At 33.9% G+C, this 288358-nt stretch overlaps 1 protein-coding gene and 1 long non-coding RNA gene across 2 annotated transcripts; one reads left to right on the forward strand and one right to left on the reverse strand.

Annotated features, from left to right (window-relative positions):
* Positions 1 to 20004: 20004 nt before the first annotated feature.
* LOC139855709 (uncharacterized) lies at positions 20005 to 21940 on the reverse strand. The gene is made up of 3 exons (XR_011761528.1): positions 21596 to 21940; positions 20901 to 20976; positions 20005 to 20245 (listed from the first exon to the last, which is right to left on the reverse strand). It is a non-coding gene; the product is annotated as an uncharacterized lncRNA (long non-coding RNA).
* Positions 21941 to 45950: 24010 nt separating this feature from the next.
* Positions 45951 to 206546, forward strand: LOC139854344 (glyoxylate/hydroxypyruvate/pyruvate reductase 2KGR-like). Its single transcript, XM_071843651.1, has 4 exons — positions 45951 to 46120; positions 204563 to 204983; positions 206163 to 206283; positions 206344 to 206546. Exons 1-4 carry the CDS (start codon positions 45951 to 45953, stop codon positions 206544 to 206546), a joined length of 915 nt encoding a protein of 304 aa, XP_071699752.1.
* The last annotated feature ends 81812 nt before the right edge of the window (positions 206547 to 288358 follow it).

Raw genomic sequence — 288358 nt, forward strand, 5'->3', positions numbered from 1 at the left:
TTCAATCAACTTATCAAAGAAGCAGTGAAGGTAGCACCGATTACACTTTGGAGTTTGAAGAGAAAAAGTGTTCATGTGTAATATGGAAACACCAAAGATTACATTGCTCTCATGTCATTTCCGTGTGTAGCCATCTACATGAGAATCTAAATAGATTGTGTAGTAAAAAGTACACAACTACTGTATGGAGAGAGCAATATAGACATCATTTTAATCCACTTAGAGACACGAGTTACTGGGCACCTTTTGATTGGAAGATTATGGCAGATCCAACAAGATTGATTAAGCATAGGGGTAGGAAGAAATCAAAACATTTTAAGAACTAGATGGATGAACGTGAAAAACATAAACCAAAGTGTGGTATATGTAGAGCTAAAGGTCACAACAGGAATAGCTTTCCATCTAGATTACCATAGGTTTTTAGTAGTAATTTGTTGTACTCCGTTTGTTGTAATTGTTTTTTATGCTTATGAATAAAAGTGTTGTTGAAATATTGAAATTGCACGTTACTAATCTGTTATAAGTAATGTTGAACAATTGAAATTGCACGTTACTAATCTATTACAAGTAAATTTAATTTATAAAAGGTCTAGGTGCATAATAGTATTCACCATGACTATCATACATCGTATCAAATTCAAGTGCGTCTTCAAAAACTCCAGATAAAACATACAACTCAAATTTTCTGAAAGTATACACGGTTTCCCTGCTAATGTATACCATTCTTCATCAAAGCACATTAGTTCGCGTTTAACAACTCCTTGTTTGTAATAATACACGTCCATTGAAGTTGAATTCTCTGGTAACTTTTCTAGAAGGAACTTTATCAACTTCTGCATATTAAAGCTGCAAACATCTACGTTATCAAACGTCATTCTATACCCTTCAGTGAATTTCATATCATCATTCCATACAAAATCACAACCATGATATACGTCAATTGAAACGTATTTCGGATCCATTTTAGTTTCGTGTTTATGCAACTATCAAAATTCACTTTTATAAGCATACATCTACAACAACCCGGCATTTTAAAGTCCAGTTTCAAACATTTCAGAAATAGAAATTAAACCGGTCTTACAATATCCGGTTTGTCAGGTTTTAGACATGTCATAAAAAGCAATTAAAGATATGTTACTGTTACCTTTTACTATTCGTCAGCTTTCACTATTTGTAAGCTTTTACTGAAATCGGATTTCAAAATGCCGAATTATTAAAAATACACTAGTCTATATAAGCAGACCTCCATTAGAAGAAATGGATATATCACTCTACTCTCCAAATAAAAATTCAAATTGAAAACATGTCACCAATTCTTGTTCAGATTGATGTCTATTGGAATGGTATGTTTTCATCAAAATTCATGCGTTACACTGAGTGGACTAGAAAGCAGTTCCCAAATGTTGATGTTAGTCAGATGACAATTTCAAAGGTGTTTGAGTGGCTCAAAGAAAACATGTCAGTAGAACACTCGGGCGTGATGTTTTGGAATGAAGCTAAAGAAAAATTCGAGTATCATTGCAAAGAAGAGGAATGGAATGGAATAAAAAATGAAGCAATTGTGAAACAAAAAGCTCTTCCCTTGCATCTGGTTTAATTATGAGACATCTACTTTATGTTTTGTTTCTAATTTACCTTGATTACGTATTTTTTATTTGAAAAAATGTAACCATGTTATTGTTATCAATAAAAGTGTTGTTCAAAAAAATTATATTCGCATATTACTAATAATAATAATATTGTGTTGTTTGTGATATTCTTTTTAGATATAAAATAAAAGTGGTTTAAGTAACTGTAAAAACGTATCAAATCTGAGCGTGAAAAGACTAAGAATCAGTCAATAATCTATTTCTATTATCGCAGATGTAAAACCGGAGTTTGCTAATCTGCTTTTATTGTTTTTCTGCAAATTTGGAGTTTCAAACTCTGGTTTAGGGTTTCGGTGTCAGAATACTGATACTAAAGTGCCATGTGTACAAAAAGGGACAAATCCGAAGTTTGAAACTTTGGTTTTACCAATTACGGAGTTTCAAACTCCAGTTTTCCATTTTTTTGCAAAACTTTTTCCCATATTTCTATTTTTGCAAACGATGTTAAAAAAACACTATTTAAAAAAAATCGAAGTAGAGTGATCCTACTCGCAGTTATTAATTTGATAGGTCATTTGGTACAGTCTCTGGCTTATCATGTGATCCAGGTTCCTTTGTCTCTTTGACAACTTCATTGACTTGTCAATCAATTTAATCTTACTTTGGCAGTTAATTTTTAATACTTAAACGTGTTAAAACTATCATAACAATGTCACGCTGTCACCTTCTCAAACTTCATCCCATGACAACTTCATCATAATTGAACCACTACCATCCATAAGGGAACACTTGGTGCCATCGGTGGTCTCCCATGAGGCCAAGACCAATGGCACTTGCCTTATATACCTTAAAAATATAAATTCGAATTTAAATGATGTACTATTTTTAATAAAAACTTAGTTTAGTCCTCAGCAAAAGATGATTGGAGCACCTGGTATCGATTAAATTCGCTTGCGTCGGAGGAGAAAGACGGCGGGGACATCTCGTCACTCGGAAACTCGCCGGCGTTGGTCACTGGCGTCGGTGAGGTAGCGTCAGCAATCGGACTTTGAATTCAATGATTAAATCCGAAAAAAATTAAAATTCATACCATTACACATTTTTACTTTTTATTTAATTTAATTTTTTACACTTGTATAAACACTTTACCATTATATATTTCTACACACAACCACTCTCATATTTTTATACACTTTAACTAGTGAAAATACTTCAAAACCATGCTTTTTACCAACATTGTTACTTTTGACGTTCATACCGGTGGTTTCTATCGAAGATATGAAGCAACACTGCAGGGAAACTGTCTATACGTTGGATGTTAGTGTGTCAGGCATTGACTTATTTACTTTGAAAGATTATTTAAGATGAAACGTTGAATGCGAGACATCCGAGTTTGGGTATTGGGATGAAGATTTGGAGATACTCGAGTGGCTCACGATAATAAATGGGCAGAAATACTTGGAAAAGCTATAATACGCTCGACACATGTCGCGTTGTATACCAAGGATATATGAGACGACATTTCACACGAGACTGATCTTAGTGGGGATGGATATTATATTGATAAAGTTGTAGTCTATATGTAATTGTAGTCTTAATTTAATGTAATCCTAGTTTAGGTTGTTAAATCAAAGTTTTAATTTAATGTAATCGTAATTTTAATTTAAGAAATAAATAATTTTCTATTAGTGTAATGATTTATTTATATTTACTTAAGTACTAAATTTGCTTATAGTAGAATTTATAAAAAAAATAATAACATAATTAAAATGAACACCGAAAATGAACAATGAATGACACCTTTGGTTTCTTTTTTCTCAGTCACTTTCAGAGTCTACAAAAGACACTGAAAATGGACAACGAACAACACACTGTGCTCTAACATCCATTAATTTTTTCTCCCTTTTCTTGTCTTACCTGTGTCAGAGGATATTCGGATTTGCCATTGAGATTATTTATTTATGGGTTTAGCAAAACATAAATAACTAATATATATATATATATATATATATATATATATATATATATATATATATATATATATATATATATATATATATATATATATATATATATAGTGGTATGATCAAGAGGGAAGTAACCAATCGGGGGGAAGCGAAATTTTTTTTTTTTGTTTTTTGAAAAAACTTTGTTCACGAACATTATAGATGAGATGAAAATATGAGCATTTAGTAGAGACACTTTGTGATAAATGTTTTTATTTTGGCGGGAAAACGCTCGAATAAATAATATATAACAATTATCATGTTTTTCGAGCGTATGTTGAGTTTTAGCTATTGAGGTTTAGATATTATGGTCTAGATATTAGGGTTTAGGGTTTAGATTTAGGGTTTAGATTTATGATTTAGATTGAGTTTTTAACATGAACGGTTTAGAGTATAGGGTTTAGGGTTTAAGGTTTAGGGTTTGGTGTTTTGGGTTTATGGAATAAACCCAAAACACCAAACCCTAAACCCTAAACCCTAAACCCTAAACCCTATACTCTAAATCGGGCTAAATTTTACTTCACAAAACATGAAGGAAAAAAACGTTCATATTCTTCACGAACAATATTATCTTGAATGTTATTTTTGTCGATTGTTTTCCCGCCTAAATAATAACATTCAACACGAAGTGTCTCTTCTAAATGTTCATATTTTCGTGTGATCTTGATGCCGGAAAATAATTCCAAAAAAACGAAAAAAATATTAAAAAATTTGCTTCCCCCCGCTTCCATCCGATTGGTTACTTCCCCATTGATCCTGCCCATATATATATATATATATATATATATATATATATATATATATATATATATATATATATATATATATATATATATATATATATATATTATTCAAATGAAAGTGAATTTTAGAATGGAAGAAGAAAGTAAATTTTTTTTTTAAAGTTAGTTATTAATGTCAAGATTAGTAAAAATATGAACATTTATAAAAGACACTTGACTTAGTGATGAATGTTATTATATTAACCAGAAAATGTTAGAAAAATAACATTTATCACGATGAATGTTATACCTGATATCATAAATAACATTCATCGTGATGAATGTTATTCTTCGAGCATTTTCTAGGTCAAATATAAAATTTAAAAAGACACTTTTTAAAGAATGCTATTATTTTGACGAGAAAATGCTCGAAGAAATAACATATTATATTCATTTCGATGAATGTTACTCTTCGAGCGTTCTTTAGGGTTTAGAAATTAGCATTTAAATATTATGCTTCAAAAATTAGCGTTTAGAAATTAGGGTATAGAATTAGGGTTTAGATTGATATTTAACACGAACGGTTTAAAATTTAAGGTTTACGGTTTTGAGTTATGGGTTTTGGGTTTAGGGACTAAACCAAAACACTAAACCCTAAACTCTAAATCGGGCTAAATTTTGAAAAAAAAAAAACCCCCACATAAGATGAAAAAAAGCGCTCAAATAATAACATTCATCACGATGAATTTTATCAAGAATAACATTTATCGATAAATGTTATTTCTTCGAGCGTTTTTTGGTCAAAATAATAACATTTATCACAAAGTGTTTTTTTTAAATGTTCAAATTTTTAACTAATATTAATATTTGTGAAAAAGTTTTTTTTTTTTAAAAAAATTACTTTCCCACTTCCGCCATGTAACGACCCGACAAAATTGTCATTGACGGTGCCGTTAACTTAGGTCCCGTTACGTGGTCATAGTCCCTAAATGAGACGCGTTTGACCAAAATTATTTCGCATTCAATTGAAACGTATAAGACTTGCAAAGTTTTAAGTTACCAAACGGTTCGACCATAAGTTTAAGTTTACAAAAGTTATAAAGTATAATTGAAATGACTTGCGACATAATATAAGTTGAAAATCACGGTTGCTATAAATAGCGTAAGTAGGTATGCTTAAAGTTTAAATCCAAATGTGCTATCCCTAGAGTATGCATGCATGGTTGACTTCAAGAAAGTAATCAAAGTGTGCAGAAGCATGTATCAAGTAGCCAAGTATGAACCTGAGAAACATATAGAAAACTGTCAACGAAAAACGTTGGTGAAATCATAGGTGTATTTGTAAACGTTGTCTTTGAACCGCAAGATTTATAACGTTGAAGTAATAGTAAAATCATTCTAAAAATTGTTATCACGAGAACCCAATTATCAAGGCTTAACTAACGTTACCCGATCCCATAGTGTTAGAACATACACTTATTCTCGAAAATATATTTCATCCGCATAACGGTAGCGAACCGTTCGAATGAGGGTTTGTCAAACCCATATGGCCATACAACATAAGTTCTCGCTTACACCCTGCAAGTGTAACTAATGATAATCGAATTGAGAATTTTTGTTGTAACTCGTACGTAGAATGTTTATTTTCGTACTTGTGTTCAAAGTATAAAAGTATAAACCGTATATGTTTCTCATCCCATGATTTAAAGTATAAAAGTTGTTGAAAAGATGGGACTATGATCTCACCGTAGTTGCATGTCAAAGTACTTGAAATTAAACGTTGTCTTAGTCTTGACCTAAACAAATAAGTTGTATCAATTAACGGTTACGACGCAAGGTCGGGCGAAATGTGTTCAATTAGTCCTATGGCTCGTTACGACTCGATTAAAATAGTATGTGAATCACGTTGTCAAGTTTCATGCAAGAATCAAGTATAAAAGAAGATTAGAACGATTGCATAAGTATTTGTTTAAGTTCGACTAAAAGTCAAACTTGGTCAAAGTCAAAGTCAACGGGTTCGGGTCGGGTATCCGACAATTTTTCTATGAAAGATAAGCATATATAAGTATGTTGGCCAAGTTTCATGTTAATCGGACATGTATAGCATAGCGGGAATTAAACGAAAATGTGAATTTTTGGACAGTCGGGGCTTGGAGCGCCGCTCAAGGCCCCCGGAGCGCCGCTCAGTGTATCTGTTCAGCAAATCTGGGCAGTTTTGATTTATGCACGAATCCAACTTCAAACAACCATAACTAATGAACCGTAAATATTCAAAACACGTATCTTATATCGTTGGAAAGGTATTTTGACGAGGAATTCAACTAAACACATTTAATTTACCAAAAACATTATTTACAAAATCAAAATGCTCGTCGAATGATCGTTAAAAGTCCATTATCAAAGTTTCAAGTTCGTAAAACGCATTCCATGATTCGGGAGCTTACTACACACATATAGTATGCCGTTTCGTAGGTAATTACGCATACAATACAACTAAACACTTACCAACAACATTGCAAAGCATTTGATGCATCGAAAGTTCATTTTAAAATTTATCAAACCCTAACCAAGAATCATGAAATCAATAATCATGTTAATGAGGTCTTACAAAGCCAACCAACATATCAAATTGAAGCTAATGATGCTAGTAACACATTTAACACAATAGGTTTAACATCTAACAATATTTAATCAATCAAAATCAAAGATTAAACTAACCCATTTCAAGTGTTCATGCTAGTTACACCAAATAATAAGATCGAGCACACAAATTACATATACGACATCACAATGAGCCATATACACTAATTAACACCATTTCAAGTCTAAAGGTCTAATTTATGAAAATTAGAGATTTTGAAAAGCTTACCCCAAGGTATGAAATTGGTACCAAATTAAAGAGGATGATGCAAGGATCACAAATATGTAGTCGGATTTGTTGTGAGCTTCCCAGATGTGAAATAGATGATGAATCTTTGTTTGGATAAATGAGAGAAAAAGTGGAAGTAAGAAAGAAGAGATAAGAGTGAAATGAGAGGTGGGAGGTGAGTGGTGGTTGACTAGTCAACCACTAGTTACATTTTGGTCAATTGGCAAAGTTAGTCCATCGAGTTTAAAAGCGGGTGAGAGAATTAACCTAACGAATTATTTTAAAAATGCTAGAGTAAACGAGAGGTGTTATAATTAAATAACGAAGTTATTGAAACGCTAGTTAATGGAAGGTACGAATCTAGATAACGAAAGATATTATCTAAAAAAAAGACGGTGTTAAAATAAATTTAACGGAAAAAGGCGGGATGTTACATTCTACACCTTAAAAGAAATTTCGTCTCGAAATTTAGTTGGAAGCAGTAGTTGTTGTTTCTTCCTCGAGATCTTGCGTTGCCAATTCTACGAATGAGTGAAGGTACTTCCTTGGGTATTCCAACGAACTTTGACGGTCGGAATTTTACGTTGTTTTAAAGTTTGGTTTCACGATTCATAGTTCCCCTAGGAAGTGATGATTGTCGTCGATAGTAAGCTCATCGAAAAGGATAACAAGTTCTTGTTTCGCAAGACACGTCTTTAGTTTGATACACAGAATGTAAGATGAACGGAATTTGTTTGAGTTGGGAGTTCGAAACGTTAAGCAACGAGTCCAATACGCCCCAAGATTTCATAAAGATTAGAACATCGCGGATTTAGCGTTCTACGTTTTCCGAAACGGATTACACCTTTCCAAGGTGCGATATTTAATATTACGTGGTCACCCACTAGGAATTCGAGAGGCTTACATTTAACATCGGCGTAGTGGCGATTACGGGCCGTCTTGGGTCTCTTGGATTTGGACGATCTTAACGGTTATTTCATGAATGAGTTCAGGTCCGGTAGTTTGCTTATCACCTACTTCGGTCCAACGAATGTGAGAACGACATTTGCGGCTATATAAAGTTTTGAAAAGGTGCGGCGTTAATACTCGAATGATAACTATCGTTGTAAGAGGAAATCAATTAAAGGCAACAATACAAGTTCGTGATATGTTTTCCAAGGTTTGAATCGTATGTTTGCTTGGTCCGTCGTTTTATGGATGATGCGCGATACTCATGTTTAAACGTGCTCGCAAGGCTTCTTGTAAGGCACTCCGAAATCTAGAAGTAAAATGAGCATCTCGATCCAAAACAAATAACAAAGGCACACCGTGTCGAGATAGCATTCCTATAATGAATAGTTGTGCAAGTTTTTCCCATCTTGCTAGTTTCTAAAAACGTTTGTTAGGACTATTCACCCTCGAGGCGAATACTAGTATAACGTGAAGAGTCTCTCTCTCTCCATTGAGAATTTAGATAAAGGTTTTCCTTACACGGAAGTACGAGTGTAATGTGAAAGAAGTTTCCGCCTCGATGTGAGCATATCAAGTGTTTCGTAGTTCGTCGATAAAAGTGTGCGAAGACGAGATAGTATACACGTGTAACCTATGTTTTGAAGTTGAAAGAATTAGCCATTCGTTCAAAAGCATAAATAGGATTTGGAAATATCAAGATGTGTCCCTGGTATGGTTGTTATCAATATTCTCGAAGTTTTCGGATGGCAACAAGGAAAAATAAAGTTATGTACATGGCACATGATGGTGATTAGGTTGATCGAGTCCAATCACCATCACGAGTCATTAGAACTTTGGTATGACTTACCATAATATAACTACGTTGATTGAGTGTCGTTATATTATGCTAATTCATACCTCCATTACCACATCACTCCGTAGAATCAAGTTCGTGTAATCGTGAAGATTTAAAATGAACAAAATGTAACGGCATCTCTAACATGACTCGTATTGAATCGAAAGAATTTGTGCAACTCTGAAGAAGCATTTCCCGAGGGAAGTGTATAAATGATTGTTCACGTCAATGCGGTTCAAGTCAACCAATAATGTCTTTAGGTACGAAAAGAATAACGAATTATGATAACGAGTAGTATGCAATAGTAGTGATAAGCGGTGATGACGATACTCATCTAGAGTAGTGATGATAGCAATAAGAAGTGGGAGATAGTGAAGGATACCGGTGTAACATCGGTAGTGGTTAATGATTGCCATAGTGGTGGGAACTTTATAGTACTTGTGGATAGTAAGCTAGGACGGTGGTGAATAAAAACATGGGAGACAGAGTTCCCGAACTAGTGTAACGAATGAAGTCGTCGTCATCCTTACGCGTACGAATCTTGAATTTATGTGTGTTATCGGAAAGTGGCAGAGTACGAGTTCGCATGATGAAAATTTGGTACCATTAAGAAGTTCACCTAATAAAGATTCAAGTATAAATACATAAGTAGTCAAGTAAGTGCTATCTATAGCAAATGCAAGTCATGATGCAATGATTAACTATCCGGTTGTAGTCTAGATTCACTACTGCGTCCTAACGACTCTGTCAGACACACTAATGCACATCCTAGATCCCTACAACCAACGCTCTGATACCATCTGTAACGACCCGAAAAATCGTCATTAACGGCGCCGTTAACTTATGTCCCGTTATGTGGTCATAGTCCCTAAATGAGATGCGTTTGACTAAAATTATATCGCATTCATTTGAAACGTATAAGTCTTACAAAGTTTTAAGTTACCAAATGGTTCGACCATAAGTTTAAGTTTACAAAAGTTATAAAGTATAATTGAAATGACCTTCGACATAATATAAGTTGAAAATCACAGTTGCTATAAATAGCGTAAGTAGGTATGCTTCAAGTATAAATCCAAATGTGCTATCCCTAGCTTATGCATGCATGGTTGACTCCAAGCAAGTAATTAAAGTGTGCGGAAGCATGTATCAAGTAGCCAAGTATGAACCTGAGAAACATATAGAAAACTATCAACGAAAAACGTTGGTGAAATCATAGGTGTATTTGTAAACGTTGTCTTTGAACACGTTGTCTTTGAACCACAAGATTTATAACGTTGAAGTAATAGTAAAATCATTCTAAAAATTGTTATCACGAGCACCCAATTATCAAGGCTTAACTAACGTTACCCCATCACATAGTGTTAGAACATACACTTATTCTCGAAAATATATTTCATCCGCATAACGGTAGCGAACCGTCCGAATGAGGGTTTGTAAAACCTATATGGCCATACAACATAAGTTCTCGCTTACACCCGGCAAGTGTAATGATAATTGAATTGAGGATTTTTGTTCTAACTCGTACGTAGAATGTTTGTTTTCGTACGTGTGTTCAAAGTATAAAAGTATAAACCGTATATGTTTCTTATCCCATGATTTAAAGTATAAAAGTTATTGAAAAGATGGGACTATTATCTCACCGTAGTTGCATGCCAAAGTACTTGAAATTAAACGTTGTGCAAATGAAAGTTGATTAGTCTTGACCTAAACAAATAAGTTGTATCAATTAACGGTTATGACGCAAGGTCGGGCGAAATGTGTTCAATTAGTCCTATGGCTTGTTACGACTCGATTAGTATAGTATGTGAATCACGTTTTCAAGTTTCATGCAAGAATCAAGTATAAAAGAAGATTATAACGATTGCATAAGTATTTGGTTAAGTTTGACTAAAAGTCAAACTTGGTCAAAGTCAAAGTCAAAGTCAACAGGGTCGGGTCTGGTATCCGACAATGTTTCTATGAAAGATAAGCATATATAAGTATGTTGGCCAAGTTTCATGTTAATCGGACATGTATAGCATAGAGGAAATTAAACGAAAATGTGAATTTTTGGACAGCCGGGGCCCGGAGCGCCGTTCAAGGCCCCCGGAGCGCCGCTCAGTGTATCTGTTCAGCAAATCTGGGCAGTTTTGATTTATGCAATAATCCAACTTCAAACAACCATAACTAATGAACCGTAAACATTCAAACACGTATCTTATATCGTTGGAAAGGTATTTTGACGAGGAATTCAACTAAACACATTTCATTTACCAAAAACATTATTTACAAAAATCAAAATGCTCGTCGAATGATCGTTAAAAGTCCATTATCAAAGTTTCAAGTTCGTAAAACGCATTCCATGATTCGGGAGCTTACTACACACATATAATATGCCGTTTCGTAGGTAATTACGCATACAATACAACTAAACACTTACCAACAACATTGCAAAGCATTTGATGCATCGAAAGTTCGTTTTAAAATCTATCAAACCCTAACCAAGAATCATGAAATCAACAATCATGTTAATGAGGTCTTACCAAGCCAACCAACATATCAAATTGAAGCTAATGATGCTAGTAACACATTTAACACAATAGGTTTAACATCTAACAATATTTAATCAATCAAAATCAAAGATTAAACTAACCCATTTCAAGTGTTCATGCTAGTTACACCAAATAACAAGATCGAGCACACAAATTACATATACGACATCACAATGAGCCATAGACACTAATTAACACCATTTCAAGTCTAAAGGTCTAATTTATGAAAATTAGAGATTTTGAAAAGCTTACCCCAAGCTATGAAATTGGTACCAAATTGAAGAGGATGATGCAATGATCACAAATATGTAGTCGGATTTGTTGTGAGCTTCCTAGATGTGAAATGGATGATGAATCTTTTTTTGGAGAAATGAGAGAAAAAGTGGAAGTAAGAAATAAGAGATAAGAGTGAAATGAGAGGTGGGAGGTGATTGGTGGTTGACAAGTCAACAACTAGTTACATTTTTGGTCAATTGACAAAGTTAGTCCCTCGAGTTTAAAAGCGGGTGCGTGAATTAACCGAACGAATTATTTTAAAAACGCTAGAGTAAATGAGAGGTGTTATAATTAAATAATGAAGTTATTGAAACGCTAGTTAATGGAAGGTACGAATCTAGATAACGAAAGATATTATCTAAAAAAAAAAAAAGATGGTGTTAAAATAAATTTAACGAAAAAAGGCGAGATGTTACATGCCACATGGTCACTTCCTCCTTGATCCCTCCCCTTATATATATATATATATATATATATATATATATATATATATATATATATATATATATATAGACTGTTAATCGCTTATAAAAATGCATATTGTTTCGGCTTTCTCCTTTTCCGAAATGACGACGTGGCATGCATTGCCTAATGATTCTTTTTCTTTCCCGTAACGTTTTGTGGCTTGCTTTGCCTTAGGATTGAACAATACTTTGATAGACAATTTTTGTCATCGATAAAGAGTTTTGACATATATTCTGTCTTATATTCGTTTGGAACCTAGTCAAGCTAGGCGGCTCATCCTCACACCGAGTATTATTATTCAATGTAAGAATAAAGATTAAATAAACGTATCCATGCAAGGAAGATATGGCTATGTAGTTGTCATAGAGACAGATGTTTCAACCAGGATCGTAAATCACAGATGCCATGTTAATAGTTATATATTTGACATTGATACGATAATCCCTATTATTTGTATTGCCATCAAATGAATACATTTGACCTTAACTGAAAGTGTGGTAAGTATACTCATCACAATTATCATCTAAAGTGGTTAATCATAAATTAAAATCATTATTATATAAGAAAGATGAGAAGAATTGAAATAAGACTTCATGATCATTATTAGCAAATAGTTAAGTGTAAATCCATTTTCCTGTTAGTACTTAATAATAATTGCTATGTTGGAATAGATCAGTAAGATCTTTACTTAAAGCTTGTATATATTTATTTTCAAATTATTTGCATTTTATAAATTAAACAAAAAAAACACTTTCTATCGACATCCAAAATATAAATGCAATCATTTAAACTTAAATGTCAAATTTGGACCAATTTTGCATATGGGGTTATGTGCCATGATTTTTCCACCCACAGATATACTCTTCTTAAGACTTAAGTATGTGGGTATGCATGTGCATATACTTGCACTGACACACAAACATTTTTTGTTTCTCTTTTTGAGTTCTATATTGATATTTTATACTACGTATAAGCTAAGTTGATAATACTAAAATTATATTCTCTCTACCAATAGTTTAAGCCAGGAGGTTATACACTAATGATATTTGAATGACTTTAGACTTAACAGATATCAACTCATTTATTTACCGATATAAGTTGGTTACGCTTGCTACTAGCTTGGTATATATCATCATCGTTAATTTAAAATGATCGAGACTTATTCTTTATTTTGTACGATGCAGGTAACGTTCCAAACTGGGATACTGGAAAAGGGGAAAAAAAAACATTTGATAGTGAAATATAGGGGAAAAAAACGGTGCCTGAAATAGTGTGGCTAAAGTGAACAGAACGCGTAAGAGAGAATTTTGTAACGGCGTAACTGAGAATCAAGTGGCATCCTTTTTTCTTCAAGCTATTGAGACCGCTCTGAATGTAATCAGATAATCTTTTTGTCTGTTGACTCCTGCGTCCAACTTTTATCATGTTTTTTTTACCAAGTATAAAGTTAGGGCAACCTTTCAAAAGTTCAACCTCTAGTAGTATATAGTATATACTTGTAAATTTCACTGTCATATTTGTCACTACTTTAGCATTTTAGAATCGGGTTTATATAATGATCCGTTACAAGATTAAGAACACAACGATCTTGCAAGGATGTGATTATTTTTTTTGGGTGTTTGAAGTATTCACCCCTTTGTAACAGGAAGTAAAATAACAAACACAATATGGCCGGGAATAGAAGCATTACTATTTCTTCTCTCTTTTAATTACATTGTTGCAAAAAACATGTGTATCGGCAGGGATATGTTAGTCATGTGTTGACTTTGTCAACCCATTCAGCGGTCCCCGGTAGCCCACTGGAGCCTGGCGAAACACCATCACCCATTTCCCCACAGCATGCCAGGCCCGAGATTCGGACCTGCATTGTTATTGTTGCAATCTTCGCATGCGTGGGATCAAGGGATCATTTGAGCCCGATAAGAATGATTTTTGATCCAATTATTTGGAAAATCCTCACCTAGTGGGAATCGAACCCTCACCTCCCCTAAGGGAGAGTGAGTCATTCACCACTAGGCTATTAGCCCATTCTTTTTAATTACATACATATGAATAGAGTAATTAAAAGGCTATCCCTCTACTCTCTCTTCTACTAACTATACATATACTCCCTCCGTCCCAATTAGATAGTCCTGTTTTTCCATTTTCGGATGTCCCAAATTAATAGTCCACTTACATAAATAGAAAGGAAAGAGGATATTTGATTGGTGGATCTGGAGAGAGAAGATATTTCATTGGTGGAGAAATAAAGTTAGTGGATTTTCTAAAACTGTGTGCCCTTTTGTCTGTGAACTATTAAATTGGGACGGAGGGAGTATTTAATATATAGAAAGTAAAAGAGGTTGTTTATACTCTCTTGTATCTATATGGACAAAGGTTATCTATCTCTCATTTATCTATAATATAAATAAAAGGCTATGTTTTGTTCTCTGTCTGTGTTACACGTATGTAACTTGTAACAAAGAGGCCTCCTAGCTCCAATCTTCCACTTACAAAACTATTTATAATGGTAATGTAAAGAAGCAATATCTCCATGTTTACCATAAATGGGAACATGGGAATGTGGGTATGATTAACTCCACGTTTTCTTTGCTTAGAAATCGTGGACCAACAATGAAAAAGTTCATGTTAACTCCTTAATTTCCTTGTTTCTCTCGGATTCAAGTGGTGGGTCAAGATCCCACCGGATCATATAATATAATACTCCTATAATAAAAACGATAAAACAACATTATTAACGTTATTATTGTTATATAATACATTCTTGTAAAACAACGTTATCAACATAATTGTGTTATACAGTATATTGTTGGATCAAACTTTAAATAATACTAAAACTCTATTAACAAACAATAATATAAAGAAGACAGTGACTATATAATTGATGTAAGGTTTACGGAGATAGACTAAGAGGGTGTTTGGGAATGCGATTTGGAGGTGATTTTTTTATTATTGTGTTTTGAAGTTGCAAATAATTAGTTTATAGTGTTTGGTAAAACAATTTTGATAATCAATTATTCACGATATTAGAACATGAAATCGCAGTTTTGGAAAAGTAGGCCTATACTTACTGCAGGGAAAACGTGGAATGGGATTAACTGTATATTCGTATCAAATTACGTTAGTGCCCCTGAAGATAACATGTTCACGTAATGTTCGTCAAATTCACCTGACATTGCCTCAACTTGCTTATATTTTTTCAGCTTCCTTAGTCAATTTAACATGTTATTCTATTATTATTTATTATTGATTGATTGTATAATATAATTATAATATTATAATGTTATAAATTATAATATACTCCCTATTATATCAAATTTAATCATGTAATAGTATATTATATTATATTTTAATAATATATTACATATCAAGAGAATTCATATCATTTTATATTATATGTTTCAGTAGTAAAATTTATGTATTTTCGTTTTCTGTTGTATCTATTTGTATTGGTGTGAAAATTATAAGTTTAAAAGTATCTAGATTTATATATTTTCTTATTTCAAGAGAATGTCTGTTTTGGTAATTTTACATGTTAGATTATTAAATAATCTAATATTTCCAAACACTAAAAAATTGATTATCAGATTTTTACGATATTAAACAGCACAATCAAATCCAAACACCATTCATCTAAATCACGTTCTGATATAGCTGATTATCTGATTCTGATTATGTAAAACGCATAATCAATTTTTAAAACGCTAATCCAAACACCCCCTAATATAAACTTGATTTTTTATTGCATATCATTCTCATCGATTACAATGCATATATAGCCAAAGAGATTACTTAGTCCTAAATAATTGTATATTTTCCACTATTATTTGATCCACCAAATCAAAGTAAATATGGAATATCAATTCTCACCAAAAATCACTTATTAATTAATTAAAACATTATATATGTTATGATACTAAAGTCAAAGAAGGTGGATGCCAATTTCCACATGAATCCAAATTTCATTACTATTTCACCTAACATATATCATTGAAGACACTGATGTATAGTAAAATTTTAGTATTATAAATATCAATCAGTTGTAAGGATATTGAGTACACAATCATTCAATAATATTTCATACTTCCTTCTTTCTTCTCTATTATTACTCCGTAGTAGATTATAATTGAAATAAACCACTAACGGTAGTTATAAACTACTAAATTATAACACGTTATCAGCACGAAGTGCTCCGTATAATCAAGGTTTATCTAAGGAAACACAAGTCACTAATCAAGGTAAGAAATTCTTTAACGATATCTTCTATTATTTATTAGTAAGGTAAATATTATTATCATCATAAGTAAAATTATAACACTCTAACTTTTATTAACTTGACTAACATTTATATTTATGTTATTTAAGTTATATATGGTCGGTTATACCGCCTGAATTATATTTATGTAATCTAACTTTTATTAACTTCATTAAGATTTATATTTATGTTATTTAAGTTATATATGGTCGGTTATACCGCCTGAATTATATTTATGTAATCTAACTTTTATTAACTTAACTAACATTTATATTTATGTTATTTAAGTTATATATGGTCGGTTATACCGCCTGAATTATATTTCTGTAATCTAACTCTTAACTTCACTAACATTTATATTTATGTTATCTAACATTTATGATTATTTATGCAATTAATCATTATTTATTTCATGCATATTAATGTTTATTCTTAAAATTTATTATTTATGCATAATATGTTTATTCTCTTAATCTTCGTATTTATACTAAACGTATTTATACTAAATGTATTTATAGTAATCGTATTTGTACTAATAAAATTCTTTTATTAAAATTATTATTAATACAACGAGTACATAACAGTCGTTAACGTCAACTAACGACGTTACAACGGTCATATATACATAACGGTTATTAACGTCAACTGACGACGTTTTAACGACTATATTTTTCAAATATAAAATAAACATATCCGTTTTCACATTTTCACAAATCAATCTTCATTTTCGTAGATTACCACTCTCAAAAAGTTTTTTGTAAAGATGATTCACACAAGGATGATTTTTCCTATTGTATTGGTCATACTAACTATCATCATTGTTGCTAATATACCATCGGGTGAACCTTTATTCTATCCTGCTCTTGTAGTTTTATCATTTGTAATCATGCCATGATTCTGTTGTTTGCTACTTATGAATTTAAAATGATTCTAATTTCATTTTATTATTTGTCTATGAAGAGAAGTTGATTATGATTATGATTTATGTTGTTCATCTTTTGATAATAGAAAATGTCGAATTTGAAAAGGCTTAAATTTGCTCCTTTAGAATCAAGTGGGAACATCTACTTAACGGGTTATGAATGTAGAAAAACATCTCGAATCAATCGGTATTTTAGAAACCCTGAAAGAAAATAACAATTGTTCCGAACAAGAGAAAGCAATAGCATGTATTTTTCTTAGCAAACATATTGACGAGTCCTTAGAATCTACATATTATATGATCGAAGATCCGAGTGTATTATGAAAAATACTCAAAGATAGATACGATATTAATTATCAAGAAATAATGGTGATCCATGAAAGAATAAAATTGAAGATGTTAGTAGATGCTCTTATAAGAATCCCAGAGATTCTTATTAATGGTCTGGTAACGTGGATCATCAGTCTAGTATTTCTTAAATACATGAACATCTTGTTTAGCTCTACAAATAAGTCCCAAAAGAAAAAAAACGAGAGTGAATCTGTTGAAAAATCTTGATTAAATAAACCTGAGCTACCTTGAGACTTGAATGGTTTGAATTTTCTATGATGCCTAGCTTGTTATGTATTACTCATAAATAAATGGTTTCAGACCATAACGCATATGTTTATTAAGTGTTATCTTTTATATACTTCAGATTGTAACTTGTTTGCAGGTAATATAATTTGATTATCTTGCTGAAATATAACTCATTATTTGCTTATCTTATTTGAAGTTTTAGTATGAATCCTGCTGAAATACAACATCAATTAAATGGTAAAGACCTATGTATTGCAGATAGTGATAACATACACACTATGATCAAATCTAAAAAATATTTCAATGATTTAATCAAATGAAGGAATTATAAATACTATATCAGGTATTGTAAACTTGATAAAATGAACGAGAAAGGCAAAATTCATGTTATCAAAAGTTCAACCTCTAGTAGTATATACTTGTAAATTTCACTGTCATATTTGTCACTACTTTAGCATTTTAGAATCGGGTTTATATAATGATCCGTTACAAGATTAAGAACACAACGATCTTGCAAGGATGTGATTATTTTTTTGGGTGTTTGAAGTATTCACCCCTTTGTAACAGGAAGTAAAATAACAAACACAATATGGGAATAGAAGTATTACTATTTCTTCTCTCTTTTAATTACATACATATGAATAGAGTAATTAAAAGGCTATCCCTCTACTCTCTCTTCTACTAACTATACATATATTTAGTATATAGAAAGTAAAAGAGGTTGTTTATACTCTCTTGTATCTATATGGATAAAGGTTATCTATCTCTCCTTTATCTATAATATAAATAAAAGGCTATGTTTTGTTTTCTCTCTGTGTTACAGGTATGTAACTTGTAACAAAGAGGCCTCCTAGCTCCAATCTTCCACTTACAAAACTATTTATAATTTATAATAATAATGTAAAGAAGCAATATCTCCATGTTTACCATAAATGGGAACATGGGAATGTGGGTATGATTAACTCCACGTTTTCTTTGCTTAGAAATCGTGGACCAACAATGAAAAAGTTCATGTTAACTCCTTAATTTCCTTGTTTCTCTCGGATTCAAGTGGTGGGTCAAGATCCCACCGGATCATATAATATAATACTCCTATAATAAAAACGATAAAACAACATTATTGACGTTATTACTGTTATATAATACATTCTTGTAAAACAACATTATCAACATAATTGTGTTATACAGTATATGTTGTTGGATCAAACTTTAAATAATACTAAAACTCTATTAACAAACAATAATATAAAGAAGACAGTGACTATATAATTGATGTAAGGTTTACAGAGATAGACTAATATAAACTTGATTTTTTATTGCATATCATTCTCATCGATTACAATGCATATATAGCCAAGAGATTACTTAGTCCTAAAGAATTGTATATTTTCCAATATTATTTGATTCACCAAATCAAAGTAAATATGGAATATCAATTCTCACCAAAAATCACTTATTAATTAATTAAAACATTATATATAAATAATTACTAGTTAAAGACACGCGAATTCGCGAGATTTTTTTGAAAAAAAATTATTATAGAAAATTAGAAATTAACCTTTTCACATGAGGATTGATTATTTAATTATTACACATTATATGAATATGAATAATGCATTATATTAATAATGATGCTTTATTTGAAATAACATGAAATAAATCAAATATACAAATACAAATGTAACATTGTTGAAGACAAAAATTCAATTCAAAATAAAATATATGCTAAAAAAAATAAAAAATAAAAACGTTATATATCCATAACTTTTCATTGATGACTAAATAACTTCATTCTTTTTAGGTACTTACCTAGTCTTGGAGGGTCAAGAAATGGTTATCACAATTCTAACAAAAAAAAAAAAAAAAAAAAATCCACCTAAAATATTTAGCTATGAGACAAATAACACTTGTTATAAAGGAACATCAAGTTCTGTTAGCCGATTGACCATATCATAAAGGAACTCCAAGCTGAGTTTGAATTGTTAGTAGAATTAACCCTAGAATTAACTACAACCTAAATATATGGATGTTTGGACATTATTATCTAGTAGGATCATCCTCTTTTCACGCTTGCCATTAAATAAATGTTTGGTCTTCGAATAGAAATGATTGTCACAATATCCCTTTCAGTCCTTGTTCCTATACTTACCAGAATTCCAATTCATTTCGAGAGCCTTTTGACTTCACACCCATATTGTTGAAACATCCTCCATCAACCAACTCAGCTATTGGTCATGGACTATATCTAGCAATCTAAGACCCATACATCAAAAATTGAGTCAATCGGGTCAACTATTTGGGTCTATTGGGTCTCGAGAAAACAAAGAGAATGGGTCCAATATGGACCCCATTAATATATTAGAAGTCAATCTAGACCCATTGAAATCCATTTGCAACCCATTTCAAATTGAAAAAAAAAAATTAAACACATAAAAAACTTAAAAAATTAAAAAAATATAAAAATAATAAAAAAACAAATTTGTTTTCCTTAAAGTATATATATATATATATATATATATATATATATATATATATATATATATATATATATATATATATATATATATATATATATATAATAACAAAAATATTTAATATTTTTTCAAAGAATTACATTTACCTAGAAAATTATCGGCTAATCTTAAAAATTATTTTTATTTTAAAAAAAAATGGGTGTTTGGACCCGACCCGTTCGCCCCATGACCCGTTTAGCCCCAAACTCATTTGGATCTCGTCCTAACCCGACCTGTTTACTAGGCTTAGTCATGGTGTCCTTATCCTGGACCCGAGTCAAAATCATCTTCAAATAATGAATTACCCAAAATCAAAAGGTTATAAACAAAAACTACAGTTAATGAATCACCTAAAACATAACATAAAGAAATTGCATAACACCGTACCTGATTAAAGATGCATAACCATGAGGAAATGAGCTTTTGTTGTTGGTTACCGGTCAGATGAAAACAATATTGCTATCTGGGGTTAATTACATAATTAAATATCTAATAATACCACAACATCCCACACAAATAACGTCGCATTTATTTATTCATTTTCAAAATATCTATAGGTTAAACGTGTGCAAACGTTATTACAAAAATATACTTTTTTAAACTTGCCCAACTTTCATTACCCATGTAACCTAGTATAATTAATGTCTTGTATACACTTTAAATGACATTTCAAACCAAACCATTTCACATGATTCCTATTAGTTTAAATCTTCTAATTTAACCCCTCTGATAATTAACCAAAATCAACCAATCTATGGGTAAATGGGTCACCATTACCACTTTTAGTAATTACGTTATGTACTTGAAACCTTTTGAAAACTGGGAGAAATAGCCATGTACAACAAATTTAGAAAAGATGCATTACCCATGTGACCCTATATACCATTATCCAACTCGTTTAGACCCATCAATAGGCGCTATTTGGACCTCTTTTGCAAGCCATTCAAGCTATTTAGGTTTGAAGTTACTTTCTGTTATGGCTTACTAATATTATCTTCACAACCTCTTTATGTAACTACCTTGATTTTAATGTAGTATTAGATTTTTTATAGTATTATGAGCATATAGATTAGAAATCTAACCTCAATGGGTATATGATTTGCAATTTGACCTTCCAATGTTATCATCTGTTCCGAAGATACTAAAGAAGTGCCCATATGAATACCTTAGACCATCACCCAACTTAGAATAGTGATACATGAAAGATGGGTTCTCCTCGAAAGACGGTTGACCTGCAATGAATCTGGTATCCAGAGTTTCCATATACGATTGTTGACAAAAGCATTAACTGGACTTTCAGATGCAACAAAGACAATTATAAAAAAATGTTAGTTTCAAAGTCTGGCATTGAAACCAAAGGGCATTTGGCCCAGCGGTATCGTGGTTGCCCTCTAACCAAGAGGTTAAGGGTTCCAGTCACACATGGGACATATTCATGGTTGTTAATATTCGTGTTATTGGTTTGTGTGAGTTTGCCTTTCAAAAAAAAAAAAAAAAAAAAAAAGGTCTGGCATTGACCCATAACTAGACTTATATGCGTCAATAGTCAAACCAATGAATTGGTTATGTTGTTGAGATAATTAGCTAACCCAAGTTATTTTGATTAAGTCAATATATAGCTAACTATAGTAAAAAGTAATGAATCTGTAAACTTATAGAAGACAACTTATGATCTATCGAAATAAAATAATATCATCATATAACTCCAATGTTGAAGCTTGGATGATTTCCTAACTGCAGATTAAGCATTAGTTTCAAATCTACAGCATAAAAAAAGTTTATTAGTAATAAAAAGGATATTAACTGTATAGTACTCCGTATTACTTAATCTAAATCAATCAAAATGACATTTATATATTTTTATGTCAGCTATTCTCCTTAACATATAGCTTGAGTGGACTAAAACCATTGACTATGCCGATAGCATCTGTAAGAAATTAAATATTAATGATTAAGCCAATTTACTAAGCATAAACTGTTAACAAACAAAAAATTTAATAAAAATCTTTGATTATTATTATCCGACAATAACTCCGACTTCTAACGATATGGACTTCATATCGGTAAAAGGAACCATACTAATCCCACTCGGGCCATTTCATTCAAATGCTTTAACACGAGCGACTGTTGATCTGTAAGTGAACATTAGTTTGCAGTTGTGGTTCCAATGGATACATCTATACCTCTTAGAGTTATCAACAAATATGTTAAAAAATATTTTAACATATTTATTGTTAATTATTATTATTATTGTATTTTTCAATCACAAACTTATGAATTACTCCGTAATTAAAACGGAGTAGAATGTAAAAATATACCTAACATAAATCTGATTTCTTAAATCGGCGTCGAGATACAATGATATCGATATTGCATTTGTTGTCACCACATCCCAGATGATTCATATTCATCTAGATGATTCATATTCATCTAGATAGAACATTGTCACAAATTGAAGCGTGATTGATGATCGTAAAAAACCCCAACTCCGTTGATTATTAAACGATTATCAAACATCGATAAAAAGTATCAGATGAATGATACTACAATGGTCAGAATAAAAGAAGTGTGGAATTTGGTAAACAAGAAAACCTAATCAGTTTACGTCGGGACTATTGAACGCGTAGCAGTATCAATGGATTGAATTAGCAGATTTGACTAAATCAAATGTATGTTATTCTAGGATGAGATTAATTGCGATTGTGAAAGTGTTTGGTTGAAGAAGAGAAATTAGGCAACAATTGTATGAAACTTAAACAAATTGGGCGATTTTTACTCTGGAAAAACTATTTCCAAAATAAACCCAATTAATGGAATAAATGGTTTCTTCAATTGTCAGTTAAATATTGATAAGTGTCTACCAAATTCAAAATCCTAATATGGGTAAGTGTAAATTGGATGTACGCATTTAATGGAGAGTTAAGTGAAAATTGTTGTAAATTTGTAATTGTAAGTTAAATTATGGGTAGTGATGTAATTGTAATTTAAATTGAAAATTGTATTAGGTAATAATTTTTTTGAGATTAAATCCAAGCACTGTAATGATGTAATTTGATTGAATGGAGGGTTAAGATCACTTTTTTGAAAAAATTATTACTTATTTAAGCCATTCTTTTAATAAGAAGAGGGAAGGGATTAAAATAAACCGATTACTCCAATAATCACCCCCTTAATCGGTTACAGCAAGGCAGGTTCCTCCTCAATCAAGTTTGCCTCTTTTTCTCACGTAGGACACTCATTGTTGAAATGGTCAAATTCACCACACTTGAAACATCTAACACGGCTTTTGTCCCGGACACGTTCATTTACATCTCGACTTTTCACGGACCCACGGCCTTTGCCCCGACCACGTCCAAAGTCATCCCGTTTTGAACTGCCATTGTCACAATGTTTACACCCGTGTGTTTTTTCCTCACTAGCCAACAACAAACCACCTTGAACGCCCTCCATTTTCTCGGTTCCTCTTATACGCTCTTCATATGCCTTCAATCTTCCAACGGCTTCATCAAACAACATTGTATCCAACTCAAAACATTGCTCTATAGATGCCACAATTTGGAGAAACGACATTGGCATAAAATCAAGCAATCTTTCCACCAAGTCCACATCTTTAAGCTCATATCCAAGAGTCCTTGCTTTTGATGCTAAACCGGTCAATTTTGTAGCAAAATCATCCACCGTTTCTCCCTCCTTCATGCGCAAACTTTCAAGCTCCCTTTTCAAAGTTGCAAACCGAGCCGACCTCACCCGATCCACCCCCAAGTAATGTGACGACCCGGAAATTTCGACTAATTTTAAACCAAACTCACAATACGATTTCATAATTCTGACACGATAAGCAAATTCTGTAATGTTGAGTTTCAAAAATTTTGAACTGTTTTCATATATTCAATTATCCTTAAACTGCTCCCGACGATTCACGAACCACTATTTGTAAATAGATAGATATATATATATATATATATATATATATATATATATATATATATATATATATATATATATATATATATATATATATATATATATATATATATAATTTAAAATATTATATGATGTAGTTAATTATGTAAAATAAAATAATATATGATATAATATATTTTTTTAAAAATGAATCTATACATATATAAAAGTATATTGAATATATAAATAAACAATGCACACTTGAGACTACATTTTTAATATCTTTATGTTATCTTTGCTCATTGATAACTATAAGTAGCTGCTTACCAGACACGGTTAAGAATAATCACGTACTAACTCTACACACACGTATCTCACTTACTTCAATTAATTGCCTAACTAAATGATATAGCACTACTTATCCCACTACTGGACACATGATCTAAAACTACCACCAAACAATGAAACAAACATTAAGTCACGTACTATATGCATGTAAGCATGTACCCATGTGTCCTATTATTTTGGTAACTACAACTACCCACTATCTTTTATTATCTATTATGTCTACTAATTGATATGATATTCGGTTATATTTCAATTCACCATCCACTATCTGATTATTATATATGTACATACAATGAACTATACATAAATATCAACACCCACTTGTTACCTTTCGATTCATCCGTGAAATGAGAATATATTGTGATTGTACTGATTTGTCTATCAATCAAACCAATCAACTTTCTACTAAACAATCTCATATGACTTTCTTCCCCCAATCTCCACTAGTTCTTGTCTCTTTTATTTGAATAAACTTATCATCACAATATGCATATATATAACATATACTTATATAAGGAGATACATTTAACTAACTCAAATCTAAATCAATTTATATCCCTTCTTTAACCATCGACTGCCATCAACTATGAACCCACCATCGACACCCTACAACCACCATAACCATCTCTCTTATTTTGTTTCCTGTCGAACCTAACACCAACCATTGCCACCACCACCAGACTGCTATCACTTTTATTTTCTTGCCAAAACATCCCCAACACCACAGACTACTAATGCTATGCTGCTGCTGTACTTATGTCTTTCCTGTTCAGCCACAAAACCGCCACCACTTCACCCTTTTCAACCAACGAAACCCACTGCTACAGTGGAACCTACAACTTAATTGTTTCGCTGATCTTTTACTACTGCTATTTAGTTTCCTTCTAGATCATCATCACGAAACCACATACACACCTGCAACTACGACTAGTCTCTTCTGTTTCTGGCCGAACACAACACCATACATACCCTCGAATTGCTTGCTGTTTGTTTCCGTTATTAATCGGATGAACCCATCACCCATATATATGAAACCCTCATGTTTTAATCTTGTTTTCTGTTTCGATTCCTCCTGTTTTCGTTTGACTTACAACCCAAAAACCAAACATCACCATGGTTGTTTGTTGCTACTACTCAATCGATCATCAAACTCCAACACCCTTCGCCTTTTCTGTTGTAGCTAACCACTATCACCATCATCACTCTCTAAAACAAAACCCTACACATCTCTATTCGATCATCAAACAATCCTAGCTGTTAAAAGATCGACTACCATGTTGCTATGTTGTAGTGATTCATTCGACCCAAACACTATTCGATCACCATATCAATCACCAACGAACACCTCTATCACCTGCTACTGTTACCACCTCAAACCGCCACCCATCGAAACCCAACAAAAACATCAATAACTGATTCATTTTTTTGTTGTTAGATGAACGATGATGATGATGATTTAATGATGATTTGATGATGACGATGATCTAATAATAATAATAACGATTAACAATGATGAGAATTGATGATGATTAACGTTCGATGATGGTGGATGATGAAACAATCGATGATGATAATTGATAGAGAATTTAGATCGAGATGCTTCTTTTCTTCTTTCTGTCAAACTGTACAAACCCCTCACGGTTTCTTTTTAGGTATAAATATTAATATATTTGATATTAATATTATTATGATATTTATAAAAATAATTATCGTAGGGTATTAAATATATGTGTTGTAATTGTAGTGACCCTAACTATTACATGTTATTATATACTAAATGAAATTGATATTTTACATAATTAAATGTTTCCAACATGTTAAGCAATCAGACTTGTTAAGACTTGATTAATTGAAATAGGTTTCATATAGACTATTGACCACCCAAATTGACCGGCGATTCACGAACGTTAAAACTTGCAAAAACGATATGATATATATATATATATATATATATATATATATATATATATATATATATATATATATATATATATATATATATATATATATATATATATATATATATATATATATATATAGATAACATGATATTATGATAAGTAAGTATCTCATTAAGTATATTAACAATGAGTGATATACATAAAAAATGAGTTTATTGAATTAAGAAACTCGAAACGATATATATAACGATTATCGTTATAACAAAGTCTTACTAAATACATATGTATCATAATAAGATATTGTTACACTATATTTAACATGATAAAATGATAATTATATATGTCATTAAGTGTATTAACAATGAACTACATATGTAAAAACAAGACTGCTAACTTAAGGATTTCGAAACGAGACATATATGTAACGATTATCGCTGTAACGACATTTTAATGTATATATATCATATTAAGATATATTCATACATCATTATATCATGATAATGTAAAAATTTAACATCTCATTAGATATAATAAATATTGGGTTAACAACATTAATTGAGATCGTTAACTTAAAGGTTTCAAAACAACACTTACATGTAACGACTAATGATGATTTAACGACTCCGTTAAAATATATATATGTAGTGTTTTAATATGTATTCATACACTTTTGAAAGACTTCAAGACATATATCAAAGTACTTCTACTTAACAAAAATGCTTACAATTACATCCTCATTCATTTTCATCAACAATTCTACTCGTATTCACCCGTATTCGTACTCGTACAATACACAGCTTTTAGATGTACTTACTATTAGAATATACACTCCAATGATCAGCTCTTAGCATCCCTTGTGAGTCACCTAACACATATGGGAACCATCATTTAGCAACTAGCATGAATGATTACACAAAATAACAAACTAATGGAGACTATATGACACCATGAAGATCACGTTTTCTAGCACTCATACAAACACTTTCATTTTTTAATTTTTATGCATCAAACTAAACTCTATCAAGTGTTCTTCCATTGTTCTAAGTGTTCTTCATCATCTTCAACAAAATCTAGCTCAATCTAGTTCATAAATCCATACATAAATCAAGTTACAAAACAACTACTCAAGAACACACCAACAACACTTCTAAGTTTGCTAGCTTACTTTCAATCTTGCAAATCCATTTCAAGTGATCATCCAACCTCAAGAAATCTTTCTTATTTACACTAAGATATCTTTCTAATACAAAGTAATACTCATATTCAAACTTTGATTCAATTTCTATATATATAACAATCTTATTTCGAGTAGAAATCTTACTTGAACTTGTTTTCATGTCATGATTCTACTTCAAGAACTTTCAAGCCATCCAAGGATTCTTTGAAGATAGATCTATTTTTCTCATTTCCAGTAGGTTTATCCACAAAACTTAAGGTAGTAATGATATTCATAACATCATTTGATTCATATATATAAAACTATCTTATTCGAAGGTTTAAACTTGTAATCACTAGAACATAGTTTAGTTAATTCTAAACTTGTTCGCAAACAAAAGTTAATCCTTATAACTTGACTTTTAAAATCAACTAAACACATGTTCTATATCTGTATGATATGCTAACTTAATGATTTAAAACCTAGAAACACGAAGAACACCGTAAAACCGGACATATGCCGTTGTAGTAACACCGTGGGCTGTTTTGGGTTTGATAATTAAAAACTATGATAAACTTTGACTTAAAAGTTGTTATTCTGGGAAAATGATTTTTCTTATGAACATGAAACTATATCCAAAAATCATGGTTAAACTCCAAGTGGAAGTATGTTTTTCAAAATGGTCATCAAGATGTCGTTCTTTCGACGGAAATGACTACCTCTTTAGTAATTGAGTTGTTACCTGTATTTCCGACCATAAACTTATACTTTTTCTATTTAGTTTCATAAATTACAGTTCATTATAAAACCATAGCAACTTGAATCACTCAAAACGGATTTAAAACGAAGAAGTTATGGGTAAAACAAGATTGGATAATTATGCTTGTTGTAGCTACGTGAAATTTGTAACAAATCCATATTAATCATATCCTAGCTAACTTATATTGTATTATACATGTATTATGTAGTCTTGGGATACCATAGACACGTATACAATGTTTTGACATATCATATCGACCCATGTATATATATTATTTGGAACAACCATAGACACTCTATATGCAGTAATGCTTGAGTAGCTATACAGGGTTGAGGTTGATTCCAAAAATATGTATACTTTGAGTTGTGATCTAGCCTGAGACGTGTATACACTGGGTCATGGATTGATTCAAGATAATATATATTGATTTATTTCTGTACATCTAACTGTGGACAACTAGTTGTAGGTTACCAACGAGGACAGCTGACTTAATAAACTTAAATCATTAAAACGTAATAAAAATGTTGTGAATATATTTCGATCATACTTTGATGTATATGTACATATTGTTATAGGTTCGTGAATCGACCAGTGGCCAAGTCTTATTTCCGACGAAGGAAAAATCTGTGAAAGTGAGTTATAGTCCCATTTTTAAAATCTAATATTTTTGGGATGAGAATACATGCAGTTTTATAAATGTTTTACGAAATAGACACAAGTAATTGAAACTACATTATATGGGTGAATGATCGAAGCCGAATATGTCCCTTTTTGCTTGGTAGCCTAAGAATTAGTAAACCGATCTACAAATTGACGCGAATCCTAAAGATAGATCTATTGGGCCTAACAAACCTCATCCAAAGTACCGGATGCTTTAGTACTTCGAATTCGTTTTTATCATGTCCGATAGAAGTCCCGGAATGATAGGGGATATTCTTATATGCATCTTGTTAATATCGGTTACCAGGTGTTCACCATATGAATGATTTTTATCTCTATGTATGGGATGTATATTGAAATATGAAATCTTGTGGTCTATTATTACGATTATATATATATATATATATATATATATATATATATATATATATATATATATATATATATATATATATATATATATATATATATATATATATATATATATATATATATATATATATGTTAAACCTATAACTCACCAATATTTTTATTGATGTTTAAAGCATGTTTATTCTCAGGTAATTATTAAGAGCTTCCGCTGTTGCATGCTAAAATATGGACAAGATTCGGTGTCAGCATGCTTGTATAATATTGTTTAAAACTGCATTCGAGATTTACTTTGTTGTAACATATTATTATTGTAAACCAATATGTATTGGTCGTGTGTAAGTGTTATATTTTTAGATTATCATTTCTTGATAATCTAGGTGGTGTTCTTTTAATCTTGTCGATAAAATAAAGGTTATGGTTTGTTTTAAAAACGAATGCAGTCTTTGAAAAATGTCTCATATAGAGGTCAAAACCACACAAAGAGATCAATTAATATGAAACATTTATAACCGATATGAACGGGACATTTCAGTTGGTATCCGAGCGTTGGTCTTAGAGAACCAGAAATTTGCATTAGTGTGTCTTATTGAGTTTGTTAGAATACATTAGTGAGTCTGGACTTCGACCGTGTTTCCTTTAAAAATGATTGCTTAACACTTTTGTTGAAAACTATATATTATTAACATGAAAATATTATGTGATATATTAATCTCTTAACATGTTTGATATTGTGTGATAGATGTCTACCTCTAGTACAAATCCCATCGACTCGCCTAATAATAATGAAGAGTCGAATATATTTTGGGAAGATTCACAAATTCCCGAGGAAGAATCGGAAGAGGAGGAACAGGAAGAGGAGGAACCGGAAGAAGAGGAACCGGAAGAAGAGGAGGTTTCGGAGGAAGAAATATTAATAACTACAGAAAAACGGTTAAATAAAAGAAAATCTTCAACCAATGGTCCAAAATTAATAATGGTCAATGGTGTTTCCGCCGAGGAAGCAAAATATTGGGAAGATTACCAATTTTCTGATGAATCAGATCCCGATGAGGATTCCGATGATGTTATAGAAATTACCCCAACCCAATTTGAAAAAGCAAAAGAAAACCATAAGGGAAAAGGTATCAAAATAGAAAAACCTGATTTCAACCCCGATGAACTTTATATGTATCGTCAACATCCGTACTTCTTAAATTGTAACAATAACCCGGGAACCTCTAAGCCACCAGGTTTTTCTAAACCATTTGTGAAAATGACTGCTCGTATTAGAGGAACATCATATATCCCTAGAAAATTAGGAAAACGAACCAAGTCCGAAAAAGAAGAAACCAGTGATTCAGATTAGAGGTTGTAATCATGTTATGTAATATATGTATTGTAGTGTGCTTATACTTTATGTTCTATGTAAAAATTGCTTGTATTGTCTGTTAATTATCTTTTACGAATCTAATCCTTGTTTATTTTACAGTATAAAAACATAAAATGGACGTTAAGGATAGACGAACAAATATTTTAGAAGACCTACCAGGGGATATGATTGATGAAATCTTATCTAGAATCGGTCAGAATTCATCGGCACAACTATTTAAGGCGAAATTAGTTTGTCAAACATTTGAAAGACATTCCATGAATGCCTTAGTTAATAAAAGGCTTTCTTTTGATAGATGGGGTATATCACATTGGGGAGACCATAAGTTGCGCCGTGTTTTCTTTAAGGCATTAAATGCGGGAAACCCAGATGCAATTTTACGCTACGGGTTGAGAACCTATTTTGACTCCACCTATCCCAACATAGGACTTCGTGCTTTAGAAAGAGCTTCTAACAGGCAACATAAAGAAGCATGTTATGCCTACGGGTTAGTGATGCTCGCTTCTCACCAAAGTGAGAAAAAGAACATCGGATTACAACTATTAAATGAAACATTCCCACAAGTGACGGACTCAGTAGTTGGGGTGAGAAACATGGTTTTTAGATTGTTATGAGGCTGTTGGGCATTATGTAACCCTCGTCCTTTTGACGATATTACAACATGTTGTGTAGCTAACGGTCATAACGGTTACTTTTCACAAGACCAAGGATGGGAAGTCGTCTTAGTAAAACCAGAATGCATGACTTGTTTCTGGACTTATGAATTACGTGTCTTTATTGCCTTTGCTGAACGACTTGCGTATTAACTAGATTTATCTTCAAAACTGTCTTGTATCAAAATTATTGTGTGCTATGTTCCATGCTATATGTAAAATAACGGTATTGTAAGTTTGTAAAATATTGTATAAAAATTAAACACGAAATATTATGATCAGTTTTCATATAGAATTGTAGTAGTTGAATTGTATATTAGCTACTAAATATGAACTTAACGGGTAGGTAGTACGCGAATTAAAACTTATAAAACGCTAATATGAAGAAAAAGCTTTTATAAATGAGTTCATATTATGCTACGAAATACTATTGACTACTCTTAATATTCTGTATGATTAACTTGATTCATTTGACTATTTGGAAGGAAATGGCACCTACTACTCGACACACCATGAATATGAGCGAAGAGGAATTTGGTACCTTTCTTGCTGCAAACATAGCCGCAGTACAGGCTGCACTACATACCAACAATGACTCTGAATCTAGCAATGCAGCTAACAGCGCAAGAAATCGTGTAGGATGCTCCTACAAAGAATTCACTGCCTGCAAACCTTTGGAATTTGATGGAACCGAAGGACCGATTGGATTGAAACGGTGGACCGAGAAGGTCGAATCGGTTTTTGCCATAAGTAAGTGTACTGAAGAAGACAAAGTTAAGTACGATACGCATACCTTCACAGGTACTACGTTAACGTGGTGGAACACCTATCTTGAACAGGTAGGACAAAATGCTGCTTACGCACTACCGTGGTCAGCATTCAAGCACTTGATGAACGAGCAATACCGTCCTAGAAATGAGGTCAATAAGCTCAAGGTAGAGCTTAGAGAGTTACGAACACAAGGTTTCGACATTACCACGTATGAACAACGATTCACAGAGTTGTGCCTATTGTGTCCGGGAGCGTTCGAAAATGAAGAAGAGAAGATCAGCGCGTTTGTAAAAGGGTTACCAGAAAGGATTCAAGAAGATGTGAGTTCACACTAGCCCGTTTCCATACAAAAGGCAAGTCGAATGGCTCATAAACTCATAAATTAGATTGAGGGAAGAATTAAAGAGTAGGCGACCGAAGAATCTAACACGAAACAACTCAAGAGGAAGTGAGAGGAAAACAGTGACAAGAGTTACTAGTATAACAACAACAACAATTACAACCACAATCACAACAACTATCCCAACAACCGCAACAACAATCGCAACAATAACCGCAATCTTAACAATAACTACAACAAACGTCCCAACAACAACAACAACTACAACAACCGTTTCAACAACAATAATAATCCCAACAACAACCTCAATAACAACAACGGCAACAAAAACCAAAAACAGACATGCCAAAGGTGTGAAGAAAATCACCCGGGGTTTTTCACGACATTTTGCAACAAGTGTAAAAGAAATGGTCATAGAGCGACAAAGTGTGAGGTCTATGGACCAAGATTTAACAGAACTAAAGGAACAAATAGTGTCGGAACAAGTAATGCCGGAACGAGTAGTGTCGGAGCAAGTAATGTCAACGCTGTTTGTTATAAATGTGGAAAACCGGGCCACATTATTAGAAATTGCCCGAATCAGGGGAATACTAATGGGCAGGGCCGCGGAAGAGTTTTCAATATTAATGCGACAGAAGCACAGGAAGACCCGGAGCTTGTTACGAGTACGTTTCTTATTGACAATAAATCTGCTTATGTTTTATTTGAATCAGGTGCGGATAGAAGTTATATGAGTAGAGATTTTTGTGCTAAATTAAGTTGTCCATTGACGCCTTTGGATAATAAATTTTTACTCGAATTAGTAAACGGAAAATTAATTTCAGCAGATAATATATGTCGAAATCGAGAAATTAAACTGGTTAGCAAAACCTTTAAGATTGATTTGATACCAGTAGAATTAGGGAGTTTTGATGTGATAATCGGCATGGATTGATTGAAAGAGGTGAAAGTAGAAATAGTTTGTTACAAAAATGCGATACGCATTATGCGCGAAAAGAGAAAACCATTAATGGTGTACGGAGAAAAGAGCAACGCGAAGCTAAATCTTATTAGTAATTTGAAGGCACAAAAACTAATAAGAAAAGGTTGCTATGCCGTTCTAGCACACATCGAGAAAGTTAATACCAAAGAAAAGAACATCAGTGATGTTCCCATCGCAAAAGAATTTTCCGATGTATTTCCGAAAGAATTACCGGGACTACCTCCACACCGATCCGTAGAATTTCAGATAGATCTTGTACCAGGAGCTTCACCAATAGCTCGTGCTCTATAAAGACTTGCACCCAGTGAAATGAAGGAACTCCAGAGCGAATTACAAGAACTTTTAGAGCATGGTTTCATTCGACCAAGCACATCACCATGGGGAGCTCCTGTTTTGTTTGACAAAAAGAAAGATGGTACATTTAGGTTGTGTATCGACTATAGAGAGTTGAACAAACTTACCATCAAGAACCGTTATCCACTACCAAGAATCGACGACTTATTTGATCAACTGCAAGGCTCGTCGGTTTATTCGAAGATCAATTTACGTTCTGGATATCATCAAATGCGGGTGAAGGAGGATGATATTCCAAAGACTGCTTTCAGAACGCGTTACATCATTACGAATTTATGGTTATGCCGTTTGGGTTGACTAACGCATCAGCTGTGTTCATGGACCTCATGAACCGGGTGTGTGGACCATACCTTGACAACTTTGTCATTTTTTTCGTCGATGACATACTTATTTACTCGAAGAATGATCAAAAGCACGAATAACATTTGAGAAAAGTGCTAGAGTTGTTGAGAAAAGAAAAACTGTACGCTAAGTTTTCTAAGTGTGCATTTTAGTTGGAAGAAGTTCAATTCCTCGGTCACATAGTGAACAAAGAAGGTATTCAGGTGGATCCAGCAAAGATTGAAACTGTTGAAAAGTGGGAAATCCCTAAAACTCCGAAGCATATACGCCAATTTTTAGGACTGACTGGTTACTACAGGAGGTTCATCCAAGATTTTTCTAAAATAGCAAAACCCTTGACTGCATTAACGCATAAAGGGAAGAAATTTGAATGGAAGGATGAACAAGAGAAAGCGTTTCAGTTATTGAAGAAAAAGCTAACTACGACACCTATATTGTCATTGCCTGAAGGGAATGATGATTTTGTGATATATTGTGACGCCTCAAAGCAAGGCCTCAGTTGTGTATTAATGCAATGAACGAAGGTAATTGCCTATGCGTCCGGACAATTGAAGATTCAAGAGCAAAATTATACGACACATGATTTGGAATTAGGCGCGGTTGTTTTTGCATTAAAGACTTGGAGACACTACTTATATGGGGTCAAAAGTATCATATATACCGACCACAAAAGTCTCCAACATATATTTGATTAGAAACAACTGAACATGAGGCAGCGTAGGTGGATTGAATTATTGAATGATTACGATTTTGAGATTCGCTACAACCCGGGGAAGGCGAATGTGGTAGCCGACGCTTTGAGTAGAAAGGACAGAGAACCTATACGAGTAAAAGCTATGAATATAATTATTCGTACTAACCTTACTACTCAAATAAAGGAGGCGCAACAGGGAGTTGTAAAAGAAGGGAATTTGAAGAATGAAATACCCAAAGGATCGGAGAAACACCTTGATATTCGAGAAGACAGAACCTGGTATAGAGCTGAAAGAATTTGGGTACCAAAATTTGGAGATGTGAGAGAAATGGTACTTAGGGAAGCACATAAAACCAGATACTCAATACATCCCGGAGCGGGAAAGATGTACAAGGACCTCAAGAAATATTTTTGGTGGCCGGGTATGAAAGCCGATATTGCTAAATATGTAGGAGAATGTTTGACGTGTTCTAAGGTCAAAGCTAAACATCTGAAACCATCAGGTCTACTTCAACAACCCGAAATCTCGGAATGGAAATGGGAAAACATTACCATGGATTTCATCACTAAATTGCCAAGGACTGCAAGTGGTTTTGATACTATTTGGGTAATAGTAGATCGTCTCACCAAGTCATCACACTTCCTGCCAATGAGAGAAGATGATAAAATGGAGAAGTTGGCACGATTATATTTTAAGGAAGTCGTTTTCAGACATGGAATACCCGTCTCTATCATCTCTGATAGGGATGGCGGATTTGTTTCAAGATTTTGGCAGACATCACAGCAAGCAGTGGGAACTCGTCTAGACATGAGTACTGCCTATCATCCACAAACTGATGGGCAGAGTGAAAGGATGATACAAACGCTTGAAGACATGCTACGAGCATGTGTTATTGATTTTGGAAACAGTTGGGATCGACACCTACCGTTAGCAGAATTTTCCTACAACAACAGCTACCATTTGAGCATTGAGTTGGCGCCGTTTGAAGCACTTTATGGTAGAAAGTGCAGGTCTCCGATTTGTTGGAGTGAAGTGGGGGATAGCCATATTACGGGTCCGTAGATAATACAAGAAACTACCGAGAAGATCATCCAAATTCAACAACGGTTGAAAACCGCCCAAAGTCGACAAAAGAGCTACGCTGACATTAAAAGAAAAGATATAGAATTTGAAATTGGAGAGATGGTCATGCTTAAGGTTTCACCTTGGAAAGGCGTTGTTCGATTTAGTAAAAGGGGGAAACTAAATCCAAGGTACATTGGACCATTCAAGATTATAGATCGTGTCGGACCAGTAGCTTACCGACTTGACTTACCTCCACAACTCGCCGGCGTACATAATACTTTTCATGTATCGAATCTGAAGAAATGTTTTGCTAAAGAAGATCTCACTATTCCGTTAGACGAAATCCAAATCAATGAAAAACTTCAATTCATCGAAGAACCCGTTGAAATAATGGATCGTGAGGTTAAAAGACTTAAGCAAAATAAAATACCAATTGTTAAGGTTCAATGGAATGCCTGTAGAGGACCTGAGTTCACCTGGGAGCGTGAAGATCAGATGAAGCTGAAATACCCTCACCTATTTCCTGAAGATGTGTCAACACCTTCAACCGCTTAAAATTTCGGGATGAAATTTATTTAACGGGTAGGTACTGTAGTGACCCTAACTTTTCCATGTTCTTATATACAAAATGAAATTGATATTTTACATGATTAAATATTTCCAACATGTTAATCAATCAAACTTGATAAGACTTGATTAATTGAAATAGGTTTCATATAGACTATTGACCACCCAAATTGACCGGCGATTCACGAACGTTAAAACTTGTAGAAACGATATGATATATATATATATATATATATATATATATATATATATATATATATATATATATATATATATATATATATATATATATATAGATATATATATATATAGATAACATGATATTATGATAAGTAAGTATTTCATTAAGTATATTAACAATGAGTGATATACCTAAAAAATGAGTTTATTCAATTAAGAAACTAAAACGATATATATAACGATTATCGTTATAACAACGTCTTACTAAATACATATGTATCATAATAAGATATTGTTACACTATATTTAACATGATAAAATGATAATTATATATGCCATTAAATGTATTAACAATCAACTACATATGTAAAAACAAGGCTGCTAACTTAAGGATTTCGAAACGAGACATATATGTAACGATTATCGTTGTAACGACATTTTAATGTATATATATCATATTAAGATATATTCATACATCATTATATCATTATAATGTAATAATTTAACATCTCATTAGATATAATAAATATTGGGTTACCAACATTAATTGAGATCGTTAACTTAAAGGTTTCAAAACAACACTTACATGTAACGACTAATGATGATTTAACGACTCCGTTAAAATGTATATACATGTAGTGTTTTAATATGTATTCATACACTTTTGATAGACTTCAAGACATATATCAAAGTATTGCTACTTAACAAAAATGCTTACAATTACATCCTCATTTGTTTTCATTAACAATTCTACTCGTATGCACCCGTATTCGTACTCGTACAATACACAGCTTTTAGATGTACTTACTATTGGAATATACACTCCAGTGATCAGCTCTTATCATCCACACCTAACACATGTGGGAACCATCATTTGGCAACTAGCATGAATGATTACACAAAATAACAAACTAATGGAGACTATATGACACCATGAAGATCACATTTTCTAGCACTCATACAAACACTTTCATTTTTCAATTTTTATGCATCAAACTAAACTCTATCAAGTGTTCTTCCATTGTTCTAAGTGTTATTCATCATCTTCAACAAAATCTAGCTCAATCTAGTTCATAAATCCATGCATAAACCAAGTTACAAAACAACTACTCAAGAACACACCAACAACACTTCCAAGTTTGCTAGCTTACTTTCAATCTTGCAAATCCATTTCAAGTGATCATCCAACCTCAAGAAATATTTCTTATTTATAGTATGATATCTTTCTAATACAAGGTAATACTCATATTCAAACTTCGATTCAATTTCTATATCTATAACAATCTTATTTCGAGTAGAAATCTTACTTGAACTTTTTTTCGTGTCATGATTCTACTTCAAGAACTTTTAAGCCATCCAAGGATCCTTTGAAGCTAGATCTATTTTTCTCATTTCTAGTAGGTTTATCCACAAAACTTGTGGTAGTAATAATGTTCATAACATCATTCGATTCATATATATAAAACTATCTTATTCGAAGGTTTAAACTTGTAATCACTAAAACATAGTTTAGTTAACTCTAAACTTGTTCTCAAAAAAAGGTTAATCCTTCTAACTTGACTTTTAAAATCAACTAAACACATGTTCTATATCTATATGATATGCTAACTTAATGATTTAAAACCTGGAAACACGAAGAACACCGTAAAACCGGACATACGCTGTCGTAGTAACACCGCGGGCTGTTTTGGGTTTGATAATTAAAAACTATGAAAAACTTTGACTTAAAAGTTTTTATTCTGGGAAAATGATTTTTCTTATGAACTGAAACTATATCCAAAAATCATGGTTAAACTCAAAGTGGAAGTATGTTTTTCAAAATGGTCATCAAGATGTCGTTCTTTCGACGGAAATGACTACCTCTTTAGTAATTGACTTGTAACCTGTATTTTCGACTATAAACTTATACTTTTTCTGTTTAGTTTCGTAAATTACAGTTCATTATGAAACCATAGCAACTTGAATCACTCAAAACGGATTTAAAATGAAGAAGTTATGGGTAAAACAAGATTGGATAATTTTGCTTGTTGTAGCTACGTGAAATTTGTAACAAATCCATATTAATCATATCCTAGCTAACTTATATTATATTATACATGTATTATGTAGTTTTGGGATACCATAGACACGTATACAATGTTTTTACATATCATATCGACCCATGTATATATATTATTTGAAACAACCATAGACACTCTATATGCAGTAATGCTTGAGTTAGCTATACAGGGTTGAGGTTGATTCCAAAAGTATATATACTTTGAGTTGTGATCTAGCCTGAGACGTGTATACACTGGGTCGTGGATTGATTCAAGATAATATATATTGATTTATTTCTGTACATCTAACTGTGGACAACTAGTTGTAGGTTACTAACGAGGACAGCTGACTTAATAAACTTAAATCATTAAAACGTAATAAAAATGTTGTGAATATATTTCGATCATACTTTGATGTATATGTACATATTGTTATAGGTTCGTGAATCGACCAGTGGCCAAGTCTTATTTTCGACGAAGGAAAAATCTGTGAAAGTGAGTTATAGTTCCACTTTTAAAATCTAATATTTTTGGGATGAGAATACATGCATTTTTATAAATGTTTTACGAAATAGACACAAGTAATTGAAACTAAATTATATGGGTGAATGAACGAAGCTGAATATGCCCCTTTTTGCTTGGTAGCCTAAGAATTAGTAAACCGATCTACTAATTGACGCGAATACTAAAGATAGATCTATTGGGCCTAACAAACCCCATCCAAAGTACCAGATGTTTTAGTACTTCAAATTCATTTTTATCATGTCCGATGGATGTCCCAGAATGATAGGGGATATTCTTATATGCATCTTGTTAATGTCGGTTACCATGTGTTCACCATATGAATGATTTTTATCTCTATGTATGGAATGTATATTGAAATATGAAATCTTGTGGTCTATTATTACGATTTGATATATATATATATATATATATATATATATATATATATATATATATATATATATATATATATATATATATATATATATATATATATATATATATATATATATATATAGGTTAAACCTATAACTCACCAACATTTTTGTTGATGTTTAAAGCATGTTTATTCTCAGGTAATTATTAAGAGCTTCCGCTGTTACATGCTAAAATATGGACAAGATTCGGTGTCAGCATGCTTGTATAATATTGTTTAAAACTACATTCGAGATTTACTTTATTGTAACATATTAATATTGTAAACCAATATGTATTGGTCGTGTGTAAGTGTGATATTTTTAGATTATCATTTCTTGATAATCTAGGTGGTGTCCTTTTAATCTTGTCGATAAAATAAAGGTTATGGTTTGTTTTAAAAACGAATGCAGTCTTTGAAAAACGTCTCATATAGAGGTCAAAACCTCGCAAAGAGATCAATTAATATGAAACGTTTATAACCGATATGAACGGGAAATTTCAGTAATATATCAGAAAATCAAAATAGCTCAGAGGGTAAAGACTCTCATTTGCGTACGAGGTGACTCAGGTTTGAATCTAGGCCATAGCGTTTTGTTTTTCCAATTTTTGTTATTAAGGCACAACCTAAATTATTGTTATTAATAAATATTATTAGTAATACGTATTATTAGTAATATGTTAACATTATTATTAAAATTATCATTATTTTTATTATCATTATTATTAACCTTATTATTATAATTATAATTATAATTATAATTATAATTATAATTATAATTATAATTATTATTATTATTATTATTATTATTATTATTATTATTATTATTATTAACATTTTTATTATTATTATGATTACAAATATAAAGATTATAGATACGAATATTAATATGGAAATGATTAAAATTTCAATCATGTTACAATTTAATGAATTACCAATATTATTATTATCAATACTATATTACAATTATTTTTATTTTTTTATCAAATAAATAATAGTTATATAAAAATATAATTTATACATAAAACAAAACTATATTAATATTTTTATGATGAGTATTAAGTTTTTATTTAAATATAAAAATAAATATAGCTAATTAAGTAATGGAACATTTAATTTATTAATATAAAAAGTATATCACTAATAATATACAAATTTGTTCGATTACCATTATATGTGTTAATATAGATATAACTTATTTAGGTTCGTGAATCCGAGGTCAACCCTGCATTGTTCAGTATTGTCGTATGCATATTTTTACTATAAAATATCGTATTGTGAGTTTCATTTGCTCCCTTTTAAATGCTTTTGCAATATATATTTTGGGACTCAGAATACATGCGCTACTTTTATAAATGTTTTACGAAATAGACACAATTAATCGAAACTACATTCTATGGTTGGATTATCGAATCGAATATGCCCTTTTTTAGTCTGGTAATCTAAGAATTAGGGAACAGACACCTTAATTGATGCAAATCCTAAAGATAGATTTATCGGGCCCAACGAACCCCATCCAAAGTACCGGATGCTTTAGTACTTCGAATTTATCATGTTCGAAGGTTGTCCCGGAATGATGGGGATATTCTATATGCATCTAGTTAAGGTCGATTATCAGGTGTTCACCATATGAATGATTTTTATCTCTATGCAGTTTGCGAAATGCCTGATATGAGAATGATGTTTATGAAAAATGAAATCTTGTGGTCTATTATATTATTGGAAATGATTGATTATGATAAACTAATGAACTCACCAACCTTTTGGTTGACACTTGAAAGCATGTTTATTCTCAGGTATGAAAGAAATCTTTCGCTGTGCATTTGCTCATTTTAAAGATATTATTTGGAGTCATTCATGACATATTTCAAAAGACGTTGCATTTGAGTCATTGAGTTCATCAAGATTATTATTAAGTCAATTATAGTTGGATATATTATGAAATGGTATGCATACCTTCAACTTTCGATGTAATGAAAGTTTGTCTTTTAAAAACGAATGCAATATTTGTAAAATGTATCATATAGAGGTCAAGTACCTCGCGATGTAACCAAATGTAATGTATTCATCCAGATGGATTAGGACGGGTCTCTACAAGTAACACGTTTTCAGACCGTCCCACACTTGTTTTGGATCGGTATAACTCGCCATTTGCATAACCGTCTCTCCAGGTATTACTAGCAACAAGAAAGCAAATGCTTTCTTTGATTTCTTTGGATCCAGCTCCATGCCTATTTTTGGTTCCACCGCTTCCCATATTCCATAAGCATCCATAATCGCCTTCAATTTGACCGCCCATACCTGATACTAATAGTTTGTTGGGTCAAAACTGGAACTTGATATGACATGGAACTTCCTTCCTTAGCTTGTACCTACGCCATTTGTTTAGACACCTTCCACTTTTACGATCAATTTTGTTCCAAGAAACTCTTCACACCATCCAATAAAACAAACCCTGGTCACGGGCTTTACCGATTTCTTGTCCCCGGTATAGTTTCTTTTCACAAACAACAAGATCTAGTTGAAACTGCACCTAGCTCCGATATCAAGTGTTGGATAAGACTTTAAATAATACTAAAACTCTATTAACAAACAACAATATAAAGAAGACAGTGACTATATAATTGATGTAAGGTTTACGAAGATAGACCAATATAAACTTGAATTTTTATTGCATATCATTCTCATCGATTACAATGCATATATAGCCAAAGAGATTACTTAATCCTAAAGAATTGTATATTTTTCAATATTATTTGATCCACCAAATCAAAGTAAATATGGAATATCAATTCTTACCAAAAATCACTTATTAATTAATTAAAACATTATATATAAATAATTATTAAAATTAACCGATTACTCCAACGTATGTTAACGGTAGTTTGGGTTCTTGTACCCCGGGTAGAGGTAAAGGAAAATTTCTCGGTGGAGTTCCTCAAAGATGTGACATGGCCGTCTCATTCTTTTTGAGGTCCCAGTTCGAAACATAAAATTGGGCCTTTATTATTGGGGCTAAAGGCGGAACTTTTCAAAAGCATGGTGGGGTTGTGGTCGTGTTATAAATAAAAGTAGACCTTTTATATAAGAATTTTTTTCATATATAATTAATATATTCAATAACAATAAAAAACATCATAAGTACATGTATTTTAAATTAATATAAAATTTGATATATGAGCTTCACATAGTCCACTCTTGCTTCTATAATTCTTGCCCGTAGGCTTAGTAAAGGGAGTGCAGCTATGAGTTCCGCTTTGTCCGTTCACTCTGGTTCACAAGTGCTTGTGCCAATAGGATAGCAGCTTTCTTCACTCCGCTCGGTTCTGTTGGTTTATTTACAATAGGAAGGACGCTGACAACGCTGGGTAACACTTCCTTCATCTTTGGAATTGAATCAATAGTAGCAGAAGGAGGCAAGTAACTGATTAAGGAAAGGCATGAGTTTCCATTTTTCAAGTAAGTTATGGAAAAAAGTGATTATTAGCTTTCACCCTTTCTCCGCTTCAAAAGGAGCCGATTTAAAGAACTTAATACTTTTTAGACGGCCGTAAAGAAAGAAGTACATGAGCTGAAGTTGATTCGCCAATAGAGAAGGGGTCAGACATGAATATGATTTGCGGACATGAAACTTAATAAAGGCAGATGCCAAGAAGTGGGCAAGGAACTTCGATAGGGACTTATAGTCTTTACTTCCTTTGGAGGCTCTGCGGGGATAATAAGGGCTTCAGTTGTTGAAGAAAATGTCCCGATGAACCTTTATTCGCACTTTATGTCGCTAACCCATGGCGGATAGAGCTAGCAGGTGACGGTAATGGTACCTCCACCTTTCGAACCTCGGGAGAGAAGGATGTTGATTGAGCTTTTCCATGCCTAGTCCCAGTTTCGGTTAAAGACCCAGAACGAGCTACAGATCTATACTAATGAAGTTTTTATGTGAGAAAGTCAAGCCAGGAAGTCCTTCTCTCATTCTGGTGCTTATAAGATAAGACCAGTAGATGAATTAAGAAAGAGGGCCTATACCCGCTTAAGGTGAAAAGCTGTAGTGATAGCGACGGGACTTACTTTCTCTTTGGTTCAGCTACTATATATATATATATATATATATATATATATATATATATATATATATATATATATATATATATATTAGGTTTTTGAGCCCGTGCGTTGCACGTGTGTGTTAAAAACCGTGCAAAAAATGTAATTTGAGTTCATATCAATAGCGATACTAAAAAAAAGGAAAAATATAAGAATTATTTAAGAGCACGTGGTGTTGACAAATTTTAAAAATTCTTTTGAGTTTAAGAGCCCATGGTGTTGACAAATTTTAAAATTTCCATTTGAGTGTAAGAGCTCGTGGTGTTGACGAATTTTAAAGTTCTTTTTAGTTTAAGAGCCTGTAGTGTTGACAAATTTTAAAAGTGGTTTTGGGTGGTGTTAGTAACTTAATGTCTACATATTGTTTTCTCACCATTAATATCTTTTTAATATATTAATTATATACTACGTAATATTTAGAGTACATTGAAAATTTGTCATGGAACGTTACATTAGTAAAGTATAAGCTATATTATTTTAAAATTATTATATACAATTATTTTTTGAATGTAAGTGTAAACTGCGAGTTTATTTTTAGAAAAATTGTTAGTCATTTTAGTAAATAATGGTACCTGAGGAAGTCGCCATGTATAATTAATATTATAATAATTATATTTGCGTGTTCATAAATATTTTAAGGACTTAAAATGTAAATTTAAATTACTTCCATATTTATTGCTATAAAGAAATGTTCTGTTTATTCGTACCATGAATATATTTTTCTAATATCGTAGATATTAATTATTAATTTAAATAAATAATAATATTGATAAGATTTAATAATTAACTGATTAATAACAATATTAATATGGAAAATGATTTATTAACTGTTGAGTCCCCAAAGTAATTAAGGATTTAATTATGACAAAACAGAATTTATTTGCACTAAAATGTAATGTGCATCCAGCACAAGTTTGTTTATGTATAGACAGTAGATTTCGATGTGTCAAGTGTTTAGTATGCTGCCTAGTCTACCAGCACAAGGTAGACATTATTCTTCAATTAGCACAGGATGTGTACCCAGCAATTCAAGAATATCAAGTGACTCAGCAATGAAGAACCAGCGTAGCTGGAATGCAGCCTACTACACAAGACATCTATACTCCATTATAAGCATAGTGGTTTCCTGACTGGTCTACATCAATTGTACTATCAACAGAAGTCAAAGACAAAGTTGAACAGAAAAGGACACGTGTCAGCGGATGACAAGTGACCTTACAAGACCACGTGGGAATGCATAAGTTTAACGCATGTGCAGACATGTGTTATCCTTTGTCAATGCCTAGGGAACACAACATTCTATTTGTTTAAACAAATAGTGGTGCCAAACCGAATTGTGGTGTTCCTGCAAATAGCTACCAAAGAGGAAAGAAGAGAGCACACTCTCTGATGCAGTTGTCTCCACAAGTACAGACATCCTATGTACCGGTGGACAATAGAACAATTACACGGTCATTAAGACTACTATAAATTGATGTATCCACTATTGTAACAACCAGTGGTGTGAGTTTGTTTATTTAGAGTCCAAACCGTGTAATAACTTAGAACACCCTCTGTAGCTATACTTAGGTAAATCTGTATCAACCAACTATCATTCCACCGAGGATAGTTGTAATTCTTTGTGATTTAATCAATAAAGAATAAACCGTTGAAAAATTACCTTTGACTCTATTTAATTTACTTGCTTGAATACTAAATTGTGTCTTAACTGTTAAGTTAATTAAAAGAATTGTATTCACCCCCTACAATACTCTTGTTGTTTATCAAGGGACCAACAACTGGTATAAGAGCTTCAGTCTTGATAATTTAATATCTTGGATCTGAATTCTCTCATGGCTGCATATTTAAATACAGCTTACTTTGAAAGGACTCATCCAATAGACCACCCAAATTTGATGAAGATGAGTATGAAACTTGGAAGGCAAGGTTCATGCTTCATCTGGAGTCTATTGACCTACTCATGCCTGGTATTGCCACAGATGGTCCATTTATCCCAACAGAGACTATTGGTAGTATTTCAGCTACTGCTGACACTCCTGCAATTTCTGGCCGAGAGGTTATTCTCACTCCAGCAAAATGGAATACTGAGGACAAACGTCGTGTTGGACTTGTCCCTAAGATCAGAACACTGTTAGCTATAACATTACCTAACCACTTGTTCAAACTAATTAAGAGAAAGCTAAATGCTAAGCTTATGTTAGACTATCTAGATATTACTTATGAAGGCATGGTTGAAGTTAGGCAGAACAAGATTATTGCTTTGAAAAGAGAGTATGAAATGTTCTTTGCCTATAAGAATGAGACCCTTAAGCAAACCTTCATTAGGTTTAACTCCTTAGTTGCTGACCTGCTTACTTTGAAAATCACATAACTAATTTTGAACAAGTAAACAAATTCATCGACTCATTGGCTGCTAAATTGAAACCTGTTACTGATCCTCTAAGAACCACCCAGACTTTAAAGAACTTTAACATGTCTTCTCTCGATGGTACACTTTGGAACCATGAGAAGGTAGAAGCTAAACTTGAACTGAACTTGAAAGAAAACTTTAAGTCTGCCCCCACCACTTCAAAATCTTCTAAAACATATGATACTGCTTTTATTGTTGCTGCTAAAAAGAAAGCTCAAAAGGCTTTACTAGTTCAAAAGGTGATAGCAGAAGAAGAGTCAGCTGAAGATGATGTGGAGAGTGGTACTGGGTCTGAAGAGAGCAGTGATGATGAAAATGATGTGGACGGGTTTGCTGAAGGTATGGCTTTGCTGGCTAGGCAGTTTAAAAGGTTCAATCGTAATAGAACCAGCAAGTCACACAAAGGGAGTAAGAAGCTGAGTGCTAGGTATAATAGCAAATCAGTCAAGGGTCCTAAATCTGAGTGTTACATTTGTGAGAAGGTTGGACATTTTGCTGCTGAATACATGTCCAGGAAACCTTCAATCTCACATGCTAACTCTTTCTCAAAAGCTGATAAGTACAAAAACAAGTACAAAGCTATGAAAGCTCAGATGAAGGAGAGTGCAAAGACTGATAATAAGGGAAAGAACCCAGAAAAGGTTCTAGTTGCTGAGCATCATGGCTGGGATGAAACCAATTCTTCTTCATCTTCTGACAGTGATACTGATGATGATGATGCTGGTTATGCTTCTGGTAAAAAGCTGTGTTTGATGGCCAAGAAGGTCGAGGAGTCTGATAAGGATGATAATGGCAGTACATTTGTGGCTGATATGAGAGAAGCTGACCTGAAAAAGGATTCACCTCAATGGAAATCTGAAATGAAGTATAAGGTTGATAATTTTTGAACTTATACTGATGATGAAAAAGCTGAAATGTTTGACTACCTAAGAGTTGATCTATGCAGAGGCAGTAAACGTGAAGAATTTTTTAAAAATGATAATAAATCTTTAAATGAAAAACTTAAAAGCAAAAATGATGAAATTAAGATCTTGAAGGATGAAATTTCAAAACTTGAAAAATAAAATTTTGCTCCAAAGTCTCTTCACGTTGAGGCAGCAGACGTTAAGTGTAGTGACCCGAACTTTTCCATGTTTATACATATTAAATGAAATTGTTATTTACATGATTAAGTGTTTCCAACATGTTAAACAATCAAATTTGTTAAGACTTGATTAATTGAAATAGGTTTCATATAGACAATTGACTACCCAATTTGACCGGTGATTCACGAACGTTAAAACTTGTAAAAACTATAGGATGACATATATATGATTATATATATAGTTAACATGATATTTTGATAAGTAAGTATCTCATTAGGTATTTTAACAATGAGTTATATACATAAAATTGAGTTTATTGAATTAAGAAACTCGAAACGATATATATAACGATTATCATTAAAACAACGTCTTACTAAATACATATGAATCATATTAAGATATTGATACACTATGTTTAATCATGATAAATGATAAGTAAACATATCATTAAGTGTGTTAACAATGAACTACATATGTAAAAACAAGACTACTAACTTAATGATTTCGAAACGAGACATATATGTAACGATTATCGTTGTAACAACATTTAACTATATATATATCATACTAAGATATATTAATATATCATAATATCATGATAATGTAATAATTTAACATCTCTTTAGATATAATAAACAATGGGTTAACAACATTTAACAAGATCGTTAACCTAGAGGTTTCAAAACAACATTTACATGTAACGACTAACGATGACTTAATGACTCAGTTAAAATGTATATACATGTAGTGTTTTAATATGTATTCATACACTTTTGAAAGACGTCAAGAAACTTATCAAAATACTTTTACTTAACAAAAATTCTTACAATTACATCCTCATTCAGTTTCATCAACAATTCTACTCGTATGCACCCGTGTTCGTACTCGTACAATACACAACTTTTAGATGTATGTACTATTGGTATATACACACAAATGATCAGCTCTTAGCAGCATATGTGAGTCACCTAACATATGTGGGAATCATCATTTAGCAACTAGCATGAAATATCTCATAAAATTATAAAAATATTAGTAATCATTCATGACTTATTTACATGTAAACAAAATTACACATCCTTTATATCTAATCCATATACCAACGACCAAAAACACCTACAAACACTTTTATTCTTCAATTTTCTTTATCTAATTGATCTCTCTCAAGTTCTATCTTTAAGTTCTAAGTGTTCTTCATAAATTCTATAAGTTCTAGTTTCATAAAATCAAGAATACTTCCAAGTTTGCTAGCTTATTTTCAATCTTGTAAAGTGATCATCCAACCTCAAGAAATCTTTCTTATTTACAGTAAGATATCTTTCAAATACAAGGTAATACTCATATTCAAACTTTGATTTAATTTCTATAACTATAACAATCTTATTTCGAGTGGAAATCTTACTTGAACTTGTTTTCGTGTCATGATTCTGCTTCAAGAACTTTCAAGCCATCCAAGGATCCTTTGAAGCTAGATCTATTTTTCTCATTTCCAGTAGGTTTATCCACAAAACTTGAGGTATTAATAATGTTCATAACATCATTCGATTCATATATATAAAACTTGTTCGCAAACAAAAGTTAATCCTTCTAACTTGACTTTTAAAATCAACTAAACACATGTTCTATATCTTTATGATATGCTAACTAAATGATTTAAAACCTGGAAACACGAAAAATACCGTAAAACCGAATATAGGCCGTCGTAGTAACACCGCGGGCTGTTTTAGGTTTGATAATTAAAAACTATGATAAACTTTGATTTAAAAGTTGTTCTTTTGGAAAAATAATTTTTCTTATGAACATGAAACTATATCCAAAAATCATGGTTAAACTCAAAGTGGAAGTATGTTTTTCAAAATGGTCATCAAGACGTCGTTCTTTCGACTGAAATGACTACCTCTTACAAAAACGACTTGTAAATTATATTTCTGACTATAAACCTATACTGTTTCTATTTAGATTCATAAAATAAAGTTCAATATGAAACCATAGCAACTTGATTCACTCAAAACGAATTTAAAACGAAGAAGTTATGGGTAAAACAAGATTGGATAATTTTTCTTGTTGTAGCTACGTGAAAATTGGTAACAAATCTATATTAATCATATCCTAGCTAACTTATATTGTATTATACATGTATTCTAATATATTATGTAATCTTAGGATACCATAGACACGTATGTAAATGTTTTGACATATCATATCGACCCATGTATATATATTATTTGGAACAACCATAGACACTCTATATGCAGTAATGTTGGAGTTAGCTATACAGGGTTGAGGTTGATTCCAAAAATATATATACTTTGAGTTGTGATCTAACCTGAGATGTGTATACACTGGGTCGTGGATGGATTCAAGATAATATATATCAATTTATTTCTGTACATCTAACTATGGACAACTAGTTGTAGGTTACTAACGAGGACAGCTGACTTAATAAACTTAAAATATCAAAATGTATTAAAAATGTTGTAAATATATTTTGAACATACTTTGATATATATATGTATATATTTGTTATAGGTTCGTGAATCGACCAGTGGCCAAGTATTACTCCCGACGAAGTAAAAATCTGTGAAAGTGAGTTATAGTCCCACTTTTAAAATCTAATATTTTGGGATGAGAAAACATGCAGTTTTATAAATGTTTTACGAAATAGACACAAGTAAATGAAACTACATTATATGGGTGAATGATCGAAGCCGAATATGCCCCTTTTGCTTGATAGCTTAAGAATTAGTAAACCGATCTACTAATTGACGCGAATCCTAAAGATAGATCTATTGGGCCTAAAGAACCCCATCCAAAGTACCGGATGCTTTAGTACTTCGAATTCGTTTTTATCATGTCCGAAGGATTTCCCGGAATGATAGGAGATATTCTTATATGCATCTTGTTAATGTCGGTTACCAGGTGTTCACCATATGAATGATTTTTATCTCTATGTATGGGATGTATATTGAAATATGAAATCTTGTGGTCTATTATTATGATTTGATAATATATAGGTTAAACCTATAACTCACCAACATTTTTGTTGACGTTTTAAGCATGCTTATTCTCAGGTGATTATTAAGAGCTTCCGCTGTTGCATACTAAAATAAGGACAAGATTTGGAGTCCATGCTTGTATGATATTATGTAAAAACTGCATTCAAGAAACTTATTTTTGATGTAATATATTCTTATTGTAAACCATTATGTAATGGTCGTGTGTAAACGGTATATTTTAGATTATCATTATTTGATAATCTACGTAATGCTTTTTAAACCTTTATAGATAAAATAAAGGTTATGGTTGTTTCAAAAATGAATGCAGTCTTTGAAAAACGTCTCATATAGAGGTCAAAACCTCGCGACGAAATCAATTAATATGGAACGTTTATAATCAATATGAACGGGACATTTCAGTTGGTATCCGAGCATTGGTCTTAGAGAACCAGAAATTTGCATTAGTGTGTCTTATCGAGTTTGTTAGGATACATTATTGAGTCTGGACTTTGACCGTGTTTTCTTTAAAAACGATTGCTTAACACTTTTGTTAGAAACTATATGTTATTAACATGTAAATATTATGTGATATATTAACCTCTTAATGTGTTTAATATTGTGTGATAGATGTCTACCAGTAGTACAAATTCCATCGACTCACCTAATAATAATAAAGAGTCGAATATACTTTGGGAAGATTCATAAATTCCCGAAGAGGAATCGGAAGAAGAGGTACCGGAAGAAGAGGAACCAGAAGAGGAGGAACCGAAAGAGGAGGAACCGAAAGAAGAAGAGGTTCCGGAGGGAGAAATATTGATACCTATAGTAAATCGATTAAATAAAAGAAAATCCTCAACCAACGAACCAAAGTTAATAATGGTCAATGGTGTTTCCGCCGAGGAAACAAAATATTGGGAAGATTACCAATTTTCCGATGAATCGGATCCCGATGAGGATTCCAATGATGTTATAGAAATTACCTCGACCCAATTTAATAAAGCGAAAGAAAATAATAAGGGAAAAGGTATAAAAATAGAGAAACCCGATTCCAACCCCGATGAACTTTATATGTATCGGCAACATCCGTATTTCCTAAAATGTAACAATGACCCGGGAACCTCTAAACCACCAGGTTTTTCTGAACCATTGTGGAAAACAACAGCTCGTATTAGAGGAACACCATATATTCCTAGAAAATTAGGAAAATGAACCAAGTCCGAAGAAGAAGAAACCAGTGATTCAGATTAGAGAGTTGTAATCATGTTGTGTATTATATGTATTGTAGTGTGCTTGTACTTTTATGTTCTATGTAAAAATTGCTTATATTGTTTGTTAATTATCTTTTACGAATCTAATTCTTGTCTATTTTACAGTATAAAAACAAAATGGATGTTAAGGGTAGACAACCGAATATTTTAGAAGACCTACCAGAGGATATGATTGAGGAAATCTTGTCTAGAGTCGGTCAAAATTCATCAGCACATTTAGTTATGGCGAAATTAACTTGTCAAACATTTGAAAGACTTTCCAGAAATGCCTTAGTTTATAAAAGGCTTTCCTTTGATAGGTGGGGTATATCACATTGGAGAGACCGTAGGTTATGTTGTGTTTTATTTTGAAGCGTTAAATGCAGGGAACTCAAATGCAATTATACGCTACGGGTTAAGAACCTATTTTGACTCAACATATCCCAACATAGAATTTCGTGAATTAGAAAGAGCTTTTAACATGAAACATAAAGAAGCATGTTATGCTTACGGGTTAGTGATGTTCGCTTCTTACCAAAGTGAGAAAAAGAACATCGGATTGCAACTTTTAAATAAAACCTTCCCACAATTGATGGATTCAGTAGTTGGGGTGAGAAACAAGGTTTTTAGATTATTACGGGGCTGTTGGACATTACGAAACCCTCGTCCTTTTGACGACATTACAACATGCTTCCTAGCCAATGGTCATAACGGTTATTTTCCACAAGACCAAGGATGGGAAGTTGTCTTAGTAAAACCAGAATGCATGACTTGTTTCTGGACTTATGAATTACGTGTCTTTATTTCCTTTGCTGAACAACGTACGTATTAACTAGATTTATCTTCAAAACTGTCATGTATCAAAGTGTACTATATTTCATGTTATATGTAATATAACGAAGTTGTAAGTTTGAAGAATATTTGTATGTGATATATTATTATAATCAGTTTTTCATATGGAATTGTAGTAGTTGAATTGTATATTAGCTACTAAGTATGAACTTAACGGGTAGGTAGTACCCGAATTTAAACTTATAAAACGCTAATATGAAGAAAAAGCTTTTATAAATGAGTTTATATTATGCTACGAAATACTATTGACTACTCTTAATATTCTGTATGATTAACTCGATTCAGTTGGCTATTTTGAAGGAAATGGCACCGACTACTCGACACACCATGAATATGAGCGAAGAGGAATTTCGTACCTTTCTTGCTGCAAACATAGCCGCAGTACAGGCTGCGCTAAATACCAACAATAACTCTGAATCTAGCAATGCAACTAACGGCGCAAGAAATCATGTAGGATGCTCCTACAAAGAATTCATTTCCTGCAAACCTTTGGAATTTGATGGAACCGAAGGACCAATTGGATTGAAACGGTGGACCGAGAAAGTTGAATCGGTGTTTGCCATAAGTAAGTGTACTGAAGAGGACAAAGTTAAGTATGCTACGCATACCTTCACAGGTACTGCGTTAACGTGGTGGAACACCTATCTTGAACAGGTAGGACAAAATGCTGCTTACGTACTACCGTGGTCGGCATTCAAGCAATTGATGAACGAGCAGTACCGTCCTAGAAACGAAGTCAATAAGCTCAAAGCAGAACTTAGAGATTTACGAACATAAGGGTTCGACATTACCACATATGAACGATGATTTACAGAGTTGTGCCTATTGTGTCCGGGAGCGTTTGAAGATGAAGAAGAGAAGATCGACGCGTTTATAAAAGGGTTACCAGTAAGGATTCAAGAAGATGTGAGTTCACACGAGCCCGCTTCTATACAGAAGGCAAGTCGAATGGCTCATACACTCATAAATCAGATTGAGGGAAGAATTAAAGAGCAGGCGGTCGAAGAAGCCAACACGAAACAACTCAAGAGAAAGTGGGAGGAAAACGATGAAAAGAGTCACCAGTACAACAACAACAACAATTACAACCACAATCGTAACAACTATTCTAACAATCGCAACAATAACTGCAATCCTAACAATAACTACAACAAACATCCCAACAACAACAACAACAACAACCGTTTCAATAACAATAACAATTCCAACAACAACCTCAATAACAACAACGGCAACAAAAACCAAAAGCAGCCATGTCATAGGTGTGAAGAAAATCACCAGGGGTTTTGCATGACATTTTGCAACAGGTGTAAAAGAAATGATTATAGCGCGACAAAGTGTGAGGTCTACGGACCAAAGTTTTACAGAACTAAGGGAGAAAATAATGTCGGAACAAGTAATGCCGAAATGAATAGTGTCAGAGCAAGTAATACCAACGCTGTTTATTATAAATGTGGAAAATCTGGCCACATTATTAGAAATTTCCCGAATCAGGGGAATACTAATGGGCAGGGCCGTGGAAGATTTTTCAATATTAATGCGACAGAAGCACAGGAAGACCCGGAGCTTGTTACGGGTACGTTTCTTATTGACTATAAATCTGCTTATGTTTTATTTGATTCGGGTGAGGATAGAAGCTATATGAGTAGAGAATTTTATGCTAAATTAAGTTGCCCATTGACGCCTTTGGATAATAAATTTTTACTCGAATTAGCAAATGGTAAATTAATTTCAGCAGATAATATATGTCGGGATAGAGAAATTAAACTAGGTGATGAAACATTTAAGATTGATTTAATACCAGTCGAGTTAGGGAGTTTTGATGTAATAATTGGCATGGACTGGTTGAAGAAGGTAAGAGCAGAGGTCGGTTTTTACAAAAATGCGATTCGCATTATGCGTGAAAAAGGAAAACCTTTAATGGTGTACGGAGAAAAGAACAACGCGAAATTAAATCTTATTAGTAGTTTGAAGGCGCAAAAACTAATAAGAATAGGTTATTACGTCATTCTAGCACACATCGAGGAAGTTAAACCTGAAGAAAAGAACATCAGTGATGTTCCCATCGCAAAAGAATATCCCGATATATTTCCGAAAGAATTACCGGGATTACCCCCACATCGATCCGTTGAATTTCAAATAGACCTTGTACCAGGAGCTGCACCAATAGCTCGTGCTCCAGACAGACTCGCACCCAGCGAAATGAAAGAATTACAAAGTCAGTTACAAGAACTTTTAGAGCATGGTTTCATTCGACCAAGTACATCACCATGGGGAGCTCCTGTTCTGTTTGTCAAGAAGAAAGATGGTACATTCAGGTTGTGTATCGACTAACGAGAGTTGAACAAACTTACCATCAAGAACTGTTACCCATTACCGAGAATCGACGACTTATTTGATCAAATACAAGGCTCGTCGGTTTATTCGAAGATCGATTTACGTTCTGGATATCACCAAATGCGGGTGAAAGAGGATGACATTCCGAAGACTGGTTTTAAGACGCGTTACGATCATTACGAGTTTATGGTTATGCCATTTGGATTGACTAACACACCAGCTGTGTTCATGGACCTCATGAACCGAGTGTGTGGGCCATATCTTGACAAGTTTGTCATTGTTTTCTGTAACGACCCGGAAATTTCTGACTAAATTTAAACTTTATCTTTATATTATTCTGACACGATAAGCAATGTTTGTTAAGTTAAAACTCAAGGATTTTAAACTATGTTTATACATTCATTTAAACCTCGACCAAATTCCAATGATTCACGAACCATTAAATGAACATATATGAATATGTATGTATATGTGTATATGTTATAAATTGAAAATGTCAACAAAGTATTTAAACGTATAATGCTTTATATGAACGTATTTGTTTCAATATGATTATCGACGAAATTAAAAAAATATATATTAAATGATTGAATTATCAAAAACATTGAATTATGATTACAATTCTCTGTTGAGAGGTCCACTATGATTTGAGAAAATCTATTCCTCTTAACGATATTCGGAATAATTTGTAAAGCTATTTATAAATAAAAATAAAAAGTGTCATTTACGAAAGTTAGACAAAAGCTAGTGGAGAATTGGTTTCCATAATATTCTATTAATCTATTTTTAAACATACAAAAACGTTTTCAGTTTAAAAAGAACTTTATTATTAAAACGTATATAACTTTTATAAATATCTAGAATCACTTTAGACAATTCATTACTTAACCAGTATAATAAATATGATATTTATATTTTATTTCATTAAATATATATAACGATTTAAATTAATATTATATATATTTATACGTGTATTATACATACATAGTTTTTATACTTTAACTTTACCTTTACTTTACTTTAACTTTAATAATTCACTTTAATAATTCATACTTTAATAATTCACTTTAATAATTCATACTTTAATAATTCACTTTAATAATTCATACTTTAATAATTCACTTTAATAATTCATACTTTAATAATTCACTTTAATAATTCATACTTTAATAATTCACTTTAATAATTCAAAAATCTATTATAAATAGAATTCAATAGGTTTCATTATTTCATAGAAACTTGAAAATATATTTCTCTAAACTCTCTCAATCGATTTATATATATATATATATATATATATATATATATATATATATATATATATATATATTTGCTCTGTATTATTTCAAGATATTATTAGTATACATAAAATATTATGACGGAGTGATGTCCGAGTGATTTCAAAATAGTTTTTTGAATGAGTCGAAGCTAAAGAAATTATGGGTTATAGCTATGGAGGTGATGGGTATGGTTCATGGGTATGCTCATGAGTTCAATATAGTGTTTATCATCTCCGTTGCGTCTACGTACTTTCCTGCAATATTGAATCTCAATATTGATACGTGAGCACTCATAACTTAACTTTTATATATCAATAGTGTATCCCTGACTAGTGCTCGAGTATATAGGATTATGCATGCTTGTACATTCGATATTGTCCTTAGATAGGTTTGTTGAATCCTGAATTAGATACATATGCTACTGAGATAGGGTATATGATATGCATGTCATTGGATAGCTAGCGAAAAATTAAGAACTTTTCATTTAGATATCGAATGGTTTCGATGAACGGATTTGAAGTTATAGTCAATTGAATTTTAGTATTATTGTTAAAATGATTATTATTACTATTGTCGTTATTATTTTAATAGAAATATCATTGTTATTATAAAATATCATTATTACTATTATGTTAGTATTATCATTTTATCATAATAACATTTTTAGTAAATATAAATATTGTTATTTTTTTATAGAATAATAATAATTATTATTACAAAATAATACAACTTTTACTTATTATTATTATGATCAATATTATTTTATCAAATAAATAGGGGATACAAAGATATTTTTCACCACGCGTAATATAATTACATTAATAATACTTACCACTATAGTTTTACGATATTAAGTGAACTTTATAAATTTTACTACTTAAGATATATAAAAGTATATATTATCATATATAAACGTTAATATAAATTTTTATTAATAAATGACTTTTATTATTATAAAATCTAATAAATATATTTAAATATATAAAACGACTATAGTTAAGTTATATAATAAACACGTATAAATTTTAGAAGTTATTTTGGGTCAAGTTGACTTTTGTTGACTTTTGTATATTAGTCTCGAGCATTAGGATTGTGGTACACTATGACTTGACCAAAAATTGTTAGACAAATATTGACCAACATATAAATATATATAATTAATATAGGTTCGTGAATCCGAGGCCAACATTGCACTTGTTAAATGACGTTATATGTATTTTTACTACGAAATATAGTATGGTGAGTTTCATTTGCTCCCTTTTTAATTGCTTTTGCAATATATATTTTTGGGCTGAGAATACATGCGCTGTTTTATAAAAGTTTTACGAAATAGGCACAAGTACTAAAACAAATTCTACGTGGGTTTAAACCAGAAATATACCCTTAGCTTGGTAACATTAAACTACTTGTCTATGTACGGTAGGCGCGAATCCTAAAGATAGATCTATTGGGCCTGACAAACCCCATCCTGACTATGGGATGCTTTAGTACTTCGAAGTTATATTAAACACACCTGATCTTGTGTACTTCAGAGGGTAAAACATGAACGTTAAGGCTTGTTACCGGGTGCCTACAACTTATAGAATACTTTTATACACTTGCGAGTGTACATATATTTATAAACGGAAATCTTGTGGTCTATTAATATATTGAAATGATTGTTATGATAAACCTATAAACTCACCAACCTTTTGATTGACACTTTAAAGCATGTTTATTCTCAGGTATTAAAGAAATCTTCCGCTGTGCATTAGCTCATTTTAAGGATATTACTTGGAGTTATTCATGGCATATTTTGAAAGACGTTGCATTCGAGTCATTGAGTTCATCAAGAGTATTATTATGTCAATTATAGTTGGATGTATTATGAAATGGTGTGCATGCCGTTAACTTTCGTTGTAAAGAAAGTTGGTCTTTTAAAAAACGAATGCAATGTTTGTAAAATGTATCATATAGAGGTCAAAATACCTCGCGATGTAATCAACTATTGTGAATCGTTTATAATGTATATGAACGGGTCCTTTTAGTTGGTATCAGAGCGGTGGTCTTAGCGAACCAGGTCTGCATTAGTGTGTCTAACTGATAGTCGTTAGGATGCATTAGTGAGCCTGGACTTCGACCGTCTTTGCATGTCAAAAATTTTGCTTATCATTTTTGTCGGAAATTGCCTGCTTATCATTCTTAGTCTAGACACGTCTTACTGCATTGATTGCATGAATAGTGTATAGAAAAAAATTCATATCTTAGCGTATCTGCTAATCCATATCTTAGCGTATCTGTTACTGTAAACTTTGCCTGACATATCCCGTAATTTCCTCCGTAATCTACGAAATCTTTTGCGCTATATATATAGATATTCTATGTAATTAGAATACCACCCGATAGCCGAAAAATCATTTCATATCGAAGAATCCTTTATTCAATCCAACGAAATGGAATTAGTCATTAGTTCAAGTCCCTCGAATTCCGATATGGAATCCCACTCAAGCTCCGAAAGCAGTGTGACCGGAATGGATCAACCAATTAGCCATCATCTATTCTGGATGAATTGGGGATAGGTTCGTAGCCTCCTCAATAATTGGAGACAAGAAGAAGGTGATCCCTTCCATCCACCACATTGCCCTCTTGGCGATGAACCTGAAGCACTTACCGGCGAACCGGTCCGAAACACCATTTTCTCTCTAATTTCCAGAGTATCTCGTCACGATTATATACTACATCAAATTCTAGATTTTATTTATCCGCTCGTCCGAACCGACAATCACCCCGGTGTAATAGAAGAAGTCAATGAGCTTCGCGCTCGAGTAGTGGCTTTAGAGAATATGGTGCAAGGGTTACAAACACCAACAAATAACGAAGTATTAATTCATAATTTCAATTTTATTGAATAAATACTCCGTAAAAGTTATGTAATTTCTAAAGTCTTTAGGGATTATTCAGTTCTAGTTTCAACCGTAAATCAAATGAGTTTAATTTAATATTAACTCATTAAATCTATGTTACATCTGAAGAAAATATGCACATATATATTTTCATAAAGACTGTAATAAAATTCTGTTGTACAAAATATTAATTGTGAAAATTTTTTTAACGGGTAGGTAATACCCGAGAGATATATAAATTCACAATTAATATGTTACATTTTTCGAATCTGATTAAGCAAATCATCAACTATACTCCCAAAATCTCACAACAATATACATTCTTGTATAGAAATCAAAACAACCATTCTCACCCAAATTTGATTATGCATTCTGATTTTGACGAATCAAAATCCAAGTCATGATTTAACAGAAGACATCACTCTTAGATTCCTACATCTTTCAAAGCTATACTTTGACTTCAAAACTGTGTTAGAACATCATATGTATATTAACGATTACAAACTGTGTTCAAATTCTCTGAAGTTTTCGAAGACACTTCAAACAATGAACAATCGAGATGATGATCCAACCACATATTACCCACATTTATGTACCTAAAAACCTCTCGAAGCCAAAGTCATAGTTAGACGCGTATCCGTGTCAGACCCTTTGGCATTTATTAGCTAAAATGACTTTTCAATTCCTTTTCAAAGTAGACAGTTTTGTCACAGCTCCAGCAAGTCAACTTCGACTTTTCAGTCGGACTAGTCTTATTATAACCTCAATAGATATGTTGCCCTTTCGTCATCGTTACTGGGGACCTTTCATATCTCGCCACCTTAGCAATAAACTTACCAACAACTTCAATTATCTTTGACTTTTTGAAAAATCATTATATTTATTGAAATCACATCATTTACTCATTCGCATCTTGTAACGAGAATTGTCATACGAATCATCGGAAAACAGTAACCAGTATTTTGAAATCTCGCAGTATGTCTACGCCAACAGTTATATGTGTACGTAAAACGTCTATCTCCTGGATTTACATACTTTGAATGTGAAGTTCTGAAAAATATTTTGAACTGCAAACTAGTTCTTGAAATGCTGACGAAGCATCAAAAATTGTAAACGATCTTAACAGTAAAAAGTTTGATGACAAAGAATAGTAAGGTGGTAAAGCTGAGAAAAAGAGAAGGTTTGGAACTGGAAAACGGATTGAACAACTATGAAGGAGACTGTGAACAAATCACAAAGACTAAATCTGCCTTCAAAGAATCCAAATGATTCAGTGCCTGCTAAAGTCATTAATGAATACCTTACTCTTTATTCTAAACCTTTACAGACAAATCTTCATCATCATCCATCAATATTAGAAATTCTAAGATATTATCATATCTTTCATTATAAATATCCGCGATATTTCTGAAGATATTTTCACAACTAATCTTATCTGAAGTCATTTATCTCTTTGCGCTATCAGTGTTACATCATATAAGAAACTATTAGTTTCTATATTCTATAAACTTTCGAGTTTAAATTATGAATGTTTTGAAGTAGTGTTGGGAACTGAAGCATGAGTTAGTATAATATAATGACACTTGATCAACGTGATTATATTACAGTAAGTCATGCTGAGTTTCTAATAGGACATGATGATTCACAGACCATGCCGTCATCATATTCCATGTTATACGACTCTTGTATTCTATTTAATCTCTAAAAATATCAAGAATATTTTTTCTTGATGATTCGGTCTTTTCAGGGTATTCTGGTAAATTAACAAATCAAGATCGTGCCATTACCATTTCCTTCTTAGAACATTAACTATGTTCATTCTGAATTTCATATCTGCGAATACTGGACCATTACAAACGTTGCTTAATCGCAAGAAGAAGAAACGAAAGGACAAAACTCCAAAATAGAAATTGGAGTATAAATTGTAGCAAATAGAAGGGAGCATTAACTGTGGATGTCAATGATTATAGAAGACAAAAGCAGGGGCTTTGAAATATAAGGGAAGATATAAAACCCAACAACCACCCAAAAATTATAAACCGTATATATCGATGCATATAGCAATATAAAGACACGGAAGAACTAAAAACACTATAAAACCGAGAGTATAGTAGAAGTAAATAGATTCTTCTGGAGGCTAATGAAAAAGAAGAACGACATATATGAAAGTGAGGAGTATATCGAGAATCAGTACTGGATGAAGCATATTGATAAATACTTTAAAATATGAGTTGAGGGAGAAAGAATAGAAGGTGTGAGTTGTAAGGAAACGAATGAGGTGGATTTATAGTGAAATACCCGACAGACAAATCAAGATGGATTATCGTATTAATTCGAAGAGAATCATAATCTCCTTAATCACCGAAGCATCAAATCCAACATAGATTACAAAGATTTTCTTTAAATTCGGAGATCAATTGTGATGACGTCAAAAGATATGACGAATCACTATAATCTTATTTCCTTCATTTACGATAACTTCCCTCATACGCTTTGAGTAATCGAATTATTTTATCCATACTTCTTAGACATGATAAAACTTCATAATCGTCATAATAACATTCTCATTGTTAGCCATAACGACCTCTATCAAATTTTGGGGACGAAATTTCTTTAACGGGTAGGTACTGTGACGACCCGAAAATTTCTGACTAAATTTAAACTTTATCTTTATATTATTCTGACACGATAAGCAATGTTTGTTAAGTTAAATCTCAAGGATTTTAAACTATGTTTATACATTCATTTAAACCTCGACCAAATTCCAATGATTCACGAACCATTAAATGAACATATATGAATATGTATGTATATGTGTATATGTTATAAATTGAAAATGTCAACAAAGTATTTAAACGTATAATGCTTTATATGAACGTATTTGTTTTAATATGATTATCGATGAAATTAAAAAAATATATATTAAATGATTGAATTATCAGAAACATTAAATTATGATTACAAGTCTCTGTTGAGAGGTCCACTATGATTTGAGAAAATCTATTCCTCTTAACGATATTCGGAATAATTTGTAAAGCTATTTATAAATAAAAATAAAAAGTGTCATTTACGAAAGTTAGACAAAAGCTAGTGGAGAATTGGTTTCCATAATATTCTATTAATCTATTTTTAAACATACAAAAACGTTTTCAGTTTAAAAAGAACTTTATTATTAAAACGTATATAACTTTTATAAATATTTAGAATCACTTTAGACAACTCATTACTTAACCAGTATAATAAATATAACGATATTTATATTTTATTTCATTAAATATATATAACGATTTAAATTAATATTACATATATTTATACGTGTATTATACATACATAGTTTTTATATTTTTACTATACTTTAACTTTATCTTTACTTTACTTTTACTTTACTTTAACTTTAATAATTTACTTTAATAATTCATACTTTAATAATTCACTTTAATAATTCATACTTTAATAATTCACTTTAATAATTCATACTTTAATAATTCACTTTAATAATTCATACTTTAATAATTCACTTTAATAATTCATACTTTAATAATTCACTTTAATAATTCATACTTTAATAATTCACTTTAATAATTCAAAAATCTATTATAAATAGAATTCAATAGGTTTCATTATTTCAAAGAAACTTGAAAATATATTTCTCTAAACTCTCTCAATCGATTTACATATATATATATATATATATATATATATATATATATATATATATATATATATATATATATATATATATATATATATATTTGCTCTGTATTATTTGAAGATATTATTAGTATACATAAAATATTACGACGGAGTGATGTCCGAGTGATTTCAAAATAGTTTTTTGAATGAGTCGAAGCTAAGGAAATTATGGGTTATAGCTATGGAGGTGATGGGTATGGTTCATGGGTATGCTCGTGAGGTCAATATAGTGTTTATCATCTCCGTTGCGTCTACGTACTTTCCTGCAATATTGAATCTCAATATTGATACGTGAGCACTCATAACTTAACTTTTATATATCAATAGTGTATCCCTGACTAGTGCTCGAGTATATAGGATTATGCATGCTTGTACATTCGATATTGTCCTTAGATAGGTTTGTTGAATCCTGAATTAGATACATATGCTACTGAGATAGGGTATATGATATGCATGTCATTGGAAAGCTAGCGAAAAATTAAGAACTTTTCATTTAGATATCGAATGGTTTCGATGAACGGATTTGAAGTTATAGTCAACTGAATTTTAGTATTATTGTTAAAATGATTATTATTACTATCGTCGTTATTATTTTAATAGAAACATCATTGTTATTATAAAATATCATTATTACTATTATGTTAGTATTATCATTTTATCATAATAACATTTTTAGTAAATATAAATATTGTTATTTTTTTATAGAATAATAATAATTATTATTACAAAATAATACAACTTTTACTTATTATTATTATGATCAATATTATTTTATCAAATAAATAGGGGATACAAAGATATTTTTCACCACGCGTAATATAATTACATTAATAATACTTACCACTATAGTTTTACGATATTAAGTGAACTTTATAAATTTTACTACTTAAGATATATAAAAGTATATATTATCATATATAAACGTTAATATAAATTTTTATTAATAAATGACTTTTATTATTATAAAATCTAATAAATATATTTAAATATATAAAACGACTATAGTTAAGTTATATAATAAACACGTATAAATTTTAGAAGTCATTTTGGGTCAAGTTGACTTTTGTTGACTTTTGCATATTAGTCTCGAGCATTAGGATTGTGGTACACTATGACTTGACCAAAAATTGTTAGACAAATATTGACCAACATATAAATATATATAATTAATATAGGTTCGTGAGTCCGAGGCCAACATTGCACTTGTTAAATAACGTTATATGTATTTTTACTACGAAATATAGTATGGTGAGTTTCATTTGCTCCCTTTTTAATTGCTTTTGCAATATATATTTTTGGGCTGAGAATACATGCGCTGTTTTATAAATGTTTTACGAAATAGGCACAAGTACTAAAACAAATTCTACGTGGGTTTAAACCAGAAATATACCCTTAGCTTGGTAACATTAAACTACTTGTCTATGTACGGTAGGCGCGAATCCTAAAGATAGATCTATTGGGCCTGACAAACCCCATCCTGACTATGGGATGCTTTAGTACTTCGAAGTTATATTAAACACACCTGATCTGGTGTACTTCAGAGGGTAAAACATGAATGTTAAGGCTTGTTACCGGGTGCCTACAACTTATAGAATACTTTTCTACACTTGCGAGTGTACATATATTTATAAACGGAAATCTTGTGGTCTATTAATATATTGAAATGATTGTTATGATAAACCTATGTACTCACCAAACTTTTAGTTGACACTTTAAAGCACGTTTATTCTCAGGTATTAAAGAAATCTTCCGCTGTGCATTAGCTCATTTTAAGGATATTACTTGGAGTCATTCATGGCATATTTTGAAAGACGTTGCATTCGAGTCATTGAGTTCATCAAGAGTATTATTATGTCAATTATAGTTGGATGTATTATGAAATGGTGTGCATGCCGTCAACTTTCATTGTAAAGAAAGTTTGTCTTTTAAAAAAACGAATGCAATGTTTGTAAAATGTATCATATAGAGGTGAAAATACCTCGTGATGTAATCAACTATTGTGAATCGTTTATAATGTATATGAACGGGTCCTTTCATTTTCATCGATGACATACTTATTTACTCGAAGAATGATCAAGAGCACGAAGAACATTTGAGAAAAGTGCTAGAGTTGCTGAGAAAAGAAAGACTGTACGCTAAGTTTTCAAAGTGTGCATTTTGGTTGGAAGAATTTCAATTCCTCGGTCGTATAGTGAACAAAGAAGGTATTCAGGTGGATCCAGCAAAGATTAAAACCGTTGAAAAGTGGGAAACCCCGAAAACTCCGAAACACACCCTGGTTATTACAGAAGATTCATCCAAGATTTTTCTAAAATAGCAAAACCCTTGACTGCATTAACGCATAAAGGGAGGAAATTTGAATGGAAGGATGAACAGGAAAAAGCGTTTCAATTGTTGAAGAAAAAGTTAACTACGGCGCCTATATTGTCATTACCTGAAGGGAATGATGATTTTGTGATATATTGTGACGCCTCAAAGCAAGGTCTCGGTTGTGTATTAATGCAACGAACGAAAGTAATTGCTTATGCGTCTAGACAATTGAAGATTCACGAACAAAATTATACGACGCATGATTTGGAATTAGGCGCGGTTGTTTTTGCATTAAAGACTTGGAGGCACTACTTATATGGGGTCAAAAGTATTATATATACCGACCACAAAAGTCTTCAACACATATTTAATCAGAAACAACTGAACATGAGGCAGCGCAGATGGATTGAATTGTTAAATGATTACGACTTTGAGATTCGTTATCACCAGGGGAAGGCAAATGTGGTAGCTGACACCTTGAGCAGAAAGGACAGAGAACCCATTCGAGTAAAAGCTATGAATATAATGATTCACACTAACCTTACTACTCAAATAAAGGAGGCGCAACAAGGAGTTTTAAAAGAGGAAAATTTAAAGGATGAAATACCCAAAGGATCGGAGAAGCATCTTAATATTCGGGAAGACGGAACCCAGTATAGGGCTGAAAGGATTTGGGTACCAAAATTTAGAGATATGAGAGAAATGGTACTTAGAGAAGCTCATAAAACCAGATACTCAATACATCCTAGAACGGGGAAGATGTACAAGGATCTCAAGAAACATTTTTGGTGGCCGGGTATGAAAACCGATGTTGCTAAATATGTAGGAGAATGTTTGACGTGTTCTAAGGTCAAAGCTAAGCATCAGAAACCATCAGGTCTACTTCAACAACCCGAAATCCCAAAATAGAAATGGGAAAACATTACCATGGATTTCATCACTAAATTGCCAAGGACTGCAAGTGGTTTTGATACTATTTGGGTAATAGTTTATCGTCTCACCAAATCAGCACACTTCCTGCCAATAAGAGAAGATGACAAGATGGAGAAGTTGGCACGACTATATTTTAAAGGAAGTCGTCTCCAGACATGGAATACCAATCTCTATTATCTCTGATAGGGATGGCAGATTTATTTCAAGATTCTGGCAGACATTACAGCAAGCATTAGGAACTCGTCTAGACATGAGTACTGCTTATCATCCACAAACTGATGGGCATAGCGAAAGGACGATACAAACGCTTGAAGACATGCTACGAGCATGTGTTATTGATTTCGGAAACAGTTGGGATCGACATCTACCGTTAGCAGAATTTTCCTACAACAACAGCTACCATTCAAGCAGTGAGATGGCGCGGTTTGAAGCACTTTATGGTAGAAAGTGCAGGTCTCTGATTTATTGGAGTGAAGTGGGGGATAGATAGATTACGGGTCCGGAGATAATACAAGAAACTACTGAGAAGATCATCCAAATTCAACAACGGTTGAAAACCGCCTAAAGTCGACAAAAGAGCTACGCCGACATTAAAAGAAAAGATATAGAATTTGAAATTGGAGAGATGGTCATACTTAAGGTTGCACCTTGGGAAGGCGTTTTTCGATTTGGTAAACGAGGGAAATTAAATCCAAGGTATATAGGACCATTCAAGATTATTGATCGTGTCGGACCAGTAGCTTACCGACTTGAACTACCACAACAACTCGCGGGCGTACATAACACTTTTCACGTCTCAAATTTGAAGAAATGTTTTGCTAAAGAAGATCTCACTATTCCGTTAGACGAAATCCAAATCAACGAAAAACTTCAATTCGTCGAAGAACCCGTAGAAATAATGGATCGTGAGGTTAAAAGACTTAAGCAAAACAAGATACCAATTGTTAAAGTTCGACGGAATGCTCGTAGAGGACCCGAGTTCACCTGGGAACAAGAAGATCAGATGAAGAAGAAATACCCGCACTTATTTCCAGAAGATACGTCAACACCTCCAACTGCTTAAAATTTCGGGACGAAATTTATTTAACGGGTAGGTACTGTAGTGACCCGAACTTTTCCATGTTTATATATATTAAATGAAATTTTTATTTACATGATTAAGTGTTTCCAACATGTTAAGCAATCAAACTTGTTAAGACTTGATTAATTGAAATAGGTTTCATATAGACAATTGACCACCCAATTTGACCGGTGATTCACGAACGTTAAAACTTGTAAAAACTATATGATGACATATATATGATTATATATATAGTTAACATGATATTTTGATAAGTAAGTATCTCATTAGGTATTTTAACAATGAGTTATATACATAAAATTAAGTTTATTGAATTAAGAAACTCGAAACGATATATATAACGATTATCGTTAAAACAACGTCTTACTAAATACATATGAATCATATTAAGATATTGATACACTATGTTTAATCATGATAAATGATAAGTAAACATGTCATTAAGTATGTTAATAATGAGCTACATATGTAAAAACAAGACTACTAACTTAATGATTTCGAAACGAGACATATATGTAACGATTATCGTTGTAACAACATTTAACTGTATATATATCATACTAAGATATATTAATATATAATAATATCATGATAATGTAATAATTTAACATCTCTTTAGATATAATAAACAATAGGTTAACAACATTTAACAAGATCGTTAACCTAAAGGTTTCAAAACAACATTTACATGTAACGACTAACGATGACTTAACGACTCAGTTAAAATGTATATACATGTAGTGTTTTAATATGTATTCATACACTTTTGAAAGACTTCAATACAATTTTCAAAATACTTCTACTTAACAAAAATGCTTACAATTACATCCTCGTTCAATTTCATCAACAATTCTACTCGTATGCACCCGTATTCGTACTCGTACAATACACAACTTTTAGATGTATGTACTATTGGTATATACACTCCAATGATCAGCTCTTAGTAGCCCATGTGAGTCACCTAACACATGTGGGAACCATCATTTGGAAACTAGCATGAAATATCTCATAAAATTACAAAAATATTAGTAATCATTCATGACTTATTTACATGTAAACAAAATTACACATCCTTTATATCTAATCCATATACCAATGATAAAAAACACCTACAAACACTTTTATTCTTCAATTTTCTTCATCTAATTGATCTCTCTCAAGTTCTATCTTCAAGTTCTAAGTGTTCTTCATAAATTCTATAAGTTCTAGTTTCATAAAATCAAGAATACTTCCAAGTTTGCTAGCTTACTTCCAATCTTGTAAAGTGATCATCCAACCTCAAGAAATCTTTTTTATTTACAGTAAGATATATTTCTAATATAAGGTAATACTCATATTCAAACTTTGATTCAATTTCTATAACTATAACAATCTTATTTCGAGTGAAAATCTTACTTGAACTTGTTTTCGTGTCATGATTCTGCTTCAAGAACTTTCAAGCCATCCAAGGATCCTTTGAAGCTAGAACTATTTTTCTCATTTCTAGTAGGTTTATCCACAAAACTTGAGGTAGTAATGATGTTCATAACATCATTCAATTCATATATATAAAACTACCTTATTCGAAGGTTTAAACTTGTAATCACTAGAACATAGTTTAGTTAATTCTAAACTTGTTCGCAAACAAAAGTTAATCCTTCTAACTTGACTTTTAAGATCAACTAAACACATGTTATATATCTTTATGATATGCTAACTTAATGATTTAAATCTGGAAACACGAAAAACACCGTAAAACCGGATATACGCCGTCGTAGTAACACCGCAGGCTGTTTTGGGTTTGATAATTAAAAACTATGATAAACTTTGATTTAAAAGTTGTTCTTCTGGGAAAATGATTTTTCTTATGAACATGAAACTATATCCAAAAATCATGGTTAAACTCAAAGTGGAAGTATGTTTTTCAAAATGGTCATCAAGACGTCGTTCTTTCGACTGAAATGACTACCTCTTACAAAAATGACTTGTAAATTATATTTCTGACTATAAACCTATACTTTTTCTGTTTAGATTCATAAAATAGAGTTCAATATGAAACCATAGCAACTTGATTCACTCAAAACGGATTTAAAACGAAGAAGTTATGGGTAAAACAAGATTGGATAATTTTTCTTATTGTAGCTACGTGAAAATTGGTAACAAATCTATATTAATCATATCCTACCTAACTTCTATTGTATTATACATGTATTCTAATATATTATGTAATCTTGGGATACCATAGACACGTATGCAAATATTTTGACATATCATATCAACCCATGTATATATATTATTTGGAACAACCATAGACACTCTATATGCAGTAATGTTGGAGTTAGCTATACAGGGTTGAGGTTGATTCTAAAAATATATATACTTTGAGTTGTGATCTAGCCTGAGACGTGTATACACTGGGTCGTGGATTGATTCAAGATAATATATATCAATTTATTTTCGTACATCTAACTATGGACAACTAGTTGTAGGTTACTAACGAGGACAGCTGACTTAATAAACTTAAAACAGTAAAACGTATTAAAAATATTGTAAATATATTTTGAACATACTTTGATATATATGTACATATTTGTTATAGGTTTGTGAATTGACCAGTGGCCAAGTCTTACTCCCGACGAAGTAAAAATCTGTGAAAGTGAGTTATAGTCCCACTTTTAAAATCTAATATTTTGGGATGAGAATACATGCAGTTTTATAAATGTTTTACGAAATAGACACAAGTAAATGAAACTACATTATATGGGTGAATGATCGAAGCCGAATATTCCCCTTTTTCTTGGTAGCCTAAGAATTAGTAAACCGATCTACTAATTGACGCGAATCCTAAAGATAGATCTATTGGGCTCAACGAACCCCATCCAAAGTACCAGATGCTTTAGTACTTCATATTCGTTTATATCATGTCCGATGGATGTCCCGGAATGATAGGGGATATTTTTATATGCGTCTTGTTAATGTCGGTTACCAGGTGTTCACCATATGAATGATTTTTATCTCTATGTATGGGATGTATATTGAAATATGAAATCTTGTGATCTAATATTATGATTTGATAATATATAGGTTAAACCTATAACTCACCAACATTTTTGTTGACGTTTTAAGCATGTTTATTCTCAGGTGACTATTAAGAGCTTCCGCTGTTGCATACTAAAATAAGGACAAGATTTGGAGTCCATGCTTGTATGATATTATGTAAAAACTGCATTCAAGAAACTTATTTTTGATGTAATATATTCTTATTATAAACCATTATGTAATGGTCGTGTGTAAACGGTATATTTTAGATTATCATTATTTGATAATCTACGTAATGCTTTTTAAACCTTTATAGATAAAATAAAGGTTATGGTTGTTTTAAAAATGAATGCAGTCTTTGAAAAACGTCTCATATAGAGGTCAAAACCTCGCGACGAAATTAATTAATATGGAACGTTTATAATCAATATGAACGGGACATTTCAAGTTAGACACACTAATGCAAGACCTGGTTCGCTAAGACCGCCGCTCTGATACCACGTGAAGGGACGCATCCTAATCCAAAAGGATGAATACAATAACATATTATTACATCGCGAGGTACTTGACCTCTATATGATACATTTTACAAACATTGCATTCGTTTTTAAAAGACAACCTTTCATTACATCGAAAGTTGACAGGCATGCATACCATTTCATAATATTCAAACTATAAATGACTTAATAATAATCATGATGAACTCGACGACTCGAATGCAACGTCTTTTGAAATATGTCATGAATGACTCCAAGTAATATCTCTAATATGAGGAAATGCACAACGGAAGATTTCTTTCATACCTGAGAATAAACATGCTTTCAAGTGTCAACCAAAAGGTTGGTGAGTTCATTAGTTTATCATAATCATTCATTTTCATCATTTTAATAGACCACAAGATTTCATATATTGTCACGCGTAACTCGCGAATTAAAATTCATTCATATGGTGAACACCTGGTAACCGACCTTAACAGGATACATATAGAATATCTCCATAATTCCGGGACTCACATCGGACATGATAAATCGAAGTACTAAAGCAGTTCAAATTCTCTGACTGGGGCTTGTTAGTGCCCATAGATCTATCTTTAGGATTCGCGTCAATTGGTGGCAATTATCATAAACACCAATTCTTAGGCTACCAAGCTAAAAAGGGGCATATTCGGTTTGATAATTCAACCATAGAATGTTGTTTCGATCACTTGTGTCTATTTCATAAAGCATTTATAAAAGCTGCGCATGCATTCTCAGTCCCAAAAATATATATTGCAAAAACATTTAAAAAGGGAGCAAATGAAACTCACAATACTGTATTTTGTAGTAAAAATACATATGACGATATTGAACAATGCAGGGTTGGCCTTGGATTCACGAACCTATATCATTCGTATATATATTAAAACATATAATCGTAATTGAACAATTTCATATCTTATAACTTAAATTATATATTATATATATATATATTTAATTTGTGTATATATTCGAAATGATTAATACTTTTATAGTTGTATTAATATGTATAACTGATTGGTATCTTATATAAAAATACCTAATTTGTTATATATGAATATTTATATGAAAATTGTTAATATGATTAATATATACGTATATGTAATATTACTTATAAATATATTTTTTTATATACCTAATAATAATATTAGTAAAAATTTGTATTTGATTAAAATGATAATGTTAGTAATAGCAATACTTGATAATAATAATAATTATAGTAATTTTACTGTTATTAATAGTTAGGATAATAATTTTAATAGTATAATAATAATGATATCATAATATTAATAATTATACTTATAATAATCTAATAACACTAATAATAATGATAATAATGATATTGTTAACAATGATACTTTTATTTAATAATAATAATAATAATAATACTAACATTTACAAAAGTGATACTAATACTAATATTAATGATAATAAAACTAGTTTGTGGTATTTTTATAGGAGTGATAATAATGATAATCCTAATCATAATAATACCTATATCAATATTAATATTACTAATAATAACACTAATAATACTTAATGATGTTGCTTAATAACAAAAGTGATAATAATGTAAATCATATTATTAATGTTAACCTAATAATACCAATAACTAATAATTATAACAATAATAATAACAATAACAATAACAATAACAATAATAATACTAAAAAAAATAAGAGTGTATACCCTTGAAAAGTTTTCTAAAAAGAATTGTCCCATTCGAGACTCGAACCCGTGACCTCTTGTTAACAGACCCAACACCCAAACCATCCAAGCTACGCTGTCTTTCTGTTATTATATGACCCAGAAATAATTATAACCCATATATCATTTGTTCCCTATTCTTCTTCTTCCTCCAAAATAAACGAATCCAACTCAATCCAAACTATAACCGCGAATTACAAAGTTGATTTAGGACTTAAAATTAATTAACCAGTGTGGGATACTTCTATGAAATCAAACAAACAAAAAAAAAAAATATAAAAACAGAAACAAAAAAAACAGCTGCTGTCGCAGCTTTTTAAAAAAAAATATTGATTTTCGATTTTAAGAACGTTTTAACAGAAACTTTCTACACGAAATAGTTTGGAAATCATGTATACAAACTTTAGGAATCATCACTTGTTCCATAAACTCAAAAACGAACTCGAATTTCCTTATGAACAAATCGTTTGACTTTTTAATTTATATGTTTGACTCCAAAATTTGTCTTCGTTTCAAAGAATTGGAAGGTGGGATTTTGAAGAAAGTTTGACTAGCTAAATCCTAACCTAACTGCAATTTCACATTTTTAAATTTGTTTCAAAATCGTGGTTTTGCAGTTTGGGTTTCAAAACAGAGGGTGTCGACTTATTTTCAGTTTTTTGGTTTTTAATTCACTTACAGAATGTAGTAGGTATTATATAGGATGTAATTTAGATATTAATACAGTACCAGATTTGTTCTCAATTGTTTTGTAGCAAAATTAAATCGACATGAATCTTAATCGTACAGAAAAAATTAAAAATAAAATAAAGCGTGATATGGATTGTTAACAAATTGTACAATTGTAGAGACATAAAGCAACAATCAACTACAGTTTCGATGGAGATATGCCACTGAATTGGATTCTAGTTCATACGTACCATTTTTCTTTTAATTATTAATAATTAATAATTATAATTATATTAATAATAATCTAAATACAAATAATACTAATAATAATAATAATAATAATAATAATAATAATAATATTAATAATATTAATAATAATAATGAGAGTAAAAATAATAAATCACAATACTATTAATATTAGTGACAATGATAGTAATAATATTATTAGTGATAATAATAATAATAATAATAATAATAATAATAATAATAATAATAATAATAATAATAATAATAATAATAATAATAATAATACTAATTATTTTAGTATTAATAATGATAATAACAATATTAATAATAAAATTTATATATATCAAATTTCATATCTATATATTATATTTTTAAAATAATTATATTAATAACACTAGTATCGATATTATTATTAAAAGTAATAACAATATTGTTATAACAATTATAACTAATATATTAGTATTATAATTTATTGATTATGTACTATAACTATATAATATATTATATAGTAATGAGTATTATATATTTTAATAGTAATAATATTTAATCATAATGAAGATATAACAAGTTACATGTTTTCATAATATTAATAATACAGATATTGATATTAGTGATAATAAAAGCAATTATAACAAATATCTTTTTATATCTATTTAATCATGGAATTATAATAACATATACATATTTATATATATTAACAATGCTTAATTATTCTAATTGTTATTTTACATTTTAAATTCCAATTATTTAAAGTATACATTATTAAATCAAAATATTATATATTCTAATGTTTATATTTATATAATATATACATATTTATTTACAAATAATAGTTCGTGAATCGTCGAGAGTAGTCAAAGGATAAATGAATTTCTGTAAACAGTTTAAATTTTTAAGACTCAACATTACAGACTTTGCTTATCGTGTTGGAAACATAAAAAGATTAGGTTTAAATTTGGTCAGAAATTTTCGGGTCATCACAAATAATAATAATAATAAGATTGACAATTTTTAATAATAATACTAACTTTAATAATAACTGATAATACTTTTTATAGAAAAAAATAATAACAAAAATAATGATTTTAATAATCAGACTAATAATAACAATAATATTAATATTAGTATTAATAACAATACTTTTAATAATAATGTTGTTAATGATAAAATAATGTTAATCATAATCATAATAATAATAATAATAATAATAATAATAATAATAATAATAATAATAATAATAATAATAATAATAATAATAATATAAAAAAATAATAATAATGATAATAATAAGAATTATACCCTCTTGTATTATTATCGTATATCGTCATCTTTTTCATTATCATCTTCCTTTCGATTATCATACCATCATCATCATCCTATAATCATCATTATTATCATCATTATCATCATATCAAAACTAATTCATAATCTTAATCATAATCATATCAAAATCATAATCATAACATGATCATAATCATATTCGGTTATCACGATCATCATTATCCATGTCATGTATCATGGTTTCCATAACATTCATCATATCATACATCAAGTATGATCATCATCATTATAACTTCATTGTCATCCCGTCATCACCATTTCCATCACATAATCCTAACATCTCTGCATTATCATCTTAATCGTTCATCACCATATCAACATTATACCATCCCATATTCATCATCACATACTCGTTGACAAAAAAAATATAGAGGCACGATATAGTAACGGCAGGAAGTCGAAAAGTAAACATATCTAACCCAAGTGGATTTTGGGCTGATTATAATTTAATTTAAGTGTATAGTTACTTCGGCCCAGGCTACATCAAAAGCCCAAGAGGAAGTGCAAGGTTAAAAAAAAATGTGTACGTAATACTTGGAATCCAATACCGGCGACCCCATCTGGGATTTGAGTAGGTTAGGATAATCGTGAAAAGGAATAACAGGTGGGGTTCCGGTTCATCATAATTGCAATTATCTCAACATCACTTTACACGTACGTACCCTTATTAATATTATTTTTGTATACCTTGCATCAAACTGTCACCATCATTAATCATTTCTTCATCATCTTTAACACGGGAAAACAGAAAAAGGCGAGTAGCAGGAATCGAAAAGAATAGAGTAGCAGTAGTTTACATCGCATTTTGTTATGGGTTTTCGATGGTGGGTTGGTTTCCTTTCGGCTGAAACAGAAATATTGCAGCTGCAGTTGCAGCGTATCAGCTTGATTAGAAACAGAAACAATTAGTTGTAGGTTTTATGAGGTTCATGGTTAGAACAGAAATAGATAGAGATAGAAGTAGCATGTAGCAAGTGGCGGTTGTGTTGGTGGTTTCGAACAAAATAGAATCAGTTCAAATCAAGTAGCAGTAGTAGATAGCTTCGATGGTAGTGAGTTTGACACCGTAAACAGTAACAGTAGGGAAGCAACTAACAGCTAATAAAATTGTAATGGTTTATGGGTGTTTCTTGTGGTGATTATTATGTTCAACAGAAAGAGAATACAGTAGTAGTAAGTGTGGAATAAGTGGGTGGTTTAATAGTGTTAATTGCTTGTTGATGGGTGGTTAATAAGTGTCGGATTTGAATAGGAAACAGGAAAGTTGTAGTATGCTGTATCAGCGGTTTGTGATGGGGTTTTAATGACTGTGGCAGCAACAACAGAAACAAATTGCAGTAGTAAAAGGATTCGGTCGTGGTGATCTAGGTGATTCGAAGGTTGAAACAGAATGAATGACAAAAGTAGGTGATGAAATAGATTGGTGGTATCATTCGAACAAGGCAACAATAACAATAACAGACTCGTTTTAACAGCCCTTTAGGCTTGTGTGTGAACTGGAAAGAAAACAGGAACAAGAGCAACGATGAGGATGAATATTGAGTAAAATAGAATAGTGCAGCTGTAGGTTTCGTTGGATGGTTTTTGAGTGGTGATTTTCGTGGGTTTAAAATGAAGTTGAAGATGATCGTGGTTGTTTGGTGAGTGTTTTCCGGCTAAAACATAAACGGATTAAACTGCAGCAGCAATAGTAGGATTGGTTATCATTTGAGTTTGTTTCACGACTGTAAAAGTAGAAGCATAAAAGCGTAAATAGAAATTAAAACTAGTTACAGCAGTAAGTAGTTGAAGTGGTTTCATTCGTGGGTTTGAAATGAAGGTGGTGATGGTTGTGATGGAAGGAGGATGATCTAATGACTGACTTGAGCCGAAAACAGAAAGAATGAAGTGGGTTTCGGTTCTAGAGGTGTGTTAATAGAGGTGGTGATCAAATGGTGGTTTGATTATCTATATATATCTCTATGCGTCATGAAACATATGTATATATATATTTAGATGGTGTGATAATTATGTATTGTAGATCAAATAGAGGGAACAGAGAGTGTTTTGTCCCACATCCTTGTTTTAACAGAAAAATTATATTCTATAGAATCAAAAGAGGTGGCTGTGAATTAAAGTCATATAAAGTTTGTTCAATATTCAAAGAGTCGGGCGAAGTAATAGTAATTTTGATGTAATAAGTGTCATATATATATAGTGTAATTGAATGGTCCGAGTGAAACTAGAATAGTGTTTATCAATCAAATACAGTGATATATCAAATTCATTTATCTAATCAATTCACGGATGAATGATATAAGCAAGTGGGTTTGTCTTTTGATTATGATGTTGTACATGAATATAGAATGAGATTGTGACACAAAACAGAATTTAACATTTACTAATTCTTTAACTTTTTAAAATAATAATTAAAATATATTTTAAGACATAGACGTATGATATATTAGCCGTCGTCTTTCACGGGCTGAATTCCGTACTCTGTTGTTAATCAATGACGGATAAAGGTACACAGGAAAATATTCTATATTTCTATATTAAATATATTTAACTATTTTATTCATTAAATGAGAGAAACGTGATCACAAAGGTTCGTCTAAAATTTATTTTAGTACACTCACAAACTCGTATTTTACTTGTTTAATATCAAACGAATGACAACTAGTGCTACCATCGTTTACTAAATGAATTCGAAATCACATTTATATATTTAATATACATCAATTATATATATAAATATATTTTAAATAATAATTATTATAATATCATATTTTATTTTATTTACTTAATTAATTAACTCATATAAGTTTCTATTTCAAATTATATATATATATATATATATATATATATATATATATATATATATATATATATATATATATATATATATATATATATATATATATATATATATATATATATACAAATAGTCGTCCGTGAATCGTCGGGAATATTTGAAGGTCAATTGCATACATGAAAACAGTTCAATTTTTTTTTTTGAGACTCAACCTAACAGACTTTGCTTATTATGTCAAAAATATTAAATCGTATCGAGAGTTTGATTTAAAATTAGTCGAAATTTTCCGGGTCGTCATAGTACCTATCCGTTAAAGAAATTTCGTCCTGAAATTTGATCGAGGTCATCATGGCTAATAATAAGAATGTTTTCATGATGAATATGAGTTGATAAATAGAGTTTTATCACCATTGAGTAATTAGGATAAAAAAAATTCGATTATGTCAAGCATACGAGTGAAGCTGTCACAAAATATTGAGATAGAGATTTAACGTTTGATGTAGTCATGGTGGATTTTCGGAATTCAAGGAATTTAGATATAATCTTCGAAATCTATAAAAGATTTAATTCTTCGGTAATTAAGGAAATTAGTATCCTATATATTTAAATGCGGTAATCTGCCTCGATTTCTTTGTCTGATATTTCCACTATAAATTATTCTCTTCCGTTCCATTATTTTCACCATTCCTAGACTTTCTTCCCCAATTCATAATTTCAAAGATCAGCGAAATGCTTAATCCAGTTCTGATCCTTGATATTTTCCTGACTATCGTATCTGTCATTCTTCTTTTCCATTTACAACCGGAGGAATCTATTCACTTCTACTATTATCTTGGGGTTATAGTATTTCTAATTCTCCCGTGTCTTTATGTTGCTATTCGCATAGATATACACGGTTTGTAATTTCTAGTTTGATGTCGCTCATATTCTTATTTATATTCCGAAGCTCCATGTTTTTGTTTTATCTTCCCGACCTTAAGTAAAGCGATCAAGACGTCTCAGATTCGTAGATTAAGTCTTTGAATTTCGAATGATCATGGCTAACATTCTAAGAAAGAAATGGTAATAACATGATCTGACTTGTTAAATTACCGAAAAATCCGAAACAGATAGAACTATCAAGAAAATATTTTCTTGATATGTTTAGAGGTTAAGTAGAATGAAAGAGTTATGTCACATGGCACATGATGATGGTATGATCTGTGAATCATCACGTTCCATTAGAAATTTAGCATGACTTACTGTAATATAACCACGTTGGCCTGACGTCATTATATTATACTAACTCATGCTTCAATTCCCAACACTTCTCCAGAAATCATTCCTAATTTAAACTCAAATTTTATAGAAGGATAGAAACTAAAACAGTTTCTTTTATGATGTAACACAGATAGCATGAAGAGATAGATAACTTCGGACGAGAATATTTATGAAGATATCTTCAGAAATATCGAGGATATTTATAACGAAAGATATGATGATATCTTAGAATTGTTAAAATACTTGAATCAAAGGAAGTTTGAAGAAGATTTTTCTGCAGTGATTTAAAACAAGTAAGGAGTAAGGTATTCGCTAAAGAGTTAATCAGATACAGAATCATCTAGATTCATTAAGTACAGATTTAGTTCTGGTGATTTGTCCACCGCCTCCTTCATAGTTTTGCATAATCCGCTTTCCAGTATCAATTTTCTATTGTGTGTTTCCAACACTCCATTCTTTATCATCATACTTTTGGCCATTAAGACCATCTACAGTTTTTGCTGCTTCATCAGCATTCAAAGTTATCATAACTGAATCATTGGTTATCAATCCGAGGTGTTTCAAGAATTTTAAAGGATTTGAAAGCAGATTGTAATCGTCAAGATACAAAAGATCGTTTAAGATGAAATCAAGTTTTAAACTTGAAGAAATGCTTAGTTTCATATGTTATAATCAATATTTTAATTCATTTTAATTGTCTAATGTTAGTAGTCCACAGTTAGTAGTTCAATAATTCATATATAGTTTAATATATAATATTCGAATTAATTAATACGTATTGTGACCCATTGTATTCATGTCTTAGACTCGATCACAACTCAAAGTATATATATTATTTTAGAATCAACCTCGACCTTTTATATGCTAACTCGAGCATTACCGCAATATAGAGTGACTTACAGTTATTCCAAATTATATATATAGATGAAGTCGATATGATATGTCAAAACATTGTATATGTGTCCCGATTTATCCGACGATATTTAAAGTATAATAAATAACAAAAATTAAATGACGATAAATAAAATTGCGAGATTTAAAATTACGATAAATAAATTGCGATAATTAAATGTAATAAGGAATTAACTGTTAGCTAGGAACAGTTAGCTAAGATTTTGTTAGCGTGAGTTCTTAACAAAATTTCTTATAGTTAATTTGTTTGTTTCTAACAAATTTTATTTTGTCCAATGTTTTCTTCATTATGCCACTTGTTGGATTCAGATAGGTCAACATCCAAATATGAAATTGAATGAAAATGGTTATTCTGCGGTGAACGGATACGTATATCTGTGGATGTAAGTAGGATAGTAAATAATTGTTGAATCAAATTAAAAGAATGTACAGTGTAACTTATTAATGTGAAATCTAAATATTCCTCGGGTATTACCTACCCGTTAAAATATTTAAACAATTAACAGTTTGTACAAAAGAATTTTTAATTACAATCTTTATGAAAATATACTTACATATATATATTTTCTTCAGATGTAATATAGGTTTAATGAGTTAATATGATATTAAACTCATTTGATTTACGGTTAGAACTAGAGTACATAATCTCTAAAACATTAGAGATTACATAATCATCATGTCGAACGAAGATAAAAGATGTAGAACGTCATGTAGAACGATGATTATGCTCGAGGTACCGATTGTGAGGTTGAGACGTGTAGTGTTGAGGCTTGTGATACGGATGTTGTTTTTGGTGGTACTGGTGATGTCGGTGATGATGCTGGTGGTACTGTTGGTGCTGGTGATGCACGTGATGCCTGCAAGTTGTGCATCGTACTCTCTAAAGCCACTATTCCTGCGCGAACTCGTTGACTTCTTCTATTACTCCGGGATGATTGGCGGTTGGAATGAACGGATGAATAAGGTTTAGAATTGAAGATATTATGTAATCGTTGCGAGCTGTTCTGGAAATGAGGGTGAAAATGGTGTTTCGGACAGGTTCGCCGGTAAGTGCTTAAGGTTCTTCGTCAAGAGGTGAATTTGGTTGATGGAAATGATCGCCTTCTTCTCGTCTCCATTGATTAAGTCGACTTCAAAACCATCCCCATTTCATCCAGAATTTAAGATGATTAATTGGTTGAACCATTCTGGTTACACTGCTTTCGGGGCTCAGGTGAATATCCATGTCGGAATAGCTATCGAAATCCGAGGAATTTGAACTAGTTGCGAGTTTCATTTTGCACGGTCAGATAAAGTATTTTTGAGAGGAAATAGATTATAGGATTTAGTTTGGTGTCCTTCAATACATAATGTAACAGACTGAAACCCGGGCTAGTTGTAAGTTGTCCATTTTGCCCTAAGGGTTTGTGCTTAGTCTTAAGTGCTTTTATTTTAATTATTTAATTAGTGTTTTATTATATTTGTGTTGTGTCCAGTTTGTGACAAGGGTCCCAGAACAGGTTTGTTTATTTTATTTAGACTTCGTTTGGGTTACCTAATCCTGTACAAAAGATATCAGATAACTGGTAAATACCCGTGTGTTGCACAGTTTGGGAATTAATCCCAAATATGTGACTAGTGTACTGTCTTCTTCTTTCCATTTCTAGAATTTTCCCACACACACCCGTACCTTCATCCCTCCCACCTAACCAAACCCTAATTACTAAATTGTGTTCTAGAGCTCAAATTGTTCATACCATCTTGTTTCATACAGATTACTGAGTCTATCAAGGTAAGTAACATGTGTTTTTGTGTTCAATTCGTTGTTAAATTCTTGGTTTTGTGTGAGTTTTGTAAAAAGCTTGAATTTGTGTCAAAACAAGTGATTTAAGTGTTGTTATGGTCAAATTGTTGTGAATTTTGAGTCTATAACAAGTAGTGAACAAGTTGTGGTCGATTTTGGTGTTTAAAACGAGCTCTAGATCGAGATTTGAGGATTTCATCGTGAAGTCCGTAGCCTTTGTTCAGTTTCTGAGGAAGATGAACACAGTCGGCCGACTGTCGGACGACAGTCGACCGACTGAGGGTGAACCGACCGACTGGCGAGTGAACCGACCGACTGAGATTTACCTTCGGCCGATTGATGTATTACCCAATGAATCGACCGACTGGACAGGTCAGTCGACCGATTGTGTCGACAGTCGACCGACTGTAAGTGTCAGTCGACCGACTGTGTGTCCAGGGCAGAATGTTTTACCAAAGTGCCTTTTCTATCCGTTATGCTGCCCGTTTATATTTTGGTGTTCAGGATGTAAATTTTGAAAGTGCAAGTGTTAAGCATGAAAATTTTAGCGGACGCATTTTTTTACTAATTTGCTATAATTCGCTGTCAGTGTGTCTAATCTTGATGGGAACACTATTCTAACTTGGTTTTTGCTGTTCTCAGGAGATAAGGATAAGGAGGAAGCTCAAAAATAATAACTGAGCGGTTGCTGGTAATTGGTGAGTGGGTCTATCTCCGGATAGAGTTTAAGTAGCATATCATGCTACTGTGGTTGACTCTTTTACCATGCATAGTGTAGGAATTGCCATGATAGAATACTATCGTTTGCCTGATGTTGTATGTGAATTATGTGTACACTGTGTGAATGGCACCAGTTGGGCCTAGGGAGACTGGGGACTCGAGACCGTGCCTAGGAGAGGTTAGAGTCCGTATGAGGTCAACCGTGCCTAGGGGAGGTTGGGTCCATAGGCTACTGATTGTAGAGTATAGTGTGAATGATGCATCCCCTGCATCTGGATAACTATAATATGAATTGAGTAGCAGGGACTATCGGTAGACTCAAGTCCGATCAGCTAGGAGTCGTGTGCTCGTACAAGCCGCCGATCCTCGTATTGTCTTATTGTATGCTAGTTGGTAGTTAGCAAGTGTTGTTGTTAGTATATAGCTTGTGTGTGACTTAAGCTATATCTGTTAGATAGATTCCATTCACTTAGCGGTGCGCTAATCCCCCACATATTCTCCCCTTGCAGGTTGATGTACTGCTAGTCGGGAAGGGCGTTGTTGCAGAAGACATGTTTGACAACCCAACTCTGATGTGGACTTTTGTATAAATAATATTTTGTTATAACGTAACACCGTTGTGTAAACTTAAACGTAATGACGTGACTTATATTGTGTTTGTTAATAAAGTCTTCCGCTGTGTATTTTAAAAAAAAAATGGCCGGTGTTACAAGTTGGTATCAGAGCATGGGTTGGCAGCAAATACGTACGCGTACTTTATTCCCAAACCCTGAGGCAAGTCAAACATGTCTGTGGGAGTGGGGGGCTAAGTGAAAATAGGATATACGTGTGTTAGTTGTGATTGAACTAACTGTTATCCACTAAGCTTTTGTGTGAGCTGTTTTGTAGCACAGGTATGTCTGATAGAAATGCAACTGGCCCATCCAACCTCGGAACATTTAGAGCACCAGAAGAGGGTGTTAAGTCTGATGATGATCAGAGTAGTTACATCCTTCAATTAGAAAGTAAGCTAAAAGAGGCTGAGGACAAAATTAATGAGCTTGAATTGGCAAGGCATTCTGGAAATGATGATACACCACCTGGATTCCCAACCGCGCAATCCCAAACGATACCTAATGTGCACCAGAACCAGTTTCAGAATCAAATACCTAACCAATATTATATGCCACCGCAAAACACTTTTACTTACCAAAATCCCATGATGATGAATCCATACCAAATGCAAATGTTCCAACAACCTTACATGCAACCACCCAAAAAGTGTACTTATAAGAACTTCCGTGATTGCAAACCCACTGAGTTCTCTAGAAGTACTGATCCGACTGTAACTCTCAATTGGTTGCGAGAAATTGAAAGGGTATTTGAAGCGAGCCAGTGTGAACCCGAGCTGAAAGTGACATATGCTAGTCGAATGTTGAAAGGTAGGGCTATGATTTGGTGGGATTCTTTGATTTCCAGTATACTGAAAGAACAAGTGAGTATGATCACTTGGGAGCAGTTTCATGGAAAGGTGTGTGAACAGTACTGTAATCCGTTTGATATGAACCGAATCAAGACTGAGTTTCTTGAAATGAAGATGACACCTCAAATGACGATCGACGAGGTAGTAGAGAAGTATATGGATAAACTAAGGTTTGTACAACAGTGGGTGCCAGACGAAGCGTCTCGTATACAACATTTTGTTAATATCATTTTTCCAGAGTACCGAACTTTTGTTAGAACGGCTACGTCGTTGTCTCAAGCGGTTGTGATGGCTAAGATGGTAGAAAGTGATGTTCAGGCCGCCAGAAACAGAATGTTTGGTAATGTGCTACAACAAGGTGGACAAGTATCTGGTCAATCAGGATCTAAATTTAAGAAGTCTAGTGGGTTTAAATCGAAGGGTAAAAGTGGTCAGAGTAGTACTGGATCTGGATCAGGTAAAGGAAATTGGTGTCACACTTGTCGATCTTCTCACAGTGGCCAGTGTTCTGAGGCTACAAGAAGATGCTTAAAGTGTGGTGTTGTTGGGCATGAGTCTTCAGCATGCCCGTATCCGAATAGTGTGTGTTAGAGTTGTCACAAACCAGGGCATCGTGCAATTAGTTGTCCGTCGAAGAGTGGTAGTTCCGGGGCAGGGTCAGGGGCGCGTTCAGCATCAGCTGGAGGGTCAACTACCTCGAGTGGGCAGAAGAGGAAGAACCCTCCAACAGCAGAGGCTAGAGCTTTTCAGATGTCGGTGGAAAATGCTGTGGCAACCGACGAAGTAATCACCGGTATGTTTCTAATCAACTCAATACCTGCTCGCGTATTGTTTGATTGTGGTGCCAATAGGTGTTTTATGTCCCTAGATTTCTGTGCTAAGTTGAATTTACTAGCTACTATGTTACCCAAGCCGGTTAGTGTAGAAGTAGCTGATGGTAAGACCACACCCGTCACAACCTATGTGACCGGGGTTTGTATAGAGATCGAAGGGAAGTCTTTCCCGGTGACTTGTTTAATGTTACCTATTCCTAGCTTTGATGTAGTACTAGGAATGGATTGGTTGAGCTCGCTTAGGGCTTATATTAAGTGTGATAGGAAAATGATTACCTTTCGTTCGACCGATGGAACCCGTGTTGTGGCCCGAGGGGAGCTGGGAGGGTATAATTTTCCGTTGATAACCATGATGAAAGTGAAAAAGTCGATGGAAAAGGGTTATGATTCGTTTCTTATGTATGTGATTGATGCGAAGAAAGAAAAGAGAACTGTGGCCGATATTCCAGTAGTATCAGAATTTCCCGAAGTGTTCCCAGATGAGTTACCAGGTCTGCCGCCGGTAAGGGAAGTCGAACATAAGATTGAGGTGGTTCCTGGAACAACTCCAGTTTCAAAAGCTCCATACCGATTAGCGCCGTCTGAAATCCGTGAAATGATGTCACAGATTCAAGAGTTATTAGATCGTGGGTTTATCCGACCGAGTTCTTCACCGTGGGGTGCTCCGGTATTGTTTGTTAAAAAGAAAGACGGGTCAATGCGTATGTGTATTGATTATCGTGAATTGAACAAAAGAACTGTGAAGAATAAGTATCCGTTACCTCGAATAGATGATTTGTTCGATCAATTACAGGGTGCTTCATTCTTTTCTAAGATAGACTTACGATCTGAATATCATCAGGTTCATGTTGCTGAATCAGATATACCGAAAACAGCGTTCAGAACAAGGTATGGTCATTATGAATTTCTTGTCATGCCTTTTGGGTTGACGAATGCGCCAGCAGTCTTCATGGATCTAATGAATAGAGTGTGTCGTCCATTCTTAGATAAGTTTGTGATTGTGTTTATTGATGACATATTGGTGTATTCGAAAACAGAGAGTGAACATGCTGAACATCTGAGGTTGGTTTTGAACTTGTTAAAACGTGAGCAACTATTTGCAAAATTTTCAAAGTGTGAATTTTGGTTACGTGAAGTGCAGTTTTTGGGTCATGTGATTTGTACCGAGGGAATAAAAGTTGATCCGACAAAGATAGAAGCGGTAATGAATTGGAATTCTCCGAGGACTCCGACTGAGATTAAGAGTTTTCTGGGATTGGCTGGTTATTATCGCAGATTTATCAAAGATTTCTCCAAAATAGCGGGTCCATTGACTAAGTTGACTCGTAAAGATGTAGCCTTTCCATGGACTGATGAACAGGAAAAGGCTTTTCAGATTTTGAAACAGCTACTGTGTCAGGCACCAGTGTTAGCTTTACCAGAAGGTTCAGATAACTTCGTGGTATACTGTGATGCATCATATGCTGGGTTGGGTTGTGTATTAATGCAAAGAGATAAAGTAATAGCCTACGCCTCGCGATAGTTGAAAGTTCATGAGAAGAATTATCCAGTGCATGATCTTGAAATGGCTGCAGTAGTGTTTGCTTTGAAACTGTGGAGACATTATTTGTATGGAACTCATTGTGTTATTTGTACAGATCATAAGAGTTTGCAATATATCTTCTCACAGAAAGAATTGAATATGCGTCAGAGACGGTGGCAGAGTTGATCAAAGATTATGATTGTGAAATTAAATATCATCCGGGTAAGGCAAATGTGGTTGCAGATGCGCTAAGTCGTAAAAAGTCAAGTGAAAATGTGAAATTTCTTCGTTTGAATATAACTCCAGATTTGATTAACAGCTTAAGAACCGTTCAGGCCTGTGCTTTAGAGGACGAACATATTAAATTGGAACAAATGATCAAACGAAAAGTGGACTTAATTGATGACTCATGTGGACTAAAGACCTTAAACAATCGTGTTTGGGTGCCTAAGCTTGGAGATTTGAGAGATTTAATCATGACAGAAGCTCAAAAATCAAGATTGACAGTACATTCGGGTAGTAATAAGATGTATCATGATTTGAAAACAGTGTATTGGTGGCCGACAATGAAAACAGATATCGCTCGATATGTCGAAAAGTGCCATATTTGTGCTCAAGTGAAGGCAGAACATCAGAAACCTTATGGTTTGCTACGTCAGTTACAGATTCCAGAGTGGAAATGGGAACATATAACGATGGATTTTGTGACCAAATTACCTCGAACTCAGAAACGACATGATATGATTTGGGTAATAGTGGATCGTCTAACTAAAAGTGCTCATTTTCTTGCTACTCGTGAGACAGCTTCGTTAAGTGAGTTAGCCGATTTGTATGTGAAAGAAATAGTTAGTCGACATGGTGTGCCGTTATCGATCGTTTCAGACAGAGATTCCAGATTTGTGTCGAATTTTTGGAACAGTCTTCAACAAAATTTGGGTACACGTGTGAATTTAAGTACAGCTTATCATCCTCAGACAGATGGTCAGAGTGAAAGAACGATACAGACTTTGGAGGATATGTTAAGGGCTTGTGTGTTAGAATACGGTGGTTCGTGGGATACACATTTACCGTTGGTCGAATTCGCGTATAATAATTCATATCATTCGAGTATAGGGATGCCGCCCTATGAAATGTTATACGGTCGTCGTTACAGAACTCCTACTTGTTGGTTAGAAGCCGGGGAGAAACAGTTTGCAGGTCCCGAAATTGTTCAAATGACAGCCGAAAAAGTTGCAATTGCGAGAGAAAAGTTGAAAGCCGCTAGAGATAGGCAGAAAATGTATGCTAATCCGCGTAGACATCCGGTAACCTTTAATGTGGGTGAACGAGTGTATCTGAAAGTTTCACCATGGAAAGGGGTTATCAGATTCGGTAAACGTGGTAAGTTAGCACCGAGATTTATTGGTCCGTTTCCGATCAGTGAAGTGTTGAATGATCAGACTGTGGTGTTAGATCTTCCGCCAGAGTTAGCTGGTATTCATAATACATTCAACGTATGTTATCTTCGTAAGTGTAAAGTCGATGATGAAACACAACTTCTTCCTTTAGAAGATTTAAGGGTCGATTTGAATAAGAAATTGGTGGAAGAGCCGGTCCGTGTGATTGACCAAAAGGTGACTAAGCTGAGAAAGAAAGAGATTCCAATGGTGTTGATTGAGTGGAAACACAGTTTGGGATCTAATCTTACGTGGGAAACGGAAGAGTTGATGAGAAAACGCTACCCTCATTTGTTTGACCAAGACCAAATTCCGAGAACGGAATCTCCTTAAGGGGGTGGATTTGTAACAGACTGAAACCCGGGCTAGTTGTAAGTTGTCCATTTTGCCCTAAGGGTTTGTGCTTAGTCTTAAGTGCTTTTATTTTAATTATTTAATTAGTGTTTTATTATATTTGTGTTGTGTCCAGTTTGTGACAAGGGTCCCAGAACAGGTTTGTTTATTTTATTTAGACTTCGTTTGGGTTACCTAATCCTGTACAAAAGATATCAGATAACTGGTAAATACCCGTGTGTTGCACAGTTTGGGAATTAATCCCAAATATGTGACTAGTGTACTGTCTTCTTCTTTCCATTTCTAGAATTTTCCCACACACACCCGTACCTTCATCCCTCCCACCTAACCAAACCCTAATTCCTAAATTGTGTTCTAGAGCTCAAATTGTTCATACCATCTTGTTTCTTACAGATTACTGAGTCTATCAAGGTAAGTAACATGTGTTTTTGTGTTCAATTCGTTGTTAAATTCTTGGTTTTGTGTGAGTTTTGTAAAAAGCTTGAATTTGTGTCAAAACAAGTGATTTAAGTGTTGTTATGGTCAAATTGTTGTGAATTTTGAGTCTATAACAAGTAGTGAACAAGTTGTGGTCGATTTTGGTGTTTAAAACGAGCTCTAGATCGAGATTTGAGGATTTCATCATGAAGTCCGTAGCCTTTGTTCAGTTTCTGAGGAAGATGAACACAGTCGGCCGACTGTCGGAAGACAGTCGACTGACTGAGGGTGAACTGACCGACTGGCGAGTGAACCGACCGACTGAGATTTACCTTCGGCCGATTGATGTATTACCCAATGAATCGACCGACTGGACAGGTCAGTCGACCGATTGTGTCGACAGTCGACCGACTGTAAGTGTCAGTCGACCGACTGTGTGTCCAGGGCAGAATGTTTTACCAAAGTGCCTTTTCTAGCCGTTATGCTGCCCGTTTATATTTTGGTGTTCAGGATGTAAATTTTGAAAGTGCAAGTGTTAAGCATGAAAATTTTAGCGGACGCATTTTTTTACTAATTTGCTATAATTCGCTGTCAGTGTGTCTAATCTTGATGGGAACACTATTCTAACTTGGTTTTTGCTGTTCTCAGGAGATAAGGATAAGGAGGAAGCTCAGAAATAATAACTGAGCGGTTGCTGGTAATTGGTGAGTGGGTCTATCTCCGGATAGAGTTTAAGTAGCATATCATGCTACTGTGGTTGACTCTTTTACCATGCATAGTGTAGGAATTGCCATGATAGAATACTATCGTTTGCCTGATGTTGTATGTGAATTATGTGTACACTGTGTGAATGGCACCAGTCGGGCCTAGGGAGACTGGGGACTCGAGACCGTGCCTAGGAGAGGTTAGAGTCCGTATGAGGTCAACCGTGCCTAGGGGAGGTTGGGTCCATAGGCTACTGATTGTAGAGTATAGTGTGAATGATGCATCCCCTGCATCTGGATAACTATACTATGAATTGAGTAGCAAGGACTATCGGTAGACTCAAGTCCGATCAGCTAGGAGTCGTGTGCTCGTACAAGCCGCCGATCCTCGTATTGTCTTATTGTATGCTAGTTGGTAGTTAGCAAGTGTTGTTGTTAGTATATAGCTTGTGTGTGACTTAAGCTATATCTGTTAGATAGATTCCATTCACTTAGCGGTGCGCTAATCCCCCACATATTCTCCCCTTGCAGGTTGATGTACTGCTAGTCGGGAAGGGCGTTGTTGCAGAAGACATGTTTGACAACCCAACTCTGATGTGGACTTTTGTATAAATAATGTTTTGTAATAACGTAACACCGTTGTGTAAACTTAAACGTAATGACGTGACTTATATTGTGTTTGTTAATAAAGTCTTTCGCTGTGTATTTAAAAAAAAAAATGGCCGGTGTTACACATAACTTACATATGTATATACAATACCGAAATCCCATAAGTTACGGAGGAATCTTTGGAAGCTGTCAGACAAAGTTTATAGTAATAGATATGCTAAGATATGAATTTATCTATACACTATCTACGCAATAAGTGCAGGAAGACGTGTCTAGACTTAGGAATGATAAGCAAGAAATTTTCCACTAGGAATGATAAGCAAAACTTATAATATACAGCTAAGGTCGAAGTCCAGACTTTCTAATGCATTCTAACGACTATTAATCAGACTCACTAATGCAAGACCTGGTTCGCTAAGACCACCGCTTTGATACCACCTGTGATAACCCGTCCTAATCCAGCTGAATGAAATCACCAACATTTGGTCCCATTGCGAGGTACCGTCCTAAATATGCCATGAACTACTCTATGTAATATCCTTAAAATGAGCAAATGTACAGCGGAAGATTTCTTTCATACCTTAGAATAAACATGCTTTAAAGTGTCAACCAAAAGGTTGGTGAATTCATAGGTTTATCGTAATCAATCATTTCAATATTTAATATGTCATTCCCTGTCCTAATCCGTCTGGACGAAGTTACCAACATCTGGTTCCATTGCGATGATCGACTCCAAATAATGTCTTTACAATGAGCAAATGCACAGCGGAAGATTTCTTTCATACCTAATGTATTTTGTAGTAAAAATACATGTGACTATATTGAACAATGCAGGGTTGGCCTTGGATTCACGAACCTCATAAAGTGTGTAAAAAAAATACTTATCACCAGCAGGAATCGAACCCGAGACCTATCAATAACCCGTAACACTCTGAACCATGGGGCTGTTGCCCAGTTTCTGATTTAAAGCCATTACACTTATTTTTAAACCCGTTTTACTTATTCCCTTTTCTTCTTCAATGAATCGACCACTTCTTCAAACCCAAATTAGTCGACCGGATTACCATATACGAATTTAGAGTTGCTTTAAACTTGAAAATTAAATATAAAAGACATATAATGAATCTCTGTTGTTTTTTTTAAAAAAAAAATAAGAAGGCCTGCTTGTCAGCGACGGTTTAACCCAAAAGAAAAACAAAATTTGATTTTGATTTCTGGGTTGTTTTAGACAAAAGTTGTAAAACAAATTATGTTGAAAATCCATCCTAAGAACTGTTGAAATATTCAATTGAGCTTGAATTATCAAAACATTTACAAATTACTCGATGAACACTTCGGTTGACTTTTGATATTTAAACTTTGACTTCACAATTCGTTCTTGATATTGTAAATTAATCATTGAAACTTTGAAGGTAGTTAGAATATGGGATTTCTAACAGAACCACACTTTTAGATTTTGAAATATGATACAGAATCACGAGTTGGCCCAAAAGTGGAAGAACAGGCATCGGTTTCTGTTTTTAAAAAAATTTCAATTAATTTAACTGATTTAATTAGTAAAGGTTTGTTGTAATTGCTTAGTGATACTCAAAGGAAATTCTAATCGATGCCGTATAATGTGAATTTGTCGATTAATACAGGGTTGCAGTCATCAGACAAATATATACAAACAAGGAATGAAATAAAAAATTAAAAGTGATTACGATCCTTAACTGCTTTTGGATGTTTTTGTTCATTATTGGTACTGAGTTAGAGACTTTTTCGATATCTATACAGTTTGAATCAATTAAAGGGTGAAGTGGTCGATATTCCTTAGGAATCAGACAAAGAAGGAGAAAAAAATATATAAAAAATAAAATATTATATAATAGATTTAAAGGAGATTTGGATTGCTAACATAATTTGTCATTGTACTGTGATGGGATTCGTTTTAGAAATCAGTTTAGGAACAGAAGTACAATTCTTATATAGATTGCTTAGGATATAATACTGAATGCGTGATTTATCTATATTTATTTAGGTATAAACCCTATTTATATATATATATACCATATCCGTATTTGTTCTTACATCTGATGTATATTTGCATACTGAATTTTGTAGTATTACATAAATATATAAATCTATTAATAAGTTTAAGAATGTTATAAATTTTTAATAATAATATTAATACTAATAATAATAACAGAAATAAAATAATAATATTAATATTAATAATACTTTTATAAAAATTATACTAATAATGATAAGAATAAGAGTAATTATGATATTGATAATATTATTAATGATACAACTAATAATACTAGTTTAATATTATCAATGATAACATTAAATACAATAATAACATAATAATTTACATCAAATTTCACATCTATATAATAATATTAATAATACTTATTAATACTGATATTAATATAAACCTATATTCTAATGAAAGTAATAATAATATTATATTTTATCTTGTAAGTAAATTTAATTTGTTGATTTTACATATTATTAAAGTATATAATATTTAATAACATCTAATATACATAATATCACGTATGGATTAGTTAATATTTGTATATTTTATTTATATTGTAATATACATATAATATTAATTAGGTATAGAAACCATATATATATATATATATATATATATATATATATATATATATATATATACATATATATATACATTTTTATTTACACACAACTGTTCATGAATCGTCGGGGATGGTCAAGGTCAAATGATTACATGAATATTGTTTCCAAAACTTTTGAGTCTCCACATTACAGACTTTGCTTATCGTGTCGAATTCATTTAAAGAATTAAGTTTAAATTTGGTCAGAAATTTCCGAGTTCGTCACAGTACCTACCCGTTAAAGAAATTTCGTCCCGAAATTTGAATGGGGTCGTCATGACTAACAATGAAAATGTTTTCATGACGAATATGAGTTGATAAATAGAGTTTTATCATCATTGAGTAATATGGATAAAACAATTCGATTACTCGAAGCGTACGAGTGAAGCTATCACAAAAGATTGAGATGAATAAATGCAGATTTGTCTTAACCGGTGACGTAGTCATGGTTGATTTCCGGAATTTAAGGGATTTAGAGATAATCTTCAAAATCTATATAAGATTTGATTCTTCGGTAATTCAGGAAATTAGGATCTCTCTAATTCAATGTAAAGATCTGCTTCGATTACTCTATCTGATAATTCCATTATAAATTAAACTTTTCCGTTCCATTATTCTCACCATTCCTATACTTTCTTTCTTAGTTCATACACCTAAAGATTGTGAAAATGCTTAATTCAGTTCTAATCCTTGATATTTTCCTAATTATTATTTCTGTCATCTTTCTTTTCAATCTTCCTCCAGAAGAATCTGTTTACTTCTACTATTACCTTGAGGTGATTCTATTCTTAATTCTACCGTGTCTTTATATTGCTATTCGTATTAATATCCACTGCTTGTAATTTATGTGTTGTTATCGGGCTTTATATTCTCTCTTATATTTCGGAGTCCTTGCCTTTGCCTTCTATAATCGTTGTCATTCACAGTTAATGCTCTCTCATTTTTGCTGCGATTTATACCCCCTTTCTATTTCGGAGCTTCATGCTTTTGTTTTCTTTTCATAAGTAATGGTCCAGAATTCGTAGGTATGAAGTTTTGAATTATCATAATATACAAGGTAGAAAGAAAAGGTAGTAGCACGATTTGATTTGTCAAATTACCAGAATATCCGGAAAGGACTGAATCATCAAGAAAATATTTTCTTGATATTTTTGAAGTTAAATAGAATACAAGAGTCGTGTAACATGGCACATGATGACGTTATGATCTGTGAATCATCACGTTCCATTAGAAACTCAGCATGACTTACTGTAATATAATCACGTTGATCAAGTGTCATTATATTATACTAACTCATGCATCAATTTCTTTACATTTCTCCAGAATTCATTCATAAAGTAAACTTAAATTTTACAGAAGTTTCCAATATAATGAAACACAAGGAAGCACGAAGAGGTATATAATTTCGGACGAGAATATTTAGGAAAATATCCTCAGAAATATCGAAGATATTTATGATGATATTTTGGAATTTCCAAGTTCAAAGGTTGATGAAGAAAAATTTTTCGCAAGATTTTAACATGACTTCGGAGCAAGATATTCTCTAAAGATTTCAACGGATCCAGAATTACCTAGATTCTTCGAATATAGGGTATGGCCCTTGTATTTGTCCTTGGTCTCCTTCGTGGTTAGCTCAATTCGTTTTCCAGTTCTAATTTTTCTGAGCTTTTCCAACATACTATTCTTTATCATAAAACTTCCGACGATTAAGGTCGTTTACGATTTTTGCTACTTCATCAGCATCTCGAGGACTAGTTCGCAGTTCGGGGTGTTTTTCAGAAACTTCACATTCAAGCATGTAAGTCCAGATGATAGACGTTATATGTACACATATAACTGTTAGCATAGGCATGCTGCGAGATTTTAGAATACTGATTGCTAATTCCCGATGATTCGTATGGCAATTCTTGTTACAAGATGCGGATGAGAATATGATGAGACTTCAATGGATAAATATAGTGATTTGTTGGAGGGATTTAAGGCAAGGAGCAACGAGGTTGCTGGTACGTCTGCTGGTAATATGGTGGTATATAAAAGGTTCCCCGGTAACAATAAAAAAGCAAACATATATATCAAGGTTATAATAAGGTTGTTTCGAACGAGAAGTCGAAGTTGTCTTGCTGGAGCTGTGACAAAATTTGCTACTTTGAAAGGAATTATCAAGTTATTTTGGGTAATAATAACACTAAGGAATTAGTACAACTACGTGTTAAACGTTTACTCAGTTTCTGAGAGTTTTTCAGGTGCATAACTATATGCATAAATCTTTTTCTTTCGTAGATGAAATGCGGTTGGTTTATTCTCTCGATTGAGGTGTTTTCAAGAATTATGAAAGGTTTGAACGCATATTGTAATCGTCAACATACAAATGAGGTTTAAGAAGAAATCAAGTGGCAAACTTGAAGAATTGTTTAGTTTCATATGTTATAATCGATATTTTAATTCATTTTAACTGTCTAATGATAGTAGTCTACAGTTGATAGTCCATGTGGTTAACAGTTTAATAATTCATATATAGTTTAATATATAATATTCGAATTAATTAATACGTATCGTGACCCGTGTACATATCTCAGACTCGATCACAACTCAAACTATTTATATTATTGTAGAATCAACCTCAACCCTGTATAGCTAACTCCAGCATTACTGCATATAGAGTGTCTATGGTTATTCCAAATAATATATATAGATGCGTCGATATGATATGTCAAAACCTTGTATACGTGTCCCGATATTTAAAGTGCGTAAAATAAATAACAGAAATTAAATGACGATAAATAAAATTGCGAGAATATAAATTGCGATAAATAAAATGTGATACGGAATTAACAGTTACCTAGGAACAGTTAGCTAGGAAAAGTTAGCGTGGATTCTTAACAAAATTTCTCATAGTTAATTTGTTTGTTTCTAACAAATTTTATTTTGTTCAATGTTTTCTTCATTATGCCACTTGTTGGATTCTGATAGGTCAAAATCCAAATATGAAATTGAATGAAATTGATTATTCTGCAGTGAACGGATACGTATATCAGTGGTTGTAAGTAGGATAGTAAATGACTGTTGAATCAGATTGGAAGAATGTACAGTGTAACTGATTAATGTAAAATCTAAATATTCCTCGGGTATTACCTACCCGTTAAAATATTTTCACCATTAACAGTTTGTAGGAAAGAATTTTTAATTACAATCTTTTATGAAAATATACTTACATATATATTCTTCAGATGTAATCATGGATTTAATGAGTTAATATGATATTAAACTCATTTGATTTACCGTTAGAATAATAATATATAATCTCTAAAACATTAGAGATTACATAATCGCCATGTCAAACGAAGATAAATAATGTAGAACGATGATTATACTCGAGGTACAGAATGACATGTCGAAGCTGGTGATGCGGATGTTGTTGTTGGTGGTACTAGTGATGTTGGTGTTGTTGCTGAGCTTGTACGTTTTGCACCATATTCTCCAAATTGATTACTCGAGCGCGAATTTCGTTGACTTCTTGTATTACTCCGGGCTGATTATCGGTCGGAACGAGCAGATGAATAAGGTTTAGAATCTGAGATAGTATGTAATCATGATGAGATATTCAGGAAATGAGGGTGAAAATGGTGTTAAGAACAGGTTCGCCGGTAAGTGCTTTAGGTTCTTCATCAAGAGGTGAATTCGGTTAGTGGAAGGGATCGCCTTCTGCGCGTCTCCATTGATTAAGTCGACTACGAACCCATCAGATGAATTGGGGATGGATGATTGGTTGGTTCATTCTGGTGACATTGCTTTAGGAGCTTAGGTGAAACTCCATATCGGAATAGCTGTCGGAATTCGAGGAATTCGAACAGGTTGAGGGATTCATCTCGTACAATCAGATGAAGGATTTTTCGATAAGAAATAGATTATAGGATGTAGATTAGTACCCTACAATAAATAATTTACATATGCATATATAATACTAAAATCCCATAAGTTACGGAGAAATCTACGGAAGCTGTCAGGCAAAGGTAACAATAATAGATATGCTAAGATATGAATTTATCTATACACAGTCTATGCAATAGAGGCAGTAAGACGTGTCTAGACTTTAAGGATGATAAGCAAATAATTTTCGATACTAAATGATAAGCAATACTTTTGACATGCATACACGGTCGAAGTCCAGACTTACTAATGCATCTAAACAACTACTAGTTAGACACACTAATGCAAGACCCGGTTCGCTAAGACCACCGCTCTGATACCACATGTTATTCCCTGTCCTAATCCGTCTAGACGAAGTTACTAACATCTGGTTCCATTGCAATGATCGACTCCAAATAATGTCTTTACAATGAGCAAATGCACAGCGGAAGATTTCTTTCATACCTAATGTATTTTGTAGTAAACATACATGTGACTATATTGAACAATGCAGGGTTGGCCTTGGATTCACGAACCTCATAAAGTGTGTAAAAAAAATACTTGTCACCAGCAGGAATCGAACCCGAGACCTATCGATAACCTGTAACACTCTGAACCATGGGGTTGTTTCCTAGTTTCTGATTTAAAGGCATTACACTTATTTTTAAACCCGTTTTACTTATTCCCTTTTCTTCTTCAATGAATCGACCACTTCTCCAAACCCAAATTAGTCGACCAGATTACCATATATGAATTTAGAGTTGTTTTAAACTTGAAAATTAAATATAAAATACATATAATGAATCTCTGTTGTTTTTAAAAAAAAAAATAAGAAGGCCTGCTTGTCAGCGACGGTTTAACCCAAAAGAAAAACAAAATTTGATTTTGATTTCTGGGTTGTTTTAGACAAAAGTTGTAAAACGAATTATGTTGAAAATCCATCCTAGGAACTGTTGAAATCTTCAATTGAGCTTGAATTATCAAAACATTTACGAGTTTCTCGATAAACACTTCGGTTGACTTTTGATATTTAAACTTTGACTTCACAATTCGTTCTTGATATTGTAAATTAATCATTGAAACTTTGAAGGTGGTTAGAATATGGGATTTCTAACAGAACCACACTTTTAGATTTTGAAATATGATACAGAATCACAAGTTGGCCCAAAAGTGGAAGAACGGGCATCGGTTTCTGTTTTTAAAAAAATTTCAATTTAATTTAACTGATTTAATCAGTAAAGGTTTGTTGTAATTGCTTAGTGATACTCAAAGGAAATTCCAATAGATGCCATATAATGTGAATTTGTCGATTAATACAGTCATCAGACAAATATATACAAACAAGGAATGAAATAAAAAATTAAAAGTGATTATGATCCTTAACTGCTTTTGGATGTTTTTGTTCATTATTGGTACTGAGTTAGAGACTTTTTCAATATCTATACAGTTCGAATCAATTAAAGGGTGAAGTGGTCAACATTCCTTAGGAATCAGACAAAGAAGGAGAAAAAAAAAATATAAAAAAATAAAATATTATATAATAGATTTAAAGGAGATTTGGATTGCTAACATAATTTGTCATTGTACTGTGATGAGATTCGTTTTTGAAATCAGTTTAGGAACAGAAGTACAATTCTTATATAGATTGCTTAGGATATAATACTGAATGCGTGATTTATCTATATTTATTTAGGTATAAACCGTATTTATATATATATACCATATCCGTATTTGTTCTTACATCTGATGTATATTTGCATACTGAATTTTGTAGTATTACATAAATATATAAATCTATTAATAAGTTTAAGAATGTTATAAATTTTTAATAAGAATATTAATACTAATAATAATAACAGAAATATAATAATAATATTAATATTAATAATACTTTTATAAAAATTATACTAATAATGATAAGAATAAGAGTAATTATGATATTGATAATATTATTAATGATACAACTAATAATACTAGTTTAATATTATCAATGATAACATTAAATACAATAATAACATAATAATTTACATCAAATTTCATATCTATATAATAATATTAATAATACTTATTAATACTGATATTAATATAAATCTATATTCTAATGAAAGTAATAATAATATTATATTTTATCTTGTAAGTAAATTTAATTTGTTGATATTACATATTATTAAAGTATATAATATTTAATAACATCTAATATACATAATATCACGTATGGATTAGTTAATATTTGTATATTTTATTTATATTGTAATATACATATAATATTAATTAGGTATAGAAACCATATATATATATATATATAATATATACATTTACATTTTTATTTACACACAACTGTTCGTGAATCGTCGGGGATGGTCAAGGTCAAATGATTACATGAATATTGTTTCCAAAACTTTTGAGTCTCCAGATTACAGACTTTGCTTATCGTGTCAAATTCATTTAAAGAATTAAGTTTAAATTTGGTCGGAAATTTTCGAGTCGTCACATAATAGACCACAAGATTTCATATTTCCATTTCTCATAAACATCATGCATGCATATAGCCATCTGTATAAAAATCATTCATATGGATTGAACACCTGGTAATTGACATTTAACTTAATGCATAGAATATCCCCACAGACATCTCGTCTGTATAATAATAATCTCGAAGTACTAAACCCATCCATAGACATGAATGGGGGTTGTTAGGCCCAATAGATCTATCTTTAGGATTCGCGTCAATTAGGGGCCATTTCCCTAATTCTTAGGTTACCAGACTTGAAGGGCGATATTCGATTTCGATAATCCAACCATAGAATGTAATTTCGATTACTTGTGTCTATTTCGTAAAACATTTATAAAAGCAGCGCATGTATTCTCAGTCCCAAAAATATATATTGCAAAAGCATTTAAAAGGGAGCAAATGAAACTTACGATACGATATTTTGTAGTAAAAATATGCATACGACGATAATGAACAATGCAGGGTTAGCCTCGGATTCACGAACCTATATCAATACAATATATATTAACACATATAATCATAATCGAACAAATTTAAATAATTGTTGTATTTAATAATTATAGGTTTTATTAATTAATTAAGTACATTTATTTTATATATACTTTAAATAAATATGTATTATTTATTATAAAAATATTAATATAGTTATGTTATAGGCATTAAAAATATTTTTATGTAACTAATATTTATTTGGTAAAATTCTATCAATAATAATAAATAAAAAAATTGTATCTTTTTATGATAATAATAATACTTAATAATAATTAGATTTAGTAATGATATCGATATTAAAATTTTTGATAATAATACTAACAATAAAAATAATAATAAAACAATAATAATACTGATAGTGATGATGATGATGATAATAATAATAATAATAATAATAATAATAATAATAATAATAATAATAATAATAATAATAATAATAATAATAATAATAATAATAAGATTGACAATTTTTAATAATAATACTAACTTTAATAATAACTGATAATACTTTTTATAGAAAAAAAAAATAAAAAAATAATGATTTTAATAATCAGACTAATAATAACAATAATATTAATATTAGTATTAATAACAATACTTTTAATTAATGATACCGCAATCCGCATGCGCACCTGCAAATCTATGCGGGCACCGTATGCGTGTGCTCAGGTGCGTTATGCGGTATGCGCATTCGTATCTAATGCCTTTGTTCCCGGAACAGCGATTACTTGGCTATCAAGTAAATATCTTTTCCATAATTACATTCGTGATTCGGGGGAGTTTGTTATGGAAAGGATTGCCATTATCTCGGATGGTTCTAGAATTAGGGTTTGCCTATATATACAAACCCTAACTATCATTCTAAACGTCGTCACATTACGTAACTACCATCTGCCACACGCCTTACGTAATTAAGCATCATTCTTCGTCTCTTCAAGGTTAACAGGTTAGTTCTTTATCAAGCTAGCACCTACAACCTTATTTGGGGCCTTCCGATCAGCGACCACTATCAAAGGTGGACTTAATCACTTGGCCACCCCGCCGACATCATCATGTCAGCCAGGGTTATTCACGGTAGCCGGACCGGAGAGCCTTGTTCTAAGATCCTTAAACCCCACTAACGCATTGAGCAGGCATGTTAAACCCAATGGTAAAAACATGCATGATCAAGTGGTGCTTTCATTGAGAGTCGAACTAGTTCAAGACTATTTAATTGCTTTCTCTTTTAAAAGGTTTTGAATTATAAGGCTTATTGTTCACGAAATGTTTTGAATTTTTTTATTTTCACAGTATCATGACTTCCGGGGACTCGTCGGAACGTACTCAAACAGATAATCAAAACACACCATCTGGCAGTCACCATACGCAGGCTACGACTACGGGGGCGGGATACGCGCCATATCTTCCACCTGTATCCGGCAAGCCTTTTTAGAGGTATAAGCCGATATATCCAGATGGGATCACACCGCCAAGGGCAAACGCAGGCTATGACTACGGGGGCGGGATACGCGCCATATCTTTCACCTGTATTCGGCGAGCCTTTTCAGAGGTATAAGCCGATATATCCAGATGGGATCACACCGCCAAGGGCAAACTCGCCAGTTACCACTACGCGGTTGGATTTTTCCGCAGTGGATCCAAGGGTCATCTTGGCAGGCACTAGCGGTGAAACAGTAGGCCCGCACGTAGTATGCTGCAGCCAGGTAACTTTTTATGGTACCACGGTTTCAATCCCTCTGTAGACGCAGAGTGTTCAGCAGAATTCATCATTTACACCGTTGCAACCTTGGCAACCACCGCGTCCAATTTTGCAGTTTTTGACTCCTGCAGATGCGCAGGCATTACTTAATAGTTGGGGGTTCGGTGTCATTCCGGATGCCAATTCTCATTGGACGCCGATAACCGCAGAACAGCAAAGCACCGCGCATACGGTTGGGCTTATAGCGGCATATCCTCAGGTCTCGCAGGCATCTGCGCCACAGGTTTCGATACCTTTTCAGATACCCGTATACTCTGTGCCGGCAAGCCTGCCTTCTTTTCCAAATCAGCCTTGGTTGTATCCGCAGACGCCAGGGCAGCCCTGGCAAAATATTCAGGGGCAAACGAATCTCGCAGGCAAATTTATGCAGGCGGCACCTCCTGACATGGTCCACCTGTTTTTACAACCTGATTTTGTTCAATGAGGCGTTTCTTCGCAGGGCTTAAAGGTGACCCGGTTAAACCACCTTTTGAGCTACCAACAACTTTTGATAAGTTTCCTCCACATATAGCTACATATCCATTTCCATCTGCGCCAAAGATACCTCATACGTTAGGTACTTACAATGGCTTAACTGATCCGGATGACTTCTTACAGCGTTTTGAAGGCGCAATGCGCACTCAAGGTTGGGTGGATCCGGTTGCGTGTCAGATATTTCTAATGACACTGCAGGGTATTGCTCGTGAATGGTTTAATAAACTGCAGGCGGGTAGTATAGCCAGGTTTATGGATCTGCGGACGAAATTCTTGTTGCAATATCAGAATCAGAGGCCACGCAAACGCACTCATATTGAATGTCATGATATTGTGCAGAAATCCAAGGAATCTTTGGGTGAATTTCTCACAAGATATACTAATGAGTGTCTGCGCATACCAGATCTCAAACCAGAGCAACAGATTTCCGGACTCATACATGGTATAAACTTAGAACATCATCCAACACTGGTAAGGCGTCTGCGCCATACAGTCCCAACAACTTATGCTGAGGTGCTTACTGAATGCCACGACAATATGCGGAGTGGCAAAGATAATGATATCCCAACGGCTAGCTCACGCAACCAGAGGAAGGACGACGATGATCGTTCGCGTGATCAAAATCGTGGTAACAACTCTCACGGAAGGTATCCTAGCGGTGGTCCTATCAGGAATGATAAAGGGAAATCAAGTGGCAATTATCGAAACAATAATCAGCGCGGCATCAATAATCAGAACTATGCGCTGCTTAAAAGTTTGTCTAAAATGCCAAAATAAATTTTGGCAACCGAACCGGTATGTGCAACCTTTGCGGTTCCAACTTCGCTTTCAGAATTTGGTAAGCGGGATAAAACAAAGTATTGCGAATTCCATGACGATTACGGACATGACACTAATCGATGCAAAAAATTGATGGAACGAGTGCTCGAGGCACTACGCGCGGGTAAATTGGATCACTTAAAACCACCTAAGAAGGACAAGGGAAAATCCGCAGAGGAAGGTTCGAAGGCTAAAACTTTCACATGGCAAAAAGTTGATAAAGCAAAAAACGCTGACTTAACCATCAATATGGTCGACGCAGAGAAAGGTTGCCAGCGGAGAAAGTACAATGATCATCATGACTGGGAACTTCTCCCAATCATGTTTCCTCCTGTAATGTCAATCGACACAGTTAACGAGCCCATTATCATCAAGTGTCGTATCCCTACTTGCGGAGTACAAATTAAACGCATGCATGTTGACACCGGGAGTGGTGTCGACATTATGTACGAACATTGCTATCGTTTCCTTCCTGCAGAAGTTAGGACGCAGCTATGCCAGTCTGATGTTACGTTACCTGGGTTCTCCGGAGAAAGCTCATGGCCGATAGGGAGGATAGAGCTGATGGTAGAGCTTGCGGATGACTGGAATCCACAGATGGTCAGACATAAGTTGGTTGATTTTTATGTGGTCTGATCGACTTTGCGTTATAATGCGCTGCTAGGAAGAAACTTCATACGGCGTTTTAATATTATACCATCAGTGGTGCATGGCTTGATTAAGTTTCCTACAGTGGGAGGCGTTGCCACGATTGCGTCACATCAAACAACTGAGTTGTGTGGCTCAGTTATGCCTATAAGCACTCCCAGCATGGGGGAACAACTCGCAAACTGTGCGGTCATAGCAAATCGTTTACATCCGGATAAGCGAATTAAAATCGGCGCAGGTTTGTCAGCTGAAACCAAGGCTAAGCTACATGGAATATTATCCGCAAACGCAGATGTTTTCGTGTGGTGCGAATCAGACATGACCGGGGTTCCGCGAGATATTGCGGAACATAAATTGAATGTTAATCCATCACTCACGACCGTTAGGCAAAAGAAGCAGCATATGGCTCTTAAACGCAGTGATTGGTTGTGCGCAGAAGTAGATAACCTAGTCAAAGCAAACATTCTGTGGGAAGTGCACTATCAGACATGGATTGCTAATCATGTGTTGGTGAAAAAGGCTGACGGTAACTGGCGGATGTGTGTTGATTTTAAGGATATTAATAAAGCATGTCCCAAGGACAACTATCCTCTCCAGGAGATAGATTGGAAGGTGGAATCACTGTCAGGTTTTCGGTACAAGTGTTTTCTAGATGCATACAAGGGTTATCACCAAATCTTAATGACTGCGGAAGATGAGGACAAAAATGCTTTTCATACAAGGTATCTACTGTTATAAGAAGATGCCCTTCGGATTAAAAAACGCAGGCGCAACCTATCAGCGTGTAATTGATGCGGCATTCAAACACCAAATTGGCAGGAATCTTGAAGCGTACGTTGACGACTTGGTAATTAAGAGCAACACTGAAGAAGAAATGCTCGCGGACATCCTAGAAATGTTTGCGTCTCTACGCAGAATAAACAAGAAGCTTAACCCACTCAAGTGTAGTTTTGGGGAAGAGGAAGGCAAGTTTCTAGGTCATGTGGTGACAGCGCGGGGAATCAAGGCAAATCCCAAAAAGATTGAAGCCATTGATAGTTTGCCATCTCCGAAAACAAAGAAAGACGTGCAGAGTCTAACCGGGAAGCTTGCGGCGATCACGCGGTTTTTGTCGAAGGCCGCAGAGTGACAATTGCCATTCTTCAATACTTTGAAGAATTGCTTAAAGAAAAAAGACTTTGTATGGACTCAGGAGGCGGAATCAGCCTTTCAGGAGATGAAGAAGGTGCTCGCTGAATTACCAACACTCACCGCGCCAATAACAGGAGAAACGCTTACGCTGTACCTTGCGGCATAAAAAGAAGCAATCAGCTCGGTTCTTATCGCAGATTGCGAAAAGGTAATCCATTCCCTTTTACTAGTGAATTATTTATTTCGTATACAATTAATGCTGAGGTTTTCTCAGACGCAAATGCCGGTCTACTTTGTAAGCAAAACGCTGACAGCAAGCGAATTAAACTATGCACCAATAGAAAAGCTAGTGTATGCGCTAGTCCACACGGTGCGGCGTTTGCGCCGATATTTTCAAGCACACCCAGTTGTGGTTCTAACTGATCAGCCAATCAAGCAGGTTGGTAAAAACCTAATTTGCGACAATGACCGGGAATACCGCATTGACTAACGCAATCATATTATGTTTCAGGTACTTTATAAACTTGAAATCTCTGGCCGAATGGCTAAATGGGCTGTTGAGTTAGGGGAGCATGAAATAAATTTTTCTTCGCGAAGCGCGGTTAAGGGTCAAATACTTGCGGATTACCTCGCAGAGTTACCTGCGGATGTTGAGGCATCAGCAGAACATCAAGATACGCATGCACCAACTCTGTCTCCATGGGATTTATATATCGATGGTGCCTGCAGCGCAGCTGGCGCGGGTGCGGGTGTAATTTTAACTGGTCCGGAAGGCGAAGAGCATACATATGCGCTAAGGTTTAATTTCGCCGTTACGAACAACGAAGCAGAATATGAGGCTCTGTTAGCGGGTATGCGCATTGCGCATAATTTGAATGTTAAAATCCTGCACGCTTATGTGGATTCAAAGCTGGTATGTAGTCAAGTCAGTAGGGACTTTGAAGCGCACGACATTGCCATGCAGCAATATTTATCGCTTGTTCATAACCTCGCTAACCAATTCGAAGCTTTTCAAATCTCCCACGTGATGCAGGGGCAAAATAAGAAAGCGGATACGCTTAGCAAATTGGCTGCTTTGGCTTTTGATCATCTGGGGAAGAAAGTTCTTATTGAAGAACTGCATGCGAAATCCATTGTTATGATGCCTTTGGTAGCACCTGTTGAGGAATCCAGCTCAACATGGATGACACCTATTATTGCTTTCCTGCGGGACGGCACATCACCTGCGGATTCCGTTGATGCGAAGAAGGTCCGCATCAAGGCACCACTGTATGCTCTTGAGGGTGATGTCCTATATCAAAAAATTATTTAGGGCCGCACTTAAGATGTATTGGTCCGAAAGAAGTAGAGGAGGTTATACACGAGGTGCATGAGGGTGCATGTGCTCTTCATTCGGGGTACAGGTCTATAATGTCAAAAATTATGCGGCTAGGTTATTATTGGCCCATAATGTACGCAGATACTGCGCGAATAGTTAAGCAATGCGAATCCTGCCAAATACATGCACCTATCAGCAGGGCACCTGCGCATCCAATGATACCAGTCTCCTCACCATGGCCATTCTGCAAATGGGCAATTGACATAGTCGAACCATTTCCAAAAGGCCGAGGTAATATTATCATTTATTTTATACCATATGCTATTTACGTCAGTATCTTACGCACACTCTGCACACGCAGGAAACATCAAATTCTTGATTGTTGCAATCGATTATTTCATGAAGTGGGTTGAAATGCGACCGCTGGCAATAATTTCGAGAAAAAGGGTGCGAAACTTTGTATGGGAAGACATTGTTTGTCGATTCGGCATACCAAACGAAATCGTTAGTGATAACGATACACAGTTTGCGGGGGATCCTTTTCGTAGTTGGTGCGCAGAGCTTAATATTAAGCAAACTTTTACTTCCGTTGCGCATCCGCAGGCGAATGGCCAGTGCGAAGTCACCAACCGGGATATAGTGGCCGGAATCAAAGCTAGATTGGGCCATGGTAGACTTGGTTGGGTGGATGAACTACCAAAAGTTTTGTGGGCACATAGAACAACGCCGAAAGTAAGCACTGGCGAAACTCCGTTCAGTTTGGTTTACGGGTCAGAAGATGTTGTGCCCGCAGAGATTGGGGTACCAACGTTCCGCATACAAAATTTTGACAAACAAAATAACTCAGAAGCTTTGCGTGAAAATCTTAATCTGCTTGAAGAACGCAGACTCTCTGCGGCGGTAAACGAAGCCAATAACAAGCAGAAAATTGCAAAGCACTACAATCAGCGTGTGCGTTCGCGCTCTTATAAGTGCGGAGACTTAGTTTGGCGTCAGAATGACGCAAGTCATGCGGAGGATACTGGGAAATTGGGCCCCCGCTGAGAAGGTCCGTATAGGGTAGCAAAAGCAAGCAATACCAGGGCATACCATCTCGAGACATTAGATGGAAAACCGGTGAAATGCACTTGGCACGCAACATTATTGAAAAAATGTTATATGTAGCTGGATGGACTTGATCACTCCAATTTATTTTCGCGCATTATTTTTTCTATGTATTTTCCTTCCGTTTGGATGTGTCGCGGTTGTAATCATGATTAATGCCAATTGAATATTTGCTCGCGCATACTTTTATTGTTTATTTCTTTTTGTATGCGGTTCCTGCCTACTTAAGGGGTGTCCTCTAGCCCCCATGCGGCAGAAGCCTGTTTGGTTACAAGGCTAGACATTAATGGCAGGCGAAGGGAATTGGTTTTCCCCTAGCCAAGCGCCACGCAGACTAGATGGGTGCCAAGTTGACTTAAAAATACAAGCATTGGTTTGCTTGTGCGTAATTACTCTCGCATTGGTTTGCGTGTGGAACTCTTAAGCATAAAAGCATTGGTTTGTTTTTAGTTGCATTGCTTACCATACAGCTAAAGTGCACCCCTAGTACATGACAAAGCAATAACACAGTAGCTTTTGAGTCTAAGTTGTTCAGGGTAAAATCGCTAAAGTATTGGTTTATTTTACGCAGTACCTGATCATACGCATAAGTTTTGGTTAACTTTGTGCATGGGCATGCGGTTAATTCTTTGTTTTGATTCGCGATATATAAACAAATTAATACACTACGCATGACACGATAATATATACATAGCGTTATTACAAATGGTAATTGTTTAAAGCGCCTGCCCATCACGGGACTTAAGGCCCAAAAATTGTATTTACAATTGCCTGCCTAAGTATAGGACTTACGGCGCAAACTATTACAACAACCTAATAATCCTCTTTGAGGAACCCGTCAATCGACATGTTCGAGTCCGCCGCAAATGCATTAATTAGGGGGATCGGGATGGCAGTGATGGCTTCTTCCGCTTCCATGAGCACCGCAGCCGTACCCTCCTTCAACTTTTTCTGCACGACGTCGGGGTACGGCGGTGTGAGCCCGCAGGCTTGGATCACCTCTAGCACTGCCTTGTTGATTTCGTGGTCTCTAACCGCGTCAACATAGGCATTGAACTTGTCAGATACGGGCCCGGAATCCATCACCTTCTGCGCAATGGTAGGAAGTGCGGTGCGAAGTTTTGTCAAGTCCACCTTCGCTAGCTCGCGGCCAGTCACCGCGTCATCCTTCTCCCTAGTAACCTTTTCCAGCTCCACCCGCAGACGCTCAGTCTCCCCTTTGGACTGGTCAACCGCCCCAACCAGCTCGCGGTTTTTTTTCTCTCTTCAATCAATGCGGTTTTGGTTTTCGCCGCAGTTAACTCTACCGCCTTGCGAGCTTCTTCTGCGGCGTCCCTGTCTTTCCTAACCTGCTCAACTCCCACTTGCAGCAGCCCTAATTCCGTCTCTTTCCGCACTGCCACTTGATACAAGTTAGTGGAACGGCGGGCTTGATCCGCAACCATGCCAAAAAACACGAGGCCATTTTGAACGAAGGCGTTGAGCGCCTGATTAAAAGGCAGTGCGGCTAGTTGGTTGCGGAACTCAGCCGGGAAGATTTGTTGGAGGAAGGCGGATTGCTCTGCGGCGTTTTTCGCCGATGACTGGGTGAGCTGCGCCAGATTCGCCAATCAGAAGCTACCGTGTGGCGGGGTTGGTGTAGACTCGGAATCCAGGTGTATCGTCTTGTCCTTTGACTCGGCGGTAGCTTCAAGGTCCGGATTGACCCGTGGTGGGGTGTGATGCGTCTCTTCAGCATGCTCTGCGTATTATACCGTATGGTTAGATAAATGCAAACTTAAGTATGCGGTATGCGCGAAAGCAGGACTCTTACCAGATGGGGGAGGTAGATCCGCAGAACGGGGTTCGATGGGAACGAAGTTGTCGTTCCGCTTGTCCTCCCTCTGTTTGGGAGTGAGTTTCTTCTTCTTTTGTTCGGATTGGGAGGCTTCGGCGGCCTTGTGCTTATTACTGGAGGTGGCAGGTGCATTCTCGCCAGTTTTCTCCTACTCTAGCTGCTGGTTCGCATTCTGCTTGCGGAAGGCGATGCTTGCAATCTCCTCCGCAGTCAGTACTTTCTTCATCTTCATCTCTACAAACATGCACACATGTGTTAGCACATATAAAATAGCACTCTGTTATGTTAGTACGTGATTATACTATTCCTACCCTTTCCATCCGGTCCGACTATGGCTGGACGCACATCTTCCCATGGCCAGTGTTCGGAGATCTTCCCTAACCGCAACATTACGTTCCCGTATGACAGGTGCACCAGCTGTGCGTTAGCACACTCCGCCAATAGCTTTGTTTCCTCGTCATCAAGGACCGAGGTTTTGTTCACATCCTTCTCCACCTTCTCGCACCATATAAGCATTTGCAGAAAATTGGTACAACTACAGTTTGGTCAATGTAAAAGAAAGTTTCTTTCCAGTTACCCGCATTCGACTTTGGGGTTTTTGTGAAATTTTGTCGGGCGAAGAAGGTGAACCAGGATTTGTGGTGATTGGCTAAGCGGTATAGATGACAGAAAACTTTAACCAGTGGTACCTTGTTGAGTGCGACGCACCACATCTCAAACAGTACTATTTTACCTATGGCATACGGGTGTAGCTGAAATGTCCCGTTCTTATTGATTAAAAACGTTCCATATTAATTGATTTCGTTGCGAGGTTTTGACCTCTATATGAGACGTTTTTCAAAGACTGCATTCATTTTAAAACAAACCATAACCTTTATTTCATCAATAAAGGTTTAAAAAGCTTTACGTAGACTATCAAATAATGATAATCTAAAATATCCTGTTTACACACGACCATTACATAATGATTTACAATACAAATATGTTACAACAAAATAAGTTTCTTGAATGCAGTTTTTACACAATATCATACAAGCATGGACTCCAAATCTCGTCCTTATTTAAGTATGCGACAGCGGAAGCTCTTAATAATCACCTGAGAATAAACATGCTTAAAACATCAACAAAAATGTTGGTGAGTTATAGGTTTAACCTATATATATCAAATCATAATAATAGACCACAAGATTTCATATTTCAATACACACCCCATACATAGAGATAAAAATCATTCATATGGTGAACACCTGGTAACCGACATTAATAAGATGCATATATAAGAATATCCCCATCATTCCGGGACACCCTTCGGATATGATATAACTTTCGAAGTACTAAAGCATCCGGTACTTTGGATGGGGCTTGTTGGGCCCGATAGATCTATCTTTAGGATTCGCGTCAATTAGGGTGTCTGTTCCCTAATTCTTAGATTACCAGACTTAATAAAAAGGGGCATATTCGATTTCGATAATTCAACCATAGAATGTAGTTTCACGTACTTGTGTCTATTTTGTAAATCATTTATAAAACCTGCATGTATTCTCATCCCAAAAATATTAGATTTTAAAAGTGGGACTATAACTCACTTTCACAGATTTTTACTTCGTCGGGAAGTAAGACTTGGCCACTGGTTGATTCACGAACCTATAACAATATATACATATATATCAAAGTATGTTCAAAATATATTTACAACACTTTTAATATATTTTGATGTTTTAAGTTTATTAAGTCAGCTGTCCTCGTTAGTAACCTACAACTAGTTGTCCACAGTTAGATGTACAGAAATAAATTGATAAATATTATCTTGAATCAATCCACGACCCAGTGTATACGTATCTCAGTATTGATCACAACTCAAACTATATATATTTTGGAATCAACCTCAACCCTGTATAGCTAACTCCAACATTCACATATAGAGTGTCTATGGTTGTTCCGAAATATATATAGATGTGTTGACATGATAGGTCGAAACATTGTATACGTGTCTATGGTATCTCAAGATTACATAATGTACAATACAAGTTGATTAAGTTATGGTTGGAATAGATTTGTTACAAATTTTCACGTAGCTAAAATGAGATAAATTATCCAATCTTGTTTTACCCATAACTTCTTCATTTTAAATCCGTTTTGAGTGAATCAAATTGCTATGGTTTCATATTGAACTCTATTTTATGAATCTAAATAGAAAAAGTATAGGTTTATAGTCGAAAAAATAAGTTACAAGTCGTTTTTGTAAAGGTAGTCATTTCAGTCGAAAGAACGACGTCTAGATGACCATTTTAGAAAACATACTTCAACTTTGAGTTTAACCATAATTTTTGGATATAGTTTCATGTTCATAATAAAAATCATTTTCTCAGAATAACAACTTTTAAATCAAAGTTTATCATAGTTTTTAATTAACTAACCCAAAACAGCCCGCGGTGTTACTACGACGGCGTAAATCCGGTTTTACGGTGTTTTTCGTGTCTCCAGGTTTTAAATCATTAAGTTAGCATATCATATAGATATAGAACATGTGTTTAGTTGATTTTAAAAGTCAAGTTAGAAGGATTAACTTTTGTTTGCGAACAAGTTTAGAATTAACTAAACTATGTTCTAGTGATTACAAGTTTAAACCTTCGAATAAGATAGCTTTATATGTATGAATTGAATGATGTTATGAACATCATGTAACATCCCGCGTTTTTCCGTTAAATTTAATTTTAACACCGTCTTTTTTATTTTAAAACATAATCTTTCGTATTTAAATTAATAGTTTCCGTGAGTAACGTTCATTATATTCCCGCTATTTAATTTTGACATCACCGTTTACTCGAGCGTTTTAAAATATTCGATCGGTTAAATCCCGCACCCGCTTCTAAACTCGAGGGACTAAAATTGACACGGGGCAAACTAGTTGACTAGGTCAACTAGTCCACCCCAATCACCACCATTCAATCACCTCCATCTCTCTCTCTTTCTCTCTAGCAAGAACACACACACAAACACCCAATTCAATCATTCATCATCTAAATTCGATCTATGAGGCTTACAACAAAACAAATTACATATTTGGAATCCTCTCTTCATCCTCTACAATTTGATACCAACTTCATCTCATTTGGGTAACTTTCTAAAAACTCTAGATTTCTATAAATTCGTGTTTTTGATTTGAAATGTTGTTAGTTAGTGTCTATGGCTCGTGTCTAGCATGAATATATGTTTTGTTTGCTCGATCTTGATGTTTTGGTGGAAGTATCATGAACTTGAAAAATTGCTTGTTTAATCTTTGATTTTGGATGATCAAATGTTGTTAGATTGTTAAAGTTCATGTGTTAATTGTGTTACTAGCATCACTAGCTTCGTTTTGATGTATAGGTTGATTAAGAAAACTTCAAAAACCCGATTAAGGATTTTGTGATGTTTGACTAGGGTTTGATAGTTCTTGACATGAACTTTTGATGCTTGAATGCCATGAAATGTTAATTGTTAGTGTTTAGTAGTAATGTATGCTTAATTACCTTCGAAACGGCATATCGTATGTGTAAATTGGATTCCCGAATCATAAAATACGTTTTACGAACTTGAAACTTTGAAAATAAACCTTTCTTGATCAATTGACGAGTTTTCGGTTATTGTAAATGATGTTTTTGATTGATGATATGTGGTTAGTTGTATTCCTCGTCAAAATACCTTTTCGACGATATATGATAGGCATTATAAGTGTTTGCGGGTCAAGAGTTGGGTTGGAAAATGTTTTGGTTCGTGCATACTTTGAAAAACTGACCAGAAATCTCTGCCCAGATGGTGGCGCGGCGCGCCCCATCCCCGCGCGGCGCGCGGATTGGCCTGGCCAGATTCTGCTTTGTTTGGCGCATTTCACGCGAAATGTTTGACTAGCTATCGACCTCCGATTCACATGAAACTTGTTTTAATATACTTGTATATGAATATTTAGCATAGAAAAATAGTTCGGGACCCGACCCGAACGCGTGACTTTTTCGTTGACTTTGACCAAGTTTGACTTTTAGTCAAACTTAACCAAACTTTTATACAATCATTCTAACATGCTTTTATACTTGTTTCTTGTATGAAACTTGACAACGTGATTCACATGCTATACTTAATCGAGTCGTAACGAGCCATAGGACTAATTGAACACATTTCACCCGACCTTGTGTCGTAACCGGTTAATTGACACAACTTACTTGTTTAGGTCAAGGCTAAGCAACTTTCATGCATACGTTACTTTGTGAAGTACTTTTATACTCGTGCACTCGAGGTGAGATCATAGTCCCACCTTTTCAACAACTTTTATACTTTTAAATCGTGGGCTGAGAAAACATATACTTTGTTACATTTGTACTACTTGCTTTTATACTTTGAACACAAGTACAAGGAAAACAAACATTCCACAGCGAGTTAGAACAAAAATCCTCAATTCGATTATCATTAGTTACACTTGCAGGGTGTAAGCGAGAACTTATATTGTGTGGCCATACGGGTTTGACAAACCCTCATTACGGACGGTTCGCTACCGTCTACGGATGAAATATATTTTCGAGAAACAGTGTATGTTCTAACACTATTGTGATGGGGTTCTATGGAAGGAAACGTTAAGTCTTGATAATTGGGTGCTCGCGAACAATACTTTTGGAATGCAAACGATTTTGATAATAAACTATGGGAATACTAAATCTTGTGGTTCAAAAACAACGTTTACAAATACATCTATGATTTCACCAACGTTTTTCGTTGACAGTTTTCTATATGTTTCTCAGGTTCATACTTGGCTATTTGATACATGTTTCCGCGTACACTCATACTTGCTTGGGGTCAAGCATACATGCATACACTCTGATTATTTGCTTGGAGTCAAGATACACACATACATACGCTAGTGATAGCACTTTTGGATTCAAACTTTTGTTTACATACTTACGCTATTTATAGCAACTGTGTTTTTAAACTAATTATGTCGCAAGTTATTTCATTTATACTTTATGACTCTTGTAAACTTAGACTTGTTGTCGAACGGTTTTGTAAACTAAACTTGCAAGTCTTGTACCTTTCAAATGAATGCGACATAATTTTGGTCAAACGAGTCTCATATAGGGACTACGACCACGCAACGGGACCTAAGTTAACGGCGCCGTCAATAACGGTTTTGGTCGGGTCATTACAAGTGGTATCAGAGCGTTGGTTGTAGGGAACTAGGACGTGCATTAGTGTGTCTAACAGAGTCGTTAGGACGCATTAGTGAGTCTAGACTACAACCGGATAGTTAGCCATTGCATTCTGACATACATTTGCTATAGATAGCACTTACTTGACTACTTGTGCATTATACTTGAATCATTCTTAGGCAAACTTTTTAATGGTACCCAACCTTCATCATACGAACTCGTATTCCGCCACTTTTTGGTAACACACGTAAATTCATGATTCATACACGTATGGATGACGACGACTTCATTAGTCACACTCGTTCGGGAACTCTGTCTCCCGGATTGTTATTTGCCACCGTTTCAACTTACTCTCGGTTTCCCACTGGTGTTTCTTACTATCTACTTTTTGGTGTTACTACCATCACTACTCTAGGTGAGTATCGTCATCAACATTTATCACTACGGTTGCGTGCTACTCGTTATCATGACTCGTTACTCTTTTCATACCTGAATACCTTATTGTCTGACTCGAACCACATTGCCGTGAACAATCATTTATACACTTCCCTCAGGGAACGCTTCTTTATAGTTGCACTAATTCTTTCGATTCAATACGAGTCACGTTAGAGACGTTGTTACACTTTGTTTATTTTAAACTTCACGATTACACGAACTTGAATCCATAGAGTGATGTGGGAATGGAGGTATGAGTTAGCGTAATATAACGACACTCGATCAACGTAGTTATATTACGGTAAGACATACCAAAGTTCTAGTGACGCGTGATGGTGGTTAGACTCGATCAACCTAAACACCACCATGTGCCATGTACATGACTTCATCTTTTCAGGTTTGGACATCCGAAAACTCCGAGAATATTTATAACAACCATACCGGGGACACACCTTCAATTATTGTCAAATTATATTTATGCTTCCGAATGAATTACCGATTCCATTCGACTTCAACCGTATGTCACACGGGTATACTAGCTCGTCCTCGCGCAGTCTTATTGACTAACTACAATTTACTCGTTATGCTCACATCGGGGCGGGAACTTCTTTTGCATCACCCTCGTAATTCTGGTTCAGGAAATCTTTTATTTTAAATTCTCAATGGAGAGAGACTCTTCACGTTATACTAGTATTCGCCTCGAGGGTGAATAGTCTCGACGAACGTATTTGGAAACCGATAAATCTTCCGCGACGATAATTTTCTTGAGAAACTTGTCCTAACAAACTTGTTCAAATATACCTTACGGAATGTACTTTGTTTCGGATCGAGATCCTCGTTTCACTTCTAGATTTCGGAGTGCCTTACAAAAAGCCTCGGGACCACGTTTAGACATGAGTACCGCGTACCATCCAAAACCCGACGGACCGGACAAACATACGATTCAAACCTTGGAAACCGTAATACGAATTTGTGTTACCAACTTCAAACCACTTGAGAAAAGTCTTGCCTTTAACCAGAATCTCTTACCACGATAGTTATCATTCGATTCTTAACGTCACACCTTTTGAAACCACATGTGACCGGAAACGTCATTCTCTTTTGTCGAACAAAGTAAACGATGATCAATTCACCGGGGCCGAGTTTATTCATGAGCAACTGAGAAAATTTATTCATATTCAAGAAAGACCCAACACGACTCGTAGTCGCCCAGAGAGCTTGCCAATGTTAGACGTAAACATTTCAAATTCCACGTGGGAAACCGCGTCACGTTAAGAGTCGCACCTTGGAAGGGTGCAATCCGTTTCGGGAAAACGTAGGAAGCTAAATCCGCGATATTTTGATCCTTTAAATTCTTGGGGTGTTTTGGACCCGTTGCTAGCCGTTTGGATTTTCCGGCTCATTTTGAGTCTCCGTTTATCCTACATTCGATGTATCAACTCAAAGACGTGTTTTGCGAAACGAGAACTTGTTATCTCCTTTGATGAACTCACTATCGACGATAACCCTCACTTCCTAGGAGGACCGGTTGAAACCATAAATCGTGAAGCCAAACCTTAAAACAACATATGATCCCGACCGTCAAAATTCGTTGAAATACCCTAGGACGTACTTCTCCCTCACTCGTAGAATTGGCAACGCAAGATCTCGAGGAAGATTCAACAACTACTACTTCCAACTAAATTTCGGGACGAAATTTCTTTTGAGGCGTGGATAATGTAACATCCCGCGTTTTTCCGTTAAATTTAATTTTAACACCGTCTTTTTTTTTTTAAAAACATAATCTTTCGTATTTAAATTAATAGTTTCCGTGAGTAACGTTCATTATATTCCCGCTATTTAATTTTGACATCACCGTTTACTCGAGCGTTTTAAAATATTCGATCGGTTAAATCCCGCACCCGCTTCTAAACTCGAGGGACTAAAATTGACACGGGGCAAACTAGTTGACTAGGTCAACTAGTCCACCCCAATCACCACCATTCAATCACCTCCATCTCTCTCTCTTTCTCTCTAGCAAGAACACACACACAAACACCCAATTCAATCATTCATCATCTAATTTCGATCTATGAGGCTTACAACAAAACAAATTACATATTTGGAATCCTCTCTTCATCCTCTACAATTTGATACCAACTTCATCTCATTTGGGTAACTTTCTAAAAACTCTAGATTTCTATAAATTCGTGTTTTTGATTTGAAATGTTGTTAGTTAGTGTCTATGGCTCGTGTCTAGCATGAATATATGTTTTGTTTGCTCGATCTTGATGTTTTGGTGGAAGTATCATGAACTTGAAAAATTGCTTGTTTAATCTTTGATTTTGGATGATCAAATGTTGTTAGATTGTTAAAGTTCATGTGTTAATTGTGTTACTAGCATCACTAGCTTCGTTTTGATGTATAGGTTGATTAAGAAAACTTCAAAAACCCGATTAAGGATTTTGTGATGTTTGACTAGGGTTTGATAGTTCTTGACATGAACTTTTGATGCTTGAATGCCATGAAATGTTAATTGTTAGTGTTTAGTAGTAATGTATGCTTAATTACCTTCGAAACGGCATATCGTATGTGTAAATTGGATTCCCGAATCATAAAATACGTTTTACGAACTTGAAACTTTGAAAATAAACCTTTCTTGATCAATTGACTAGTTTTCGGTTATTGTAAATGATGTTTTTGATTGATGATATGTGGTTAGTTGTATTCCTCGTCAAAATACCTTTTCGACGATATATGATAGGCATTATAAGTGTTTGCGGGTCAAGAGTTGGGTTGGAAAATGTTTTGGTTCGTGCATACTTTGAAAAACTGACCAGAAATCTCTGCCCAGATGGTGGCGCGGCGCGCCCCATCCCCGCGCGGCGCGCGGATTGGCCTGGCCAGATTCTGCTTTGTTTGGCGCATTTCACGCGAAATGTTTGACTAGCTATCGACCTCCGATTCACATGAAACTTGTTTTAATATACTTGTATATGAATATTTAGCATAGAAAAATAGTTCGGGACCCGACCCGAACGCGTTGACTTTTTCGTTGACTTTGACCAAGTTTGACTTTTAGTCAAACTTAACCAAACTTTTATACAATCATTCTAACATGCTTTTATACTTGTTTCTTGTATGAAACTTGACAACGTGATTCACATGCTATACTTAATCGAGTCGTAACGAGCCATAGGACTAATTGAACACATTTCACCCAACCTTGTGTCGTAACCGGTTAATTGACACAACTTACTTGTTTAGGTCAAGGCTAAGCAACTTTCATGCATACGTTACTTTGTGAAGTACTTTTATACTCGTGCACTCGAGGTGAGATCATAGTCCCACCTTTTCAACAACTTTTATACTTTTAAATCGTGGGCTGAGAAAACATATACTTTGTTACATTTGTACTACTTGCTTTTATACTTTGAACACAAGTACAAGGAAAACAAACATTCCACAGCGAGTTAGAACAAAAATCCTCAATTCGATTATCATTAGTTACACTTGCAGGGTGTAAGCGAGAACTTATATTGTGTGGCCATACGGGTTTGACAAACCCTCATTACGGACGGTTCGCTACCGTCTACGGATGAAATATATTTTCGAGAAACAGTGTATGTTCTAACACTATTGTGATGGGGTTCTATGGAAGGAAACGTTAAGTCTTGATAATTGGGTGCTCGCGAACAATACTTTTGGAATGCAAACGATTTTGATAATCAACTATGGGAATACTAAATCTTGTGGTTCAAAAACAACGTTTACAAATACATCTATGATTTTACCAACGTTTTTCGTTGACAGTTTTCTATATGTTTCTCAGGTTCATACTTGGCTATTTGATACATGCTTCCGCATACACTCATACTTGCTTGGGGTCAAGCATACATGCATACACTCTGATTATTTGCTTGGAGTAAAGATACACACATACATACGCTAGTGATAGCACTTTTGGATTCAAACTTTTGTTTACATACTTACGCTATTTATAGCAACTGTGTTTTTAAACTAATTATGTCGCAAGTTATTTCATTTATACTTTATGACTCTTGTAAACTTAGACTTGTTGTCGAACGGTTTTGTAAACTAAACTTGCAAGTCTTGTACCTTTCAAATGAATGCGACATAATTTTGGTCAAACGAGTCTCATATAGGGACTACGACCACGCAACGGGACCTAAGTTAACGGCGCCGTCAATAACGGTTTTGGTCGGGTCGTTACACATCATTACTACCTTAAGTTCCTTGGATAAACCTACTGGAAAAGTGAAAAATGGATCTAGCTTCAACGGATCCTTGGATGGCTCGAAGTTCTTGAAGCAGGATCATGACACGAAAACAAGTTCAAGTAAGATCATCACTTGAAATAAGATTGTTATAGTTATAGAAATTGAACCAAAGTTTGAATATGATTATTACCTTGTATTAGAATGATAACCTACTGTAAGAAACAAAGATTTCTTGAGGTTGGATGATCACCTTACAAGATTAGAAGTGAGCTAGCAAACTTGAAAGTATTCTTGATTTTATGTAACTAGAACTTGTAGAATATATGAAGAACACTTAGAACTTGAAGATAGAACTTGAGAGAGATCAATTAGATGAATAAAATTGAAGAATGAAAGTGTTTGTAGGTGTTTTTGGTCGTTGGTGTATGGATTATATATAAAGGATATGTAATTTTGTTTTCATGTAAATAAGTCATGAATGATTACTCATATTTTTGTAATTTTATGAGATATTTCATGCTAGTTGCCAAATTATGGTTCCCACATGTGTTAGGTGACTCACATGGGCTGCTAAGAGCTGATCATTGGAGTGTATATACCAATAGTACATACATCTAAAAGCTGTGTATTGTACGAGTACGAATACGGGTGCATACGAGTAGAATTGTTGATGAAACTGAACGAGGATGTAATTGTAAGAATTTTTGTTAAGTAGAATTATTTTGATAAGTGTATTGAAGTCTTTCAAAAGTGTATAAATACATATTAAAACACTACATGTATATACATTTTAACTGAGTCGTTAAGTCATCGTTAGTCGTTACATGTAAGTGTTGTTTTGAAACCTTTAGGTTAACGATCTTGTTAAATGTTGTTAACCCAATGTTTAGAATATCAAATGAGATTTTAAATTATTATATTATCATGATATTATCATGTATGAATATCTCTTAATATGATATATATACATTAAATGTCTTTACAACGATAATCGTTACATATATGTCTCGTTTAAAAATCATTAAGTTAGTAGTCTTGTTTTTACATATGTAGTTCATAGTTAATATACTAAATGATATGTTTACTTATCATAGTATCATGTTAACTATATATATATCCATATATATGTCATCATATAGTTTTTACAAGTTTTAACGTTCGTGAATCACCGGTCAACTTGGGTGGTCAATTGTCTATATGAAACATATTTCAATTAATCAAGTCTTAATAAGTTTGATTGTTTAACATGTTGGAAACATTTAATCATGTAAATATCAATCTCAATTAATATATATAAACATGGAAAAGTTCGGGTCACTACAGTACCTACCCGTTAAATAAATTTCATCCCGAAATTTTAAACAGTTGAAGGTGTTGACGAATCTTCTAGAAATAGATGCGGGTATTTCTTCTTCATCTGATCTTCATGCTCCCAGGTGAACTCGGGTCCTCTACGAGCATTCCATCGAACCTTAACAATTGGTATCTTGTTCTGCTTAAGTCTTTTAACCTCACGATCCATTATTTCGATGGGTTCTTCGATGAATTGAAGTTTTTCGTTGATTTGGATTTCATCTAACGGAATAGTGAGATCCTCTTTAGCAAAACATTTCTTCAAATTCGAGACGTGGAAAGTGTTATGTACAGCCGCGAGTTGTTGAGGTAACTCAAGTCGGTAAGCTACTGGTCCAACACGATCAATAATCTTGAATGGTCCAATATACCTTGGATTTAATTTCCCTCGTTTACCAAATCGAACAACGCCTTTCCAAGGTGCAACTTTAAGCATGACCATCTCTCCAATTTCAAATTCTATATCTTTTCTTTTAATGTCAGCGTAGCTCTTTTGTCGACTTTGGGCGGTTTTCAACCGTTGTTGAATTTGGATGATCTTCTCGGTAGTTTCTTGTATAATCTCCGGACCCGTAATCTGTCTATCCCCCACTTCACTCCAACAAATCAGAGACCTGCACTTTCTACCATAAAGTGCTTCAAACGGCGCCATCTCAATGCTTGAATGGTAGCTGTTGTTGTAGGAAAATTCTGCTAACGGTAGATGTCGATCCCAACTGTTTCCGAAATCAATAACACATGCTCGTAGCATGTCTTCAAGCGTTTGTATCATCCTTTCGCTCTGCCCATCAGTTTGTGGATGATAGGCAGTACTCATGTCTAGACGAGTTCCTAATGCTTGCTGTAATGTCTGCCAGAATCTTGAAATAAATCTATCATCCCTATCAGAGATAATAGAGATTGGTATTCCATGTCTGGAGATGACTTCCTTCAAATACAGTCGTGCTAACTTCTCCATCTTGTCATCTTGTCTTATTGGCAGGAAGTGTGCTGATTTGGTGAGACGATCAACTATTACCCAAATAGTATCAAAACCACTTGCAGTCCTTGGCAATTTAGTGATGAAATCCATGGTAATGTTTTCCCATTTCCATTCCGGGATTTCGGGTTGTTGAAGTAGACCTGATGGTTTCTGATGCTCAGCTTTGACCTTAGAACACGTCAAACATTCTCCTACATATTTAGCAACATCGGCTTTCATACCCGGCCACCAAAAATGTTTCTTGAGATCCTTGTACATCTTCCCCGTTCCAGAATGTATTGAGTATCTGGTTTTATGAGCTTCTCTAAGTACCATTTCTCTCATATCTCCAAATTTTGGTACCCAAATCCTTTCAGCCCTATACCGGGTTCCGTCTTCCCGAATATTAAGATGCTTCTCCGATCCCTTGGGTATTTCATCCTTTAAATTTCCCTCTTTTAAAACTCCTTGTTGCGCCTCCTTTATTTGAGTAGTAAGGTTATTATGAATCATTATATTCATAGATTTTACTCGAATGGGTTCTCTGTCCTTCCTGCTCAAGGCATCGGCTACCACAATTGCCTTCCCCGGGTGGTAACGAATCTCAAAGTCGTAATCATTCAACAATTCAATCCACCTACGCTGCCTCATATTCAGTTGTTTCTGATTAAATATGTGTTGAAGACTTTTGTGGTCGGTATATATAATACTTTTGACCCCATATAAGTAGTACCTCCAAGTCTTTAATGCAAAAACAACCGCGCCTAATTCCAAATCATGCGTCGTATAATTTTGTTCGTGAATCTTCAATTGTCTAGACGCATAAGCAATCACCTTCATTCGTTGCATTAATACACAACCGAGACCTTGCTTTGATGCATCACAATAAATCACAAATCATCATTCCCTTCAGGTAATGGCAATATAGGTGCCGTAGTTAGCTTTTTCTTCAATAACTGAAACGCTTTCTCTTGTTCATCATTCCATTCAAATTTCTTCCCTTTATGCGTTAATGCAGTCAAGGGTTTTGCTATTCTGGAAAAGTCTTGGATGAACCTTCTGTAGTAACCAGCTAGTCCTAAAAACTGGCGTATGTGTTTCGGAGTTTTCGGGGTTTCCCACTTTTCAACAGTTTCTATCTTTGCCGGATCAACCTTAATACCTTCTTTGTTCACTATGTGACCGAGGAATTGAACTTCTTCCAACCAAAATGCACACTTTGAAAACTTAGCGTACAATTCTTCCTTCCTCAATACTTCTAACACCTTTCTCAAATGTTCACCGTGTTCTTGGTCATTCTTTGAGTAAATAAGTATGTCATCAATGAAAAAAATGACAAACTTGTCAAGGTATGGTCCACACACTCGGTTCATAAGGTCTATGAACACAGCTGGTGCATTAGTTAAACCAAACGGCATGACCATAAACTCGTAATGACCATAACGTGTTTTGAAAGCAGTCTTTGGAATATCATCTTCTTTCACCCGCATTTGATGATACCCGGAACGTAAGTCAATCTTTGAATAAACAGACGAGCCTAGTAGTTGATCAAATAAGTCGTCGATTCTCGGTAGTGGGTAGCGGTTCTTGATGGTAAGTTTGTTCAACTCTAGGTAGTCGATACACAACCTGAATGTACCATCTTTCTTCTTGACAAACAAAATAGGAGCTCCCCACGGTGATGTGCTTGGTCGAATGAAACCACGCTCTAAAAGTTCTTGTAATTGGCTTTGCAGTTCTTTCATCTCGCTGGGTGCGAGTCTGTAAAGAGCACGAGCTATTGGTGCAGCTCCTGGTACAAGATCTATTTGAAATTCAACGGATCGATGTGGGGGTAATCCCGGTAATTCTTTCGGAAATACATCGGGAAATTCTTTTGCGACGGGAACATCATTGATGCTCTTTTCTTCAGTTTGTACTTTCTCGATGTGTGCTAGAACAGCATAGCAACCTTTTCTTATTAGTTTTTGTGCCTTCAAATTACTAATAAGATGTAGCTTCGTGTTGCCCTTTTCTCCGTACACCATTAAGGGTTTTCCTTTTTCTCGTATAATGCGAATTGCATTTTTGTAACAAACGATCTCTGCTTTCACTTCTTTCAACCAGTCCATACTGATTATCACATCAAAACTCCCTAACTCTACTGGTATCAAGTCAATCTTAAATGTTTCGCTAACCAGTTTAATTTCTCGATTCCGACATATATTATCTGCTGAAATTAATTTACCATTTGCTAATTCGAGTAAAAATTTACTATCCAAAGGCGTCAATGGACAACTTAATTTAGCACAAAAATCTCTACTCATATAGCTTCTATCCGCACCCGAATCAAATAAAACGTAAGCAGATTTATTGTCAATAAGAAACGTACCCGTAACAAGCTCCGAGTCTTCCTCTGCCTCTGCCGCATTAATATTGAAAACTCTTCCGCGGCCTTGTCCATTCGTGTTCTCCTGGTTCGGGCAATTTCTAATAATGTGGCCCGGTTTTCCACATTTATAACAAACTACATTGGCATAACTTGCTCCGACACTACTTGCTCCACCATTACTCGTTCCGACGCCATTTGTTCCTTTCGTTCTATTAACCCCTGGTCCGTATACCTCACACTTCGCCGCGCTATGACCATTTCTTTTACACTTATTGTAAAATTTGGTGCAGAACCCCGAGTGATACTTTTCACACCTTTGGCATAGCTGCTTCTGATTGTTGTTGTTGTTGCGGTTATTATTATTGTTGGGATGATTGTTGTAGTTGCTGTTGTTGTTGTTGTTGTTGTTGTTGTTGTTGTTGTTGGGCCGTTTGTTGTAGTTGCGATTGATGTTGCGATTGTTGAGATAATTTTTGCGATTATTGTTGTAATTGCTGTTGTTATTATATTGGTGATTCTTATCACCGTTTTCCTCCCACTTTCTTTTGACTTGCTTCACATTGGCCTCTTCAGCAGTCTGTTCTTTAATTCTTTCTTCAATCTGGTTCACTAGTTTGTGAGCCATTCTACATGCCTGTTGTATGGAGGCGGGCTCGTGTGAACTTAAATCTTCTTGGATTCTTTCCGGTAATCCTTTCACAAATGCGTCGATCTTCTCTTCCTCATCTTCGAACGCTCCCGGACACAATAGGCACAATTCTGTGAATCGTCTTTCATACGTGGTAATATCAAATCCTTGGGTTCGTAACCCTCTAAGTTCTGTCTTGAGCTTATTGACCTCGGTTCTGGGACGGTACTTCTCGTTCATCAAGTGCTTGAATGCTGACCACGGTAGTGCGTACGCATCGTCTTGTCCCACTTGCTCTAGATAGGTATTCCACCATGTTAACGCAGAACCTGTGAAGGTATGCGTAGCGTACTTCACTTTGTCCTCTTTAGTACACTTACTTATGGCAAACACTGATTCGACCTTCTCGGTCCACCGTTTCAATCCGATCGGTCCTTCGGTTCCATCAAATTCCAAAGGTTTGCAGGCAGTGAATTCTTTGTAGGTGCATCCTACACGATTTCCTGTACTGCTAGATCCAAGGTTATTGTTGGTATGTAGCGCAGCCTGTACTTCGGCTATGTTTGAAGCTAGAAAAGTACGGAATTCCTCTTCATTCATATTCACGGTGTGTCGAGTAGTCGGTGCCATTTCCTTCAAAATAGTCAAATGGAACAAGTTAATCATACAGAATATTAAGAGTAGTTAATAGTATTTCGTAGCATAATATGAACTCATTTATAAAAGCTTTTTCTTCATATTAGCGTTTTATAAGTTTAAATTCGGGTAGTACCTACCCGTTAAGTTCATACTTAGTAGCTAATATACAATTCAACTACTACAATTCTATATGAAAAACTGATTATAATAATATTTCGCGTTCAAACTTTTATACAATATTTTACAAACTTACAATACCGCTTATTTTACATAAAGCATGAAATATAGCACACAATAACTTTGATACAAGATAGTTGTGAAGATAATTCTAGCTAGTACACAAGTCGTTCAGCAAAGGCAATAAAGACACGTAATTCATACGTCCATAAACAAGTCATGCATTCTGGTTTTACTAGGACTACTTCCCATCCTTGGTCTTGTGGAACATAACCGTTATGGCCGTTGATAAGACAGCGTGTTGTAACGTCGTCAAAGGGACGAGGGTTTCGTAATGTCCAACAGTCCCGTAACAATCTAAAAACCTCATTTCTTACCCCAATTACAGACTCCGTCACTTGTGGGAACGTTTTGTTTAATAGTTGTAGGCCGATGTTCTTATTCTCACTTTGGTGAGAAGTGAACATTACTAATCCGTAAGCATAACATGCTTCTTTATGTTGCATGTTAGCCGCTTTTTCTAAATCACGAAGTCCAATATTCGGATATATTGAGTCAAAATAATTTCTTAACCCATTGCGTAAAATAGCATTTGGGTTCCCCGCAATATATGCGTCAAAGTAAACACATCGTAACTTATGGATTTCCCAATGTGATATCCCCCATCTTTCGAACGAAAGCCTTTTATAAACCAAGGCATTCTTGGAACGTTCTTCGAATGTCTTACAAACTGATCTCGCCTTAAATAGTTGTGTCGAAGAATTCTGACCGACTCTAGACAAGATTTCATCAATCATGTCTCCGGGTAGGTCTCTTAAAATATTGGGTTGTCTATCCATTTTGTGTTTTTATACTGTAAAATAGACAAGAGTTAGATTCATAAAAAAAATACTTATTAATACAAGCAATTTTTACATATATCATAAAGCATAAGCACACTATATTACATATATTACACCACACGAATACAGCTATCTTATTCCGACTCGCTTGTTTCTTCTTCTTCGGTTTTGGTTCGTTTTGCCAAGTTTCTAGGGATATATGATGTTCCCCTAATACGAGCCGTCGTTATCCACATTGGTTTAGAAAATCCTGGTGGTTTAGAGGTTCCCGGGTCATTGTTACAACTTAAGGACTTCGGGGGTTGACGATACATATAAAGTTCATCGGGGTTGGAATTAGATTTCTCTATTTTTATGCCCTTTCCCTTATTATTTTCTTTTGCCTTTTTAAATTCAGTTGGGGTAATTTCTATAACATCATCGGAATTCTCGTCGGAATCCGATTCATCGGAGAATTGGTAATCCTCCCAATATTTTGCTTCCTTGGCGGAAACACCATTGACCATAATTAACCTTGGTCGGTTGGTTGAGGATTTTCTTTTACTTAACCGTTTTATTATTTCCCCCACCGGTTCTATTTCTTCATCCGGTTCCGATTCTTCTTCCGGTTCCGATTCTTCTTCTGGTTCCGACTCTTCTTCCGGTTCCTCTTCGAGAACTTGTGAATCAGTCCACGAATCATTCCAATTTACATTTGACTCTTCATTATTATTAGGTGAGTCAATGGGACTTGTTCTAGAGGTAGACATCTATCACATAATATCAAACGCGTTAAGAGATTAATATATCACATAATATTCACATGTTAAAAATATATAGTTTCCAACAAAATTTGTTAAGCAATCATTTTTCAAGTAAACACGGTCGAAGTCCAGACTCACTAATGCATCCTAACAAACTCGATAAGACACACTAATGCAAAATTCTGGTTCTCTAAGACCAACGCTGAAATGTCCCGTTCTTATTGATTAAAAACGTTCCATATTAATTGATTTCGTTGCGAGGTTTTGACCTCTATATGAGACGTTTTTCAAAGACTGCATTCATTTTAAAACAAACCATAACCTTTATTTCATCAATAAAGGTTTAAAAAGCTTTACGTAGATTATCAAATAATGATAATCTAAAATATTCTGTTTACACACGACCATTACATAATGGTTTACAATACAAATATGTTACATCGAAATCAGTTTCTTGAATGCAGTTTTTACATAATATCATACAAACATGGACTCCAAATCTTGTCCTTATTTTAGTATGCAACAGCGGAAGCTCTTAATATTCACCTGAGAATAAACATGCTTTAAACGTCAACAAAAATGTTGGTGAGTTATAGGTTTAACCTATATATATCAAATCGTAACAATAGACCACAAGATTTCATATTTCAATACACATCCCATACATAGAGATAAAAATCATTCATATGGTGAACACCTGGTAACCGACAATAACAAGATGCATATATAAGAATATCCCCATCATTCCGGGACACCCTTCGGATATGATATAAATTTCGAAGTACTAAAGCATCCGGTACTTTGGATGGGGTTTTTTAGGCCCAATAGATCTATCTTTAGGATTCGCGTCAATTAGGGTGTCTGTTCCCTAATTCTTAGATTACCAGACTTAATAAAAAGGGGCATATTCGATTTCGATAATTCAACCATAGAATGTAGTTTCACGTACTTGTGTCTATTTTGTAAATCATTTATAAAACCTGCATGTATTCTCATCCCAAAAATATTAGATTTTAAAAGTGGGACTATAACTCACTTTCACAGATTTTTACTTCGTCGGGAAGTAAGACTTGGCCACTGTTGATTCACGAACCTATAACAATATATACATATATATTAAAGTATGTTCAAAATATATTTACAACACTTTTAATATATTTTGATGTTTTAAGTTTATTAAGTCAGCTGTCCTCGTTAGTAACCTATAACTAGTTGTCCACAGTTAGATGTACAGAAATAAATCGATAAATATTATCTTGAATCAATCCACGACCCAGTGTATACGTATCTCAGTATTGATCACAACTCAAACTATATATATTTTGGAATCAACCTCAACCCTGTATAGCTAACTCCAACATTCACATATAGAGTGTCTATGGTTGTTCCGAAATATATATAGATGTGTCGACATGATAGGTCGAAACATTGTATACGTGTCTATGGTATCTCAAGATTACATAATATACAATACAAGTTGATTAAGTTGTGGTTGGAATAGATTTGTTACCAATTTTCACGTAGCTAAAATGAGAAAAATTATCCGATCTTGTTTTACCCATAACTTCTTCATTTTAAATCCGTTTTGAGTGAATCAAATTGCTATGTTTTCATATTGAACTCTATTTTATGAATCTAAACAGAAAAAGTATAGGTTTATAGTCGGAAAAATAAGTTACAAGTCGTTTTTGTAAAGGTAGTCATTTCAGTCGAAAGAACGACGTCTAGATGACCATTTTAGAAAACATACTTCCACTTTGAGTTTAACCATAATTTTTGGATATAGTTTCATGTTCATAATAAAAATCATTTTCTCAGAATAACAACTTTTAAATCAAAGTTTATCATAGTTTTTAATTAACTAACCCAAAACAGCCCGCGGTGTTATTACGACGGCGAAAATCCGGTTTTACGGTGTTTTTCGTGCTTCCAGGTTTTAAATCATTAAGTTAGCATATCATATAGATATAGAACATGTGTTTAGTTGATTTTAAAAGTCAAGTTAGAAGGATTAACTTTTGTTTGCGAACAAGTTTAGAATTAACTAAACTATGTTCTAGTGATTACAAGTTTAAACCTTCGAATAAGATAGCTTTATATGTATGAATCGAATGATGTTATGAACATCATTACTACCTTAATTTCCTTGGATAAACCTACTAGAAAAGAGAAGAATGGATCTAGCTTCAATGGATCCTTGGATGGCTCGAAGTTCTTGAAGCAGAATCATGACACGAAAACAAGTTCAAGTAAGATCATCACTTGAAATAAGATTGTTATAGTTATAGAAATTGAACCAAAGTTTGAATATGATTATTACCTTGTATTAGAATGATAACCTACTGTAAGAAACAAAGATTTCTTGAGGTTGGATGATCACCTTACAAGATTGGAAGTGAGCTAGCAAACTTGAAAGTATTCTTGATTTTATGAAACTAAAACTTTTGGAATTTATGAAGAACACTTAGAACTTGAAGATAGAACTTGAGAGAGATCAATTAGATGAAGAAAATTGAAGAATGAAAGTGTTTGTAGGTGTTTTTGGTCGTTGGTGTATGGATTAGATATAAAGGATATGTTATTTTGTTTTCATGTAAATAAGTCATGAATGATTACTCATATTTTTGTAATTTTATGAGATATTTTATGCTAGTTGCCAAATGATGGTTCCCACATGTGTTAGGTGACTCACATGGGCTGCTAAGAGCTGATCATTGGAGTGTATATACCAATAGTACATACATCTAAAAGCTGTGTATTGTACGAGTACGAATACGGGTGCATACGAGTAGAATTGTTGATGAAACTGAACGAGGATGTAATTGTAAGCATTTTTGTTAAGTAGAAGTATTTTGATAAGTGTCTTGAAGTCTTTCAAAAGTGTATGAATACATATTAAAACACTACATGTATATACATTTTAACTGAGTCGTTAAGTCATCGTTAGTCGTTACATGTAAGTGTTGTTTTGAAACCTTTAGGTTAACGATCTTGTTAAATGTTGTTAACCCAATGTTTATAATACCAAATGAGATTTTAAATTATTATATTATCATGATATTATCATGTATGAATATCTCTTAATATGATATATATACATTAAATGTCTTTACAACGATAATCGTTACATATATGTCTCGTTTAAAAATCATTAAGTTAGTAGTCTTGTTTTTACATATGTAGTTCATTGTTAATATACTTAATGATATGTTTACTTATCATAGTATCATGTTAACTATATATATATCCATATATATGTCATCATATAGTTTTTACAAGTTTTAACGTTCGTGAATCACCGGTCAACTTGGGTGGTCAATTGTCTATATGAAACATATTTCAATTAATCAAGTCTTAACAAGTTTGATTGCTTAACATGTTGGAAACATTTAATCATGTAAATATCAATCTCAATTAATATATATAAACATGGAAAAGTTCGGGTCACTACAGTACCTACCCGTTAAATAAATTTCGTCCCGAAATTTTAAGCTGTTGAAGGTGTTGACGAATCTTCTGGAAATAGATGCGGGTATTTCTTCTTCATCTGATCTTCACGCTCCCAGGTGAACTCGGGTCCTCTACGAGCATTCCATCGAACCTTAACAATTGGTATCTTGTTTTGCTTAAGTCTTTTAACCTCACGATCCATTATTTCGACGGGTTCTTCGATGAATTGGAGTTTTTCGTTGATTTGGATTTCATCTAACGGAATAGTGAGATCTTCTTTAGCAAAACATTTCTTCAAATTCGAGACGTGGAAAGTGTTATGTACAGCCGCGAGTTGTTGAGGTAACTCAAGTCGGTAAGCTACTGGTCCGACACGATCAATAATCTTGAATGGTCCAATATACCTTGGATTTAATTTCCCTCGTTTACCAAATCGAACAACGCCTTTCCAAGGTGAAACTTTAAGCATGACCATCTCTCCAATTTCAAATTCTATATCTTTTCTTTTAATGTCAGCGTAGCTCTTTTGTCGACTTTGGGCGGTTTTCAACCGTTGTTGAATTTGGATGATCTTCTCGGTAGTTTCTTGTATAATCTCCGGACCCGTAATCTGTCTATCCCCCACCTCACTCCAACAAATCGGAGACCTGCACTTTCTACCATAAAGTGCTTCAAACGGCGCCATCTCAATGCTTGAATGGTAGCTGTTGTTGTAGGAAAATTCTGCTAACGGTAGATGTCGATCCCAACTGTTTCCGAAATCAATAACACATGCTCGTAGCATGTCTTCAAGCGTTTGTATCGTCCTTTCGCTCTGCCCATCAGTTTGTGGATGATAGGCAGTACTCATGTCTAGACGAGTTCCTAATGCTTGCTGTAATGTCTGCCAGAATCTTGAAATAAATCTGCCATCCCTATCAGAGATAATAGAGATTGGTATTCCATGTCTGGAGACGACTTCCTTCAAATACAGTCGTGCTAACTTCTCCATCTTGTCATCTTCTCTTATTGGTAGGAAGTGTGCTGATTTGGTGAGACGATCAACTATTACCCAAATAGTATCAAAACCACTTGCAGTCCTTGGCAATTTAGTGATGAAATCCATGGTAATGTTTTCCCATTTCCATTCCGGGATTTCGGGTTGTTGAAGTAGACCTGATGGTTTCTGATGCTCAGCTTTGACCTTAGAACATGTCAAACATTCTCCTACGTATTTAGCAACATCGGCTTTCATACCCGGCCACCAAAAATGTTTCTTGAGATCCTTGTACATCTTCCCCGTTCCAGGATGTATTGAGTATCTGGTTTTATGAGCTTCTCTAAGTACCATTTCTCTCATATCTCCAAATTTTGGTACCCAAATCCTTTCAGCCCTATACCGGGTTCCGTCTTCCCGAATATTAAGATGCTTCTCCGATCCTTTGGGTATTTCATCCTTTAAATTTCCCTCTTTTAAAACTCCTTGTTGCGCCTTCTTTATTTGAGTAGTAAGGTTATTATGAATCATTATATTCATAGATTTTACTCGAATGGGTTCTCTGTCCTTCCTGCTCAAGGCATCGGCTACCACATTTGCCTTCCCCGGGTGGTAACGAATCTCAAAGTCGTAATCATTCAATAATTCAATCCACCTACGCTGCCTCATATTCAGTTGTTTCTGATTAAATATGTGTTGAAGACTTTTGTGGTCGGTATATATAATACTTTTGACCCCATATAAGTAGTGCCTCCAAGTCTTTAATGCAAAAACAACCGCGCCTAATTCCAAATCATGCGTCGTATAATTTTGTTCGTGAATCTTCAATTGTCTAGACGCATAAGCAATCACCTTCGTTCGTTGCATTAATACACAACCGAGACCTTGCTTTGATGCGTCACAATAAATCACAAAATCATCATTCCCTTCAGGCAATGACAATATAGGTGCCGTAGTTAGCTTTTTCTTCAATAACTGAAACGCTTTCTCTTGTTCATCATTCCATTCAAATTTCTTCCCTTTATGCGTTAATGCAGTCAAGGGTTTTGCTATTCTGGAAAAGTCTTGGATGAACCTTCTGTAGTAACCAGCTAGTCCTAAAAACTGGCGTACGTGTTTCGGAGTTTTCGGGGTTTCCCACTTTTCAACAGTTTCTATCTTTGCTGGATCCACCTTAATACCTTCTTTGTTCACTATGTGACCGAGGAATTGAACTTCTTCCAACCAAAATGCACACTTTGAAAACTTAGCGTACAATTCTTCCTTCCTCAATACTTCTAACACCTTTCTCAAATGTTCACCGTGTTCTTGGTCATTCTTTGAGTAAATAAGTATGTCATCAATGAAAACAATGACAAACTTGTCAAGGTATGGTCCACACACTCGGTTCATAAGGTCCATGAACACAGCTGGTGCATTAGTTAAACCAAGTGGCATGACCATAAACTCGTAATGACCGTAACGTGTTCTGAAAGCAGTCTTTGGAATATCATCTTCTTTCACCCGCATTTGATGATACCCGGAACGTAAGTCAATCTTTGAATAAACAGACGAGCCTTGTAGTTGATCAAATAAGTCGTCGATTCTCGGTAGTGGGTAGCGGTTCTTGATGGTAAGTTTGTTCAACTCTCGGTAGTCGATACACAACCTGAATGTACCATCTTTCTTCTTGACAAACAAAACAGGAGCTCCCCACGGTGATGTGCTTGGTCGAATGAAACCACGCTCTAAAAGTTCTTGTAATTGGCTTTGCAGTTCTTTCATCTCGCTGGGTGCAAGTCTGTAAGGAGCACGAGCTATTGGTGCAGCTCCTGGTACAAGATCTATTTGAAATTCAACGGATCGATGTGGGGGTAATCCCGGTAATTCTTTCGGAAATACATCGGGAAATTCTTTTGCAATGGGAACATCATTGATGCTCTTTTCTTCAGTTTGTACTTTCTCGACGTGTGCTAGAACAGCATAGCAACCTTTTCTTATTAGTTTTTGTGCCTTCAAATTACTAATAAGATGTAGCTTCGTGTTGCCCTTTTCTCCGTACACCATTAAGGGTTTTCCTTTTTCTCGTATAATGCGAATTGCATTTTTGTAACAAACGATCTCCGCTTTCACTTCTTTCAACCAGTCCATACCGATTATCACATCAAAACTCCCTAACTCTACTGGTATCAAATCAATCTTAAATGTTTCGCTAACCAGTTTAATTTCTCGATTCCGACATATATTATCTGCTGAAATTAATTTACCATTTGCTAATTCGAGTAAAAATTTACTATCCAAAGGCGTCAATGGACAACTTAATTTAGCACAAAAATCTCTACTCATATAGCTTCTATCCGCACCCGAATCAAATAAAACGTAAGCAGATTTATTGTCAATAAGAAACGTACCCGTAACAAGCTCCGGGTCTTCCTGTGCCTCTACCGCATTAATATTGAAAACTCTTCCACGGCCTTGTCCATTCGTGTTCTCCTGGTTCGGGCAATTTCTAATAATGTGGCCTGGTTTTCCACATTTATAACAAACTACATTGGCATAACTTGCTCCGACACTACTTGCTCCGCCATTACTCGTTCCGACACCATTTGTTCCTTTCGTTCTATTAACCCCTGGTCCGTAGACCTCACACTTCGCCGCGCTATGACCATTTCTTTTACACTTGTTGCAAAATTTGGTGCAGAACCCCGAGTGATTCTTTTCACACCTTTGGCATAGCTGCTTCTGATTGTTGTTGTTGTTGCGGTTATTATTGTTGTTGGGATGATTGTTGTAGTTGCTGTTGTTGTTGTTGTTGTTGTTGTTGTTGGGCCGTTTGTTGTAGTTGCGATTGATGTTGCGATTGTTGGGATAATTGTTGCGATTGCTGTTGTTGTTGTATTGGTGATTCTTATCACCATTTTCCTCCCACTTTCTTTTGACTTGCTTCACATTGGCCTCTTCAGCAGTCTGTTCTTTAATTCTTTCTTCAATCTGGTTCACTAGTTTGTGAGCCATTCTACATGCCTGTTGTATGGAGGCGGGCTCGTGTGAACTTATATCTTCTTGGATTCTTTCCGGTAATCCTTTCACAAACGCGTCGATCTTCTCTTCCTCATCTTCGAATGCTCCCGGACACAATAGGCACAATTCTGTGAATCGTCTTTCGTACGTGGTAATATCAAATCCTTGGGTTCGTAACCCTCTAAGTTCTGTCTTGAGCTTATTGACCTCGGTTCTGGGACGGTACTTCTCGTTCATCAAGTGCTTGAATGCTGACCACGGTAGTGCGTACGCATCATCTTGTCCCACTTGCTCTAGATAGGTATTCCACCATGTTAACGCAGAACCTGTGAAGGTATGCGTAGCGTACTTCACTTTGTCCTCTTCAGTACACTTACTTATGGCAAACACCGATTCAACCTTCTCGGTCCACCGTTTCAATCCGATCGGTCCTTCGGTTCCATCAAATTCCAAAGGTTTGCAGGCAGTGAATTCTTTGTAGGTGCATCCTACACGATTTCCTGTACTGCTAGATCCAAGGTTATTGTTGGTATGTAGCGCAGCCTGTACTGCGGCTATGTTTGAAGCTAGAAAAGTACGGAATTCCTCTTCATTCATATTCACGGTGTGTCGAGTAGTCGGTGCCATTTCCTTCAAAATAGTTAAATGGAACAAGTTAATCATACAGAATATTAAGAGTAGTTAATAGTATTTCGTAGCATAATATGAACTCATTTATAAAAGCTTTTTCTTCATATTAGCGTTTTATAAGTTTAAATTCGGGTAGTACCTACCCGTTAAGTTCATACTTAGTAGCTAATATACAATTCAACTACTACAATTCTATATGAAAAACTGATTATAATAATATTTCGCGTTCAAACTTTTATACAATATTTTACAAACTTACAATACCGCTTATTTTACATAAAGCATGAAATATAGCACACAATAACTTTGATACAATATAGTTGTGAAGACAATTCTAGCTAGTACACAAGTCGTTCAGCAAAGGCAATAAAGACACGTAATTCATACGTCCAGAAACAAGTCATGCATTCTGGTTTTACTAGGACTACTTCCCATCCTTGGTCTTGTGCAACATAACCGTTATGGCCGTTGATAAGACAGCGTGTTGTAACGTCATCAAACGGACGAGGGTTACGTAATGTCCAACAGTCCCGTAATAATCTAAAAACCTCATTTCTTACCCCAATTACCGACTCCGTCACTTGTGGAAACGTTTTGTTTAATAGTTGTAGCCCGATGTTCTTGTTCTCACTTTGGTGAGAAGCGAACATTACTAATCCGTAAGCATAACATGCTTCTTTATGTTGCATGTTAGCCGCTTTTTCTAAATCACGAAGTCCAATATTCGGATATATTGAGTCAAAATAATTTCTTAACCCATTGCGTAAAATAGCATTTGGGTTCCCCGCAATATATGCGTCAAAGTAAACACATCGTAACTTATGGGTTTCCCAATGTGATATCCCCCATCTTTCAAACGAAAGTCTCTTATAAACCAAGACATTCTTGGAACGTTCTTCGAATGTCTTACAAACTGATCTCGCCTTAAATAGTTGTGCCGAAGAATTCTGGCCGACTCTAGACAAGATTTCATCAATCATGTCTCCGGGTAGGTCTCTTAAAATATTGGGTTGTCTATCCATTTTGTGTTTTTAAACTGTAAAATAGACAAGAGTTAGATTCATAAAAAAAATACTTACAAGCAATTTTTACATATATCATAAAGCATAAGAACACTATATTCCATATATTACACCACACGAATACAACTATCTTATTCCGACTCGCTCGTTTCTTCTTCTTCGGTTTTGGTTCGTTTTGCCAAGTTTCTAGGGATATATGATGTTCCCCTAATACGAGCCGTCGTTGTCCACATTGGTTTAGAAAAACCTGGTGGTTTAGAGGTTCCCGGGTCATTGTTACAACTTAAGGACTTCGGGGGTTGACGATACATATAAAGTTCATCGGGGTTGGAATTAGATTTCTCTATTTTTATGCCCTTTCCCTTATTATTTTCTTTTGCCTTTTTAAATTCAGTTGGGGTAATTTCTATAACATCATCGGAATTCTCGTCGGAATCCGATTCATCGGAGAATTGGTAATCCTCCCAATATTTTGCTTCCTTGGCGGAAACACCATTGACCATAATTAACTTTGGTCGGTTGGTTGAGGATTTTCTTTTACTTAACCGTTTTATTATTTCCCCCACCGGTTCTATTTCTTCATCCGGTTCCGATTCTTCTTCCGGTTCCGATTCTTCTTCCGGTTCCGACTCTTCTTCCGGTTCCTCTTCGGGAACTTGTGAATCAGTCCACAAATCATTCCAATTTACATTTGACTCTTCATTATTATTAGGTGAGTCAATGGGACTTGTTCTAGAGGTAGACATCTATCACATAATATCAAACACGTTAAGAGATTAATATATCACATAATATTCATATGTTAAAAATATATAGTTTCCAACAAAAATGTTAAGCAATCATTTTTAAAGAAAACACGGTCGAAGTCCAGACTCACTAATGCATCCTAACAAACTCGATAAGACACACTAATGCAAATTTTTTGGTTCTCTAAGACCAACGCTCGGATACCAACTGAAATGTCCCGTTCTTATTGATTAAAAACGTTCCATATTAATTGATTTCGTTGCGAGGTTTTGACCTCTATATGAGACGTTTTTCAAAGACTGCATTCATTTTAAAACAAACCATAACCTTTATTTCATCAATAAAGGTTTAAAAAGCTTTACGTAGATTATCAAATAATGATAATCTAAAATATTCTGTTTACACACGACCATTACATAATGGTTTACAATACAAATATGTTACATCAAAATCAGTTTCTTGAATGCAGTTTTTACATAATATCATACAAACATGGACTCCAAATCTTGTCCTTATTTTAGTATGCAACAGCGGAAGCTCTTAATATTCACCTGAGAATAAACATGCTTTAAACGTCAACAAAAATGTTGGTGAGTTATAGGTTTAACCTATATATATCAAATCGTAACAATAGACCACAAGATTTCATATTTCAATACACATCCCATACATAGAGATAAAAATCATTCATATGGTGAACACCTGGTAACCGACAATAACAAGATGCATATATAAGAATATCCCCATCATTCCGGGACACCCTTCGGATATGATATAAATTTCGAAGTACTAAAGCATCCGGTACTTTGGATGGGGTTTGTTAGGCCCAATAGATCTATCTTTAGGATTCGCGTCAATTAGGGTGTCTGTTCCCTAATTCTTAGATTACCAGACTTAATAAAAAGGGGCATATTCGATTTCGATAATTCAACCATAGAATGTAGTTTCACGTACTTGTGTCTATTTTGTAAATCATTTATAAAACCTGCATGTATTCTCATCCCAAAAATATTAGATTTTAAAAGTGGGACTATAACTCACTTTCACAGATTTTTACTTCGTCGGGAAGTAAGACTTGGCCACTGTTGATTCACGAACCTATAACAATATATACATATATATTAAAGTATGTTCAAAATATATTTACAACACTTTTAATATATTTTGATGTTTTAAGTTTATTAAGTCAGCTGTCCTCGTTAGTAACCTATAACTAGTTGTCCACAGTTAGATGTACAGAAATAAATCGATAAATATTATCTTGAATCAATCCACGACCCAGTGTATACGTATCTCAGTATTGATCACAACTCAAACTATATATATTTTGGAATCAACCTCAACCCTGTATAGCTAACTCCAACATTCACATATAGAGTGTCTATGGTTGTTCCGAAATATATATAGATGTGTCGACATGATAGGTCGAAACATTGTATACGTGTCTATGGTATCTCAAGATTACATAATATACAATACAAGTTGATTAAGTTGTGGTTGGAATAGATTTGTTACCAATTTTCACGTAGCTAAAATGAGAAAAATTATCCGATCTTGTTTTACCCATAACTTCTTCATTTTAAATCCGTTTTGAGTGAATCAAATTGCTATGTTTTCATATTGAACTCTATTTTATGAATCTAAACAGAAAAATTATAGGTTTATAGTCGGAAAAATAAGTTACAAGTCGTTTTTGTAAAGGTAGTCATTTCAGTCGAAAGAACGACGTCTAGATGACCATTTTAGAAAACATACTTCCACTTTGAGTTTAACCATAATTTTTGGATATAGTTTCATGTTCATAATAAAAATCATTTTCTCAGAATAACAACTTTTAAATCAAAGTTTATCATAGTTTTTAATTAACTAACCCAAAACAGCCCGCGGTGTTATTACGACGGCGTAAATCCGGTTTTACGGTGTTTTTCGTGCTTCCAGGTTTTAAATCATTAAGTTAGCATATCATATAGATATAGAACATGTGTTTAGTTGATTTTAAAAGTCAAGTTAGAAGGATTAACTTTTGTTTGCGAACAAGTTTAGAATTAACTAAACTATGTTCTAGTGATTACAAGTTTAAACCTTCGAATAAGATAGCTTTATATGTATGAATCGAATGATGTTATGAACATCATTACTACCTTAATTTCCTTGGATAAACCTACTAGAAAAGAGAAGAATGGATCTAGCTTCAATGGATCCTTGGATGGCTCGAAGTTCTTGAAGCAGAATCATGACACGAAAACAAGTTCAAGTAAGATCATCACTTGAAATAAGATTGTTATAGTTATAGAAATTGACCCAAAGTTTGAATATGATTATTACCTTGTATTAGAATGATAACCTACTGTAAGAAACAAAGATTTCTTGAGGTTGGATGATCACCTTACAAGATTGGAAGTGAGCTAGCAAACTTGAAAGTATTCTTGATTTTATGAAACTAAAACTTTTGGAATTTATGAAGAACACTTAGAACTTGAAGATAGAACTTGAGAGAGATCAATTAGATGAAGAAAATTGAAGAATGAAAGTGTTTGTAGGTGTTTTTGGTCGTTGGTGTATGGATTAGATATAAAGGATATGTTATTTTGTTTTCATGTAAATAAGTCATGAATGATTACTCATATTTTTGTAATTTTATGAGATATTTTATGCTAGTTGCCAAATGATGGTTCCCACATGTGTTAGGTGACTCACATGGGCTGCTAAGAGCTGATCATTGGAGTGTATATACCAATAGTACATACATCTAAAAGCTGTGTATTGTACGAGTACGAATACGGGTGCATACGAGTAGAATTGTTGATGAAATTGAACGAGGATGTAATTGTAAGCATTTTTGTTAAGTAGAAGTATTTTGATAAGTGTCTTGAAGTCTTTGAAAAGTGTATGAATACATATTAAAACACTACATGTATATACATTTTAACTGAGTCGTTAAGTCATCGTTAGTCGTTACATGTAAGTGTTGTTTTGAAACCTTTAGGTTAACGATCTTGTTAAATGTTGTTAACCCAATGTTTATAATACCAAATGAGATTTTAAATTATTATATTATCATGATATTATTATGTATGAATATCTCTTAATATGATATATATACATTAAATGTCTTTACAACGATAATCGTTACATATATGTCTCGTTTAAAAATCATTAAGTTAGTAGTCTTGTTTTTACATATGTAGTTCATTGTTAATATACTTAATGATATGTTTACTTATCATAGTATCATGTTAACTATATATATATCCATATATATGTCATCATATAGTTTTTACAAGTTTTAACGTTCGTGAATCACCGGTCAACTTGGGTGGTCAATTGTCTATATGAAACATATTTCAATTAATCAAGTCTTAACAAGTTTGATTGCTTAACATGTTGGAAACATTTAATCATGTAAATATCAATCTCAATTAATATATATAAACATGGAAAAGTTCGGGTCACTACAAACGCTCTGATACCATTTGAAATGTCCCGTTCTTATTGATTAAAAACATTCCATATTAATTGATTTCGTTGCGAGGTTTTGACCTCTATATGAGACGTTTTTCAAAGACTGCATTCATTTTAAAATAAACCATAACCTTTATTTCATCAATAAAGGTTTAAAAAGCTTTACGTAGATTATCAAATAATGATAATCTAAAATATCCTGTTTACACACGACCATTACATAATGGTTTACAATACAAATATGTTACAACAAAATAAGTTTCTTGAATGCAGTTTTTACACAATATCATACAAGCATGGACTCCAAATCTCGTCCTTATTTAAGTATGCAACAGCGGAAGCTCTTAATAATCACCTGAGAATAAACATGCTTAAAACGTCAACAAAAATGTTGGTGAGTTATAGGTTTAACCTATATATATCAAATCATAATAATAGACCACAAGATTTCATATTTCAATACACACCCCATACATAGAGATAAAAATCATTCATATGGTGAACACCTGGTAACCGACATTAACAAGATGCATATATAAGAATATCCCCATCATTCCGGGACACCCTTCGGATATGATATAACTTTCGAAGTACTAAAGCATCCGGTACTTTGGATGGGGCTTGTTGGGCTCGATAGATCTATCTTTAGGATTCGCGTCAATTAGGGTGTCTGTTCCCTAATTCTTAGATTACCAGACTTAATAAAAAAGGGCATATTTGATTTCGATAATTCAACCATAGAATGTATTTTCACGTACTTGTGTCTATTTTGTAAATCATTTATAAAACCTGCATGTATTCTCATCCCAAAAATATTAGATTTTAAAAGTGGGACTATAACTCACTTTCACAGATTTTTACTTCGTCGGGAAGTAAGACTTGGCCACTGGTTGATTCATGAACCTATAACAATATATACATATATATCAAAGTATGTTCAAAATATATTTACAACACTTTTAATATATTTTGATATTTTAAGTTTATTAAGTCAGATGTCCTCGTTAGTAACCTACAACTAGTTGTCCACAGTTAGATGTACATAAATAAATCGATAAATATTATCTTGAATCAATCCACGACCCAGTGTATACGTATCTCAGTATTGATCACAACTCAAACTATATATATTTTGTAATCAACCTCAACCCTGTATAGCTAACTCCAACATTCACATATAGAGTGTCTATGGTTGTTCCGAAATATATATAGATGTGTCGACATGATAGGTCAAAACATTGTATACGTGTCTATGGTATCTCAAGATTACATAATATACAATACAAGTTGATTAAGTTATGGTTGGAATAGATTTGTTACAAATTTTCACGTAGCTAAAATGAGAAAAATTATCCAATCTTGTTTTACCCATAACTTCTTCATTTTAAATCCGTTTTGAGTGAATCAAATTGCTATGGTTTCATATTGAACTCTATTTTATGAATCTAAATAGAAAAAGTGTAGGTTTATAGTCGGAAAAATAAGTTACAAGTCATTTTTGTAAAGGTAGTCATTTCAGTCGAAAGAACGACGTCTAGATGACCATTTTAGAAAACATACTTCCACTTTGAGTTTAACCATAATATTTGGATATAGTTTCATGTTCATAATAAAAATCATTTTCTCAGAATAACAACTTTTAAATCAAATTTTATCATAGTTTTTAATTAACTAACCCAAAACAGCCCGCGGTGTTACTACGACGGCGTAAATCCGGTTTTACGGTGTTTTTCGTGTCTCCAGGTTTTAAATCATTAAGTTAGCATATCATATAGATATAGAACATGTGTTTAGTTGATTTTAAAAGTCAAGTTAGAAGGATTAACTTTTGTTTGCGAACAAGTTTAGAATTAACTAAACTATGTTCTAGTGATTACAAGTTTAAACCTTCGAATAAGATAGCTTTATATGTATGAATTGAATGATGTTATGAACATCATTACTACCTTAAGTTCCTTGGATAAACCTACTAGAAAAGTGAAAAATGGATCTAGCTTCAACGGATCCTTGGATGGCTCGAAGTTCTTGAAGCAGGATCATGACACGAAAACAAGTTCAAGTAAGATCATCACTTGAAATAAGATTGTTATAGTTATAGAAATTGAACCAAAGTTTGAATATGATTATTACCTTGTATTAGAATGATAACCTACTGTAAGAAACAAAGATTTCTTGAGGTTGGATGATCACCTTACAAGATTAGAAGTGAGCTAGCAAACTTGAAAGTATTCTTGATTTTATGTAACTAGAACTTGTAGAATATATGAAGAACACTTAGAACTTGAAGATATAACTTGAGAGAGATCAATTAGATGAAGAAAATTGAAGAATGAAAGTGTTTGTAGGTGTTTTTGGTCGTTGGTGTATGGATTAGATATAAAGGATATGTAATTTTTTTTTCATGTAAATAAGTCATGAATGATTACTCATATTTTTGTAATTTTATGAGATATTTCATGCTAGTTGCCAAATGATGGTTCCCACATGTGTTAGGTGACTCACATGGGCTGCTAAGAGCTGATAATTGGAGTGTATATACCAATAGTACATACATCTAAAAGCTGTGTATTGTACGAGTACGAATACGGGTGCATACGAGTAGAATTGTTGATGAAACTGAACGAGGATGTAATTGTAAGCATTTTTGTTAAGTAGAAGTATTTTGATAAGTGTATTGAAGTCTTTCAAAAGTGTATAAATACATATTAAAACACTACATGTATATACATTTTAACTGAGTCGTTAAGTCATCGTTAGTCGTTACATGTAAGTGTTGTTTTGAAACCTTTAGGTTAACGATCTTGTTAAATGTTGTTAACCCAATGTTTATAATATCAAATGAGATTTTAAATTATTATATTATCATGATATTATCATGTATGAATATCTCTTAATATGATATATATACATTAAATGTCTTTACAACGATAATCGTTACATATATGTCTCGTTTAAAAATCATTAAGTTAGTAGTCTTGTTTTTACATATGTAGTTCATAGTTAATATACTAAATGATATGTTTACTTATCATAGTATCATGTTAACTATATATATATCCATATATATGTCATCATATAGTTTTTACAAGTTTTAACGTTCGTGAATCACCGGTCAACTTGGGTGGTCAATTATCTATATGAAACATATTTCAATTAATCAAGTCTTAACAAGTTTGATTGCTTAACATGTTGGAAACATTTAATCATGTAAATATCAATCTCAATTAATATATATAAACATGGAAAAGTTCGGGTCACTACAGTAGCTACCCTAATCCCACCCTGAAGTGGTCTAGTACGCCTAGGAAGAAGTCAGAGGGGGGAACCCTAAAGTTGCCGTGCTTGAACGCATGTTCGTAGATGGCCACCTTCTTCTCCGGTGGCTTATGAGCACGCTGATTAGACAGGGGTGGCACCGGATTGTACTTTGCTAACGATGGATATTGTTTGACTAAGTAATCAATGTGTTTCTACTCTATAACCGATCTAACACTATCTACATAGGTCTCGTTAGCCTTAGTCATTTTCTATAGAGTGGTTGGAGAATTACTAACCTTTCGACGGTGGCCGGAATATTTAGGATTTGATCGGAATTGAATATCTTAGCGTATTGGGGAAGCTTGGAGCAGAAAAATGGAAATGTGTGTGAATTGGGGCTATTTATAGTGACGATTTAGGGTCATAGGATGGAATGCGTTGATCATGGCTGTACACATGTTACGCGATCAACGGGTGGCATTTTAAGTGCGCGCGTGGATGTCAGTTGGGTATGGTTACCAATGAACGCGTGGCTGACACGCGCCTGCCAACTGCCACTTTATATCTTGTCAGCCGAATGGTCTTCTGCGACAGTGACAGGCATTAAATGACCTCGAATCGCACGCGAAACATTGAATGCTAGCCGTTTTCTTGTTTTTTTCGCTTAATAGTTTGATGTCATATGTCTTGCGCCATATAACATCAAACTGGGGGGACATAATGATACCGCAATCCGCATGCGCACATGCAAATCTATGCGGGCACCCTCTAGGGTGCGTATGCGTGTGCTCAGGTGCTTTATGCGGTATGCGGATTCGTATCTAATGCCTTTGTTCCCGGAACAGCGATTACTTGGCTATCAAGTAAATATCTTTTCCATAATTACATCCGTGATTTGGGGGAGTTTGTTATGGAAAGGATTGCCATTATCTCAGATGGTTCTAGAATTAGGGTTTGCCTATATATACAAACCCTAACTATCATTCTAAACGTCGTCACATTACGTAACTACCATCTGCCACACGCCTTACGTAATTAAGCATCATTCTTCATCTCTTCAAGGTTAACAAATTAGTTCTTTATCAAGCTAGCACCTACAACCTTATTTGGGGCCTTCCGATCAGCGACCGCTATCGAAGGTGGACTTAATCACTTGGCCACCCCGCCGACATCATCATGTCGGCCAGGGTTATTCATGGTAGCCGGACCGGAGAGCCTTGTTCTAAGATCCTTAAACTCCACTAACGCATTGAGCAGGCATGTTAAACCCAATGGTAAAAACATGCATGATCATTAATAATAATATTGTTAATTATAAAATAATGTTAATCATAATCATAATAATAATAATAATCATAATAATAATAATAATAATAATAATAATAATAATAATAATAATAATAATAATAATAATAATAATAATAATAATAATAATAATAATAATAATAATAATAATAATATAAAAAATAATAATAATGATAATAATAAGAATTATACCCTCTTGTATTATTATCGTATATCGTCATCGTTTTCATTATCATCATCCTTTCGATTATCATACCATCATCATCATCCCATAATCATCATTATTATCATCATTATCATCATATCATAACCAATTCATAATCTTAATCATAATCATATCAAAATCATAATCATAACATGATCATAATCATATCCGGTTATCACGATCATCGTCATCCATGTCATGTATCATGGTTTCCATAACATTCATCATATCATACATCAAGTATGATCATCATCATTATAACTTCATTGTCATCCCGTCATCACCATTTCCATCACATAATCCTAACATCTCTTCATTATCATCTTAATCGTTCATCACCATATCAACATTATACCATCCCATATTCATCATCACATACTCGTTGACAAAAAAAAATATAGAGGCACGATATAGTAACAGCAGGAAGTCAACAAGCAAACATATCTAACCCAAGTGGATTTTGGGCCGATTATAATTTAATTTAAGTGTATAGTTGCTTCGGCCCAGGCTGCATTAAAAGCCCAAGAGGAAGTGCAAGGTTAAAAAAAAATGTGTACGTAATACTTGGAATCCAATACCGGCGACCCCATCTGGGATTTGAGTAGGTTAGGATAATCATGAAAAGGAATAACAGGTGGGGTTCCGGTTCATCATAATTGCAATTATCTCAATATCACTTTACACGTACGTACCCTTATTAATATTATTTTCGTATACCTTGCATCAAACTTTCACCATCATTAATCATCTCCTCGTCATCTTTAACACAGGAAAATAGAAAAAGGCGAGTAGCATGAATCGAAAAGAATATAGTAGTAGCAGTTTACAGCGCATTTTTTTATGGGTTTTCGATGGTGGGTTGGTTTCCTTTTGACTGAAACAGAAATATTACAGCTGCAGTTGCAGCGTAGCAGCTTGATTAGAAACAGAAACAATTAGTTGTAGGTTTTATGGGGTTCGTGGTTAGAACAGAAATAGACAGAGATAGCAGTAGCATGTAGCAAGTGGAGGTTGTGTTGGTGGTTTCGAACAAAACAGAATCAATTCAAATCAAGTAGCAGTAGTAGATAGCTTCGATGGTAGTGAGTTTGACACCGTAAACAGTAACAGCAGGGAAGCAACTAACAACTAATAAAATTGTGATTGTTTATGGGTGTTTCTTGTGGTGATTATTATGTTCAATAGAAAGAGAATACAGTAGTAGTAAGTGTAGAATAAGTGGGTGGTTTAATGGTGTCAATTGGTTGTTGATGGGTGGTTAATAAGTGTCGGATTTGAATAGGAAACAGGAAAGTTTCAGTATGCTGTATCAGCGGTTTGTGATGGGTTTTTAATGAATGTGGCAGTAACAACAGAAACGAATTGCAGTAGTAAAAGGATTCGGTCGTGGTGATCTAGGTGATTCGAAGGTTGAAACAGAAAGAATGACAAAAGTAGGTGATGAAATGGATTGGTGGTATCATTAGAACAAGGCAACAATAATAATAACAGACTCGTTTTAACAGCCCTTTGGGCTTGTGTGTGAACTGGAAAGAAAAAAGGAACAAGAGCAACGATAAGGATGAATATGGAGTAAAATAGAATAGTGCAGCTGTTGGTTTCATTGGATGGTTTTTGAGTGGTGATTTTCGTGGGTTTAAAATGAAGTTGAAGATGATCGTGGTTGTTTGGTGAGTGTTTTCCGGTTGAAACAGAAACGGATTAAACTGCAGCAGCAACAGTAGGATTGGTTGTCATTTGAGTTTGTTTCACGGCTGTAAAAGCAGAAGCATAAAAGCGTAAACAGAAATTAAAACTAGTTACAGCAGTAAGTAGCTGAAGTGGTTGCATTCGTGGGTTTGAAATGAAGGTGGTGATGGTTGTGATGGAAGGAGGATGATCTAATGACTGACTTGAGCTGAAAACAGAAAGAATGAAGTGGGTTTCGGTTCTAGAGGTGTGTTAATAGAGGTGGTGATCAAATGGTGGGTTGATTATCTATATGTATCTCTATGCGTCATGAAACATATGTATATATATATATATATATATATATATATATATATATATATATATATATAGTGTGATAATTATGTATTGTGGATCAAATAGAAGGAACGGAGAGTGTTTTGTCCCACATCCTTGTTTTAACAGAAAAATTGTATTCTATAGAATCAAAAGAGGTGGCTGTGAATTAAAGTCGTTGAATTCATCAAGATTAATATTAAGTCATTTATAGTTTGGATATATTATGAAAGGATATGCATATCTGTCAACTTTCGATGTAAGGGAATTTTGTCTTTTAAAAACGAATGCAATGTTTGTAAAATGTATCATATAGAGGTCAGAACCTCGCAATGAAACCAAATATTGAAGACTTCGTCCAAATGAATTAGGACGGGTCACTACAAACTAACACATCAAGTATCCAATACTTCCACATGCTTTTCATCTACATGAATTTCAAAACATTATTGAGATTTTTAAAATCTTAATAATGTAATAGAAATCGATATGAATTAGAATCAAACCATAAATCCATTCATGTCACCATTGGTCTCAACTGATAAACACGTCTAACAATTGAATCACGAAATCGATATGAATGAGTACCAAACTGACACATTTTAAATAATCTAAATAATAAAGTCATCCTATATAAAACATAATGCTAAATACCACAACAATAGCATGTAAACTATTATTTCAAATTGTCCCAATTTCACTGCCTTTGATTATGAAGTTTTAATCGTTTTGTATTAATATTAAATATATACACAACTCTAAAATGAATGTAACAATATGACTATAACATGTAACCACATTTCTCACAAATATTTCATCAAACACCTTTGATGCATACTCAAAATTACCTGGCTTAATGAACTATCACCAAAAGTTAATTCAAGTTAGAGGAAAAGATTTGAAATCTAATACCATTTATTTCCAAGTTTCGAAGCCTATTTACGTTTTTGTAATTGAAATTGAAAACCTTCTACAATCAATTTTAAAGAACATAATTTAAATAAGACACATGTTTCAAATTAATCTAACCCTAATTCGTAAATTAGAAACAAATAACCTGTATTTTTTATGAAGATCAAAACCATGTTTCATCAATCCTTTATGAATATGAAGATGAGTATTGTGTTTCATCAACACTAATCGCCTTTTCTCCATATAACAAACCCGTGTGTCATCTAAAATTTTGAATAACAAAACCCTAGTCGCCTTTTTTAGAGTTTCCAAAACTTCTTCTTTCTTGCAAATCGACTGGCTATTTAGGTGATATCAGATTATGAATTTTAATGTAATTCTACTACATATTCATGGACAACAATAGGAGAAGTACATAGATCTCTGGATGTCGACAATTTTAGGGAATAAATTTTGGGTTAGAAGGTTTTTATGAATGTCGTAACTGAAAGGGATTAAGGTAACCCCTAACCTAATCTATAGTAGTTTCTATTAAAATCCTACAATGATGATTTCATTATTAGGCTAATTCCGTTGTTAAGAAAAAATTTTAAAAAAAAATCTAAGCCCTTAAGATGATGTCATTAATCTAATTAATGACTAATTAAATTAAATATACTTATTTATTTATTTCATATTTTTGAGAAAAAATTCACTCTCAACTATTAATTAAAAAAATTCACTCTCAACTATTAATTATTATTATATTATTATTCAAAGTCAAATGTTAGTTCCTTATTTATTTATTTCATGTTTTTGGGAAAAAAATTCACTTTCAACTATTAATTATTATTATATTATTATTCAAATTCAAATATTAGTTCTCTTTACGGGATTAATTACGTTATATATGTATACGAAATATACGTCTCAATAAAAGGTTCTAATGTAGGCTTTTATGACAAGAAAAATAGTAATTGTGATGAAAATTGGAAGATGATGGTGAGAGAATAAATGTAGTTCATTTATTCCGACCAAGTTAAGTACATTAATGTGTTTGTAAAAACAACGAGAAGTTTTTTAGTCGGAATTCGTTGGGTCATTAAACTAAATGACTTTAGCGTTTAAATTCACTTAATACCTAAAATATACCATTAAAACTGTTTCGTTTAAACAAACTCATGGTTCCACGGGTCATTTCACTAGTACTATGTGTTATTTGTCCAATATATGTAAGAGTAATTAGGGTAGTTTAATGGCTAATTGTGACTTATAGATCAATAATTGAAATGGATGGTAAGATGATGAGGATATTACATGTTTTTTAGTGATCCAATGGTTATAATATTAAGGAAATTTTTTAAAATATCTCAATTAAGTTATTCTTATAACTGAAAGAACAATCCACATCATTGGTAAATCATCTGAGTGAACACTGCTTCGTCCATCTGATTATTTTTTTATTTACATTTCGTCATTAGTTCAATTACAAAACTTCCCTTTTTACAGTTTTTACTTTAGAATAATTAATAGTTTTTAATTATGAAACAACCACTCTCTGTGGAACAGATTTCAACTTACTAAATACTTTACCGCATTGATCGAGATTAGTTGCCTGATTCGGGTGTTAAAACCATTTAGTTAGTATAAATAATTGAGGTGTGGTTTTACATCATCAACCTTGCATGCTCACATCCGGATTCTGCCGTCCCCGAAACTATTCGTAACAAATTGGTTCCCCTTAAGGTTGGATTATTTGTGTGGAGAGCGATGAAATGTCCCATTCTTATTGATTAAAAACGTTCCATATTAATTGATTTCGTTGCGAGGTTTTGACCTCTACATGAGACGTTTTTCAAAGACTGCATTCATTTTTAAAACAAACCATAACCTTTATTTCATAAATAAAGGTTTAAAAAGCTTTACGTAGATTATCAAATAATGATAATCTAAAATATCCTGTTTACACACGACCATTACATAATGGTTTACAATACAAATATGTTACATCGAAATCAGTTTCTTGAATGCAGTTTTTACACAATATCATACAAACATGGACTCCAAATCTTGTCCTTATTTTAGTATGCAACAGCGGAAGCTCTTAATATTCACCTGAGAATAAACATGCTTTAAACGTCAACAAAAATGTTGGTGAGTTATAGGTTTAACCTATATATATCAAATCGTAACAATAGACCACAATATTTCATATTTCAATACACATCCCATACATAGAGATAAAAATCATTCATATGGTGAACACCTGGTAACCGACATTAACAAGATGCATATATAAGAATATCCCCATCATTCCGGGACACCCTTCGGATATGATATAAATTTTGAAGTACTAAAGTATCCGGTACTTTGGATGGGGTTTGTTAGGCCCAATAGATCTATCTTTAGGATTCGCGTCAATTAGGGTGTCTGTTCCCTAATTCTTAGATTACCAAACTTAATAAAAAGGCGCATATTCGATTTCGATAATTCAACCATAGAATGTAGTTTCACGTACTTGTGTCTATTTTGTAAATCATTTATAAAACCTGCATGTATTCTCATCCCAAAAATATTAGATTTTAAAAGTGGGACTATAACTCACTTTCACAGATTTTTACTTCGTCGAGAAGTAAGACTTGGCCACTGTTGATTCACGAACCTATAACAATATATACATATATATTAAAGTATGTTCAAAATATATTTACAACACTTTTAATATATTTCGATGTTTTAAGTTTATTAAGTCAGCTGTCCTCGTTAGTAACCTACAACTAGTTGTTCACAGTTAGATGTACAGAAATAAATCGATAAATATTATCTTGAATCAATCCATGACCCAGTGTATACGTATCTCAGTATTGATCACAACTCAAACTATATATATTTTGGAATCAACCTCAACCCTGTATAGCTAACTCCAACATTCACATATAGAGTGTCTATGGTTGTTCCGAAATATATATAGATGTGTCGACATGATAGGTCGAAACATTGTATACGTGTCTATGGTATCTCAAGATTACATAATATACAATACAAGTTGATTAAGTTATGGTTGGAATAGATTTGTTACCAATTTTCACGTAGCTAAAATGAGAAAAATTATCCAATCTTGTTTTACCCATAACTTCTTCATTTTAAATCCGTTTTGAGTGAATCAAATTGCTATGGTTTCATATTGAACTCTATTTTATGAATCTAAACAGAAAAATTATAGGTTTATAGTCGGAAAAATAAGTTACAAGTCGTTTTTGTAAAGGTAGTCATTTCAGTCGAAAGAACGACGTCTAGATGACCATTTTAGAAAACATACTTCCACTTTGAATTTAACCATAATTTTTGGATATAGTTTCATGTTCATAATAAAAATTATTTTCTCAGAATAACAACTTTTAAATCAAAGTTTATCATAGTTTTTAATTAACTAACCCAAAACAGCCCGCGGTGTAAATCCGGTTTTACGGTGTTTTTCGTGTTTCCAGGTTTTAAATCATTAAGTTAGCATATCACATAGATATATAACATGTGTTTAGTTAATTTTAAAAGTCAAGTTAGAAGGATTAACTTTTGTTTGCGAACAAGTTTAGAATTAACTAAACTATGTTCTAGTGATTACGAGTTTAAACCTTCGAATAAGATAGTTTTATATATATGAATCGAATGATGTTATGAACATCATTAATACCTCAAGTTTAGTAGGTAAACCTACTGGAAGTGACAAGAAATGATCTAGCTTCAAAGGATCTTGGATGGCTTGAAAGTTCTTGAAGTAGGATCATGACACAAAAACAAGTTCAAGTAAGATTTTTACTCGAATTAAGATAGTTTATAGTTATAGAAATTGAATCAAAGTTTGAATATGAATATTTCCTTGAATAAGAAAGATAACCTACTGTATGTAACAAAGGTTTCTTGATCTTAGATGATTACTTGGAATGGATTAGAAAGCTTGGAAGTAAATTAGTAAACTTGAAGGGATTTTGAAGTGTTCTTGAAGTGTTCTTCCTATGATGATTATAGCTTGATTCTTGAAGTGATTTTTGATGAAGATGATGATTAACTACTGGAAAAATACGTTCATAATTGTGTGGGTGTGTTGAGAGAGAATTAGAAAGAGAATTGGAAGTGAAATGGAGTGAATGATGAATGGTAATTGGTGAGTGGTGAGTGGGGTTAAAAGGAGTTCTAGTTAGTTGACTAGCTCATGGTAGAAGTTAAAATTGATTAGTCATACATGACATAATCAAGAGTGAAATCCCATGCTAGTTCCTATTGGTATATACCCATAGTAAGTACGTTTTGAAGCTGTGTATAATACGGGTAAGAATACGACTAGAATTCTTGATGAAAGAAATGAATGAGAAAGTAACTGTAACCATTTTCGTTAAGTATGAATATTTTGATATATGTCTTGAAGTCTTCCAAAAGTATTTTAATACATCTAAATACTGTAGTGACCCGAACTTTTCCATGTTTATATATATTAATTGAGATTGATATTTACATGATTAAATGTTTCCAATATGTTAAGCAATCAAACTTGTTAAGACTTGATTAATTGAAATATGTTTCATATAGACAATTGACCACCCAAGTTGACCGGTGATTCACGAACGTTAAAACTTATAAAAACTATATGATGACATATATATGGATATATATATAGTTAACATGATACTATGATAAGTAAACATATCATTAAGTATATTAACAATGAACTACATATGTAAAAACAAGACTACTAACTTAATGATTTTTAAACGAGACATATATGTAACGATTATCGTTGTAAAGACATTTAATGTATATATATCATATTAAGATATATTCATACATGATAATATCATGATAATATAATAATTTAAAATCTCATTTGATATTATAAACATTGGGTTAACAACATTTAACAAGATCGTTAACCTAAAGGTTTCAAAACAACACTTACATGTAACGACTAACGATGACTTAACGACTCAGTTAAAATGTATATACATGTAGTGTTTTAACATGTATTTATACACTTTTGAAAGACTTTAATACACTTATCAAAATACTTCTACTTAACAAAAATGCTTACAATTACATCCTCGTTCAGTTTCATCAACAATTCTACTCGTATGCACCCGTATTCGTACTCGTACAATACACAGCTTTTAGATGTATGTACTATTGGTATATACACTCCAATGATCAGCTCTTAGCAGCCCATGTGAGTCACCTAACACATGTGGGAACCATCATTTGGCAACTAGCATGAAATATCTCATAAAATTACAAAAATATGAGTAATCATTCATGACTTATTTACATGAAAACAAAATTACATATCCTTTATATCTAATCCATACACCAACGACCAAAAACACCTACAAACACTTTCATTCTTCAATTTTCTTCATCTAATTGATCTCTCTCAAGTTCTATCTTCAAGTTCTAAGTGTTCTTCATAAATTCCAAAAGTTCTAGTTTCATAAAATCAAGAATACTTTCAAGTTTGCTAGCTCACTTCCAATCTTATTTCAAGTGATGATCTTACTTGAACTTGTTTTCGTGTCATGATTCTGCTTCAAGAACTTCGAGCCATCCAAGGATCCATTGAAGCTAGATCCATTTTTCTCTTTTCCAGTAGGTTTATCCAAGGAACTTAAGGTAGTAATGATGTTCATAACATCATTCGATTCATACATATAAAGCTATCTTATTCGAAGGTTTAAACTTGTAATCACTAGAACATAGTTTAGTTAATTCTAAACTTGTTCGCAAACAAAAGTTAATCCTTCTAACTTGACTTTTAAAATCAACTAAACACATGTTCTATATCTATATGATATGCTAACTTAATGATTTAAAACCTGGAAACACGAAAAACACCGTAAAACCGGATTTACGCCGTCGTAGTAACACCGCGGGCTGTTTTGGGTTAGTTAATTAAAAACTATGATAAACTTTGATTTTAAAGTTGTTATTCTGAGAAAATGATTTTTATTATGAACATGAAACTATATCCAAAAATTATGATTAAACTCAAAGTGGAAGTATGTTTTCTAAAATGGTCATCTAGACGTCGTTCTTTCGACTGAAATGACTACCTTTACAAAAACGACTTGTAACTTATTTTTCCGACTATAAACCTATACTTTTCTGTTTAGATTCATAAAATAGAGTTCAATATGAAACCATAGCAATTTTATTCACTCAAAACGGATTTAAAATGAAAAAGTTATGGGTAAAACAAGATTGGATAATTTTTCTCATTTTAGCTACGTGAAAATTGGTAACAAATCTATTCCAACCATAACTTAATCAACTTGTATTGTATATTATGTAATCTTGAGATACCATAGACACGTATACAATGTTTCGACCTATCATGTCGACACATCTATATATATTTCGGAACAACCATAGACACTCTATATGTGAATGTTGGAGTTAGCTATACAGGGTTGAGGTTGATTCCAAAATATATATAGTTTGAGTTGTGATCAATACTGAGATACGTATACACTGGGTCGTGGATTGATTCAAGATAATATTTATCGATTTATTTCTGTACATCTAACTGTGGACAACTAGTTGTAAGTTACTAACGAGGACAGCTGACTTAATAAACTTAAAACATCAAAATATATTAAAAGTGTTGTAAATATATTTTTGAACATACTTTGATATATATGTATATATTGTTATAGGTTCGTGAATCAACCAGTGGCCAAGTCTTACTTCCCGACGAAGTAAAAATCTGTGAAAGTGAGTTATAGTCCCATTTTTAAAATCTAATATTTTTGGGATGAGAATACATGCAGGTTTTATAAATGATTTACAAAATAGACACAAGTACGTGAAACTACATTCTATGGTTGAATTATCGAAATCGAATATGCCCCTTTTTATTAAGTCTGGTAATCTAAGAATTAGGGAACAGACACCCTAATTGACGCGAATCCTAAAGATAGATCTATTGGGCCTAACAAACCCCATCCAAAGTACCGGATGCTTTAGTACTTCGAAATTTATATCATATCCGAAGGGTGTCCCGGAATGATGGGGATATTCTTATATATGCATCTTGTTAATGTCGGTTACCAGGTGTTCACCATATGAATGATTTTTATCTCTATGTATGGGATGTGTATTGAAATATGAAATCATGTGGTCTATTGTTACGATTTGATATATATAGGTTAAACCTATAACTCACCAACATTTTTGTTGACGTTTAAAGCATGTTTATTCTCAGGTGAATATTAAGAGCTTCCGCTGTCGCATACTTAAATAAGGATGAGATTTGGAGTCTATGCTTGTATGATATTGTGTAAAAACTGCATTCAAGAAACTTATTTTGTTGTAACATATTTGTATTGTAAACCATTATGTAATGGTCGTGTGTAAACAGGATATTTTAGATTATCATTATTTGATAATCTACGTAAAGCTTTTTAAAACCTCTATCTATGAAATAAAGGTTATGGTTTGTTTTAAAAATGAATGCAGTCTTTGAAAAACGTCTCATATAGAGGTCAAAACCTCGCAACGAAATCAATTAATATGCAACGTTTTTAATCAATAAGAACGGGACATTTCAGTTGGTATCCGAGCGTTGGTCTTAGAGAACCAGAATTTTTCATTAGTGTGTCTTATCGAGTTTGTTAGGATGCATTAGTGAGTCTGGACTTCGACCGTGTTTACTTGAAAAATGATTGCTTAACAAATTTTGTTGGAAACTATATATTTTTAACATGTGAATATTATGTGATATATTAATCTCTTAACGCGTTTGATATTATGTGATAGATGTCTACCTCTAGAACAAGTCCCATTGACTCACCTAATAATAATGAAGAGTCAAATGTAAATTGGAATGATTCGTGGACTGATTCACAAGTTCCCGAAGAGGAACCGGAAGAAGAGTCGGAACCGGAAGAAGAATCGGAACCGGAAGAAGAATCGGAACCGGATGAAGAAATAGAACCGGTGGGGGAAATAATAAAACGGTTAAGTAAAAGAAAATCCTCAACCAACCGACCAAGGTTAATTATGGTCAATGGTGTTTCCGCCAAGGAAGCAAAATATTGGGAGGATTACCAATTCTCCGATGAATCGGATTCCGACGAGAATTCCGATGATGTTATAGAAATTACCCCAACTGAATTTAAAAAGGCAAAAGAAAATAATAAGGGAAAGGGCATAAAAATAGAGAAATCTAATTCCAACCCCGATGAACTTTATATGTATCGTCAACGCCCGAAGTCCTTAAGTTGTAACAATGACCCGGGAACCTCTAAACCACCAGGTTTTTCTAAACCAATGTGGACAACGACGGCTCGTATTAGGGGAACATCATATATCCCTAGAAACTTGGCAAAACGAACCAAAACCGAAGAAGAAGAAACGAGCGAGTCGGAATAAGATAGTTGTATTCGTGTGGTGTAATATATGTAATATAGTGTTCTTATGCTTTATGATATATGTAAAAATTGCTTGTATTAATAAGTATTTTTTTATGAATCTAACTCTTGTCTATTTTACAGTTTAAAAACACAAAATGGATAGACAACCCAATATTTTAAGAGACCTACCCGGAGACATGATTGATGAAATCTTGTCTAGAGTCGGCCAGAATTCCTCGGCACAACTATTTAAGGCGAGATCAGTTTGTAAGACATTCGAAGAACGTTCCAAGAATGTCTTGGTTTATAAGAGACTTTCGTTTGAAAGATGGGGGATATCACATTGGGAAACCTGTAACGACCCTGGTTTTACCAACGTTATTTATTAATAATTATTATTATTAATACGCTTGATTAAACGAATGTATGCGATTACATTTACATGTTGCTTTAACTGTCCGTACTTGAACTTTAAATGCCCGAAACGTCTTTGTGACACCCGGAACTTGCACGAATAATATTTTAAGATATTATTTACATTCATGATTAATTTTATTAATCATTTTAATTAACTAAGGCCTTTAGTTAGTTACTTGGGCTTAAGATGGACTTTTATTGGATTACTTGCTAACTACTCACTACTTGGGCCTTTTAAGAGTTAATGGACTTGTATAAGCCCACCCTACTTATTACTTGGATTAATTAGCCCACTCTTGAAGCTTGTAAGTATCATTTAGCTTGGAACTAACTAGTTTGACCATTTGGAATCTTGTTGGCTCACTATCCCCATGCACACCACCTTATTGTCCAACTTTAAGCCTTCTTTACATGCTAATAACCATTAAACTTAACCTCTCCCCTCCCAATTCTGCTGAATGCCGAATCCATGTACACCATTTAGTGGTGTTTTGATTTCATTTTCCTTCATTACTCTCACTTGCTCACTCATTTCTCATATACACACACACACTTGCTTCATCTTTTCTCTTATCTTTCTCTCAAGTTCTTCTTTCTTTCTTGTAAGTAACAACTTCTTTTCTTCTTTTCTTGTTGGTAAAAACTGATTTCTACATGAACATCATCATCATCAATCTTTGTTGTTAAAACTTTTGTTACTTGTTCTTGTTTAAAGTTAATTACTTGTAGGTTACTAAGTTGTTTACTTACTTACTTTCATGTTACAAGATCAAACTTCTTAGTTTGATTCTTCATTTATATCTTGTATTTAACAAGAACATCAAGAACATAATCTCTCTAGTTATGTTCTACATATTTTGTTTCAAAGAATTAAAGTTCATAGTTGTATAAACTCTTTACTTGTAGTTCTTGAAGTAACTTTGAAGTTACTTCACTTAAAGATCAACTTGGGTTGAATCTTTAAAAGTAAGAGCAACTATGAATCATCTTCTTGTTTAGTTAGCTTTCTACTCTATTTGTTTCAAAGATTTAAAGTTTATAATCTTTATAATTGTTACTTGTGTTCTTGTTTGTTGTATGTTACTAGAATACCACCTTCATGGTTGGTTTAGGCTTATCATTCATTTTTATTTATTTCTTATTGTTAGTTGCTTACTACACATTTGAACAAGGACATGAAACCAACAAGAGCTTACACTTTGGTGCAAGTATCATGAATCCAACACTTGGTTGTGATCTTTCTTAGTGTTCATGAACTTGTTCATAAACTTACATGTAACCTTGGTTCATCAAACACTTACAACACTTGCACTTGGGTTATGATGGACAAACCTTGGTCAAAATGATGTTAACACATCAACGAGTTGTACACTTGAAGCTATACGCATCAAGGATGAGAACCGTGATGAACATCAAGCACCGAGACAACCGGAACTCTCCAAAACCCACTGTTCTGTCCAAAACCTACTGACCTGATGCTTCTGGAACAGACCAGTAGACCTGGGCTGTTCTAACCTTGATTTTTAGATAGAACTTTTCGAGTAGATAACTTTTCATATAGGACTCGTCTTAATCCGAGTTACGGTTTAGGATTTATGGCCCTCCGATCGTTACCATGTCCTTTAACGTTGTGCAGAAATTTCTGACCTACTCGCACTTAGACCGTCGCCACGGTCAAACCAAGACGAGTTTGCTTCTGTAAATTTTACCACACTTAAGGGACTCATAGACGGAGCCATGACCACTGGTCTCACCTTAATTCAGTAAGGGTAGAGGCCGTGGTGACTGACCGAAGTCAGCCTTTGTTTTAAACGACTTTCATAAACGAGTCTTACTTGTTACCTTTTGTTTAATGATGATTGATGATGACCCTTATGACCTTAATTACGTACTTGTAAACCTTTTGAGACGACTTATTGACTTAGTGCTATTTGACTTAGGTTGAGGACGTTTGGACCGTTACTTGCACACCACTTTCCGACTACTACCTTACCATTACTACTAATCATTGTGAGTTATAGCATTCCCTTTTTACTTTAACTTATTTTGGGAACTGAGAATACATGCGGATTTTATGTTTTACATACTAGGCACGAGTACTTAAACTTTATATATGTGTGGGTTATATAACGGCAGAAACATTCCCTTTAGCTCGGTAACGTTTAATCATTGGTTTTTGAACCGTGAACGCGAATCTTAGATATGGATCCATAGGGTTTGACATCCCCACTCGGGCTAGTAGCGCTAGCATTTAACGAGTGTTTAATACTTCGAGGTTATACGCACTTGCCAAGTGCACTTTAAGGGGGTACATTAAACGTTAAGTTAGTTACCGGGTGCCCACGGTTAAGCATATACTTTTACATACTTTTGAAACGCTCGTTGTAGCACTGAAATCTCGTGGCCTACTTACATTACTGTTATACTTAAACTATAGCTCACCAACCTTTGTGTTGACCTTTTTAAGCATGTATTTTCTCAGGTGCTTGAAGTCGCTTCCGCTATCTTACTAGTCGTGCTGTAGAACCCGCTGCCTAGAGTTGTTATCGCATGACTACTTATGTTGCATTCAAACTTTTTACTTATGAACTTATGTTATGTAACGACCATTATGGTCACGTACACTTATTTAATGCTTCTACTTAGCGAAGCATACTTTTGATTTGTAAAACAATTGACGTATGTTATGACGTCACTTTTATTTATAAATGTAAACTCTGTTTTGAAAACGCATATAGTACTTAACCTTGTAATGATCCTGTTGTTGATGGTCCGTACATGATGATTTAGTACGGGGCGTCACATTTGGTATCAGAGCATTGGTTGTAGGGAATTAGGATGCATTAGTGAGTCTAAGACCGACCCGAGTAGGATTCACTAATAGGACTAATCTACAACTTGTTAGTTTACTTGTTTCCGCTGAACTTACTGCATGCTGCTGCTTACTGTTACTGCTATATGCCGTATGCTACTACGTGATTTCACTACTGCATGCTATTACTTGCTTTCGATTTCATGCTAGTTTCGTACGATTACTGATATTGCCATGCTACTTATTGTTATACATGATTTAAACTGTTGGCCTATTATTTGCTTGCTTTATGACATACTGACATGGAAAATTTATTTTTCCTTGTTCAGATGTCGGACGTTCCACCTACTGACATCCCGAGCGGCTCAGGCCCCGTTGTTCCACCCACTGCTGCACCTGTTGCTGCTGCTGCTGCTGCCGACATTCCGGCCCCGACACCCACTGGCGACCCCGGCGCCTCTAGTTCTGGAGCTAGCTCTAGTGTGCCTATCCCGGCGTCTTCTTCCAGACCCCTGAGGCAACTGGCTCGCATTGGTGGCATGGAGATCCCCGCGGAGTTCGGGGAAGGACCCTTCCGTAATCACTGGCGCACACCTTGCCGACGCACTGCCGACGGCCGCTTAGCCGTGATTACGCCAGGCCGACACCGACAGATGTTGGCCGCTTTCGGATATGTTGAGCCACCCGCACCACCACCGCATGATTCAGACGACGGTTCTTCCACCGATGCTTCTTCAGACGACACCTCATCTGACGACTCCAGTGATGAGGAGGATCCCGCTGACCGACCGATTCAGGCACCTTCTACCCCGCCGAAGAAGCGGTATCGCTTCGCTGGCATAATTCCTGGTCGTACTGTCACTGACGCTTATGGTCGGCGTCGTAGGATCACTGCACGTAAACGGCTGGTGCCGTACCCCGCCGACCCACTGATATTACCGTCTCCACCCAGAGCCGGACCATCCACTTCAGCACCACCAGCTCCACCTGCACCGCCAGCACCACCTGCCCCACCATCTTCCTCTAATGAGGAAATGAGGCGGGAGATTGAGATTCTCCAGACTCGAGTTACTGAGCTCGAGGAGCAGTTGGCTCATGTTTTGGACATCTTGTACCCACCATCGCCGTAGGACTTTGTACTAGATTCTGTATTGTAATCTCTTTTTGTAATTTCATATTTCACTTATGTAATGTACGAACTTATTGTAATGTATGAACTTATTATCATTAATGAATGGAATTTGTGTTGCTTACTTCTTGCGCAAGTGTTCTATTTACGTTATCATCTCATGGTTTTGTGGTACTTATATCTGCTTGCGTTATTTAATCAACATGTGTTGTGCTGTTTTCATGTTGGTTGTTATATAATGTACTATTATTATTTGCATAATGGATTTTGACTTGAGTCAAAATGTTTGTATAGAACATCATGGCCAACGGGAGATCTACCCCCACCGCGGCACAAATTGAGGAAATGATTAACGAGCGAGTCGCTGCTGCACTAGCTGAAAGACAACCCCAAGTTCCACCACCACCGCCTGTCAATCCACCTGTCGTTCGAGATGGGTGTACTTACAAGGAATTCCAAAACTGCAAGCCACACTACTTCAGTGGCACTGAGGGACCCGTCGGTCTCACCAGATGGTTCGAAAAGTTGGAATCGGTATTCAGGGTTAGCAATTGTTCTGAGGCTAACAAAACGAAATTTGCATCTTGCACGCTGTCTGATGGCGCGCTCACATGGTGGAATACCATGGCCCAAGCGAAAGGAATTGATGAGGCGTATGCTACGCCTTGGGAAGAATTTAAATGTGCTATGATCGAGGAATACTGTCCGAGAACCGAGATTCAAAAGATGGAAATCGAATTTATGCAATTGAAGACCGTAGGGAACGACCTTAACAGCTACAACCGTAGGTTTTTGGAATTGGCTCTTATGTGTCCAACCATGGTCACCCCCGAATTTAAGCGTTTGGAGAAATACTTCTCGGGACTTCCTAAGTCCATCAAGGGTAATGTTACCTCATCCAAACCACCAAGTGTTCCCGAAGCAATGCGCATGGCGCATACTCTCTTGAATCAAATCATCCTGGACGAGCCGGAGAAGACTAAGTTTGAAACTGTTAGTGGTGAAAAGAGGAAATGGGACAACAACCACAACAACAACAGGGGTAGGAACTATGATCAAAACCCGGCAAAACGACATGAAGGGTTCAGGCAAAACAACAACATGCACAACAACAACACCAACCCCAACAACAACAACCGCACCAATCCGAACTACAAAGGAACCCTACCACAATGCAATAGGTGCTACAAGCACCACACTGGGTATTGCAATGTTATCTGTGAGAAGTGCCAACGATCTGGACATGTTGGCAAGGATTGCAAGGTTACCACTTTGAATGTGAAGCCAAACCACAACAACAATGGGCCTAAGAAGTGTTATGAATGTGGAAAGACGGGCCATTTCAGAAACGAGTGTCCTAACAAGCGTAAGGATGGCGGACCACCACGTGCTAGAGCCTTCAACGTTAATGCAAGGGACGCTCGCGACAACCCCGACTTGGTGACAGGTATATTCAAGATTAACAATCTTTTAGCTTCTGTCCTATTTGATACTGGTGCCGATAGGAGCTATGTGTGTAGACATTTTTGTGATAAGTTAGATTGGTCGTTAGTTCCTTTGAAGGAAAGTATGCTTGTCGAGGTCGCCAATGGAAAACTTGAAAAGGTTGACCATATTAGTCGTGGAGCTATTATCAACATAGCTGGTGCAGATTTCGAAATTGATTTGATACCTATCAAACTGGGAAGTTTTGACGCGATCGTCGGTATGGATTGGTTGAGCAAGATAAAGGCCGATGTTATCTGTGGAGATAAAGCACTTCGCATACCACAAGGAGATGGCGAACCACTGGTTATCTTTGGAGAGAGATGTACCTCGAAGTTGAACCTCATTAGTTGCGTGAAAGCGCAAAAGATTATGAAGAAGGGACGCTTTGCTGTCCTAGCACATGTGAAAGCGGTAGAAACTGGGGTGAAGAACGTGAACGATGTGCGTATTGTGAACGAGTTTTCTGATGTCTTCCCAGAGGAATTGCCTGGATTACCACCGCAGAGAGCAGTAGAGTTTCAGATTGACTTAGTGCCAGGAGCTGCACCTGTAGCTCGCGCACCTTATAGACTCGCACCTTCCGAGATGCAAGAATTACAGAGTCAACTACAAGAGCTATTAGATCGAGGGTTTATCCAACCAAGCTTCTCGCCTTGGGGCGCACCTGTGTTGTTTGTAAAGAAGAAGGATGGATCCTTCCGTATGTGTATCGACTACCGTGAACTCAACAAAGTGACTATCAAGAATCGATATCCTCTTCCACGAATTGATGATCTTTTTGATCAACTACAAGGATCGAGCGTTTATTCAAAGATCGATTTACGATCCGGATATCACCAGCTGAGGGTGAAGGAAAGTGACGTGATGAAAACTGCATTCAGGACCCGTTATGGTCATTATGAGTTCCTCGTGATGCCATTCGGTTTGACAAATGCACCTGCCGTGTTCATGGATCTCATGAATCGTGTCTGCAAGCCTTACTTGGATAAGTTTGTTATCGTCTTCATAGATGATATCCTCATCTACTCTAAGAGCGAAGAAGAACATGAGCAACACCTTCGGCTAGTGCTTGAACTCTTAAGACAAGAGCAACTTTACGCCAAATTCTCCAAGTGCGAATTTTGGTTGAAGGAAGTACAGTTTTTGGGTCATGTTGTGAGCGACCAGGGTATCAAAGTTGACCCCGCCAAGATTGAAGCCATCAGCAAGTGGGAGACCCCCACTACTCCAACGCATATTCGCCAATTTCTAGGTCTCGCCGGTTATTATCGAAAGTTTATCGAAGGATTTTCTCTGATTGCGCGTCCTTTGACCGCACTGACTCACAAGGGCAAGAAGTTCATTTGGGAACCCACACACGAATCAGCATTCCAAACTTTGAAGAAGAAGTTAACCTCCGCACCTATCCTATCACTCCCTGAAGGCAGTGACGACTTTGTTGTTTATTGCGATGCATCGAAGAGTGGTTTTGGTTGTGTACTGATGCAACGATCAAAGGTTATTGCCTATGCCTCCCGCCAATTGAAGATTCACGAGCGGAACTACACTACACATGATCTTGAACTTGGAGCCGTTGTCTTTGCACTCAAATTGTGGAGACATTATTTGTATGGAACTAAGAGCACTATCTTCACCGATCACAAGAGTCTCCAGCACATCTTCGATCAGAAGCAATTGAATATGAGACAGCGTCGATGGATCGAGACGCTCAACGACTACGATTGTGAACTCCGTTATCACCCTGGCAAGGCCAATGTTGTAGCTGACGCTTTAAGCCGAAAGGAGAGGACGGCACCTCTCCGTGTTAGGGCTCTGAACATCACCATCCATTCGAACCTCAACAGCCAGATCAGAGTAGCCCAAGTTGAGGCTCTCAAGGAGGAGAACATATCTCACGAGCATTTGAACATACTTGTCTCTCGATTCGAGGTTAGAGAGTCTGGACTCCGATGTTATGCCGGAAGAATTTGGGTACCTTACTATGGAGATCTACGAAGCCTGATACTTGATGAAGCACACAAATCGAGATATTCGATTCACCCCGGTGCAGGTAAGATGTACCACGACCTTAAAGAACAGTATTGGTGGCCGAATCTTAAGAAGGACGTTGCGACTTATGTTGGTAAGTGTTTGACTTGCTCGAAGGTTAAAGCCGAGCATCAGAGACCTTCTGGATTACTTCAACAGCCGGAAATCCCACAATGGAAGTGGGAAAGGATCACAATGGATTTCATTACTAAGCTGCCGAAGACGGTGGGCGGATGCGATACTATTTGGGTTATTGTTGACCGCCTCACCAAATCTGCACACTTTCTAGCGATGAAGGAAACTGATACAATGGAAAGACTTGCTCAGCTGTACATCAAAGAGGTTGTATCTCGTCATGGTGTACCTTTATCAATTATCTCCGATCGCGATCCCCGTTTTGCTTCCAGATTTTGGCGTTCTTTGCAAGAAGCCATGGGAACTCGTCTTGACATGAGTACTGCTTATCATCCTCAGACTGACGGGCAAAGTGAACGAACGATTCAGACCTTGGAGGACATGCTGCGTGCATGTGTCATTGATTTTGGAAAGGCCTGGGAAAGGCATTTGCCACTCGCCGAATTCTCGTACAATAACAGTTATCACTCAAGCATTAATGCTGCACCTTTTGAAGCATTGTATGGTCGTAAGTGCCGATCTCCTATTTGTTGGGCCGAAGTAGGCGAAAAGCAAATCACCGGACCCGAGGTAGTTCACGAAACCACGGAGAAGATTGCTCAAATCCAAGCTAGACTTAAGACTGCCCGTGATCGCCAAAAGAGCTATGCCGATCTTAAACGGAAAGACTTTGAATTTAATGTTGGTGATCGTGTAATGTTGAAGGTTGCACCTTGGAAAGGTGTGATCCGTTTTGGAAAACGTGGAAAGTTGAACCCACGATACATTGGTCCATTCGAGATCTTGGAACGTGTTGGACCAGTTGCATACCGTTTGGATCTACCAGCACAATTGAGCTCAGTTCATCCTACCTTCCATGTGTCAAACTTGAAGAAGTGTCTTGCTGCACCCGAACTCATCATACCTTTGGAAGAACTTACTATTGATGACAAACTCCACTTTGTGGAGGAACCTGTTGAGATTATGGATCGTGAGATCAAAACTTTGAAACGCAACAAGATTCCGATTGTACGAGTACGATGGAATGCCAAACGAGGACCTGAGTTTACTTGGGAACGAGAGGATCAAATGATGCGAAAGTATCCTCATCTTTTCCCGACTCCTCCATCTACTTCAGCTTAAATTTCGGGACGAAATTTTCTTTAACAGGTGGGTAATGTAACGACCCTGGTTTTACCAACGTTATTTATTAATAATTATTATTATTAATACGCTTGATTAAACGAATGTATGCGATTACATTTACATGTTGCTTTAACTGTCCGTACTTGAACTTTAAATGCCCGAAACGTCTTTGTGACACCCGGAACTTGCACGAATAATATTTTAAGATATTATTTACATTCATGATTAATTTTATTAATCATTTTAATTAACTAAGGCCTTTAGTTAGTTACTTGGGCTTAAGATGGACTTTTATTGGATTACTTGCTAACTACTCACTACTTGGGCCTTTTAAGAGTTAATGGACTTGTATAAGCCCACCCTACTTATTACTTGGATTAATTAGCCCACTCTTGAAGCTTGTAAGTATCATTTAGCTTGGAACTAACTAGTTTGACCATTTGGAATCTTGTTGGCTCACTATCCCCATGCACACCACCTTATTGTCCAACTTTAAGCCTTCTTTACATGCTAATAACCATTAAACTTAACCTCTCCCCTCCCAATTCTGCTGAATGCCGAATCCATGTACACCATTTAGTGGTGTTTTGATTTCATTTTCCTTCATTACTCTCACTTGCTCACTCATTTCTCATATACACACACACACTTGCTTCATCTTTTCTCTTATCTTTCTCTCAAGTTCTTCTTTCTTTCTTGTAAGTAACAACTTCTTTTCTTCTTTTCTTGTTGGTAAAAACTGATTTCTACATGAACATCATCATCATCAATCTTTGTTGTTAAAACTTTTGTTACTTGTTCTTGTTTAAAGTTAATTACTTGTAGGTTACTAAGTTGTTTACTTACTTACTTTCATGTTACAAGATCAAACTTCTTAGTTTGATTCTTCATTTATATCTTGTATTTAACAAGAACATCAAGAACATAATCTCTCTAGTTATGTTCTACATATTTTGTTTCAAAGAATTAAAGTTCATAGTTGTATAAACTCTTTACTTGTAGTTCTTGAAGTAACTTTGAAGTTACTTCACTTAAAGATCAACTTGGGTTGAATCTTTAAAAGTAAGAGCAACTATGAATCATCTTCTTGTTTAGTTAGCTTTCTACTCTATTTGTTTCAAAGATTTAAAGTTTATAATCTTTATAATTGTTACTTGTGTTCTTGTTTGTTGTATGTTACTAGAATACCACCTTCATGGTTGGTTTAGGCTTATCATTCATTTTTATTTATTTCTTATTGTTAGTTGCTTACTACACATTTGAACAAGGACATGAAACCAACAAGAGCTTACACTTTGGTGCAAGTATCATGAATCCAACACTTGGTTGTGATCTTTCTTAGTGTTCATGAACTTGTTCATAAACTTACATGTAACCTTGGTTCATCAAACACTTACAACACTTGCACTTGGGTTATGATGGACAAACCTTGGTCAAAATGATGTTAACACATCAACGAGTTGTACACTTGAAGCTATACGCATCAAGGATGAGAACCGTGATGAACATCAAGCACCGAGACAACCGGAACTCTCCAAAACCCACTGTTCTGTCCAAAACCTACTGACCTGATGCTTCTGGAACAGACCAGTAGACCTGGGCTGTTCTAACCTTGATTTTTAGATAGAACTTTTCGAGTAGATAACTTTTCATATAGGACTCGTCTTAATCCGAGTTACGGTTTAGGATTTATGGCCCTCCGATCGTTACCATGTCCTTTAACGTTGTGCAGAAATTTCTGACCTACTCGCACTTAGACCGTCGCCACGGTCAAACCAAGACGAGTTTGCTTCTGTAAATTTTACCACACTTAAGGGACTCATAGACGGAGCCATGACCACTGGTCTCACCTTAATTCAGTAAGGGTAGAGGCCGTGGTGACTGACCGAAGTCAGCCTTTGTTTTAAACGACTTTCATAAACGAGTCTTACTTGTTACCTTTTGTTTAATGATGATTGATGATGACCCTTATGACCTTAATTACGTACTTGTAAACCTTTTGAGACGAATTATTGACTTAGTGCTATTTGACTTAGGTTGAGGACGTTTGGACCGTTACTTGCACACCACTTTCCGACTACTACCTTACCATTACTACTAATCATTGTGAGTTATAGCATTCCCTTTTTACTTTAACTTATTTTGGGAACTGAGAATACATGCGGATTTTATGTTTTACATACTAGGCACGAGTACTTAAACTTTATATATGTGTGGGTTATATAACGGCAGAAACATTCCCTTTAGCTCGGTAACGTTTAATCATTGGTTTTTGAACCGTGAACGCGAATCTTAGATATGGATCCATAGGGTTTGACATCCCCACTCGGGCTAGTAGCGCTAGCATTTAACGAGTGTTTAATACTTCGAGGTTATACGCACTTGCCAAGTGCATTTTAAGGGGGTACATTAAACGTTAAGTTAGTTACCGGGTGCCCACGGTTAAGCATATACTTTTACATACTTTTGAAACGCTCGTTGTAGCACTGAAATCTCGTGGCCTACTTACATTACTGTTATACTTAAACTATAGCTCACCAACCTTTGTGTTGACCTTTTTAAGCATGTATTTTCTCAGGTGCTTGAAGTCGCTTCCGCTATCTTACTAGTCGTGCTGTAGAACCCGCTGCCTAGAGTTGTTATCGCATGACTACTTATGTTGCATTCAAACTTTTTACTTATGAACTTATGTTATGTAACGACCATTATGGTCACGTACACTTATTTAATGCTTCTACTTAGCGAAGCATACTTTTGATTTGTAAAACAATTGACGTATGTTATGACGTCACTTTTATTTATAAATGTAAACTCTGTTTTGAAAACGCATATAGTACTTAACCTTGTAATGATCCTGTTGTTGATGGTCCGTACATGATGATTTAGTACGGGGCGTCACAAAACCCATAAGTTACGATGTGTTTACTTTGACGCATATATTGCGGGGAACCCAAATGCTATTTTACGCAACGGGTTAAGAAATTATTTTGACTCAATATATCCGAATATTGGACTTCGTGATTTAGAAAAAGCGGCTAACATGCAACATAAAGAAGCATGTTATGCTTACGGATTAGTAATGTTCGCTTCTCACCAAAGTGAGAACAAGAACATCGGGCTACAACTATTAAACAAAACGTTTCCACAAGTGACGGAGTCGGTAATTGGGGTAAGAAATGAGGTTTTTAGATTATTACGGGACTGTTGGACATTACGTAACCCTCGTCCCTTTGATGATGTTACAACACGCTGTCTTATCAACGGCCATAACGGTTATGTTGCACAAGACCAAGGATGGGAAGTAGTCCTAGTAAAACCAGAATGCATGACTTGTTTCTGGACGTATGAATTACGTGTCTTTATTGCCTTTGCCGAACGACTTGTGTACTAGCTAGAATTGTCTTCACAACTATCTTGTATCAAAGTTATTGTGTGCTATATTTCATGCTTTATGTAAAATAAGTGGTATTGTAAGTTTGTAAAATATTGTATAAAAGTTTGAACGCGAAATATTATTACAATCAGTTTTTCATATAGAATTGTAGTAGTTGAATTGTATATTAGCTACTAAGTATGAACTTAACGGGTAGGTACTACCCGAATTTAAACTTATAAAACGCTAATATGAAGAAAAAGCTTTTATAAATGAGTTCATATTATGCTACAAAATACTATTAACTACTCTTAATATTCTGTATGATTAACTTGTTCCATTTAACTATTTTGAAGGAAATGGCACCGACTACTCGACACACCGTGAATATGAATGAAGAGGAATTTCGTACTTTTCTAGCTTCAAATATAGCCGCAGTACAGGCTGCACTACATACCAACAATAACCTTGGATCTAGCAGTACAGGAAATCGTGTAGGATGCACCTACAAAGAATTCACTGCCTGCAAACCTTTGGAATTTGATGGAACTGAAGGACCGATCGGATTGAAACGGTGGACCGAGAAGGTTGAATCGGTGTTTGCCATAAGTAAGTGTACTGAAGAGGACAAAGTGAAGTATGCTACGCATACCTTCACAGGTTCTGCGTTAACATGGTGGAATACCTATCTAGAGCAAGTGGGACAAGACGATGCGTACGCACTACCGTGGTCAGCATTCAAGCACTTGATGAACGAGAAGTACCGTCCCAGAACCGAGGTCAATAAGCTCAAGACAGAACTTAGAGGGTTACGAACCCAAGGATTTGATATTACCACGTACAAAAGACGATTCACAGAATTGTGCCTATTGTGTCCGGGAGCATTCGAAGATGAGGAAGAGAAGATCGACGCGTTTGTGAAAGGATTACCGGAAAGAATCCAAGAAGATATAAGTTCACACGAGCCCGCCTCCATACAACAGGCATGTAGAATGGCTCACAAACTCGTGAACCAAATTGAAGAAAGAATTAAAGAACAGACTGCTGAAGAGGCCAATGTGAAGCAAGTCAAAAGAAAGTGGGAGGAAAACGGTGATAAGAATCACCAATACAACAACAATAGCAATTACAACAATAATCGCAACAATTATCCCAACAATCGCAACATCAATCGCAACTACAACAAACGGCCCAACAACAACAACAACAACAACAACAGCAACTACAACAATCATCCCAACAACAATAATAACCGCAACAACAACAACAATCAGATGCAGCTATGCCAAAGGTGTGAAAAGAATCACTCGGGGTTCTGCACCAAATTTTACAACAAGTGTAAAAGAAATGGTCATAGTGCGGCGAAGTGTGAGGTCTACGGACCAGGGGTTAATAGAACGAAAGGAACAAATGGTGTCGGAACGAGTAATGGCGGAGCAAGTAGTGTCAGAGCAAGTTATGCCAATGTAGTTTGTTATAAATGTGGAAAACCAGGCCACATTATTAGAAATTGCCCGAACCAGGAGAACACGAATGGACAAGGCCGTGGAAGAGTTTTCAATATTAATGCGGTAGAGGCACAGGAAGACCCGGAGCTTGTTACGGGTACGTTTCTTATTGACAATAAATCTGCTTACGTTTTATTTGATTCGGGTGCGGATAGAAGCTATATGAGTAGAGATTTTTGTGCTAAATTAAGTTGTCCATTGACGCCTTTGGATAGTAAATTTTTACTCGAATTAGCAAATGGTAAATTAATTTCAGCAGATAATATATGTCGGAATCGAGAAATTAAACTGGTTAGCGAAACATTTAAGATTGATTTGATACCAGTAGAGTTAGGGAGTTTTGATGTGATAATCGGTATGGACTGGTTGAAAGAAGTGAAAGCGGAGATCGTTTGTTACAAAAATGCAATTCGCATTATACGAGAAAAAGGAAAACCCTTAATGGTGTACGGAGAAAAGGGCAACACGAAGCTACATCTTATTAGTAATTTGAAGGCACAAAAACTAATAAGAAAAGGTTGCTATGCTGTTCTAGCACACGTCGAGAAAGTACAAACTGAAGAAAAGAGCATCAATGATGTTCCCGTCGCAAAAGAATTTCCTGATGTATTTCCGAAAGAATTACCGGGATTACCCCCACATCGATGCGTTGAATTTCAAATAGATCTTGTACCAGGAGCTGCACCAATAGCTCGTGCTCCTTACAGACTCGCACCCAGCGAGATGAAAGAACTACAAAGCCAATTACAAGAACTTTTAGAGCGTGGTTTCATTCGACCAAGCACATCACCGTGGGGAGCTCCTGTTTTGTTTGTCAAGAAGAAAGATGGTACATTCAGGTTGTGTATCGACTACCGAGAGTTGAACAAACTTACCATCAAGAACCGCTACCCACTACCGAGAATCGATGACTTATTTGATCAACTACAAGGCTCGTCTGTTTATTCAAAGATTGACTTACGTTCCGGGTATCATCAAATGCGGGTGAAAGAAGATGATATTCCAAAGACTGCTTTCAGAACACGTTACGGTCATTACGAGTTTATGGTCATGCCGTTTGGTTTAACTAATGCACCAGCTGTGTTCATGGACCTTATGAATCGAGTGTGTGGACCATACCTTGACAAGTTTGTCATTGTTTTCATTGATGACATACTTATTTACTCAAAGAATGACCAAGAACACGGTGAACATTTGAGAAAGGTGTTAGAAGTATTGAGGAAGGAAGAATTGTACGCTAAGTTTTCAAAGTGTGCATTTTGGTTGGAAGAAGTTCAATTCCTCGGTCACATAGTAAACAAAGAAGGTATTAAGGTGGATCCGGCAAAGATAGAAACTGTTGAAAAGTGGGAAACCCCGAAAACTCCGAAACACATACGCCAGTTTTTAGGACTAGCTGGTTACTACAGAAGGTTCATCCAAGACTTTTCCAGAATAGCAAAACCCTTGACTGCATTAACGCATAAAGGGAAGAAATTTGAATGGAATGATGAACAAGAGAAAGCGTTTCAGTTATTGAAGAAAAAGCTAACTACGGCACCTATATTGTCATTGCCTGAAGGGAATGATGATTTTGTGATTTATTGTGATGCATCAAAGCAAGGTCTCGGTTGTGTATTAATGCAACGAACGAAGGTGATTGCTTATGCGTCTAGACAATTGAAGATTCACGAACAAAATTATACGACACATGATTTGGAATTAGGCGCGGTTGTTTTTGCATTAAAGACTTGGAGGCACTACTTATATGGGGTCAAAAGTATTATATATACCGACCACAAAAGTCTTCAACACATATTTAATCAGAAACAACTGAATATGAGGCAGCGTAGGTGGATTGAATTATTGAATGATTACGACTTTGAGATTCGTTACCACCCGGGGAAGGCAAATGTGGTAGCCGATGCCTTGAGCAGGAAGGACAGAGAACCCATTCGAGTAAAATCTATGAATATAATGATTCATAATAACATTACTACTCAAATAAAGGAGGTGCAACAAGGAGTTTTAAAAGAGGGAAATTTAAAGGATGAAATACCCAAAGGATCGGAGAAGCATCTTAATATTCAGGAAGACGGAACCCGGTATAGGGCTGAAAGGATTTGGGTACCAAAATTTGGAGATATGAGAGAAATGGTACTTAGAGAAGCTCATAAAACCAGATACTCAATACATCCTGGAACGGGGAAGATGTACAAGGATCTCAAGAAACATTTTTGGTGGCCGGGTATGAAAGCCGATGTTGCTAAATACGTAGGAGAATGTTTGACGTGTTCTAAGGTCAAAGCTGAGCATCAGAAACCATCAGGTCTACTTCAACAACCCGAAATCCCGGAATGGAAATGGGAAAACATTACCATGGATTTCATCACTAAATTGCCAAGGACTGCAAGTGGTTTTGATACTATTTGGGTAATAGTTGATCGTCTCACCAAATCAGCACACTTCCTACCAATAAGAGAAGATGACAAGATGGAGAAGTTAGCACGACTGTATTTGAAGGAAGTCGTCTCCAGACATGGAATACCAATCTCTATTATCTCTGATAGGGATGGCAGATTTATTTCAAGATTCTGGCAGACATTACAGCAAGCATTAGGAACTCGTCTAGACATGAGTACTGCCTATCATCCACAAACTGATGGGCAGAGCGAAAGGACGATACAAACGCTTGAAGACATGCTACGAGCATGTGTTATTGATTTCGGAAACAGTTGGGATCGACATCTACCGTTAGCAGAATTTTCCTACAACAACAGCTACCATTCAAGCATTGAGATGGCGCCGTTTGAAGCACTTTATGGTAGAAAGTGCAGGTCTCCGATTTGTTAGAGTGAAGTGGGGGATAGACAGATTACGGGTCCGGAGATTATACAAGAAACTACCGAGAAGATCATCCAAATTCAACAACGGTTGAAAACCACCCAAAGTCGACAAAAGAGCTACGCTGACATTAAAAGAAAAGATATAGAATTTGAAATTGGAGAGATGGTCATGCTTAAAGTTGCACCTTGGAAAGGCGTTGTTCGATTTGGTAAACGAGGGAAATTAAATCCAAGGTATATTGGACCATTCAAGATTATTGATCGTGTCGGACCAGTAGCTTACCGACTAGAGTTACCTCAACAACTCGCGGCTGTACATAACACTTTCCACGTCTCGAATTTAAAGAAATGTTTTGCTAAAGAAGATCTCACTATTCCGTTAGATGAAATCCAAATCAACGAAAAACTTCAATTCATCGAAGAACCCGTCGAAATAATGGATCGTGAGGTTAAAAGACTTAAGCAAAACAAGATACCAATTGTTAAGGTTCGATGGAATGCTCGTAGAGGACCCGAGTTCACCTGGGAGCGTGAAGATCAGATGAAGAAGAAATACCCGCATCTATTTCCAGAAGATTCATCGACACCTTCAACAGCTTAAAATTTCGGGACGAAATTTATTTAACGGGTAGGTACTGTAGTAACCCGAACTTTTCCATGTTTATATATATTAATTGAGATTGATATTTACATGATTAAATGTTTCCAATATGTTAAGCAATCAAACTTGTTAAGACTTGATTAATTGAAATATGTTTCATATAGACAATTGACCACCCAAGTTGACCGGTGATTCACGAACGTTAAAACTTGTAAAAACTATATGATGACATATATATGGATATATATATAGTTAACATGATACTATGATAAGTAAACATATCATTAAGTATATTAACAATGAACTACATATGTAAAAACAAGACTACTAACTTAATGATTTTTAAACGAGACATATATGTAACGATTATCGTTGTAAAGACATTTAATGTATATATATCATATTAAGAGATATTCATACATGATAATATCATGATAATATAATAATTTAAAATCTCATTTGATATTATAAACATTGGGTTAACAACATTTAACAAGATCGTTAACCTAAAGGTTTCAAAACAACACTTACATGTAACGACTAACGATGACTTAACGACTCAGTTAAAATGTATATACATGTAGTGTTTTAACATGTATTTATACACTTTTGAAAGACTTCAATACACTTATCAAAATACTTCTACTTAACAAAAATGCTTACAATTACATCCTCGTTCAGTTTCATCAACAATTCTACTCGTATGCACCCGTATTCGTACTCGTACAATACACAGCTTTTAGATGTATGTACTATTGGTATATACACTCCAATGATCAGCTATTAGCAGCCCATGTGAGTCACCTAACACATGTGGGAACCATCATTTGGCAACTAGCATGAAATATCTCATAAAATTACAAAAATATGAGTAATCATTCATGACTTATTTACATGAAAACAAAATTACATATCCTTTATATCTAATCCATACACCAACGACCAAAAACACCTACAAACACTTTCATTCTTCAATTTTCTTCATCTAATTGATCTCTCTCAAGTTCTATCTTCAAGTTCTAAGTGTTCTTCATAAATTCCAAAAGTTCTAGTTTCATAAAATCAAGAATACTTTCAAGTTTGCTAGCTCACTTCCAATCTTGTAAGGTGATCATCCAACCTCAAGAAATCTTTGTTTCTTACAGTAGGTTATCATTCTAATACAAGGTAATAATCATATTCAAACTTTGGTTCAATTTCTATAACTATAACAATCTTATTTCAAGTGATGATCTTACTTGAACTTGTTTTCGTGTCATGATTCTGCTTCAAGAACTTCGAGCCATCCAAGGATCCATTGAAGCTAGATCCATTTTTCTCTTTTCCAGTAGGTTTATCCAAGGAACTTAAGGTAGTAATTATGTTCATAACATCATTCGATTCATACATATAAAGCTATCTTATTCGAAGGTTTAAACTTGTAATCACTAGAACATAGTTTAGTTAATTCTAAACTTGTTCGAAAACAAAAGTTAATCCATCTAACTTGACTTTTAAAATCAACTAAACACATATTCTATATCTATATGATATGCTAACTTAATGATTTAAAACCTGGAAACACGAAAAACACCGTAAAACCGGATTTACGCCGTCGTAGTAACACCGCGGGCTGTTTTGGGTTAGTTAATTAAAAACTATGATAAACTTTGATTTTAAAGTTGTTATTCTGAGAAAATGATTTTTATTATGAACATAAAACTATATCCAAAAATTATGATTAAACTCAAAGTGGAAGTATGTTTTCTAAAATGGTCATCTAGACGTCGTTCTTTCGACTGAAATGACTACCTTTACAAAAACGACTTGTAACTTATTTTTCCGACTATAAACCTATACTTTTCTATTTAGATTCATAAAATAGAGTTCAATATAAAACCATATCAATTTGATTCACTCAACACGGATTTAAAATGAAGAAGTTATGGGTAAAACAAGATTGGATAATTTTTCTCATTTTAGCTACGTGAAAATTGGTAACAAATCTATTCCAACCATAACTTAATCAACTTGTATTGTATATTATGTAATCTTGAGATACCATAGACACGTATACAATGTTTCGACCTATCATGTCGACACATCTATATATATTTCGGAACAACCATAGACACTCTATATGTGAATGTTGGAGTTAGCTATACAGGGTTGAGGTTGATTCCAAAATATATATAGTTTGAGTTGTGATCAATACTGAGATACGTATACACTGGGTCGTGGATTGATTCAAGATAATATTTATCGATTTATTTCTGTACATCTAACTGTGGACAACTAGTTGTAGGTTACTAACGAGGACAGCTGACTTAATAAACTTAAAACATCAAAATATATTAAAAGTGTTGTAAATATATTTTTGAACATACTTTGATATATATGTATATATTGTTATAGGTTCGTGAATCAACCAGTGGCCAAGTCTTACTTCCCGACGAAGTAAAAATCTGTGAAAGTGAGTTATAGTCCCATTTTTAAAATCTAATATTTTTGGGATGAGAATACTTGCAGGTTTTATAAATGATTTACAAAATAGACACAAGTACGTGAAACTACATTCTATGGTTGAATTATCGAAATCGAATATGCCCCTTTTTATTAAGTCTGGTAATCTAAGAATTAGGGAGCAGACACCCTAATTGACGCGAATCCTAAAGATAGATCTATTGGGCCTAACAAACCCCATCCAAAGTACCGGATGCTTTAGTACTTCGAAATTTATATCATATCCGAAGGGTGTCCCGGAATGATGGGGATATTCTTATATATGCATCTTGTTAATGTCGGTTACCAGGTGTTCACCATATGAATGATTTTTATCTCTATGTATGGGATGTGTATTGAAATATGAAATCTTGTGGTCTATTGTTACGATTTGATATATATAGGTTAAACCTATAACTCACCAACATTTTTGTTGACGTTTAAAGCATGTTTATTCTCAGGTGAATATTAAGAGCTTCCGCTGTCGCATACTTAAATAAGGATGAGATTTGGAGTCTATGCTTGTATGATATTGTGTAAAAACTGCATTCAAGAAACTTATTTTGTTGTAACATATTTGTATTGTAAACCATTATGTAATGGTCGTGTGTAAACAGGATATTTTAGATTATCATTATTTGATAATCTACGTAAAGCTTTTTATAACCTCTATCTATGAAATAAAGGTTATGGTTTGTTTTAAAAATGAATGCAGTCTTTGAAAAACGTCTCATATAGAGGTCAAAACCTCGCAACGAAATCAATTAATATGGAACGTTTTTAATCAATAAGAACGGGACATTTCAAATACACTACATGTATATACATTTTAACTGAGTCATTAAGTAATCGTTAGTCGTTACATGTAAGTGTTGTTTTGAAACCTTTAAGTTAACGATCTCAATTAATGTTGTTAACCCATTGTTTATTATATCTAATGAGATGTTAAATTATTATATTATCATGATATTATGATATATTAATATATCTTAATATGATATATATACATTTAAATGTCGTTACAACGATAATCGTTACATATATGTCTCGTTTCGAAATCCTTAAGTTAGTAGTCTTGTTTATATGTATATAACTCATTGTTAATATACTTATGGAGATACTTACTTATCATAATCTCATGTTAACCATATGTATATCCATATATATATCGTCATGTCATTTTTACAAGTTTTAACGTTCGTGAATCGCTGGTCAACTTGGGTGGTCAATTGTCTATATGAAACATATTTCAATTAATAAAGTCTTAACAAGTTTGATTGCTTAACATGTTTGAAACATTTAATCATGTAAATATCAATCTCAATTAATATATATATAAACATGGAAAAGTTCGGGTCACTACAGTACCTACCCGTTAAATAAATTTCGTCCCGAAATTTTAAGCTGTTGAAGGTGTCGATGAATCTTCTGGAAATAGATGCGGGTATTTCTTCTTCATCTGATCTTCACGCTCCCAGGTGAACTCGGGTCCTCTACGAGCATTCCATCGAACCTTAACAATTGGTATCTTGTTTTGCTTAAGTCTTTTAACCTCACGATCCATTATTTCGACGGGTTCTTCGATGAATTGAAGTTTTTCGTTGATTTGGATTTCATCTAACGGAATAGTGAGATCTTCTTTAGCAAAACATTTCTTTAAATTCGAGACGTGGAAAGTGTTATGTACAGCCGCGAGTTGTTGAGGTAACTCTAGTCGGTAAGCTACTGGTCCGACACGATCAATAATCTTGAATGGTCCAATATACCTTGGATTTAATTTCCCTCGTTTACCAAATCGAACAACGCCTTTCCAAGGTGCAACTTTAAGCATGACCATCTCTCCAATTTCAAATTCTATATCTTTTCTTTTAATGTCAGCGTAGCTCTTTTGTCGACTTTGGGCGGTTTTCAACCGTTGTTGAATTTGGATGATCTTCTCGGTAGTTTCTTGTATAATCTCCGGACCCGTAATCTATCTATCCCCCACTTCACTCCAACAAATTGGAGACCTGCACTTTCTACCATAAAGTGCTTCAAACGGCGCCATCTCAATGCTTGAATGGTAGCTGTTGTTGTAGGAAAATTCTGCTAACGGTAGATGTCGATCCCAACTGTTTCCGAAATCAATAACACATGCTCGTAGCATGTCTTCAAGCGTTTGTATCGTCCTTTCGCTCTGCCCATCAGTTTGTGGATGATAGGCAGTACTTATGTCTAGACGAGTTCCTAATGCTTGCTGTAATGTCTGCCAGAATCTTGAAATAAATCTGCCATCCCTATCAGAGATAATAGAGATTGGTATTCCATGTCTGGAGACGACTTCCTTCAAATACAGTTGTGCTAACTTCTCCATCTTGTCATCTTCTCTTATTGGCAGGAAGTGTGCTGATTTGGTGAGACGATCAACTATTACCCAAATAGTATCAAAACCACTTGCAGTCCTTGGCAATTTAGTGATGAAATCCATGGTAATGTTTTCCCATTTCCATTCTGGGATTTCGGGTTGTTGAAGTAGACCTGATGGTTTCTGATGCTCAGCTTTGACCTTAGAACACGTCAAACATTCTCCTACGTATTTAGCAACATCGGCTTTCATACCCGGCCACCAAAAATGTTTCTTGAGATCCTTGTACATCTTCCCCGTTCCAGGATGTATTGAGTATCTAGTTTTATGAGCTTCTCTAAGTACCATTTCTCTCATATCTCCAAATTTTGGTACCCAAATCCTTTCAGCCCTATACCGGGTTCCGTCTTCCCGAATATTAAGATGCTGCTCCGATCCTTTGGGTATTTCATCCTTTAAATTTCCTTCTTTTAAAACTCCTTGTTGCGCCTCCTTTATTTGAGTAGTAAGGTTATTATGAATCATTATATTCATAGATTTTACTCGAATGGGTTCTCTATCCTTCCTGCTCAAGGCATCGGCTACCACATTTGCCTTCCCCGGGTGGTAATGAATCTCAAAGTCGTAATCATTCAACAATTCAATCCACCTACGCTGCCTCATATTCAGTTGTTTCTGATTAAATATGTGTTGAAGACTTTTGTGGTCGGTATATATAATACTTTTGACCCCATATAAGTAGTGCCTCCAAGTCTTTAATGCAAAAACAACCGCGCCTAATTCCAAATCATGCGTCGTATAATTTTGCTCGTGAATCTTCAATTGTCTAGACGCATAAGCAATCACCTTCGTTCGTTGCATTAATACACAACCGAGACCTTGCTTTGATGCGTCACAATAAATCACAAAATCATCATTCCCTTCAGGCAATGACAATATAGGTGCCGTAGTTAGCTTTTTCTTCAATAACTGAAACGCTTTCTCTTGTTCATCCTTCCATTCAAATTTCTTCCCTTTATGCGTTAATGCAGTCAAGGGTTTTGCTATTCTGGAAAAGTCTTGGATGAACCTTCTGTAGTAACCAGCTAGTCCTAAAAACTGGCGTATGTGTTTCAGAGTTTTCGGGGTTTCCCACTTTTCAACAGTTTCTATCTTTGCCGGATCCACCTTAATACCTTCTTTGTTCACTATGTGACCGAGGAATTGAACTTCTTCCAACCAAAATGCACACTTTGAAAACCTAGCGTCCAATTCTTCCTTCCTCAATACTTCTAACATTTTTCTCAAATGTTCACCGTGTACTTGGTCATTCTTTGAGTAAATAAGTATGTCATCAATGAAAAAAATGACAAACTTGTCAAGCTATGGTCCACACACTCGGTTCATAAGGTCCATGAACACAGCTGGTGCATTAGTTAAACCAAACGGCATGACCATAAACTCGTAATGACCGTAACGTGTTCTGAAAGCAGTCTTTGGAATATCATCTTCTTTCACCCGCATTTGATGATACCCGGAACGTAAGTCAATCTTTGAATAAACAGACGAGCCTTGTAGTTGATCAAATAAGTCGTCGATTCTCGGTAGTGGGTAGCGGTTCTTGATGGTAAGTTTGTTCAACTCTCGGTAGTCGATACACAACCTGAATGTACCATCTTTCTTCTTGACAAACAAAACAGGAGCTCCCCACAGTGATGTGCTTGGTCAAATGAAACCATGCTCTAAAAGTTCTTGTAATTGGCTTTGCAGTTCTTTCATCTCGCTGGGTGCGAGTCTGTAAGGAGCACGAGCTATTGGTGCAGCTCCTGGTACAAGATCTATTTGAAATTCAACGGATCGATGTGGGGGTAATCCCGGTAATTCTTTCGGAAATACATCGGGAAATTCTTTTGCGACGGGAACATCATTGATGCTCTTTTCTTCAGTTTGTACTTTCTCGACGTGTGCTAGAACAGCATAGCAACCTTTTCTTATTAGTTTTTGTGCCTTCAAATTACTAATAAGATGTAGCTTCGTGTTGCCCTTTTCTCCGTACACCATTAAGGGTTTTTCTTTTTCTCGTATAAGGCGAATTGCATTTTTGTAATAAACGATCTCTGCTTTCACTTCTTTCAACCAGTCCATACCGATTATCACATCAAAACTCCCTAACTCTACTGGTATCAAGTCAATTTTAAATGTTTCGCTAACCAGTTTAATTTCTCGATTCCGACATATATTATCTGCTGAAATTAATTTACCATTTGCTAATTCGAGTAAAAATTTACTATCCAAAGGCGTCAATGGACAACTTAATTTAGCACAAAAATCTCTACTCATATAGCTTCTATCCGCACCCGAATCAAATAAAACGTAAGCAGATTTATTGTCAATAAGAAACGTACCCGTAACAAGCTCCGGGTCTTCCTGTGCCTCTGCCGCATTAATATTGAAAACTCTTCCGCGGCCTTGTCCATTCGTGTTCTCCTGGTTCGGGCAATTTCTAATAATGTGGCCCAGTTTTCCACATTTATAACAAACTACATTGGCATAACTTGCTCCGACACTACTTGCTCCGCCATTACTCGTTCCGACACTATTTGTTCCTTTCGTTCTATTAACCCCTGGTCCGTAGACCTCACACTTCACCGCGCTATGACCATTTCTTTTACACTTGTTGCAAAATTTGGTGCAGAACCCCGAGTGATACTTCTCACACCTTTGGCATAGCTGCTTCTGATTGTTGTTGTTGTTGCGGTTATTATTGTTGTTGGAATGATTGTTGTAGTTGCTGTTGTTGTTGTTGTTGTTGTTGTTGTTGTTGGGCCATTTGTTGTAGTTGCGATTGATGTTGCGATTGTTGGGATAATTGTTGCGATTATTGTTGTAATTGCTGTTGTTGTTGTATTGGTGATTCTTATCACTGTTTTCCTCCCACTTTCTTTTGACTTGCTTCACATTGGCCTCTTCAGCAGTCTGTTCTTTAATTCTTTCTTCAATTTGGTTCACTAGTTTGTGAGCCATTCTACATGCCTGTTGTATGGAGGCAGACTCGTGTGAACTTATATCTTCTTGGATTCTTTTCGGTAATCCTTTCACAAACGCGTCGATCTTCTCTTCCTCATCTTCGAATGCTCCCGGACACAATAGGCACAATTCTGTGAATCGTCTTTCGTACGTGGTAATATCAAATCCTTGGGTTCTTAACCCTCTAAGTTCTGTCTTGAGCTTATTGACCTCGGTTCTGGGACGGTACTTCTCGTTCATCAAGTGCTTGAATGCTGACCACGGTAGTGCGTACGCATCGTCTTGTCCTACTTGCTCTAGATAGGTATTCTACCATGTTAACGCAGAACCTGTGAAGGTATGCGTAGCGTACTTTACTTTGTCCTCTTCAGTACACTTACTTATGGCAAACACCGATTCGACCTTCTCGGTCCACCGTTTCAATCCGATCGGTCCTTCGGTTCCATCAAATTTCAAAGGTTTGCAGGCAGTGAATTCTTTGTAGGTGCATCCTACACGATTTCCTGTACTGCTAGATCCAAGGTTATTGTTGGTATGTAGCGCAGCCTGTACTGCGGCTATGTTTGAAGCTAGAAAAGTACGGAATTCCTCTTCATTCATATTCACGGTGTGTCGAGTAGTCGGTGCCATTTCCTTCAAAATAGTCAAATGGAACAAGTTAATCATACAGAATATTAAGAGTAGTTAATAGTATTTCGTAGCATAATATGAACTCATTTATAAAAGCTTTTTCTTCATATTAGCGTTTTATAAGTTTAAATTCGGGTAGTACCTACCCGTTAAGTTCATACTTAGTAGCTAATATACAATTCAACTACTACAATTCTATATGAAAAACTGATTATAATAATATTTCGCGTTCAAACTTTTATACAATATTTTACAAACTTACAATACCGCTTATTTTACATAAAGCATGAAATATAGCACACAATAACTTTGATACAAGATAGTTGTGAAGATAATTCTAGCTAGTACACAAGTCGTTCAGCAAAGGCAATAAAGACACGTAATTCATACGTCCAGAAACAAGTCATGCATTCTGGTTTTACTAGGACTACTTCCCATCCTTGGTCTTGTGGAACATAACCGTTATGGCCGTTGATAAGACAGCGTGTTGTAACGTCGTCAAAGGGACGAGGGTTACGTAATGTCCAACAGTCCCGTAACAATCTAAAAACCTCATTTCTTACCCCAATTACCGACTCCGTCACTTGTGGGAACATTTTTGTTTAATAGTTGTAGGCCGATGTTCTTGTTCTCACTTTGGTGAGAAGAGAACATTACTAATCCGTAAGCATAACATGCTTCTTTATGTTGCATGTTAGCCGCTTTTTCTAAATCACGAAGTCCAATATTCGGATATATTGAGTCAAAATAATTTCTTAACCCATTGCGTAAAATAGCATTTGGGTTCCCCGCAATATATGCGTCAAAGTAAACACATCGTAACTTATGGATTTCCCAATGTGATATCCCCCATCTTTCGAACGAAAGCCTTTTATAAACCAAGGCATTCTTGGAACGTTCTTCGAATGTCTTACAAACTGATCTCGCCTTAAATAGTTGTGCCGAAGAATTCTGACCGACTCTAGACAAGATTTCATCAATCATGTCTCCGGGTAGGTCTCTTAAAATATTGGGTTGTCTATCAATTTTGTGTTTTTATACTGTAAAATAGACGAGTTAGATTCATAAAAAAAAATACTTATTAATACAAGCAATTTTTACATATATCATAAAGCATAAGCACACTATATTACATATATTACACCACACGAATACAACTATCTTATTCCGACTCGCTTGTTTCTTCCTCTTCGGTTTTGGTTCGTTTTGCCAAGTTTCTAGGGATATATGATGTTCCCCTAATACGAGCCGTCATTTTCCACATTGGTTTAGAAAAACCTGGTGGTTTAGAGGTTCCCGGGTCATTGTTACAACTTAAGGACTTCGGGGGTTGACGATACATATAAAGTTCATCGGGGTTGGAATTAGATTTCTCTATTTTTATGCCCTTTCCCTTATTATTTTCTTTTGCCTTTTTAAATTCAGTTGGGGTAATTTCTATAACATCATCGGAATTCTCGTCAGAATCCGATTCATCGGAGAATTGGTAATCCTCCCAATATTTTGCTTCCTTAGCGGAAACACCATTGACCATAATTAACCTTGGTCGGTTGGTTGAGGATTTTCTTTTACTTAACCATTTTATTATTTCCCCCACCGGTTCTATTTCTTCATCCGGTTCCGATTCTTCTTCCGGTTCCGATTCTTCTTCTGGTTCCGACTCTTCTTCCGGTTCCTCTTCGGGAACTTGTGAATCAGTCCACGAATCATTCCAATTTACATTTGACTCTTCATTATTATTAGGTGAGTCAATGGGACTTGTTCTAGAGGTAGACATCTATCACATAATATCAAACGCGTTAAGAGATTAATATATCACATAATATTCACATGTTAAAAATATATAGTTTCCAACAAAATTTGTTAAGCAATCATTTTTCAAGTAAACACGGTCGAAGTCCAGACTCACTAATGCATCCTAACAAACTCGATAAGATACACTAATGCAAAATTCTGGTTCTCTAAGACCAACGCTCGGATACCAACTGAAATGTCCCGTTCTTATTGATTAAAAACGTTCCATATTAATTGATTTCGTTGCGAGGTTTTGACCTCTACATGAGACGTTTTTCAAAGACTGCATTCATTTTAAAACAAACCATAACCTTTATTTCATCAATAAAGGTTTAAAAAGCTTTACGTAGATTATCAAATAATGATAATCTAAAATATCCTGTTTACACACGACCATTACATAATGGTTTACAATACAAATATGTTACAACAAAATAAGTTTCTTGAATGCAGTTTTTACACAATATCATACAAGCATGGACTCCAAATCTCGTCCTTATTTAAGTATGCGACAGCGGAAGCTCTTAATAATCACCTGAGAATAAACATGCTTAAAACGTCAACAAAAATGTTGGTGAGTTATAGGTTTAACCTATATATATCAAATCGTAACAATAGACCACAAGATTTCATATTTCAATACACATCCCATACATAGAGATAAAAATCATTCATATGGTGAACACCTGGTAACCGACATTAACAAGATGCATATATAAGAATATCCCCATCATTCCGGGACACCCTTCGGATATGATATAAATTTAGAAGTACTAAAGCATCCGGTACTTTGGATGGGGTTTGTTAGGCCCAATAGATCTATCTTTAGGATTCGCGTCAATTAGGGTGTCTGTTCCCTAATTCTTAGATTACCAGACTTAATAAAAAGGGGCATATTCGATTTCGATAATTCAACCATAGAATGTAGTTTCACGTACTTGTGTCTATTTTGTAAATCATTTATAAAACCTGCATGTATTCTCATCCCAAAAATATTAGATTTTAAAAGTGGGACTATAACTCACTTTCACAGATTTTTACTTCGTCGAGAAGTAAGACTTGGCCACTGTTGATTCACGAACCTATAACAATATATACATATATATATTAAAGTATGTTCAAAATATATTTACAACACTTTTAATATATTTTGATGTTTTAAGTTTATTAAGTCAGCTGTCCTCGTTAGTAACCTACAACTAGTTGTTCACAGTTAGATGTACAGAAATAAATCGATAAATATTATCTTGAATCAATCCACGACCCAGTGTATACGTATCTCAGTATTGATCACAACTCAAACTATATATATTTTGGAATCAACCTCAACCCTGTATAGCTAACTCCAACATTCACATATAGAGTGTCTATGGTTGTTCCGAAATATATATAGATGTGTCGACATGATAGGTCGAAACATTGTATACGTGTCTATGGTATCTCAAGATTACATAATATACAATACAAGTTGATTAAGTTATGGTTGGAATAGATTTGTTACCAATTTTCACGTAGCTAAAATGAGAAAAATTATCCAATCTTGTTTTACCCATAACTTCTTCATTTTAAATCCGTTTTGAGTGAATCAAATTGATATGGTTTCATATTGAACTCTATTTTATGAATCTAAACAGAAAAAGTATAGGTTTATAGTCGGAAAAATAAGTTACAAGTCGTTTTTGTAAAGGTAGTCATTTCAGTCGAAAGAACGACGTCTAGATGACCATTTTAGAAAACATACTTCCACTTTGAGTTTAACCATAATTTTTGGATATAGTTTCATGTTCATAATAAAAATAATTTTCTCAGAATAAAAACTTTTAAATCAAAGTTTACCATAGTTTTTAATTAACTAACCCAAAACAGCCCGCGGTGTTACTACGACGGCGTAAATCCGATTTTACGGTGTTTTTCGTGTTTTTCGTGTTTCCAGGTTTTAAATCATTAAGTTAGCATATCACATAGATATAGAACATGTGTTTAGTTAATTTTAAAAGTCAAGTTAGAAGGATTAACTTTTGTTTGCGAACAAGTTTAGAATTAACTAAACTATGTTCTAGTGATTACGAGTTTAAACCTTCGAATAAGATAGTTTTATATATATGAATTGAATGATGTTATGAACATCATTACTACCTCAAGTTTAGTAGGTAAACCTACTGGAAGTGACAAGAAATGATCTAGCTTCAAAGGATCTTGGATGGCTTAAAAGTTCTTGAAGTAGGATCATGACACAAAAACAAGTTCAAGTAAGATTTTTACTCGAATTAAGATAGTTTATAGTTATAGAAATTGAATCAAAGTTTGAATATGAATATTACCTTGAATAAGAAAGATAACCTACTGTATATAACAAAGGTTTCTTGATCTTAGATGATTACTTGGAATGGATTAGAAAGCTTGGAAGTAAATTAGTAAACTTGAAGGGATTTTGAAGTGTTCTTGAAGTGTTCTTCCTATGATGATTATAGCTTGATTCTTGAAGTGATTTTTGATGAAGATGATGATTAACTACTGGAAAAATACGTTCATAATAGTGTGGGTGTGTTGAGAGAGAATTAGAAAGAGAATTGGAAGTGAAATGGAGTGAATGATGAATGGTAATTGGTGAGTGGTGAGTGGGGTTAAAAGGAGTTCTAGTTAGTTGACTAGCTCATGGTAGAAGTTAAAATTGATTAGTCATACATGACATAATCAAGAGTGGAATCCCATGCTAGTTCCTATTGGTATATACCCATAGTAAGTACGTTTTGAAGCTGTGTATAATACGGGTAAGAATACGACTAGAATTCTTGATGAAAGAAATGAATGAGAAAGTAACTGTAACCATTTTCGTTAAGTATGAGTGTTTTGATATATGTCTTGAAGTCTTCCAAAAGTATTTTAATACATCTAAATACACTACATGTATATACATTTTAACTGAGTCGTTAAGTCATCGTTAGTCGTTACATGTAAGTGTTGTTTTGAAACCTTTAAGTTAACGATCTCAATTAATGTTGTTAACCCATTGTTTATTATATCTAATGAGATGTTAAATTATTATATTATCATGATATTATGATATATTAATATATCTTAATATGATATATATACATTTAAATGTCGTTACAACGATAATCGTTACATATATGTCTCGTTTCGAAATCCTTAAGTTAGTAGTCTTGTTTATATGTATATAACTCATTGTTAATATACTTATGGAGATACTTACTTATCATAATCTCATGTTAACCATATGTATATCCATATATATATCATCATGTCATTTTTACAAGTTTTAACGTTCGTGAATCGCCGGTCAACTTGGGTGGTCAATTGTCTATATGAAACATATTTCAATTAATCAAGTCTTAACAAGTTTGATTGCTTAACATGTTTGAAACATTTAATCATGTAAATATCAATCTCAATTAATATATATAAACATGGAAAAGTTCGGGTCACTACAAGCGAGACATAAAAGAGTATGAACCCGGGTTGAACTAGATAAACGCGGAATCAATCTTGGAACGATTAGATGTCTAGTTTGTGATGATGTATTGGAGAGTGTTGAGCATACACTCTTCTTTTGCAAAGTAGCTTTCGAAATATGGGTTCGAGTTTTCAATTGGTGGTCATTGAGCACACCATCTAATGTCAGTATTGCGGAGGTGTTTATGGTCAATGGGTATTCCTTTTCATTCCAAGTAGGTAAACAAGAAAACAAGTTTCTTGATTTGGAACAACAAAAATGCGGCCACCTTCTCTAAATCGAGACAAACAAGTTCCATGGTGTTAAATGAAATTCAATTTAAAAGTTTCGAGTGGATCACTAATAGAGGCAAAAAGCTAGTCCTCGTGTGGAACAGTTATTGATGGATGTTTCGTTCGGTAATATGGTGAATTTTCTTTGCATAGATTTTCACCTGGCCCCCCGCTGGTTCTTATAGTTTTTCGTGCATGCTTTTGTCATTGCTATTCGTTCCAAACATATAGGCAATATGGATTAGGGGCTAAATGGGTGGGTTTCGGGTTGCTTTGTCGCTGCTCAATCAGCACTGTGGCCTGTCTGTCATTAGCGCTGATAATGCTAAAAACGAACATATATTTCATAGCATTATTCCTCAAGAAAGACAAGCTTTTAGTTGCAATTGTTCTATTTACAAGTGATATTCGTTTAAATAATAAAAGGTGAAGACAAAAGACAGATTCGACGATTTGAAGACGCAAACGACCAAAAAGCTCAAAAGAACAAAAGACAATCAAAAAGGTTCCAATTATTGATAAGAAACGTCTCGAAATCACAAGAGTACAAGATTCAAAACGCAAAGTACAAGATATTAAATTGTACGCGAGGACGTTCGAAAATCCGGAACCGGGACTAGAGTCAACTCTTAACGCTCGACGCAACGGACTAAAAATTACAAGTTAACTATGTATATAAATATAATATAATATATAATTAATTATATTAATTATATATATATTATATATATATATTAAAAAACTGTCGGCAGCCAGAAACTCCAAGGGTGTGAATTGTAAATACCTCTCCGCGACTCGCGGAGTTTGAAGGGCTTTTTGCCGCGAGTCGCGGAGCCCCAAAAATCTCGTCTGGCTATAAATCAACCCGAATTCTGATCAAAATCATCATCATATTTTCATCTCTCTCTCTCAATATATACGAGTAATATATATTTATATTTATAATTTATATTTTAATTTTAATTATAATTCTAAGGGTATGTTAGCAAATGTTGTAAGGGTGTAAGTCGAAATTCTGTCCGTGTAACGCTACGCTATTTTTAATCATTGTAAGTTATGTTCAACCTTTTTATATTAATGTCTCGTAGCTAAGTTATTATTATGCTTGTTTAAAACGAAGTAATCATGATGTTAGGCTAATTATTAAAATTGGGTAATTGGGCTTTGTACCATAATTGGGGTTTGGACAAAAGAACGACACTTGTGGAAACTAGGCTATGGGCTATTAATGGGCTTTATATTTGTTTAACTAAATGAAAGTTTGTTAATGTTAATATAAAGATTTACAATTGGGCGTCCCTATAAATTACCATATACACTCGATCGGACACGATGGGCGGGGTATTTATATGTACGAATAATCGTTCATTTAACCGGACACGGGAATGGATTAATAGCCACTAGAATAATTAAAACAGGGGTGAAATTACATTCAAGGGTAATTGGTGTAATTGTTAACAAAGTAGTAAAACCTTGGTTTACACGCAGTCGATAACCTGGTGTATTCATTAAACAAAGTATTAAAACCTTGTTACAATTCGAATCCCCAATTAGTTGGAATATTTATCTTCGGGTATAATAATAATTTGACAAGGACACTTGCAATTTATATTTATGACTGATGGACTGTTATGGACAAAAACCAGACGGACATATTGAATAATCCAGGACAAAGGACAATTAACCCATGGGCATAAAACTAAAATCAACACGTCAAACATCATGATTACGGAAGTTTAAATAAGCATAATTCTTTTATTTCATATTTAATTTCCTTTATTTTATATTTAATTGCACTTCTAATTATCGCACTTTTATTTATTGTTATTTCATTTTATCGCACTTTTAATTATCATACTTTTTAATTATCGCAATTTAATTTTTATCGCATTTTTATTATTCGCAATTTCATTATCGTTATTTACTTTACGCTTTAATTTAAAGTCTTGTATTTATTTTATATTTTACATTAGGTTTTAACTGCGACTAAAGTTTTAAAATCGACAAACCGGTCATTAAACGGTAAAAACCCCTCTTTATAATAATAATATTACTTATATATATATTTGTATTTTTATAAAAGTAAACTAATATAGCGTTGAGCTTTGTTTAAAGATTTCCCTGTGGAACGAACCGGACTTACTAAAAACTACACTACTGTACGATTAGGTACACTGCCTATAAGTGTTGTAGCAAGGTTTAAGTATATCCATTCTATAAATAAATAAATATCTTGTGTAAAATTGTATCGTATTTAATAGTATTTTCTGCTAAAAATTAATAGTATTTTATACCCCTCTGCTTTGACATCAAGTATTTTTGGCGCCGCTGCCGGGGAATTACTCTTAAAAGCCGGAAGCGCAACGCTAATATAAAAAAAAAAAAAAAAAATTTTTATCTACTTTTATTAAAAGTCATTTTTGTAAAATTACGTTTTAAAAATTCGAAAAATATAAAAAGAAAAACAAAAATATTAGTATTTTTAGGATTTTGTTAAATATTTAAGTTTTATAAGTTTCTTTATTTTTATTTTAGTTTATAAAAATATAAGTTTTAATTTTAATATCTTTATTTAATTAAAAAAAAAAAAACAGAAAACAAAATAAAAAAAAAAAATAAATAAAGAAAACGCGTAAAAACAAAACCTGTCAACTGAATTCCTGAACCCCGCGACTCGCGGGGTTTTCCTCTTTATTTGCCGCGACTCGCGGAGGTCTTCTGACACACGGACAAAACCCTAAAGTTGCATTAATTACGGAGTTTTAATTTATTATTATTATTATTTAACTTAATTATTATTATTATTATTATTAATTTTAGTTTTATTTTTACTTTTTACTTTATATATGTATTTTGTTTAATTAGTTTTATTAAAATTGTAAAATTAGTAGTTTTTATTAAATAAATAATATAAAAATAATATTTTTATAAAAATTGTACTTTTTACAACTTTTTGTATATTTTTATATTTTGTACCTTTTTAATCATTGTAGCGTAATATTTGTATTTTTTAGCTCATATTTTAAACTTAGTTTTTGCTATAGTTATTTTTACTCCTAGATTTTTAGGCTTTGCCGTAGAATTCCTTAAGTGCTTTTTCTTTAGACTAAGATTTAGGTGCTTTAGAATTTTGCGACGGCTTTTTAAGTTTTAGTTTCTTTTTAAGTTATTTCCATTTGGGATTTAGTTTTTCCTGTAAGCTTTAATATTTTTAGACCTTTTACTATGTATCAATTATCATTTCAATTAGTAATTTCAATTTGCGATTATAATTTTAAGTTAGTTGTAGTAATAAGGTTAAATTAGTTAAGTATTTTTAAGTTTTGATAAGTTTCTTTTATTTTTCCGTCACCTTTTATTTTTCAACCATTTTTTTTTTTTCGACATTTTTCGACGCGCACTCTTTTTCTCTCTTATTTCTCGCTATTCTAGTTTTAGGACTTAGAATTTTTTCTACTTCTTATCTAAATTTCTTAAAATTACGAAAATTTATTTTGAGTGGTTAAATTGATAGACATCAAAATTTTCTGGTTCGTAGTAATAGTTGGATTTGTACGTGGACCGGGTTATTGGAGCCAAACAGTCCTCAATTATATTGAGACCAAACGAATCCTGCCCCTCTGCTGCATCTTTTGGCTATTCGAAACGTGGGCAAAATCAGAAAAGTCTATTGATTGGATAACTTATTATAATTTTTCTTTCCTTTTTAAAACTAATAAGATATTCAGTGAATGCACCGAGCAAGACGTTCACCACCTTTTGTACGTTCACCACCTGTAACTCGATCAAGACATCGTTTAACAAATATAACCGCCGTTGATTTTTCTTTAGAATCGTCATCCAGTCGACCAAGTACTTCAGTTCAAATTTCCGATAATCCATTTTTTGAACCCGACCTCACAATTGAGAATCCAGAAAATATTCAGGAACGGTTCATAGATCCTGAACCATTAAACTTTCCTCCGGAACCACCAATCATTCAAACAGAGATTGTTGAGGAACGAACTATTAAATCAGAACCATCTAGTGATACCGAGTCAACAAATTCAATTATGGAGAATCTGGAACCTTTAAGTATGGAAGACCGAATGAGAGCTAAACGCACTGGCCAAGGTCACGCAATTACTCATCCAGACATTAATGCGCCAGATTATGAAATCAAAGGACAAATTCTACACATGGTGACTAATCAATGCCAATTTAGTGGTGCGCCGAAGGAAGATCCAAATGAACATCTACGTACCTTTAATAGGATCTGCACACTATTTAAAATACGAGAAGTGGAGGATGAACAGATATATCTCATGTTATTTCCCTGGACTTTAAAGGGAGAAGCCAAAGATTGGTTGAAATCGTTACCTGAAGGGGCGATCGATACATGGGACGTTTTAATTGACAAATTTCTTAAACAATTTTTTCCTGCATCTAAAGCCGTAAGACTTCAAGCAGAAATTGTTACGTTCACACAGAAGCCAAATGAAACTCTATATGAGGCATGGACAAGATATGGAAAGTTGTTAAGAGGATGTCCGCAACATGGTTTAGACACCTGTCAAATAGTACAAATATTCTACCAAGGATGCGACATCACTACAAGAAAAGACATAGATATAGCAGCTGGTGGTTCTATTATGAAGAAAACCGAAACTGATGCTTACAAAATTATTGATAACACTGCTTCCCACTCACATGAGTGGCACCAAGAAAAAGATATCATTAGATCATCTAAAGCAGCTAGAGCCGATTCTAGCCATGACTTAGATTCCATTTCCGCAAAGATAGATGCTTTCGAGAGACGAATGGAAAAGATGACTAAGGATATTCATGCTATACGAATTAGTTGTGAGCAGTGTGGAGGACCACATTTGACAAAAGATTGTCTCAGTATTGAATTAACAATGGAACAAAGAGAGAATATTTCATACATAAACCAAAGGCCTGGAAATAATTATCAGAATAATTATCAACCGCCAAGACCGATTTATAATCAAAACCAGAATTATAACCGAAATATTCCATACAATAACCAACAAGGTCCTAGCAATCAACAAGTATCCAATAATACTTACAATCAGCAAAGACCAAATTTTCAAAACAAACCACCACAACAAACCGATGATAAAAAGCCGAATTTAGAAGATATGATGACGAAGCTAGTTGAAACACAAACGCAGTTTTTCACATCTCAAAAACAAACAAATGAACAAAATGCTCAAGCATTTAGAAATCAACAAGCTTCTATTCAAAATCTGGAACAAGAAGTGAGTAACCTAGCAAGGTTAATAGGTGAAAGAAAACCGGGAAGTCTACCAAGTGATACAAATGCTAACCCCCGGAATGAAACAGCTAAAGCTATTACCACAAGAAGTGGTACAACACTTAAACCACCTGAAATACATGTAACTTCTGATGAAACTATTCCTACTACACAAGAACCACAACCTGATCAAGATAAGGAAAAAGAACCGGTAGTTGAAAAGGTTAATGAAGATAACACAGTTAAGGATAAACCTTATGTTAAACCATACCAACCACCACTTCCTTATCCGAGTAAAATGAAGAAGGAAAAACTTGAAGCCGAGCAATCCAAATTCTTGGATATGTTTAAACAGATAAATGTAAATCTTCCTTTCATTGATGTGATTTCAGGAATGCCAAGGTATGCTAAATTCTTGAAAGATCTAATCACGAATAGAAAGAAAATGGAAGAACTCTCGGCTGTTACTATGAATGCTAATTGTTCAGCAGTGCTGTTGAATAAGATACCAGAAAAACTATCTGATCCAGGAAGTTTCACAATTCCATGTTTTCTGGGTAATCTTAGTTCAATAGAAGCATTGGCAGACTTAGGTGCTAGTATAAATCTAATGCCGTATTCACTATACGCTAAACTAGACCTTGGAGAACTGAAACCAACCAGAATAAGCATACAACTAGCCGATAGATCAATAAAATATCCTAGAGGGATAATTGAGAACATGCTAGTTAAAGTTGGTACTTTAGTATTTCCAGTAGATTTTGTTGTTTTGGACATGGAAGAAGATTCTCAAGTTCCTCTCATATTAGGAAGACCATTCTTAAACACGGCTAAAGCAATGATAGACGTGTTCGGTAAGAAACTGACCCTAAGTATAGAGGATGAGAGTGTTACCTTTTCAGTTGATAGAGCAATGCAACAACCACAATCTGCAGATGATACATGTTATTATATTAAAACTATAGATGCACATGCAGAATTATTAGAAGAATTTCCAGAATTACAAGGAACAGGAGAATGTTCTTTAGGAGAAGGAAATGAACCAATTGATGAAGCTGAAATGTTAGCTACACTTATAGCTAATGGATATGAACCAACAACAGAAGAAATTCAAATGCTAAAAGAAGAAGACAGATATCGATATAAATCATCGATAGAAGAACCTCCGAAATTAGAGTTAAAGCCACTTCCAAACCATTTGGAATACGCTTATTTACATGGTGAATCTGAATTACCTGTAATAATATCGTCTTCTCTTACTGAAAATGAGAAATCACAACTCATTTCTGTGTTGAAAGCTCATAAACCAGCCATTGCATGGAAGATTCATGATATTAAAGGAATAAGTCCTTCGTATTGCACACATAAAATCCTTATGGAAGAAGGTCATAAAACGTATGTGCAACGTCAACGAAGACTAAATCCTAATATGCAAGATGTAGTTAAGAAAGAGATTATTAAACTGCTAGATGCAGGTTTGATATATCCAATTTCTGATAGTCCATGGGTAAGTCCAGTTCAATGCGTGCCTAAGAAGGGTGGCATGACTGTCATTACAAATGAGAAAAATGAGCTTATTCCTACTAGGACTGTAACAGGATGGCGTGTATGTATTGATTATAGAAAATTAAATGACGCCACCAGAAAAGATCACTTTCCCTTACCTTTCATAGATCAAATGTTGGAAAGATTAGCCGGAAATAGTTACTATTGTTTTCTAGATGGATTTTCCGGATATTTTCAAATTCCAATAGCACCCGAAGACCAAGAGAAAACCACATTCACGTGCCCTTATGGTACTTTTGCTTACAAACGCATGCCATTTGGACTTTGTAACGCCCCTGCAACCTTTCAAAGGTGTATGATGGCGATTTTTCATGACATGATAGAAGAATATATGGAAGTATTCATGGATGACTTTTCAGTCTTCGGTGATACATTTAAATCATGTCTAGTTAATCTGGAACGAATGCTAATTAGATGCGAAAAATCAAATCTAGTGCTTAATTGGGAGAAATGCCATTTTATGGTTAAAGAAGGCATCGTTCTTGGACATAAAATTTCAAAAGAAGGAATTGAAGTGGATAGAGCTAAAATAGATGTAATTGCTAAACTTCCACATCCCACCAATGTTAGAGGAGTTAGGAGTTTTCTAGGGCATGCCGGTTTTTACCGACGTTTCATAAAAGATTTTTCTAAAATTGCCACTCCTATGAATAAACTCCTAGAAAAGGATGCGCCATTCATCTTTTCAGATGAATGTATCAAATCTTTTAATATTCTTAAAGAAAAACTCACTAATGCACCGATCATGATAACACCAAATTGGAATCTACCATTTGAACTAATGTGCGATGCAAGTGATTTTGCAATGGGAGCCGTTTTAGGACAAAGGATTGAAAAACGATTTCAACCTATATATTATGCTAGTAAGACATTACAAGGAGCACAAACGAACTATACAACTACTGAAAAAGAACTCCTTGCTATTGTCTTTGCTTTTGACAAATTTCGATCATATCTAGTTCTAGCAAAAACGGTGGTCTATACCGACCATTCTGCTCTTAGATACCTATTTTCAAAACAAGATGCTAAACCAAGATTAATCCGTTGGATCTTACTCTTACAAGAGTTTGATATTGAAATCCGAGATAAAAAAGGAGCAGAAAATCTCGCCGCTGATCATCTTTCTCGTCTTGAAAATCCCGAATTAGAAGTTCTGAATGAATCGGCCATACAAGACAACTTTCCTGATGAATATCTATTGAAGATAGATTATAAAGAAATCCCATGGTTTGCAGACTATGCAAACTACTTGGTTTGTGGATTCCTTGAAAAAGGATTATCGTACCAAAGACGAAAGAAATTCTTCAGTAATATAAAACACTATTTCTGGGAAGATCCACATCTGTTTAAAAGTTGTCCCGATGGAATAATACGCCGATGTGTATTTGGAGATGAAGCTAGTAAAATTTTAAACCATTGTCACACAGGACCAACAGGAGGGCATTATGGGCCTCAACTAACAGCAAGAAAAGTTTATGAAGCTGGATTCTATTGGCCTACAATTTACAAAGACGCACACCTTCTTTGCAAATCCTGTGATGCATGTCAAAGGGCCGGAAAAATAAGTCAACGTGATGAAATGCCACAAAATGTCATCCAAGTATGTGAAGTATTTGACATTTGGGGTATTGACTTTATGGGTCCATTTCCAAAATCTCATAATAATCTATATATACTCGTAGCCATTGATTATGTATCTAAATGGGTGGAAGCACAAGCTCTCCCAACTAACGATGCACGAGTTGTAGTCAACTTTTTGAAACGTCTTTTTGCAAGGTTTGGAACACCGAAAGCTTTAATAAGTGATCGGGGTACTCATTTCTGTAATAATCAACTTGAGAAAGTTCTTAAAAGATATGGAGTAACTCATAAAATCTCCACCGCATATCATCCACAAACAAGTGGACAAGTTGAAAATACCAACCGAGCTTTAAAACGTATTCTAGAGAAAACCGTAGGATCAAATCCGAAGGAATGGTCCATTAAATTGGAGGATGCACTCTGGGCTTTTAGAACAGCCTACAAAACTCCAATTGGAACCACACCTTTTAGACTTGTTTATGGAAAAGCATGTCATCTTCCAGTAGAAATTGAACACAAAGCATTTTGGGCTTTGAAGACATGTAATCTTGATTTACATGAAGCCGGACGTCTACGATTAAGTCAACTAAACGAATTAGAAGAATTAAGACATGAAGCATACGATAATTCGTTAATCTATAAAGAAAGAACGAAGAAATGGCATGATAAAAGAATCAGAAATTCAAAAGAATTTAAAGAAGGAGACAGAGTTCTTCTTTTCAATTCACGATTCAAGCTATTTCCTGGAAAATTGAAATCAAGATGGTCTGGACCATTCATAGTCAAAAGAGTTTTCCCATACGGAACGATAGAATTGATAAATTCAAATGGGATTGAATTTAAAGTTAATGGTCACAGAGTTAAACATTACATACATGGTCCGATGGAAGTCGACAACGAAGTTAATCACAATTTTGACACCACAGCTAACTAAGTGTGGGGAGAATCAAGTCTTTAAAGGATAATATATATTTCTGTTAGAGTTAGATTGTCTGTTTTCGTGTAGTTCTCGAAAATGGAACACGTATGGTCTTTCCCTAGCAGACCCTAAAGAACTAGTCTTCTCCCCCCATTCTGAATTTTTATTTTTTTTAGGTTTTTACGAAATGAAGACTGCCTGTGAACTAAACCATGGTCTAATGCTACACGCTTTGATCACTAAACGAAATAATGACATACTCCCGAGTGAAATAGTATCAGTAATCAGAGAAAGAATGGACGGAGTTAGAAAAGGATCCAGATGCGAAGATAATAAGTTACAATTTGGTAAAGGAAAATCAAAATCCGCAGCGAAAAGAAGAGCACGACACCTAGAAAAATGTCACAAATGCGGAAAATGGTCACATGGAGGTAAATGTTCAAATAATCAAACCTATTCAAATACCGAATTTGTTACTTTATGCAGAGACGGACCGTTCATATGTTTAGAAGAAAAGACAATGAATGCTCGAGGTTACGCCTATGCAGCCATGGAAAACCAATTAAATCGACTATCTTATGAATATAATAGATCATATAACTAAGAAATCTATTTCACAGGTATGTCTGTACAGTTTTTATTTTTATTTTTAACCTTTTGATAATAAACGCTAATTTGTTCGCTAAAAAGTATTAAATTGGTATTAAATAAAATTAGGTTTGGCGACCGAAATTATTGATATCATTCAAAAATTTATTACATCACTGCGAAATTTAACGTTTATTCTTAAGGTATAAATATCTTTAAACAATCAAACCAAAATATTTCAAAAATTCGTCATGAGTTAAATTAGGTCTTGAAACCGAAATTACTTTACCGAAAAGAGGGGCGCATATTTTTGATAATATTTGATTGATTAAAGTGGGATAAAAAGACAAAAAGATTTTTAATTTTATTTTATTTTTAATATTGTAAACTTTGTAAAAACAATATTTTTAAAAATTGTAAATATTTAAAAAATTAATATAAGTTTGGTATGAATTTATAATATGAATTTTTAAATTAAGTTTGGTGTGAATTTTTAATTTTTAAAATATGAAATTTTAATTTTATGCATTTCAAATTTTGAGTTTGGTGTGAATTTTTAATTTTTAATATTAATTATGAATTTTATATTTATGTTGTGTGAATTTAAAAACAAAAATTTACTTTATCTCATTAAGTTAAAAATATGATTTTTAAAATTCGTCGTAAGTTGAAGACTAGGTCTTTGAACCGAAATTGCTTTACCCGAGGGAGGGACGAGAACTTTTATTATCATTATTTTTAATCTTATTGATTTAAAGTATGCAAAAACATTAAAAAACCCAAAAATCTTAGCTTTTAAAACAATCGCTACAAAAAGACAAATTTTAAAATTTTGTCGAGGGACGGACTAGGACATCGATCCGAAACGACCTCGTCCTAAATAACAAGGGAAACAAAATTTTAAAATTAATTTCTTAATTGTTTTATAAGTTAAGGATTAAAAAAAAAAAAAAAAAAAAAAAAAAAAAAAAAAAAGTAACTCCGCGACTCGCGGAGTTTTATGTGAAAACCTCCGCGACTCGCGGAGGGATAAAATTACAGAAAAAAAAAATAAAACTAGCTGCTCGATCAGATAACACACCCACACACATAAACACCCAAATAACAGCGAAACTGCACCCGAAAACCCACGAAAATCACCCCCAAAAATCTCAATTTTTAACCGTTAATCACCAAATTTTTTGCTAAAATCATGTTGAGAAGGATGATATCTAAGAATTACTCAAGAAAACAGGTACAATTACACCCCAAATCACCTTTAAATCCGAATTTTAGTGTGTTCTTGAGCATATTTTCATAATTTGAATTTTGTTAATTTTTAGTGTAATTAGTGTTAAATTGTTAGTATATTATGCATGTATAACCTAGATTGATGCTTGTTAACATGATTAGAAGCCTTAAACTTCAAATTTTGAATAATCTAGGGTTTGTGTTCTTGAGCAATTTGGGGCTTTTTGATATAAACAGGTTATGGCCGATTTTTGTCATGAATTGTTGCTAAATTGAGTAGTGTAACATGTCTAGGTAGTTAAAAGATCCAAACTTTGAGCCTAAACATGATTTTGAGAATTAAAGTGGACTTTTTCAAGTCCAAAATTCATGAACTTGATTTTTGAAAGATAATGCCATTTGAGACTTGTTTATTTGCTAGTAATGATTATTTTGACATGTTATTTGAGTTGAATGCTTATGAACTTGGCGAAAATTTTCGTATATGCTTATTTGAAAAAGTGTAGATTTGATAAAAATGTGAAAATAAGCTTAAGTTTGATATAAATTGATAATGTCATTGTAATTATTTTGATATAAGTTTGATATAAGTTTGTATGTGAAATAACAACAAGACGGAATGAACAAATGATGTGCACCATTTATCATTCAGCAAACAAACGCCAATATATTTGGAAACTTTGGTAAAAATTTAATCATTTTCACACAAATCACCCTCAATAATTTAAATTGTTACTGATTTCTTGCAAATGAGGGCATTGCAAGATCTTAAGTGTGGGAAGGGGTTAAATTCTTTCGGATTTTAAAATTTTTATATTAAACACTTGGTTACCATTAAAAATACTAGTAAAGCAGTAGTTGTATTAGAATCTAGTGCTCTCTGATAAAAAAGAACAGCCCTAGTCTTATATACTGACTACCCAATTCTAGTAAAATTTTTCAAAATTTTCAATTAAATGAATTAAAATCATGTTTATACACATTTATGAACGATAAAACTAGGTTTTAACACCGAAATTATTGTTACCTCGGAAAGGACATAAATTGAGAAACAAACTAAAATGTTAAAATTCATTTAAAATGGAATAGAGGACGATAAAAAGAAAAATAAAAAGCCAAGTGTGGGAAAATTTACCAAATTATTTTAAACATATGTCACATATATCTGTAACAAATAACTGAAAATACTTTTGCTTTGAACTAAACTAAACTGTTTTACCCAATGAAAGAAAAGAAGAGATGGATCTACACGATGAATCAATTCCATCATTAAAAGGAAGTAAAGTCTTCCGAAAAAGACACGCGCTTCTTGATTTAGGTCATGAAGTTGTCGTCCAGACCAGCTGTAGGTTGACGAAAAATCTAGAAAAGTCATCACTAAAATCAGCATGAAATCCACGGACCTCAGCATCAAACAGGGTCGCCAAGTGGTCAGATTTATCCTAACCATGAGAAGGATTTATCTCGTACAATGGGGGGGCACCATGCAAATTAGCTGGATAAGACTAATGAATCAGATCCCCAGAAAGGATAATCTCCTTAAAGATTAAAAATCAGCTTTTAAGACTGATATTACTCAATCCTAGAGATTGACCGTAAAGATTGAGAATTCAAACTCATGGAATTCAATGATATCTAAAACTCGAGCTTGAACGAGAAAATATTTTGATAAAAATACAAACCGATTTGTTTTCTGAAAACCCTATTTTCAATGCGTTCATTACCATTGAACGTAAAATCCTAGGAATTCACCTGGAATTCATTAGGTCACCTGAATTAAATCGGGTGTCAACCGTAAGAACGGTGGTTGCATAGCATGGTCAAAGACAGGACTTTGTGCCAAACCGAAAAATTATAAGGGTGAGCTTTACTATTGCTCCTACCAAGAATAGTAATTGCGTCCGACACGTTATAGACCATAATCAAAAGCATGTCACGGGACATTGCCTTAAACAGTTGCTTGTTCAACGCTTTCCTTTACAACCGGACGGTAGTTTGCCGAAAGGTAATATACGGAACAAGTAAACTGGACGTGTTGCTTTCCAAATACAAGGTTAGCAAGTGGGTGACACAAAACCGCAAGTTTTGAGCTAAAATTTTCAAATCTGAAACCCACCAAACCCACAAAAATATTTTGCAAACACCGGTAAAGGGTTATTCCGGAAAACTTATCTAGGGTAAAAACTAGATTTAATTTTCAAAAGATCAAATGTTTTCATAAAGATCCAATTTCCTTAATGGATCTAAATTTTTATAGTCATGTGGGACTGTAAACCATATCGTTACTACCATTGTTTATACCGCCGTATAGAAATCACTGATGTACAAAGTGTGAAGAATAAAGAAGTGATTCTAGTATTTCAAGACGATATTGCTTGAGGACAAGCAACGCTCAAGTGTGGGAATATTTGATAATGCTAAAAACGAACATATATTTCATAGCATTATTCCTCAAGAAAGACAAGCTTTTAGTTGCAATTGTTCTATTTACAAGTGATATTCGTTTAAATAATAAAAGGTGAAGACAAAAGACAGATTCGACGATTTGAAGACGCAAACGACCAAAAAGCTCAAAAGAACAAAAGACAATCAAAAAGGTTCCAATTATTGATAAGAAACGTCTCGAAATCACAAGAGTACAAGATTCAAAACGCAAAGTACAAGATATTAAATTGTACGCGAGGACGTTCGAAAATCCGGAACCGGGACTAGAGTCAACTCTTAACGCTCGACGCAACGGACTAAAAATTACAAGTTAACTATGTATATAAATATAATATAATATATAATTAATTATATTAATTATATATATATTATATATATATATTAAAAAACTGTCGGCAGCCAGAAACTCCAAGGGTGTGAATTGTAAATACCTCTCCGCGACTCGCGGAGTTTGAAGGGCTTTTTGCCGCGAGTCGCGGAGCCCCAAAAATCTCGTCTGGCTATAAATCAACCCGAATTCTGATCAAAATCATCATCATATTTTCATCTCTCTCTCAATATATACGAGTAATATATATTTATATTTATAATTTATATTTTAATTTTAATTATAATTCTAAGGGTATGTTAGCAAATGTTGTAAGGGTGTAAGTCGAAATTCTGTCCGTGTAACGCTACGCTATTTTTAATCATTGTAAGTTATGTTCAACCTTTTTATATTAATGTCTCGTAGCTAAGTTATTATTATGCTTGTTTAAAACGAAGTAATCATGATGTTAGGCTAATTATTAAAATTGGGTAATTGGGCTTTGTACCATAATTGGGGTTTGGACAAAAGAACGACACTTGTGGAAACTAGGCTATGGGCTATTAATGGGCTTTATATTTGTTTAACTAAATGAAAGTTTGTTAATGTTAATATAAAGATTTACAATTGGGCGTCCCTATAAATTACCATATACACTCGATCGGACACGATGGGCGGGGTATTTATATGTACGAATAATCGTTCATTTAACCGGACACGGGAATGGATTAATAGCCACTAGAATAATTAAAACAGGGGTGAAATTACATTCAAGGGTAATTGGTGTAATTGTTAACAAAGTAGTAAAACCTTGGTTTACACGCAGTCGATAACCTGGTGTATTCATTAAACAAAGTATTAAAACCTTGTTACAATTCGAATCCCCAATTAGTTGGAATATTTATCTTCGGGTATAATAATAATTTGACAAGGACACTTGCAATTTATATTTATGACTGATGGACTGTTATGGACAAAAACCAGACGGACATATTGAATAATCCAGGACAAAGGACAATTAACCCATGGGCATAAAACTAAAATCAACACGTCAAACATCATGATTACGGAAGTTTAAATAAGCATAATTCTTTTATTTCATATTTAATTTCCTTTATTTTATATTTAATTGCACTTCTAATTATCGCACTTTTATTTATTGTTATTTCATTTTATCGCACTTTTAATTATCATACTTTTTAATTATCGCAATTTAATTTTTATCGCATTTTTATTATTCGCAATTTCATTATCGTTATTTACTTTACGCTTTAATTTAAAGTCTTGTATTTATTTTATATTTTACATTAGGTTTTAACTGCGACTAAAGTTTTAAAATCGACAAACCGGTCATTAAACGGTAAAAACCCCTCTTTATAATAATAATATTACTTATATATATATTTGTATTTTTATAAAAGTAAACTAATATAGCGTTGAGCTTTGTTTAAAGATTTCCCTGTGGAACGAACCGGACTTACTAAAAACTACACTACTGTACGATTAGGTACACTGCCTATAAGTGTTGTAGCAAGGTTTAAGTATATCCATTCTATAAATAAATAAATATCTTGTGTAAAATTGTATCGTATTTAATAGTATTTTCTGCTAAAAATTAATAGTATTTTATACCCCTCTGCTTTGACATCAAGCGCCTAACTGTAAAGGACCATAGCTTTCGCATTTTAGTGCTATACCCTGTTGTGTTTAGTTTTTTCAATACATTTCGATTGTATGTATAGTTCTGAGGGGAGTGTCTTTTTCTTTGTATCCTCCACATATATGTTGTTGGGTGCAAAGAAGATCAAAACAAATTAGCTGAGTTATCGTGTTCGGGTGATGTTTGTCGCCAAAGTGTAGATTTCAAGGTTGTGACTGCGTTCTCACTGGAGCCTTGATGAATAGTCTACAAGGGCGTCTGTCAGATTTTCTGATTGCTGGGAAGGAAAATCAGTGATAGACGGCAATTCTGTATGAGGGTGATCATTGACATGTCGGTGACAGGATTGGGCGTGTCTAGAGTGATGAGTTGAGGCAGTTTTGTCTCCTGTTTAAAATCCTGTGATTGAAGTCTCGCACACTTCAATGGTGGCGCAGAAATCGAGTGATGACCCAAGCTAGCAACGAAGATCGGATTATTACTCTGCTATTTGAGTGTCGAAAGTCTTCCTTCCCATGGCGTGGAAGTGCGGCGTGTCCCGGGTGTTTATTCTGCGGTGTTCACATGAAGTTCCATAATCGGGTGATCTAGAGTTGTTGTGGGTGTTTAACACAAGTAAAAGGTGAAGGTGATTACGTTTTGACAAGTGTAGTTGAAGTGCTCTTTATCGAAAGCTGCTAACTTGTTGGTTAGAATGTGTGTGTCCCAAGAAGCTTTCTTGGCGGTATAGACAGGTACGTTCAAGAGTCGAAGTGTTGATCGAGTACAGGTTAAGGTTGGGTTTTGTTCTCCTTTGAGTGGGAGAATCGTTGGGTGCAAAGAAGATCAAAACGAATGAGCTGAGTTATCGTGTTCGGGTGATGTTTATCGTGTTCGGGTAATGTTTGTCGCCAAACGGTGATGTTTGTCGCAAAACGCGACATGACTGGAAAGTGATAAAGTGCACTGAAACGAGACAAATATGACAGAAGTGGGTGTCAGACGCTGTCACGTTCTGAACCACTTTGTCACGTCCTGATGCAGTTTGTAGCGGAACGCGACAAAGTGTCGCGAAACACGACAATGTGCGTAGCCAGCAAGTTATTCGATTTGTTTCCTAATTTTGATTAGCACTATAAATATATCTATTGTAACCAGTAAAGTGTGCACGAAAAATATAGAAAAAGATCTCTGGTTTGCGTCCGTGGAGTAAACCTTTCTCCGTGTTTGGAGTTGGGATATAACCACGTTAAATCCCTGTGTTGTTTATGCTTTATTTATCGTATTGCTTATTCATTTGTTGTATGTGGGTTATGTGATTATTTTAAATCACATGTTCTTGTTAGGGTCAACTACCGAATTCCTAATATATGTATATCCATCTTAATATTAATAAATCATTATTGCCTTAAAAAAAAGAATTAGCATATAGACAGATATCTGAAAAATGAAAAACCTTTTAAAAGGGTCAAAATTACAAAATAACTCTTGTACGATCGGTAGTAAACGACTTCCTCTAAAACTTAAAAGGGCAAGCATAAATTGGTACTCCATATAATATAGACGAATTTGATTTGCGGTAGACTCATACCCCGCTTGTATCAAACAAGTAACACATATTTTTAAAAAGGGAAATTGCAGATTTTTTGAAAGTATTCAAATAATATACACTTTTTTATAAAAACAATTTGGCAATATGCACCACTGGATCGACCATTATTTTGGTAGACCATTTACAATGATGGTTGATTACATAGTCTATCAAATATTAAAGAAGGAGTTGATCGATCACTTCAATAGAACGGTCGACTACATAGTCTACCAAACATCATAGAGAAGTTGGTTGACCACTTCACAAACTCCTCTTTTAAGTTTGGTGGACTATGTAGTCAACTATTATTGTATGTGGTCGACCAACTTCTTTGTATACTATGTAATCGACAATCCTATTGAAGTGGTCGTCTAATTCTTCTTCTATGTTTGGTAGACTATGTAGTCAATGATCTTATTGAAGTGGTTGACTAACTCTTTGCTAGACTATGTAGTCGATCACCCTATAAAAGTGGTCGACCAACTCCTCTTTAATGTTTGATAGACTATGTAGTCTACCATCATATTGAAGTAGTTGACCAACAGTTGGTCTACTACAGGCAAAAACGGTGTAGTCAACCATTCTGTACCTGTGATCTACCAAAATGATTGTCGACCCAATAGTGTATATTGTAAAATTTTTTGAAAAAAGTATGAAGACTTTAAAGAAGTGTATTTTTGACTTTTTGTTAAAGGGAGGTGATCCTCACACACCATTTTTTGATCCATCTACACTTTTGTTTTATAAATTCATAGTTATACCCTTATATTAATCTATGAAGTTGAACTTATATTATTATTGTAAGTATAATTAAGGGTATAATAGTAAATTAGGTGTAGATTAATTAAAAAATAGTGTGTCCCTTTTAAGAAAATATAAGAAAAAATTACGTCGATAGTACCTGGGTTTGTTATGTTTTTCACCACTACACCTAAAGTTTATTTTTATCTTGGTTGGTACCTGTGGTTTGATTGTATTACGCAGCTGGTACCTGTTACTAACGTCTGTCACCACTCTAACGGCAAGCCCTCACATGTGCCACACATGTGAGGGCATATTCGTCACTCCAGCAATATATTGTAAAACAAAATAGGGGTGTGGTTTACGTGCCCCATGTCCAATTATCTTCAAGATGAAGTCGCAAAGCGGTTCAATCTCATTAAATCATGGGAACTTGCGTCCAAAACTGAGTTCATAAACCACCACTTAGAATCAATCAGGGAAATTGTAGGCAACGGAGCGAACGGAACTGATTCCACTTTAATCGAATCACTTCCGTATCTAGAAATCATATCGAGTGACAGTTCAGGTTTAGATCAAATCGATTTAGTTAAATGCAAGGAAAGGGGAATTAGTGTTACATCTACACATGATACTTTGACTGATGAAGTCGCTGATTTAGCAATAACCCTAATTTTAGCAACTGTTAGAAGAATCTGTGCATGTGATCAGTTCGTGAGGAATGGATTGTGGAAGCAACAAGACTTCAAATTGGCCACAAAGGTAGGTAACTCTTATTTGTTGCAATCGTGATTAGTATCTCAAAATCATAAGTTGCTTAATGGCTAAATGTACAAAAACATATCTAACTTATCATGTATTGTTATTCTATTAGACTGTACTTTCTAACTGTTCAAGTGGTACACATTTAATAGATTTTCAATTACTAGTTGTATGCACATGACCTCTTATAACATGTGTATGGATGATTTGGCATCTTATATGGCATTGGCTGCCACTAGGATGTAATTGAGCCGATTCGAACTCGGCTCGTCTTGTTTCAGACCTTATGTGCAAAACAAAACTCAAGCTTAGTACGTGAAACTCACAATTAAAGACAGTTGTTTGAAACAGAGTATATGATGATATGCATTACATTACAATTATTTCAAATACCATATACTCATAATGTTTATCATGTAACTTACATTAGAATTTTTTTTTGAAATAGTAATATTTTTTAATATGTTTACAAAACTAGAAATTTTGAAAAAAACTTTACAAAACTAGTAAAACCGGAGTTTCAAACTCCGGTTTGGCCAAATCGGTGTTCCAAAGTTCGGTTTCTGTCCACATGGCAGAGTGACATGGCAAACCGGACTTTGAAACACCGGTTTGCCACGTGGCATAATATTTTTTTTTTTTTTTTTTTTTTTTTTTTAGGATTATGGGATGAGCTCGTTTATTTGTTTAGAAAATTTTTTTAATTATTTTTGCTAGATTTAAGGGATGAATATTAATTATCAATAAGCTAAGTTGAAACTTCTTTTAATTTAGTTTGAGAAGTGAAAGTTCAGATAGTTATTACTCCGTAATTAATAAGCTAATTCTTTTAAGGAATGAATATCAATTATTAACAATTAAATTTTTTTTTAAAACAAATAAACAAGCTCATTCCAGAATCCTAAAAAAAAAATAAAAAAATAAAAAAATGCCACGTGGCAACCGGTGTTTCAAAGTGCGGTTTGCCATGTCACTCTGCCATGTGGACAAAGTAGATAGAAACCGGACTTTGGAACACCGGTTTGGCCCAAACCGGAGTTTGAAACTCCGGCTTTACTAGTTTTGTAAAGATTTTTTCCAAATTTCTAGTTTTGTAAACATATTAAAAAATAGTACTATTTCAAAAAAAAAAAAAAATTCCTTACATTATTAGAGTTGATTGTTTAACTCTGTTTGCAGGTTAGCGGAAAATCTATGGGGATTATAGGATTAGGAAGAATCGGGTCAGCAATTGCTAAAAGAATACATGCATTTGATTGTCCAGTTAGTTACTATTCCAGAACAGAGAAGCAAAATTCAGGTTACAATTATCATCCAAATGTGATTGAACTAGCTACCAGAACAGAGAAGCAAAATTCAGGTTACAATTATCATCCAAATGTGATTGAACTAGCTACCAATTGTGAAATTCTAGTTGTCGCTTGTTCATTAACCGAATCAACCTACCATATAATCAATCGTGAAGTCATTGACGCGTTGGGACCAAACGGATATCTTATTAACATAGGACGAGGGGATCATGTAGATGAACATCTTATTATTATTATTATTATTATTTTTTAAACTGTTTTAACAAGTGGTAATTTAGACCCAACTATTAACTTTTTTTGTTTTTAACTGTTTTTTCAAGTGGTAATTTAGACCCAGCTGTTTTTTTTAAACTGTTTTAACAAGTGTTATTTTGACCCAAGCTCTTCCACACCTGCAATCGACTATTTTTAGCGTCTTAATTAGGGAATAGGGTTTAGAATTGGGAATTTGGGTTTGAGCAGATTAGGTTTTAGCGTAACAGGAAGGTACAAATTGGGAATTTGGGTTTCTAATTACAGGTTTGTTTTATAATAGAATTGAACATCTGAAACCCTATTGATATGTATACAATATATTGCTGGAGTGACGAATATGCCCTCACATGTGTGGCACATGTGAGGGCTTGCCGTTGAAGTTGTGACAGAAGTTAGTAACAGGTACCATCTGCGTAATACAATCAAACCACAGGTATCAACTAAGATAAAAATAAACTTTAAGTGCAGTGGTAAAAAACATAACAAACCACATATACTATCGATGTAATTTTTTCAAAATATAATTATAATTACTTCTACCATTCAAAAATCAAAATATTATATAGTAGTGTACACACTTTCCAATAATCGCTTCAGCATTTAAATTACCGAAGTTACTTTTTTTTTTTTTTTTTTTGACAACATTTAATAACCTTGATTTATTATGTGTATTTTCGGTTACTTTTTAGAATATGCGTTGTAATCTGTTGATATATATAACGTAATAATAAATATATATATATATTACAACTGTTACAATTATAAATTAAAATTAAATTACATGAATTGTAACAATATACTCAAACCGTTACAAATCTTAAAATCATCCAAACTTTTGTATATATATAAATAAATAAAAATTAGAGATTAGCCATTCATTCACAAAACATTAATCAAATTATTATGGCAACACTTACTCTACCATCTACCTTCATTACTTTCTTCTCGTGCTTCATTCTTAGCTTCAATCATGTTCAAGTAAGATTTACATAATGCATCTTGCTCAATATGTTAAAATTATAATTTTCCTATTTACTAGTATTTAAATACTTTTTTATCTTAAACTATACCATATACAGAGTAATTTTTATCTATTTATGAGAATAACAATAAAATTGAGATAAAAAACAAATAAAGCCAGTAAAATCATGATGGAGGGAGTATTAAACTTATTTTTTGTTACTTAACGTCTCTTTATGTTATTATTATTATTAATTATTATTAGTTTATTATTATTATATTTTTATCATATTATTATTATTATTATTATTATTATTATTATTATTATTATTATTATTATTATTATTATTATTATTATTATTATTATTATTATTATTATTATTATTATTATTATTATTATTATTATTATTATTTATTTATTTATTTTCTCTTTGATGGTTATTCCATAGGGCCAAGGAAGATGGTGTGTAGCTCAATTTCACGCCCCTGAGGATGTGCTAACATCATTTATCGAGGGCAAATGTACGTATCTTTATTGTAAACCGATCATGCCGGGAGGATCGTGTTATCAACCAGCTACTTTAATAAATCATGCGTCCTATGTTATCGATGTTAATTATAAAGCCACCGGCGAATGTGATTTAAATTTCTCGCAATTCACACTCACGGATCCTTGTAAGTCGCTTCTTATAAATTTTTTATTTACTATGGTTCAACAAATTATAAATTTTTAACTAACTAGCTACATGATATTTTTTATGTTATTGCAGCTTTCGGACGTTGTCGCTATCCATGAAAATGTGCATGAACTTATAATAAGAGACAAGATAATGAAATCAGTCTTAAGTTATTATTTTCTTATTGGATAATAATAATTTACTCTAAATGCACATTTGATGTATACATGAGATGATCATTGTTATGTTTAAACTTTGCGATTTTATTTATATTCTAATATAATTATAATTATAACTATAATTATAATTATAATACTTATAATTATAATATAATAATAATAATGATAATAATAAATAAAAGTATAAAAGTAAGTGACTCGAGCTCCTGTCAAACCGTAGATCGATTTAGGTGAGCTATTACAATTACCGTATGTATGCTTAGGAATGCGTGAAGAACTAGAATTAGAATAGACGAGTAGGTTTTTGGTATGGATGTTTGCATGTGGGTATGTGTCTCCTTTTATTGAGATCTATGTATGTATGTTTAGGTATGTATATTTTATCTTGTAGAGTGATTTATGTTTTTTTTTTTTTTTTTTTTTTTGAAAGGCAAGTTGTTGGCATCGAATACTTTCATTTGCCCGTACGCGCTTTCGGGCAGGAAACCCGAACCGCATTACAGGGATTCGAACCTTATACCATCCTGAGGGGCAGGCGGTCGGACATGGGTTCTGAATACGGGTCGGTAAAACCTTCACCGGGGCAATTCGGCTTTCAGGAAATAAATCCCACGAATATTTTTAAGGGGAGGGACTCGAACTTGAGATCTCCCCACCCACATCCCAATGCACAAGTGCAAAGGGGTGAACCACTGGATCACAAGGGTGGGTTCGTGATTTATGCTTTTTTGCGCTTTACTTTTTACTAGGATCCCTCCGTTGTATGTGTTTGCGTACATGTGCGACTATGTATGGTATGTATGGATATATGTGTATGTATGTATGTATGTATGTTTGCATTTATGTATTATGTCTGTTTTGGGTATGTATGTATATGTTTGTATTATGTCTGTTTGGGTATGTATGATTACATTTGTTTGTTTGGGTGCTTATATGTTTGCGTTATGTATATATGCTTATGGGTGCAGGTATGTATGTTCGTATGTATGCGTCTATGTGTGTATGTATGCGTGTATACTTATGTATGCCTACGTGTGTATGTATGCATATTTGCGTTATGTATGTATGCTTATGGTTGTAGGTATGTATGTCCGTATATATTATGCGTGTATGTATATATGTATGTATGCTTATGGTTATAAGTATGTATGGTCATATGTATGTATGCGTGTATGCGTGTATGTGTGTAGGTATGTTCTATGTAGGTATGTTATATGTATCTTTAGGAACAGATTTATGCATATATGTATGTGGATATGTATGATAGAAATGTTTATGTTGCCTTGTATGTGGTCATACATATTGATTGTTATTTTAGAGTAGCATTTCTGATATGGATCGAGCTCCACACAACACTCTAAGGTACGTTACCTATTATTTATTTTTTTAATTTTTTTTCTTTTTCTTTTTTGTATGTGTATATGGCTCTATTAAGTAAGTCAACAACAATCGTCGATTTAGTGACGATTTGACTGCCTCTTAAAGCCTATATTGAATTCCAGACATGATCTAAAACCCATGAAAATTTGATCCTACCATTTTCATGATGTTTCTTTTTTACTTATTTATTTATTTATTTATTTATTTATTTATTTATTATCATTATATATATATTTTATTATTTTTTTTGCCAGAGGTCCTTTTGGAAACAATCTCTCTATCCGTCGAATATAGAGAGGGAGGACTTTCTCTACTCTTGGAGTGTTTCACTCGGAGTGAGAAATGACCTCTCTTTAATCTAGGGTAGAGGAAGGATTGTCTACGTCTCACCTCCCCCATACTCCACACATGAGAGATTGGGCTCTGTTGTTGTTGTATTACAATTACCGTAAAAAAATCATAACAAAAATTAAAATTAGACTTAGATTATGTTTAATTGTTATCATATGAATATAAAGACAAACTTATAAAATTTTTTTTGGGAAAATAAGGAATGCAGAGGGGTAAATTTAAAAATGTATTTATCACATTAAAACAATTATGAAACCAAGTCATGTGAGATCAAACTACAATAATTTTGAATTATACATACAAGTATTGAATACTTTCAAAGATGATCAAAGTCTACATAAACACTTTAAGATGTTCACCAAATCTAATTAGTAAATAATATACATATGATTAGAATTTTGGGTGTACATAATACTCAATTATTTATGAATAACTTTCGTGTTTATTTGTGTTTAAAACTAAAGTTTCGCTCTTTGTTGTGCGTAGATGTTCGTTAGGATAGATGCTTAGAGTGATTTTGGTTTTCATAGTTCGAGACGGGGATCTTGATTCATCAGAGTGCATTTTGTTTTCGCCATCTACGGTTTAAAGGCACTTTAATATTTCGATGTTTCACTTGGGCCGGGATAGGCATAAACGGGGCTCTTGGCAGTCGATTTGTGAGTTGTGGTAGTCTGTTTGGGTTAAAATTATAACTAGCAGCACATGATCATTTTAATATGTAGCTAGTTGATATTAACACGAGCTCAAGAAAGAAGGATACTTTATTAAATTGATAATTATGTATGAAAATGGAGATATTGGAGGATTATGTAAGTTTCTAAGTTTTGATTTGATGAAGATATGAAATTGGATGAAAATGACATTATTATAAGGGATACGATATTAAGTAGATAATATTAGTAACTTGACATCTATGTAGCGGGGTAAAGTGGAAATTAAAATAATCGGAAAGAATCGTTAAGGTAGAAATCAATTGAAATAATAGGAAGAATCGATTATTATTGTTTATGATTCTTGTTCTTTGATCAAAAGATCCAAACATGCGATCCAACAATTGGTATCAGAGCCTCATCGATTAATCTGTTGCAATTTGATGAAATTAAAATTTGGATCTCGGTTTGAATTTTGTTGACTTTTTTAAGTTTTGGTGATTTAGCACGAATTAGATAAATCTATGATTTGGGAAAGCTTTGTAATCATCTAGTGATTAATTCCTCAAGGTTTCAGCTTCCAATTCGTTGTTATGATCGAGTTATGAAAATTTTTGTGTTCTTTGAAAAAGTGGACTGATTTTGATAAATCTGTGAATTTTGGGTGTTTGTTTGAGAAATCTGTTAATGGAGAAGTGTTTAGCGGGTCCTTATGGTGCTTCCTACCAAATTTGATGCATTTTGGTTGCGTTTTGAGTGTTTTACCACGTGTGTAACATCCCGCGTTTTTCCGTTAAATTTATTTTTAACACCGTCTTTTTTTTAGATAATATCTTTCGTTATCTAAATTCGTATCTTTCGTTAACTAACGTTCTTAATATTCCCGTTATTTAATTATAATATCGCTCGTTAATTTGCGTCTTTAAAATATTCGTTCGGTTAATTCACGCAACCGCTTTTAAACTTGAGGGACTGAAGTTGCCAAGTGGGCAAAGTGGTGACTAGGTCAACTAGTCAACCACTTCACCACCACCACTCATTCAACCTCTTCTTTCTCTTTTCTTACTTCCCTTTTTTTCTCCATCTCAAGAACACACACTAACACCCATTTCACAAAATCATCATCTAAATCATTTCAAGGAAGCTTACAACAAAATGATTTGTACTTTTGGAATCCTCTCTTCATCCTCTACAACTTGACACCAATTTCATCTCGTTTGGGTAACATTTCTAAAACTCTAGATTTCATGTTCTTAGTGTTTTTTACTTGAAATGGTGTTAATTAGTGTCTATAGCTCAAGTCTAACATGAATATGTGTTTGGTTTGCTCGATTTGTTTGTTTTGAGTAACTAGCTTGAATATGAAAAATGGGTTTGTAAAATCCTTGATTTTGGTTGATTAAATGTTGTTTAAATGTTAAAGTTCATGTATTAAATGTGTTGCAAGCAGCATTAGCTTCGTTTTGGTATGTTGGATGACATGAAAGCCTTACATTAACATGATTAGTGATTTTATGATTTTTGGTTAGGGTTTGGTAGCCTTGAATGTGAATTTTGACGCATTAAATGCTTTGCAATGTTGTTTGTAAGTGTTTAGTAGTATTGTATGCGTAATTACCTACGAAACGGCGTATTATATGTGTGTATTAAGTTCCCGAATCATCTTATGCGTTTTATGAACTTGAAACTTTGATAACAAGCATTAAATGATCATTCGAAGGGAATTCGGTTATTGAAAATGATGGATTTGATTGATGATATGTGTTTAGTTGTATTCCTTGTTAAATTACCTTTCCAACGATAAAAGATACGCGTTTTGAATGTTTACGGTTCATAAGTTATGTTTGTTTGAAGTTTGGTTCGAGCCTACACATGAAAACAGCCCAGAATTTCTGTCAGGCATACGAAGCGGCGCGCCGATTTCTGAGCGGAGTGCCGAATGCCTACAAAATGGCACCAAGGCTTTGCCTTGAAATGGAGCGGCGCGCCACTTATCTGAGCGGAGCGCCATTTGCCTGTTGTCCAAAAAGTCTCATTTATGTTTAATTCTAACTATGCTACGCACCTCCGATAAACATGAAACTTGACCAACATACTTATATATGCTTATCTTTCATAGAAAAATTGTTGGATACCCGACCCGACCCCGTTGACTTTGACTTTGACCAAGTTTGACTTTTAGTCAAACTTAACCAAACACTTGTGCAATCGTTCTAACGTGATTTTATACTTATATCTTGCATGAAACTTGACAACGTGATTCACATGCTATATATTCGAGTCGTAACGAGCCATAGGACTAATTGAACACATTTCGCCCGAACTTGTGTCGTAACCGGTTAATTGATACAACTTATTTGTTTAGGTCAAGACTAAACAACTTTCATTGCACAACGTTTAATTTCAAATACTTTGGCGTGCTACTACGGTGAGATCATAGTCTCATCTTTTCAACAACTTTTATACTTTTAAATCGTGGGCTGAGAAACATATACTTTGTTACATCTTGTACTACTTACTTTTATGTTTTGAACACAAGTCCGATGAAACAAACATTCCACAGCGAGTTTGAACAAAAATCCTCAATTCGATTATCATTAGTTACACTTGCCGGGTGTAAGCGGGAACTTATGTTGTATGGCCATATGGGTTTGACAAACCCTCATTCGGACGGTTCGCTACCGTTACTTCGGATGAAATATTTTTCGAGAAACAGTGTATGTTCTAACATTATTGTGATGGGGTTCTATGGAAGGAAAGTTAAGCCTAGATAATTGGGTGCTCGTGAACTTATTTTGGAATGCAAACTATTTGGATGATAAATTTTATGGGAATACTAAATCTTGTGGTTCAAAAATAACGTTTATTACTACATCTATGATTTCACCAACGTTTTTCGTTGACAGTTTTCTATATGTTTCTCAGGTTCATACTTGACTACTTGATACATGCTTCCGCACACTTTGATTACTTGCTTGGGGTCAACCATGCATGCATACGCTAGGGATAGCATTTTTGGATTCAAACTTAAAGCATACATACTTACGCTATTTATAGAAACTGTGATTTTCAACTTATTATGTCGCAAGTTATTTCATTTATACTTTACAACTTTTGTAAACTTAAACTTGTTGTCGAACCGTTTGGTAAACTAAACTTTGTAAGTCTTGTACGTTTCAAATGAATGCAACATAATTTTGGTCAAACGCGTCTCATATAGGGACTACGACCACATAACGGGACCTAAGTTAATGACGCTGTCAATGACGATTTTGTCAGGTCGTTGCAGATGGTATCAGAGCGTTGGTTGTAGGGAACTAGGATATGCATTAGTGTGCCTGACAGAGTCATTAGGATGCGTTAGTGAATCTAGACTACAACCGGATAGTTAATCATTGCATTCTGACTTGCATTTGCTATAAATAGCACTTACTTGACTACTTGTGCATATCTACTTGAATCTTTCTTAGGTGAACTTCTTAATGGTACCAAATTTTCATCATACAAACCCGTACTCTGCTACTTTCTGGTAACACACGTAAATTCAAGATTCATACACATAAGGATGACGACAACTTCATTAGTCACACTTGTTCGGGAACTCTGTCTCCCAGATTGTTTTTTGTCATCGTCTCAACTTACTATCAGTGTCACACCGGTGTTCCTTATTATCTACCACTTCTTGTTACTACCATCACTACTCTAGGTGAGTATCGTCGTCACTACTTATCATTACGGTTGCATACTACTCGTTATCATAATTCGTTACTCTTTTCGTACCTAAAATACATTATCATTTGACTTGAACCGCATTGATGAAAACAATCATTTATACACTTCCCTCGGGAAACGCATCTTCAGAGTTGCACTAATTCTTTCTATTCAATACGAGTCATGTTAGACACGTCGTTACACTTTGTTCATTTTAAATCTTCACGATTACACAAACTTGAATCTATGGGGTGATGTGGGAATGGAGGTATGAGTTAGTATAATATAACGACACTCGATCAACGTGGTTATATTATAGTAAGTCATACCAAAGTTCTAATGACACGTGATGGTGGTTGGACTCGATCAACCTAACCACCACCATGTGCCATGTACATGACTTCATTTTTCTTGTTAGATATCTGAAAACTCAGAGAATGTTGATAACAACCATACCGGGGACACATCTTCGATTATTGTCGAACCATATCCATGCTTCCGAATGAATGACAAATTCTTTCAACTTTAAACATATGTTACAAGCGTATACTATCTTGTTTTCGCACAGTTTTATCGACGAACTACACTATGCTTATTATTCTCACATCGAGACGGAAACTTCTCCCGCATTACACTCGTACTTCTGTTTAAGGAAATCTTTTATTCTAAATTCTCAATGGAGAGAGAGACTCTTCATGTTATACTAGTATTTGCCACGAGGGTGAATAGTCCTAACGAACGTTTTCGGAAACCGATAAATCTTTCGCGGCGCGAATTTCTTGAGAAACGAAAACTTGTTCAAATATATCTTAAAGAGATGTACCTCGTCTCGGATCAAGATTCTCGTTTCACTTCTAGATTTTTGGAGTTCCTTACAAGAAGCCTTGGGACCACACTTAGACATGGGTACCACGTATTACCCACAAACCGACGAACAAAGCAAATGTACGATTTGAACCTTGGAAACAATAATACGAACTTGTATTTTATCCTTAGCCGAATTCTCTTACTACAATAATTTTCATTCGAGTATTAACGCCACACCTTTCGAGAACTCATATAGCCGCAATTGACGTTTTCTTAATTGTTGAACCGAAGTAGGTGACAAGCAAACCACCGGACCCGAACTCATTCATGAAGTAACCGTTAAGATCGTTCAAATCCAAGAAAGACTCAAGATGGCCCATAGTCGCCAAAAGAGCTATGTCGATGTTAGACGTAAACCTCTCGAATTCCACGTGGGTGACTGCGAAATGTTAAAAGTCGCACCTTGAAAAGGTGTAATCCGTTTTGGGAAACGTAGAAAGCTAAATCCGCGATATTTTTAACCCTTTTGAAATCTTGGGACATTTTGGACCCATTGCTTGCCGTTTAAATTTTCCGACTCATTTGAGCTCTGTTCATCCTACTTTCCAAGTGTCGAACTTGAAAAAGTGTCTTGCCGAGCAAGAATTTGTTATTCCCTTTGATGAACTTACTATCGATGACGAACTCCACTTCCTAGGAGAACTAGTTGAAATTATAGATCGTGAAACTAAACTTTTAAACAACGTAAAATTCCGACTGTCGAAGTTCGTTGAAATGCCAAAGGAAGTACCTTCACTAATTCATAGAATTTGCAAAGCGAGGTTTCGAAGAAGAAACAACGACTACTACTTCCAACTAAATTTCGGGACGAAATTTCTTTTAAGGTGTAGGTAATGTAACATCCCGCGTTTTTTCGTTAAATTTATTTTTAACATCGTCTTTTTTTTAGATAATATCTTTCGTTATCTAAATTCGTATCTTTCGTTAACTAACGTTCTTAATATTCCTGTTATTTAATTATAACATCACTCGTTAATTTGCGTTTTTAAAATATTCGTTCGGTTAATTCACGCACCCGCTTTTAAACTTGAGGGACCGAAGTTGCCAAGTGGGCAAAGTGGTGACTACGTCAACTAGTCAACCACTTCACCACCACCACTCATTCAACCTCTTCTTTCTCTTTTCTTACTTCCCTTTTTCTCTCCATCTCAAGAACACACACTAACACCCATTTCACAAAATCATCATCTAAATCATTTCAAGGAAGCTTACAACAAAAAGATTTGTACTTTTGGAATCCTCTCTTCATCCTCTACAACTTGACACCAATTTTATCTCGTTTGGGTAACATTTTTAAAACTCTAGATTTCATGTTCTTAGTGTTTTTTTACTTGAAATGGTGTTAATTAGTGTCTATGGCTCAAGTCTAACATGAATATGTGTTTGGTTTGCTCGATTTGTTTGTTTTGAGTAACTAGCTTGAATATGAAAAATGGGTTTGTAAAATCCTTGATTTTGGTTGATTAAATGTTGTTTAAATGTTAAAGTTCATGTATTAAATGTGTTACTAGCATCATTAGCTTCATTTTGGTATGTTGGATGACATGAAAACCTTATATTAACATGATTAGTGATTTTATGATTTTTGGTTAGGGTTTGGTAGCCTTGAATGTAAATTTTGATGCATTAAATGCTTTACAATGTTGTTTGTAAGTGTTTAGTAGTATTTTATGCGTAATTACCTACGAAACGGCGTATTATATGTGTGTATTAAGTTCCCAAATCATCTTATGCGTTTTATGAACTTGAAACTTTGATAACAAGCATTAAATGATCATTCGACGGGAATTTGATTATTTAAAATGATGGATTTTATTGATGGTATGTGTTTAGTTGTATTCCTTGTTAAATTACCTTTCCAACAATATAAGATACGTGTTTTGAATGTTTACGGTTCATAAGTTATGTTTGTTTGAAATTTGGGTCGAGCCTACACATGAATACAGCCTAGAATTTCTGTCAGGCATACGAAGCGGCGCGCCGATTTCTGAGCGGAGCGCCGAATGCCTACAAAATGGCACCGAGGCTTTGCCTTGAAATGGAGCGGCGCGCCACTTATCTGAGCGGAGCGCCATTTGCCTGTTGTCCAAAAAGTCTCATTTACGTTTAATTCTAACTATGCTACGCACCTCCGATTAACATGAAACTTGGCCAACATACTTATATATGCTTATCTTTCATAGAAAAATTGTTGGATACCCGACCCGACCCCGTTGACTTTGACTTTGACCAAGTTTGACTTTTAGTCAAACTTAACCAAACACTTATGAAATCGTTCTAACGTGTTTTTATACTTATATCTTGCATGAAACTTGACAACGTGATTCACATGCTATATATTCGAGTCGTAACGAGCCATAGGACTAATTGAACACATTTCGCCCGACCTTGTGTCGTAACCGGTTAATTGATACAACTTATTTGTTTAGGTCAAGACTAAACAACTTTCATTGCACAACGTTTAATTTCAAATACTTTGGCGTGCTACTACGATGAGATCATAATCCCACCTTTTCAACAACTTTTATACTTTTAAATCGTGGGCTGAGAAACATATACTTTGTTACATCTTGTACTACTTACTTTTATGTTTTGAACACAAGTCCGATGAAACAAACATTCCACAGCGAGTTTGAACAAAAATCCTCAATTCGATTATCATTAGTTACACTTGCCGGGTGTAAGCGGGAACTTATGTTGTATGGCCATATGGGTTTGACAAACCCTCATTCGGACGGTTCGCTACCGTTACTTCGGATGAAATATATTTTCGAGAAACAGTGTATGTTCTAACATTATTGTGATGGGGTTCTATGGAAGGAAAGTTAAGTCTAGATAATTGGGTGCTCGCGAACTTATTTTGGAATGCAAACTATTTGGATGATAAATTTTATGGGAATACTAAATCTTGTGGTTCAAAAATAACGTTTATTACTACATCTATGATTTCACCAACGTTTTTCGTTGACAGTTTTCTATATGTTTCTCAGGTTCATACTTGACTACTTGATACATGCTTCCGCACACTTTGATTACTTGCTTAGGGTCAACCATGCATGCATACGCTAGGGATAGCATCTTTGGATTCAAACTTAAAGCATACATACTTACGCTATTTATAGCAACCAAGGCCGGCCCTGGGCATGGGCAGCATGGGCGATCGCCCAGGGCATCATCAAAAGAGGGGGTATCAAGTCTTGAACGGTTATGAGTAAATATATGCAAATTCAAAATTGTAGGGTTTGTAAAAATGATTTTTTAAGCAATTAGATGATGATGTTTTGAGTATATAAACTAATAATTATGTCTGGCCAGTTTATTCCGGAGTAGATCTTAAAAAGCAATTTGAGATTATAGTTTTTGGTGTAATGGAGAATGGATTTGTAGGTTTAAGTGGTGGGGAAGACAACTGAGATAGTTGTACATTATGTAATATATATTGTACTGTTATATTTATGGGTCCTACCTTATTGCTTTTATTTTGTGTTTTTAACATATTTAAAATAAAAAATGTAACCTCATGTCTAGTGTTTTTAGCATATTAGTATGCTTAATGAACGTTGTTAATGGCTATGAAAAAATTACAAGAAACTGTATAATTTAAATATGAAAAATACATGAAACACTAATGAAATTATAGTAAAAATCACCCTTTTAGTTCCCCAAAAACAACGTTTCCTTATAAGGCCTTTTATATGTAACTATACTTAGAGTTGTTAACATTTTACGTATAATTAAAATTTAATATCTTTAAAGTGTATTTATTTGATGAAAATATAATTTTTTTTAGAATACATGTTTTTAGATGATCTTTTCAAAATTTTGATCAAAAGTTCATCATCTTAATTCGTGGGGGGCATATATTAATATTCTCGCCCAGGGCATCGAAATTCATAGGACCGGCCCTGATAGCAACTGTGATTTTCAACTTATTATGTCGCAAGTTATTTCATTTATACTTTACAACTTTTGTAAACTTAAACTTGTTGTCGAACGGTTTGGTAAACTAAACTTTGTAAGTCTTGTATGTTTCAAATGAATGCGACATAATTTTGGTCAAACGCGTCTCATATAGGGACTACGACCACGTAATGGGACCTAAGTTAACGACGCCATCAATGACGATTTTGTCGGGTCGTTACAATGTGCACCGCCACTAACCACCACAGAACCACCATCTCCGGCTGCCGAAATCTGGAAAAAGGAGGAAGAACCTCAACAATACTGAAACGTACGCCTGAGCTTCATGTATACGATTGAGTAAGTGATTCGTACGATTTACTTGTCAAAATTTTGAATTTTTGTTGTTTACTTGCTCACACGTACGTTCGATTAATTGAAGAAGAAAAGAAACAGTAAACATTCAGATGAAATTTCGATAGCAATTAATGTAATTTTGTGGAACTTTTAAGTGGTGGACCCCCCTTGGTATTGCATGTGTCGGCTGAATTCTAAGGAAAAGAAAGGTGGCTAGACCCCACCTGGTACCATAGAATGTTTCCTTGTCTCCCTTTTCAAAATACTTAAAGATTCCATCATTTTTTTATTAAATGTATACCATGTCAAATTTAAAGGATCACCATGACCCAGCAACCCATGACCCAGATCCATGATCCTAACCCAGATCCGACCCAGTTCTGATCCACACCTACCCAACAAATAATTAACGCCGTTAGTCCTTCCAGTTAAATTTCTGAACGGCAGTTAATTTGTGATGACCCGGAAATTTCTGATCAAATGTAACTTAATCCTTATATGATTTTGACACGATAAGCAAAGCCTGTAAAGTTGAGTCTAAAAATTCTTGGAATTGATTACATGGATTTAGTAACCTTTGACTATTCCCGACGATTCACTAACAATTATTTATAAATATATATATATATATATATATATATATATATATATATATATATATATATATATATATATATATATATAAGTATATATAATAATTTAAAATTTTCAAAATATAATGTAAACATTAGAATTAAGAATGTAAAATAAGATACAAAATAGTTAAGTATAATTTAAAATGAATTTGTGTGTATATATATGATTTCTATATATATATATATATATATGATTGCTATTATATATATATATAGAAATCATATATATACACACAAATTCACTTATGTGGTATTGGGTTTTGTTGTTGTTGTTGCATATATATATATATATATATATATATATATATATATATATATATATATATATATATATATATATATATATATATATATATATATATATATATATATGCAACAACAACAACAAAACCCAATACCATATAAGTGGTGTATGGGGGAGGTGATATGTAGACAATCCTTCCCCTATCCGAGAATAAAGTCAAGTCATTTTTTCACTCTAGGTGGAGAAATGACTTGACTTTATTCTCGGATAGGGGAAATATTGTCAACATCTCACCTCCCCCATACACCACATATGTGGTATTGGGTTTTGTTGTTGTTGTTGTATATATATATGATTGCTATTAATAATTATTATATTATAATATATATAAAATATATAAATGATATATATTCAAATATGTTATTATATAAAATAAGTAGTACATAATTAATGAAATGTAAGGTTAATATATTATATGTAATTACAAGTTAAAGTATAAATGTCATATTATTATCAGTACATTCATTATTATTATTAATTTTAATATTAATATTAATATTTGTATTATTAATATTATTAATTCTAATATAAAGATATAAAGATAAATATAAAATCTGATATGTATAAGTTGTTATATTATTATTATTATTATTATTATTATTATTATTATTATTATTATTATTATTATTATTATTATTATTATTATTATCATTAATAATATTGATATTATTATAACTAATATTATTAGAATCATTAATAATATTATTATTATCATTTTTATTATTATTATCATTATTTTTTTATTATTAAAATTATAAAAAATCATTATTCTTGTTATCATTAAATTTTTATTATTACTCTTATTTATTTTATTATTAATAGTATTATTATTAATATTATAAATTTTGATTATTAATAATATAATTATAATTATTCTTTAATAGTATTATTTCTCTAAAATATATAAACATGAATTAGGATTTACAGAATCAGTTACATGTTAATATCATACTATATGTGATTTACAAAATTCGTACTAATCAGATTCCATCAATACAGCAAATCCAAAATCAGTTGAAGATCACGATCAACTTTATTCTTTTTCTATTTTTTGCTTCTTCCTCATTTTGTTTTCCGTCGATTCCTTGTCTGTAATCCGTTAGACGTCCACTTCACGAATCAATTTGATCAATTATAGATGTTACATCATGTAGTAATCACTCTATATAAATTCCTTAAATGCATTTCAAAGAAGAAAAAAAACTAAAAACACAGAAAATAAAAACGATAACCTCCGTTCTTGACCAAAAATCACAAAACCTCGATTTCGTATAAATTTTAAAAATCTTTTAATTCAGTTATGTTAGAAACCTTTTACTCAAACTATCTGTATAATTTCAAATTCCAATTTCTCATATCGAATTCCAATTTACGAGTCAAACTTTAAATTTAAAAAGTCAAAGAGAGTGTTCATCGAGAAATTCGTGGTCATTCTGACGTTTCAAGTTAAATTAAGGATTCAGAAAGTTTCCAATGATGATTTAACATCTTTTTCATGTTGGAGTCGTGGTCTAAAACATCTTCAAATTCAAAATCAATGGTGGAGTTCATACATTTTTTTTCAAAGTCAGTTACAACTTTTTTTTTTTATATTTTTATCGAAGTAATTATTAACAGAGGGTAATATTATTACAATTAAAAGATATAAAAGATGTTAAATTGGTTATGGGGTTTGGGATTGAACTCTGATCAATTTTAATTGGGTCAAGTGAAGAAGAAGATGAACAAAAGAAAATCGCGTTATAAGAAATTAAAACGGAAATTATAACAGAAAGGCGAACTAGATCAGATGGTTGGAGTGTTTGTGGGTGAGCGAGGGGTCTCGGGTTCGAGCTCGGGCAATGACGTTTATTTTTTTTTTAAAACCTGGATACATTAAGGTAGCCCTTTTTATTATTATTATTATTATTATTATTATTATTATTATTATTATTATTATTATTATTATTATTATTATTATTATTATTATTATTATTATTATTATTATTATTATTATTATTATTGTGATTATTATTATTATTATTATTATTATTATTATTATTATTGTTATTATTACACTTATCATTATTGTTATTATTGTTATTATAAATTATTTTGTTATATTGTTATGATATATATAAATATTTCAAATATTAGAAATAGAATTGTTATATTCATAAATACAATTAGTATTATTACCATTAACATTATTATTAGTAATATCATTATATTTATTATTAGTATTAGTATTATTATTATTATTATTATTATTATTATTATTATTATTATTATTATTATTATTATTATTATTATTATTATTATTATTATTATTATTATTATTATTATTATTATTATTACTAGTATTATAATTATTATTAGTACTATAATTATTATTATTATTATCATAGTTATATGTTTCATAATCATTATTATTATTATTATTATTATTATTATTATTATTATTATTATTATTATTATTATTATTATTATTATTATTATTATTATTATTATTATCATTATAATTATTATTATTTATATTATAATGAGTAATATTATTATGTAATTACTAAAACCATTATCATGACTATCATTCACAGTAAAATTAATATTTTTACCGTTATTATTATTAATATCATTATTATAGAATTATTAACATTAATATCTTTATTAGTAATATTAAGTATTATAATTATTACCATTTTTACTATTATTAATATTACTCTAGCATTATTATAACTATTATTTTACAAACAATAGATTATTTATATAAAAATATATATAATAACCTTAACTTAATTATATAAATACTTTTATTTAAAATATATAAAATGAAAAATATAATGAAGTAAATAATTTATTGATATAAAAATTATATCACTAATAATAATATATAAAAATTTTCGATTACGATTATACGTTTTAATATATATACAAATGATATAGGTTCGTGAATCCGAGACCAACCCTACATTTGTTCAATGATGTCATATGTATTTTTACTACAGAATACAGTATAGTGAGTTTCATTTGATCCCTTTTACTCTTTACATTTTTGGGCTGAGAATACATGCAATGCTTTTATAACTGTTTTACTAAATGGATACAAATACTAAAACTGATTTTGCGTGAGTTTCATTACTCCCTTTTTAAATGCTTTTGCAATATATATTTTTGGGACTGAGAATACATGCGCTACTTTTATAAATGTTTGACGAAATAGACACAAGTACTTAAAAACATTCTACGATTGAGTTACGAATACACCGGATATCACCCCTTTATAGTCTGGTAATCTAAGAATTTGGGAACAGTCCCCCAAATTGACGCGAATCCTAAAGATAGATCTATGGGCCTTGACAAGCCCCAGTCAGAGAATTTGAACTGCTTTAGTACTTCGATTTTAGTATACAACCGCCAGCTTTAAAAGGAATGACCTGTTTGTGAGGTGTACACAACCGTCATTTTTAAAAGAGTGGCCTGTTTGTATGCTATGAGCATATTAGCGATGCGGTATGCGGGGGATATTCTAGATGCATTTTGTTAATGTCGATTACCAGGTGTTTAATTTCGTATGAATAATTTTTATAGCAGTGAGCAGACCTGCACAGATTGTTTTCGAAATAAGAGTATCTTGTGGTCGATTATATTATTGGAAATGATTGATTATGATAAACTAATGAACTCACCAACCTTTTGGTTGACACTTGAAAGCATGTTTATTCTCAGGTATTAAAGAAATCTTCCGCTATGCATTTACTCATTTTAAAGATATTACTTGGAGTCATTCATGGCATATTTCAAAAGACGTTGCATTCAAGTCATTGAGTTCAATAAAGATTATTAAATAAATGACAGATTAAGTCATTTATAGTTTGGATATTATGAAATGGTATGCATGCCGTCAACTTTCGTTGTAAAGAAAGTTTGTCTTTTAAAAACGAATGCAATGTTTGTAAAATGTATCATATAGAGTTCAAATACCTCGCAATGAAATCAATTATTATGTAACATTTATATTTGATATGAACGGGGCATTTCATAATTCCCAGGGACTTCCAGTGCAAAATTTTGAAAACTTTTTCAGATTTTTCACTTTTAGTCCCTCAACTTTCTAAAAAATTTTATTTTCAGTCCCTGAACTTTCAAAGTTTACACTTTTGGTTCTTAACTTTCGTAAAATTATCACCCAAGGTCCTTAATGTTCTTTATTCAATATTTTTTTTACACCAAACCTTTCCTAAACCTTTCTTTCATAGTATTCACTAAAGTGTTAATATATAGAGTTTAGTGGACAACCTCCTTTGTTCGTTAGACTTATTTGGTACGTGAATACGGAAACACTTATTTTTGAGATGTTATTGTGGGGTAGTCAGGAGCATACGACTATTATGGGCCAACAACGTTATATTTTATCTTCCGCATTGTGTTGATTCCGCTTGGTAGAGGGAATTTGTTTTGGGTTATTGTTACGCAATCACAGGATTTTATATTTGTCATTCTTGGTGACTATTTAGAGTAGTTATTGATATGTTTGGGATCGTTAGTTGTAGGATGGATGCCTCTATTATATGCCTATAATGTTTGAGTCATGAGGACGATACGTGCTTTATAAAGTGTATTAGGATGCAGCTATTAGAAGAGGGGGAAGTTTTACAGTTGACGATATCGAGCTTATTGGTTTATATGAAGACTAGAACATCAGGAATTTGATCGAGCTCAGTCATAGGGGGAATCTGGTTGCTTTAGTACTATGGGTTACACGTACAAGTGAAGTTTGAAGAAACTACAGGATGACTATTAGCATTTCGACTTCAATGAGCGGAAACATTGATGTTCGAAGTTTGGGTTTCATGTATTCTGGAAGACTTTTGATGGAGCTTGTGATTCATTTGATTATGGTACTACTGCAGAGATTGACTGAAGATTGTAAGAGGTGTTTACAATAATTCACCAGCAACGTCCAAGGGGGGATTTATTGATGCATATTTTTATGGCCGTCGCTGGGCGAATAACGTTTATTATTCGATTGTACACCTAGGATTGTTTTGAACAAGCAAACTCACGTCACATGTGCATATGTGACAAAACGTCCTATATAAAGAGTTACTTTGTTCATTTGTTATTTGAGCACCTCCAAAGTTACTGTGAGCATATAGTTGAGAGAGAGATGAGCTCCACCTCTTCACCTTCATGGTGGAGAGGATCCATGGTGGATTGATGCTCAAACCACCATGGAATTGACAAAGTGACTAGATTAGATTCTTGTAATTGTTTATTGTAATCCTTTATCTTGATCATTACATGTAATCTTGATTATAGTCAGCTGATTATCATTTCTTTGTTCATTGTTTATCACATGTTCATCTTGTTCACTAGTTTATGCTCATATTGTCAATTGGTTCTTGTTCTTTGATTTAAAGATCCTAGCATGGGATCCAACAGTATGGATTATGAAACTAGTTGTGTTATATAATCAGTGTAAACTAGAAGCTAATTATAGTGTGATTGTAATATGATATAGGAAGGAATCGTAAGGAGTGGCTCAAGGCGTTTTCGCAAGGGCAAATGGCCCAAAAAGGTAACATAAGTTACCAAATTTGACAATCAAGGTAACTACTAAAAAAAGATGCCCGAAAAGGATTCCTATTTAATTTTTACGCAAGAAAAGGATTGCGTGTTTAAAAATTTTAAAATTGAGGTAATATCCAATGGAAAAAAATCTAAAATCGCAAATTACTTCAAATTGAAAGTTGAAACAGATTCGTAGTGCTTCGTTTAGCATTTATTGTGAAGCAAGTTCATCCAAAACATTACGAAATACAAAGAAATCAAGATGAATAAGTCGTTTTGTTCAAACGACTTGTTCATCTAGATTCGTTGTTTTTCGTGATGTTTTGAATAGTTGCTTCACAACAAATGCTAATCGAAGCACTAGGAATCTGTTCTAACTTTCAATTTGAAGTAATTCGCGATTTTAGTTTTTTTCATTGGATATTACCTCAATTTTAAAATTTTTAAACACGCAATCCTTTTCTTGCGCAAAAATTAAATTGAAATCCTTTTCGGGCTTACACGATTTGGGGGTTACATTGATAGTCAAATTTGATAACTTATGTTATCTTTTTGGGCCATTTGCGCTTTTCGCAACTGTGCATAGATCTTCAAGGTGACTTCTGGGGGTAATTAGGCCGGGTCAAGTAGGTTGTAAGTGGTGGGATGACTCTAGGGCCGGAACCCACTTACAAGTTGGCATTTGTAGCGTAAGTTGAGAGACTCATGTTTCTCCACTATGGTATGATGAACCCGACTAGTGGTGGGCCTTATGGCAACCACTTGGCGGATATAGTGTGTTGATTCTTTGACTTGATCAGACAATTAGCGTGATTCAGATCCAGAGTCTTATCATGAAATGAGGTCGTAGTATTATGTTGATATTATATAAGTGTGCTTTTCAAGCCTGTATTAAATTATTAAGTCGGTAATGTATGGTGGTCCATTTAATTACCTATTACTCACTAAGCTATCGCTTAACCTTATTATGTTGATTATGTTGTTGTACCATTGTTGCAAAAAACCTTGTCTCAAACCGTTGTGATGCCCGTTACGACGCTTTCGTACTACCTCGTCTCGTCTAAAAGAAAACCGTCTAATATGACAGTCAACGGTCAAAATTCGGTTCAAAGTTGAAAAAAATCGGGTTAAAGCCTGTCAAAATTCGAAACAGCTAGAAAGTCGATAAAATCGATCAAAGTTGTCGTATTTTAGTTTAAGCGTTTTGTATTAAATTAACAGTAATAGAGATTATGTGAACAAATTAGTCAGTTGAAGTTTTTGGCTTTAAATTATGTATTGTTGAGTCCCCTACAGTATTCAGAATTTAATTATCACAAAACACAGTTATAAACACTAGTTGTAACGCGTAGGCCAGCATAAGTTTATTTATTTGTTTAACAACAATGTTTGATGTGTCTATGTGTTTAGTATACTGCCTTCACTATCAGCACAAGGTAGTTCAAGTTTCAAGGTTACTTCCAACCAGCATGAGATGTATGCAAAAGTAACAAGAACAATCAAAGAAGAACCAGTAACTAAAGAACCAGCAGGAGGATGGAACATCACACAACACTTAGACAAATCATGCTCCATTACAAGCATGATCGTTTCCTTTGTTGTCTACATCAATTGGCACTATTCGGCTAACATCGAAGACGAAGTTGAACATAGAAGGTTATGAGTCGGCGGCTGACAAGTTAACTTACATGACAATGAAGGAATGCAGAAGATTAACCATGTGTAGTGATAATGCTAAAAACGAACATATATTTCATAGCATTATCCCTCAAGAAAGACAAGCTTTTAGTTGCAATTGTTCTATTTACAAGTAATATTCGTTTAAATAATAAAAGGTGAAGACAAAAGACAGATTCGACGAATTGAAGATGCAAACGACCAAAAAGCTCAAAAGTACAAAGTACAATCAATGTGGTTCAAATTATTGATGAGAAACGTCTCAAAATTACAAGAGTACAAGACGCAAAACGCAAAATACAAGATATTAAATTGTACGCAAGGACGTTCGAAAATCCGGAACCGGGACCAGAGTCAACTCTCAATGCTCGACGCAACGGACTAAAAATTACAAGTCAACTATGCACATAAATATAATATAATATTTAAATAATTCTTAAAATTATTTATATATTATATATATATATATATATATATATATATATATATATATATATTTATAAACCGTCGGCAGAATGCAAACAAAGACATGTGACCTGGAAAAGCAGGCCATGCGATCGCATGGCCTGGATGAGAGAAATCCATGCGATCGCATGGCAGTAGGTACCAGGCCACATGCCTATAAATTTCGCAGTTTTGAGCAACATTACACCATCTTTTTCTTCTTCATTCATTCACTCAACGATATATATATATATATATATATATATATATATATATATATATATATATTATAATTTTAATTTAAATTTTAATTTTAATTTTAAATTCTAATAATAAGGGTATGTTAGCGAATGTTGTAAGGGTGTAAGTCGAAATTCTGTCCGTGTAACGCTACGCTATTATTAATCATTGTAAGTTATGTTCAACCTTTTTAAATTAATGTCTCGTAGCTAAGTTATTATTATGTTTATTTAATGCCGAAGTAATCGTGATGCTGGGCTAAATATTAAAATTGAGTAATTGGGCTTTGTACCATAATTGGGGTTTGGACAAAAGAACGACACTTGTGAAAATTAGACTATGTTCTATTAATGGGCTTTATATTAACTAAATGATACCTCGTTGATTTAATATATAGACTTATAATTTGACGTATTTATATATAACTACATACGTTTGACTGGGCACGGTGGGCGGGATATCTATAAATACCAATAATTGTTCATTTTACTGGACACGGGACTGGATTAATAGCTAATGGATTAGTTAAAACAGGGGTGGATTACATTCAAGGGTAATTGGTATAATTGTTAACAAAGTAGTAAAACCTTGGTCTACACGCAGTCGATAACCTGGTGTATTCATTAAACAAAGTATTAAGACCTTGTTACAATTCGAATCCCCAATTAGTTGGAATATTTGACTTCGGGAATAAGAATAATTTGATGAAGACTCTCGCACTTTTTGATTATGACTGATGGACTATTATGGACAAATCCGTATGGACATATCGAATAATCCAGGACAAAGGACAATTAACCCATGGGAATAAACTAAAAAACAACACGTCGAACATCATGATTACGGAAGTTTAAATAAGCATAATTTCTTTATTTCATATTTAATTGCACTTTTAATTATCGCACTTTTATTTACTGTCATTGTATTTAATTGCACTTTTAATTATCGTACTCTCTAATTATCGTCATTTTTATTTATCGCATTTTTATTTATCGCAATTTCATTATCATTATTTACTTTACGCTTAAAATTAAGTTATATTTATTTTTAATATTTTACATTAGGTTTTAACTGCGACTAAAGTTTTAGAATCGACAAACCGGTCATTAAACGGTAAAAACCCCCTTTTATAATAATACTACTACTTATATATATTTGTGTATTTTTACAATTATAAGTTAAAAAAAAATATAGCGTTAAACTTGGCTAGAGTTCCCTGTGGACGAACCGGACTTACTAAAAACTACACTACTGTACGATTAGGTACACTGCCTATAAGTGTTGTAGCAAGGTTTAGGTATATCCACTCTATAAATAAATAAATCACTTGTGTAAAATTGTATCGTATTTAATAGTATTTTGTAGTAAAAATATAACTATTTTGTACACCACCTCGCACACATCAAGTATTTTTGGCGCCGCTGCCGGGGACTTCTTGCTTAAACGCCGGAAGCGCAACGCTATATAAAAAAAAGATTTTATTAGAGTTTTATTAAGTTTTTATTAAAAATATACGTTTTTAAAAATATATACAAAAATATACAAAAATATAAAAGAAAAATATCTATATATTTATTTTTAAGAGTTTGTTTAAAATATATAAAGTTAAAAAAGTATTTTTATTTCTATTTTAGTTTTTAAATATAAGTATTTTATTATTTTATATAAATATTTATTTATTTTAAAAATAGCAAAACAGAAAAAAAGAAAAAAAATATATAAAAAGTACTCGGCCCGATCACTGTTGCAGCCCAGCATTTGGCCCGAAACCCTACTTCATGCGATCATATGAACCTGAAGGCAAAATTTCATGCGACCGCATGAAGTGATCTGACACGTCACATGTGACCTGGTACTGCATTAATTACGGGGTAATTATTATTATTATTATTTAATTAAAACCCTAATTAGGGTTAATGTTTTTAATTAATTTGTATTATTTAGTTAATTAGTTTTAATAAATTATAAAATTAATAGTTTTATAAAATAAATAATATAAAAATAATATTTTTATAAAAATTGTACTTTTTACAACTTTAAGTTTATTTTTATATTTTGTATATTTTTATTCGTTTTAGCGTAATATTTGTATTTTTCGCTCATAATTAGTTTTAAGTCATAGTTTTTGCCATAGTTATTTTTATTTCTAGATTTTTAGGCTTTGCCGTAAAATCCCTAAAGTAATTTTTCTTTAGACTAAGATTTAGGTGCTTTAGAATTTTGCGACGCCGTTTTAATATTTTAGTACCTTTTTAAGTTTATACTGTTTTGGATATAGAATTCCTTTTAAGCTTTAATATTTTTAGACGCAACTTTTAATTCCTAGTTTTTAGACTTTTAAGTTTCGACGCGCTACGTTCTTTTTATTATTTTTCAACCTTTTATTTTTCAACGTTTTTCGACGCGCTCTTTTTCTTTCTTATTTTTCGCCGCTCTAGTTTTTAGGACATAGAATTTTCTATTTCTTCTCTAAAATTTCTTTAAACTTCAACGAAAAATTATTTTAAGTGGTTAAATTGATAGACATCCAAATTTTCTGCTTCGTAGTAATAGTTGGATTTATTAGTGGCTGAGTTGTGAGCTTCTGATTTAAAGGGTTCTGGCTCCCTGCTGCATCTATTGGCTATTCGAAACGTGGGCAAAAGCAGAAAAGTCTATTAATTTGATAACTTAAATAATTTTTTATCTTTTATAACTAATAGGATATTCAGTGAATGCACTGAGCAAAACGTTCACCACCTTTTGTACGTTCACCACCTATAACTAGATCAAGACATCTAGCCAATGTTGTCGCCGTTGATTTTTCTTTAGAATCGTCATCCAGTCAACCAAGTACTCCAATTCAAATTTCCGATAATCCATTTTTTGAACCCGACCTCACAATTGAGAATCCGGAGGATATTCAGGGACAATTCAGAGATCCTGAACCACTAATCTTTCCTCCGGAACCACCAATCATTCAAACGGAGATTGTCGAGGAACAACCCATTAAATCAGAATACTCTAGTGATTCAGATTCAACAAATTCAATCATGAAAAATCTGGAACCTCTAAGTATGAAAGACCGAATGAGAGCTAAACGCACTGGCCAAGGTCACGCAATTACACAACCAGACATTAATGCGCCAGATTATGAAATCAAAGGACAAATTCTACACATGGTAACTAATCAATACTAATTTAGTGGTGCATCGAAGGAAGATCCAAACGAACATCTTCGTACTTTTAATAGGATCTGTACTTTATTTAAAATCAGAGAAGTGGAGGATGAACAGATCTATCTCATGTTATTTTCCTGGACTTTAAAGGGAGAAGCCAAAGATTGGTTAGAATCGTTACCTGAAGGGGCGATTGATACATGGGACGTTTTAGTTGAAAATTTTCTTAAACAATTCTTTCCGGCATCTAAAGCCGTAAGACTTCAAGGAGAAATTGTTACGTTCACGCAAAAGCCAAATGAAACTCTATATGAGGCGTGGATAAGATTTGGAAAGTTATTGAGGGGATGTCCGCAACATGGTTTAGACACCTGTCAAATAGTACAAATATTCTACCAAGGATGCGACATCACTACAAGGAAAGACATCGATATAGCAGCTGGTGGTTCCATTATGAAGAAAACAGAAACTGATGCTTATAAAATTATTGATAACACTGCTTCCCACTCACATGAGTGGCACCAAGAAAAAGATATCGTTAGATCATCTAAAGCAGCTAGAGCCGATTCTAGCCATGACTTAGATTCCATTTCTGCAAAGATAGATGCTGTCGAGAGACGAATGGAAAAGATGACTAAAGATATCCACTCAATACGAATTAGTTGTGAGCAGTGTGGAGGACCACATTTGACAAAAGATTGTCTCAGTATTGAACTAACAATGGAACAAAGAGAGAATGTTTCATACATAAACCAAAGGCCTGGAAATAATTATCAGAATAATTATCAACCGCCAAGACCAATTTACAATCAAAACCAGAATTATAACAGAAATGTTCCATACAACAACCAACAAGGACCTAGAAATCAACAAGTATCCAATAATACTTACAATCAGCAAAGACCTAATTTTCAAAACAAACCACCACAAACCGATGATAAAAAGCCGAATTTAGAAGATATGATGACGAAGCTAGTTGAATCTCAAACTCAGTTTTTCACATCTCAGAAACAAACCAATGAACAAAATGCTCAAGCATTTAGAAATCAACAAGCTTCTATTCAAAATTTGGAACAAGAAGTAAGTAACCTAGCAAGGTTAATAGGTGAAAGAAAACCGAGAAGTCTACCTAGTGATACAAATGCTAACCCCCAAAATAAAACAGCTAAAGCCATTACCACAAGAAGTGGTATTACACTTAAACCACCTGAAATACCTGTAATTTCTGATGAAGCTATTCCTACTCCACAAGAACCACAACCTGAGCAAGATAAGGAAAAAGAACCGGTAGTTGAAAAGGTTAATGAAGATAACACAATTAAGGCTAAACCTTATGTTAAACCATACCAACCACCACTTCCTTACCCGAGTAAAATGAGAAAAGAGAGACTTGAAGCCGAGTAATCCAAATTCTTGGATATGTTTAAACAGATAAATGTAAATCTTCCTTTCATTGATGTGATTTCAAGAATGCCTAGATATGCTAAATTTCTGAAAGATCTAATCACGAATAGAAAGAAAATGGAAGAACTCTCGGCTGTTACTATGAATGCTAATTGTTCAGCAGTGCTGTTGAATAAGATACCAGAAAAACTATCTGATCCAGGAAGTTTCATAATTCCATATTTTCTGGGTAGTCTTAGTTCAATAGAAGCATTGGCAGACTTAGGTACTAGTATAAATTTAATGTCGTATTCACTATACACTAAACTAGACCTTGGAGAATTGAAACCAACACTCATAAGCATACAACTAGCCGATAGATCAGTAAAATATCCTAGAGGGATAATGGAAAACATGCTAGTTAAAGTTGGTACTTTAGTATTTCCAGTAGATTTTGTTATTCTGGACATGGAAGAAGATTCTCAAGTTCCTCTCATATTAGGAAAACTATTTTTAAACACGGCTAAAGCAATGATAGACGTGTTCGGTAAGAAACTGACCCTAAGTATAGAGGACGAGAGTGTTACCTTTTCAGTTGATAGAGCAATGCAATAACCGCAATCTGCAGATGATACATGTTATTATATTCAAACTACAGAATCACATGCAGAATTGTTAAAAGAATTTCCAGAATTACAGGGAACAGGAGAATGTTCTTTAGGAGAAGGAACTGAACCAATTGATGAAACTGAAATGTTAGCTATACTTATGGCTAATGGATATAAACCAACAACAGAAGAAATTCAAATGCTAAAAGAAGAAGACAGATATCGATATAAATCATCGATAGAAGAACCACCGAAATTAGAGTTAAAGCCACTTCCAAACCATTTGGAATATGCTTATTTACATGGTGAGTTGGTGGTTCCATTATGAAGAAAACCGCAACTGACACTTACAAAATTATTGATAACACTGCTTCCCACTCACATGAGTGGCATCAAGAAAAAGATATCGTTAGATCATCTAAAGCAGCTAGAGCCGATTCTAGCCATGAATTTGATTCCATTTCCGCAAAGATAGATGCTATCGAGAGACGAATGGAAAAGATGACTAAAGATATTCATTCAATACGAATTAGTTGTGAGCAGTGTGGAGGACCTCATTTAACAAAAGATTGTCTCAGTATTGAACTAACAATGGAAGAAAGAGAGAATGTTTCATACATAAACTAAAGGCCTGGAAATAATTATCAGAATAATTATCAACCGCCAAGACCAATCTACAATCAAAATCAGAATTATAACCAAAATGTTCCATACAACAACCAACAAGGTCCTAGCAATCAACAAGTATCTAACAATACTTACAATCAGCAAAGACCTATTTTTCAAAATAAACCACCACAAACCGATGATAAAAAGCCAAATTTAGAAGATATGATGTCGAAGCTAGTTGAATCTCAAACACAGTTTTTCACATCTCAGAAACAAACCAATGAACAAAATGCTCAAGCATTTAGAAATCAACAAGCTTCTATTTAAAATTTGGAACAAGAAGTAAGCAACCTAGGAAGATTGATAGGTGAAAGAAAACCGGGAAGTCTACCTAGTGATACAAATGCTAACCTCAGGAATGAAACAGCTAAAGCCATTACCACAAGAAGTGGTATTACACTTAAACCACCTGAAATGCCTGTAATTTCTGATGACTCTATTCCTACTCCACAAGAACCACAATCTGAGCAAGATAAGGAAACAGAACCGGTAGTTGAAAAGTTTAATGAAGATAGCACAGTTAAGGCTAAACCTTATGTTAAACCATACCAACCACCACTTCCTTACCCGAGTAAAATGAGAAAAGAGAGACTTGAAGTCGAGCAATCCAAATTTTTGGATATGTTTAAACAGATAAATGTAAATCTTCCTTTCATTGATGTGATTTCAGGAATGCCTAGATATGCTAAATTTTTAAAAGATCTAATCACAAATAGAAAGAAAATGGAAGAACTCTCGCCTGTTACAATGAATGCTAATTGTTCTGCAGTACTGTTGAATAAGATACCAGAAAAATTATCTGATCCAGGAAGTTTCACGATTCCATATTTTCTGGGTAGTCTTAGTTCAATAGAAGCATTGGCAGACTTAGGTGCTAGTATAAATTTAATACCGTATTCACTATACGCTAAACTAGACCTTGGAGAATTGAAACCAACACGAATAAGTATACAACTAGCCGATCGATCAGTAAAATATCCTAGAGGGATAATGGAAAACATACTAGTTAAAGTTGGTACTTTAGTATTTCCAGTAGATTTTGTTATTCTGGACATGGAAGAAGATTCTCGAGTTCCTCTCATATTAGGAAGACCATTCTTAAACACGGCTAAAGCAATAATAGACGTGTTTGGTAAGAAACTGACCCTAAGTATAGAGGACGAGAGTGTTACCTTTTCTGTTGATAGAGCCATGCAACAACCGCAATCTGCAGATGATACATGTTATTATATTCAAACTATAGATTCACATGCAGAATTGTTAGAAGAATTTTCAGAATTACAAGGAACGGGAGAATGTTCTTTAGGAGAAGGAACTGAACCAATTGATAAAACTGAAATGTTAGCTACACTTATGGCTAATGGATATGAACCAACAACAGAAGAAATTCAAATGCTAAAAGAAGAAGACAAATACCGATACAAATCATCGATAGAAGAACCACCGACATTAGAGTTAAAGCCACTTCCAAACCATTTGGAATATGCTTATTTACATGGTGAATCTGAATTACCTGTAATAATATCGTCTTCTCTTACTGAAAATGAAAAATCACAACTCATTTATGTGCTAAAAGCTCATAAACCAGCTATTGCATGGAAAATTCATGATATTAAAGGAATAAGTCCTTCGTATTGCACACATAAAATTCTTATGGAAGAAGGTCATAAAACGTATGTGCAACGCCAACGAAGACTAAATCCTAATATGCAAGATGTTGTTAAGAAAGAAATTATTAAACTGCTAGATGCAGGTTTAATTTATCCAATCTCTGATAGTCCATGGGTAAGCCCAGTTCAATACGTACCTAAGAAGGGTGGCATGACTGTCATCACAAATGAGAAAAATGAGCTTATTCCTACTAGGACTGTAACAGGATGGCGTATTTGTATTGATTATAGAAAATTAAATGACGCCATCAGAAAAGATCACTTTCCCTTACCTTTCATTGATCAAATGTTGGAAAGATTAGCCGGAAATAGTTACTATTGTTTTCTTGATGGTTTTTCCGGATATTTTCAAATTCCAATAGCACCCGAGGATCAAGAGAAAACCACATTTACGTGCCCTTATGGTACTTTTGCTTACAAACGCATGCCATTTGGACTTTGCAACGCCCCTGCAACCTTTCAAAGGTGCATGATGGCGATTTTTCACGACATGATAGAAGAATGCATGGAAGTTTTCATGGATGACTTTTCAGTCTTCGGTGATACATTTGAATCATGTCTAGTTAATCTTGAACGAATACTTATTAGATGTGAACAATCAAATCTAGTACTTAATTGGGAGAAATGCCATTTCATGGTTAAAGAAGGCATCGTTCTTGGTCATAAAATTCCAAAGGAAGGAATTGAAGTGGATAGAGCTAAAGTAGATGTAATTGCTAAACTTCCACATCCCACCAATGTTAGAGGAGTTAGGAGTTTTCTAGGGCATGCCGGTTTTTACCGACGTTTCATAAAAGATTTTTCAAAAATTGCCACTCCTATGAATAAACTCCTAGAAAAGGATGCTCCATTCACCTTTTCAGATGAATGCATCAAATCTTTTAATATTCTTAAGGAGAAACTCACTAATGCACCGATCATGATAACTCCAAATTGGAATCTACCGTTTGAACTAATGTGCGATGCAAGTGATTTTACAATGGGAGCCGTTTTAGGACATAGGATTGAAAAACGATTTCAACCTATTTATTATGCTAGTAAGACATTACAAGGAGCACAAACAAATTATACAACTACTGAAAAAGAACTCCTTGCCATTGTCTTTGCTTTTGACAAATTTCGTTCATATCTCGTTCTAGCTAAAATGGTGGTCTATACTGACCATTCTGCTCTTAGATACCTATTTTCAAAACAAGATGCTAAACCAAGATTAATCTGTTGGATCTTACTCTTACAAGAGTTCGATATTGAAATCCGAGATAAAAAGGGAGCAGAAAATCTCGCAGCTGATCATCTTTCTCGTCTTGAAAACCCTGAATTAGAAGTTCTAAATGAATCGGCCATACAAGACAACTTTCCTGATGAATATCTATTGAAGATAGATTATAATGAAATTCCATGGTTTGTAGACTATGCAAACTACTTAGTATGTGGATTCTTTGAAAAAGAATTATCGTACCAAAAACGAAAGAAATTCTTTAGTGATATAAAATACTATTTCTGGGAAGATCCACATTTGTTTAAAAGTTGTCCCGATGGAATAATACGCCGGTGTGTATTCGGAGATGAAGCCAGTCAAATCTTAAACCATTGTCACACAGGACCAACAGGAGGGCATTATGGGCCTCAGCTCACAGCAAGAAAAGTTTACGATGCTGGATTCTATTGGCCTACAATTTTCAAAGACGCACACCTTCTTTGCAAATCCTGTGATGCTTGTCAAAGGGCCGGAAAAATAAGTCAACGTGATGAAATGCCACAAAATGTCATTCAAGTATGTGAAGTATTTGACATTTGGGGTATTGACTTTATGGGTCCATTTCCAAAATCTCATAATAATCTCTACATTCTCGTTGCCATTGATTATGTATCTAAATGGGTGGAAGCACAAGCTCTCCCAACTAACGATGCACGAGTTGTAATCAACTTTTTAAAACGTCTTTTTGTAAGGTTCGGAACACCGAAAGCTTTAATAAGTGATCGGGGTACTCATTTTTGTAATAATCAACTTGAGAAAGTTCTCAAAAGATATGGAGTAACTCATAAAATCTCAACCGCTTATCATCCACCAACAAGTGGACAAGTTGAAAATACTAACCGAGCTTTAAAACATATTCTAGAGAAAACCGTAGGATCAAATTCGAAGGAATGGTCCATGAAATTGGAGGATGCACTCTGGGCTTTTAGAACAACCTACAAAACTCCAATTGGAACCACACCTTTCAAACTCGTTTACGGAAAAACATGTCATCTTCTAGTAGAAATTGAACACAAAGCATTTTGGGCTTTGAAGACATGTAATCTCGATTTATATGAAGCCGGATGTCTACGATTAAGTCAACTAAACGAATTAGAAGAATTAAGACATGAAGCATACGAAAATTCGTTAATCTATAAAGAAAGAACGAAGAAATGGCATGATAAAAGAATCAGAAGTTCAAAAGAATTTAAAGAAGGAGACAGAGTTCTTCTTTTCAATTCACGATTCAAGCTATTTCCTGGAAAATTGAAATCAAGATGGTTTGGACCATTTATAGTCAAAAGAGTTTTCCCATACGGAAGAATAGAGTTAATAAATTCAAATGGAATTGAATTTAAGGTTAATGGTCTCAGAGTTAAACATTACATAGATAGTCCGATGGAAGTTGACAACGAAGTTAATCACAATTTCGACACCACAGCTAACTAAGTGTGGGGAGAATCTTTTTAGGGTAATATATATTCCTGTTAGAGTTAGATATTCTGTTTTCGTGTAGTTCTCGAGAATGGAATCCGTATGGTCTTTCTGATAATGCTAAAAACGAACATATATTTCATAGCATTATCCCTCAAGAAAGACAAGCTTTTAGTTGCAATTGTTCTATTTACAAGTGATATTCGTTTAAATAATAAAAGGTGAAGACAAAAGACAGATTCGACGAATTGAAGACGCAAACGACCAAAAAGCTCAAAAGTACAAAGTACAATCAAAATGGTTCCAATTATTGATGAGAAACGTCTCAAAATTACAAGAGTACAAGACGCGAAACGCAAAGTACAAGATATTAAATTATACGCAAGGACGTTCGAAAATCCGGAACCGGGACCAGAGTCAACTCTCAACGCTCGACGCAACGGACTAAAAATTACAAGTCAACTATGCACATGAATATAATATAATATATAATTAATTCTTAAAATTAATATATATATTATATTATATTATAAAACCGTCGGCAAGCTAGGAGCCAAGCTTGTGTGAGCTGGAATTCACAGCTTCGCACTCGCGGAGCTTATAAAGGCAAAAACCTCCGCACTCGCAGAGGTCAAATAGTATTACGTGGGCCTATAAAAGGCCGAGCATTCGGCCGAAATTTACACATCTTTTTCTCTTCATTCATCAACGTATATATATATATATATATATATATATATATATATATATATATATATATATATATATATATATATATATATATATATATATATATATATATATATATATATATATATATTAATTTTAATTTTAATTTCCAATAATAAGGGTATGTTAGCGAATGTTGTAAGGGTGTAAGTCGAAATTCTGTCCGTGTAACGCTATGCTATTTTCAATCATTGTAAGTTATGTTCATCTTTTTAATTTAATGTCTCGTAGCTAAGTTATTATTATGCTTATTTAATACCGAAGTAATCATGATGTTGGGCTAAAAATACTAAAATTGGGTAATTGGGCTTTGTACCATAATTGGGGTTTGGACAAAAGAACGACACTTGTGGAAATTAGACTATGGGCTATTAATGGGCTTTATACTTGTTTAACTAAATGATAGTTTGTTAATTTTAATATAAAGATTTACAATTGGACGTCCCTATAAATAACCATATACACTCGATCGGACACGATGGGCGGGATATTTATATGTACGAATAATCGTTCATTTAACCGGACACGGGAATGGATTAATAGTCTATGAAATTATTAAAACAGGGGTGAAATTATGTACAAGGACACTTGGCATAATTGATAACAAAGTATTAAAACCTTGGGTTACATGCAGTCGATATCCTGGTGTAATTATTAAACAAAGTTTTAAGACCTTGTTACAGTTTAAGTCCCCAATTAGTTGTAATATTTGACTTCGCGTATAAGGATAATTTGACGAGGACACTCACACTTTATATTTATGACTGATGGACTGTTATGGACAAAAACCAGACGGACATATTAAATAATCCAGGACAAAGGACAATTAACCCATGGGCATAAAACTAAAAATCAACAAGTCAAACATCATGATTACGGAAGTTTAAATAAGCATAATTCCTTTATTTTCATATTTAATTGCACTTCTAATTATCGCACTTTTATTTATTATCATTGTGTTTAATTGCACTTTTAATTTTCGTAATCTTTAATTATCGTAATTTTATATCTTATCGCACTTTAATTTATCGCACTTTTAATTATCGTACTTTTTATTTATTGCAATTTTATTTATTGTCATTTTAATTATCGCATTTTATTTATCGTCATTTATTTTACGCTTTAAATTAAGTTGTATTTATATTTAATATTTTGCATTAGGTTTTAATTGTGACTTAAGTTTTAAAATCGACAAACCGGTCACTAAACGGTAAAAACCCCCTTTTATTATAATAATAATACTACTTATATATATATATATATATATATATATATATATATATATATATATATATATATATATATATATATATATATATATATATATATATATATTTAGACAAATATAGCTTAAAATAAATATAGTGTTAAACTTGACTAGCTCCCTGTGGAACGAACCGGACTTACTAAAAACTACACTACTGTACAATTAGGTACACTGCCTATAAAGTTGTAGCAAGGTTTAGGTATATCCACTCTATAAATAACTTGTGTAAAATTGTATCGTATTTAATAGTATTTTGTAGTAAAAATTATAACTATTTCGTACTACACCTCGCACACATCAAGTATTTTTGGCGCCGCTGCCGGGGAACTAGCTTAAACGCCGAAAGCGCAACGCTAATGATATAAAAAAAATAATAATAATATAATTTTGTAAAAGTTTTTATTAAGTCCTTCGTATAAAAATATAAGTTTTTAAAATAAAAAAATATAAAAATACAAAAAGAGTTTGTTAAAAAATATATAAAGTTTAAAAAAAAGTATTTTTACTTTTGAGTTTAAAAATAAGTATTTTATTGTTTTATAAAAATATTTAGTTATATTTATATTTTATATATATTTGATAAAACAGAAAAACATAAAAATATATATATATATATATATATATATAAAACGAACCCTTTCTCAGCTTAAATTTAACCCTCCGCGACTCGCGGAGCATTTGAACTGGACCATACCACACTTGCGGAGGTCCTCTGACAGGTCAAACCTGGTATCATTTAATGCGAAATTAGGGTTAATTATATTAATATTAATATTAATTAGGTTTTAATTTTAAATTATTTAGTTTAGTTTTTAATTAATTTGTATTTTTATGTTATATTAAGTTTTATTAAATATATAAAATTAATAGTTTTATATAAAAATAATATTTTAATAAAAATTGTAATTTTTACAACTTTTAGTTTATTTTTATATTTTGTTCCTTTTTATTTGTTTTTAGCGTAATATTTATATTTTTCGCTCGTATTTAGTTTTAAGACATAGTTTTTACCATAGTTATTTTTATTTCTAGATTTTTAGGCTTTGCCGTAAAATCCCTTAAGTGCTTTTTCTTTAAACTAAGATTTAGGTGCTTTAGAATTTTGCGACGCTGTATTTTATATTTTAGTACCTTTTTAAGTTATTGTTGTTTTGAGATATAGAATTCCTTTTAAGCTTTAATATTTTAAGACACAACTTTTAATTCTTAGTTTTTAGTTCCTTTTTAAGTTTCGACGCGCTACTTTCTTATTTTTATTTTTCGACGCCTATTATTTTTCAATCTTTTATTTTTCGATGTTTTTCGACGCGCTCTTTTTCTTTCTTATTTCTCGACATTCTAGTTTTTAGGACTTAGAATTTTCTCTATTTCTTATCTAAATTTTTTAAATTTCAACGAAAAATTATTTTAAGCGGTTAAATTGATAGACATCAAAATTTTCTGGTTCGTAGTAATAGTTGGATTTGTACGTGGACCGGGTTATTGGAGCCAAACAGTACTCAATTATATTGAGTCCAAACGAATCCTGCCCCTATGCTGCATCTTTTGGCTATTCGAAACGTGGGTAAAATCAGAAAAGTCTATTAATTGGATAATTTATATAATTTTTCTTTCTTTTTAAAAACTAATAGGATATTCAGTGAATGCACCGAGCAAAACGTTCACCACCTTTTGTACGTTCACCACCTGTAACTCGATCAAGACATCTAGTAAATATTTTCACCGTTGATTTTTCTTTAGAATCGTCATCCAGTCGACCAAGTACTCCAATTCAAATTTCCGATAATCCATTTTTTGAACCCGACCTCACAATTGAGAATCCGGAGAATATTCAGGGACAATTTATAGATCCTGAACCATTAATCTTTCCTCCGGAACCACCAATCATTCAAACAGAGATTGTTAAGGAACCAACCATTAAATCAGAATCCTATAGTGATTCAAATTCAACAAATTCAATCATGGAGAATCTGGAACCGTTAAGTATGGAAGACCGAATGAGAGCTAAACGCACTGGCTAAGGTCACGCAATTACTCATCCAGACATTAATGCGCCAGATTATGAAATCAAAGGACAAATTCTACACATGGTGACTAATCAATGCCAATTTAGTGGTGCGTCGAAGGAAGATCCAAACGAACATCTTCGTACCTTTAGTAGGATCTGTACTCTATTTAAAATAAGAGAAGCGGAGGATGAACAGATATATCTCATGTTATTTCCCTGGACTTTAAAGGGAGAAGCCAAAGATTGGTTAGAATCGTTACCTGAAGGGGCGATTGATACATGGGACGTTTTAGTTGAAAAATTTCTTAAACAATTCTTTCCGGCATCTAAAGCCGTGAGACTTCAAGGAGAAATTGTTACGTTCACACAGAAACCAAATGAAACTCTATATGAGGCATGGACAAGATTTGGTAAGTTATTGAGAGGATGTCCGCAACATGGTTTAGACACTTGTCAAATAGTACAAATATTCTACCAAGGATGCGACATCACTACAAGGAAAGACATCGATATAGCAGCTGGTGGTTCCATTATGAAGAAAACAGAAACTGATGCTTATAAAATTATTGATAACACTGCTTCCCACTCACATGAGTGGCACCAAGAAAAAGATATCGTTAGATCATCTAAAGCAGCTAGAGCCGATTCTAGCCATGACTTAGATTCCATTTCTGCAAAGATAGATGCTGTCGAGAGACGAATGGAAAAGATGACTAAAGATATCCACTCAATACGAATTAGTTGTGAGCAGTGTGGAGGACCACATTTGACAAAAGATTGTCTCAGTATTGAACTAACAATGGAACAAAGAGAGAATGTTTCATACATAAACCAAAGGCCTGGAAATAATTATCAGAATAATTATCAACCGCCAAGACCAATTTACAATCAAAACCAGAATTAAAACAGAAATGTTCCATACAACAACCAACAAGGACCTAGAAATCAACAAGTATCCAATAATAATACTTACAATCAGCAAAGACCTAATTTTCAAAACAAACCACCACAAACCGATGATAAAAAGCCGAATTTAGAAGATATGATGACGAAGCTAGTTGAATCTCAAACTCAGTTTTTCACATCTCAGAAACAAACCAATGAACAAAATGCTCAAGCATTTAGAAATCAACAAGCTTCTATTCAAAATTTGGAACAAGAAGTAAGTAACCTAGCAAGGTTAATAGGTGAAAGAAAACCGAGAAGTCTACCTAGTGATACAAATGCTAACCCCCAAAATGAAACAGCTAAAGCCATTACCACAAGAAGTGGTATTACACTTAAACCACCTGAAATACCTGTAATTTTTGATGAAGCTATTCCTACTCCACAAGAACCACAACCTGAGCAAGATAAGGAAAAAGAACCGGTAGTTGAAAAGGTTAATGAAGATAACACAGTTAAGGCTAAACCTTATGTTAAACCATACCAACCACCACTTCCTTACCCGAGTAAAATGAGAAAAGAGAGACTTGAAGCCGAGTAATCCAAATTCTTGGATATGTTTAAACAGATAAATGTAAATCTTCCTTTCATTGATGTGATTTCAAGAATGCCTAGATATGCTAAATTTCTGAAAGATCTAATCACGAATAGAAAGAAAATGGAAGAACTCTCGGCTGTTACTATGAATGCTAATTGTTCAGCAGTGTTGTTGAATAAGATACCAGAAAAACTATCTGATCCAGGAAGTTTCATAATTCCATGTTTTCTGGGTAGTCTTAGTTCAATAGAAGCATTGGCAGACTTAGGTACTAGTATAAATTTAATGTCGTATTCACTATACACTAAACTAGACCTTGGAGAATTGAAACCAACACGCATAAGCATACAACTAGCCGATAGATCAGTAAAATATCCTAGAGGGATAATGGAAAACATGCTAGTTAAAGTTGGTACTTTAGTATTTCCAGTAGATTTTGTTATTCTGGACATGGAAGAAGATTCTCAAGTTCCTCTCATATTAGGAAGACTATTTTTAAACACGGCTAAAGCAATGATAGACGTGTTCGGTAAGAAACTGACCCTAAGTATAGAGGACGAGAGTGTTACCTTTTCAGTTGATAGAGCAATGCAACAACCGCAATCTGCAGATGATACATGTTATTATATTCAAACTACAGAATCACATGCAGAATTGTTAGAAGAATTTCCAGAATTACAAGGAACAGGAGAATGTTCTTTAGGAGAAGGAACTGAACCAATTGATGAAACTGAAATGTTAGCTATACTTATGGCTAATGGATATAAACCAACAACAGAAGAAATTCAAATGCTAAAAGAAGAAGACAGATATCGATATAAATCATCGATAGAAGAACCACCGAAATTAGAGTTAAAGCCACTTCCAAACCATTTGGAATATGCTTATTTACATGGTGAGTCTGAATTACCTGTAATAATATTGTCTTCTCTTACTGAAAATGAAAAATCTCAACTCATTTCTGTGTTGAAAGCTCATAAACCAGCTATTGCATGGAAGATTCATGATATTAAAGGAATAAGTCCTTCGTATTGCACACATAAAATCCTTATGGAAGAAGGTCATAAAACGTATGTGCAATGCCAACGAAGACTAAATCCTAATATGCAAGATGTTGTTAAGAAAGAAATTATTAAACTGCTAGATGCAGGTTTAATTTATCCAATTTCTGATAGTCCATGGGTAAGTCCAGTTCAATGCGTGCCTAAGAAGGGTGGCATGACTGTCATCACAAATGAGAAAAATGAGCTTATTCCTACTAGGACTGTAACAGGATGGCGTGTTTGTATTGATTATAGAAAATTAAATGACGCCACCAGAAAAGATCACTTTCCCTTACCTTTTATTGATCAAATGTTGGAAAGATTAGCCGGAAATAATTATTATTGTTTTCTTGATGGTTTTTCCGGATATTTTCAAATTCCAATAGCACCCGAGGACCAAGAAAAAACCACGTTCACGTGCCCTTATGGTACTTTTTCTTACAAACGCATGCCATTTAGACTTTGCAACGCCCCTACAACCTTTCAAAGGTGCATGATGGCGATTTTTCACGACTTGATAGAAGAATGGATGGAAGTTTTCATGGATGACTTTTCAGTCTTCAGTGATACATTTGAATCATGTCTAGTTAATCTTGAATGAATGCTTATTAGATGCGAACAATCAAATCTAGTTCTTAATTGGGAGAAATGCCATTTCATGGTTAAAGAAGGCATCGTTCTTGGACATAAAATTTCAAAGGAAGGAATTGAAGTGGATAGAGCTAAAGTAGATGTAATTGCTAAACTTCCACATCCCACCAATGTTAGAGGAGTTAGGAGTTTTCTAGGGCATGCCAGTTTTTACTGACGTTTCATAAAAGATTTTTCTAAAATTGCCACTCCTATGAATAAACTCCTAGAAAAGGATGCTCCATTCATCTTTTCAGATGAATGTATCAAATCTTTTAATATTCTTAAAGAGAAACTCACTAATACGCCGATCATGATAACTCCAAATTGGAATCTACCGTTTGAACTAATGTGCGATGCAAGTGATTTTGCAATGGGAGCCGTTTTAGGACATGTAGCGACCCCGACAAATCGTCAAGTGACGGCGTCGGCTACGTGGGTCCCATTACCTGATTATAAGTCTTTAAGATAACGTTTGACCAAAATATGTCGCCTTCATTTCAAAATAAAGATTGTTTCAAAGTTTACAAGAATTGTTCAACCAAAAGTTAAGTTACAAGGTTATAAGTACAAATGAAATCTAGGCGACACGGTTTAAAGTAAAGTCAAAAGACGCTCCATGAAAAGCATGTATACTCGACATCCAATGCAAGTATCAAATAATGAGCGGAAGCATGTATCACATATCGTGCAAGACCTGAGAAAAACATAGAAATCTGTCAACGAAAACGTTGGTGAAATCATAGGTTTAGTAAGTAAATTGTATTGAACCACAAGGTTCTTTAAGAATTGCTCAACCAAAATCGTTCACATTCCAAGATAGTATTTGTATCACGAGCACCCAATTATCAAGGCTTAACCGAATCTTCCCTCTGAATTTTGAATTTAGTGTTAGAACTTACACTATACATTGTTGAAATTATATTTCATTCACTAACGGTAGCGAACCGTCTGAATGAGGGTTTGTTAAACCCGTATGGCCACACAACATAATTACACGCTTACACTTACACCCTGCAAGTGGAATTAATGATAATTGGATTGAGGACTTTTGTTCAAACTCGTATGCATCCTTGTATTCGTATTTGTTCACAATGTAAAAGCATGAAAAGTAAATAAGTGTGAAATGTATGTGTTTCTCAGCCCACGATGTAAAGAATAAAAGTGATTAAAAGTGGGACTATGATCTCACCTTGAGAGCGAGAGTTATAAAAGTACTTCAACAAGTAAATGCGTGCAAAGACAACGCTAGTCTTGACCTAAACATATAGGTTATATCAATAACGGTAAACACAAACGGTCAAAGATGTTCAATTAGTCCTATGGCTCGTTACGACTCGATTATGAAGCATGTGAGTCAAATTGTCAAGTTTCATGCAAGATACAAGTATAGAATCATGTTAGAAAGATTGCATAATTAATTGGTTAAGTTTGACAAAAAGTCAAACTTGGTCAAAGTCAACGAAAAAGTCAACATGTTCGGGTCGGGTCCCGGACTATTTTTCTATGCTAAATATTCATATACAAGTATATTAAAACAAGTTTCATGTGAATCGGAGGTCGGTAGCTAGTCAAACATTTCGCGTGAAATGTGACAAAGTGAGCAGAATCTGGCCAGGCGATTCTGCGCGCCGCGCGGGGATGTGGCGCGCCGCGCCACTACCTGGGCAGAGAATTCTGGTCAGTTTTTCCAAGTGTGCACGAACCAAAACCTTTTCCAACCCAATTCTTGACCCGCAAACACTTATAATGCCTATCATATATCGTCGAAAAGGTATTTTGACGAGGAATACAACTAACCACATCTCATCAATCAAAAACATCATTTACAATAACCGAAAACTCGTCAATTGATCAAGAAAGGTTTATTTTCAAAGTTTCAAGTTCGTAAAACGTATTTTATGATTCGGGAATCCAATTTACACATACGATATGCCGTTTCGAAGGTAATTAAGCATACATTACAACTAATCACTAACAATTAACATTCCATGGCATTCAAGCATCAAAAGTTCATGTCAAGAACTATCAAACCCTAGTCAAACATCACAAAATCAATATTCATGTTTTTGAAGTTTTCTTAATCAACCTACGCATCAAAACGAAGCTAGTGATACTAGTAACACAATTAAAACATGCACTTTAACAATCTAACAACATTAACTCATCCAAAATCAAGGATTAAGCACACCCATTTCAAGTTCATGCTAGTTACTCCAAAAATAACAAATCGAGCAAACCAAACATATATTCATGTTAGACTCGAGCCATAGACACTAACTAACACCATTTCAAATCAAAAACACGAATTTAGAGAAATCTAGAGTTTTAGAAATGTTACCCAAACGAGATGAAGTTGGTATCAAATTGTAGAGGATGAAGAGAGGATTCCAAATATGTAATCGGATTTGTTGTGAGCTTCCAAGATTGAATTTAGATGATGAATGAATGGAATGGGTTTGTGTGTGTGTTCTTGAGATGGAGAGAAAAGGGATGAGGGAGATGATGGAATGGATGAAATGGGTTGACTAGTTGACCTAGTCAACTAGTTTGCCCATTTGGCAACTCCGGTCCCTCGAGTTTCAAAGCGGGTGCGGGATTTAACCGATCGAATATTTTTAAAACGCAAGTTAACGAGAGATGTTATAATTAAATGACGGAATTATTATGAACGTTAGTCAACGGAAACTACGAATTTAAATAACGAAAGGTATTATTTAAAAGAAAAAGACGGTGTTAAAAATAAATTTAACGGAAAAACGCGGGATGTTACATTATCCACAACTCAAAAGAAATTTCGTCCCGAAATTTAGTTGGAAGTAGTAGTCGATATCTCTTACTCGAGACTTTACGTTGTCAATGCTATGAATAAGTGAAAGTACGTTCTTGAGGGTTCTCATGAATTTGGATAGTCAGGGTTTTACGTTGCATTAAGGTTCGGTTTTTACGATCCCCAGTTTCAACTGGTTTTCCTATGAAGAGAAGTTTGTCATCGATAGTTGATGTATCCAGCAGGATTGCACGTTCCTGTTCCGCAGGACACGTTTCTAAGTTTGTTACACGAAATGTAGGGTAAACGGAAACTTAATTGAGTCGGAAGTTCTAAACGGTAGGGAGCGGTTCCAATACGCCCCAAGGTTTCAAAAGGGTTAACATGTCGCGGGTTTAACTTTCCCTGATTCCCGAAACGGATTACACCCTTCCAAGGTGCGGGTTCTCAATATTACGCGGTTACACACTGGGATTTGTGAGGTTCTCCTCTAAGTTTGGTATAACTCTTCTGGCGACAATGGGTTGTCTCGAGCCCTTCTCGGACTTGAACGATCTCAATTGTTGTTTCTTGATGGAGTTCAGATTTCGGTGGTTGATGCTTTGGTTAAATGAACAGGGGTATGACATTAGCGGTCATATGGGGTTTCGGAAAGTGCGTGTGAACACACGAGTGGTAACTACTGTTGTAAGAGTGATCTACTAAAGGTGACAATACGAGTTTGTGACATGTCTTTCCAAGACATAAATCGTTCGTTTTCTCGGTTCGTCGGTTTGTGGGTGGTACGCGGTACTCATGTCTAAGCGGGTCTCCAAGATTTCTAGAAGTGAAGCGAGTATTTCGATACGGAATAATTGACAAAGATACACCGTGTTGGAATAGAATCTCTTTAAGATGTGCTTGAACAAGATAGTTAGGGTTCGTAAGTGTTCGTTAGGGCTATCCACCCTCGTGGCGAATACTAATGTAATATGAGGAATTTCTCTGTCCATGGAGAAATGTTACAAGGAGTTTCTTTAAACGGAAATGCGAGCGATAAAGATAGGGGTGAAATGAGGACTTAGAATAGGATGAGCTTACATCTCGAGGTTGCCATAACGTGCCTCTAGTTGTCAAAAGTTGAAGTCTGAAATAGAAACGAGATAGTACACGTAGTTGTATAGTTCGGGGTTGAATAATAGTTGGCCGATTATCAGGAACACAATGACATTAAGTCAAAGAAGAGTGAAGTATCATTGGATTGTGTGTTATCTTAAGTTCCAGTAATATCAGACGGTAACGGTGAAATATCAGAGGTGTGTAGTGTGGTACGTGATGACGAGAAAATTGATCGGATCCACAATTTAGTATTCGACTTCTTCATGCAAAATAACGAATTTTAGTTACGTTAATTTTTGAGTCGAGAGAGTATGCCTTTCGGCGTTCATGTAGAAATATTTCCATGTTTGAGTTCTATCTGTTGCTATACGATTTTAACTAGAAATGTTGGTGTGAAGAATCACGCTCAAGGTTCGAACACGGAGAGGTTTAAAGTTTTCCCTTAGTGAGTTAACGAGTTTAAAAGTCGGGTAACACAAGAAAAGTCAGAAATGAATCTTCGGTGATAACAGGCGAGTTCTAAGATTTTACGAATACAAGTCTGAGTTGAGAGAGTTTCATGATCACGTGTGGCTTGATTTCGAGATTGATTGTAATGCCTTGACCATTAACATCATGGTCTAGAAAATTTGACTTCGTTTAACAGAAATTCTCACTCGGAGAATTTGGTATAGAGTTGCTCTTTTCTCAAAGTTCGAGCGTAAGATGATGATGTTGTTCGTTTTCCATCTTTACTTAAATAAGTTAAGATGTCATCTATAAATACGATAACAAATTTGTCTAGATAAGTTTGTGTAGTGACCCGAACTTTTCCATGTTTATATATATTAATTGAGATTGATATTTACATGATTAAATGTTTCCAACATGTTAAGCAATCAAACTTGTTAAGACTTGATTAATTGAAATAGGTTTCATATAGACAATTGACCACCCAAGTTGACCGGTGATTCACGAACGTTAAAACTTGTAAAAAAAACTATATGATGACATATATATGGTTATATATATAGTTAACATGATATTATGATAAGTAAACATATCATTAATTATATTAACAATGAACTACATATGTAAAAACAAGACTACTAACTTAATGATTTTGAAACGAGACATATATGTAACGTTTATCGTTGTAACGACATTTAATGTATATATATCATATTAAGAGATATTCGTACATCATAATATCATGATAATATAATAATTTAAAATCTCTTTTGTTATTATAAACATTGGGTTAACAACATTTAACAAGATCGTTAACCTAAAGGTTTCAAAACAACACTTACATGTAACGACTAACGATGACTTAACGACTCAGTTAAAATGTATATACATGTAGTGTTTTAATATGTATTTATACACTTTTGAAAGACTTCAATACACTTATCAAAATACTTCTACTTAACAAAAATGCTTACAATTACATTCTCGTTCAGTTTCATCAACAATTCTACTCGTATGCACCCGTATTCGTACTCGTACAATACACAGCTTTTAGATGTATGTACTATTGGTATATACACTCCAATGATCAGCTCTTAGCAGCCCATGTGAGTCACCTAACACATGTGGGAACCATCATTTGGCAACTAGCATGAAATATCTCATAAAATTACAAAAATATGAGTAATCATTCATGACTTATTTACATGAAAACAAAATTACATATCCTTTATATCTAATCCATACACCAACGACCAAAAACACCTACAAACACTTTCATTCTTCAATTTTCTTCATCTAATTGAACTCTCTCAAGTTCTATCTTCAAGTTCTAAGTGTTCTTCATAAATTCCAAAAGTTCTAGTTTCATAAAATCAAGAATACTTTCAAGTTTGCTAGCTCACTTCCAATCTTGTAAGGTGATCATCCAACCTCAAGAAATCTTTGTTTCTTACAGTAGGTTATCATTCTAATACAAGGTAATAATCATATTCAAACTTTGGTTCAATTTCTATAACTATAACAATCTTATTTCAAGTGATGATCTTACTTGAACTTGTTTTCGTGTCATGATTTTGCTTCAAGAACTTTGAGCCATCCAAGGATCCATTGAAGCTAGATCCATTTTTCTCTTTTCCAGTAGGTTCATCCAAGGAACTTAAGGTAGTAATGATGTTCATAACATCATTCGATTCATACATATAAAGCTATCTTATTCGAAGGTTTAAACTTGTAATCACTAGAATATAGTTTAGTTAATTCTAAACTTGTTCGCAAACAAAAGTTAATCCTTCTAACTTGACTTTTAAAATCAACTAAACACATGTTCTATATCTATATGATATGCTAACTTAATGATTTAAAACTTGGAAACACGAAAAACACCGTAAAACCGGATTTACGCCGTCGTAGTAACACCGCGGGCTGTTTTGGGTTAGTTAATTAAAAACTATGATAAACTTTGATTTAAAAGTTGTTATTCTGAGAAAATGATTTTTATTATGAACATGAAACTATATCCAAAAATTATGGTTAAACTCAAAGTGGAAGTATGTTTTCTAAAATGGTCATCTAGACGTCGTTCTTTCGACTGAAATGACTACCTTTACAAAAACGACTTGTAACTTATTTTTCCGACTAGAAACCTATACTTCTTTTGTTTAGATTCATAAAATAGAGTTCAATATGAAACCATAGCAATTTGATTCACTCAAAACGGATTTAAAATGAAGAAGTTATGGGTAAAACAAGATTGGATAATTTTTCTCATTTTAGCTACGTGAAAATTGGTAACAAATCTATTCCAACCATAACTTAATCAACTTGTATTATATATTATGTAATCTTGAGATACCATAGACACGTATACAATGTTTCGACCTATCATGTCGACACATCTATATATATTTCGGAACAACCATAGACACTCTATATGTGAATGTTGGAGTTAGCTATACAGGGTTGAGGTTGATTCCAAAATATATATAGTTTGAGTTGTGATCAATACTGAGATACGTATACACTGGGTCGTGGATTGATTCAAGATAATATTTATCGATTTATTTCTGTACATCTAACTGTGGACAACTAGTTGTAGGTTACTAACGAGGACAGCTGACTTAATAAACTTAAAACATCAAAATATATTAAAAGTGTTGTAAATATATTTTGAACATACTTTGATATATATGTATATATTGTTATAGGTTCGTGAATCAACCAGTGGCCAAGTCTTACTTCCCGACGAAGTAAAAATCTGTGAAAGTGAGTTATAGTCCCACTTTTAAAATCTAATATTTTTGGGATGAGAATACATGCAGGTTTTATAAATGATTTACAAAATAGACACAAGTACGTGAAACTACATTCTATGGTTGAATTATCGAAATCGAATATGCCCCTTTTTATTAAGTCTGGTAATCTAAGAATTAGGGAACAGACACCCTAATTGACGCGAATCCTAAAGATAGATCTATTGGGCCTAACAAACCCCATCCAAAGTACCGGATGCTTTAGTACTTCGAAATTTATATCATATCCGAAGGGTGTCCCGGAATGATGGGGATATTCTTATATATGCATCTTGTTATTGTCGGTTACCAGGTGTTCACCATATGAATGATTTTTATCTCTATGTATGGGATGTGTATTGAAATATGAAATCTTGTGGTCTATTGTTACGATTTGATATATATAGGTTAAACCTATAACTCACCAACATTTTTGTTGACGTTTAAAGCATGTTTATTCTCAGGTGAATATTAAGAGCTTCCGCTGTTGCATACTAAAATAAGGACAAGATTTGGAGTCCATGTTTGTATGATATTGTGTAAAAACTGCATTCAAGAAACTGATTTCGATGTAACATATTTGTATTGTAAGCCATTATGTAATGGTCGTGTGTAAACAGGATATTTTAGATTATCATTATTTGATAATCTACGTAAAGCTTTTTAAACCTTTATTTATGAAATAAAGGTTATGGTTTGTTTTAAAAAGGAATGCAGTCTTTGAAAAACGTCTCATATAGAGGTCAAAACCTCGCAACGAAATCAATTAATATGGAACGTTTTTAATCAATAAGAACGGGACATTTCAGTTTGCATACGTGGTTTAGGAGGTTTATGGATACGGACGAGCCTTGGATAAATCGAATGGTACTAAGAGGGATTTACAACTAACGTTGCGAGTTTCGGAAAAGACTCAGGAGACATCGTCTCACTTAACCCCCAATTGATGATAACCGGAACGGAGGTCGATTTGGAACCTACGGGATTCGTGCAAATAATCATGAGGTAATGGATACGAGGGAGAGGGTATCGGTTTCCAACCGAAAATTACTCAGTTCACAACAATCTATACAAGATGATGGGGAAACTTTTTTTTTTTTTTTTTTTTTTTTTTTTTTTTTAACGAATAGGTTTCGAGCTCCCTAGTTCTATAGGTGTCAAGTCAAAAGTCTTAACGTATATCCTCCAATAAAATTTATAGGCACACAATATTTTTCCGTCGGTCACTTAAATCGTCTAAGTAATATCTAGGGGAAAAAGTGGAATGTAAAGAGCACGAGTCAAAGACTTGGTTAATAAACATCTAGCGGTAATCGAATCGAATAAGTATGAAATATACTGTTTGTTGTGAAGAAACGTACCCGTGTCTAGTCCATCGTCGTCTCGGGCATCCTAGGTGTCGATGTTGAAAGTTCAACGGCGTGCGTTGGGGTTGATTTTCTTGTTTGGGCACGCACTCCTAAAATGACCCGGTTGGCCACATTCAAAACAAACACCCGTCTTGGGTGCATTGTGCTCCTTTTGAGCGACGAGAGCGGTATTCCTACAATCGTGGGCTACATGGCCACTTCTTTGACACTTCAAGCAAAATGGTTTGCCACATTCGCCTAAATGATGTTTGTAGCACTCGTTACAATACGGTAGGTGTCCGGTATAACCTTTCTTGCCGTTGGGGATGAAGGGCTTCTTGGCGAGGTTGTTGTAATTGCTTGATTGGGGGGCTTCCCATTTTCTTTTGTTGTCACCCGACTTATCCTCGGCTTTAGGTGCCGGCACTTCAATCTCGTCCACTGTTTCAATCAATTGACGGGCCATATTCAAAGCCTCTTGGTGGTTAGCGGGTTTGGATGACATTACTCCTTGTTTGATGCTCTTGGGGAGACCATCCATGTAAAGTTCAACCCTTAAAGATTCGGGGTTTACAAGATTTGGGCACATCAAAGCAAGTTCGGAGAATCGTTGATTATATGCCTTTAGGTCATTCCCGACCGCTTTTAAAGTTCTTAGTTCGTGTTCGAGCTTACGGGTCTCTTCGCGCGGGAAGTATTCGGTGATCATCTTTTTCTTTAAGTCGGCCCATGAGAGTGTGTGGGCTTCATCGATACCCACCGACAGCACATACGTATTCCACCATGTGAGGGCGATACCGGCAAAAGTGTGGGTGGAATATTTGACTTTGTCTTGGTCCCGACAACCGCTTATGCTAAAAACGGCTTCTGTTTGCTCAAACCATCGGGTGAGCACAACCGGTCCTCCGGTCCCATCGAAGGTGTGAGGTTTGCACCCCATGAAAGTTTTGTAGGAGCAACCCTCGTTTGAATTACCGGCTCCATGGTTGTTGTGGTTGTGGTTGTTATTGTTGTTGTTGGAGGAGTGACCGGCCATGGCCGCATCCACGGCAGTGGCTATCATACGTTGGAGGGCTTGTTCGGGAGTTTCGGGAGGAGCGCGTCGACGAGCCATTGTTCCTTCATGACACAAGAATATCGTTGGTTAGTATTTTCAACAATACTAACCGGAGTATGGAATAAGGATAGAGAGAAAATTTTCCTTGACTCGCCCTAAATTCTTTATGTCATAATGTCGGAACGTCCATGTGAATCACCGTAATATAATCCCGGAAATTATATTACCCTGATTCTCATGTGCATTTAACATTACTTCATAAAGTCAAGGTGGCGCGTCAACAAAATTTATTAACGTAAGATCAAGATCGAATACGAGTTAGATATGATAGAAGAGTTCGAGTATAAATGCACAAATAGTCAAGTAATTCCTACTTCAGTCTATATGCCGGTTGTAGTCTAGATTCACCTATGTACCCTATGACTCGGGGTGGACACAAATGAACTCTAAATCCCTACAACCAAAGCTCTGATACCACCTGTAGCGACCCCGACAAATCGTCAAGTGACGGCGTCGGCTACGTGGGTCCCATTACCTGATTATAAGTCTTTAAGATAACGTTTGACCAAAATATGTCGCCTTCATTTCAAAATAAAGATTGTTTCAAAGTTTACAAGAATTGTTCAACCAAAAGTTAAGTTACAAGGTTATAAGTACAAATGAAATCTAGGCGACACGGTTTAAAGTAAAGTCAAAAGACGCTCCATGAAAAGCATGTATACTCGACATCCAATGCAAGTATCAAATAATGAGCGGAAGCATGTATCACATATCGTGCAAGACCTGAGAAAAACATAGAAATCTGTCAACGAAAACGTTGGTGAAATCATAGGTTTAGTAAGTAAATTGTATTGAACCACAAGGTTCTTTAAGAATTGCTCAACCAAAATCGTTCACATTCCAAGATAGTATTTGTATCACGAGCACCCAATTATCAAGGCTTAACCGAATCTTCCCTCTGAATTTTGAATTTAGTGTTAGAACTTACACTATACATTGTTGAAATTATATTTCATTCACTAACGGTAGCGAACCGTCTGAATGAGGGTTTGTTAAACCCGTATGGCCACACAACATAATTACACGCTTACACTTACACCCTGCAAGTGGAATTAATGATAATTGGATTGAGGACTTTTGTTCAAACTCGTATGCATCCTTGTATTCGTATTTGTTCACAATGTAAAAGCATGAAAAGTAAATAAGTGTGAAATGTATGTGTTTCTCAGCCCACGATGTAAAGAATAAAAGTGATTAAAAGTGGGACTATGATCTCACCTTGAGAGCGAGAGTTATAAAAGTACTTCAACAAGTAAATGCGTGCAAAGACAACGCTAGTCTTGACCTAAACATATAGGTTATATCAATAACGGTAAACACAAACGGTCAAAGATGTTCAATTAGTCCTATGGCTCGTTACGACTCGATTATGAAGCATGTGAGTCAAATTGTCAAGTTTCATGCAAGATACAAGTATAGAATCATGTTAGAAAGATTGCATAATTAATTGGTTAAGTTTGACAAAAAGTCAAACTTGGTCAAAGTCAACGAAAAAGTCAACATGTTCGGGTCGGGTCCCGGACTATTTTTCTATGCTAAATATTCATATACAAGTATATTAAAACAAGTTTCATGTGAATCGGAGGTCGGTAGCTAGTCAAACATTTCGCGTGAAATGTGACAAAGTGAGCAGAATCTGGCCAGGCGATTCTGCGCGCCGCGCGGGGATGTGGCGCGCCGCGCCACTACCTGGGCAGAGAATTCTGGTCAGTTTTTCCAAGTGTGCACGAACCAAAACCTTTTCCAACCCAATTCTTGACCCGCAAACACTTATAATGCCTATCATATATCGTCGAAAAGGTATTTTGACGAGGAATACAACTAACCACATCTCATCAATCAAAAACATCATTTACAATAACCGAAAACTCGTCAATTGATCAAGAAAGGTTTATTTTCAAAGTTTCAAGTTCGTAAAACGTATTTTATGATTCGGGAATCCAATTTACACATACGATATGCCGTTTCGAAGGTAATTAAGCATACATTACAACTAATCACTAACAATTAACATTCCATGGCATTCAAGCATCAAAAGTTCATGTCAAGAACTATCAAACCCTAGTCAAACATCACAAAATCAATATTCATGTTTTTGAAGTTTTCTTAATCAACCTACGCATCAAAACGAAGCTAGTGATACTAGTAACACAATTAAAACATGCACTTTAACAATCTAACAACATTAACTCATCCAAAATCAAGGATTAAGCACACCCATTTCAAGTTCATGCTAGTTACTCCAAAAACAACAAATCGAGCAAACCAAACATATATTCATGTTAGACTCGAGCCATAGACACTAACTAACACCATTTCAAATCAAAAACACGAATTTAGAGAAATCTAGAGTTTTAGAAATGTTACCCAAACGAGATGAAGTTGGTATCAAATTGTAGAGGATGAAGAGAGGATTCCAAATATGTAATCGGATTTGTTGTGAGCTTCCAAGATTGAATTTAGATGATGAATGAATGGAATGGGTTTGTGTGTGTGTTCTTGAGATGGAGAGAAAAGGGATGAGGGAGATGATGGAATGGATGAAATGGGTTGACTAGTTGACCTAGTCAACTAGTTTGCCCATTTGGCAACTCCGGTCCCTCGAGTTTCAAAGCGGGTGCGGGATTTAACCGATCGAATATTTTTAAAACGCAAGTTAACGAGAGATGTTATAATTAAATGACGGAATTATTATGAACGTTAGTCAACGGAAACTACGAATTTAAATAACGAAAGGTATTATTTAAAAGAAAAAGACGGTGTTAAAAATAAATTTAACGGAAAAACGCGGGATGTTACAGGACAAAGGATTGAAAAACGATTTCAACCTTTATATTATGCTAGTAAGACGTTACAAGGAGCACAAACAAATTACACAACTACTGAAAAAGAACTCCTTGCTATTGTCTTTGCTTTTGACAAATTTCGTTCATATCTCGTTCTAGCTAAAACGGTGGTCTATACTGACCATTCTGCTCTTAGATACCTATTTTTGAAACAAGATGCCAAACCACAATTAATCCGTTGGATCTTACTCTTACAAGAGTTTGATATTGAAATCCGAGATAAAAAGGGAGCAGAAAATCTCGCCGCTGATCATCTTTCTCGTCTTGAAAATCCCGAATTAGAAGTTCTAAATGAATCGGCCATACAAGACAACTTTCCTGATGAATATCTATTGAAGATAGATTATATTGAAATTCCATGGTTTGCAGACTATGCAAACTACTTAGTATGTGGATTCCTTGAAAAAGGATTATCGTACCAAAAACGAAAGAAATTCTTTAGTGATATAAAACACTATTTCTGGGAAGATCCACAGTTGTTTAAAAGTTGTTCCGATGGAATAATACGCCGATGTGTATTCGGAGATGAAGCTAGTAAAATTTTAAACCATTGTCACACATGACCAACAGGAGGGAATTATGGGCCTCAACTAACAGCAAGAAAAGTTTACGATGCTGGATTCTATTGGCCTACAATTTACAAAGACGCACACCTTCTTTGCAAATCCTGTGATGCTTGTCAAAGGGCCGGAAAAATAAGTCAACGTGATGAAATGCCACAAAATGTCATTCAAGTATGTGAAGTATTTGACATTTGGGGTATTGACTTTATGGGTCCATTTCCAAAATCTCATAATAATCTATATATTCTCGTAGCCATTGATTATGTATCTAAATGGGCGGAAGCACAAGCTCTCCCAACTAACGATGCACGAGTTGTAGTCAACTTTTTGAAACGTCTTTTTGCAAGGTTTGGAACACCGAAAGCTTTAATAAGTGATCGGGGTACTCATTTCTGTAATAATCAACTTGAGAAAGTTCTCAAAAGATATGGAGTAACTCATAAAATCTCCACTGCTTATCATCCACAAACAAGTGGACAAGTTGAAAATACCAACCGAGCTTTAAAACGTATTCTAGAGAAAACCGTAGGATCAAATCCGAAGGAATGGTCCATTAAATTGGAGGATGCACTCTGGACTTTTAGAATAGCCTACAAAACTCCAATTGTTACCACACCTTTTAAACTCGTTTACCGAAAAGCATGTCATCTTCCAGTAGAAATTGAACACAAAGCATTTTGGGCTTTGAAGATATGTAATCTTGATTTACATGAAGCAGGACGTCTACGGTTAAGTTAATTAAACGAATTAGAAGAATTAAGACATGAAGCATACGAAAATTCGTTAATCTATAAAGAAAGAACGAAGAAATGGCATGATAAAAGAATCAGAATTTCAAAAGAATTTAAAGAAGGAGATAGAGTTCTTCTTTTCAATTCACGATTCAAGCTATTTCCTGAAAAATTGAAATCAAGATGGTCTGGACCATTCATAGTCAAAAGGGTTTTCCCATACGGCACAGTAGAATTAATAAATTCAAATGGAATTGAATTTAAGGTTAATGGTCACAGAGTTAAACATTACATAGATAGTCCGATGGAAGTTGACAACGAAGTTAATCACAATTTCGACACCACAGCTAACTAAGTGTGGGGAGAATCAAGTCTTTAAAGGATAATATGTATTTCTGTTAGAGTTAGATTTTCTGTTTTCGTGTAGTTCTCGAAAATGGAACCCGAATGGTCTTTCCTTAGCAGACCCTAAAGAACTAGTCTTCTCTCCCCATTCTGAATTTTTATTTTTTTTAGGTTTTACGAGATGAAGACTTCCTGTGAATTAAACCATGGTCTAATGCTACACGCTTTGATCACTAAACGTAATAATGACACACTTCCGAGTGAACTGGTATCAGTAATCAGAGAAAAATTGGACGGAGTAAGAAAAGAATCCAGATGCGAAGATAATAAGTTACAATTTGGTAAAGGAAAATCAAAATCCGCAGCGAAAAGAAGAGCACGACACTTTGAAAAATGTCACAAATGCGGAAAATGGTCACACGAAGGTAAATGTTCAAATAATCAAACCTATTCAAACACCGAATTTGTTACTTTATGCAGAGACGGACCGTTCATATGTTTAGAAGAAAAAACATTAAATGCTCGAGGTTACGCCTATGTAGCCATGGAAAATCAATTAGTCCGACTATCTTATGAGTGGGCTAGAGCATATCACTAAGAATTACTATCTCACAGGTAAGTTTGTACAGTTTTTATTTTTATTTTTAACCTTTTGATAATAAACGCTAATTTGTTCGCTATAAAGTATTAAATTGGTATTCAATAAAATTAGATCTTGCGACCGAAATTATTGATATCATACAAAAATTTATTACATCACTGCGAAATTTACCGTTTATTCTTAAGGTATAAATATCTTTAATCAATCAACTCAAAATATTTCAAAAATTCGTCATGAGATAAATTAGGTCATGGAACCGAAATTACTTTACCGAAAAGAGGGGCGCATATTTTTGATGATATTTGATTGATTAAAGTGGGATAAAAGACCAAAAAGATTTTTAATTTTATTTTTACTTTGTTTTTAAAATTAATATTAAATTAATATTGTAAACTTCTTTAAAATTGTAAATATTTGAAAAATTAATATTTTTAATATAAGTTTGTATGTATAAAAACAAAAATATAATTTAAGTTTGGTGTGAATTTTTAATATGAATTTTTTTAATTTTATGCATTTTAAATATAAGTTTGGTGTGAATTTAAAAACAAAAATTTACTTTAATTTGCTAAGTTAAAAATATGATTTTTAAAATTCGTCGTAAGTTGAAGACTAGGTCTTTGAACCGAAATTGCTTTACCCGAGGGAGGGACGAGAACTTTTATTATCATTATTTTTAATCTTATTGAATTAAAGTATGCCAAAAAAATTAAAAAATCCAAAAATCTTTGCTTTTAAAAACCGCGCTTTGAATTGACAAATTTTAAAATTTTGTCGAGGGACGGACTAGGACATCAATCCGAAACGCCCTCATCCTAAAAATAAACAAAATTTTAATTTTTAAATTAATTTTATGTTTTATAAAGTTATAAGGTTTTATAAAAAAAAAAAAAAACCACCGCGACTCGCGGAGGTTTAAATGGCCCCACCACCGCACTCGCGGAGGTCAAAAAACCCAGAAAAAAATATAACTGGTCGAACAGACCAGTTTCTTCACCACCATACCCATTTTTCACGAAAAAATCGCCCAAATTCGCAATTTTTCACCATAAATCGTCAAATTTGTTGCTAAAATCACAATGAGGAGACTATTATCAAGGAATTACCCAAGGAAATTGGTAAATTTCTACACCTAAACACTATTTAATCCGAATTTTTAGTGTTCTTGAACAATTTCATGCCTAATTCGATTTTGATGCTTTCTAGTGTAATAATGCTTAAATTGTTTGTGTATTATGCTTGTATAACCTAGATTGGTGCTATTTAACATGATTAGAAGCTTTGAACTTCAATTTTTGAGTAATCTAGGGTTTGTATTCTTGAGCAAAATTAGGGCTTTTTGATATAAACAGGTTATGGCCAAATTTTGTTGTTAGTTTATGCTAAATTGAGTAGTATAACATGTTTAGGTTGCTAAATGATCAAAACTTTGATCCTAAACATGATTTATGAAGAGTAAAGTGGACTTTTTGAACCAAAATTGCATAAACTTGATTTAATTGATATGAATGCCATGAGGAACTTGTTTAATTGTTATAATGATTATTTTTAACATGTTTTAGAAGTTAAATGCGAAGAAACTTTGTATACATTTTTGTATAATATATTTGGAAAAGTATAGAATTGTAAAAAAAAAAAATGTGAAAATATGTATAAGTTTAATTTTGATTTAACATGTTATTGTGATTGTTTTAAGTTGTTATTTTGCTAAAACTAATGCATATTTGGATGCACAAAAATTGTGTTTGATATATTTTGCAGACTGAAAGGGGTGAATCTTCATCCCAGGCTCGCAATGCTCCTCCGGAAGATGCAGATCAACAGGAAATTAATAACCAATACCGACAAGATATGCCTCACCCAATTATTTCATATTCAAACATTCATAAGGCAGATTTACATCCGAATTTGAGATTTGATAGATATTGGATAGACTATCCAAAATATCAAAAGAACCTGCACAACCTTGTGTCTAATAATGTTGAGGTACCCAGAGTTATAGATTGGGAGCTATTAGAGGTAGTGGAATTGACCGACCCAATCAGGGAATTACTTACTCAAAGGTATGGTAATTCTACTTTTAGTGATTGGGTACATTTATTCAACATGCGTAGACCTGTATATAGAGAATGGTGTATAGAGTTATTGTGTACTATTGAAATAAATGATCGGGTAGATACTTTAACTGATCGTAGTTTTATTAGATTTTTATTAGGAGGGGAGATGCGCCATATGTCCTTACTAGACATGGCTCGGGCTTTACGTATATATACGCCCGAGGAGCTAGCATCTTATGATTACCAGAGGTTAATAGTTTATGGTAGGAGGGTGGATGAGAATTTTGATACAAATGACGTATGGAGTAGGATGACTAGCCATCGCCAATTCCAGGGGGGATTATACTCTTATCTTGATATTGATAGATTTGAATTAAGAGTAATCCATAGGTTTTTAGCCAATTCGATTACATAACGAGGTAAGAATAAGGAAAAGGTAAATGAACAGGATTTGTTTTACCACATGTGTATTCGAGACCCACACAGCGCTGTAAGTATACCTTTTGTGTGGGTTATTATTTATTGACTATGGTTAGGGGTATGAGGCGTGGTAGCATAATAGGAGGTGGTATATTTATTACTTTAATTGTTGAATATCTCGGTGTGGATAGAAGTCGGGGGGGATTATTAATGGCAGAACCAGAACCCCGCGATAGAATAGATTTGCGTGTTTATCATGGTGCTAAAGTCATAAAGAAACGAAACAACGCGGCAGCACATTATGATGGCAGGCATCCACAGGTTGAGAGAGATCAACAGCAAGGTCAATCGGGAGGGGGTAATCCAATGACGGAAATGCAAATTTTTATGGCTCGACACGAGTATGAAATGGCTAGACAAAAAGCGTTTCAAGATTGGCAGTATCATCAAAGCCAAATCATAAGTCATTGTACACATGTAGGTAGAGACTACATTCCTACCGTTATGCCCGAATTTGCTCCTTGGACTATAGAGAGCCGACCACCATATCCTACATATGACCCGGCCCAAGTATTTTACAACATTTATGGATACGCTTGGGACCCATACTGGAACCATCCTCCTCATCCGTAATTTTCTTATTTTATATTTTTGTTTATTTTATTGTAATGTTACTAATTCTTAATTTTCTTATTTCTTATATCTTATTTTATTAATATAATAGCTTTTATAATTTTCTAACTTTATTAGATTTTAATAATTTTTGAATGTGGTGTGAAAACCCAACTTCAAAAATATGTATATATGTGTTTGTAGTTTATCTTCTGTACAAAACAGGGTAAAACAGCGCATTTTCAAAGACTGGCATTAAGTTCAGAAAAAGCTATTAATTTTGACGACAAAACGAAAAACAAATGTGATGTACCAATAGACGGAATGAACAAATGATGTGCACCATTTATCATTCAGCAAACAAACGCCAATATGTTTGGAAACTTTGGTAAAATTTAATCATTTTTCTACGCTAATCACCCTCAATAATTTAAATTGTTACTGATTTCTTGCAAATGAGGGCATTGCAAGATCTTAAGTGTGGGAAGGGGTTAAATTCTTTCGGATTTTTAAAATTTTTAACTTAAACACTTGGTTACCATTAAAAATACTAGTAACGTAGTAGTTGTATTAGAATCTAGTGCTCTCTGATAACAAAGAACAGCCCTAGTCTTATATACTGACTACCCACTTCTAGTAAAATTTTTCAAAATTTTCAATTAAATGAACTCAAAATCATGTTTATACATATTTATGAACGATAAAACTAGGTGTTAACACCGAAATTATTGTTACCTCGGAAAGGACATAAATTGAAAACAAACCAAAATGTTAGAATTCATTTAAAATGGAATAGAGGACAATAAAAAGGCAAATAAAAGAAAATAAAAGCCAAGTGTGGGAAAATTTACCAAGTTATCTTAAACATATGTCACATATTTCTGTAACAAATAATTGAAGATACTTTTGCTTTGGACTAAACTAAACAGTTTTACCCGATTTACTGTAAGAAAGATGGATCTACACGATGAATCAATTCCATCACTTAAAGGAAGTAAAGTCTTCCGAAAAAGAAACGCGCTTCTTGATTTAGGTCATGAAGTTGTCGTCCAGACCAGCTGTAGGTTGACGAAAAATCTAGAAAAGTCATCACTAAAATCAGCAGGAAATCCACGGACCTCAGCATAAAACAGGGTCACCAAGTGGTCAGACTTATCCTAACCATGAGAGGATCTGTCTCGTAAAATGGGAAGGATTCCGTGCAAATTAGCTGGATAAGACTAATGAATCAGATCCCCAGAAAGGATAAACTCCTTAAAAGATCAAAAAAATCAGCTTTTAAGACTGATATTACTCAATCCTAGAGATTGACCTTAAAGATTGAGAATTACAAACTCATGAAATTCGATGATATCTAAACTCGAGCTTGAACGAGAAAATATTTTGATCAAAATTACAAATCAATTTGTTTTCTGAAAACCCATTTTCAATGCGTTCATTACCATTGAACGTAAAATCCTAGGAATTCACCTGGAATTCATTAGGTCACCTGAACCAAATCGGGTGTCAACTGTAAGAACGGTGGTTGCATAGCATGGTCAAAGACAGGACCTTGTGCCAGACCGGAAAATTATAAGGGTGAGCTTTACTATTGCTCCTACAAAGGATAGTAATTGCGTCCGACACATTATAGACCATAATTAAAAGCATGTCAGGGGACATTGCCTTAACAGTTGCTTGTTCAACGCTTTCCTTTACAACCGGACGGTAGTTTACCGAAAGGTAATATTCGGAGCAAGTATACTGGACGTGTTGCTTTCCCAATACAAGGTTAGCAAGTGGGTGACACAAAACCACAAGTTTTGAGCTAAAATTTTCAAATCTGAAACCCACCAAACCCACAAAAATATTTTGCAAACATCGGTGAAGGGTTATTCCGGAAAACTTATCTAGGGTAAAAGCTAGATTTAATTTTCAAAAGATCAAATGTTTTCATAAAGATCCAATTTCCTTAAAGGATCTAAATTTTCATTGTCATGTGGGACTGTAAACCACATCGTTACTACCATTGTTCATACCGCCGTATAGAAATCACTGATGTACAAAGTGTGAAGAATAAAGAAGTGATTCTAGTATATTTCAAGACTATATTGCTTGAGGACAAGCAACGCTCAAGTGTGGGAATATTTGATAATCATAAAAACGAACATATATTTCATAGCATTATCCATCAAGAAAGACAAGCTTTTAGTTGCAATTGTTCTATTTACAAGTGATATTCGTTTAAATAATAAAAGGTGAAGACAAAAGACAGATTCGACGAATTGAAGACGCAAACGACCAAAAAGCTCAAAAGTACAAAATACAATCAAAGTGGTTCCAATTATTGATGAGAAACGTCTCAAAATTACAAGAGTACAAGACGCGAAACGCAAAGTACAAGATATTAAATTATACGCAAGGACGTTCAAAAATCCGAAACCGGGACCAGAGTCAACTCTCAACGCTCGACGCAACGGACTAAAAATTACAAGTCAACTATGCACATGAATATAATATAATATATAATTAATTCTTAAAATTAATATATATATTATATTATAAAACCGTCGGCAAGCTAGGAGCCAAGCTTGTGTGAGCTAGAATCCACAGCTCCGCACTCGCGGAGCTTATAAAGGCAAAAACCTCCGCACTCGCGGAGGTCAAATAGTATTACGTGGGCCTATAAAAGGCCGAGCATTCGGCCGAAATTTACACATCTTTTTCTCTTCATTCATCAACGTATATATATATATATATATATATATATATATATATATATATATATTATAATTTTAATTTTAATTTTAATTTCCAATAATAAAGGTATGTTAGCGAATGTTGTAAGGATGTAAGTCGAAATTATGTCCGTGTAACGCTACGCTATTTTTAATCATTGTAAGTTATGTTCAACCTTTTTAATTTAATGTCTCATAGCTAAGTTATTATTATGTTTATTTAATACCGAAGTAATCATGATGTTGGGCTAAAATACTAAAATTGAGTAATTGGGCTTTCTACCATAATTGGAGTTTGGACAAAAGAACGACACTTGTGGAAATTAGACTATGGGCTATTAATGGGCTTTATACTTGTTTAACTAAATGATAGTTTGTTAATTTTAATATAAAGATTTACAATTGGACGTCCCTATAAATAACCATATACACTCGATAGGACACGATGGGCGGGATATTTATATGTACGAATAATCGTTCATTTAACCGGACACGGGAATGGATTAATAGTCTATGAAATTATTAAAACAGGGGTGAAATTATGTACAAGGACACTTGGCATAATTGATAACAATGTATTAAAACCTTGGGTTACACGCAGTCGATATCCTGGTGTAATTATTAAACAAAGTATTAAGACCTTGTTACAGTTTAAGTCCTCAATTAGTTAGAATATTTGACTTCGGGTATAAGGATAATTTGACAAGGACACTCACACTTTATATTTATGACTGATGGACTGTTATGGATAAAAACCAGACGGACATATTAAATAATTCAGGACAAAGGACAATTAACCCATGGGCATAAAACTAAAAATCAACACGTCAAATATCATGATTACGGAAGTTTAAATAAGCATAATTCCTTTATTTTCATATTTAATTGCACTTCTAATTATCGCATTTTTATTTATTGTCATTGTATTTAATTGCACTTTTAATTTTCGTAATCTTTAATTATCGTAATTTTATATCTTATCGCACTTTAATTTATCGCACTTTTAATTATCGTACTTTTTATTTATTGCAATTTTATTTATTGTCATTTTAATTATCGCATTTTATTTATCGTCATTTACTTTACGCTTTAAATTAAGTTGTATTTATATTTAATATTTTGCATTAGGTTTTAATTGTGACTTAAGTTTTAAAATCGACAAACCGGTCACTAAACGGTAAAAACCCCTTTTATTATAATAATAATACTACTTATATATATATATATATATATATATATATATATATATATATATATATATATATATATATATTTAGATAAATATAGCTTAAAATAAATATAGTGTTAAACTTGACTAGCTCCCTGTGGAACGAACCAGACTTACTAAAAACTACACTACTGTACGATTAGGTACACTGCCTATAAAGTTGTAGCAAGGTTTAGGTATATCCACTCTATAAATAACTTGTGTAAAATTGTATCGTATTTAATAGTATTTTGTAGTAAAAATTATAACTATTTCGTACTACACCTCGCACACATCACTTTCCCTAGCAGACCCTAAAGAACTAGTCTTCTCCCCCCATTCTGAATTTTTATTTTTTTAGGTTTTACGAGATAAAGAATTCCTGTGAACTAAACCATGGTCTAATGCTACACGCTTTGATCACTAAACGTAATAATGACACACTCCCGGGTGACCTGGTATCAGTAATAAGAGCCAAATTAGACGGAGTAAGAAAAGAACTCAGGAACGAACATAATAAGTTACTTTTTGGTAAAGGAAAATCAAAATCCGCAGTGAAAAGAAGAGCACGACACCTTGAAAGATGTCACAAATGCGGAAAATGGTCACACGAAGGAAAATGCTCGACGAATCAAACATATTCCAATACCGAGTTCGTTACTTTATGCAGAGAAGGACCGTTCATATGTTTCGAAGAAAAATCGTTGAATGCTCGAGGTTACGCCTATGTAGCTATGGAAAACTAATTAGTCTGACTATCTTATGAGTGGGCTAAAGCAGGTCACTGAGAATTCTATCTTACAGGTAAGTATGTACAGTTTTGTATTTTTTTTATTTTGCTTTTAACCTTTTGATATTAAACGCTAAATTGTTCGCTATAAAGTATTAAATTGATACTCAATAAAATTAGGTTTTGCGACCAAAATTATTGATATCATACAAAAATTTATTACATCACTGTGAAATTTACCGTTTATTCTTAAGGTATAAATATCTTTAATCAATCAACCCAAAATATTTCAAAAATTCGTCAGGAGTAAAACTAGGTAATATAGCCGAAATTACTTTACCGAAAAGAGGGGCGTATATTTTTGATAATATTTGATTGATTAAAGTGGGATAAAAGACCAAAAAAGATTTTTAATTTTAATTTTACTTTTCTTTGTTTTTAAAATTAATATTAAATTATTAGTATAAACTTTTTAAAATCAATATATTTAAGTTTGTAAATATTTGAAAAATTAATATTTTTAAAATAAGTTTGTATGTTTAAAAACAAAATTTTTAATATAAAGTTTGTATTAATAATATGAATTTTTAATTTTATGCATTTCAAATTTAAGTTTGGTCTGAATTTAAAAACAAAAATTTACTTTATTTCACTAAGATAAAAATATGATTTTTAAAATTCGTCGTGAGTTGAAAACTAGGTCATTGAACCGAAATTGCTCTACCCAAGGGAGGGACGAGAACTTTTATTATCATTATTTTTAATCTTATTAAATTAAAGTATGCCAAAAACATTTAAAAAAACCCAAAAATCTTTGCTTTTAAAACAACGCTTTGAATTGACAAATTTTAAAATTTTCTCGAGGGACAGACTAGGACAACGATCCGAAACACCCTCACTTCTAAAAAGAAACAAATTTTTAAAATTTTATTAATTTATGTTTTAAAAGTTATAAGGTTTTCATAAAAAAAAAAAAATAAATAAAAAACGGACCTCATGCAATCGCATGAGATTTACCCTGTAACCTCATGTGATTGCATGAGGCTGAAAATCAGGCCAGAAACAAAAAGGGCAGCGAGCTGTGTTCTGTCTCCACTCCACACATACACACACACACGAACATACACACATATACACTCCTAAAATCGCCATTTTTTCACTAAATTCAACCAAATTTCTCGCTACAGTCCGCTCTAAACATGAATTTGATAAGGAGTTTATCAAGAAGGGTAAAAAATTTCACCCCTAAACCTCTTTAAATTTGATTTTTAGTGTTCTTGAGCTATAATTTACCTAATTTGATTTTATTAATTTCTAGTGTAATTAGAGTTAAATTGTTAGTATTTTATGCATGTATAACCTAGATTGATGCTATTTAACATGATTTGAAGCCAAAAACTTCAAAATTTTTAGGAATCTAGGGTTTGTGTTCTTGAGCAATTTGGAGCTTTTTGATATAAACAGGTTATGACCGATTTTTGTCATGAATTATTGCTAAATTAAGTAGTGTAACATGTTTAGGTAGCTAAATGATCCAAACTTTGATCCTAAACATGATTTTTGAGAATTAAAGTGGACTTTTTAGGTATAAAATTCATGAACTTGATTAAATTGATGTAAATGCCATTTGAAACTTGTTTAATTACTAGTAATGGTTGTTTTAACATGTTATTTGAGTTAAATGCTTATGAACTTTGTAAACATTTTCATATATGCTTATTTGAAAAAGTGTAGAATTGTAAAAAATTGTGAAAATGTGTATAAGTTTAATTTTGATTTAACATGTTATTGTAATTGTTTCAATTTGTTATTTTGCTAACACTAATGCATATTTGGATGCACAAATTTTGTGTTTAATGTGTTTTGCAGAGATTTACAGATACTGATGGTGCAACATCATCATCCAGGCAACCTCCTCCAGAACCTGAACCAGAAATGCAATATGAACCTGAACCGGAGCAACAACAGGAACCACAACAACAACCTGATGAACACGTTCCATATTATGATCCGCTACAATTTGTTGATGCCTTCATAGTATTTCCGATGCATCTTCCAGTAGAATACCCAACGATTCATGAACACACATTGCATCCTAATCTGAGATTCGATAGAAGCTGGAGAGATTACCCAACATATCAAAGTAACAAATTCAAACTGATACCGAAAAATGTAGAAGTGCCAAGGGTAATCAATTGGGAGCCTTTGGAAAGGGTCCAACTTGCTAACTCAGTTAGACAGCATTTGATCTAAAGGTATGGCAGCTCTTCTTTTCACGATTGGGAACGTCTATTCACCATTCGTAGACCTGTATATAAGGAATGGTGTATTGAGCTTATGAGTACTATAGCATTAAATGTAGATGTAGATAGGTTAGATGATAGAAGTTTTCTTAGATTTATACTTGGCCGTAGGATGTACAGGATGTCCATGCTGGACATGGCCAGGGCTTTGCAGATATATACTCCTGGTGAATTACTACTACCCGATTGTATGAATTTGATTTATCGTGGTGAAAGGGTAGATAGGAATTTTGACGCGAACGCCGTCTGGAGGCGTATGTCAGATTATAATGTTTTTACGCTGAGAGGAAAACACTCCTACTTACATATTAACAAAGCTGAGTTTCGTATAATTCATAGATTTTTTGCTAACTCGATTACACAGAGAGGTCACAATAAGGAGAAAATGACCTTACATGATTTATTTTACCTAAAGTGTATTCGAGACCCAAGAGGCTTTGTTAATATCCCTTACTGTGTTGGTTTTTATTTGTCCAAGATGGTGGAAGGAATACAGGAAGGGGGAATAATAGGAGGAGGTATTTTTGTTACTCTCATTGGAGAGTATTTGGGTGTAGATAGGGACCAAGGGGGTCCACTTTTGGAATGTAGGGAATAGATTGAGCCTTTAGGATTGAAGGTCTATCAGGGTGCTAAGGTATTAAAGAGCAGACGAAACCAGGCAGTACCCTATGAAGGTCGTCATCCACAGGTAGAGAGAGGATCAGATGAGGAAATGGAGGAAGCGGATGACATTAGGGATGTCATTAGGGAGGCTATGACTGACATCTACCAGCGTGTAGATGAGGTAGATATGACAAACGGGGAGTGATTTAGTCGGATGGAGCAGCGGCAAGTCCGGAATGATTACGAGCATTCCAGGCAACGACATCATGATAGATGGGACTATCATCAGTGTCAGATCATGAGCTGGCTGTCACCTCAGGATCACTACGTACCGACTCGACCCGCTTACTATCCTCCACACCAGCCCGAGATGAGACCACCATATACTCTCTACGACCCTAACCAGGCCTACCAGTATACCTATCACCAACCATGGAACCCGAATGACGATATGAACTAGAACCCCTATCCAGTTTGATATAGTTCCTATTGGTGATTTTTATGATTTTTATTATTTCTGTTTATTTATGTTTAAACACATTATATTTTGATACTTTTATGTATTGTTTAATATTTTAATTATTTTGTAATAATATTTCATATTTGATTTGAAAGTGGGATTTTAAGTCCCATTTCAAATTACCATGCATGTTTATATTTGTATTGTATGTATTTTATTTCATGTACACAACAGGGTAAAACAGCGCATTTTCAAAGACTGCCATTAAGTTCAGCAAAAGCTACTAATTTTGACGACAAAACGAAAAACAAATGTGATGTAACAACAAGACGGAATGAACAAATGATGTGCACCATTTATCATTCAGCAAACAAACGCGAATATGTTTGGAAACTTTGGTAAAATTTAATCATTTTTCTACGCTAATCACCCTTAATAATTTAAATTGTTACTGATTTCTTGCAAATGATAGATTTGAATTAAGAGTAATCCATAGGTTTTTAGCCAATTCGATTACATAACGAGGTAAGAATAAGGAAAAGGTAAATGAACAGGATTTGTTTTACCACATGTGTATTCGAGACCCACACAGCGCTGTAAGTATACCTTTTTGTGTGGGTTATTATTTATTGACTATGGTTAGGGGTATGAGGCGTGGTAGCATAATAGGAGGTGGTATATTTATTACTTTAATTGCTGAATATCTCGGTGTGGATAGAAGTCGGGGGGGATTATTAATGGCAGAACCAGAACCCCGCGATAGAATAGATTTGCGTGTTTATCATGGTGCTAAAGTCATAAAGAAACGAAATAACGCGGCAGCACATTATGATGGCAGGAATCCACAGGTTGAGAGAGATCAACAGCAAGGTCAATCGGGAGGGGGTAATCCAATGACGGAAATGCAAATTTTTATGGCTCGACACGAGTATGAAATGGCTAGACAAAAAGCGTTTCAAGATTGGCAGTATCATCAAAGCCAAATCATAAGTCATTGTACACATGTAGGTAGAGACTACATTCCTACCGTTATGCCCGAATTTGCTCCTTGGACTATAGAGAGCCGACCACCATATCCTACATATGACCTGGCCCAAGTATTTTACAACATTTATGGATACGCTTGGGACCCATACTGGAACCATCCTCCTCATCCGTAATTTTCTTATTTTATATTTTTGTTTATTTTATTGTAATGTTACTAATTCTTAATTTTCTTATTTCTTATATCTTATTTTATTAATATAATAGCTTTTATAATTTTCTAACTTTATTAGATTTTAATAATTTTTGAATGTGGTGTGAAAACCCAACTTCAAAAATATGTATATATGTGTTTGTAGTTTATCTTCTGTACAAAACAGGGTAAAACAGCGCATTTTCAAAGACTGGCATTAAGTTCAGAAAAAGCTATTAATTTTGACGACAAAACGAAAAACAAATGTGATGTACCAATAGACGGAATGAACAAATGATGTGCACCATTTATCATTCAGCAAACAAACGCTAATATGTTTGGAAACTTTGGTAAAATTTAATCATTTTTCTACGCTAATCACCCTCAATAATTTAAATTGTTACTGATTTCTTGCAAATGAGGGCATTGCAAGATCTTAAGTGTGGGAAGGGGTTAAATTCTTTCGGATTTTTAAAATTTTAACTTATACACTTGGTTACCATTAAAAATACTAGTAACGCAGTAGTTGTATTAGAATCTAGTGCTCTCTGATAATAAAGAACATCCCTAGTCTTATATACTGACTACCCAATTCTAGTAAAATTTTTCAAAATTTTCAATTAAATGAACTCAAAATCATGTTTATACATATTTATGAGCGATAAAACTAGGTGTTAAACACCGAAATTATTGTTATCTCGGAAAGGACATAAATTGAGAAACAACCGAAAATGTTAGAATTCATTTAAAATGGAATAGAGGACAATAAAAAGGCAAAGAAAGGAAAATAAAAGCCAAGTGTGGGAAAAATTTACCAAGTTATTTTGAACATATATCACATATTTTTGTACAAACAATTGAAGATACTTTTGCTTTGAACTAAACTAAAAAGTTTTACCTGATTTATTATAATATATTTGAAAGAAAGATGGATCTACACGATGAATCAATTCCATCATTAAAAGGAAGTAAAGTCTTCCAAAAAAGAAACACGCTTCTTGGTTTAGGTCATGAAGTTGTCGTCCAGACCAGTTGTAGAGTCTACGAAAAACCTTGAAAAGTTTTCTCGAGAATCAACTGGATATCCACGGACCTCAGCATCAAACAGGGTCGCCAAGTGGTCAGACTTATCCTAACCATGAGAGGATCTGTCTCGTAAAATAGGGAGGGCACCGTGCAAATTAGCTTGATAAGACTAATGAATCAGATCCCCAGAAAGGATAATCTCCTTAAAAGATTAAAAATCAGCTTTTAAGACTGATATTACTCAATCCTTGAGATTGACTTTTAAAGATTGAGAATTAAAAACTCATGGAATTCGATGATATCTAAACTCGAGCTTGAACGAGAAAATATTTTGATCAAAATTACAAACCGATTTGTTTTCTAAAACCCCATTTTTAATGCGTTCATTACCATTGAACGTAAAATCCTAGGAATTCACCTGAAATTCATTAGGTCACCTGAACCAAATCGGGTGTCAACCGTAAGAACGGTGGTTGCATAGCATGGTCAAAGACAGGACTTTGTGCCAGACCGAAAAACTATAGGGTGAGCTTTACTATTGCTCCTACCATGGATAGTAATTGCATCCGACACGTTATAGACCATAATTAAAAGCATGTCAGGGGACATTACCTTAACAGTTGCTTGTTGTTCAACGCTTTCCTTTACAACCGGATGGTAGTTTACCGAAAGTTAATATACGGAGCAAGTATACTGGACGTGTTGCTTTCCCAATACAAGGTTAGCAAGTGGGTGACACAAAACCGCAAGTTTTGAGCTAAAATTTTCAAATCTGAAATCCACAAAACCCACAACAACAATTTGCAAACACCGGTGAAGGGTTATTCCGGAAAACTTATCTAGGGTAAAAGCTAGATTTAATTTTCAAAAAGATCAAATGTTTTCATAAAGATCCAATTTCCTAAAGGATCTAAATTTTCATAGTCATGTGGGACTGTAAACCACATCGTTACTACCATTGTTCATATCACCATATAGAAATCACTGATGTACAAAGTGTGAAGAATAAAGAAGTGATTCTAGTATGTTTTTATTTCAAGACTATATTGCTTGAGGACAAGCAACGTTCAAGTGTGAGAATATTTGATAATGCTAAAAATGAACATATATTTCATAGCATTATCCCTCAAGAAAGACAAGCTTTTAGTTGCAATTGTTCTATTTACAAGTAATATTCGTTTAAATAATAAAAGGTGAAGACAAAAGACAAATTCGACGAATTGAAGATGCAAACGACCAAAAAGCTCAAAAGTACAAAGTACAATCAATGTGGTTCAAATTATTGATGAGAAACATCTCAAAATTACAAGAGTACAAGACGCAAAACGCAAAATACAAGATATTAAATTGTACGCAAGGACGTTCGAAAATCCGAAACCGGGACCAGAGTCAAATCTCAACGCTCGACGCAACGGACTAAAAATTACAAGTCAACTATGCACATAAATATAATATAATATTTAAATAATTCTTAAAATTATTTATATATTATATATATATATTTATAAACCGTCGGCAGAATGCAAACAAAGACATGTGACCTGGAAAAGCAGGCCATGCGATCGCATGGCCTGGATGAGAGTAATCCATGCGATCGCATGGTAGTAGGTACCAGGCCACATGCCTATAAATTTCGCAGTTTTGAGCATCATTACACCATCTTTTTCTTCTTCATTCACTCAACGATATATATATATATTATAATTTTAATTTTAATTTTAATTTTAAATTCTAATAATAAGGGTATGTTAGCGAATGTTGTAAGGGTGTAAGTCGAAATTCTGTCCGTGTAACGCTACGCTATTATTAATCATTGTAAGTTATGTTCAACCTTTTTAAATTAATGTCTCGTAGCTAAGTTATTATTATGCTTATTTAATGCCGAAGTAATCGTGATGTTGGGCTAAATATTAAAATTGGGTAATTAGGCTTTGTACCATAATTGGAGTTTGGACAAAAGAACGACACTTGTGGAAATTAGACTATGGGCTATTAATGGGCTTTATATTAACTAAATGATACCTCGTTGATTTAATATATAGACTTATAATTTGATGTATTTATATATAACCACATACGCTTGACTGGGCACGGTGGGCGGGATATCTATAAATACCAATAATTGTTCATTTTACCGGACACGGGACTGGATTAATAGCTAATGGATTAGTTAAAATAGGGGTGGATTACATTCAAGGGTAATTGGTGTAATTGTTAACAAAGTAGTAAAACCTTGGTCTACACGCAGTCGATAACCTGGTGTATTCATTAAACAAAGTATTAAGACCTTGTTACAATTCGAATCCCCAATTAGTTGGTATATTTGACTTCGGGAATAAGAATAATTTGACGAAGACTCTCGCACTTTTTGATTATGACTGATGGACTATTATGGACAAATCCGTATGGACATATTGAATAATCCAGGACAAAGAACAATTAACCCATAGGAATAAACTAAAAAACAACACGTCGAACATCATGATTACGGAAGTTTAAATAAGCATAATTTCTTTATTTCATATTTAATTGCACTTTTAATTATCGCACTTTTATTTACTGTCATTGTATTTAATTGCACTTTTAATTATCGTACCCTTTAATTATCGTCATTTTTATTTATCGCATTTTTATTTATCGCAATTTCATTATCATTATTTACTTTACGCTTAAAATTAAGTTATATTTATTTTTAATATTTTACATTAGGTTTTAACTGCGACTAAAGTTTTAAAATCGACAAACCGGTCATTAAACGGTAAAAACCCCCTTTTATAATAATAATACTACTTATATATATTTTTGTATTTTTACAATTATAAGTTAAAAAAATATAGCGTTAAACTTGGCTAGAGTTCCCTGTGGATGAACCGGACTTACTAAAAACTACACTACTGTACGATTAGGTACACTGCCTATAAGTGTTGTAGCAAGGTTTAGGTATATCCACTCTATAAATAAATAAATCATTTGTGTAAAATTGTATCGTATTTAAAAGTATTTTGTAGTAAAAATATAACTATTTTGTACACCACCTCGCACACATCATGTATTTAATGGTTAAAGCTTTGTCAACGCCTAGGGAACCCCACATTTCATTTGTTCAATCTAAACTGTAATAACCCTTTTTTCGTTTACTTTCCGTTTAATTATTTTAAAGTCTGTTATTTAATTATAACATCTCTCGTTTACACTAGCGTATTTAAGATAATTCGTAAGACTAATTCACGCACCCGCTTTTAAACTCTAGGGACTAAAGTTGCCAAAGGGTCAAACTAGTGACTAGGTCAACTAGTCAAACCCTCTCCTCCACCATTCATTTCATCTTCCACCTTTTCACTACTTCCACTTTTTGCTCTCAAACTCTCAATCAAAGATTCATCATCCATTTTAGATCTAGCAAGCTTACATCAAAACAAACTACATATTTGTGATCTACTAATTAAGAGCTTCAACTTGATACCAATTTCATTACTTGGGGTGAGCTTTTCAAAAACTCTAGATTTCTTGTTCTTAGTGTTCTTCACTTATAAAAGTGTTAATTAGTGTCTATGGCTCAAGTCTAACATGAATACATGAATTATTTGCTTGTTCTTGTCATTTTTGTGCAACTAGCTTGAACATGAAAAGTGACTAGTTTAATCTTGAGTTTTGGTTGATTAAATGTTGTTAGATGTTAAAGTTCATGTATTAATTGTGTTACTAGCATCATTAGCTTTAATTTGATGTGTAGGTTGCCTTAGAAAGACTCCATTAACATGATTGTTGAGTTTATGATTTTTGGTTAGGGTTTGGTAGCCTTAAATGTGAATTTTGATGCAATAAATGCTTTGCAATGATTTTTGTAAGTGTTTAGTAGTATTGTATGCATAATTACTTATGAAACGGCGTATTATTTGTGTGCATATATTTCCCGAATCATCAAATTATATTTATGAACTTGAATGTAATTAATGAGGAACATTTAATGCGGATTATGTTGTTGTAAATGTTTAGTTTAGTTATTGTTATGAGTTCAATTGAACTACTAGTAATGGGTGTTTTAAAATGACATACAATAAGCATTTTCCATGTTTGTTGACCATAATTTGTGTTTCAGTGAGATTTGGTTCGAGACATGACCACATGAAACTGCCCAGACATCTGTCCAACTGTTTTGCCGTGGCGCGGCCAACCTTGGCATGGCGTGACCCCAAGAGCATTTCGAAAATAACCTTTATCCAAGGTGTGAAGCATCAGGTAAACCGAGATGCCGCGACGCGGCCAATCCTTGGCGCGGCGCGACATATTTCTGGAATGTGGCCTGTCCAACTTTGCATTTTCACGTTTAATTCTAACTATGCTACGCACCTCCGATTAACATGTAACTTGTTCTAACATGCTCCTATATGATTATGTAGCTAAGAAAAATTGTCCGAGACCCGACCCTAACATGTTGATTTTTTCGTTGACTTTGACTTGACCAAAGTTGACTTTTATTCAAACTTAACCAATACTTTGTTTAATCGTTATAACCTTTATATTGTACTTGACTCTTGCATGAAACTTGACAACTTGATTCACATGCTATATAATCGAGTCGTAACGAGCCATAGGACTAATTGAACAAATTTGACCAACCGTGTTTTACCGATATTGATACAACCTACTTGTTTAGGTCAAGACTAGCATTCGTTCTTGCACACGTTTAATTTGTGAAGTACCTTTATACTCGTGCACTCAAGGTTTGATCATAATCCCACTTTTACTCTTTTATACTAATACTTGGGATGGGAAAACATAAACGTTTCGTTTTTACAAAGTGAACACATGTACGAAAACAAACATTCCACGTACGAGTTAGAACAAAAAATTCTCAATTCAATTATCATTTGTTACACTTGTAGGGTGTAAGCGAGAACTTATGTTGTGTGGATCTATACGGGCTTAACGAGCCCTCATTCGGACGGTTCGCTACCGTTGGCGGATGAAATATATTTTCGGGTATAGTGTAGGTTCTAACACTATGATGCAGAGGTACTATTCAGTTAAGCCTTGATAATTGGGTGCTCGACAAACAAACAACATCTTTGGAATGCAAACGATTTGGATAATCAACTTATACTAAATCTTGTGGTTCAATACAGTATACTTACTAAACCTATGATTTCACCAACGTTTTCGTTGACAGATTTTTCTATGTTTTCTCAGGTCCTTGAATGCTATGTGTTACATGCTTCCGCACACTATTTTGATACTTGCTTGGATGTCGAGTATACATGCATACATGGAGCGTCATTTGGCTTTACTTTAAATTGTGTCGCATAGGTTTCATTTGTATTTAAACGTTGTAACGTAACTAGTTGTTAAACTACTTCTTAAACCTTGAAACATACTTACATTTGAAATGAATGCGACCACGTAACGGGACCTAAGTTGACAGCACCATCGATAGCGATTTTGGCGGGTCGTCACATGTGGTATCAGAGCGTTGGTTGTAGATATTTAGAGTTCATTGGTGTCAACCCCGAGTCATAGGGTGCATTAGTGAGTCTAGACTACAACCGGCATATAGACTTGAAGTAGGACTTGCTTGACTACTTGTACATTTATACTTGAACTCTTCTATTCGTATCTAACTCCTATTTCATTTTAATATCACGTTGTTTAATTTGATTGACACGCCATCTTGACCTTATGAGGTAATGTCGAATGCACATATGAATTAGCGTAATATAATTGTTGGGATTATATTACGGTGACTCATATGGACGTTCCGACATTATAACATAAAGAATTGAGGGCGGGTCAAGGAAAAATTTCCTCTCTATCTTTATTCCATATCACGATTAGTATTATTGAGAATACTAATCAACGATATTCTTGTGTCTTGAAGGAACAATAGCTCGCCGAGGTCAACGCAATACTCCTCCCGAAACACCCGAACAAGCTCTTCAACGGATGATAGCCACTGCCGTAGATGTGGCCATGGCCGGTCACTCCTCCAACAACAACAACAATAACAACAACCACAACAACAACAACAACCATGGATCCGGTAATTCAAATGAGGGATGCTCCTACAAGAATTTCATGGGATGCAAACCTCAGACTTTCGATGGAACTGGGGGACCGGTTGCTCTCACCCGATGGTTCGAGAAAACGGAAGCCGTTTTTAGCATAAGCTGTTGCCGGAATCAAGACAAAGTCAAGTATTCCACCCACACTTTCGCCGGTATCGCTCTCACATGGTGGAACACGTATGTGCGATCGGTGGGTACCGAAGAAGCCCACGCATTCTCTTGAGCCGATTTAAGGGAAAAGATGATCACCGAATACTTCCCACGTGAAGAGACTCGAAGGCTCAAAAACAAGATAAGAAGTTTAAAAGCGGTCCGAAATGACCTTAAAGCTTATAATCAACGGTTTGCCGAGCTAGCCCTAATGTGTCCGGCCCTCGTGACTCCCAAGTCCCTAAGAGTTGAACTTTACATGGATGGCCTCCCTAAAAGCATTAAACATGGGGTAATGTCATCCAAACCCGTTAACCTACAAGAGGCTTTGAAGATAGCCCACCAATTGATAGAATCGGTGGATGAAATTGAAGTGCCGGCACCAAAGGCCGAGGATAAATCGGGTGGCAACAAAAGAAAGTGGGAAGCACCCCAATCAAGTAACTTCAACAACAACAACTTCGCCAAGAAGCCTTTCACCTCCGACAGCAAGAAAGGTATACCGAAAGTCTACATTCTTGCAACAAGTTCCGCAAACATCATTATGGTGAATGTGGCAAGCCATTTTGCCACAATTGTCAAAGAAGTGGCCATGTGGCCAACTATTGTAGAAATACCGCTCCCGTCACTCAAAAGGGGCCCAATGCACCAAAAACGGGTGTTTGTTATGAATGTGGCCAACCGGGTCATTTTAAAGATGCATGCCCAAAGAAGAAAGCTAACCCTAATGCACGCGGCCAAACTTTCAACATTAACACCGAGGAGGCCCGAGATGACAATGAACTAGTTGTGAAGACCCGTCCTAATCCATCCGGACGAAGTCCATATCGATTATAAATGATTCACAACAGTTGATTACATCGCGAGGTACTTGACCTCTATATGATACATTTTACAAACATTGCATTCGTTTTGAAAAGACAATCTTTCATTACATCTAAAGTTGATGACATGCATACCATTTCATAACATATCTTACTATAATTGATTTAAAAATAATCTTGATGAACGTAACGACTCGAATGCAACGTCTATTGAAATATGTCATGAATGACTCCAAGTAATATCTCTAAAATGAGCAAATGTACAGCGGAAGATTTCTTTCATACCTGAGAATAAACATGCTTTCAAGTGTCAACCAAAAAGGTTGGTGAGTTCATTAGTTTAACATAAATAATCATTTCATAATTTTAATAGACCACAAGATTTCATATTTTCATTTCTCATAAACATACGTCCCATGTATAGAGACAAAAATATCATTCATATGGATTGAACACCTGGTAACCGACATTCACAATATGCATATAAGAATATCCCCATCATTCTGGGATCCTCCTTCGGACATGATATAAATTTCGAAGTACTAAAGCATCCGGTACTTTGGATGGGGCTTGTTGGGCCCGATAGATCTATCTTTAGAGTTCACGTCAATTAGGGTGTCTGTTCCCTAATTCTTAGATTACCAGACTTAATAAAAAGGGGCATATTCGATTTCGATCATTCATCCATATAATGTAATTTCAATTACTTGTGTCCATTTCGTAAAACATTTATAAAAACTGCGCATGTATTCTCAGCCCAAAAATATAAAGGGTAAAAAGGCAAATGAAACTCACAGTACTGTATTTTGTAGTAAAAATACATATGGCGACAATGAACACTGAACAATGCAAGGTTGAGATCGGATTCACGAACCTATATCATTTGTATATTTGTTAACACACATATTTGTAACCAAACAAATATATATAATTTATTAGTTATATCATTTTTATATTAATAACTTATATATGTCATTATATATATATTTTAAGTAAAAACCTTATTTATATAGTTAAGTTTTGTATTAAATGTATATATGTATATTTATATATCTATATTTATTTTATAATATCATTTTGTTTGTTAACTTAATGATAATACTAATAATTTTTAAATGATAATACTTATACTAATGGTAATACTAATAATAAAAGTAATCTTACTAATAACACCATTGATAATGATAACTTTTAACAATAATGATACTGATAATATTATTGATAATAATAATGATAGTAATAATGATAGTTATATTATTAATAATTATATAATAATAATGGCTTTAATACTAATTCCTATATTCATAAAAAAAAAAAATAAGAATACAACTAATGCTTAACGTTAATATTAGTCTTAATAATAATGATAATAAAATTCATAATATTAATGTTAACATTAACAATAATTAACATACTCATAAACTTAATCATAATAATTAACAATAATAATGGTGATACAATAATAATAATACCAATAATAACGTTAATACTTAATAATGATACAAATAATAATAGCAATAACCATAACAATAATCATGGTAACAATACTAATAATAATCCTAATACTAATTAGTAATTAGTAGTAATAATAATCATAATCATAATAATAATAATAATAATAATAATAATAATAATAATAATAATAATAATAATAATAATAATAATAATAATAAAATTAGAAAACTACCTCAATACAAGGATAAGCTTCAAAAAGAAAATAAACTGCACTAGCCCGGGTTCGAACCCGAGACTCCTCGTTACCCGTCAACACTTCCTAACCATCCGTCTAACCCAGTTTTTCTGTTCTAAATCGTACACCCTTTTCATTTAACCCATTTAATATCTGTTTCATCTTTCTTCTTCTACGTCGAGAACCCAAACAGTCAGAGGACTTTAACAACTATGCTAGCACTTTATCTGTTGGGTTTTAAGATTTGAATAAATATAATCGGTGATGAAGGGTATGAACCAGCTGGACATTTATATAAGGAAGAATTAAAACAAAACAGTATCAGAAAAAGAAAAAAAAACGAAGAACAATCCAAATGGTGATTTTGAAATTAAGAACGTTTTAGCTCATGAAACCTAAATGAAATATGCTCCAAAATCTCCCTAGAATATTTCTCCATCTTTAATTGAAACTAAAACATCAAAGGGAACTCGAATTTTACGATGAACAAACGATTTGACTTTTTAAAGTTTAACTTTGACTCGAAAATTGGAATTTGATAAGAAGAATTTGAACGTGAAATTTTCCAGATAGTTTGGTTGGAGGAAAACTAACATAACTGCACTTTTACATTTTTAAAATTCATTCAAAATCGAGCTCTTGTTTGTTACAGGTTGAAACAGAGGTGATAACGGGTTTGTCTTTTATTTTCCTGTTTTAATTCGAAAAAATTGATTTAGTTGAAATTGATATTGGTTATGGAAGGTAAAGTGAATTGTTTACTATCCTGAATTGAGTGATTGTCATATAGATTAAAGGTACTTGACAGCATATTCGCTCAGGAGACAAAAACAAAAAAAAATAGAAATAAAGGGGATATCGATCTTTAACTGAATTTGTTTGGTAATGTATCAGATTTATACTTGTAGCAATTAGAAACAGGAATCGAATATCAAAAGGTTGAATAAGATTGAAAACTGAATACGCGATTTATCTATAATTATTTAGGTATACATCGTATTTATATATATACTGTATTCTTATTTATTTATATATCTGATCTGTATATATTCCTTATTTATTTATATATCTGATCTCTATATATATACATACTGAATTTTGTGTTATTACATAATAATATATATCTATTAATAAATTTAAGAATGTTATTAATTTTTAATAATAATACTAATACTAAGAATAATAATAATAGGAATTTTTAATAATAATATTAATACTAAAAATAACAAATCAATTATATCAAATTTCGTAATTATGTATTATACATAATAATAAAATAATAATAACACTGTTATTCATATTAACTACTTATTCTAATAATAGCAAAGAAAGTAATAATAATAGTATTATTAAAGATGATAAATTAAATGCGTTAACTTTCATATCTATATATTATATATAATAATATAACCAATACAGAGTTTAATTATTACTATTAATATTAGTATTAATAATAATAATGAAAGTAATAATAATATTACTATACTAACTATATTTTAACTTGTTATTATTATATTATTAATTATGTAATATTTAATATTTATGTAATATAGTTTATAATAACTTTGGTTGATTCTTTATTATTTATAAATCTTATATATATAATAATACCACATATAATAATTATACATAGAAATCATATATATTTATATATGATTCATTTTAAATTACACTTAATCATTCTATATCTTATTCTACATATTTAATCCCAATGTTTAATTTATATTTTATAATTTCAAATTATTACATATATTTACATTATATATATATATATATATATATATATATATATATATATATATATATATATATATATATATATATATATATATATATATATATATATATATATATATATATATATATCAGAAATTGTTCATGAATCCTCGGGAATGGTAAAAGGACAATTGCATTCATGTAAACCGTTCCAAAGTTTTCGAGACTCAATATTACAGACTTTGCTTATCGTGTCAAAATTATAATATCGTATCGAGAGTTTGGTTTAAAATTAGTTAAAATTTTCTGGGTCACTTGTAATGACCCGCACTTTTTCGATCATTCTATACTTATAAGATTAATATTTATATAAATTAAACCTTACCAACATGATAAGCAATCCAAATTGTTGAGACTTATGTTTTTGAAAAGAGTTTTACACAACGTTTGACCGTCTAGTTTGACCGATGATATTACGAACTATACAATATATGATAATTATACATACATATTTAACATGATCTAAGGATGTTTTAATATCTCATTTTGTATTAATAACAAAAAGTCATAAGTATATTTTGAAACTACTAACTTAAGTTTTCAAAACAATAACCTACGTAACGTTATTTGACATAAATACTGATGATTTATAATGTTTATACATATATCGTATAAGTAATGTATTTAATCATTTTTAAAGGGCTTTTATACATAAAACAATATAAGTATATTTACAAAAGATATTTATATTTGAATTCTCGTTCCGTTTCCTCAATAATCCTATACGTATATCTAGGGTACTATACACAGCTTCTAGAAGTATTTACTATTGGTATATACCAATAGAAATCTTCAATTATTGGAATAATATGTCATTCATGACATAATAAATTTTAACTTATCTTAGATATTTTCACTAAAAACCAAATTTTCAAGCCTATAAATAAGCACCATTTCTAACTCATTTTTACACATTCATTTTCCAAATTTTACTTCCAATTTTCACACACACTTGCAAGAACTCTCTCAACTTTTATTTTACTACTTCTTTCCAGCAACTTTACATTTTAAACTTGAGGTAAAAACTCTACTTCAACTCTTTTTCAATTCATATATTTATAGCTATATATATAAGAGTTTATAAACTAGAACATAGTTTGAATGATTTCAAACTTGTTAGCAAACTAAATAGATCCTTCTAACTTAACTTTTAAAATACTTCAAGACCTGTAATATAACTTAAAAATATGCTAATTTAACAAGGTATAACTTGGTTTTTCAAAGAACACCTTAAAAACTGTTTTTATGACGTCGGAGTGCAACCGGGGGCTGTTTTGGGTTGGATAATTAAAAACCATCTTAAACTTTGAATTGGAGGTTTATTTTATGGAAAAATGATTTTTACTATGAATATGATAACACATAAAAATTCCATGATTTAACTCAAAGTATAAGTATTTTTAGAAAAATAATCATTTAAGGTTGTTTACATGATGGAAAATGATTAACTTCATAAGTTTCACTAAAGTTTGACCTATGACCTGTGATTTCGAATACAAACTAAGGTATTTACAGTTCATAGTATTAAAGAGGGACTCGATCCAAGGAGATGGCAAGTTGAATCAACGAAAACGGAGTTGTAACGAAGAAACTATGACCGAAACAAAATCGGATATCCAAGACTAGTTTAGCCACGAAAATAATTGGGAAAAAATTAAATAAATCACATCTTTTTAAGTTAACATGATATTTTATATATATGTACTTATAATTCAATTTTATATGGTTCAGGATCACCCGTAAACAACACGAGAAGATTAATCATAAGATCCCATGATTGTACGCAACACGTCATTTGACAACACCGGTACTTTATGTACGCAACACGTCATTTGACAACACCGGTACCATGGGTCAAGATTAATCTCGACCAATACATATACGATGGGGTTTTATTTATTTCGTTGGGGGTTTTATTTATTTCATTGCGGGTATATTAAACATCTAAAAATGAACCATTAAAATTGAATTACTAACATCGGACTGCTAACTACGGACTAAGAAATTATTAAAACTATTAAAAGTATAAAAAGTATATATATGTGACGATTGTTTAAAATAGAAATATATTGATAAACTATATATGGATAGGTTCGTGATATCAATCGGAGACCAAGTCGAAATTACATATCTTCAAGACGAAAGTGAGTATATAGTCCCACTTTTAAACTCTAAATATTTCGGGATGAGAATACATGTATTTTATGTTTTACGTTATGGACACAAGTAACTGAAAAATATATTCTACGTTGAGTTGTACCACTAGCATACTTCCCTGTAGCTTGGTAACTGTTATTTACAGCGGTATTGTAAACGCGAATCCTGTTGATAGATCTATCGGGCCTGACAACCCCAACCGGACTGGACGACCAGTATTCAACGGTTGCACAGTACTTCGTTTCGTGACTACACTTGGTACGGTGTAGTAAGATTTCATAATAAAGGGAATATGCGACGTGATTAAATGTTAAGTATGGTTACCAAGTGCTCAACCACTTAGAATATTTTTATTAAACTGTTTATATATGAAATCTTGTGGTCTATATATATATTGCTGCCGGCACTAAACCTATATCTCACCAACTTTATGTTGACGTTTTAAACATGTTTATTCTCAGGTGATAATTAGAAGTTTCCGCTGCATTATGTTGAATTTGAGCAGGATCTTGCGTACGCATATTTGTGTCAAAAATAAAACTGCATACCCAAGGATTTGTGTTGTAAAATATGCTCGAAATCGTGTTGTTATCATTATATGTAAAGTTTGTAAGTCGAAGATTATCGCTAAACGATAATCATCTTTTTATTGTCTAAAGTTTGTAACAAAAATAATGGTTATGGTTTGTAATGTATAATATATGCAGTTTCTCTTTTAAAAATGTCGCATATAGAGGTCAATACCTCGCAATGAAATCATACGTTATCTAACACGTTCTTATGGTTAAGGACGGGTTATGACATGTGGTATCAGAGCGGTGGTCTTAGCGAACCAGGTTTGCATTAGTGTGTCTAAACCGATAAGTCGTTAGGATACATTAGTAAGTCTGGACTTTGACCGGGTCTGATTTAAAAACCATTGCTTATCATTGTTGGTTAAAATTTATATGTAAATATTATGTAGTACTAATGGGTTAGTTGTTGTGTGATAGATGTCGGGCTCAAAACTTGTCATCACATTCAGCGACTCCGAACCAGAATCTTCAGATGGTGTTCCAGTCATTAACCTATCCGATGACGAAAATAATATCTTTGGGGAAGACTCACAAATTTCGGATGAACCAACTATAGAAAATCTGGAAAGTGAACCCGAGGAGGAAAGTGAACCCGAGAAAATTACGAAAGACAAGTTCGAACAAGGAAAGAAACGAAAAGCTAATGAATTAGAAAATTCAAATCCCGAGTTTAGGGAGGATGATGTGGCACCAACTCCACTAAACACTACCACCCCTATTCCCGCTATTCCTATTCGTGCTGTCCCGGCATCTAGTTCTTCAGCCCCACCGCCAAAATATAGGCAGACAGCTAGGATAAGCGTTAGGCCATTCATTGGAACTAAACGTCCTAGAAAATAGACCAAACGATGCGCTGCCGTATTAAACCATGGGATCATATAATGTTTTGTATAATATTATTAGTGTGGTTTGCTTAATGTTCGATGTAAGATAAGCATATGTAAAATAGTGAAGTGTGAAATGCAATAATTTTCCATGGTTAAGTATTACTTAGATGGTAGTAATTGATTCTGTACTAAGCTATTAAGTATGGACATTAACGGGTAGGTACTACCCTAGATATAATTATAAAACGCTAATAAGAAGAAAAGGCTTTTATAATAATACCTGGTTCATATTATTAATAAGCTATAATGTACTGTAAATATACACTACATCTATAATATTCCATGTGAATAATTATTTTCTTTTCATTCTTATAGAAGAATATGGCGCGATTGAACCGAATGACGGAACAAGAAATCCAGGAACTCATCAATCAGCGAGTGAACGACAGAATGTTATGGGTCGAGGCTGCAAGAGGTGCTGCAGTTAACCCAAATCCTCGTGTGGGGTGCACTTACAAAACTTTTCAAGCTTGCAAGCCCTCATCATTCAGTGGAACAGAAGGACCGA

Source organism: Rutidosis leptorrhynchoides, chromosome 6 (assembly GCF_046630445.1).
Source record: "Rutidosis leptorrhynchoides isolate AG116_Rl617_1_P2 chromosome 6, CSIRO_AGI_Rlap_v1, whole genome shotgun sequence".
NCBI classification, from domain to species: Eukaryota; Viridiplantae; Streptophyta; class Magnoliopsida; order Asterales; family Asteraceae; genus Rutidosis; species Rutidosis leptorrhynchoides.

Excerpts from the sequence above, each read along its gene's own strand:
- LOC139854344 (XM_071843651.1), top strand. The coding sequence starts at position 45,951 with ATGCCTGGTATTGCCACAGATGGTCCATTTATCCCAACAGAGACTATT. Across the intron at positions 46,121-204,562 it reads GTCCCTAAGATCAGAACACT|AAACAAAATAGGGGTGTGGT; the intron begins GTTAGCTATAAC and ends CAATATATTGTA. Across the intron at positions 206,284-206,343 it reads AACAGAGAAGCAAAATTCAG|GTTACAATTATCATCCAAAT; the intron begins GTTACAATTATC and ends AGCAAAATTCAG.